The sequence below is a fragment of the Uloborus diversus genome, chromosome 4 (assembly GCF_026930045.1).
Source record: "Uloborus diversus isolate 005 chromosome 4, Udiv.v.3.1, whole genome shotgun sequence".
NCBI lineage: Eukaryota > Metazoa > Arthropoda > Arachnida > Araneae > Uloboridae > Uloborus > Uloborus diversus.
Genome location: NC_072734.1, coordinates 129,520,736 through 129,809,093, shown reverse-complemented (window position 1 = coordinate 129,809,093; position 288,358 = coordinate 129,520,736). Strand labels below are relative to the sequence as shown.

General features: G+C 32.6%; 1 protein-coding gene and 1 long non-coding RNA gene across 2 annotated transcripts in view; both read left to right on the top strand.

The window, feature by feature from the left end:
* The window catches only part of LOC129220271 (uncharacterized), a 172,484-nt gene extending 169,681 nt beyond the window's left edge, over positions 1-2,803 (top strand). Inside the window, exon 4 of the long non-coding RNA XR_008580456.1 lies at positions 2,684-2,803. This is a non-coding gene — a long non-coding RNA (uncharacterized LOC129220271). The remainder of the gene's footprint in view (positions 1-2,683) is intronic.
* A 49,628-nt stretch (positions 2,804-52,431) lies between these two features.
* Positions 52,432-167,118, top strand: LOC129221294 (somatostatin receptor type 2-like). The gene is made up of 4 exons (XM_054855752.1): positions 52,432-52,547; positions 63,708-63,751; positions 122,460-122,583; positions 162,119-167,118. The coding sequence occupies exon 4, from the start codon at positions 162,670-162,672 to the stop codon at positions 163,948-163,950; it is 1,281 nt and encodes a 426-aa protein (XP_054711727.1). The 5' UTR covers positions 52,432-52,547; positions 63,708-63,751; positions 122,460-122,583; positions 162,119-162,669; the 3' UTR covers positions 163,951-167,118.
* Positions 167,119-288,358: the final 121,240 nt, after the last annotated feature.

The window sequence follows — 288,358 nt, the reverse complement described above, 5'->3', positions numbered from 1 at the left end:
TAAATATACTGTCGATACAGGGGAGCGAGAGTACGGCCCGCCCCGGCGTCACCCGTCTGGAGGGGGGGGTGACACCCAAAAAGAAATTGAAAGATTTTGAAAAATATGAAAGTGAAATGCATTTTTAAAACTACAAAATTGAAAATTTTTGCCGAGAGAAAAAAAAAAAAAAACCCCGGAGCCTTCCCTCTCTTCTCACAACGCATCGTGGAGTGATTATTATACTCAGGATTTGGGTTCACATTGTCAATACATAGACCTAGTAGTGACTTACTCGTATTTCTGTGCACACCACTAAATGCAACTACATTTCTTGAGTTACTCTGTAAATAACTACATATCGAACCCTAAGTTATACCTTAACACTTTGTTTTGTGCACAAATAAGTACATTGCATAACATTTCGATACGTCAAAGATTACATCCGGGTAACGTTTCGGGTTTTCACAGGTTTCCACCTGAGCAATTGTCTATGCGAAAGCATATTCTGAATCCTACTAGTTTCATGAATGTACACTTCAAGCTGTTGGGGAAATAATTTATCAACCAATGTGAAAATATACCCAACTTCTTCATCAGATGTTTCGCCTGGAAATCCATGGCCCTGTAAAATTGACTGAAACCCAAACTAAGGGCAAAGCACAGTATGTCCACACGATATCCACTTCAAAATTCTATTTTCAGTTCTTCCTAAATTGGAGCTTACGAGTCCTAGTTCTAAATTCGATGATTCTACTCTTTCTGTATTTCTGAAAAGGTCTAAAACCCACTTCAATTCATTTAAAAACATCCTGGAATTTTGTGAAGTCGATAAAAAGAGCACATGCGTAGTTTAAGCAAGTAAATCTTCTTGTTTTTTTTTTTAATGAGTCCGCTGATATTGTGGGAAAATTTGCGCATATTCTTTTTCCAGGAAAAAGTTTGCACATAAGACGTTTTCTCGTAAAAAAATGTCTGAACCTTTTTTAATCAAAGTTAAAATGTACTTAACATCACAAATATGTAGATTAACTAACTTAAATATTTTTAACAGGTCTACTTAATAAACAAAGTTATTTGTTTAACGTAATCAGGTTTTCCAGTAGTTTTTCGTTTGTTTTGAAGGAGATACAAGTCCAAACTTCAATGTACTCCTATTTGCTCTTTTGTCATTATAAAAACATTATATATTGTAAGCTAACATATTATTTCATGAAAACAAAAGATATTTTTAAAGCATTTTTTGTATTAATATCCTTTAAAAGTATATTATACGTCAAAGGCGTATACCATGTATGTTTTAACGAAACATTCAACGAAAGAACGTTTCCCAATATTCCTTTGGGTCGGCCCCAACCTTCGTGGAACGCTCAAGCACCGCTAGGTGTTGTTAACACTTCTGTTGTAAGCCTCTGGTATATTCTTTTCTTTTGAAAAAACAAATAATCAAAATATACCGTGAGACTTTTGCGCATGTTCATTGATGCCGGAAAGTGCTGTATTAAATAAGCGGTATATATATATATATATATATTAATATTTTAAATGGAACTTTACAGATTTTGTTTTCCAGTATTCCTTTAAATGCAAGCATAATAATCTACTTTTCAAAACAAAAAGAAAGCCACATTAAATGCCTTCTTTTTATCTTTCATGAAAAAATATTCATATTTTGGAGTTTTGCAACCATGGAGCTTTAAGATAGTTTTGGTATAAATTTTCAAGAAATTGCACAACAAAGGTACACTTTCAAACTTATTGGTGTTTTAGTTGCTAATGTGTTTTTGCACCAAAAAAAGTTGAGAAAAATAAAAATTGCACAAAATCAAAAATTTTTAAGTGAACATTGAATGCTTGTATCGAAGCTACAATCGGTATTACGTGATAACACAGACATATGTTCCACATTTCTTTAAATTCAAGAAGTGTTTACTTGTACCTTTGAAACACTTGTATGCAACTACTTTGTTTTTATTTAGTTCAGTGTAGAGACGTTTATGATATGAAATATTATATTTGAAATTTTCTTTACGTAGTAACATAAATTATATCTGAATTATTAATTATCTTTAACAAATAACAAAATGAATGCTTTAAGATATTTTCAAAAATTTTATTGCTCAAATATGTTTAAACGATATTGTAAAAAAATGTTATGAACGAAATTTCTTTCGTTAAGTTACAACCTTTTACCACAATTATATCTTGTGTTGAAAAATAAAATTTGCTTAAAAATCATTTTTTTTTTATTTTTTTGCGATTTGTATATGCTTTAGTCAGTTAATACAGTTGCAACCAGAAAGTAAAATTAGAAATTTATATTTTTTGAAAAGCGTTTTTTTTTTTCATAAAAAATAATTTGTGCAAAATAGAATATTTAAAAATGTTTTTCATCATCGGCAAAATCATTCAATTTATTTTTTCGTGATCAAATATCAACAAATGATAATTATATGTAGTTTTTTTGTAGCTTAAAGTTGTATTTTTTTCGAGTTCCTGCAGGTTCATAATTAAATTTTTATTGTATTCAATATTCAATTCAAAGATAGGATAAAAAACATTTGCCTCGATACAATGTGTTTTTATTAAACGTTAATGTTTTGCGTACATCTGAAATGCATTTTATTTAATTAATTTTTAGAAGTGAATATTTAGAAATGAAATTTATACATCAAGTCAAAAAGAAATATTTTTGCACTTTCAGGTTGAGGAAGTTAATGATGCGTAAAGAAAGGTGAGTTTTATTTTTTGCTTTGAAGAAAATTGCTTTAGAATAAAGTATACTGTTTAAAACTGAAAATGTAAATGATAGAAAGAATTTTATTACTTAATAATCAATTACTGCAAAAAAAAAAAAAAAAAAAAAAATCAAAGACTTTAAGCATTTCTTCTTACTTTTAAAAACTAAAATACTATTTTTTGACCTTTTTTTCATGCTGTAACTTTGTTTGAACAAATAAAATCAAATTCATTTATGAAAAGAAAATGTATTAAATTTGACAATATTGAAAGAAAAAGAAAAAAATAATTAAATAAATAAATGAATACTAACTAAATAAAGACCTGTTTTTGAGACAAAATATTAAGACGGTCTGGAGCTTTCTTTAAACAATTGAAAACGAAATACTGAAAGTTTAAAACACGTTCAGTTTTTATAAGCTTTTTTGTTTGCGTTAAAAAAAAATTACTACCATGACACGGTTTAAAAAAAAAATAAAACATCAAACATTAAATTTCAAAACATATAACAACAATAATAATTTTGATAAATGAAAATATACAAAATTAAAAGCGGTTAAAAGGATGGAGTTCCATTGATGAACAAAAAAAATGTACTTAGTGAGTCTAGCGCAGCACGAAATTTAGAACCAAAGTATTAGTTTTCACACATTAATTAGAAAATAAACTCTTAATGTATCACATTTCGTTGTTAGCGCGCTCCATCTTAGGTATTCTTCTATATTCAAGACAAAAGGAAAAATGATGATCTAGATTTCAATCAAATGCTAAAGTATGACCGCAAAAAGTTGAGCCTCTGCCTTGGCTTGTTTCAGAATTGTTCATTTTCGTGGAGGGAGATACGGAAAGGACATTTGAAAATCGGAATTTGAAAGTGCGCTACTGGTTCTAGAGCTGAATACGTATACATGGAGTTTAAGAAATTAGCCAAAGAGGTAAAACATTTTAATTTCATGCGGCAGAAAAAGATGTCTCGTTGGACAGGTAACATCATACCTAAGTGGGTGGGTCCTGGTTTTACTTCCTTCAGCAGAAACTGATTAGAGACAACAACGCCTCCTGTAATTAATTCAATTCAAAATGGCTGAGAAGAGAGTTGCCGTAAAGTTTGCAAAGGGGTTTATTTTTAGATTGCAGGAATCATTTTTACTTTCTCGCCAATTCAATGCAGTTGTTACTGCAATTTAAACATTTCAAGTCTAAATAATCACGTAACGAAAATATACTAGAAGTACTTTTTTTTCATATCCCCAAAATGTTGTTGAACTTGAAAATATGGCACGCGTCCTTTCAGCCTTCTCTACCTATTTTGAAGAATGGACTTGTTTTATCAAATGATTGACAAGGGTCATTTGTTCGCGGTCGGAATATACTTACTTTAATTATTTTAATTTTATTTTGTCTTTTGTTACATTCCTTTTACACTTTCTGTCGCTTTGCGATTTTTTGCTGAGAAATAATTGGTCGATTTCCCTGTCCCCGCGGATCTTGCAGTTTTTGTCGGTGTCTGCCCATATCCGTACACATTTATGTGCCTGTATATAGCGAATAAAAATATACATTCAATAACATTTTTCTTGTTCGTCAGAATAAAAATTTCTCTCAAAAACCATAAGTTGCAGTTTGGATTTGTTATCTTAATGTTTTTAAGCATTTCTAATTTGAGTTCCTCATCGAAAAAAATGTTATTTTCAGAAAAGAAAATTTCTATGTGATGCTTTACGAAAGTTCATTTAGCTCAGATAACTCCATTTCGAATATTTCATATTATTCTTATAATAATGAAGGTTTTCTATACTTTACTATAGGGAAATACTTTTTTTCTTCTCTCTTCCAAAAGTATAAGCCTTACAAAATTCTTTAGAAAACTCAACATGAAATTCTGTAAAAAGATGTACTTCTTACAAAGAGTAAAAAAATAAAGAGCATAGTTCCGTGAATTTGGAGATTGTATTCAGTAATTAACTAAGTCAAAAGAAATATTCTTAGAAATACTAGATTATAGGAGTTTTACTGAGGAAAGATATTTTAAGTAATTACCTTTTTAACTGGAAAAGTGTTTTCTTATTTCTTTTGTAATACGTTGCTTTGTGAGTTTTCTATACGCTTGGAAAAACTTACAAGGATATTTATTATTTAAACTGCAAACAACTTAAAAGAGCCCCTTTTTTTAATTCAGCAAAATAAAAGACCGAATAGATGCAGAATTAGATTTTTTCTGATTTAACATATTTCATGGTGAAAAGAATATTCAGCAACTTTGTGAAGGTGTATCAATTTTTGATTTTAAAACGAACCATTTTCGGAAGAAAATCTAAAAGTAAATGTTTGATCGAGACTTTGCCATAGTATTAAGCTTGACATGCTGTTTCCCCGTATCTTCTTTATATTACAAAAATAATCTTTGTGGGATGATCATGTTATTTTAGTTTTCGGGAATTCCATTTAATAAAGTAATTTAAATGATTTTGTTTCTAAAATCTCTTTTTAAGAAGTAAATTTCTTCGAAAAATTGCATAGTGCTTGACAGTATAAATATCTAGAGCCAAAGAAGCCAGATCGGTAAGGAGCAAAACACATGGTTTAAGGGTTGTTGGGAAGTAGTAACTAGGGCACGTTCAATTTATCGTGGTGACGAATTCCTCCAAGTTCCCAGTCCAAATCAATTCCTAAGATGAGGAATCCAGAGTAGTCCTAAGATGAGGAATCCAGAGTAGTTCGACTTTTGGTCCAAATAAAAAACTAAAAAACAAAATAAACTGTCTACAGGGCCCCGTGTAACAGCTTAACTTAGTGCGACTCTGTTTAACTAAGCTATGGTCTTGAAAATGCTCTCTCTTTTTCGAGATTTCAGTGCAAAAAGAACTTATTATTGCCATGGACATGAGTTTTAATATATTTTTTAACCTACTGCTGAAGTAATCAAACTCAACTTAGCGCAAAATACCTAATTATTTTCAACATAGTAGCTCAATTTACCACTGCCGAACTATAGTAGAGGGACCCTGGAGTGCAAAGTAGTATATATGCCCAATAGTGTCGCTACCGGGGGGGGGGGGGTGGAGAGGGCGGACCGCCCCGGGGGACACCCTTTTGAGGGGTGACACCCAAAATAAGTTTTAAGAGTTAATGAAAAATTTAAATACTGCAAGAGTAGAAAGTTGTTCAAATAAATTTCACATTTTATCAAATTTGAATGTTTTATAGTTGATCTTTATACACGTTTGCTCAAAATGCATGTTTCTTGATTTTTTTTCGCTAAATGTTTCACCAATTCAGACGAAAAATGAAATGGTTTCATATTTTATATTTGCCTTGTGTAATTTAATGTATACAGCTAACTTCAACTTTTGTTTCCATAAATAAAAAGTTGTTTTTGAAGATTGGAAGAACTTTTACGTGCAACATTAAAAGGTACTTTTTTTGGGGAGGGGGGGGGGAGTGACACCAAATTACCAAATTTTACCACCCCGGGTGCCACCCGTGATAGGTACATCACTGTATATGCTATAGTGAAACACTAAAATCGATGAATATTGACTTTCACCGGTGATTCATCGGAAATATTCGACATTTCGCCAATGGTTTTGTTACATGAATATTGAAATTCACCGACTAATACCAAAATTTTGCAAATTTCGGACTTTTATTGTAACATACATGTCTACCGGAAAAGAAAAAAGATAGTGAAATTTTCGTGGCAAATAACACTTTATATTTGGATATAGCTCATCGAAGTGTTTTCCATGCAAAAAAGTGTTACGTGCGGTTGATACAAATAGAGGACAACTCTATTCAGGTTTAAAACCAGTAAGTTACCTGCTTTAAGCCAGAGATAAGGCATAACTACATGCAATATACCGACAGCCCGTTTATGATATCAAAAGAATGCAACTTCGTCCTTGTGATGGATTCATCAGTCTAGAGTAGTGAATAACCGAGTTGGAGGCAAATGTCTCCTTATTGAAGCTCAGAATTCCAACAAACTAGCAGTTAAAATAAATTTAGCACACCAGCAAGAGTACGCATAAGTGGTGCGGTTCAACTCGCCAATTGAAGGAAAAGATTGTGTAATAAACTGTTAACGAATTCGAAAGAGGTTCATGGTTCCCAAAGACGATTTGAAATCGCATAGTTCTGCTAGGCTTTCGGCATGAACAATCAGTTGAGCAGAAACATGAATATGTTATAATAACTGAAATAATTTCAATGAAAAGGTTTTTTGTATGAACATTCTCTCTCTCTCCCCCCTATGTTTTTGATTTCATTTAAAATGGATATCGTCCATAGTAGTTCTGTCATTAAGACATGAACTATGCATTTGATATTTAAACAAAACTGCTGACTGCGGTTTCCGGGACAGTAGAACTTCGTTTAAAATGCTCGTCAAACAAACAAACAGATAATCCCTCAGCAGTAGAGATGCACCGAATATTCGGTTGGTGTTTAGTACAGTGCCTGTTTAGCAAACAAACTGAATATATGGTTCGGCGGAGTACTTTATTATCCCGCAACCGAACAGCAAACAATTTTAAATATTCGACAATAAGTAAAATAACACACATAAGCTTTATTGCTTTTCAGTTCTTCTTAAATCTTATGACACATTACATTAACCTAACTATTACTAACTAATTTAAAAATGAAGCACAAATCAGGTGATACAATTCATAATCTAAGTATTTAAAAATATGTAAAACCGTTAAGCAGCTATTTATTATAAATATGTAGCTAAAAATGTATCATCATTTCACAATTATTTCAAAAAATGATTAAAAGATTAATATTTCATAAAGTAATTTTTGGATATTAAATCCTTCAATGTATTATTTTTAAAAGTTTTACACCAAATGAACTATTAAACAATTTTTACAAAACAACTAATTAAATTGCTGTTTGTAATCAAAGTTTAATACTGGTAAATTATGGTGTAGTAATATTACGCGAGATACGTTAACATGTTTAATGGAAATCTTTTACATTTTACAAAAGACACAAACTTGATAGACATTTTATATTTTACATTGTCATAAAAATGAATAATGTATTTAAAAAATGAAACTGTATAATCGATATTTTATCGAATATTGTAATTTAATTTTTTAGCTGAAATATATACTACACATTATGAAATTGAAAGCTTTTTTTTTCATATTTTTCACATCGTAACCCATATAGACTATTTTTACTTTTATTATTATTTTTTTTTTCACAAGAGCGCAAAGATAATAGCAAGAAAGCTGCCAATTCCCACAAGGAGTATTGGCTTGATGAAGATGAAGCACTGTTGAGCTTCTGTGGGTTGTATTACTTAATGGTGTTTTATCTCAATTATCTCAGAAGAAGGTTGAAGTGATCTCACATAATGAAAAACAGCGTTGAATATTTTATAAAGGTTATGGCATTGTTCAAGTTTATATGGTTTGTTGATTTGTTCTTCCATAACGGCCGTAAGTGGTTGCTACAAATCTTTCGCGTCTGAGAGAAAAGTATTGCTTTTGAAATTCAAACTCTTACAGACTAGTAGATTTCAATATTAGATTGTATTAGTTCAAACACTGAAGAAGAAAAATATAAAGGGAAAAAATTATGTTTGGGATTTATATGTTAATTGAATGTTTAAGTTTCTTCGAAAATAATTGTGAACAAATAACTTTGAAGTGAAGCATGTGAGAAGTTTGAGTTTATGGTTTAACGTCTCCCATATTTTGTTTTCCACATACAGTGGCTCCCAAAAGTGTTCATACACTTTGATATTTTTTAGTAAAACCAAAATAACTCGAAATTGAATTCGAATATAAAGTCCAATATTTTTTCACATCATTCCCATGTCATTCTAAATACAACCCATTGGTTTTTTCAAAATATTGACGGATCTTCTTTTTGAAATGGGTCAGAAAACGAAGAGACAGAGAAATAATACGCCACGAAAGTCATCGTACACTCAAATATTTTCGAATAAATTCATGATTAAAATTATCATATGCCGTTTTATTAATATTTTTGCATTGTGTTGACCCTTATAAGTCATTTTTTCTTTAATTTTTTGTTTATTTATTCTTTAATATTGTGCTTATTACTATAAAATGGCTGGTATTCGTAAAAAACGGCAAACACCATTCAAAATTTGATTTTTTTTCCCACAGCAGTGGTAAATTGGTTTGAAATGTCTCTAAATGAGTTAATTTATTTGTTTGTATAGTAAAGTGCTTGATAAAACGCTTTAAAGAAAGGATTTGGACCGAAAACAAGGTAAGAAAAGGTCAACCGGCAAAGTTGACGAAATGTGATCGTTGATTTAAAGTTAAAAAAATCATGAAAAACACACATTTGAGTACTGTAAAAGTTTCTGCAGAGTTAAATGAAACATTTTATATTTAATTTTCACCTAAAATTGTTCGCCAAGTTCTCTGATTAGCTGGATTAAATAGGGCCTCTTCCCGCAGAAATTTTCTTGGTCGTGCGAAAAACAGAAAGCTTACGCTTTTCGTCGCAAAATCAATGATAAATAAGCTAAAAACGTTTTGGAATCACGTCTTACTTATAGATAAAAATTAACTCAGCATTTTTGGTTAAATTGTTGTATAACTGTTAGTAAAAGAAAAAAATTAGGAACTTAATCTTAAGAACTTAGTTGGATCAGTTAATCAGGACGGTGGAGGTGTTTTAGTGTGAGGGTACATATCAGCATCAGGACTTGGTAGTTTCTAATTTTTTGATGAAATAATGAATCATGCTGTTCCTTTAAATATTTTAAAAACCAATTTTGAACTCTTAGCCAAAAATTTGGTTATTGGAAACAACTTTGTTTTTTATCAAGATAACGATAAGAAGCACACGGTTTTCAACGTTTGCGTCTAGTGCCTCGAAAATTGTCCTAAAGTTTAGAAAATATCCCCTCAATCTCCAGATTTTAATTTAATGCAACGTTTTTAGAGATATCTGGATTCTAGATTACGAAAATAGGGCTTTAAAACGAAAATAGAGCTAGAAACAGTAAGACTCGAAGTGTGGTAGAACACTTACTCGGAAATTACGCTAAAAGAAGAAAGAAAAAGAATGAAATCTATTCCCAGACGTTTAAAAGGTGTTATGAGATTCTAATAATTAATAACTTAATCAAAAGTTAGATTATTCAATAATATATAGACATTTTATAAAGTGTACGAAAACTTTTGTGAGATAAAATTTCCGGCCCTTTTCGGTTTTTGATTTTTAAAAAATTAAGTTTTAATATTTTTTAAAACCTTTTCATGCAGTTTTGTTAAAAATTGATCATAGATCTTATAATTAAATACCTATTCCGAAATATTAATTCTAACTAATGGATTGGGGCCTATTTCGTTGAAAGTCGTAGGTGTACGAAGACTTTTGGGAGCCAATGTATGAAGGAATTAAAAAATATTATTTTATTTACTGCATTTTCAAATAACGTTGCAAATGAAAAATATCAGTTTACAAATCTAGATCAGTTGTATTTAGCAAAACATTCATGAAAAATTTCAGTAATAAATTTGAAGATTAATAACGTACAAATTCAAAACTAAATTCAAATTTGTGTGGGTATATAAATTCTGCCAATTATCTCTCTCTCTCTCTTCTCCCCAAATTTCAAATCCAGAACACTCCAAAGTAAAGAATAAGTAAATAAATCAATAACCAACAAATTTATTATCACATTCGGTCCTTTGTCAGCGTTTTAAAAATCTTTAAACTTTACGTGTTTATTTCATTTTAACTAATGCTCTTGTAGGGGTTTTAGGGATTTTCCCATTTGAAATATAGAACAAATTTTGAGAAGTCGGAACTGGTCTTTCTTTCTGCTGAAGCAACCATCCTGCATGCAATACACCGACAGCTCAGTAACGAAACCAATAGAATGCAGTTTCGCTCTTGTTATGCACTCATCAGTCTGGAATAGTCAGTAGCCGAACTGGAGGCAGATGTCATTCAAGCTGAGCCTGCCATCAAAATGGTAGTAGAAATAAATTTAGCTCACCAGCGAGGGTCCGGAGCAATGGTGCGGTTTAACTCGTAAATGGATGGCACACCTTGGGTATTAAAAGGTAAGTTAACAACCGGGCTGTCGATTTTTTGTATGTAGTTTAACCTTAGCTCTGGTTTAGTGTCGGTGACTTACAGCTTAGCATTCATCCTAGCTGTATGGTTATTCTTCTTTGCTCGTGGTTTTTAAATAAACTCTATTTTTCACATTATGTTTATATATATATATATATATATATATATATATATATATATATATATATATATATATATATATATATATATATATATATATATATATATATATATATATATGTATATATATATATGTATATATATATATATATATATATATATATATATGTATATATATATATGTATATATATATATATATATATATATATATATATGTATATGTATATATATATATATATGTATATATATATATATATATATATATATATATATATATATATATATATATATATATATATATATATATATATATACTAGTGGCATACGAACGACTTTGCCCGTAGTAGAAAATTGAAAGGTCATTTGGTTCGCCTGTACATTTATGAATGATGAATTTATCGCCCTAATTGCTCGCCCATGGTCGCATATGATAATTTGCTAGTCCACGTTATGGTAATTTGTTTGTACACGTTATGATAATTGGCTCGGTAAAAGGTTCTTAAAATTGGAATAGCATTGGAACAAAACCAAATTTTCGAAAAATCGCTTCGAGATGCTTACCACAATGCTACGAACTCGTATTGTGCCAAGTTTCATGAAAATCGGCTATCGGTCTGTCGCAATGAGATCAACAGAGATCAATCAGAGAGAGTTTCAACAATCAAACTAACGCCACGGCATGGTAATTTAATAATATGATTTTGTAGGGTTAAACATGTAGGGAAAGGCTTTATTGTGAAAAGGTTGAACTCGATCCGGTAACTTAACTATTTTACTGGTAAAACCGTCATTTCAGGGGAATGAAGAAACGAAAAAATGGTCAACAACGAACGCTACCTACTGGAGTTTAAGGTTCATCCACTGGAGTTAGGGTTACAATTTCAACCATTAAATATCACTAAACAGGCAGATAGTTAATTATGTAAGTGGAGAGAGAGAGAGAGAGACATTGAAAAAGAATGTGTTGCACACTGTAGTGTTAGAATCATTTCCCTTCGTCTTTTTTCTAAATAGCTTGAACAAGCAAAAGTTGAAATTTTATTTTTTTCATTGCAAATCATAGGCAATATTTTTACAATTTTTTAATTTGAAAATTGTACTAAATTATTAAGTTACTTGGATGGTTATATACGTTATGTACACTAAAATTAATTAATTAGGGCATTGAAAATTTTTTAGTGTCTAAAATGTAAATAAAAATGTTTTAGATTTAGTTACTATCCGTGATTTATATTTTCGGTATCATATTTAATTATCACACAATTTAACTAAATTATTTTATGAATTGACTTCTGGACGACATGAAAATAATGTATTATTTCAAACTTGTAGTAGACTATAAAATAAAAAGTAATTTTTTTGCCCATTAGAAGACAAGAAGGTCCAAAAATTTTCAGTTAGTAAGCCTAGATCGAAAAAAACTAGTTATTTTTACACACAATATGAACGAAAAACTTGAAGACACATTTATTAACCAGACGGATATCGTAAAAAGAAAATCGCAATGGGATGTTTTTTTAAATTGTGTTTATAACGGTGTACAAAACCAAAAACCACACATGAGAAATAAAACAGTTAATGAGCAAATAGAAAAGGTTTATGATCCTTCGAAGAACAAAATGGGACACTGCTAAAGTAACCCCAAATAAATAAATAAAAAGGTCAATCAATAATTATAGAATTGGTTGGCTTGCGCAATTTTTCTGTTGATAGTGCCTCTTTCTCTTTTTCAATTTACCCATGAATCAGATAATTGATTGCATGTAGACCGTATGCAAATATGTGCTGATTGCCTCTTATGTTAGTGAGTTAAAAAAACAATATTTCAGTTCATAATTTAAGGCGCATTATTGTATTGCGAAAAGCACATGGGGAATCTCAAATAGTAAATGTTTATTTAGCGAGTGTTTCTAACACAAAATCTTTTACTATTTTCTTTTTCGCTCCAGCATTATTTTTCGTGTTTGAACATAGTCTTTTTTGCTCGAAGAACTATTCGTTTCGAAATTTTATTGACCTAAATGAGTCTTGATCCATCGATGATGATACCTGATAAAGATAAATGAGCAACAGAGGAAATCAGTTGCTCTCAGCAGAATGAAACCATTATTTCCAACACACTTTGTGTTACATTGTAAATGATGACTATCTGAATTAACGTTAGATCCCTTTTGGTGAAGAAAACAGAACCAAGGAAAGCTGAAGGTCGAACAATATTAAGTTGAGTGTATTCTGCTTCCTGAGCTCTCTTGGGAGATCTGTGTTACATTCTTGATAAAGTAAGCAGATACAGCAACTCTCAATATAGTTAAGGTGCTCCAAATGTTTCGATACAACTTTGATTTTACGTAGATTTCAGAAATGGGTTAGGTAGAAAGTTGCAATTTCAGTCTGATAAATGTACCTAAAGATTTTTTTTTTCTGATTAGTTAAATCGCAAAAACGCCAGCAGGTTACATAATGCGTGGCGTATTGTCCGTTTTTCACGAGAAGGCACTTCGCCACGCCCCCTTGAACGCAGAGTTTCATTTTACGCGTGGGTGATCGGTACCCAATACACGCGCTTCTAAACAATTCAGCCAGACAGGCTTAACTTGGGTGTACATTTTAATGTGCAAAAAAGTCTTAGTGTCTTTTACATCACTTGCTTTACTTGTCTGTTGTCTTTTTAGTTATTCTTACATTTTAAAAATCGCTGCTTTTACAACAAACTGCTATGATCCGAATATACCTTCTGCTGAAAACAGCGCAATAGAATCATCGGATACCACGTGACGAGGGAAGAAAGAGTCATGTGCCATTTTCTGAAAAACGGACAATAGTTTTATGAGACAATGTCTATCACCCATTTTCCGAAAATATTCTTGGATTCGATACCACAATACAGCAAACTGGTGTGTAACTCTCAGACAGTGGTTCTTGTCACAGGACTTAACTTTTTCAAAAAGTCAAGGTCATTCAGGGCCGGATACAGAAAGCCATTTGGGGGGGGGGGTCATGCAGAAGAGTGAATTCCCCATGAACGAACCACAAACCTACGGTTTTGAGTAAGCATTTCTGACGGCGAAGCATTTCTGAAACTGCTTTGGTCTCAATAACAAGCAACAAACCGACAAGGAATACGACCCCTAATTGGGTATACGCGTTGCAAATTGATTTCACAAGCAATGAAACGAAGTAGTAGTTCAAATATTTAATTTCAAAAATAATTAATTAGTTGAACAGATACAGTAATCGTGTACATTTTATGCATAAAGTGTTTGAACACAATGTGGACGGATACTGTTGTCGACGGTTTTGGGCGAGGGGAGGGGGTGTAATGATCCTCATTCCCTCCCCTTGTATCCGCTACTGAGGTCATTGTTGTTGGCAGCTGTATCCGTCAAAAAATTTGAAGGAATATTTTGGTTCGACTAGGGATAAATGTCTGTCGTACTCGTTCCACAAGTGTATCATTCTTTCTTGGACGCCCAGAGCCCTTCATTTGCATGGGTTACCCACTTCCGGTTTCTTTCTTTAAACCTTGGTTTTCACTGTCTGGCTTTGTAACACAATGGTGTTGTGTTATGCTAGAGTATATGGAGGTATCGCTGGGTCTGGGCAGGGTCTGATCACGCAAAGCCCCACTAAGCCTGGACCGACATATTGGTATCCCATCTTCATAAGAGGTCCCGAGTTTTAAAAACTCATGCATAGCATAAAACAATCATTTATTTTTGAGAAATTATTTAAAAAAAATATAATAAGGATTTATTCATTGAAAAAAAAAGACTATTTTGATGGGGTTTGGTGAGGTGAAGTGGAAACTGGGATAAATTAGCCCAACATCAAATAAAATACCATATCGTTGAAAATGAAGGTATGAGGGTAAAAGTTTTTTTTCAGGTTTTAACCAATAGTAATTAAGTTTTAATACTTAATTTAAAAACTAGCCACATTTTTGTAGCAAAAAATGTCGTTTTGTTTGCTTATGAAATATTTTTAAACCTAAGCACCTGTTTTAACTTCTCTCTGGAGCTTTGTGAACTAGAATTTCCATCTTGTTGGCTGTGCAGGCAGCGTCTCATACTTCTCAAGAACCCGTCTGTATTAACAGCTTATTTGGATTCATTTTATATAATATTTTTGGTGGGGTAAAGTTTTTCTAGGTTAGGCTTAACTTATATATACTTCCTCTAAAATCCTTATTCTTAAATTAGCAGGCTAAACATGTACTGTTTTAAGATAAATATGACTAAATACAATTGAGCTTAAACACAATACAGATTGACTTAGAGCAATATGTATTTCTAGAATATTTGACAAATTCTTGTCGTTTTTTCTGCAACCACAGCTTTTTATTTATTCCAGTGGAATTATTTCTGTTAAGAAAACAGTCTTAGTACATATCAATAAAAAATAAAAGTTAATAGTGTAGAAGTATTTTGCATATATTGAATAATTAAATAAAAATTGTATTTTATTGTTTTAATTTTTTAAGAAAGTATTTTTTTTTTTTTTTTGAATTATCTTTAGGTGTAATTATTTCAATCTCTTATTGCAATTTAGACACAATTCAAACGCTTTCTAGTATACATTCCTACGAACTAAAACACTAGAAATTTTCACATTCCCTGATGATATTAATGAAATCAAGAAGTTACATAAATATGATAAATATTCTTGGTCATCAAAGTTTTCACCATAGTTGACTATCAAAAATTAGTAATTTATCTATACAAAGTCAATTTCCTTAAAATAACTATGTTTGTTGAGTATTTAAAAAAATATGGTTGTTTACGATGATTTTTCAAATATTTTTTTTTCAACTATGATCATTTTACTCCACCCTAGTTCCTGGGCTCCTATGAAAAAGAAAATGCCATAATACTATTTGAATTCTTTTGTTCTTCCTAAAAGTCAATGCATGGTGTTCTTTATTTCTGTGATGTAAAATAACAACAAACATTTTTGAAATTTTCAAAGCAATTGTATGTTTTATATACACCTAAGTTGATAATGCTCGATTTTAGGACCACTTTACAGAACCAGACCCTACATTATGAGTATTTCTCTTATTTGATTTGTTTCATTTAAGTAAGAAAGCTTTATTTCTTGAGAAAGTCATATGCAAAATTATGAAAATAACTAGTTTCTTTTCCGGTAGCACGAATGTAAGTATAAACAAAAATAAGAATTTCTTTTGGAAAAACATCGAACAATGAAAAAAGCGAATGCTGAAAAATATGTAATGAATATTGGTTGATAAACTGCTTTGTCGAACGAATCTTGTATGCTTCAGACTCTGCAAACATGATAATATGACCATTGCTACTTCTCTCCATCGATGAAAGTTTTACTACGCATTAAGACATATTGAATTAATTAAGCGTTTTCATTATTCAATGTTTTTCAAAAAAAAAAAAACCTCATTGTATTTTACACTTACATTTGTGCACACCTAATAATGAGACAATCATAGACAACAACAGCAACATATATACATACAGTGTGCTTCGTTTTAAACTGCAAGACGCAACCGTTAGTCCTAGATGTATACTTCCAATTGCAAGAATGTTCAAAACCAGATGCAGAGTTTAGATATTGAAAGTTTGAAGCAAAAATAAAAATGAGTCAAAAAATACAAAAATTTAACTTTTTATACGGGCCTTTCTCTAAATAACTAATATTTAGAGAAATAATCTCCATTGAAAACTATTACTGACACAAAAAAAATGACATTCGTGAGACCAAAACTCAAGGAGATATTTCATTTGAAAGTTTTAAGGGACCATACAAAAGAAGAGATTGGAATTTATCGCCCTTTCAGAAGAATGACAAGTCGTCTAAGTAAGAAAAACAAGGTATTTATTTTTTTTTATGGGTTTAAAAATAAATGCAAATATTATGCCGCAATGCGTAAAAACACATAACAAAACCTTGAACAATTTGAAAAATCACTCTATGCACACATATCATTTTAATCACTTGTTACAGCTATATTTCCCCCTAAAAGGTGTTATTGACGGCCAGTGAAAAGTGGTGTAAGTCACAAAACGCTTCGTTTCATATATCGATGAATATTGGTCGTACTAATTTCAAACTTTTTTTATTGGAATTATTTTTCAATGGAGATTATTTTCCTGAATATAAGTCAGGGGACATGGGGGACGTATAAAACGTATTGTATATTTTGACTCATTTTAATTTTTACTGCAAACTTTCAATATCTTAACCCTGCATCTGATTTTAAGCATTTTTGCAAATGGAAGTATACAGATAAGACTAACGGTTGCGAAAATACAGTTCTTGCAGATTAAAACGGAACACCCTGTGTTTGTATCTTACTACTATTATATATATGCGAACGTTTGTCTGTATGGATGTTTGTTACTCTTTCATGCAAAAGCTACTGAACGGATTTTAAAGAAATTTTACAATTACATAGCTTATGCATCAGAATAACACATAGGGTAGTTTTCGTTCCGTTATGGGGGGCAAAAACCCCTTAGGGGGGCAATATAACACAATTTTCGTATAAATTCTCTAATATGGGGATGAAAAAATACTTGCACATATTTACATTATAGTCCATCGAAAGCTCTGATTTTTCTGCTGAAGATGGCACTTGTTCGAAATTTCTAAGTAGAATAAAAAACGAGTTATGAGCTTTTTAGTTCCATGTTCGAAGGCTTTCCTCAACTCAATACAGTATTTAGTGTATCATCTCAACTCCCTGTCGATAGCGAAAATTGTTGTATTTTTGACTATCTTTGCTTTTCGTGACTGTTCAAGGCTTTTCTCAAGTCAAATCTTAAAGTAAGATTTTTTGCACAAGATTGGCAAATAATACATGGATTTGGCTGATTATTTTCCATTTTAATGCAACTTTGAGGCGGTTAATGCGTTTTTTTAATTATTTGTGTTGACTGGGTATTTAATCGATCAGTAGGAATCTAGTCAAACTTTTTTTTGTGGAATCATTTCAATAGCTAAGGCATTTGGCAATTTTTACAACTGTCGCTTTTTGTGAAGCTAAAGAGTACGCAATACTGTTTCTCGGTTTTCACCATGTAACCAAATATCACCATTTCTTTAATAGTTCTTTGTTTAACTTTGTTAACACGTAAAATCATTCGCCAACTAAAGCAAGAAATTCCATAAACAACACAAAAACTTCCATTAATTTGTCTTTGCGCACAATTTCAAACAGTAGCCAAATTTTTACTATTTATTTGAAACATTTCGGGTAGCAACATTTTATAATCACCAGAAGTACCTGTACCTCAGTATTTGGCGACACTATCTCTTCGATGAAAATTAGTTAACACACAGCTTTACAAAGTAGGGAGGGGGAGTCCCATTTAAGGTATCCCAATACGATTAATGCAAATTTAATAACATTTTAAATTGCAGTAAGGGATTACGGGCGGCTACGTTTTTTAAAAGTTTGTACTGCAATAACAATGTACAGAAAGTTTTAGACTATGTTCGAAAAAAAAAAATTTTTTTAAACAAGTGAAGTTTAATTTCATATTTTGCAAATTCCTCAAATTTGTATAAGTTTAAGCATCGTTTTTTCGTTTCTAAAAGACTACTAATTTGTCCTTCATACTTATTGCCATTTTCAATTTATGGGTTAGGAAGGAGCTCTATTTTTAATCACGTCAAAGCGGTGTGTTTTGAGTTATTTAAGTTACAGCAGAGAACGAATAAAAGTAGCGATTGTTTCTCATAATCGTTACAGACCCAGGCAACGCCTAGTATTTTTGCTACGTATAATTATCTGGTAACTAAATAAAGTTATGAAATAGAGTCGGCCCCTCTACCCCCAGTTACCGTCAAACAAAGATTTATTTTTCCCCAGGAACGGCCAAATACATGCAAATATTTTCTTTATAGCATCTTCTGTTCGGAATTAAAAATCATATCTTATGAATATAGACTAGCTGCGTGCCCGGCGTTGCACGGGCTACCTAAAAAATGTAAGAGCAGTCCAGTTGATGCTTTTGTAGTACACTGACACTAGTTTCTAACGCGTTAAGGAATAAATAAATGCGCGTAAAGCAAGGTTTGCAAAACACCAGTAAAACATATTTTTGCCAAAACACCTCATCAACGTTAATAATCGTTATCAATGATACAAGTTATGAGTACATTTTCAGTCAGCACAAAAGGGGAAAATATATGCATTATCAACTATAATCTTTACTCACGTTAAACTGAATTACATCTGATAGACTATATCGGAAATATTTATGCACAATAACAATCCGCTTTTTACATAAAATAGTCTACTACCCGGCGTTGCCCGGGTGTTTATTAATGCAACATACCACTCAGATAAATATTTGGATGGATTCTATCCACATGGTCGTACAAGAATTACATCAATCCGTTTTCCAGGTACAAACCCTCAAAGAACTCAAATAACTTGTAAATCACTCATTTACTTTACGACGTGCACGGTCCTCCTCGAAAATGAAAGTTATGTCATGTGACGCGTATTTAACAATCAGGCTTGAACAAAAAAAAAAAAAAAAAAACAGCAAAATTTTGCTGCAGATTACGGCAAAATAATCGAAAAGTAAACAACTTAAACACCCTGATTACAGGAAAAGCCTTAAAACAAAAGCCTAATTTTATTTCTTTATATTCGAGAAAAAAAATGGCAACAGATCTTTCATCTCAATGATTTTCTTCACGCTGTAAATTTTAATAAAAGCGTTCATCCGGAAAGTTGAGTTGAAGCACTGAATAATAATTTGAATGGAGGAAAGCCTTCGAAAAATATGGATTTTATTTTGAAATCTAAGAGTCATAATTAATAATTTTTAATTGATATCTCCGCTAATTATTATCGGAGGATTATGTTAAATAGCCAAACATGAAGACGGGAAGATGACGAATCCATCGATACCTGGTTCGATGGTCAGTTCACTGTCGTTCGGGAGAAGAAGCTTGGACATAGATAGATAGATAGATAGATAGATACTCAGATTTTATATGTATAAGATTAACCAAACATTTTACGCAGTTTCATAAACTTGCCAAGTCTCTGGCGAATGTATGGTACTGTGGTCCTTTGGCGATTAATAATGGATTTGGATTTATTATTTTACATTTTAACGCTGCTACAAAAATAAAAAATGAACACAATGAGATTTTAAAAACTTAATTGATATGAAGAGTTATGATAACGGGTTCGGGACGATTGTTCAAAAACTTTGGCGCTACAGTCATTACAAAAGTTGCATTAAAATGTAAAAATTCCGCCAAATTAAATTTGGTAAAAAGGTCATTAAGTACTATGAAGTATTGAAGTTAAAATTAATCCTCCAAATTAGTGAAACAACACTCTTAAATAACATTAAAACTGCTATTAAAATGTAAATTAATACACCAAATTCATTTTTTATCTCCAATTTACCAGGCGACTACGTTTGTGCATTGGCGAATTATTTAAAATTTTTATGAAACTTTTCAATTTCTTTTTTCTTTTTTGTCTGTTTATTTTTAAGGGTTATTGATGCTAACTAGAATTTTGTGGAATTAATGTCCCTATTTTAATGGCGATAATGAAGAATATTGTTCTTTCTTTCTTTTCTTTTATTGTGTTTTTGGTTTTTTATCTTATCAGACCTGCACTGATAAAGATTTTTTAAAATAATCATGACTGAGATCATCAGAGGGAAATGTTATTTGAAAACGCTGATAAAGACCACTCTAATAGAGACTTTTTGGAATTTTTCTCTTTGCGAAATGAGAAGTTTTTGTGCTATTGTCCTCATTTAAATGGGAACTTAAAAAAAAAAAAAAAAAAAAAAACTGTTGTCCTTACTCTGATTTTAATGGTATTTTCACTCTGAACTTTTTGGTATTGCAATTAGGATCGATTACGTTATTTAGAAACAGTTGATTTCCTTCTAGTGGGGATTTTAAAGGTTTTATGTTCTCACTCTAAAGGGACATAATTAGAATCAGGAATTGTAGTGATTGTTGACCCTATTTTGGGACGGTATCTCCGGTAAGAAGCTATACATTATACACAATAATTTAGATTGCCTGTGTAGCGCTGGATATTATTTTACGGAGATCGGGATTATAAGGGTACTGTTTCACTTTATTTAAGAATAGTTGATTTCACTCGAATTGGATTTTTTGAGAATTACCTAAACTAACTTCTTTAGAACTCCTGAACGTTTTCGTGATTTAATTTGTGTGATTTTTTCTGTATCTTCCCTGTTTCGCCGACATTTCATTCACCCCTCTTCCCCCTGATTTTCAATTTTAATCATACATTTTGGTACATTTAAAGAGGCAGGCGATTTGAAATGTCAGCGAAACTGGAGACAAACCATTTTTTGGTAACTATTTGACCTCTGCCTGTGTTGACCGTTAACTTGAATCGATTGAAAAAAACTACATCAACGTGAGCGAAGCCGCGGGTAAAAGCTAGTATGTATATATATATATATATATATATATATATATATATATATATATATATATATATATATATATATATATATATATATATATATATATATATATGCACACTCAAACCTCTTTTTGTGCGAACTTTTTTGTGCGGTGTATGAAAACTTCAATCAGATTGGGACTCAATTGACGATAGTATTTATAAAACGGATTCATAAAACGATTTTTATGCGATTTTTTACACGGTCCCTATCCACCGCACAAAAAGAGGTTTTTGTGTATATATATATATGCTTTACTTCTGCTATTGAAGAACTCAAACGCCAGTGTGTAATTTCTGTTACGCAACTGAATTTCATTTCTCGAACTTTTGAGTCATAATTAATTTTTCCGATTCCTGGGCAGAGTGAAATATTCGAACAATGTTTCGCAAAATCAATTACAAAGATGATGAATTCTGCCTCAAAGAAAGAAATGTACTTCCTTCATCATTTCCAAAAGTGATAGAAAGCAGTTACTTCGCTGTGATGAAAGTCGGTTTTTCGTGAAGCTACCTCAATTTAATCAAGAGCTGGCAAAAATATCATAAGAAGAAAAATTGTGATAGACTATACCGAATGAAATTTATATAAGTTGATTTTGTTAGTTTTCACCCCATGGCGGAGTACTTAACATTTATTCGAGGATTCTTGTTTAAGAATTTTGAAGCATTCGGATTTTATGTTTGAGTTCTTGGGAGAAATATTCCTTTAGTTACAGCAAATATATACTTGCATATGTAGCTGTTATGATTATTATTTATTAATGATCTACTTATAATAATTTTTAGATGAATTTTCTAAAAATTTTATAGCTCTAGATATAACGCATGGTTTGTACTTTTTTCATTAAAAAAATATATAAAATATGGTGCATAGCTTTTATCGATACAAGTTGTATATCTGCCGTTGCTTTTACAGTCTTGTTTTCAATGAAAGTTTTTCTAAATAAATTTAAAAACAACAGAATTTCGTCCCATTGCATCTAAAATAGTATCTCGTCCGTAATGTAGTAGCATTTACGTATAACTGCATAATACCATTTCGTTTGAACAGCCTTTTAAACTACTAAACAAATCAGCAACACGAAAATATAGATATATATTTTCTAATTTTTTTTAAGATTAAAATTTTTTACTGTGAAACGAATTATGATTAAATTTCTTCAGAAAATTTTTTATGATATCTTATACTACCCAAAATTCGCACCTGAGATATTTTTCTGTAAGATTCGGAGCAAAAAAAAATATATTTCATTAACATATCAGTAAATGTTTTTAAATAAATGCGTGAGAAATTTGCTGTGTTTACAGGAGACTATTTTACTCTCCATCATTGTTTACTTTGCTCCAAAACTCAATTATTTGTCAAACAAAAACAAAACATCCTCCTCACATCGCATATACGAAATTGGAAATTAAATCACACTTGTTTTTATTTTATGTAAAATTAATATGAATCAACAAAAATTCGCATGGGGTTAAACTCACATAAAATTATATATATAACTTATAGAAAAAATATAATGCATAAAAATACACTAAAGCAAGGAAAATAACAAAGCACCTATATCTAAAAATAAATGGTATTTTTCAGTTAATGAGCGAGTTTTAAATACCTAAAAATAAAACAAAGGATATTCGAACAAATATAAAAACGAGCAGATGTATGCATCATATGACTTTCTTTAACCCCAATTTAATGTCATTTCCCCATTACTAGCAATTTTAATGTGATTCAATAGTTTACTTTATAAATATCACCAAAAGTAGCTAAATTGAAATCAGATTTTAAAAAAAGAAGAAAAGTAGCCAAATTTATAGCCAAGTCGGCGACAAAACTTGGCGACCAAAAGACTGGCGATATATCGCCAAGTGTCCGCCGAATTATTGCACCACTTCAGTTTACATCGAAATTAACAATGGTTTCCCCCCAAAAAGGGGCAAAAGACCCCTTCAGAATCACCCGAATGCAACTAAAAGGAGAGGTGCACTACTCTACCCCACTAGAAGTCTACGTACAAAATTTCAAATTTCTAAGACATACCGTTCTTGAGTTATGCGACATACATACGCACATACATGTGTACATACAGACGTCACGAGAAAACTCGATGTAACTAACTCGGGAATCGTCAAAATGGATTTTTCGCGTGTTACGTTCTTAGGCACTTATTCACGTGTGGTCGAGTGGAAAAAAACCTCATCATTCATTTGGGGGTGAGTAAAAGGGAAATTAAGGTCGATTTTTGAAACTTTTTTCGCAAATACAATGCTTCCTTTTTTTGTAAAAGGAAGTAAAAAGTACTCACGCAAAAACGATATTAAATTGAAGCAATTGAAACAAATTTTTAAAAATGAATCGAAGTGTGTGTGAAACTTCCGAAGAAAAAGAAAAAAATAGCAATAAGTTGCAATCAAAATTATCGAGGGAATCCACTCTGAGAAGAAAAAAAAAAAAAAGTTCTTTAATTCGAGCGCTTCGAAACAGGTTCTCATTCATTTCCTTTATTACTATTTATTCTGCCCTACATTCGACAATTATAGGGAGAGCATTTGTTTACTCTTCATTGTTATTCTGCATCACTTCCCAAATTGGAGCTTTTTGTCGTCTGCTTTTGAGTGAGGTGGGGGGGGGGGGGGGGCAGGCGGCAGCTTCCGACCAAATCCCCACGGTGGATCAGTGCCTGATGAAGATGAAGTGTTTTCCGCTCCGAGAACCGTTTCTCCGTATATCTTTTAATCAGAATGGCCGAGAAACAGATTACTACTTTCCTTTCTGAAGTGGACCGCTTCAATATTTTCCAGTCTTCACTCCTTGCAGTGAAGCTCTTGATATGTGTTTTCATGTATGTTACGTTGCTGATTTACATTTAACCCAAAAAAAGTCTATACATAGTATAAAATGAAATCTCCAAAAAGCGTCTGTGTGTTTGAACTCGCAAAACTCGAGAACTCTCCGGCCGATTTTGCTGAAATTTTCAGTTTTTTTCTTAAAGTCCTGAAAAGGTTTGCAGACGGTTCAAAAAAAAAATCGATAAATAGTTCTTTTTTTATTCCAATGTAAGCCCAATTTTCACATAAATTCCCGAATATGGGGTTGAAAAATTACTTGCATATAGTAATATTATGTATCGTTGGAAAGGGTAGAATTTTCCGCGTTCTACGCAATTTGTATCAAAGTTCTAACTGAATTACGGCGAGAGTTATTTCCGTTTTTAGCTCGATTTTTTTAAAGCTTAGTTGAAATTTAGGCACTACTTTCCTTAAACCGATCAATTAAAAGTGAAAGAATTTCAACACAGTTTTCTTTTTGACACTATTGAAAAAAGCCGGTTTTTTTTGAGCAATCACGATTGCTTATTGTTCTCATTTGACTGTTTTGATGTCCTATCTTTTTATTTTCCCACCGCCACCCTCCGCACCCTGTCACCGTCGACCGACTCCTCACGATGCTGCTCCTATAGCGAAAGCTCTCTCCAGGTTGCATCCATGTCCTACACACACACGCATACATACACAACTACACACACACACACACACAAACACATACACACACATACAGACACCTACACACACACAAAAACATACACACAACTACTCACACATTCATGCATACATACAGACATAAACACACATGCCTACACCCACATACACATCTTGAATTCATCCCCTACACACAACACCCTCCCCCCTACACACAAACCCCTACACACTGAATCCCCTACACACAAACACACATACCCCCCCCCACACACACAAACACACACGCCTACATACACACACTCGTGATTGCGAAAAACATAATTTGAATTCAAAATGTCAAAATTCAAATTAAATTTTTTTTTTTTTTACTCCAGATCTAACTTGACCTACGGTCTAGAGTTTAAACCTCTATCTTAATTAGAAAAAAAAGTTACAAGCGAATTAAATGAAGTTCAAAAATCTGTTCTCTATTCAAGTCTTTAACCATTTTATTTTGTGTTTCCATGGTAACGCTTTTTAAATCCATTTTTTACTTTCTTCTATATCTAATATATAGAAGAAAGTATTGGATTCGTGCAAATTTTCGAATTTTGACGGATTCAAACGTTTTGAGGTGTGCTGAGTCCATTTCGACTATTTTGGAAAATGTGTGTGTGTGTGTCACGTCTGTGTGTGACCATTTTTTTGTGGCCGCTCTACAACAAAAACTACCGCAGGAAATCGAACGAAATTTGGTACACCTATGTGCCCCTATGTGAACTTGTGCCCATTGGTTTTTGGCGCGAACTCCTCCAAGGGGGGTGGAGCAATGGGACGTTTTTTGAGTTACGCGTGCTTGCTATTCCTCAGGAAGTAACTGGCGGAATCAAACAAAATTTGGTCCATATGTTGCCCCTAACAGGAGCAGGTGCTGATTCAATTTTGGTGTTAATCGCTCAAACGGGGGTTGAGTTATAGAAAGTTTTTTGTCGTCAATTGTGACTGCTGTATCTCAAGAAATAACGAACGGAATCAAACAAAAAAATTTTTACAAGTAGCCCTTAGTGAGTATAAGAGCTGATTTTATTTTGGTGTCAACAGCTAAAAAGGGGGTAGCGCAATCGCCCGTTCTTTTTTTCCATTGTGAGTGCCCTATCTCAAGAAGTAATGCTACGTTCTGGTTGAAATTTGGAATATATGTGAATCCATACGTAAACAGGCTTTGGTTCAATTTTGACTCCAATCGCTCCAAGAGGTGTTGATTTTTTTTTTTTTTTGCGAATAAAAATAGTTTTATTAATGCAACAATAAGAAAGATAAATCGTAATAGATTGTCGTCTGCGTATTTCTCGTGATTTTAATTGTATGGAAATGATCGGAAATATTATCTCAATGATTTAAAATTTTTAACTGTTGCCATCTTATGTTTGTTAATAAATAAAATATTTGTAATTAATGCAAGTAAGGCTTTTAAAGTAACTTTCAATTTTCGCTCTTTGTTTTGTTTTTACAATAATTCAGACATTGGGATGGTCGTCAAGTTTTTGCATGTGTAATTTTGTTTTTGTTAGGAATATTGCTTCCTCGTCAAGCATGGGGAGGGATCAGAAAAAGGAAAAATATAGAAGAAAGTTTCGTGATGGCCACAACATACTAGTTTCATTTAATTTTAATTGGTGAAAAGTATTTTAATATCTGTCGTCATTGTTTGCAGTTGAAATTTTGCATGATGATTTTTTTTTCTTTCATTTAACCCTGGTTATTGAATATACTTCACTTGACACAACAGTTATTTCCAAGGTAGACCGGGCAAAACCGGACAACGCAGCTAGTAATGAATAAATGGATGAACTGAAACATATTTTTTTTTTTAAAGTTGAAAGTTACAAATTGATGTTTTATCTATCCAGGATCGTAGATTTGAAATACCATTTTTATTTTGTGAAAAAAAAAATGATACCATTTGTACCGAGTGTACCGTTTCAACATTTTCTTGTCTTCATTCCTTGGACTTATCGCTCTAATATGCGATTTTTTTTGCATGTTGCGCTACCGTTTTACATAGGACTGATTTAACACAGGAATTAAATGAACAAATGCAAAAACTGACACATGATTTTTTAAAAAGTTTTATGTTAACTAAAGTTTTATCAATTGAGGATCGTAGCTTTGAAATAGTATTTTTATTCTCTGAAATATTCGTTTAGCTAATCTTTTATTTCTGTAAAGTGTAGTGTCCATGCTTTAAAAGTTTTTTTTCCGGGATCATGTTTGTAGGACTGTAACTAAAAAAGAAAATAATTAGAAAAGCCTCAATTCTTTCACAAATCATGTGGTGGAAGCATGCGCTTGCACTCTAAAATTTTTTTATCTATGGCCAGATCGGGGTTTTCTGCGTTTTGAAAACGCTATTTCGTCCAGTCAATGAGTGCTCAAAACAGGGCTGTAGCATGCATGGAATATGCTATAATTTTTGACTTCAGAATATTGTTAGGGGTAGTTAGTAAGCAAACATACTAAAAGTCCCCGTCCCTAGGGGGTGAGCTAAAGGTGGGACGGAGGGGGAAAACATCTTGGGTAGTTCGAGGTGGAAAAAATGCGCTGTAATACAAAATTTCAAGCTAAAAAAACTTCCAATGAAACTGTTTTGACACATATTTGTCAAATTTTCAATAATCCGGGTATATGTTATAAAAAATCGATGATTTTTGGAAAAATTCTCTCTTTTTGTCAAATATTTGCTTACAGTGCCTCCCAGGATGAGTATTCATAAAAATTGTGAATGACCAAGTTGTAGAACTTGAAATTTTCTTCAATTTGATATGTTTTGATATGTTGTTGTTATATTTTGTTCAACCAATCAAAAGTTACAGAATTTCAAACACGCACTTTCATGGCAAAAAATAGAAAATTTTCTATTCAAATTTCACACTGACTCGAAAGGATCGAGCATTTCCTCTTTCTTCAATGAATTCGATAATCCTGGTTGACAATGAAGAAGCATTTGTGGATTACTGCAGCACAAATGATGTTTAGGGTGGGGGGGGGGGGGGAATGTGAAATTGTGATTTTGTGACAAGGGGGAAGGAAAAAGTAAGAAGTGTGAAATCAAGCATTTTTAAAGACGAATATGTTCATAAAAATTAGTTTATGAAAAGTAGTTTGTGACTTTTGGGGTGGGGGTCAAAAATGTTGAAAAAAAGTGTAACATCATTTATGGACAGCCCCTTACGAAGAAATTGGATGAAGATTTGCAGAACTACGTTTATGCAGTATGAACTAGCTCCATAGCATTGTTTAACGAAAGTGAACTGAGGAAGTGCAGAAAGATAGCATTTCATCCGAAAAAATTCTTTTAGAAGTAACTAATAAGTAAACATATTGAAAGTCTCCGACTCCGTTGGGGAGAGTTAAAGGTGGGAATGGGGAGACAAATTTTGTGGTTTTTGATTTATCTCGGAAACGGCAGGAAAAATATGTTCCGAATAAAAGTCAAAGTTAACTAAATTTATTGTGAAATTGTTTTTTTACATAATTCACATTTCCGGTGTTTTTTTAGGCATGCGATCTTGAAAACTAATACTTTTCGGGGAAAAATATCTCGTTATTTTTGTCTCAGAGTGTCTGTTCCAAGCAAGCGCTCAAGGGATCTCAGAAAGCAATCATGTGAAAAGGACCCTGACGGTTTTCTGTGTCTTGGAAATCCACCGACTGAACACTTGAACTGCAGATTCAAACCTGATACCAAAGAAATACGAAAGCTATGCCCAATCATCTTGACAACCAGCTGACAAGCATTAAAAAACTATGAATTCTATGCTCTTCCATAAAAAAATTGTTAAGAAAAATGAGAACCAAACCAATTATTTTGTCACTGAAGAAAAAAAAAAAGCGATTTTTTATATTCCAGAAAATGAGATTACTCGTTATTTGATTTTCGTCTCATTATGAATATAGTGCCATAGTGACCCATTTCTTCATCTATGCATAAATGTGTGTGTGAGTAGCTAACAGTAAACGTTTGGGTGTATGGCCGTCACATTCGCTGGTGAAAACTTTAGTATTTTCCACTCACCCTTTTACCTAACTTCTGGAGTTAATCGGCAATGGCAGTTACAAATCGGAAGGAAGACATCAAGCAAGGGGTGTCAGTGCAGTCGCCAGTCGTCTGTCGAGCGCATCCCTTCCGTGTGTGCCAGCCACTTCTTGTTCTATCGCACTCTTTCACAGACATCGAACGATCGATACAGTACTACTAGCTTTTATGATATCTAAGGCTCTAAGAAGTTTCGCTCGATTATTTTGTCAGTTTTCAACTTTTTTTATGGCTATAAGTGTGCACTTAGGAGTAATGATCCGATATCCGGTCTAGTGTACACTTCGTTACTTTTAGCTCTTCTGATAAATTAAGAATGTCAAGGTCCCTCTTGCGGTGCTGCAAAACAAATTGACGTTTAAAATACTTTTTTTTTTCAGTATTCAGCCTATTTTATAAGGATATTTTCTACCAATTACGCACTGCTTTAAGAATTCATTATAGATATGGGCAATGTCGTTCTTTTTAATGATTCATCAGACGATTGTTCAATATGTTTTTACTCGTTCTTTGGACTCGTTCATTTGAAAATGTTGGAAGTGATATCTGTGCGACAGTTACTCCCGTACATTGAAAATGTTTTCTTCTATCATTAATGTTCTTTTAAATGAAATCAGCTAAAATTAGGTGATAGCAAGAAAACATTCCGGTAAAAGTTAAATCAAAAAATCATTTAGGTTTCGATGTGAAAAGTTCATTTGTATGATGTTTATCGATCTCCGACTGGTAATATGTCTATTTTAGCATTCCAAAAGCAGTAGTTTCATTCATGCTTTGTAATAAATTTGAATAAATAAATTTTATTTCAGAAAAATAAAAATAAATAAGTAAAATTGACTTGATGGGAGAAATAAAGCAAAACTGATCTTTAAAAAAATACCGAGTGACGTACTCTGAGACATTTTCAATGCTACGAAAATAGTAACAACGCATCAAACAATGAAAGAAAATAAGGAAAAAAATCTAGACGGATATTGGTAAAATTTTTAAATCAGAAAGATGTTATCAAAGAAGAAACATATTAAGCAGTTTTATTTGTACATTTTATTCAGTTTCAGATTAGAGCAACTTTTACCATAAACAATGCACTAGAGCTCAAAAAGGCGTTTTTTTTTTTTTTTTTTTTTTTTTTTGAGCAATTACGATTGCTTATTGTTTTCCTTTGGACGTCCCTGATGTCTGGTTCCTTTTTCAGAATGGACCAGGGGCCTCTGCAGCACCGCCGCGCCGCACAGTGATTCAAGGGCGGAAAAAATAGCCATTTTTAAGTATTAAGATAAAAAATATTTCATTCCGTAATTACTTAGCCCTTGAGTAAAATAAGTACTGTAAGAACTGAAAATAAGTAAATAACTTTTAAAAAAAAAAAAATCGTTTTTACAAAAATAAGCCGACATTGTTAAATAATTATGTTTTTACTTTTTTTCGGACGTTCGCCTTATACTTCAGTTTTAATTCAATCGTTAAATAAGGAGGACTAAAATTTAATACAAGGCATTTCTGATTGGTTTTTTACACTAATAGGATGCATATTACATCGTAATTAAAATTTAAAAATTCATCAAATTGAAAACTACCTGAAATAAAAAAAAACATTATTTTCTTAAAAATATAATGAAAAGTATTGTGGAATATACTTTTATCGGCGGCTTCCGGTGGGCTAACATTTACATATATCAATAGTATAATACTTTCTGTAAATAAACAACAACATTTTAGCTGTGACCACCTGCGACTGCAGTCGTGGAAGATGTTTTTGTTTGATCTTCGCTATTTATGAATTCCAATATAGTAAGTAAGAAAATAACTCGTAACGGTATGACGGAGGTAAATTACTTTTTGGTCAAAGAAATTTGTCATCAAATTTGACATGCTCCAGACTAACGTATGTCACAGTTTCACTACTTTGCAGGAGAGCCTAAAAACGTTTGTTTACTGTTACCCGAAAATTGGGGCTTTTGAAACATTCATCAATAAATATAGAGGATTTTTAAAAACCAGATTTACGTTGTTATTTCTTAATGCGGAGCATTATTCTACTTGCAATGCAGTAGTAACCTGAAAATAAGAATTTTCGGACGACCCGTTTAGCTTCAAAAAAGATACATATGAGAAAGAAATTTTTAAAACCCATATAAAATTATATCTAAAAAGTTAAATAACCATTCTGTTCATAAAACAATAAAATTAGAAAATCATTATACGTTTGAAATTTCTGATTTCCTTTTCGAAATCATTTTATAGTATAAAGCTGTTCTCAGTTTGTCAACATTGCCAGAAAATATTGTTCGAGGGTATCAATTGCAATAAATAAACCTTGCGTGCGGCATACGACTGATTTAATTTATATTTTTCACTGAAAACAGAAATGAATTTGAACTACAAACCACCGAACAGAAACCCCGATTTCACGTTTCTCAGAGGCATAAATCAAACATAAAACACATAAGATATGGGAAAACGTCAATTCAAATCCAAAAAATAAAATATGGGAAAACGAAAAATACGGGAAATGTATAAAAAGCAAAAATCAGGTAAGGGAACAAAAGTAGTAATAAAGGTTGCTGCGATGACGCTTATAAAATGTAAAATTGCGATATTTTACAAAAAGAACATTATTGTACACACCAGTTTAGATTATTCTAACACATCAAGTAATGAATTCGGGAGTTCAGGTTGAAAATAGTCAGTAATAATGACATACTGAATCCAAAGTAAATACAGCATCTTCCATGATTGGAACACTTTGCAAAAGTTGTTTCCTGGTCTTTATGATAAAGAAAATAGTCTTCCACTATTATTAAGCTATTAAATGCAGTATTGAAAGAAGAGACGAGTTGTGTTTCCTCTTCTTATTCATCTTCATTAGCGGCTGAAAAGTCCATAAGGTCAGCTACGGATGGACCAAGAGCGTTTCTGTTTTCATGGATTAACTTTCAACAGAGCAAAAAATGCACAGAGGGAAACACTTTTCTGAATTTTAAAACATTTTTTCTTTTTTTAATTGCCAAGGGAAAACGTAAAATGCGGGAAATTTATAAATAACAAACTTTCCATCCGGGTTAAATTAATATTATTAGTGTACGGAAAAACTGGGACCTGATGATGCAAAACGTAAAGTGCGGGGAAAACGTAGATTCGAGGGACGTAAAATCGGGGTTTCGCAGTGAATACGATCAGCAAGCATGAAGATAAATATTACTATGCAACAATTTTAACAATTTTCCAAAGCATTTTATGAGAAATTCAAAGTTATTGATTTTTTTTTCTGCTTATTTTGTCGTTTTGAACCACTGAGCCGTCCACCGGCCTGTACAGAAGCTGCTCCTCTGATCCTGACCCTCCACCAGCAGCACTATCCACCAGAATGCCTTCCTCCTGGACGGTGGCGTCCATGTCCTCTACATTCACACATATATTCCTACACACACACGTACACACACGTAACCGCCGAGGAGGAGGATCAGGCTTGGGAGTACAGGAGCCGTTTCTAAGAAACACTAGCCCCAGTGAGTAGGGTCTTGTCGCAACTCGTGATTGCGAAAAATGTAATTTGAATTCAAAATATCAGAATTCAAATTATATACATATATCTTTTCTTTTTTTTTGTTTCGAATTTCAACTATTTTGAAGTTTTTATTTAATACATACTGTTTAGTTGTAATATCAATGTTGAAAAAAAAGAATGTGATGCGAGAAGCTTTTAAACATGACAATATATCTTCGAAAGTGTTTTCAAGAGAAATTATTTATGCATATTTTTTCATCAAGAGCGAATTCATTCTCAGGAAAGAGTTATAAAAAAGTAAAAAAAAGTCTAATCAAGTTTCTCATCTACCGAGTACTAGCATAATTTTGAAAAATATGTATATTTTGTAGCATTAAAAATATATTATGTTACAAAACTTTTTATGGTTAAGGATTCTCTGTTACCAGAGTTAGATGGGACATTCACTAGACTTCTTTGTGGTTTTGCTGTACAGGGTGTCCGAAAAGTCCTTGACAGATTTTAAAAATTCATAGAAAGGCAGCAAATTGCCGTATCAATATTCAGTTTACATAACAATACTTCATAAGGGTTAAGAATGTTTTATGGCATCGTAAAAAAAGAAAAGAAAAGGAAAATAATGTTTTCCGATTCACCCAGTAAACCTGAAATCCATGGCGTCGTGATAAATTATTCATTTCGTATGACCTAATTAGAAAATGATGTAAATTCTAAAACATCATACTGTAATGTACGCTTGAGCTTAATAAAAAAAAATACTATTTTTAGGTTTAGAATACGAAAAGGTTTGTAATAACTTACGCAGATGACGAAAACTTGAGAATAGTTGGCGTTCCACAAATTGTCTTTCTTATAAATCAGTTTTGTGCCAAATTTTATTTCCCAGATTCTTATGATATTCCCTTTAAAAAAAATTGGTTTCTTAAAATATTCCAAACGTAAATATTTGGGATATTTTTTCTTCTTTTTTGTATGATTGGTAAGTTTCGTTCCAATTAATCCCGCTGTTCCGATATACCCCATTTTCAATAAGCTTTGGAACAGTGTTGCCAAACCTTGAAATACCCTCAAGCCGCACCTTATGCAAACCTTCTACTGCATAAACATATATTTCATTTAAAAAAAAAAATGCAAAAATGTGAAAAAATAACGCATTGCACACAAATAAGGTAGATTTTTGCTTTTTTAAGTTTTCATTTACCAAAAGTAATTTTATGACTCTGTGATCGAATTATTAACTTGTGATATTGCCAACAACATTATGTAAAAAAAAAAAAATAATATCGTACCAGTCAAGTCGCAGTAGCCAGCACGGGAATAACTCTTCTTTATGGAAATATAATGAATTTTGATGTCACCGAAATGTTCACATTAAAGGGATGTTCACGGTGGGCAGTAGAAGGTAGAGATGAATCACAAAGGTGAAAACGCATGTAAAAAAATCGATGTTTTTCTAAATAATAACTATAAACTAAAACGGATACGGAAACAAAAAAAAGCTTACAAAACAAAGATTTGTAACAATAATTGCTTGGTGCTTATTTTATTGAAACGAAGTTTGTCCCTGTCTTTTCGAATACAACCGCTCAACATTTGTCTCCAAATGTTTATTATTTATCCTCAACTAGAAAATCACCCGTCAATGTATGACGGGGTGAAAATTGCTTCAACATTTGAACAAAGTAATTGCCTAACTAATGATATTTTGATAGTTGAAATTTTGACCCTAATGGATTAACCCTAAACTAAAGTAGATATCGTTCTTTTATGACCACATTTCTTCATTCTCCTAAAATGACAATCTTACCAGTAAAACAGTTAAGATACCGGATCCAGTTCAGCCTCGTCACAGTAAAGCATTTCCCTGCATGTTAAACATTTCCAAAAAATATTATTAAATTATCATGCCGTGGAGCGAGTTTCCTTGTTGATCACGTCAAGAGCGTTACTCGATCATTCGCTATTATATATGAGGATACCAAGTCAAGGTAGTAGGATATTTTGAAAGGAAGCAACATAAGTTAGCTGAAAGGGAATCATGCAGCTAGCATTGCTTTAGAAGAAAATGGGTTTAAAACGTAATTTAGTTTCAGTTTCATACACTGTGAAGAACTTAAAGCAAACATTTTCAGTTCAGTTCATGTTGAAGAGGGTTTATGACTGTTTTATTGAATTGGATGAAGCGTTATATGAAGCAATTTTACAGGAAATACTTTGAAGGCCTAAAACACAACTACTGCTTTTTGTACTTCGATAATAACCAGATAAAAAATGTTTCTGAAATTGGTTATTTTTAACTTTTAAATCAATAATTACGCATTATATTTTAGAAACCACTCGACATTTTTCACTAGCTATATAAACAAAAAATGAAATGCAAGGATTAATCTGGAAAAATGCTCTTGTTTTCTATATTTAAAGCCAATTTACTGTATTCAATACTGTGAACGGTCACAAGAATTCTCGCAATTTTCTCGTTTTGTCCAATGGGGTCGTTTCCAATATTTTAAAAGTATTTTTTTTCTGGAAGAACATGCTTAAAAACATAGGATCTAACCATTTTTTAAATAATTTGTTTAATTTTAATATTTGTAAAAAAAAAAATACTTAAATCGGTGATCTTTCATTGTTTACATTTCTTGCCGATGTCATCACAAATGATGAAACGCCATTCTGTGCTGCCATTCACGGTGCAAAATATTTAATTCGCATCTTTACTCACGCGTATTGGCAACGATATGGTTGATAGTAAGCGTAGAGCACAATTTCAATTTGCTTCTTTATTATCATAACTTGGAAACGCGGTACAAAGATGCGCCAAAAAGCATCCTTTGTGACGTCATTTAGACCACGCCTTGTTTGAAAAATCGGACACTTTAAAAAGTTAATTAAAAAAATAACTGTTGGGGAAAATGAAAGAATTTTTTGGGTCCATGTTTTTTTTTTTACTTATTCTATTAATTTCAGTGACTAAAAGTAGTACTTTTGACTGAAGGAAACAATCCCATTATGTTTAAGGAAAAGCACACATTTTCGCACATTAGCCGCGTTCACAACTTACTTTTCGACCCGGTAAATCCCCGCTTTGGCTCCGCAAAAAACCCGATTGAAAAATTCCCCGTTTCCGTGTAAAAAGAGGTTCTCCCATTGTATCATGGAAAGCGGTTTTCACCCAGCATCCTTAGCGGCTAGTAGACGAACTTGTTTCGCGTTATGCATTCTGGGTAAAAAACCGCTTTCACTCCAGAAGCTAGCAGAAGGAGAAAAAATCCATTTTCCCCGCAAATAACCACAATGCGGTGAAAAGCGGGTTTTTTTCGGGGTCGAAAGTATCCATAGAAACGGCCCTATTGGTAACTTTCACTCCTTATCTCATTTATTTCGCTAACTTTGTACAAGTTTTTTTGAGTTCGAAGCGATTGAGTTCATACTCTCAAACCATTTTCACTTGGATTTCATTATAAAATGCATATAAGTGAAGATGTCTAAAACCCAGTGCAAACTGCATTAAAAATTCTGAAGTTAAATGATCGTTTAAAACATGTTGTTAACTTGTCAATGTAGAATAACAGCAAAACTGGGTACTTATTCTTTTCCCTAATAGACCATCATGGAATCGAACAATTGGCATACAGCCAGTATACGTTAATCTAATTCTCTCATTTCTTGTTCTCAAATAGAGAAAAATCTACTAGCAGAATAAAACTTAAAAGTTTTGTATTTCAGCAGAAGTCTACTGCAAAAGGTTTTGTATGAAATAAGTCGCAAAATGCTTGAAAATGTGTAACTTAATTCTGTGCCTCAGAGCCAGATTGACGTAAGTCCAAAAATTGCGATTTTTCGTTAATTAGTGCACTGTATGTAGAAACGAATTGCGCACTAAGCCATGTGTGAATGTAATTCTTAAAATTAATAAATTAATAAATTTTTACCAGGTCTAAAAGAGCGCGCGTTCCATCCTTTATATATGCGTCAGAAAAAAAGTTTTTTTCCTCTATTCTGTAAAATTACCATTATGTGACTTACGTCCTTCTAGCTCTGAGGTAAAAAATTTATCTATGCAAATAATTGATTAAAATACACTGAACCTATGAACCAGGATAACTTAATAAGCTACGTTTTTATCTCTTCAAGAAAGACGTTCTGTGGAACTGTAGCAAAGTTCAAGAACAAAAAAATAGGTCATTTTCGCTAGTATTGCAAATTTTGCTTAAAACCATCTCAGAGGGAATTTTTAAATACTTAACCAAAAGAGTTTTTATTTGATAGACAGTGTACAATGGTAAAGAGTATCTTATAGACAAAATTTCAAGTTTATAGGTGAGAAATTAAAAGAGTTATGACACGTCCAATAATCCGGACAAATGTTTTTGAAATACATATTTCAGATAATAAAAAGATGAAACTTCAAACAAACTTCTTTGTAAAATATTCTCTAAACAATAATAAAACATAGTATAAGCATTTGAAATGATTAACACAAGATTATATATTTAAAAAAAAAAATCAGAAAAAAAAACTCGCTTTTGCGACGAGAATTCGTGGTTGGGAAAATGAGCCAGTCCCATTTTTTCCAACCCCTATTTCTTTATGTTGTCAATCCCAAAATGAAAAATTCTTGTACAGATAATAATAAGCAGACTGTAAAGAGTTACCTACAAAAAAAAATCGTGTAATTTATTCAATTAATAAATGGTTAGCAGCTTTTTAAAGTTCATGTCCGGTATACCGAGCGCCACGTCTGAAAGGGTTAATTTAGAAACAAATTAAATCATGTCTGCAATATACATATAAGTGATTAATTTAATTGTATACTAAAACTTGGAAATCTTTTGATATTTTTTAATATTAAAAAAACAAATGCATATATGAGTAAAACATAATGAGCTATTAGCATAAACCTAGTATACATATGAAGCAGTGAGAAGCCAAGGGTATCATCAGGGTATCATTGAACATTTCTTTAAGTTTTAAGTAAAACGCGTTAAAGTTGCAGTCCCAGGTAGACTTTCATTAAAAAAAATTCTCTAAATCATGCTGTACAGCATCACTTACGAGGCAACTAGTATTATCTCTTGCCCCTAAAGAGGCGAGGTTCATATTTATTTTGTACTGGTTATCTCCATTTTTTAAATTTTGGCACCTTTTGCTTCTCAATGCCTCATATATCTTTTTTTTTTGTGTGTGTTCAAAACGTTAATGCAAACACTTTTAAAAAACACAATTGGATCGCGGAAATATTTATTGGAATTCTAACAAGTAACGTAGAGGTACAACGAAATAGGTAACACAATATCTGCTGCATAGGTTCAGATAATGCGCATCATGCCGGAAGATCAGCGATTTTAGATAAGGAAGTTCAACAGGTAATTGCTGCAGTTGATCTTTATCATACAATAGAACAATTACCATAATAGCTTTATTTTGTTTAGTCAATGATTAAAATGTGAGATAAAATAAGACTTACAAGCTACTCGCAGTCAATTTCAGGTGAAAATAGGAATGTTGCTCAGTTGACAGTTGATTTAAGTAACATGTTGTATTGCTTCTTGATCATTCTATGGATGGATATTGAGCATGCAACTAATATATTTCCAAGCACTAACTTTGGAGCACATTTCTTACTTAAAAACCTTCACTGTACTTAACGTAACAATTTCATTTGATGCAGTTAAGCTGAATGTTTCATTTAAAATTAAACCACTCGTGAATAGAATTTAACGAACCAGCAGCAATTTTAAGAAACGACATAGGTTTTTAATTATTTTTTGTCGTAAATAACTGGGAATAACCAGGAAATTTCAGTGATTAGTTTACTGTACTATGTACAGATATTTTGAAGATGCTTGAAGATATAAGTTTTTCGTTCAAAAATATCTATTTTTTTAATGGTTTTGGCTCATAACCTGCAAGGTTTTCTTCCTGACTTACCGGACTTTCATTAAATTTGACAGCATACAAGATAATCATAACTGTAACATTTGAAACCAAAAATTTTAAAAATAGGATTTAATCGGAATATTTAATGCGATGAATTTCTCACTTCACATGCGCGAAAGATTCAAAATTTCATAGTCAACCAAATTTGCCAACTCGTAAAAATCCGGTTGATTCTCATAAAACCTAACTATCAGCGATGTACTGAGCCACATCGTGATAAATACAGAACAGTAGTGATCATTACCTTACGATTCGTCGCCTTTTCTGAAAATTTGATAAGTGAGAACGGAAAACTCTGCTTGTTTTGGTCAAAATTATGCGACCAAAGCTGATCACAATGGGAAAAAATGCTTTTTGCTTCGTGTAAATGGCTCCTTCACAAAAAACTATAAAGTTATTGTACAAAGTAAGTACTTTCCTTTCTGCTTCTTTCAACGTCTTTGCGATCAAAGATGATCAAGAAACGTTTTTGGTCTCTTCAATTTGTTGCTAATCCTCTAAATGCATGGTGGTTTAATTTTTATTAAATCTTGCCAGCTGAAGTATAAATTTTATATGACAAAATAAATGAACTAATAATCTCTTATTTCTCAATAAATTTGTAAAAATGTTATTTTTTGATTTTTTGCAAGTAATGCAGTTTTTTTGTCCATCACTATACATATTGTGTAACCATTTTGTTTCCTTTAATGGTGCACTGTTTTACCTAGACGTTTTTTTTTTTTTTTTTTTTCAAAAATCCGAACGCTCTATGGTCCCAATTAGTTCGATATTTTTACGTCCTGCTATGTTAAGGAAATATTCTATATTTTTCCCCGCCAGAACTAAATTTGTTTTATTCTTTCCCGTGCAGCACCGAACGCATAGCTAGCTAGTCTTTATCACTTTGTATAATATTTTGTATGTAAGTTTTAAAACTTTGTAAAATATTTTATGAATGAATATTGGCACAAGAGAGAAACAGATTGAAATTATACATAATCACTTTGACCATTATAAGTTTTTTCTCTTTTAAATTAACTTTCAAATTCAAATCTTCATATATATATATAGTGAACTCAGAGATCGAGTAACGCTCTTGACGTCACTAACAATGAAATTCCCTCCACGGCATAATAATTTGACAATATTTTTAGTCATATTTGACATGCAGGGAAATATTTTATTTTGACACTAGTGGATCCCTCACGGCTTTGCCCGTAATAGAAAAAATTAAAAGGTCTTTCGTTTCGCCTGTATATTTACAAATGTATGGTGAATTTTCTCGCTAATTGGCTTGTACCCATGTTACGGTTCCACGTTATGATAATTTCGTATCTCGCCAATTGGCTTGTGCCCATGTTACGGGTTCCATGTTATGATAATTTCGTAAATTACTCGTCCATTTTATAGTATTTTTGTTCTTAAAATTGTAATAGAAAAAGAACCACATCGAATTTTCGAAAAATCGCTTCGAGGTGCACACCTCCATGCTACAAACTAACTTTGTGCCAAATTTCATGAAAATCGGCCGAATGGTCTAGGCGCTATGCGCGTCACAGACATATTACAGGCATCCTACAGACATCCTCCAGACAGAGAGACTTTCAGCTTTATTATTAGTAAAGAAGTTTGAATTGGATCCGGTAACTGTTTTAATGGTAACACTGTCATTTGAGGAGAACGAAGAAACGAAACAACGGGCAGCAATGACGTTACCGTTGACTGTCGTCCACTTTAAATTTCAGCTATCAAAATATCACCAAACAGTCAATTGCTTCATTCAAATGTAGAAGTAATTTTCACCCGTCATACCTTGACGGTAGTAGGTAGTACTAGTACTAGTACAGTAGTCATCCAATAACGTCTTTATCAAGAAAAGATTTTATTTAAAGTGTGAAGATATATTTAGAATTAATGTTTAAATAACAATATATTAAGCAAGCCGATTCCTTCGAAATCTTCTAAGGCTGCAAGAACTGCCTTAAAAAGTTTTTCAATGCATCTAAAAATAGCATTTTATAGTCGATGGTTTCAACTTTTAATCTGGACAAAGGTAATTTTTGTATTTTTTTTTCCATTTGTTTTAGCATTTTCATGTTATCAACGTAAGCTATTTTACGGGTCATTAACGAACATTTTAACGCCACGTGGGCATACCCCTTCTTTTCCTCCTTTCTATTTTTAATAGCTATACAGTTCGCTTTGTTTTCGAAAAGTGATTTTCAGCAAAAGCAAGCACATTATTCCGTTCAGTTATTCTACGGATATTGAAAAGAATAAAACAAAGGTAGCTTCATTTTTTATCACACAATGACTTCGATAGAATGTAAATATGTACGCCCCGGAGAAAGAATTTAAATTTGCATCTGAGCAAAGAAAACGGTACATTATGGAAACCATAAATACATTTAAATATGCAAACTTCCGTGTCATCGTTCTAAAACCTTTCCGTCGAGCAAATGTATTCGAGCCAGCAATATGTAACGTAGAAAAAGGCCCAAAACAAGAAGGAAAGTAAATTTGCACATCTATTATTCTCCCCTCTGGGAGATGCTAGCGAAAAAAATGTAAATCATGCAAAGGTTATAAATTATAACCCGAGGCAAATATAAATTACTGAAAATAAGATCTCACAAAGTAAACCCCTTGCATTTTAAATTAATTTTCTGTGATACTTTTATGCTAATTTTGAGGCAATTATTTTAGAAAAAAGGAAACATTCGTTGAACGATTTTTCCCCATAAAAAAGTCGGTACTGTTTATTTTCAATAGTTTTATTTCTATTCTTTAACACGTTCCAGGAAGACATCGTCCAGGAAAAAGTCAGTACGTCCAACGCTCTAGTCGCATTGTCAATTTAAGCTAATGAATGTTGCAAGACATATTAAAATGATATTTCACAGACCAATACTTCCTACAATTGGTTTCTTAATGTATATTACAAGTTTTATAACCGTTTTGTGTCACGAAAGAAGTAACAGAACATTCTAATTAACTGCAGTCATCCGTCTAATTAGATTTGTGCAAGTTATGACTCTTGATGTAACGCAGTAGGTGTGCTTCCCAATCCAACTTATTATTCACAATTTCAAACTTTTTTAAAGCTGTAACTCTATAGTCGTTGTTGCATTATGCATCTGCAAACTACTGTTTAAGCTAGTACCACCTCTGTCCAGAACTTGACACCTAAGTATCACACATGATAATGAACTAGAAGCAATTTTTAAAAAAATGTATATTAAGCTTTTTGATAATGGCATTTGTACTAATTGGCAGTAATAATGTTTCTGTTTAACATAGCTATGTTACGTTATTAAAATTATTGTAGAGATTAACGATATGTAACATTTTATTCTGTTGCAAACGGATGATTCAGTTAACTGGGTATATGTATTTTTATGAAATACACCGCCAACTCAGTCAATTCCCGCCGAGGACTGCAGTTTCGTGCTTATTAGCACTCATCAGCCCCGCATAGGAGTGACTGATTCCTCCAGCTCAGTCACACCTATACCAGGCTGATGAGTGCTAATAAGCACAAAACTGCAGTCCTCGACTGGAATTGACTGAGCTGGCGATTTATTTCATGTATTTCTGCCTAAGCCCTGGACATAGGGCGATAACTTACTGAATGTGTAAATTTATTTACCACTCAGTCAAAAGAAGTGCGTGAAAATATTACACATATTTGTTCAAGCTTAATATTTTTCGCCATACACTAATTTTTGTTTTCATTTTTTTAAATTTCGTTACTTTTTTTTTTTTAATTTTACCTTGTAGTACCATAATGTAAATTGCTACTCAAAAGCAGAGCAATATTGAACCCAGACCTAATTCTTTTTCAGTAACTTCTAAAGTGTATGTTGCTCCCCTCATAGCTGTACCTCAGAACCAGAAGGACGTAAGTCCAAAAATAGCGATTTTCAGTTTATTAGTGCATTGCATGTAGAAGTCTCTCCCACATCAAGCCATGTGAATGTAATTCTTAAAAAGGAAAATTAATTTGAATTTAGACATCTTGAATTCAAATTATATTTTTCGCAATCACGAGTGTGTGTGTGTAGGCGTGTGTGTTTGTGTGTGGGGGGGTATGTGTGTTTGTGTGTAGGGGGTATGTGTATGTGTGCAGGCATGTGTGTTTGTGTCTGAGTGCAGGCATGAATGTGTGGGTAGTTGTGTGTATGTGTGCGTGTATGTGTAGGTGTCTGTATGTATGCGTGTGTGTATGTGTTTGTACGTGTGTATGTGTGCGTGTGTGTGTGTGTGTGTGTGTATGCGCGTGTGTGTAGGATATGGATGCAACATGGAGACGGCTTTCGCTATAGGAGCAGCATCGTGATTAGCCGCTCGACGGTGATGGTGCGGAGGGTGGCGGGGGGAAAATAAAATGATAGGACGCCAAAAACAGTCAAATGAAAGCAATAAGCAATCGTAAGTGCTCAAAAAAATCCTTTTTAATTTTTTACCAGGATCAAAAGAGTGAGCGTCCCATCCTTTCTATGCAAAAGGAAAAAGTTTTTCCTTTCTACTGTAAAATTATCATAATGTGACTTACGTTCCTCTGACTCTGAGGTACAGATAGTTGAACTAGCAAAATTTCTAAAATATATGTATACAAATAAAGATTTTTTAGATGACTCATGTAAAGAATTTTCCTTCTTTACTTTTATTGTTTCAAACAGCTTTTGAGGCAAAATTCCTCATGCTTGTAGCTTATACGTTGTTCGCCTATACTTGTCAATACGTTTACTTTTTTAAATGCTTTTCTTATTTGCCTAGTCTTTGGGGTCTTTTGCGTCTTTAAATTCAACTTCCGGATGTTTATATTTCACTTCTGATATTCTTAATTGGCTATAACTCCGGTTCTAATCATCGCAGAAACAAAAATTAACCATTTTTTGAGATCTAAAAAACTCAATCTATTCTTTTGAAACGATTAACAAACGATTTTTAAAATGGTCATTTTGGGTCATTTAAGTAATAGTTTTTCATGAAATATTTCCGTTAAAAAATTCGATTATCATACCTCACTTGTTTCAAATCTGAATTAATAAAATATTTTCCTGTTATAGACTGAAAGCGGCAAAAATAAATCAGGAGACGCATCTGAAGGTTAGACACCAGATTTCTTCAGCGTGCTTTTCGTACACATACTAATGTTATCACGTGTACACCAGACCCGTCATTACAGTGCTTTTCGGGGGAGAGGGATGGCAAAGTGCATATATCCAATGCTAACTAGACCACAAAACAAACAAAAATCAAGCTCATTTATATGTAAATGCATTCATTTCTCAAAAGCAGGAGAGGAGTCAACTGCCATCCAATCTGAACCTCCAAATAACGGGTCTAGTTCACACTTTTCGAACCAAAATGTCGGATGAGCGAGGCCTTAGTTTGCTTGATGCAACCTATGCTACACCTTCCTACGTTTTTTTCCCACGCGAGGCATAGGCAGAATAAACACAAAATCTATTTCATTCACTATCGGAAAACACTATGGCAGATATTTATTTCTAAAACAAAGTGTTTTATTTTATAAAATCCGAGCACATCATTTTCTGGAGCAAAAACATTATTTGTAGATCGCTCAGGATAAGCGATTATTTTGAGAAACGAATTTATATCGGAATTATTACTCTTTTGCTTTGTTCTTCTTACCGTTTAAGTCGAAGTTCATTGATACAAATTAATATATTGATTGAACTTGGAAAGTCATTTAAGCATTAATAAATGTTATAGAAAAAAAGTTTAAATTCTGTACCCGATTCATCTTATTAAAAAAGCTACCGAAAAGTGTTGGAGTTGGAGGAGAGGGGGGGGGGATGTACCTTAAATAAACATGACGCTGACTTCTTTCTTTGTTATAAAACTTTTTTTTCAATGATATCTTTAATTAAAAGAAGTTCGTAGATATAGAATTCACTTGCAAGACAAATTACAAAAGCATTAAATAGTTTAATGTTAAATTTATTTTCCTTGGACATTAATATTTATGAAAACGAAATTATTCCGTGACAAGTTTTTCAATGTTCCATTGTTTTAATGAAAAAATTAAAAAATAGCTACATGAATGGATAAATAAACGAATAAACCAAACTAGATTAAAAACAGTGATGACGACATAAATGAGAAATAATCTTTTTATTTTGGGTAATTATTTTCAGTCAAAATGTTTAAAAAAATACGACTGAGCAAAAGAATTTTTGGAATTTTTGACATTTATGATTTGGTGGAGGCAAAATATACAAGCTAAGCATTCCAAAAAATATTTTCTGCCCTGAAGATAAAGTTCAAACAGTAATATCATGTATTATTAGTAAAGTATTGCATTAGAAAACATATATCAGCGCTTAAAACAAATGTACCGAAGAACTGTGTCACCAACAAATGGCTAAATGGCGTGAAATATTCACGAACAAACTAGCTAGGAACTTGTGAAGTTTCAACATCGCACATGCACACACACACACACAAAAAAAAAATAAATAAATAAATAAATAAAAACCTCTTGGAAACATCCGATTACAAAAAAAAAAGTGCAAGTAAATTCAATAGTAGGAGGATTCAAAAAAAAACTTTTTTTCAGCTAGAGTTCAGGACCCTTTAAAGAGGGTGCTCAATGACCATTTAATTTAATATTAGCCGTAACATAGAAAATGTCACAAGTTTAGAAGCATTTAATTTCTCCAGTTTTTTTTTATAAAAATAATTATTTTATTGCAATGTATAGTATGTAGCATTGTTTTTTCAGTTCAATATTTTTTAACCCTCCCTCCCCATGCTTATGAAGTTTTGAGAAGGGTGCTGAGCATCTTCTTTCAGTTGAAATGGGAAGCTAAAATTCTTCCAGTATATTCATATCCACAAGTCTAAAAATATTGAGAGGTGTCCCGTTATCTTGGAGAAACTTTTTTTACAGGTATTTTTTAACCACCCAATATAGGAATTGAAAAGCAAAAGAAATGATGTTTTTAGTTTATAGGAGTAAAAAAAAAAAACAGTAATTTGAATTCATCTGCTTTTCTTAAAAATTGCGAAAATCACAAATGTAGTTTACAGCTGTTTCAGCATGGCTAGGCTGTGAATGCACCCCACTTGCCACAGCAAATGCATCTGTATCACAGTTCGTTTGTTCCATATTTATTGCATATAGCATAAAGTTGCACAAAGTCTGAATCGCTTAGATCAAAAAGGTCATCATTTTCGTCGTCGTCACGAAATTTTTTGACGTCAATCCTCACCTGAAGGGTTTTCCAAACAAAAAGTCGCTTGCACCTTTTCTTAACAAATTTATTCATTTTCTTTTGCCGTGTAGTCACTGCTTTCTCTTTCTTTGCATTTGAATTCAGTTGTGATATACATTCTCAAAACCTTTGCTGCAGATTTTCTTTCTGCTTGTTTCTTTTTCAATGTCTTTTCCTTTCTTTTAACTACCGCTTCTTCCAAAACTGCCTTCATAGAGGTTCCTTTTAAAATTCACGAGTAGCCTTTACTTTTAAAACTTTCCTGTACCCTTTCTGCTGCCAATTTTAGAAGTGGTGAAAACTTTTCTAGCGATTGAAGAAACGTTTTTTGAATGACTTCCTGAACGGACTGTGATAAGCAAGGTGCTACATCCAGTAACTCACCTTCAGATGTATTGCTCGTATTTAAAAAATATTATTTTTCTCACCAGTTTCTTCTGTTAAGACTAACTCCTGTTAACTAACTCTTGTTACTAAGCACAGTTTACAAGAGCGCATTTTTGTTCCTTTAAAAAATTGCTTTTGACCTATACATTGGCAATATGCTTCCGGGGGTTATGCCACCACCATAGCGGCATAACCCCCGGAGAGGTGACGTCATAACCCCGATCCAACAAGATGGAAGAAATGTAGATTAAGAGCATCAAAACAAACGGAAGTGATGAATATTGTTGATTAAAATATAGGCTAAACTATCTAGTTAAAGGGTGTTCATAGCAAATGCTGCCACTGTAGCATCTAAAGGTACAGTCATAGAAAAAAAAAAACGAAACACTCGTTCGTATTCGAAGACTATTGGCGCTAGAGACACGTGTAAGGTGTTATTCTTTCAGGAATATTGTGTTCTACATAATTATGTTGATACATTGTTGTTAAGGGGTCGTCTTCATATTAAAACGAGCATCAACTTCAAAATTTTCAATAAGAACCCCCCTTTTTTATCACATATTTGTAATCAGCATCCATTTTTAACTGTGTATACAAAATTTTGTTTAATTTGATCCAGCCGTTACTTCAGAATTGAGTTTTGAAAAATCCCTCTCGTAATGTTAAAACGTATTTTGATATTTTTACACATAACACATAAACTAGACTAGGAACGGCAAATATTGTTTTTTTATATTAAAATATGAATCGGCCCAGTACTAAAAACATCATTTACAACAGCTAAAGTGTAAATTTAAATTTTGTTATGAATTATGATAATATTTTTTGAAAAAAAATGATCTGAAACCATATTAAATTTTAATAGAAAAACAATCTAGATGAGCTTTTATGAGGGAATCCAAAATTTGAGCTCAAAATATTCAGTAGTTTTCGCGCTATGCTTAAAAATTCATTTTTTTCCATTTTAGGGGACCGTATACCTTTTTAAAACAGAAATTATGAAAGTAAGTTTCTTCGTAAAAAAAGAACAAAATTATTCAACAAAATAAGCAAGCAAATTATAACGTGGTTTTTCTACATTAGAATTACGGCTATGATTTTTTTTACTATATAAATTTATTCGCTGTCTCTGCAGAAGAACAACACAATATTGCAATTATCAGTTTTCTGTGGATATCGTTTAAACGTTAAATAATGTGAAACACTATTTCATTGCCTAATAAAAGAAGATTTTACAGAACATTTTAAATTAAAAGCTACAAGTAAAATACTTTTTTTTTCTGCGTTGACCAATACCTTTTGTAAAAAAAAAATTCTGAAAAAAAAATTAACATACACAATTCTTTTACAGAAACCTACAATAAAACCTCACTGTCTTGCTTGTCATGTTGCAATAGGTAGTGTAGAATGCCTCGTCTCAATGATAATTTGCTAAAAGGAAAAATTATTGTAATGTCTACATCGGGGAAAAGCACTCGAAAAATAACCGACAGCGTGAAATTTCTCCTTTAACACTTTCCATATGGGTCAATAAATAATATTTGCTCTTAAATCAGTTTGCTGATTTTAATGGATTATTATTTTTTTTTTTTTAATAAAGTGTTTGAATTCTTTTCAATGTGTTAAGATCTAGGAGAGGACATGTCAGTCGCCATAGTGGCGGTGGTGAGCAGGTTTGCCAGACGTCCCGGATTCCAAGGGACAGTCCCGTACTTTGAAAAATTGTCCCGCGTCCCGGGGAACTTCCATACGGGACGGCTAAAGTCCCGTATTTTAGCCGATAACAATATCTTACAAAACGAGACATTATTTTATAGGAAAAAAATAAAGTAAAACAAAAAATGAAATAAAGAGCTATAAGAAAATCTTGTGGCAGCAAACGCGAAAAACATTTTCGTTTTAATTTAGTTTTGTTTTGGCGGTAGACCATGAGGAGCCGAATGATTGCTTCTTCTTAGCTCATTGACTATTGTTGGAAATATATCTCTGCGCATGCGACGTCAATCGCCATGGAACCGATTTTTAACACGCTTTTATTAACTTCACCTGTATGTATGTATCTATTTATCTTGTAACGGAATCTTGCAGCTCAAATTTCGTCCACTCCCTGCGATCGGATTCTCTTGAAATTTGGCACGCTACCGCAGACCCGATGACAATGCAATATTCTATAATCAAATTAATTAATTAACTCTTTTAATTGTTAGCTTCCTCCAATTTTAATCAATATTTTGGCATAAATCCAACAATGTGAAAAAGGAAAAATTTTAAAAATTACATTAAAAAATGCTCGCAAAAATGATTTAAAAATATCTACAAAAACCTTAAATTTTTCTGCATCAGACAAAATTTGTTCCAATGTTCCAAGGTAATTAGAACATGAAATATAATTGTTTTTAACTAATTTCTTGCCGAAATTTAGGTGAGCCTTCAATTGGAAATTTATTGCTGATCAAACCATTGTTGAACAAACCTTTTATTCAAATACATCTCAAATTTTCAAAGTAATATAAATATGATTTCCGCAAACATATATCGATGACTCACAGTAGCTTCCCATCGGGGTGCCCTTGTCTTAACTTTAAGATATTACCTCGTACTCGTTTTATAAATAATTTCGTCGATAATTCTCCAACATAAGACTAAAAAACAGAAAAATAAAATAATAGTTTAAAAAACTAAAAAAACAAGCTTTCGTAGCAAAATGAACTAAAAAGTGAAAAATAATCTTTAGATGATAGTAGTTGACCAATCACTTAATTTTAATGTAATACAAAAAAGCGTGGGAAGCTTCTAATCAGTTGTCTTGAATTTCTTCCATTTGTTGTCCAAGCAAAAATGTAAATAGACAGCGCCATACGCTTTTTTGTATTACATTAAAATTAAGTGATCGGTCAACTACTATCATCCAAAGATGATTTCTTACTTTTTAGTTCATTTTGCTACGAAAGCTTGTTTTTTTTAGTTTTTTAAACTATTATTATATTCTGATCGGCGACATTTTAAAAGGTTTAATGCTTTGCTACGATTGAATTCTTCAGATTTATCATGAAGAGACGTTCTACGTCAGAAAGCACCCCTTAAAGATGTGCCATATCTAGTAATCCCCCCCCTTTCACACTACTAGAAGCTTGTCCCGTATTTACTGTTCTTAAATCTGGCAACCCTGGTAGTGAGCCGCATGCTTTGAGCCCAAATTCTGCACACAAAGTAGTTGTTGTGGCTAATTGTGAACTTTTTTTTTATTTTATTTTGTTTATTTATTTATTTATTTATTTTATTTATTTATTTTTTTGACTTCGTTAAAGATTTAACAAAACATTAATTTGGGCGTAAGATTAAGTCGAGTTTTTTGTCTATTTTTAATTGTAATTTAAATACTATTTTTCTCTTTACTTTCTCTGTCATTGTCCGAGCATTTCACATTAAAATCTTTCTCGCAAGCCAAAGATAAATTTTCAAAATATTTTCTTCTTTTTTTAAAAAACGTGGGAAAATATGGAAAAAGAAAGAAAGTTATAATAAAAAAATTGTTATCAACTACTGGATACCTATTTTATTATATGCATGTTTTTCAGAAACGAATTTCTGAATAATGGTCTCTCTGATCTTTCACTTTAAGCAAAGAACGGGCCACACGGACCAGCGTCGTGGAACCGAATGTCGCCCGTGCATTATTAATTACCATATACCACAGGTTCGGTTATCCCATCCGAAGACTATATGATTCTACCTATAACTGGGTATGACAGACTTGAACTGGGATTAATTGAGCAAGGAAGCAGATGTCATGTCATTGAGGCTGAGAGTTCCAACAAACTGGTGGATAAAGAAAATTTATCTCACCATCTAGAGGCGTAAATAATGCAGCAGATAAATTTAATTTATCTACCAGTTTATTCGCACTCTCAGTTTCAATGACATGACTTCTGCCTCAAGCACGATTATTAGTTCCGAAACCAGGCTCTCAAGTCCACAACAGGGACGAAATTACTACCTCTGGATAGACTAACCCGGTTGCAAGTATGCTGCGCGTAGTGTTACGATAGATGCGACAGCCTATTGCTTGATACTAAGGGAAATGCTCGCATACAAGCATATGGTGCGCAAAACAAAATCAAATAATGCTAAGCTTTGTTTGCAAGTGTGAAGCTACAAAATCGGAGAAATGACAAGAAGTCTGCTTTCGCTTCACCTTGGTTTAAACTAAAATAACTTTTGTTTTTTTAAATAACGGGTTGGATCCATCCCGAATCTCGTTCCTACAAACAGCATTGGAAAATTACTTACCTAAATTGCTTTTAAGAGACATTACATGTTTAACCAAAACCGCCGATTGTGTTATGCTGTTTTAACAATACCACGCATTGTGATCTTTCGCATCAAATTTGGATTTTAAAAAAAAATGTCGTTTTTTGATTAAAATAAAGCCGCTAGAACAACTACTGTGTTTATTTACTGTGTTAATTCAAATAGTCAAACGTTCCCAAATAAGGTTGGAGTATGAAAGGTTTGCGCATTATCGGGTATTTATATTCTCCTGTTTCTGTTTTATTTTTTAGATGGACACTTGATTCATTTTATGTATTGAAAGCAAATTTTCACGGAATAAATGGGCCTTGCTTTGCTCGAGTCACCAATCTATTTAATGCTGCGTTTTCCCACGTTGTGCGGTATATTTCTTATATTTTTGTATGCGATGTACAAAACTTCTTCCGATGTTCTACGAAATTAAAAACGCGAATTCCATTTTACATCAAAAGACCTTCTATTTATTTCAAAATAAACCAGTAGCATAGGTGCAATACATTTATCAAACATATTTACGTAATTTTTCTAGGTATAAGGTTCAATATTTACATTTCTATGAGGCTAATGGCTGAATGATTAAACAAGCAATCCAATAGGTTCATATTATGAAAAGTCAAAAAATTCCATTATTTTCAATTAGTCATTATGTTATTTATTACACACCGATCAATACGACGGACCCGCCAGTTCCCATCCGTCTTTCTAATGTTAATCCAGACAGACGAAAATCAATAAATATTTTACTTAAAAAAAAAAAAAAAAATCGACCCTAAATCGCCTTGGCGCAACATTATCGGCCAAAAAGTATCGAGTTACGAAAAAAAAAGGTGAACTTAAAAAAATAATGAATTGAGCTGGATAATCTCGATCTTCTCTTAGTTTACATTTCGCTACTCGATAAATCGTGACCTTGAAAGAAGCGTTTTAAATATGGTGACGGTCCCTAAATCGTTTTTCGTGAATAACTTCTGTTCTACTGCACGGAATGCAATGAAATTTCGTACCCGGGCTGCATTTTGCTGTCTAAACATAATTATGTAGCAAAAGATAGGGGTCCCTATTTGAAAATCAAGACTTAGTGCTAGTTTTACTTTGTATATGGTCCCTTATCAAACTTTTACCTACGTAGTTTTAAAGAAGACTTTAAACCATGTCAGATAACACCTTTCTTTCCTTTCTATCATGTATAATGGCCGAATAATTAAAAGTGTTTCGTTTTCTTTTTCTATGACTGTACATACCTCAGTTCGTTTAAAATGGAAAAATAAGATCAAACTTCTTCAAAACAGCGTTCGACATTATAAGAAAAAAACAACGCGCGCAATGGCTGCCATCAACTTAGGACATTAGTTGTAGTATCGTTTGCTACTGGTCAGGAGCTGTCAGGCTGGCTATCCGGTTTCCTTGACTCAAATATCCGGAGTGGCGGCAATACCCCGGTCTACCTAGAGCTTTTGTTTCAAAACGTAAATAATAGTTGGAAGGAAACAGGTACGTCGTTTCCCTAATCATAATATCTTACTGTAACGTTAATTGCATCCCTTTCATTAAATAACTACAGAAACAATAAGAAAAATGAGTATATATACTTTGATGCAAAAGCTTTAATATTATCTTAACTAAACACAGGCATTAAAACTGCATATTTTGATTTTAAAATAAAATCGCAATATTGTAATTAAATATAAGTTTAAACTCGCTGAGTTTTCCGTGCCCTCACTTTAAATCCACCCTGCCATCCCCTGGAGCCGCATCCCACAAGATGAAAGTGGTGTTGCTCTTCTGTGTTTCTATTTTTTCTCTTCAAAATGTTTGGTTTTATATTTCTTCTTTTGCTTTAAAACTACTTAGAAAGGCTGAAAAAACACTCTGTAAAGGAAAATAAAATGCATCTTTCCGCTCCAGACACACTGCAGACGACGCGTCGAATTCTATTTTTTATGTGCGTCATGTGGTCCGGGATTTCGAAGAGAGAGAAAAATCGTGATTAGCGCATTGTCTCCGGGGATAAGGAAAACAGGTGTCTAAAAACCATAAACGCGCGCAAAAAGCCGTCACGCGCTTCGAAAATCGCGGAAAGAAATGAAATATGTGCTATTTGAGCAGCCGCTGAAGTAGCTGCTGACATGGCCTCGGCTCCGTTTATGCGCAATTAAACGCTTCTGCTAGCTTTCGGGGACTTATGTTTGTCTTATACTCGTGTTTGGAAATTAAAACTGCAGGAGCTAGGAAAACAGGTATGGATTTATTTGAGGAAGTTAACGAGTGCTTGTATATTTTAAAAGACATTGAAATCATGCATGGGATAATAATCAAAAATGTTTTTTAAACACTTCATTTTGACTTTAGTTTTAAAAAAAAACGAAAAACTTTTAGTTGTGTTGCTTGCATTAAGTCATTGTTACTTTGTTAATCGGCTGTATTACTCATATTGTTTTTTTTTAATATTATTTCTAGTATTTTGTGGCTAGATTCTTTAAACATACATATTGGTAATTAGAGGTATGAAGCAGCATTATTTGTTCACCACTGGCAAGTGATTCTTCTGATGTGGATAGTGTAATTTAAGTTTTTTTTTCTACATTGTTTGGCTGATAATATTTCAAAAAGACACCAACTCCTGTTACTTTTATAGTTTCTACTTCTTTTGATTATTCTTTTTTAAAGAATATTTTATCATCATCATCATTATTATCATCATCATTATCATCATCATCATTATTATTATTATAATCATTATTATTTTATTATTATTAAATTTATTTATTATTATTTTGTTATTATTATTATTTTACATAATTACAAAGAATTCATTATTGTCATTATTATTACTATTCTAAATTATTAAGAAAAATGTATTATTATCGTTATTTTTAATTATTCAGAGTAGTTTATTATTATTGATAATAATTTTCTTTTGCCTTAAATATTTTCTTTTGCAGTGAGGGCATAAATTCTTCTCAAAATTAGTAAATATTTTCGAACTTGTCCAGTGTTTTCACAAAATGTATATCGTAGTATTTGTCAAAATTTCGGAGACCAATGAGGCTTAGTACAAAAGTTGGCATTATCTATTAAAGTTAATGTTTTCCTATAGCAGAAGAAAATCTAAACTTCGTTAGTCAATTCAAAAAACGCCTCTAAAGGTAAAAATGCAGCAAAAATAGACCTTCTCAGTGCACATTGTATTAGTATAATAGTCTTCTTAAAGTGACTTTTTATGATACTAATTTTTGTTCTCAAAGAAATTGTTACAGGGAGCATCTATACATCTTTCCTCATTATTATTTTTTTTCTACAATTGCAGAATAAAAGGACTAGTTCATTTAGTTTATTAATAATGAACTACATTATTTGCCGTATCGTGTGCAAGTCGAAGAAGGTATTAAAATATTTTGAATTTGTAGTTGCAATTCCAGGGCTTAAATTTTTCTTCCCTGGAAGATTTTATGGAAAGGGTCAATCCCCAAATTTACTCCTGGTACTGCTGCATAGATTGGAGAAAAACATATTTTCCAAATCACAGAGGTTTAACACTAGAATTACGGTAGGGGTCATTTTGACCCCCCAGCAAACTTTTTTTGCTAACCATTCCTCTGTATTTTCATGAAAAGATGAATCCTTCCGTGACTTTTCCTAAATAATCATGCTGTTAATTACTATAAAGCTTTCAAAAATACTGAATGTTTTCTTAACTCAAACTAAAGGGTTATGCCTGAAAGTGTGGTTAGGTGTCATTTTGACGCTTTTGAGGAAAAAAAGAAATTCAAATACATTTACTGATGCTGAAACATAGTAGAACCTAATAAAATGCCTCTTAGAATATAGCATTGCAAGAACTTGAAGTATTTATAATGTTTTTGTACATATGAGGAGAGCATAAGTCGCTAGTTTCTGAAACGAAAATGAAACAGCGCTGGTTATTTTAAGGAGTTTTTGACATTTTTAAGTTCTTCAATATGCATCTTGAAAATCTCCGCATCCTTATAAATAAACTGCATTTATTAAATATGTTTATTTCAAATTAATGTTTACAAATATAAAACATTATGTCAGGAACTATGCAAATTTCTTCTCAGGGGTCAAAATGACCCCCACCTTATTTCTAGGTATACAATGGTCGCCGTAATTCTAGTGTTAAGATTTATAAGACAACAAATAATTATGTAAAGGAATCGTTTTTTTTTTTTTTTTTTTGAGCAATCACGATTGCTTATTGTTCTCATTTGACTGTTTTTGGCGCTACGCTGATTTTTCCCACCGCCACCCTCAGCACCATCACCGTGGACCGGCTGGCTCCTCACGATGCTGCTCCTATAGCGAAAGCCGTCTCCAGGTTGCATCCATGTCCTACACACACGCGCATACATACACAACTACACACACACACGCACGCACATACACACACACACGCGCACATACACACATACAAACACTTACACACACGCATACACAACTACCCACACATTCATGCATGCACACAGACACAAACACATATGCCTACACACATACACATACCCCCCCACACACACATTCATACACACACATACACATAACCCGTACACACAAACACACACGCCTACATACACACACTCGTGATTGCGAAAAACATAATTTGAATTCAAGATGTCAAAATTCAAATTAATTTTCTTTTTTAAACATTGCTTTAATTTTATACTTAAGTTTTCTACTTGAAAGTTGCCAAATTGTAAGATAATTTTTAAAATCTAAATGCTCATTAAACTCAGTTGATTGAGATACAGACATTGTTTCTGCCATGTTCCTTTAGGTTCCTTAGGTTCCATTTTAATCATTAAAAAATCCATGGAAAAATATGACTTCAATATTTGGAAGAAAATTCCTCTGTTTCTGCAAATCATTTTATGAAGTTAAATAAATTTTAAAATCGGTTTAAACTGAGACCGAAAATTGACGAGAATATACGATACTTTCTTTTTTAGAACTAATCTGGATACATTTTTTAATCAAAGGTGGAAATGGAAAGTGTTGAAAAAAATTAACATCAATTTGCAGTGAAGAAGTTTATTAGTTTAATAGAAGATTAAAACATCTATCATACCTTACAATTGTTTAATCTTAATTTTTTTGCAGTAATAGATTTTTCTTATGATGGTAATAGTACTAAACTAACCCACGTTTTTTTCTTTCACTGAAAAATAATCAAGACGCATTTTTGATGTCCTTAACGTTAAAATCAGGTTGTTTTGCAGATTCTCCTTTAAGTTACTTAATGTTTATGTATATTATGGGATAATTTTGCAAATAATTTAGATAATAAGTAAAAGAAAAATATCATTTGATATTTTCAAATTGAAATTATAATTTTATATTGTCAACATGTTTTTTAAACTGTTGTGGGCTTTTAATTTTGATTTTGTTTTTCATTTTTGGGTAGCTATTACTGTTTGGCGTTAACAAATAAAGTATTAGAATTATTGCTATTTTAGACGGATTGCTATTATACAAGTTTAAGACACTTGACACTCTCAGCGACCACCCGCACCTACCAATTGCTAGGTTTATCGGTTTTAAATGATCAGATAAGTCTGAGCAAGTGGGTCTCCGAGGAACTTTATTTAAATATATAAAAAGTTACATTATTTATCTGTTACAATTTTGATTTGCTCTTGACAAAAATTTTGGTAATTAACATCAATACATGTAATAAAGCAGACAAAAACAATGCATAAAAGCTTTACAATAATACAATAAAACATAAACGACACTAGAGAGTTGTTGCTTTACAGAAGACAACGTGTTAAAGTGCAGAAAAAAAAGATATTAACTATTTTAAAAAAATAAATAAATAAATAAAAAATGTGTATTAGTCAACGCCTTGAAATGTGAAACCTTCATTAGCCAAGAGAATGAAAATCGAGTTGAGTCTGACGCGGGTATGATGTTGTGAAAAGGCGATTTAATATGTTTTTATTGAGTGAAAGACTATGATTACGTTTGATATGCAAATGCGATGTTAGTGGGCAGAAGAAAATGTAATGTTCCGGAGAACCTAATTCCCCGCAAGAGCAATTAGCAGAATCAGAAAGGTTAAATCTGTGAAGATATTGTGGAAATTGTCCATGGCCAGAAAGGAAAATTGTCTCAAATCTACTTTTAATGCGGGGAGAAAAACGAACGGTGGGGAAGAAATCGAAGACTCTACGTCCAGTATCCGCTTCATTCCACCTAAATTGCCAGTCATCTAATGTTTGTTTTTTAATGTATGAAATTAGTGAAGATTTTGGAAGAGGAATAGTAGTACGGTGCAAATAGACCAAAAAAAGGCCTACCTTCAACATCCAAAGTAAAAGTTCCCCTCCAATTCCAAATTGCTCTATAAACTCCACATATTGTTTGGTAAAAAGTTTCACCGTTTTCAGCGTCGGGTTTTGAGGGGGAGGATGGTAGGAGTTGGTAAATTAGTAGTTTTTATCAGTTTTTCGGAAATATTTAGAAAACTATGGTGTTTATCTCAAAAAGTGCAATATACAAAATATTCTACACTAAATTACGAACAAAACGGTCCGAAGCAATATTTTGACAAGTGAGCGGCTACAGAGTTACGGAGGGTGTAAAGTAGAATTTTCGTATTTTTTTGGATTTTTCGGAAAAAATATTCATTATCACTAAGGAAACTAATTTTTAGTATGAATTGTGTTTTGTAAAAGCAAACTGCGATTTTAGGGGAAGGTGGTATGTTTGTGATAAGCCCTTGAAGGAACGACAACTTCACCACCCGCTCAAGGGACCCTACTTTTAAGAGAAAAGAGGCTTTCATGGGCCATGGCTATATAAATCTGCGGCACGGAGAAACCCGAATTTTCTCTAGACAATGCCACAATAAGAGTGAATGTGTTTTCAACATAGATGATTTTAAAATTTAAAAATATATCACAGGCTTAACAATTTTGATTTATAATTACGAGTATATCCTTTTTAATGATAACATTATTATACGTGCAGCTTTTGAAGTTTTTCCTTTAGAAAATAAGCATATTTGCCTATATTATTGCAACCATATTTTATTTAACGTTTTGAAATTCATAAACTGAGTTCAATACTAATTTAATAAAAATGTAGAACGTTAAATGCGATATATTGATGTAAAGTATTCACCAGTATTCAGTCCTGTTCGAACATAGCAGTGTCCTGTTCTAGATCTTCGTTTATATTATTAGTGTCCATGTTATTACATTCTATGCCTGAGCAATTACTGCACAACCTTGAGCAGTTTAGACCCTACTTCTGCACTCGCAGTTACGGATGCATTCGTCTTTGCAAACGCACACTATGAGGGAAAGTCATTCCTGGGGAGCTGCAGAACGCATTGTTATAATTGGTATTAGGTATTCGCCATTCTTCTTCCACTCCCACTGGAGCGGAATCTTTTTCTCATCCAGCCACCGCTTGACCTGGTGGTAGGTTCTATATGAATGCTGCCTGGAAACTGCTAAAGTGGGTTAGTGCAGCCAACTTGAACAATAAATGTATGAGCTGCTTTGGAACAACCTGCAAGTAACACTAGTAGCGAAAGCTATCAGATCTTCAGTTTTCTTAACACCAAACAACGCAAGAAGGAAATGCTTTTCTGGGTCAGATTCACTCTGCTAGGGTCATCTTTAGGATCGTTAGTGCGTTGTTGGCTTGCACTGTCCAATGAAAACTGAAATATTCCCCTTCTTATAGAAATATGATACACATGTCACATCCTGTGAAGGCGTATATTGCTAAAGGTACACCTTTCATATCTCCTATGTCTCGCTGAATGTCAGTCACCTTTTCCTGCTGATTGTCTTTCTTTGGTACCACCATTTTCAATTTGTTATGTTGTGGTGTTGACACTCAACAAGACTAGTAAGTTCGTGTCATCACCAATCACACAAGCTTCAACTCCATTCTTAGCTTTATCAATCGCTATTTTGTTCTTAGCGTTAGCTAGAAATTCACTTTGGTTGATAGTTACATCAATTGAGTCTTCAACTCTCACTTCACTTTTAGTGGTAGAACGTGATCTGCGTAAGTGTTCTTCATTTTTTATGGTTCCTTGCTCGTACTTATAAAAAACAACAGTTGCTGGCCCATAATGAGCAATTAACATTGTATTGCTCGCAAATCAGTCTGAAGGTAACTGGACATCGCGAGACAACACGATGAAAGAGATGACCTCCATCAATGATGTGGGACACTTTCTCTAAATCTGGGGAGAGTGATGATTTATTTGAATCTGGAATCAAAAGAGACACCATTGAAGATTTGCTCCCTTTCCTCATCAAGCCAGATTCGTCGAACAAGCATGGATGATATGCACATAATTCAAATTGACATATTTCGAATTCTTGAAGTCTCTCATCACTTCTTACGGAGCGCACCATCCGAGGTAAGAGAGCATTAGGATTCACCACACATATAGTGGTGTTGTTGCTGAACAGCTAACTTTCTTTTCAAGTGTATCTCACTGAATGTTTTGTTCTCAGTATCTTTTAAAGCTAATAGTCCAACTTCTAGTGCTTTATCACAGTTCACGTTTTCATCTGATACAACCTTAGAGCAGGAATTGAAATGGAGGGAGCAAGTTCAATTATTCGTTTAGCAAAAGTTGACCCAAAGACCTCAAGTCATGTGACTCAACAACGACGAATGGTTGGCACGTTTTGCGTAAAACAAGCGAAATAAACCGGATTTTTTCCAATGCTTTGCTTTAAAATCTATCACGTGACTTAGGGTCTTACTTTCATGAACAAAAGTCTTCACTCCCTCCATTTTATCTCTTCTCAATGACTACAATCCCAGTTGATAGGGAAGAGACTTCCGGTGTTTTAGAAAACGGATTGTGTTGCTCAAGTCAAGAAATAAAAGTTAGCAATTTATTTTCTGTCTTGCTCCTCGTAGTCCTATATGCTGCTCTGCAGAGACGCTACGCACACCTGTAAATTCTTCTATTGCTTCTCACACGCAAGAACAAACCGGTTCTCGTTCCCATACGTTTCTAACCCCATGTGGTGTCTTTGAGCATCTTTTAGACAACAATACGCTTGTACATTATTACTTTTCAACAAAATTGTTTAGTTATTTCTGTTTACGTAGTAGTTAGAACTTCATTTTTCCAAAAAATCTTAAAAATGCGAAAATTTTCTACTTTTACATCCGTTGTAACTCTGGAACCGTTCACTTAACAAAATAATGCTTAGTGCCATTTTTTTTCGCAATTCATTGTAGATTATTTTGTACTTTGCACTTTTCGCGCTAAACACCATAGTTTTCTAAATATTTCCGAAAAACTGATAAAAACTACTAATTTACCAACTTCTTCCCCCCTCCCCCCCAAAACCCGACGCTGAAAACGGTGTAACTTTTTACCAAACAATATGTGGAGTGTATAGAGCAATTTGGACCTGTAGGCGAACTTTTACTTTGGATGTTGAGGTTTTGGTCTAATTGCACTGTACTATAGATGACGAAAGAAATTGCGGGTCGTCAGCTGCAGTTCTTGCTAAGCGATCAGTTAGATCGTTGCCGACATCCCCAGAATGCCCTTTTACCAGGGTTGGCCGGATTGGATCGAATTGGATTGGACCCAATAGGTTTTTTTCGAAAAAACCCATATAAAAAAGCCCATTATTTAGCCCACGTGTGTTTGTTTTTTAAATTTTCTGAGAAGTTTTTAGAAAAAATTGATTAATTTAAATACTTTCACAATTTAAATTTATTTTTTATTTGTGTTCTCTTTGCCACAGACAATGGACATAAAAAATTAATTTTGAACTTAAATAGTATTTCTTAACTCTTGACAGCATTGAAAAAATACTTCAAAGATTTTAAATAAATATATTTAACTTTTTTCTTTAACTGGTCAATAAATAACTCAAAATATCTTGACTAATTCCTGTCACGTCTGTTTTTCTCAATATTTGTTGATTGTACAGAGGAAACTACTCTAGCTAAAAGGCTTTCATGTGAATAATTTTCTGCAAACCAACACGTCACAAATCTCGAATAAACAAGGTATATTTTTTAGAAATTAACAGGTTTTAGAGACGGTCGGACAGAAAACAGAATAAGATGTACAGTATTTTTATTACATTACGAAAAAGTTTAATATTTGTTACCCTGTACACAAATTGAAAAACAGGCAACATAAAGTTTAAAGAAATGTCTTGATTGAGCTGGAATTCAGTAAAAAGGGATTTAAACTACTTGAGGTTCTACAGTAGTTTTGCATAACAAAATGAAATACAATAAAGTAAAATGCAAAAAAAAAAAAAATGTACTAATAAAAAACGAACAATAGGTTTTATCATCCGAGAAGTAACTTTGCCTTAACTGTTGGTAGATATGGAAACTAAAAAATCTGAAACTTCACCATTCTTGGGTTTTGTCGTCTTTTATATTTTTCTTCAGAAAACGCTGAATTTTAACTAGTTTTTCAGCTTCCTTTTCCCCAAGACAATTTTTGGGCTTTGTCCATATACTTACGCTACAATATGCTACAAGTACCCCTCGTTTTCCCTAAAAAATGACAAAAAACCCACATTTCTTTTTAAAAAAACAGCTTTAGTTGGGTTTTTGGGTTTTATTTAAAAAAAACCCAAAAATCCCTGGGTCCATGGACTTTTTTTAAAAAATCCCGGGTTTTTGCCAACCCTGCCTTTTACCCAATGAATTGAGACAGAAGAATTCCCTAACAATGACTGTTGGATATCAGAAACTGTTTTATTCTGTTGAAGAGGATTTTTAATTGCTAAGAGAGAAGACTGAATATCCGAAAAAATTTGAATGGAATCAGCGTTAAGTAAATTCGAGAATTTTAGTGCTTGATGAATAGCAAATAATTCTGCTTGAAAAATACTATTACTGGGATGAAGACGGATTACAAGTTCATCACAAAGTGTAGTAGAAAAAAAGAGCAGTTTTCCTGATACTAACCCATTTTTACAGCTTGCAAAGCCCCAAAAAGCTAGCAGTTAAAACATCTTATGTTTAAAACTTTCTTACCCATTAAATCTAGAAAGTGTCAGTGGTAACATTTTTTGCAAGTCTTAGATGTCGTCTGATATCAAAAACTAAAAACTATACTTCCAGGAAGCAGATTAATAGACAACTTGCGAATAAAATTGCTTACACTGCTTCTAAGAAGAAAGAACAAAGGAACCTTTTCTTGAATTGGGGAAAGATTTTTTTTTCTATTTTTTTTTCTTTATTCTCTTTTTAAAAATGTGCATAAAAAGTTATAGAGAAAGAAAAATAGATTTCAAAATTTTTTTTATAGATAAATAGTGATAAGTAAGCAAAGAGACAAGAGGGAATATATTTTAAAAAATAAGTGAAATAAAAAAAATGTTTAACAAGAGGATATGAGACTCTGCATTAAAACCGAAATTCTTTGTCCAATTTTACAAAAATAATGTGGAATTCAAAATGAAGAATTTCTCTTTCAGTACGATTTTTGTTTACATCATTCTTTTGCGTATTAAACTTGTGACAACAATTTGAAGTGTAGACGACTTCTGCACAAGTTAAATTTAAGTTCGAACTTCAGAAAGAATATAAAAGAATTCCCTGCGTGTAATAGATTCGGAAGGAAAAAATTCGTCTTTCTTCATACGAAAAAGAATAACTATTCTCTCACTGTTTCAGCTTATCGACAAGTAAAAATCGGTTTTCGCCGAGTCGGTATTTTTCCGAACAAAAAGAGAATTGAACTTCATATACTTGAGAAGAAATATATGTAAACGGAAAACGATAGAAGACGAAACATTCTTTTGGAACAAAGAATTTTATGGAAGATTAGCATTTCAAAAATTCTTTTCCTGCTTCGCAGAGATGTGCATAATTTTGCTTGCATTAAATATCGGAGAATCTAGTGAAAATGGTTCAAAGAAAATATTTTTCTTTTATGAAACATTTAAAATGGGTGTTAACTTTCTGGAAGCTAAGCGCTTTCGACGGAAAGGCATAACGTGCAATAAATCGTGTATTCTTACGTATTGCTTCAGTAGCTACATATTTGGTTATGACGATTTATTGCTTGGTAGTTTCCTGAAGGTAGCGAGGCTTTTATGTGAAGTTTCGTGTGTTATTACAGTTTTTTAACGTTTCGACTCTTGCTATGATGGTTTTCCCCTTTGTAGTTTCAAGACTTTGAGGATATTATGTTCCGCAAAATTATGATATTATGTGCAACAAAGCGAGTGTACTCACAAGGAGGTTTTTTTTTTTTGTATCGTAGTTTTGTGATTGTTCAACATGTTCTTACATTGCTCATATGTTTTTACATTGTGCATAACTTTCTGTTCTTCCGTTTTTGAAAATTTGCTTTGTTTCTTTTTCATTATTTTTCTCTTGACAGGTTAAATGAATGTACTATCTTTCATCGCATTTCAAAGTTTTATTTTATTATTTAAGCTTTTTACGAATGTTTGTCTTAAAAATATGCGTCAAGATGATGGAAACTAATAAACATATGTTTGTGAACATACGCTTACATACGCGTTTGTACGTTAAAATGTTTCAAATGACCTGGGAAATGAAGTTTTTATACACTTTTACAGTTTTGGTGATTTATTAATATATTGAACTTTGATGTTGTGTATCTAACCTGTAGCAGCCACGAACCATTGTATAGGGAGAACGAGTTCTGGAAAAGATTAGCGACTAATTTTATTCGTTATTTATTTATTTATTTATTTATTGCAATTTTGAAATTTTGATAATGTGTTTCTTTATTAAAATTTTAACTAGGTTGACAAAAAATATTGAACTTTTTTAAAAAAAAATCTTTACTACAATTGGGTTGGTCAAAAAAAAAAAATCAGGAGTTTTTTTTTTTTTTGAACTGATTGCAAATGTTTAAAGGTGTTAGATGTTCTTTTATCGCTAAACATTTAAGAAGAATGCATTGGATTTAAATTTGGGCACTGTTCTGGGTCTTCTGCACAATCATGTCGGGAGTCATGTCGGAATGCACAAATTAGAATCCACGAGGTACACCAATAAACGTAAGACCGACGTCCACTGTCACGTAGTTGCATACAAGTTCTAAGACATTGGTGCAATAAAGACAGGAAGTGATAGGTAAAGTGGGCTGATATAATTCGAAAATTACGTTAATTATGTGTTTTTCCACTTTAAGCATTAATAAAAATGTTTTCTAAGAACAATTACTTTGCATTTTAATTATGAAGGAATTATTGTTTTAGATAGAAACAGCAAACTTGTTAATTGCTGAACTTAGTATCTTCTATTTTAAAAAAGATAACTTGTATGTTTTCTTTCAAATGTTAGTACAGAGTGTTTACTTATATTATTATATTCACAATATATTTAATTTTTAGTTTTTTTTTAAATTAACTCTACAAACATGAACTTTTATGCTTCAGGTTTGACAGTACTTCAATGGACAAGAAAGTCTAAATGTTTAAAGGTGAGTGTTTCTTTGAACTGTTTATTACTTTTCTTTAACTACTTGAAAAATTTACCTCTTCAAAGCACACGTGTATGTTTCAGAAAAACATGAAAGTTTCTTAAAAAAGACGATTTTAGGATTGAACAAAATATCTACACTTGCTTATTACTGAAATTTACGAAATTGTGGTGGCGTTTTGGTACAAAAACAGTCTATAAATCAGAACAAACAGCTGTGACTTTTTGGTTGTGCTTATCTCTCTCTATATGTAAAGTAAACTCAAAGAAATTGTGAAAGGAAGACAGCGGCCGCTCTGGGTCCAGGACACCCCATAGCACCTATAGCCTAGAAATTTTGTACAAAATTGCTTCGAGCCCCGGGAGTGTTTACCTGGAGTTTTTTTATTTAAGGTTGTGAATTAGTTTTTTTTTGTAATTAATTTTTGAAGCTAAAATTTCACGTTAATTGCCTATTAAAGAGATGAACGATTTCCTACTCTCCTTAACGTTCTATGTCGTTCGAAGGAGATTTTTTATTGCATTAAATAAAGCTTGTTACAATTTTCTAATATAATTAAAGCACCAGATTTAAGGATTTCAATTTCAGCAAAAAATCTTAGGCTGAACTCAATTTTAAGACCTTAGTTAAACAGCAATATATGCTACTTAGAGGCCATGAATATGAAAGCGACTTTTCAAACGTATAAAACTGCCATTTTGCTACTCTTAAAAATCCCTTTGCATCTATAGCTGTGAAATTTTGTATAAGTTATTTTGTATACCTTCTAGGCTCTCAGCTGGATCAAGAATATACACCTTCTGACACACTCTAATGATATATGTTTTCGTTTGTTTGGAGGATTTTTTTTCATTTTAATGTAACTTTTAGTCTTATTAAATGGTTTTGCTTTGTTTAAATATTAAATTGAAAACTTGGCTACGTTTGCCAACCAAATAAGCACTTTGTTTTTACCAATTCGGCGAAAAATTTTGAACAACTATTTGAATGGAAATGAAATATTTTGAACTTGATTTAAAAAAGGCTTGTAACTGTTTTTCCTTTTGAGATCCTGCCATAGGTCGAGTTGGATCTGGAGTAAAAAATGTCGCTTTCTCCAATATTGTCAAACAGAAAACTGTGGGACAATTCTTTCACTTTTTATTGATAGATTTAATGAAGAAAGTAGAGCCTAAATTTAAGCTAAGCCTAAAAAAATTGAGGTAAACAAGCAAATAACCCCCGCAGTAAGTATGTTAGAGCATTGAAACAAATTATGTGGAACGCAGAAAATTCTACCCTTTCTAACGATATGTATTATTATTATGTGCAAGTAACCTTTAACCCCCATATTTGGGAATTTGTGTGAAAATTGGGCCAAAATTTCCATAAAAAGAGAACGACTCGTCGAATTTTTTCGAACTGACCTGAAACCTTTCCGGGACTAAAATAAAGATACTGTGAAAATTTCAGTGAAATCGGCCGGGTAGTTCTCGAGTTTTGCGCGTTTATACAAACAGACAATTTTTGGAGACTTCATTTTATACTGTGTTGAGATAAGGTGTTTGAGCCCATGTATATCGTTTATCAGAATATGCACATTATATGGGCTTTTGTAGGCTCTCAAGGTAAATAGTACAATGCCACTGAAATTTATCCATCCCCTTAATACAATACAAATTACAAAATCAAATGCGAAATCAAATTACAATGCGACAAAATTTATGTGATAAAATGCATTAGAATTTGGATTTTAAGGGTTTTTTTTAAAATATAGCTTATTAATAATTTTTTTTTACGTATTTTTATCAAGTTAGGTTTCCTTCGTCTGGGAGCGGAATTTTTACATTGTTCTAACTATAATGAGCTCGTCACTTTATTATTATTACCTTTGTTGCGAGAGGAGGAGCAGCGTAATTTTTATTTTGTTCTAATCAAAACATCGGTTTTAAATCAGATCCCACTAAAAGACGATATAACTCTTATCGAACCAAATAATTTTGCACAGTAATTTTCGAGGGTTGGTGAGCGTCATGGAACAAGGCGCGGATCCCCGCTAGTTACAAAATAGGTCAAATTACTCTACAGCTGTATGAAACTTGTTAGTTGCCACTTGTAAATGAGAGTTGAAGTTCATTGAATCCTGTCAAGATTTCCAAAAAGATTGCAAATAGCATCAAAAGCACTTTACAAGAAATTTACTCGTATTTCTTTAAAATTGCATAAACGTGTCATAAATTCGGGAATTTCAATCATCTCCAGAAGTTTGTAAATACAGTATAAAAATTCAGAACATCATTCAACGTCGATATTAAGATCATTGTGTCGTTATCTTCGTATCAGCAAACGTCATCACTATATCGTCAAACGTCATCGTTGTGTCATCAAACCTCAACATTGTATCATGCAATTTGAACAATCAGTTGATACCTGAAACTTAGCTAAACACTGTAAGTTTGTTTATATATTTGTTTATTAGTTTTATACATTTTTTTTGTAAATTGTTAGTATTTATCTTTTTTTCTGGTTTTTGTTGAACCTTTGAAAATACTTAAGCATAAGGTTGATTTTAATAAAATCGGTTAATGTTTTGAAAACTAATTACTCACCAAAATAAGAATCAACAACCTCGTAAAGATATACACAATTAATACCCCGTTATAACAAACTTCTATGAACCGCAGACGTTGTTCGCTGTAACGGAAATTTCGTTGTAATGTAATTCAGCAATGAAACAGGAACTAAATTGGTACTTAAAATTCATTTCTTTGAATCGGAAATTTCGTTGTAATGGTATTCGTTGTACCAAGATTTCACTGTATATTCATTCATATAGATACGGAAAATGTGTTTGTGTGTATACCTCATCTTGAAACTTAAGATGCTATTCACACCATTGCACCATATTGAATGTGCTCGAAATTGTCCCAAACTTGATAAATAATAAGACTGCTTTCCTTTTATATGAAACGCAATCATGGGTTATGGGCTAAGGATCATAAAATCATCCCGGGAAATAGAAGACCCCTTACTGCGAAAGTGAAATGCATTCTGGGGTGTCAAATATTTTCTCCGGAAAGGGATTTCCCGGATCATGGTGGAATATTCTCAGCTCAGCAGATATATTTTCAGAGGGAGCAGCATTATTTCTCCCACGCGTGATATTTCATCTGGTCGGTGATGAGCAGGGTTCTGTGCTTAATATGTTCTTAAATGGGACCTGGACGATGCTTGTCCGTTCAATTTAGGTAACGTTTAAACTGATACAGAGAACATCTTATTTAAAATAATTCTTATTTTATTTACATTATGTACAAATGCCGCTTCTTGGCTAGCAAACAACTGAAGATAATATAATGGAATCATTGAGTGAATATAATGCTTTAAATTAAGGTTGTTCATACAAATTCATAGTCCTTGGACGTTATAAAGAGTAAATGAAAGGGTTACTTTCCGGTGGTTCCAGTCCGTGGTATGAAGAATACTGTTGAGGTTGACTTTTCCCGAACTAAAGTAGAAGGGCCGGTTATGCTCCAGCGACCTATGGATTATGCGCAAACCGCGGCTTGTAGGAAATACCTCGAAACAGTCCACTCGAATACTGCCTGGGCTATGAACGAACTGAAGACGACCACACACAGCGCAACTCGCGCTTTTATCCAATTCACAGCGTATGACGTTGAATCTCCTAATTTGCATTTCGGGGCGGAGACTCTCCAGGACCTAATTGCCTTCGTGCTGAAAAGAAGAATTGCCTGCAGTTAATAAGACTCGGTGTGTGTTTTTTTATGTGGACGTTAGGAGTTGGCGTTCACCGAAAGACAAGAAATACCAATAAAGTAGTATAAAAATACACAACAAGATATATATTGAAGATTTCTGTTGAGGAATTAACGTGTCAGTTATGTGTGTATAATTTTTACTAGAGTGAGGAGATTTAAAAGAACTCTAGTCTTAAAGAATCCTAAAAGGTTTCGAAACTTGTTCACAACTTCACAACATCAGTGAATTTATTTTTTGTTTCGAAAATTGTTTCAAGTTTGATAGATTGTTTTCATTAAAAATAGGTTTTGTTAAAAGGGGAGATTTTTTTCACAAAACGATTCCTAATTTGGTTGAAATTACCTAAGACAATAGCAATTTCTTCTTTTTTAAAAATTTCTCATGTCGCTCATTCTTTTTAACAACGTTATATCTCAAAAAACATGATTTTTCAAGAGAGCGATTTTAAAATTTAAGAGTACGAAGAAATTTCATAATGAAAAATAAATATAAATGATTGAACTGTTTCTCGTGCCTAAGGTCTTTTCTAATAAAATATTGTGTTTTTTCTCTATTTCAAGAAGATTAAGTGTAAAAAGTTTAAGTGTTAAAAAGTTACTTTTCATTTAGGACGTTCTTGCACCAAATTTCAAAAATAACGCTCAAAATATCTAAAAATATGTCGTTATTGTTACAAAATCCTCCTTACAATACCGATAACATCGGCATAAATGGAAATAGTGCGTTCTTGATTAAAAATAAGAATGAAAAATGCATTTTTATGTGTGCAATACTGTTTTTGGAATAAATAATAACTTCTTTCACTAAACGACGCAGGCATTTCCTGCCAAATAAATCAAGCACAACCCGAGATGTGTCGTTCTTGAAAAGAGCATTCTGAAAATACTTGAAAATGCAAATACGACACTTTTTGCTCTTTAATAGCAAAATTTTAAGTTATAGAAATGCAGGTCTTGCAGGGATATGCTATACATTCATAGCACTTCAAAAAAAAAAAAAAAAATGCACCACTCAAAATCGCTAATTTTTGAGATATGACGTTTTGGAAAGGAGTGAGTGATATGTGTACTTTATTGCTGTATTTTAGCTTTTCTCGTGGTCAGTGAAAAATGATAATATGACAAAGGTTTGAAATACTGATAAAAAAAGATTTTCTTTTTTCAAAATTATGTGTTAGCTGTTCCACAACTGAAATGTTGGGTGTTGTCTCTTAATATATTGGGTTCACGCATTGCTATTTAATTTTTCTTGATGCCTCCTTTGAGTTTTCTTCATGATTACATAAAGACAAACCTTCCAACTTGCTCCCTAATTGGAATTATGTTCTCTTTTAAGGGGAAAAATATTCCCTTCGCAAATAATAAAGTTTTTTTTTTTTTCGACTTAAGATACATCTTATAGTTTTGAAGATTGACATTACGCTGTTGTGCAAAACTTTCGAACTTATTTTATTTCTTGGAAAGATTATTGCATGTAGTTTGAAAATTGTAATTATTATCTCACTTGCTCCTACTTTTCTCCAACAGTTTCCATCTTTTTCAGTTAACAGATGTCAGAATTTTCAATTGCATATTTCTAACGATTTTTTGGGGGGCTAAATCTTAAGCTATAAATAAATATATCCATTACTTAAGAATATATTTTTAGAGTACTGTATTCTATCATCCTAGAGATGTATCTTAGGAAAAATGCAGGAAGTATTGACAGTTTTGCTTTAAAATATTATATTGGATAACAGAAGTATTGTTGTCTTAGTTCTGAAACTTTTATTGACTAACTTATTATATCTGAATTCATGAGCACTCCTAGTTTTAGTCTATCATGTCAGATTTTTGAGCTACATCTGGATGAAATCTACATCTACATGAGCTACATCTGGAAAACGAACAATTTACAAAATATAGCTTTTTGGAGAAAAAAAATATTGCAAAGAAAATACTTTTTAGGTAAGCAACAAAAACATTTGTCATAAATTATAACCATGAATAGAAAAAAAACACAGAGCTTTCTGTGATATTCGCCCGTCTGCCGAAGCTGATCACATTCACTTAAGGAATAGAGGAAAAACCTAGAGCGGTAGAAGAATTCTAAATACAGTAAGCGCCGTTTAATATGATCACGGTTAATGTTATCATTCGCTTAATGTTATCAGAATCACGAAGTCTCGGAACACTTGTATGTTAACACACGTTAAAAAAGTCGGATATTGTAATCAGCGTCTTCGTTTATTGTTATCACTTTTTCATAAACTTTCATATTTTTCCTCGTTTTTGTTCCTCAATTAACAGAAATACATAGGCAAACCCTGACGAGACTAACTTTCTGTGTAGCATTTTGTGGTTTTCAATAGCAGTTCAAAATTTTTTCTAGGAATTAAGCTACAGAAAGTTCGTCCCCAGTGACCACAGACTCCCCCTAAGAAAACTTTCTTTTGCACCTAAAAAAATTCAGTCGCTGGACATGTTGCAGGCATTGATGTAGGACCTCCATTGTTGCCATTACTTTGTAAACTATTAAAGAATTGTGTCGAGATTGAAAACAAAGCGAAGTTAAATTAAAATTTACACAACAAGCAAAACCATGCTGGAAAAGATAGAAAAGCTGAATGTGCTTTGAAACTGCTTTACGAATATCAGGGAAAACGGTCATATTTTACTTCATCTATCACTATGTGATTACAAATTGCATAATTTAGCTTTAACTTTTTATAATTCAGATATTTCCATTCTGTTAATTTAATAATTTATAATTTAAAACTGCGTTCAGTTGAGTCATTGTGATTTTAATTTGAGGTTGCCAAAATAAATGCACCTTAATTGGAAAAAAAAATCATTATTTTGTGTCTCCTGGACTCTTTTCGGTCATTGTTATCAGTCGGCTGTTGTTATCAAATTGTATCTGTCCCAAAGTGATCACATTAAGCGGCGCCTACTGTAGTTTTAAAAACATTTTGTCCATATTACTCTAAAACAGTTCAAAAATCTAACCTGAAAGAAATTGTGCTGCAAAAAATTTCCTAATGATGTTTATTATATGATAACTGAACTAATTAGCCTAATTTAATATGAAAGTGTTAAATTGATCAAAATTTCCTTTTGCATATTTTCACTCTAGGTTGTAAAATATTCCCTTTTAGTCTGTGGAGTTTGTGACAAAAATACCCAAAACATTTCACTTCCGGATACCAGTCTGAAATTTTGCACAGTGCTTATGTACATATCTAAGAACAAAAATCCGCCGGGAGGCATTTGATCAGAGGTCATGAACTCCCTGTGATGACGTCATCAAAATGGCCGCCTTATTAAGAAAAGTACGTTCTTTTAACTGCTTAGAACTCTCTTATGGATCTTAATATTATGCGACATTAAAGTATATAATTTAAAAGCGCTTTAAAATAGCTATTCAATAGTGATTGATCTTTTTTCCTATCACAAATGGTTTAAGAGTTATTACAATTAACGTCATCAAAATGGCCGCCGGGAAAGGTAAGTACGTACGTTCTGCTTAGAACTACATTATAGATCATTATATTGTGATATGAATGTTTATCATCTGAAAGAGCTTTAAAAGAGCTATTTAACAGAGATTGATTTTTTCCACCTAAGATAAGTAGTTTTAGAGTTATTAAAATTTCCGTCATCAAAATGGCCGTCGTGAAAAGGTGAAAAGTTTCGTTTAACTGCTCATAACGCCATTAGAAATCATTCTTCCGTAAAAAATAGGAACACAAAATAAAAGCTCTAAAATAAACTAAAAAATTAGGAATTTGTTCTTCCCCCTCCCCTTAGTAAATAGTCTTAAAAATTTCACTGCAATAACGTAACTACATGGGCGGGAGGGGGGGGGGCATTCTCATTGAACTGTTCCAACTGTTCCGCCGCATTTAACCCGCACTAAAACTTTTAATTAAAAATTCCTTACCGAATTAAATACACATATGTTTTGTCACATAATGATTCACTTCTGCTGCAAGTGCGAACGTCTGCCGTCTAGCGACAAGAATCAGAACGACTACTAATAATATCAAATAAAGGTGAGGCATATAATTCTATTACGGTTTGAAATCGATAACTTCAATTGTTGGTTCCATCTAGCATTAAAATTATCACATAGCTTGTATTCATTTCTTTACGTCCTTTTCAATAAACAAAACGTATTTAAAACTCGCAATATTTTTTTAGAATAAATTTTTCTCCTTCATTTGATCGATGTGACCTCAAACTACTAACATAGCTTGCAATCATTTCCTTCATGTGCATTTGAAAAAGTAAAATATTTAATGAATTGAGTGTTTGTAATCTAGGTCCCATCTACGCCCTACTAAAATCTATTCAGTGGGCCATGCTGAATGAGTATGGCGAAGATAAAATGTTGGTCATGTTAGATGGTCTCCACATAGAAATGATTGTTTCATCTGCAATAGGTACATGGCTTGAAGGAAGTGAATGAACTGAACTCCTAGTAGAAGCTCATGTAACAACATCGGGAAGAGCAGAAAGAACACTAAATAAAAGTTTCGCATGTGAAGAGAAGTCGATACGCTCACGATTTTGCAGTAACCACCCTCCAAGTTCTGTTAGAGAAAGCGTATCAAAATCGAAAATATATAGACGAAACATTTACAGACTGGGTTAAGCGAAGATCAGAAGAATCGCCCCAGTTTAAGTTCTGGAAGATTACCATGGAGCTATAGAATGTATACTTTTAAATCTGGTGCGCATTATTCGTCAAGGAAATTTCTCAGATTTTACTGTCACTCTTGAGAACATATGTCCATGGATGTTTACTCTTTATCATACAAATTATGCCCAATGGCCTTCAGTATTTCTGTTCAATTCGAAACAGTTACCAGAGATGCATCCAGCAATTTTTCAGGAGTTTATAAGGAAAATATATCTGGCTTCAAAACTGAGAGGAAATTTTCCAGGATGGCACACGACCAAAGCGACACGAGACAATTGAGAGGATCTGGACCAAAAATAAGTATTAAATCCAATGTTCTGATATCAAAGTAATTTACTAAATTTCTTGCGAAAGATAAAAATAAAGAGGAGCTTTTCGAATTTTTGGCAGAAAATCTCGTGAAGATGGATCTACCAGATGGGAAGCAGGTTGTATGCTCCTACAAAGAAACTGTAATTGCTTCAGTTAAGAACAATTTTGAAACCATGTCTCCCGTATCCCACGAAGAAGCCGATACGAGGCTATTCCGTTATGTGCAGCATGCAATAGAATACTCGGGTCATGCAAAGATCACCGTGAAAACTGTTGACAGTGATGATGTAGTGATTGCTACGTTCCGAGTTCCGAAACTGCAAGAGCTATGGGTGGAGTATGGAAGTGGAAAATATCTGCGGTATCTTCCCATCCACGTTTTGCACCGTAAAGTTCCACAAGGTGTTCCAGATCTTCTGAATTTTTCCCATACCTTTACATGAGCACACGGTGTCTAGTTTTTCCAGCATTGGTAAAACTAGGTACTGCATGGAAAATGTGGATGGCAATTAGAGGTGTTGCCAAAGTTTTTTTGTACTATACTAAAGTACCCGATAGCATCAATGAAGACGATGAGCATTTGCTACTCATCGCTTCGATTTTTATTCAGCGCTTCGTAGTCCTGACGTATCATTCATCAAGCTCAGTTTAAATCGTAAAAATGAGGCTAGGAGAATTTTCTTCACCCATCAAAACAGACCAGTTGATTGTATTCCACCATCTAGCAACGCTCTTCTGCATCACCTTAAGAGATATTGCAGTGTTTACTACGGACAAAATGTCTTCAGCAAAAATTTCAGCTCTTGGCTCCATATCAGTGGGGATGGAAAAAAATCGGTGAAGAGTTTGAACCTCTTTGGTATGTCCACTCCGAAAAAACAATGGAGAAATTACAGGAACTTATATCATGCAAGTGCAAAGAAATGTCTACACGCTGTCGATGCGTCAGATCAGGTCTGAATTGTACACTTCTTTGTAGTTGTGAGGGTCAGTGTAATACGTAAAAAGTTTCTTTAAAAAACTTATTACAGTTTTTGTTATAACAGGTACTTTTTCTTTGTATTAAAACATGTAATTTTCGTCTATTTCTCTTATATGTTTAAAATGTAAGCATTTTAACCAAATTGTTTTATTATACGATAGCATTAATGATTAAGTTCGGGATCCATTTGGGGCGGTGACTTTGATTATTTCTGCATTTTAACCTTACTTTCATTCAATATAAAAGTAAAATACTGCAAAAAGTGTTATAACATGAAGTATAAATTTAAATTTAACGAAACTGGAAAGGTTCTTTTATAATGCAGGTATAACAGTAAAAATTTTACTCCAATATCGCAGAATATAGGAAACTAATTTTTTTCCTTTCAATTTTCACTTTGATATTGTAATAAATATGAAACTACGTATTTGTCTTCTTTACTAATAATAAAGCTCAAAGTTTGTCTGGATATCTGTCGGGATGTCTGTCCGGATGTCTCTCTGCGACGAGCAAAGCACCTAAACTGTTCGGCCTATTTTCACGAAATTTGGCACAGAATTAATTTGTAGCACGGAGGTATGCACCTCGAAGCGATTTTTCGAAACTTCGATTTTGTTCTTTTTCTATTTCAATTTTAAGAACATTTTACATATACAATTATTATAACGTGGACGAGTAAATTATAAAATTATCATAACGTGGAACCGTAACATAAAAAAATTGTTGAGAAGGCCAGGGCCCACCCAGGGCTGCCGTGCAACTGAGGAAGGAAGGAAGGAACCGTAAAATGGCCGAGCAAATTAACATAGCAAATTGGAGAAAAATTCATCATCCATTGTTTGTAAATAAACAGGCGAATCAAATGACCTTTTAAATTTTCTACTACGAGCAAAGCCGTGCGGGTACCGCTAGTAGAAAATAAAACTAAGCACTGTTGAAAAGCTTTTTTTAACGGCTCTCAGATAACGTACTTGAATTTTATAAAATTATGACCTATTATGTAGTTCTAAGCAGTTAAACCAACGTATTAACCTATACATGGTGGCCATTTTGATGACGTCACCACAGGGGGTTCTTGACCTCCAATCAATTGCCTCCCGGCGTTTTTTTGCTCTCTGATATGAACATAAGTGCTGTACAAAATTTCATACTGGTATCCGGAAGTGAAATGTTTTTGCACAAACTCCACCGACTATTTTCCTCCTTATACATTACAAAAAAGGTTCTTAGATCTGACTTCCCTTTCTCAAATCAGCAAAGTAACACAAATGATCGAGTTTGTTTCAGTGATCAACTTCAGTGTTTCAAAATTCGTGACTAACCTAAAGAGTAGTAAGTTTGGTTATTCGGTATAATTTTAATCACTCTTTAAAATTTTCATGGTTTCATACACAGTCTGAGTAACATGTCTGAAAAAAAATCCTAGGACTTGAAATAAAACTGCGCGATGGATTGTTCCTTCATTTTTTGGAGACTATTATTCCAAAAAACAAAATTACAGCATTTTTTTGTTTTTAAATAATGGCAAACGTGTACAATATATGAACATTTAACTGATTCAATTGTATTATTTACCTCTTTTAAAAATATTTTAATACTTTGTTTGTTTCTTTTTTTTTTGTATGAAATAGCAAGGATAAGGTTAAGACATTACTTAGGGAGATAAATGTCCCTCTTACTCTCTACACTTGTTGTCAATTTTTCAATATAATGTTGAAAGTGCGTAGAGGGAAGCAAAAACTGTTCTCTTTAAATTCGAATCTACCTCTGAATCTTCAACTATTTTTTCAAACTAACCAAAGAATCAACATAAGACAGATAATTACGTAATAAGTAGCGTCAGACATAATAGTCTTTTGGAGAACAATTTTTAACTTTCTTGAAAGTTGCAAAATTATTCTTTGTCTGATGAAAATCTTCTCATTACAAGGAAGAAACTTTTAAACTAATCTTAGAAAATGACTTTTCCTTTGAAGATACCTGTAAAGGCGACATCATAATCTTAGATAGAGGTAAAGAATTCTGTTAGTTTATACCGCTAGAAAATTAAAATGCGACATGGCGAAATCGAGTTCAGAATCTCATTACCTGATAAGCACGTGTAATGGCAATTTTTTTCTCGTTTGATCATCTTATCAGTTTTAAAAAGATCATATCAGTAGATTTTCAACAATGCTTGACATGAAGTTTTGTTGTTCATATATTAATTGTGCAATCGTAATTTTTCGTTCGGTGAAATATAAAGGACGAAAAATATAAATTTCTCTCAAAGGTGTTACTACCTATTATAAATACAGACTGCTACAGCGAAAATGTTATGAACTGCAGTTACATTTTTATGCGATAAAGGATCAAATATTTATAGACAAATGTACCGTGTGTAACCTTTACTGTCAAAGGCACGTTTCGTTTTTTAACTAGATGATTAACTTTTAAGTGTATTTCGAAGAAGATATTCCCATTTTTGATTTTATTAACTGTTAATCATATTTAAAATTATCATCTTACTCAGCTTAATGCTTCAATTATATTTCAAGACTCTTTAAAAAAAAACTCTTAACATAAGCATAACATTATATTATTTTGTGTATCAGCTTGACTCACTTTGGGTCAAGTTAATACATTTGGAAAAAATATTTTATGTTTTTTTTATACGGATAAGATTTAACTTTCAATCTTTAGCTGTAAAACCAATGTTTCGGATAGCTCCAAAACGCTTATGTGCGAGTCATTTTCTATGACAAAATAGTATTCTTAGCAATAAGAATTAGTTAAAAAAACATAACACTTTTATAAGTTAAAATGAACTATAAAAAAAACCTTGAAAAATCATTCAGATGTTAACATATTGATTACACATTTATTTCATGGTTACAATCAAATCCTTTATCAATGGAGAAGGATTTGAGGTTCGGTTTGACCAACATGCGAGTTCGCCACTCAAATAACTTTAATGCATCGTATCTGTTAATTTCCATATTAATATATGCTGCGTTTCCATTGCTTTTCAACAGCAGTTCTGTCGTATATTTCAATTAACCCCATTTGTGTAATATAGATCTGTATATCCCAGTAGAGACACAGAAATCCGAGTCTTGAAAGTCTGAGGTTCCGATAAGTTTGAGGTGCTCCATTTATCTTTGATCTATCTATAAATTGATCTTTTCAATAGCTAAAAAATATTCCATAAATTAAATGTTCTATATTGAAGGTCCTTTTCCCACAGCAAACTGACACCTTCGATTTGTTCATTTTATACATGTGCTAATTTATATACTACCATAATTGTCGGGTAATTTCTTTTTATGTTGTTTTATACCTCACTGTTTGTTGAATATTGCAGCCACGTTTCATTAAAATATAGAAGTCTGTTTGAATTATCTTCATTTTTATTAGTTGAGGACTGTTTCTTAGCTTACGTTATCTGTAATAATCCAGCGTTTTGCTTCCAATTTTGAATTGATGCCAAAAACAATGAAAAGTAATAGTAATTATAAATTTAAAATACTCACGCTTTTTAATTGTTGCCATAAACAATGAAAAAATGAATGAATGAATGAATGAATGGGGTTGTTTTCTGCAGTAAAAAGTACTACTTTTAGTCACTGAAATTGATCGAGTAAGAAAAAAAATAACATGAACCCAGAAAATACTTCCATTTTCCCAGCAGTTGTTTTTTAATCAATTTTTTAACGTGTCCAATTTTTCAAACAAGGCGTGATCTTGATGACGTCACAAATGATGCGCTATAGCGCACCTTTCTGCAGCATTTCCACGTTATGATAATCAAGAAGCGAATAAATATTGCGCTCTACGCTTGCTATCAACCATATCGTTGTCAATACATGTGAGTAAAGATGCGAAGTAAACATTTTGCTCTGTAAATGGCAACACTGAATGGCATTTCATGATTTGTGATGTCATTGGCAGAAGCGTAAACAATGAAAGTGCACCGATTAAATTTTTTTTTTTAATGTTTAACTAAAACAAATGATTGAAAAATGCTCAGATCCTATGTTTTTAAGCATTCTCTTTCAGAAAAAAATACTTTTAAATGTTTGGAAACTACCCTATTGTCAATAAAAACAATCAGTTTCAAGGTTGAAATTAATCAATCATGTACGAGTATATGTGGGCACGTTTAAAAACTTTCTTTTTTTCACTATATTTGAACTAAATTGCTTTTAAATTCCAGCATAACAATACTGAAAAAAGATTAATGAAAAAAAAAGTTTTTCTTTCTTTATGCACAATACATTTATATTAAAACATAAGTCCATACCGTTTATTTTTTTCTTAATAAGGATAGGTATCAAGAATATGTGCTTTAACTTGTAAAATTTTCCCCTCAAATACATTTTAAAACCAAAAAACTTTTTTAAAAAATATTAAAAATAATTTAATTCTAAAGACTATAAGCTTGGAGCGCATTAAAAAGTATGAAATAAACTATGTATATGATTTCTGGATTGGAACACCCACAAATTGAAGTAAATTTTAATATATGTATGTTTATGTTAATTCTAAAGTATTCAATAAAACTAAAACTAAAAGTCTGAGAGAAGAAATATAGGCTGCATAGTAAAAGATATTTGTACAGAGCTGTGTACCGTCTATTTCTTCTCTCAAATTTTTAAATTTAACTTTATTGGCTGCTTTAGAATTAAAAACAAACACGCATATACTAGATCAACATCAATTTTGGGGTGTTGCAATCTAGAAATCATATACTTAGTTAATTTCATACTATTTAGTGCAATCCAAGCTTATAGAAATAGTCTTAAGAATTAAAAAAACATATTTTATATTTTATTGTGATTTTTTCTTAACCAGTGTATAATAAATACATACATATATATATATATATATATATATATATATATATATATATATATATATATATATATTTATAATTATGTGTATTATTGAAGCTTGTTTTGTGTAGGTTTGTTATACATGCACGCCTATTGAATATCGAAATGAATTTATTCATATTCAATGTCAGAATGAGCTACGTGTAAATGCAATCTGTTAAATTCAATAGAGTGTCCGGTTGCCTAGTGTAACTTTAGGCTATTGAAACTGGACATGCAAATTGACATGACTTGTATTAGAATATAGATCTACCATTGACTCAGATCAAACTAAATATTATGAGGTATATCCAAAGCGCGAAATTAGTCACCTGCATTTGCTTTCTTAAAATGTATAATCTGTGAAATAAAATACTAACTTAACAAGAAAGGAAACTTTAAAATGACTTATTCTTATAATAAAAGAATTGATTTCTTAACTACCTGTTTTGCAATATTTTTTTAAAAATTTGACTGTATTTAGAAATGATGCATACTAAAACTGTTCAACTTAGATTTGGGGTAAATGCAAGTTTTTTTACTGTTTGCCCCCTCCCCCTCTTTTCCCACTTGCATTTATAAGTTGATGCATTACTGAGTTAAAAGAATAAGTTAATTACATACCTAACATTAGTATGCGATATTAATTTTAAATATTATTAAAATGCAGAATTTTGTTAATAGCAAGCTACTTTCATTAATTATCATGATCTTACAGTTATTAGTTTCATCAAATAACTAGAACATCGCAATTCATGTCATGACGGGTGAAACTTGCTTCTACATTTGAACGAAGCAATTGCCAGTTTGCTCGGTCGTATCTTGATAGTTAAAATTGTAACCCTAACTCCAGTGGATTAACCCTAAACTCCAGTAGATAGAGTTAACTGGTGTCTACTTTTTCGTTTCTGCATTATCCTAAAATGATTCTTACCAGTAAAAGAGTTAAGTTACCGGATCGAGTTCAGCACTGTCAAGACAAAGTATTTCCCTGCGTATCAAACGTTACCAAGAAATGTTATCAAATTATCATGCCATGGCACGAGTTTCATTGCTGGTGACGTCAGGAGCGTTACTCGATTAGTGAATTCGCTACTACAAATATGAGGGTTCATTAATGTTTGTTAGTCAGAAGGAAGACATGATGCCGTTGATACGGGGTAAAGTTGGTACAAGAACTTCAATTTTCAAATGCTTATGTGCTCAGAACTGACAGTTTTGTGAGGAAGACTTAAGCCTTGGTTTCCTAGAAGCGAATCGCCGATCTTCGACGTCGCTCATCGACGTAACGCTGAAATCAAAGTCAAGTGGATTCCGACGTGACCACTCAGAACGCCGAATTGGCTCGGGCGCGCATGAGCAGAAGAATCAAGTTTTCGCCTCGGCGAGGAACGACGCCGACGCAAAGCGTGTTCGCTTCTAGGAAACCAATGCTTTAGGCTGGTTTGACCTACGCATGCGGGAGAAAATATAATTTATTGGGCTTGAGAGTTATTTAAAGACATCGTTTTTTTAATCAGAGTATTTTTTTACGGTTCGATTTGTGGACCTCACACGCAATGTCACCTTCACATATAATAAGCGTATCACACGATTTAAATTTGTCAAGGACAACCGCAATAAGCAATCATTTTAATTGCAAATTTGCATTTCTTTGAACTACCACCACCGACTCCTTCGAAATGTTCGTATCGGGTAGAAACTCGCAGCTCTTAGAAAAAAGCGCAATTTCCGATCCTCTGCTAAGGGGAAAAAATCTTCAATGCAAGTTTACTTTTAGGCAAGTTGCGAAAGAACGATTCAGAGATTTGGAATTTTGAGATGATAAACGTCACCAGCACCAACATCATTTTTCAACTTCCAGACGAAGAAAGCTTGACGAGAGAAAGCGCAGAATTTCCACGCAAGGTGGTTTTTGATTTCGAATACACGGAACTTATAATAAAAAGATTAAAAAAAATTTTTTTTAAGAAATCATAAATACCCGATGTACACATGCAGAAATCTGAGAAAAATATTTTGCAGATATTATTATTGAAAAACGAAAAACAAATCATCTAAATACATTTTTATCACAAGTTACAAAACAGTGAAGATAGCTCTTGACCAAATAGTGAAGATGGCTATTTAATCGCGAAGGGTTTTTTTTTTTTTTTTTTTTTGCATTTTTAATGGTTTTATGATTACCTGCAGGTCCGTCGTTAAGAAGTGAGGAAAAAGGTTTTTTTTTTCTTCTATAAACATTATCTTTGAATTATACTTTTATGTGCGATTTATAATTGATTAACAGACACATGTTAGTTTTTCTCTTTTTCGCTGCTTTAAGGGTAAGAAAAATAAAATACAATGCTTTAAATAGTATTTTGAGAGTCAATGTTAACAAATGACCACAATAACAGTAAAAATAACGACGGTTTACTTGCGTAACGTGAGTGCGCAATTAGTTGCACACTTGTGTTCTAGGATTTTACGAAACTGGAATTCAATGCGGAAAATGTTATTTATAAACGTGACAAAAGTCACAGAAATCGAAAGTTAAAAATTAGAATACTTTTGATCTGCCATTTCTGAAACGCTTTCTATGCATGAATAATTGAACATAATTTTAGTTAAAAAATATTTGATTAATGCTTGCAAAGGCGACTTTGCTTTAGTTTTTTCTTTAAAATTTAGTATGCTCTCCACGTAAAACTAAAACAAAACTTATTTGTGATTAATGATAAATCAGAACCCATTTGCTTTGATTTTAAATGAAAAATATTTTGCTCAGTTTGATTAATTGACCATAAAGGAATACGTTTGGTTAATGATATTTCATTGCTTATTGCAGTTACTCTTGATTTCTTAAAACTTTCAAAGCATACATTATTCAACAACAAACGGGAAAAAAAACGGTCAGCGATCAATGAAATATCGTTAAAAAAAGGATCCTTGGAACTACGTAATTAAAATTGATTTCTGTGATTAATTAATTTTTCTTGTTTTTTTCTTTGTACTTTTTAAAACAGCGAACGATGCATCTGATTTTTTTCATCCTTTTACCAATGATTTTTCATTATTGTTTTGAGTAAATGATACATAAGAAATTAATTTCCAACAAAAATGACTGTTTCTCTAAGCGGCGATATTTGAAACGAACGGCTTTCATTCATCAATTAAAAAAAATTCTAAATGATTTAAAGTTGTTTCAATGGTGATAAAACTATTTTCGCGCTTGACTTTTTCGCCTGTTTAAATAAATATGTAAAAGTGCCCTTTTGAAATGATTGTTTTTTATTTCGCTTCTTGACTTATAAATACCTGTTTTACTTCATATCAAGTAACCAGTATAAAACTTCTCCTGTACACCCGTGTGCAAATTAATTGAAACAAATTTGAAAAATCGAGAAAACCAAGAAGAGATGGTATTTCATTTAAATTTATATAAAATCAGAATTTATTAGGGCATATTATGATGTCTCGGACTTTTTGCATCTGGACACTATTCGGCGTGGAATCCACCATTTTTTTACAATAATTTATAATGTTTTGGTCCTTGTGCCAAAATGAATTAGAGCAGTTTTTGTCTTCTTCATAGTTGAATAGTTCGTATGCAATAGACAACTCTTTCCTATATTCCAAAGATTTTCAATTGGCTTGACGTCAGAAAAGTTCCCAGACCATTCCAATGTCTCAATTTGGTTCTCAAACATGAGTTTCTTGACCATTTTGGAAGAATGGAAACGATCTAAATCCTGCTTGAAAATCCCCGTTACATTTGGGTATCGTTTTTTCAACTCTGGTAAAACCTTTTTTTTTCAGAATGGTAATAAATTGCTCAGAGCACACCATACCCTAAACAGGCTGTATAGAACCAACCCCATCGTAACCGAAACGAACCCCAAAACATTTTCTTTTGAAGGTGTTTTACAAATTGGTTCATTTTCTTTCGCCTGGAGATCTCTGCACTTGTTGAATTCTTTGGCCTAAGGCAGTGAAATTGCTTTCGTCTCTATAAATAATACTTTCCTTCAATATTCAGCAGTCCAATCCTTTATTTTAACTGCAACAAGTTGCGCTTTTTCTTCATTCGTTGGGTCAGAAGCTGTTTCTTCATTCGCCGATAAGCTGCAAAAAGGCCTCTCCGACGGTAGATGGGCTAATATTTATTCCACTCTCTTTTGAATCTCTATTAAATGCTGCGCTAGTCTTTCGAGGGTCTTTTCTATTATGAATAAGTAGAAAAGAGTCATTTCTTGATGTTAATTTCGATTTTCGGCCACATTTCCCTCTCCGCTTTGGGAATCTGGATCCTTTTTCTCTGTTTTGTTCTATAATTCGGCTCACAGTTGCAATACTAACGCCAACTACCTTCGAAATCTCTCCATAGGCGTTCGGAAAGAGTTACAATCTTTGTACATTTTCGCGGTGTCACATCCATCGCAGACGATAGTGAAATCTCAACTGACATGATCATAGCTGCAGCTTTCATCTTCAGAAATTCCTACACATGCGCTCTCAGAACTCCCGTGATTGGTGTAAATTGATGTCAAGTAAATGATTTATTCATCCCATAAATATTTTTACAAATTTTAGTTTTATTGGTAGAAAATACTTGGAATGATTTCAAAATAAATGGAAAAAATATTTTGTTTCAATTAATTTGCACAAGGGTGTAGGTTGTGATTTTAGGAAGGCTTAATATGAGTATCTTTTTTGTTAAAACGCTCGCTCCTTTGCTAGAAGTAATATTATTGTTTGGTATAAGTGAGTCCTCCCCCCCAAAAAATGAATTACATATATGGATTTTATATTCTTTTTACATCGATCCTGATACTCTCTCATGTCATCACAGTTGTTGGTTTTACATATATTTTCACTTCATGTAACCTTTTTCCGGGTCATAGAACTTTTGTCAAATTAAATTATCCAAAAAGCATTTTTAAACAGCTCAGGCAACATTTTAGAAGTGTTTCGCGGTTAGCTTTTATTATCTTTGTAATGTTTGTTAAAATATTTTATGCATGATTTAACCGAAAGTATATACTGCATATAGCAATGGGGTCGCTTCCAAGATTTTAAAAGTATTTGTTTCTGAAAGAGCATGCTTAAAAACATAGAATCTGACCATTTTTAAAATAATTTGTTTAAGTTTAATATTTTTTAAAAAATACTTAAATCGGTGCGCTTTCATATTTCACGCTTCCGCTGATGACATCACAGACGATGAAATACCATTCAAAGTTGCCATTCACAGAGCAAAATATTTAATTCGCATCTTTACTCACGTGTATTGGCAACGATATGGTTGATAGCAAGCGTAGAGCGACAATTTTAATTCGCTTCTTGATTATCATAACGTGGAAACGCGGAGGATAGATGCGCCACGAATAACATCATTTGTGCCGTCATCAAGACCACGCCTTGTTTCAAAAATTGGACATTTTAAAAAAATTAATTAAAAAATAACTGTTGGGAAAATGAAAGTATTTTCTGGATCAATTTTTTTTTTTTTTTTTTTTGCTTATTCTATCAATTTCAGTGACTAAAAGTACTACTTTCGAATGAAGGAAACAAGAACATTTTGACACAACGTATTACTGATAAGAGAAGAAGAGGGGCGACACACAATGCGTAAAATTTTCCTACTAGGGGTTAGTGGGTCACTTTAGTAAGAGAAGAGAGGGTCCCCTAATAAAAGGGTTTAAGAGGAAAGGCAGCACTTATGAAGAAATTTATATGGATAAAGTACTGATCTTGAAGGAATTAGGGGGTTTACTTAATCCGTATGGGGCTAACCAGGAAACATCACGAGTTCAGTAATCATGAAAAAAGTTTAAAATGGTCGCATTCGAAAGAGTATATTTAGAAAAAAATTTGACCCAAATATTGAGTGCCCTCGTCCTTTTGTTTTTGAGATATGGGGGGTCAAAGGCTGTCAAAATCTTACGAAAATTCGCCAAATTTAAAGACTTGGCAAGAAATGGAAAATACCACGTGATTTCATCGCCTGCGTCTAGCAAGACTCTCATTTCCATTTCTGGTCATCTGCAAAGCGCGTAAACGATGTTTCGAATTAACCCTTTACTTGTGTGGGTAAAATTAAAAAGTAACTATGAAGCCTGTGAAATGGAAACTAGAGAGCTTTATCCAGAGGAACTACAACTTTATAACGAAATTGAACGTAGGATTTAACTTTGTAATCGTGATAATAATGCATTTCAGAATTTAAGTGCATTTCAAGTGTGTTTTACTTAACTAATTTAAGTTTGTACTCTTGTAATGAAATGTGTTGTAAGTAATTAATAATTATGTACGAGAATTAATATGAATAAGTAAAAAAACATGCTTATTAAAGCTTATATATTGAAAATAAAATGGATAGTTTTTGATGTTGAAAGAACATGATAATGGATTGTAGTATCCCAGCTCTTATTTATTTTTTCAAAAGTTATTATCATTCATGAAGTTTTATTGTCTGACCACTGCTAGCGAAAATGTTTAATTTAAAATCGAAAAAAATAATAATTAAAAAAAAGAAAACAACGGATAGTAAATGTCAAAAATTTGCACAGCAAAACTAACGATGTCGGAAATTACTTCATAACAGATTCTTATCAAAAATTTTATAGTCGACGTTCATTACAACAACCCCTGTAGTTCGAAAAAGTCTGTCACTGCAACTGAAAGTCGCTATAACGTAAATGCACATCATATTGCATGTTATTTAGTCATTTTTAAAAATACTGAAGTCACTTTTACCAATTATGTTTCACGTTAAAAGGGAATTCAAATACGAGAAAAATAAAAATTAATACAGTTTTTTTTAATTTGACTTGTTAGAGGGTTTACACATAACTTGAAAACGATACACATAACGAAAAACACACTGAAAATAACTGACAAAAATCGTTTTTTTTAATTTGAGAACATGGTTTGAAATCTTTAAAAATGTCGTTTTCTTCGTATTTAGATATTGTTGAAGACTTCAGATTTACGACTTTTCAAAAAAAAAAAAAGACTTTAAAGTGTGTTTACCGTTTCTCTACGGTTATCATATTTTTTTTCAAAACAGTTTCATAATCGAATAAACTCTTTCAGTGGAAATATTTCACCCGCAGAAGCATAAAAGTTTTAAACATCAGTTTTTTAACAGTCTTAAGAATAACAAAAAATTCCATTGTTTTTACAATAAAATAAAACAAATATTTCGGGCTGTGACGTTTTCCCCTATACAGTTGCACGTTAATATCCCGAAACACAAGCCCCTAAAAATTTCAATGCCGCAGTCTGTGCCACGACACCCCGCGCCATGGTAGTCACCCCGAGTAAAGAATTAATGCGATATTTCTCACACGCTTTGGTGGTGACTAAATATGGAAGTGAAATGTCTTGTCAGATGCAGATGTTGAATTCGCGCCGTACCTTCCATTTCTGAACAAAACTCGCTAAATTTGGCGACTTTACTAAAAATTTCGGCAATTTTTAAGACATCATATTTCAAAAACGTGGTCACGAGGGCTCGTAGTTTCAGTGCCATAAACATGTTTTCCAATGCTCTTTCGAATGCCACCAATTTGGAATTTTTTTGAATTTCCTTGATCGTGATGTTTCCTGGTAAGGGGAACAACCGCATGATCTAAAATAAAACTAAATGTTCGCACAGAATATTTAAAGTATTATTTTAGAAAATAACGATAGACTTTTGCTTTATAATCAAGTTTAAGATAAAATAACTTAATGAGTTAATTTTTATTTGCTACAAAACAACTTTATAAGACTTCAAAAACTGACTGTTGTAAAAAAAGAGGCCCAATTACCTAAACAAATCCATTTCAAACATTTGAAAAGACATAGACTGAAACTTGAGTTATAGAACTGAATGTGCTGTTATTGTTATGAGTTGGTCGTTATTTTTGGAAGTATTTAGTTTACACCACCAGTAAAGTAGAATCAAGTGGGCGATGGAAATCAAAATAACTGGATTAAGCAATAGGGTTTTAAAAAGATAAAAATATTAATCCCTGGAATTACTCTGATATAGAGATACTAATGTAAACATACACTTAAATATAAAGCTCAATTTTAATTAAAATAATCCATGTTTGTATAATACAGATATTTCAAAGGACTTTTATTTATTTATTTATTTTTTCTATTTTGTATTTCATTGAAATTCAGTTGAACAACTTTACAACGATTGAATAAATTATAACTTTTTAAAAGAACCGATATATTTTCGTTTATATTTTAGAACAACATTATTTCATTTTCGATATTACAACCGGGAAAGAAGACGACTTTCGATATACAGACCCACATAAATTACCCTAAAGCCATGACCGTAACAACATATCAGTTCCAGTGTGCTAGTGTTGAGCATGTCTTCTCTAAGGCCAGAAAAAGTACCGAATTTGCAGAACTGCATTTTTCATCGAATCGGTTTATCCAACTCCATGAAAGTATACTATTCAAAGGGCTAATATCTTCCAAACAAGTTTTAGTGCTTTATATAAGGTAAACATAACAGTAGTGGCCACTGCTCCAGCAGCGTTCACTTCAAGGTTTAAAACACACTAGTAATAGCTGCAGTGAAGTATGTTTTTAAACGGTGGGTCAACAATATTACTTAACTCTTTTGAAACACAATGAGCGTATTATAGCCCAACTCTTCCTCAATCATCCCGTTTTCTGAAACTACCCGAATTTCAATTTGTTCAATTTTTCATCCATTTTTTTCTCAAACCTCAGATTTGATCCAGTTTTGACCACTCCAAAATTTGAAAATTCAAGTAGCGGCCATCTGACATTCATTTCAAAAAACTGATAAATAAAATTGATTCAATATGATAGTTGCATTAAGTACCAACAAAAAATGACATTATTATTGTTCATTGCTTTCTTCAAAGTATATAAGTAAACTTGAAGTGGCCACTACTGAAGTACTGGTCACTACCTTAATAGTTGAATGCTCTCACTAAAAATGGGTTGCATTAAAAAAAAATGATATTTTCCCACTGAAGTCATGAACTTGACTAAAAATATGTAAGCCGACTTTGACTTGGTACCAAAATTTCATTTTTCCTAATCAAAAGTAAAATACAGCAAAAGTACTATCCCCTAACACAAATCATTCCTCCGTGATCCTTTCATGTTGATTCAGTGCTCCATTCTTCATCTCCATTACTTTTTAATGAAAACGGGGAAACATTCTTCCTCAATTTTGTGCGTCGCTGCTGCTGAAACGAGACAGGACTCTGTCGCACCTGAATTATTAATACTCGAAGTCGGCCCGAAGAAGCGAACGAGTGCTTTCTACTGGAAGGAAGCATTAGGGAAATTTCCGGTTCTATTTGACGCAGCTTCCTGAATATTCATGCAGCCAGCCGCCTAGGGGATCCATTGTTTCTGAAGAGACTTGTTGAAGATTTGATGCTTTCATTCTCGAATCTTTGAGAGGAGGCGCGTGCCATTTCGTTTGCCCGTGGCATTCGGCTCTTCATGTGTGATTGCGAAAAGTGGTCATGAACTGCTCAAGGAACAGATACTTATGTCCTCTAGTAATGAAGATTGAGGCGATAGGGGAAGAAATGGTTAAGGTTTTAGTGTGCGTCGTAAGCAGTTTCAGTTTCGCAGTCCATGAATTCATCAATGCGAACTTTATGCGGTTATTGTGGAAGTTCTATTGCGGAACGATTGTTCTGCGGCAGTGGTGCTTTGAGCGTTTTTGAGGTTGTTTTTAATCGTCGTTTCACGTTGACAAAACTGAGTAGTTGTTACTAAAAGTTTGTTTAAAACCTCTTCAGTTAGCGTTATGAAATACTTAAACAAAAATTATTTTATTTGGTAGCCATGGTACTACAGTTAAGAATATCTTACAGACAAATCTTCAAGTTTTTAGTTGAAAAACTAAAACAGTTATCCTATGTTCAATGTTTCAGTTTTAAAATTTTAAAAGCCTTATTTGAGCGGAAAAAAAATGAAGCATCTAGTAAACGTTATCGAAAATGTTCTCCAATCTATATTAAAACAAGATCTAAGTATTTTAAATAATCAACTTAAAAAATCTTTTTTTAAAAATTCTGAAAAAAACCCTAACCTTTTTGACGAGGATCCATGGTAGGAAAAAAGAGCCGGTCCGAATATTCCAATCCCTATTTGTTAGCCTTGTCAGTCCCAAATAGAACAATTCTTGCACAGATAATAATAAGCTGAATATCAACTGCAAAAGGAAATCAAGTAATTTAATCAGTTATTAAGTGATTTGTAGCTGTTTAAAGTACGGACCGGACATCATGTCTGATGATAGTGTTAAGAAAATTCCGTTTGTAAATTTTAATCAAAACTGAAATTGATTTTTTTTTCTAATAATTTTTCAAAAAATCAATCTTTTCAATTTTATATTTACAGGCAGATTCTTGTGATAGCAGTTCCTTGAGAAAAAGTCAAAAATTCATTAACTTTTGGAATTTCAATAATAAGTGCCACTGTAAATTGTTCAAATTTATGCGAATGTAAAAACCACATCAATAAATTTCCGGTTGAAATGTAACCTGATTTAAACGAAACCCGTCAGAGTTTATGAGCTGCAATGCAAATTAGGGCTTGAGCACGAATAATGTTTTGTGGAAGACAAAAATTGTCTGCAAAACAAGTTTAAAATCCAAATAATGCATTTGTTTCCGTTTTAGTTTTACTGAAATTGTCTTTCTTTACTTTAGTACGCATTGCAATAAGCATCATGCAAATTTCGTCAACAAAAAATAAATAAGTAAATGTATCTCAACAAATATCAATTGCATTTTTTGAATCCTAAAATTAACTTCTGAATCAAGAAGAACTTCCAAAATATTCCAGAAACATTTCAGCAATTTACGGATAGCGCATTCTGATACGGAGCGTAAAACGTTCTTCGAAACATTTCAAAATGTACCCATTTCAATTGTACCCTTTAATTCTCATTACAAATGAAATAAATTTTCAACAATTACGTAACAATTAAGAACAAATATTTTTCCCCACATTTTTATTATCTTTGTTCAAACCAAGTTTTAATAGGGCTCTGTAACTCACAAAAAATGTAAATTCTTCTCTCTTGTTTGACCATACCGCCAAAATTCAGTAACAGCCTTCTACTCCTAACAAAATAAGTTAATTTTACAATATTTCCTTCAATTACACTAGTTTTACTTTCGCTCAGTCTCATATTTTACTTTTTAATGAAGATGAGAATTTGTTCTTTCCATTCTACGCATCGCGCGTTCAGGGAGAAAATTGGTAGAGCTTAATTGGAACTTGTTAATATACGAAAGTTACAACTGGCGGAATACGAAGTCAAAGCTTTCGGAAGATATTTGGAAATTTCCTGTTCAGTTTAAAATAGGAATATTCATGTAGTTATAAGAGAGCCATTATTAATGGAAATGATTTCTTAAAGTGCTGCTGCTCAAAGATGATTTCGCTTTCATTATGTAACTGTCTGAAATGTCATTCAAAAGTATCGCAGAGCGAGTTTTCTCTGATTCCGTTTCATATATTGCCAAGAGGGGCTATATGACTAAATAAAGTGTGTTCTGCCCTCTAGATGATGAATGCGATTTTTAATTTTCAGTCTACCTTTACATATAGAGTTCCTGAAAAACCTTCATTTTTACAAAAACCACAAAAATATACTAAACAAAAAAGTAGAAACACTCCTTTTCAGGGGATGCAATGGTCAACAAGGTATTTTTCGATATGAAAAAATATATATATTTTTTTTAAATTGGCTTTTTTTTTTCTTTTTTTTGTGAAAAACAAAAAGAAATGTTTTTTTTTTCTTTAAAAGACTGCAAAAAAAAAAAAAAAAAAAAAAAAAACTGAAACATATATATTTGCAAATGTTTCATATCTTTTAAAACATAGAAAAATAACCTCTTAAATAAAACAAACTACAACTTACGTTGTGCCGTATTTGTGATTCTGAGCTTTGAAGATTTTGTTAAAAAAATTTTCGCACCAATCCAAAAAGCAGGCTTATATTATTGTTTTTAAGAATTAAGAATTTAATATGTGTTAAATTCGAAGGAAATCTGAGACCATCAAGGTAACCCCTGGTTCAATTGACATGGATTCTACCATGCATATACAATGCACGAAGTAGCATCACTGCGGGGAAGGTGGTGGTTCACTTTGGATGCCCCCCCCCCCCCCTCAGCGGGGTTGACACCCGAAATGAGTTTAAGAGTTAATAAAAACATATATGTTTCCTTTCTTGAGAATTCTCCCCGATATTTTGAATTATGTAGAATTTATCAAATGGCAGTATCATCAATACCGAGAAGAGGGGTGAGGGAGGGGAGTCGCACCGGATGCCATGTGTCCGAGGGTTGAAACTCAAACTATATCTAAGATTTTATGAAAAATACATATACTTTTTTTCTCAAAACATATTCTGAATATTTAAAATTTTGTAGAATTTTCCAAACGAAGTAGCATTACTATTGAGGCGGGAGGTGCCCCAGAGAACATCCTTCTGAGGGCTAATGCCCAAAATGTACTTAAGAGCGTGTAAACACATATACATAAGGGTCATGAAAACATTGCAGGATGTTTATTTTCTTTCTTTTTTTTAAGAGAAATGTGTAAAATAATTGGTTCTTCAAGAGGAAAATTGTCAATTTACTTTTCATCATGCTCTTAGAAGCATTTTGTTGAGCGCCGAATTATTTCTATTTCTTTTACTTTTCATTTTGTTCGTGAACTCTCAAAAATAACGCTACATTTACAACGAATATTCTTCTTGGGATTTGCATGCCCAGCTTTGCGACCATAACCGTAATTGAATTCTTTCGTGAGCCTATGTAGTGCCAGGAGTGGGCGTGTCCAGGAAGCCCGCCATTTAGCGAGGTAACTTTTAGAATATCCGGTTGTGGAATGGAATAATTGCGATTTGCCGGTGGAATAGGCGCATAATAAACGAAGTTGTCAAATAGAGCTGTATTTTTGAATGCAAGGGCCCATGGCATATTTAAATAAATCTAGAAGAATTAACAGGAGTGGCTTAATAGCTTACGGAGAATCTCCTTCGAAATATAGGTGCGTCTCTCAATTTTCTCCTAATTGTATCCCTTTTTTGAGATTACCCTAACAAAACCAGCTCATGATGACAAATTACGTGAAAAAGAAGCCACTTCAAGTTAAGTAAAAGAAAATCACGTGCGGATTCTTTTTTAAACACATAGCAGTCGAATCTTTAAAATGCAGTTTCTATCCAAAATTTGGTGCTGATCCAAAACTAAGGAGTTTAGTGAAATGATTTGGTTTTACTAAATCATTGTCGATTCATATCTGCATAACAGTGAAATATATTGGTCAGTTCAAAAAATCAGTTCCAAGTGCTAAGAAAGTATATTTGAAACTAATGGCACCCTCAGAAAATTGAGAGTTATCTGATGTTAGAAAATCAAAGATAATATAGGGAAAAGTAGACGAAACTTATTGTTAAAATTTGCATCGTTATAACAATTTATTGAATCAGTTTCTAATATAGCAATTAAAACTTCACAAGAGCATGATGCAAAGCGTCTGAATGAATACCTTTTGAAATCGTTTTTTAACTTCTGTTTTTATTCTGTACTATTGAGGGTATTCCAGATGCTTGTTATAATTTGATTTAATAACAAGCTTACTAGGACTAAACACACACACAAAAAAAAAAAAAAAAGGTTTGCAAGTAGGTTTTTTTTTTTTTTTTTTTTTTTTTTTGCGGATTTACATTCAATTCCATAATAGAACAATCATTATTACCTTTGCTAACGTCTTTCTCATTAAAAAAAAGAATGCGTAGATACCACTTTTTTTGTCGTTATGATTTTTAGAATAATATGCCATTCATGAATATTAGGGAAGATAAGTTTTGTTATTTCCCTGTGGAAACTTTTACAATCGATTTCATCAGATACATGTGTACTGTAATACAGGGTCTCAAATAGTAGTTTTTTTATTATTTTTTTTTAATATGGTTTACGATACCTTCAAGCCTTTAATTAACAGTTTTGAAGAAATTAAATGTTTTATGTTGATGTGACCAGTTCATACGACAAGGTTACCTTGGCGTTAAACATTTAAAGCATAATATATTTCAAAATTAATAAAATTAAATAGTTTGGCTTTTAGCCTACTTTTCCGTAAAAGTTTAAAAAATGAATAAGGCTTTGAAATATTTTTTATACTATTAAATGTTTCAATGCGAGTTATTGTGTTTTTTTTTCTGGAGTCAAACAGTCGAATTGTTGTTCTGTGTGAAATATTTATTACTTGTGTAAAATTAATTTGTAAATATTACTGTTTAATACATATTTGTGTTTGTACTCCATACTAAACCAATTAAATAACACTGCGGACAGTGCCTTTGGCGCTCTTTAGTGTTGAATTTACTACTAACTCATGTTGAACTATAGTCAAGATTTTCTTAATGTTTTGTTATGACGTTTGTAATTTATGTTTTATAATTTGTAAGTTTTAACTTTACTTTATTTTGCTTACTGTTATGTATGTATGTGTATGAATGTGAAAGCGGCTTGATATATCGTAAAAGTATCGCTAAGAGCAAAAAAGAAATATATAGCAATAATCTAAATAATTAGATTAAAAATCAAAAAATAGAAAGTTGGGTATGGAATTGAGGATATGTCCATCTTTCGGCTGTCGATCTGACCCCCTATCCCCACCTCATAACTTTTGGAGAGATGTTGGAATACTTTTATTCAAACAATCTTCACCCTAATGCATCATGTAGCCGTTGGATAAAACTTTTAATAATTTATCTTAAAAGAGAACCACTAATAGCAGTAGGGGAGACCGGGGTTAGTTGTTACAATTTTTTTCAATATTTTTTTTTATTCTAAACTATTTCAAATATTACACGCGTGAAACATTAAAATGCATCTATAGTATTGTTTAAGATTCATAACATATTTTTAAAAAAATGATTAGGAGCCACTACACCAAAATATTTCAAGTTTTTTAAGTAGATGTAGATTGTAACAACTTACCCCACCACGAGGCATGTTGTTACAGTACATGGGGTAAGTTGTTACATGAGATATATTTTAATAGTAAAATGAATTTTATACATTTTGTGGTTTATTCTGTTAAATTTTAAAAATTCTTAATCACGTTAAAAATCAAAAACTTTTTGGCTTTACAGATTTACTTCATTAATGACGTATTCTAATAAACTATCATCATCATTATCCGCGAATTACAATTTTTACAAGCATATAATTTATCAAACTTAGCACATCGGTAATGTGTCCATTTGTCACAATTACGACATTGAAGCCGTTTAGTTGGTTTTTTGGATTCTGAGTACGGTTTAGAGCACTCTATGCAGAACCAGTCTTCATCATCTTCATCCGAAGGACGCACTGTTTGGACGCACCTTTTTTGCATTTTTAATTCCTTTGTGTCTGTTGATTTTTTCTCTGATAGACACAATTTCCTTTTCACAGATTTTTGTTTCCCAGCTTCGACTTGCAAAACATTTTTTACTGGTGCATCTGTTAAAGTGGCGCTGACCTATGGTTTCCACTTGCGAACCGTCTTCACTTCTGCACTGCATGCAGCGTTAGAGAAAGACCTATATACATTCGAATAATACATTATTTATTATTATTATTATCATTGTTTTAATTATTATTATTTATTCAACCATACACATCAACAATAAATTAAATCATAGAATGCAAGAGATCAGAATTAATATTACTATCGTCATTCAACTACAGTATTTTATATGAATTAAATCGTGCAATAAAACAGATCAGAAGTACTAGTTACCAAAACTAGCATTTTTTCATCTTACTGCAGAATCTCTCTATTGTCATGAAATTCATCGGCTGACTTTTGTAATGAATTAGCTGCAATTACTTCTTTAACCACATCCTTTGTTTAGGTATTTTGCCCCTGTCCGTCTTGTTTTTATAGTCCCCCGCTACATCACATTTAAAAAGAAAACATAGTATTAAATTAAAACTTGCATGGGGGCAACTTGTTACTTGTAACAACTAACCCCAAGAAAATTGTAAAAACTTGCCCCATACGACGCCACTTTAAATCTTGGCACATATTACTGGTATTATATCTTTGTACAAAACCTTTAAATATGTTAGCACTTACCTTAAAATGTAGGCTTTCACGTGGTATAGAAGTAAATTCGTTATCTACAACGGCTTCGTTACAAATATAAAAATAACAGCGGGAAGAAAAATTACTTCCAGACTCAAAAAACCGTTTTCCTTGAGCACTCTCTCTGCTACTGACTGCAAGCACTCCAGTGATCGTCATGCAGATGGGTGAGTGCTATCATCTACAGCAAGGAAAGTTACTTTCTCCTGGGGGTTAATTTTAAATTCGAATGTAACAACTTACCCCGTGTAACAACTAACCCCGGTCTCCCCTAGTCTTTAAATACCCCCAAGATATGCTTTGCATCAACAGTTTAAATGTTTTACAGTCAAAAGCTTAAATAAAATGCCAAAAAAGACATTTCCTGTTCTAGGGTCTGCCTATATACAACATATTGACAGAAGTCGTACAGTGGTGATATAGTTACCTAATTAAGCCGCAAAAAGTAAGACTTTCCACCACATTGTTTCCAGTAGTGAAAATGTTTTTTTTTTACTCAGCATTACCATCTACATTTGAGGCAGTGAGAAGCAAAGGGATGTAAGTGGCAAAATTAAAAATTTGGAGATAACCAGTGCAAATGGTAGGTGAACCTCTCTTCTGTCGTGGGGCAAGAGATTGTTCTAGTAGCCCTGGTAGCTGCTGCTATACAGCATGATTTAGAAAAAAATTCAATAAAAGCCTACCTGGGATGTTATCTTTAAACGCGTTTTATTCAAAACTTGAAAATGTCCACTTAACCCTTTTGCTTCTCACTGCCTTTTTTGGCATAGCTAAAATTTAGTTTTTATGTTTTTTGTTCCTTAATACAGCCATTTGTCACTATTTTTTATTATTATTTTTAATACAGGTAAAAATCTTTTGTAATCTCTTTAGATATTTTCCCGTTGCTTCTTCAGTGTTTAGATTCGCTTACATTTTTCTATTGAGAAAATAAACAGGCGGTATTCATTGTAGGGTTAGTACATATTTTATATCGCTTTTTGGCATCATTTATTCTTAACTACGAATATAATACACAGAAATATATAAGCGTTATAACAAAAATGCATTCGCACTGATATATTCTTTAAAAAGACTGAATAAAGCTCTTTTTTAGTCTTTCGTATGCTATAAGGAACGTTTGTTTTGGTAAAGATGCTATTTGTCAAATACCCAAATATTACGTATAAATCCAAGGCTAAAGCAAAAATAAGTTGTTTGCGAATGTGCGAGTGGAAAAAGAGATTTCAAGACAATACATTTGTTTAAGAAAGCCAAAAGTTATTTCGAAATCGACAAATTTCTTAAATTCTTCACATATTTTTAGCTTCCAAAACTTTTTTGCTACTTCTGGATTTCAAATATAACATGAATCATAAAATCAGCAGGGCAATCCAAAAAAATTGACCAAACATTTTTACGATTCTTAGGCTTGAAGATTGTAGAAACATTTTCAGCTTTCTTTAAAAGTATTTCTTACTAAACTCCTATTTCATCATATTTACACAAATATTACATCATAGCATTAAATATGAGCTGTGTTTAGCAGGAATAAATTAGTTTAGTTAGTTCCATGAAGGTGTTCAAACTTCCAAAAGTTGCAAGGAAAATAAATATTTTTAGCAGGAAGAAATATTAAATTGAAAATATTTGATATCGTTTTACGTTTGCAAAATAAATCTGCATAAGGTAAAAACTGGGAAAAGGTATGTCACTATTTGAGCTGCCGCGGAACACGAAACTGGAACTAAAATGTAGTTTGTTAGATGCACTTGATCCTACCGATGAACTGCCAGTGAAAGCAATGAGGATGGGAACCTGTTATCTCTAACACTAAGTCCTGGTCGTACTGACGAATCTACCACTCATGCCATAAATGGTTACAATCTACCATCTGAAACGTACTTCTGCTTGTATCGATGAACTTGCTACAGATATTAGTATCGTATCTGATCGTTTTTAAGCTGAATCTTCTTCAGTATTCTTAGCAAGACTTAGACTTATAAAAAGACATTTTACTTATGAGAAAGACAAAGATGGAAAGAAAAAAAAAAGAAAAAAACGACCTTTGAAAACAAAGGCCATACATTTTTCTTGAGGCAGCTGCGTCAAGGCTATTTTGGAAAAAATTCGAAATAAATGACGATTCTAAAAGATATAAAAGGAATGTATTAACGAGAGACTAGGAAAAAGAGATGAAAACGAAAAAGGCAAAAACGAGAAAAAATTCAGCAACATAAGAAAAAGACTACGAAGCAATTGCTTCGTTACGAAGAAAATTCTGATTGAAATAGTGATGAGATTCCAACTGACAGTAAAAGTAAATGCAAAGATGAGAGCGAAGATTAAAACGAGCATAAGGACCTTAAAAAAACCATTTCAGTAAAATTTTGGGGAGAATATGTAGTCCTTTCATAAAAAGAAAAGTTATTTCCAAAACACCAATGCAAAATATCTGGGTAAGTTTGGAAATGGCCAAAAAATGGGATAAATTGAATTAAGAATGTTAATCTATACTGTATCATATTTATGAGCCTTTAAAAGAGTACAAGAAATGTTTACTCAGCCCTGGAGCTAGAATTTTTCTGGAGTTCAATTCCTTGCAGTCTCATAACATAGCATAATTTATAACCTATGTCGTTGAAAATTAATTTTTGTATTTCTAACCAAGTTGCCTAGAATTTATTTATAAAGCCTATTCTTATTCGTAAGTATATGCCTAACGATTGAAACGTGAGAGTGTCGACCACTAAATGTTTATGTTTTTGCTTGGTATCAGCTACAGACCTATTGTCTTTTTAATTAGGAAAACATAATATTTTTCACATTCATTTTATTAATCTAATTCTTGTAACATTATGGTAGGGGAATACTTTGTAAAGATATCACTGATTATAACTTTTCCCTAATATGAGTTTACTCCAAGCTATGTCAATAAACAGAAAAATAAAATTGTGAAATGTCAACATTGCAGGTGGTTTTCTTTAAATCATGTCTTTAACTTGAAAGATTTGGCTAGTAACTAAGTTAGTCTTTTTTTTTCTTTTTCAGTGCAATATTCTCTGCAATCTAATGAAGTTTTCTCAGGGAAAAAAAAAGTCTGCAAAATAAATACGATCAGAGGTTAGATCAATCATGATCAATAACAATTTAAACTTCAACTTATAAAATACATCCTAAAAGAAAATGTTATTAAAAGAACAATGGAATGGTTTATTTGATGCATCTATCGCTAAATCCGTGATGAACATTGGTTTATTCGCATTTTTTTTTTTTTTTTTTTTGCAAATCTTGCAAATTTAAATTGCATTAATTGATTTCGTTTTCAAAAAACGTCACATCACAGATAAAACGACGACGTCTCTTTTCGGTAAACTATTATTTTTTTTTGAAAAAGGTATAGGATATTTCAAAACTCTAGATAAATAATAATTCCGAATTAAAGTTCATTCAAGTTCTAAAATATCCCCTAAAAGAAAATGTTATTAAAAGAAAAAACAGAGAAATGCGTTATTTCATGCTTTCTAACGCCAAATCCGTGTTGAGCATTGTTTATTCACAAATTTTATGTGAATTATGCAAATCTAAATAGCATTAATTGATTTCATTTTCATGAAAACGTCATATATAAGCTCACTGATGGAACGACGTCTCGCTTCGGTGGACCACTTTTTTCTGGACAAAAGTGTAGGATATTTTCAAACTCCAGATTAAGTATCAGGAACTTTAGTATGTTCGGATAATATCGAAGACGTTTTCTTCTTGAATAAATTCTTTGTTTTATATCCAGATGCGCAATCATAAAAATTCTTTTACTACTTACGATTTTCGAAGACGACATGGATGACGATTTTGCACTCGCGATGTTGCGTTTAGCTTCTTTTTTTTTTTCGTTCAGCTTTCGGTTTTCTTGTAAGCCTTAGTCATAAAATAACAAACAGTTTTTATTTGATCACTTGCTAGTCCCCAGGACACGAAAAGCCGTAAATACATTCGAAGGAAGTTGCAAATATAAGGTCTTGTTTGTGCAAAACAGATGGTTCCATTCTAAAAACAAAGTGAAGTGTTTTTAAGGTTCACAGTGAATATATGAAAATATTACTTTACATACAGTTTGAGAAACGTCGGAACTTAAAGCTTTTTATGTTTGAAATGTGATAGGAAAATATTTATTTATTGGTTAAAACTGTTGAATTTTTCATGAGGATTATTTAGAATGAATGTAGTACATTCTACCCCTGTGCCGACGGTAGAAGGCAGCATATGTTTACATGTATCAAATTTGAAATGAAAATGGCTTAATCGTGTTGTTGAATTAAAAATAAGAGCATTTAAAGGTTTGTTTAAAAACATATCTTCAGATCTTTAAATTTTGTACACAAATTTTAAAGGGCAATGTCAATTTGTTTTTAACCCTTCTTCAATTATATTCTTTTTTACTTTCTTACAATGAACTTATAAATTTTTATTAATTTAGACACATTTTTTACTAAATAGCTAGTCAACAACTTTGTGTTATAGTTAGGAAGACTGAAAAAAGCACGAATATTTTAATTAAGTAAAAAAACTATGCTAAAATCATTTAAAAATATATTATAACCTCCACTTCTGTATGAAACCTGAAAGCATCCCTAGTAAGGATAACCTTCCAGATGCTAAGATATCTTACATTTTGTAGTATATTTATATATTTTTAAGTATTAATAGAGCAAGATTTGTTTACTTTGAGTTTTTATTGATTTTTCTTTTCAAAAAACTGCAGATAAGAAAAGGCAATTAAATTTTTAAAATTAACTATTAGTCGGACATAGAGTTAGGAAAAAATGTTTCAATTGGCACAACAGCATACAACTTATATTTACTTAGTAACATCCAAACTCTTCAATGTAATTGGTATTTGTATAACAGTTTTATACCGAAGAGTTTTGATTTGAAATATAATGAATTTCTCGCTTTCATAACCTTTCGTATTTGTATGAGAGATGTTCACATGAACAATTACACGGAAAAGCAGCCATTTTGTCCTGTACGTGACAGATCTTTATTTAATTTCAAGCCGTGTAAAAAGCAAAATTTTTTTGCATAAGAAATCACACGTGTACGTATGGATTCTTAGAAAAAAAATCTTTGTTCATTACATTTTTAAATACTACTTTTGACATGAAAAATAGAGTTGCAATGTGTGAGACAAAATGTCTGATTCTCTTCGAAATGGCATACTATTTGTTTTGTTTTATTTGAATTTAACACTAAAAATTAATTAGTAGGAAAGGCAAAATTAATATTTAACAGATTTGCAACAACAAATTCGAAGGACATATTGAAGGAATAAAGAACTCTAAAGCTGATGTTCTGCACGTGACAGGTAATCTTCATTTAAAAAGTACCAATTTAAAAAGTATTCGAAAAATATTTTTTGCATAACAACTCAACTCACACGAGTAGAGTACTTTCACTTGGTCAACAAACTTCTAACTTCTAGCCATTGCAAATTTGTATATGTATGAAACTGTAAAGTAAAATGCTGTCCAAACTATCCCACGCGTAACCATGGAATAACCCATATGTGCTTCACTATGGGGCCACAAGTAAAAATTGATTTTTTTTTTAAATACAGAAGTATTTTAGTAAAAAATCCTAAGCTGTTAGAAAGCAGTCGAAGATAAAACTGTTTAAACATTTAGGCATTTTTTCTCTGAGAAATTGAAAGTTTTTTTTTTTTTTTTTTTTGGAAAATTAAAAAATAAAAAATGTGCATAAAAAAAACGTTTACATGTACTCCTCTTTCCTATCTATATATGAAACTAAAATATTTGTACTTTAATATATCAACATAGGTAAAAATAACTTCGACGATGAAAATAACTAATAAGAGTTTAAGTATTTTTTTTTGGTAACAATAATTTGCGATTAGAAGCCATTCGCCAAACTGAGCATTATAACAAAATGCCATTGCAGCAATCTCGTAGGAAAATGAACGCTTGCCGTAACGATTGATAATCTTGACATTCCAAGATTCTTTGAGTGTGAAGCATGATCTTTCCGAGCATGAAAATCGGCATTAAAAAGTTCGGAATGTTTTAAGAACATGGGACATTCCTTTTCCCAGAGTAATTTCTGCTTTATACCCAGACGCACAATCGTAAAACCTTCTTTATTGCTTCCAATGTTCTAATTCGGACTTAGTTGACAATTTTTCAGTGCCGTTTTGCTTTATCAGCTTTTTTGGATTTTTCTGCATTCGTCACTTTGTGATAGACTTTCGGACTATTTGTATTTTATCACTTAGATAAATTCAAAGTTGGAATAGTAATAAAAATACATTTTTTTACGTAATCTTTTTTCTTTTTGCGACTCAGAGAAAATGGTTTTTCACGAAAATTATTGTTGATAATTTGTTAATTTGTGTGGTTAAGAAATTAGGCAACTAGAAAACATAATTTTAAAAAAAAGAAAAAAAAAACGTTACTTTCTTAAACAAATCGAACCCTAACCACGTTGAGGACAGTCACTGGTGAGATGAACTTACTTTATGTAACCATTTGGTGGTACTCTGACAATGAGGAGCTGGTTGGAATGAGATTACATCTGCCTCCAGGATGTAATAACCGGGCTCCCTGGAATATTGCATGTAGTTCTGGGCCTTAGCCCTGGCTTAGGGGCAGTAACTTACTGCTAAATTGGAAATATTACTTCGATTACATAAGATTCGTTGCTGCGTTGCACGGTCTACTTCAAAAATAAAAGTTGTTCCAAGTGACGCGTGTTAAACAATCAATTTTAAATAAAAGAAAATAAATGATGGAATGTTGCCGTAAGGTGGAATAATGGCGACAGTTTCTAAAAATCTCTGTTAATGTTTGGAACTTAGTCGCTAAAAATCCCCTTTGAATAACGGCAATTATCGATCTAAGCTTCCCCACTCTGAAGAAAAAATAATTTCATTGTATAATAAAAAGTGAATTTTTATTGAAAATTGAAGTTTTCGCATTCAAAGATTGCAGCCCGATAATTATTCTGTGTTTCGAAAGTTATAATTCAACATAATTTGCATTCTGTCTTTCAAGAGTTGTCCTTCATACTATCATGCGAAAGAGAACACTTATAAGCTGCAATGTTTTTAATCTCCTCTAATACTGCATGAAGCAATCATCAAGAAACGAATTATTAATACAATATAATATGTGCAGTTGTAATTACTAAAGAAAATATACTGTTACGCAGTTGTTTTGCTGAAAAAAAATAAATAAAAGGCATATTTATTTTAAATGAAACAAAATGAAAATGAAAATAGTGTTTAGAAGGAATTCATTTAAGTATCCTTGACATAAAATATTATTCGTAATAAACGTATTTAAACGTGTTAAGTTAAATAATACTGGCTAACGGGTGCGAGGAATTCGTGGTTGAACACAGTCCAAATCACTTACTCAAAGAACACAGAGTAGACTTGATTTTCTATTATTTTCACGAATGCCATTAGAAATGGCGTAAAAAATTACATGACTCCCAGCTGCAAATCAAAATGAATAGATCTGCTATTTAAGGCTGTGACAAAGTGAGCACAAAAGACAATTAATGGCGAAGGAAAAATTTAAAATCCCCACGAAATAACGATTACAATACACCAAAATATACAGACAAAAACGAGGTAAAAACCTTTATAAGTTTTGATGTAGTCCTGTTTCAACTGATACATTTGTTTTTCCAAAAAAAAAAAAAATCATTAAAAATAAATTAAAACATATTTTTGATAAAATCTTTAATTAACTTCAAAGTTTCATACCAAAAACTTCGGTCAATTTTTTTTCCCTAAATGACAGTGCATTTAATTTTTGCTGTATAATCACCAGAATGTATGTGACAGGAACTCTTGGACACCCATCTAAGAACAAAATACTTGAAACAAATCAAAGAAAAATGTTAGATTTTCAATTTCAGAGTTTCCTTTAGGTTATTTTGTATTTTACATGTAAATATTCTAAGGTTTAAAACTGGAGCGTATTGGCTACGTTTCTTTCGGTATTTATAACACTCATAAAATCGATCATTCTGTGAAAGTCCGATGTCGAAGAGAACCTATCCATTTGCATATCCCAGAGCACCAAATAAAATGAATCAATTATGTTTAACACAGCACTTCTTCGCTGTAAGAAAGAGGACTAGATTGCCATTTGGCTAATGAACAACAATTAAAGCCCATGTTTCTCGATTATGCATTTTTCCTCCATCTTACATTTGCCCATAAAGTTCGGTACTTCGTTCGATGATTAAATTTGGGCCAATATGGCGTTTTATTTTTATAACCGTCTCCTCCGTACCAATTTCGGATGGCTGCGTCGATCATCTTTTGATGAAGGGTCGTCTGTTGAAGCCCCCTTCCCCTTCCCCCTTTCCTAACCATTCTTACTGCGCAAGAAATAAGGCACAGTCTCTTAATTTCTATTGCGACTATAACTTTGTTTTTCTCCTTGCTTGCGAAGGCTTTTTCTTTCCCACAAGAGATAAAGTGGAGGAATGAGTTATGAGTGCATGTTCTGCGAAATTATTAAGTTTGATTAAGGAACTTGTAAATATTTCAGGGATTTCTAATAACAGAGAATATGAATCACGAATTTGTATATGTGTAAAAAATGAACTAAGACACGCAAATAGAAATAAGGTATATAAAAAAATAATATGGGTAATGAAAATAAGTTAACATTTAGATACCTGTAGGTTTTTCAAGATGATTAGTGGTAGGGGAAGGAGGTAAACTTGGTACAGTAGGCAATAAATGATAATTTGTTATGATGAGCATCCAGTATTTTTAAAAATGTTTAGTCATATAGTTTAGGAGTGTTTTTCATTGTGATGAATCATTTTGAAGAAAAGTGCTGCAGTAAAATCTATAATAACATGAAGTTAAATAGTATCCAAAGAAATAATGTGAAAAACCTATTGCAAAAGTAGATAAAATAAATGCATACATTGATTGAACTCTGCCTACTAAATATTTTGTAGCAATACAGAAATTGCAGTAAACGAGCTGTTCCGTCATTGCGCTAAGCAAACCGTATTAACCAGAACCAAGACGAACTTGCATTTAAAAAAGTTTTTTATACAGTACTTGCTAGTTTATACATTTTGATTCGAAAAACGCTGCTAGCTAACTAATACTGCTGTGGGCAGTTAATGCAGTAATGATTTCGACATATTTGAAGAAACGCGTTTTGGATTCAATACTTACACTAGAGAAACGCTGGAATTAGAGGCTTTTTTCATCGGAAACCAAATAAGCAAGTTTGTACAACAAAGCTAAAGAATAATAGATGAAAAAAAAAACAAAGATGCAAAATGGAAAATTTGCAGATACTGCTCACGCTGCTTTTCGCGAGATCTATGAAAAACCATCCATTGAACTAGAAAGTCAACGGCGAAGGAAGTAAAAAAATGATACTGGGTTCTTATTCCAAGTTGAGTTGTTCTGCAGAGCCTTGTGGACGGTTTCACAGTTGACAAAAATTCAAGGCTCGGACATGCCCAAACATATGCTTTAGGAAAAAAAAAAACAGTCAACAAGAATTTCATAAGTAATTTAGTTTGTTGTGGAGCACATTCGTAAACTTACAAGTGTGCCACAATAGGATTATCTAACTACAGCACTAGGTGGTTTTTTATAAAAGAGTCGAGGCTGACCTTTGTTCTTTACACACATTTAACAAAAGACAGTGTGAAAGTAAATGTCATTAACATACGTTATGAAGTACTAGTATACTCAAAGTGATAGATGAAATGGAATCATGATTATTTTGCTACAAGTAAACTTTCAAATCGCAAATTTACTGTAAAACAGTCAAAGTTACCTGTTCTAAAAATCTTAATTTATCCCACTTTTCACTGCAATTTAAAATTTTCTCCCTCCCCCTAAAATATATTTAAAGGTATGGTTTAAACTGAAAAACGGGGGAGAAGGAAATGTCTTGTCGGCGAAAAGTAAGGGGCACCAAAATCTTCAAATCCCATTCCAGTGAACTTTTGTTCAAACACTGGTGGATTCTTTTAGGAGTAGAGTTTAAAACATTTATAGTAAAACAACAAAAATATTTGCATTATACCAATGAACTTCATATACCAAAGTGCCCCAATCTCTCCTACGGCTTACATGTCCCCATGGCATTAGTTTTCTCGGATTTACTCACTGAGCAAATACATTTATTGTATGTATTTTTTCAATCATCCAGATGTACCAACTCTCTCATATGCAATGTAAGTCAGCAATTATCTACTATGTTTTGGCTATGAGACACGAGCTTCCATTTATTTTATCAAGGTCAGTTTTCAACAACTAACTGTACAGATTAACCGTTGGACCCGCAAAATGGTATCCGTATTGACTTTTGCTAAAAGTTTCTACTTCTTAATTGCTTATGGTTGGAGTCATGCTTAAATGGGTGTTTTACTCCCAATATTCTGATGATGAACGCGTGGTATTTAGAAAAGATGAAATGATTTGTTTGTCTGTAGTGTGAATTAATGAAGATTTTATCTTTATAATTAATCGCTTTCTGTTTTTTTTTTCCCTCGTGAATACATTTTTCAATGAAATATATTTTTTTGAGTTAATTGATGAAAAATTATTACTTATGTATTCCAAAAAGTATTCTTGTATTGAGCAACCACTTTTCTTTTAGATAGTCAGTAAACTGTACAAAAATTCTTTGCAAACGTTTTTCGAATTTCATTAAAAATTTTGACTACAATAATCGCCCTTCTAGGTGCGCCTATTATCTATCACGTGCCTTAGTTAGATATGAAGCTGTCTAAATACAATATTTGGAAACATAAATAATAATTTAATGTTATACATATAGCTGCTAGTACGAACACCTTATAAACTCAGTAATAAAGAAGATAAGTTAAAATTGTATTTCTTTTTCACTAATGCAGTAAATTTCTCTAGCTACATCGGTGGATTTTACGTATAACTTTAAAGTTCATGATTAGATTATACTTTATGATTATAAGTTATTTATCATGACTTTAACTTACGGTCATAAAGCATGATTTTCCTATTCATTTTTACTGCATATAACCTTTTGTGATTTTTTAAAGATAAAATGTAAATTTAAAATTCGAGTTTTTCAAAAAAAGTCATAAAATGTTTTTCATTGATAATTGAATCAAGTTGAATGAAATTTTGCACTATAAATAAGGCTGTTTCATAAAGAATCCAAATAGTATCTTAACATACATTTTAGTAATAATTTCCTTTTCATACAAGTTCTATTAAAATAGATGTTAAATATTGTTCATCAATTTAATCCCGCAATGTGTACAATCAAGATTAGAACCAAAAATAATGTTGGATATTTCTTTACAGAGTGCAAAATAATACTTTACACTTTCTAGAAAAAAAAACGCTCCATTCAATATACAGCACAAAATATAATCTTTAAGCTACACACAAACATCTTTATACAAATCTACATAATCGGGGCGTATGAATGCAAATATACAGACTTGTTTGCTGCCCTTCTTTTGCATTCTTGTACGCTGTCCTCCTGTTGAATACTGTAATGCTGTCCTTCTGTTGCATGCTTGTATTCTGCCCTTAGGACTGTTTTAGGATAGTTAAGCATATGCGATTTAATAATCAACATAAAGCTTAACTGTCATTTGTAAAGTTAAAGCTGCTTAGCTGTCATTTTTAAATTTGGTATGAGAGAGATATTTTTTTATGGTTATACTTTCAGTAAATTCCAGTTCCCACGTGTAATATGAATAAAAAATTGCAAAAGTTCCTTCCTTGTAACAATTGAGGCAGTGAGAAGCAAAGGGATGTAAGTGGGTATTTTCAAGTTTTAGGCTAACATAGAATTTTTTCATAAATCCTGCTATACAGCTGCACCTATCAGGGCTACCAGTACTATATTTTGCCTCAAGACAGACGAGAGGACTACCTATCATTTGTACTGGTTATCTCCAAATTTTTTATTTTGCCACTCACATCCCTTTGCCTCAATTGCCTAATGGCTGTATCTTCCTCAAAAGGGAAAGTATTCAACGATTAACTATGGAACGAAAAATTTGGAGATAATCAGTACAAATGGTAGGTGTCTGTCTTTGGGCAAGATATAGTACTGGTAACTTTGGTAGGTGCTGCTGTATAGCAGGATTTAGAAAGAAAAATCAATGTTTGCCTACCTTGGATGTTAGCTTTAAAGTCGTTTTGTTCAAAACGTGAAAATGTCCACTTACATCCCTTTGCTTCTCACTGCCTCATTTGTGGAAATGTTCAGAGACTAAGTCAAGACTTAAGTCAAAGGGCTGTAAACATTTAGAATCCATAACAAGTTCGGAAAACATATACGTAAGGCTAGAGAGTAACCAATATACATTGTACAATGACGCCTGGTGGTGATCATAAAGGCTCTTAAGACGAAGCAAAGAAAATCATAAACATTTTCGTGAACGGCCTATCACGTGTTAAGTTCAGCAGAGCTTGAATATTAGAATCTTAAAATTGTACTTCATAACAACAATTTTTTGGATACATTATATGAGAAAATTACATAGTTATCGGAAATGCTTTACAATCGCTATGATTTTTATTTTAATGAAGAACATGTTCTTCACGTTTTCTTTACATCTTGAGTTTTTCCATATTGCGAGTACAGCTGTGATACCCCTAATATTGATGAATAAGGTGCGATGTATTGGATAAAACATCGGCTAACACCCACCCGATTCCTTCTTTTATCGTGCCAGATGCGCAAACAGAGCTGAAGAAGATTAAATCCCCAACTTTTAGCTCAGGTATCGGGACGATATCTGGCCCTTTCATCACCCTGGCTAAATAAACTTCAGCTGTATATTTAAAGATTATGACTTGTTATGAAGAGTTCAGCCCATCAGATGAAGATGTATGACGGAAATTGCGAAATCGATATTTGAGCGATGGATTTAAAGTACCCACTCGTATATGTGTGTATTTCGGCGATTGATTTTTTTCGGTTGTCTAGGACTATCACGTTAACCATTAGAAAATCAGATTTTTTGTCACATATGGAACCAAAGTAATGTTTAATATTTTACTTGATGAATCAAAGTGTAGTTAGTCTGTTCATAAATTAATCTTTAGGCCAAAAAAAAAACTTTGTATTCACGAAAAACCTCCTTTGAGTTAATGATGAATTTCTTTGAGAAGTTTCTTTCAGATCCTGATGAACTCTGTTCACTAAAGACATCCAGATAGTCTGGAATATCGTCCAAGTGTAAAATCAGAAAGCAAATGGAACAATCTCAATTTTTGAGCTTCTGCATGATACTCTTGACCACTTGGATGGATAGTAGACACAGTGTTCATCGACATGTTAGTGAATATTATTAAACGAGACATGAAAACAAAAACACACTTTTACAGTCTATTTTAAATCTTATTTATTTTATTATTTACAAATATTGAAATTTGCATTCTGCAGCAAAACTTGACACAATGGATAGAAATAAGGGCCAACGCATCTATCGTAGGGTAGTGTAGCTTTCATTCAACATGTTTGAATTTGGTGGCAGAATCTTAAAATTAATTACAAGACATTATTTTCTTTTCATACGAGCGTCAAAACAGAAATACGTGTAATGCTTCTGCAAAACAATGCCTGTAAAACGCTTATTATTTTATTAATATTTTTAGTTGGAATTTCCATATGGGGCAGCAATTTATTCTCCTCTTAAAGATGATATGGATTTACTTTCTTTTGGGACTTCATTATTTTCAATTTTTCCCTTGTTTATATAAATTCTTCATGTATATTAAGCAGAGATGTGAAATAAGGTGGAGTGACATTTATATGTTTTTTATTTTGTTTAATTTTTTAAGTTTTATTATGTTTTTCCTACTATAGTTTGGCACATGTAGAAAAATTGTTTTTACATGTATTAAATTAACTAATTTTTCATCGAAATTTTTCATATGTGCGTGTGCCATCAGCAACTTAAATACATTCAACGTAGTCGAAAATCAATAAATTTGAAAATTTTAAGAAAATATTTTTTTTTTTTCGTTGGTGGGTTTTTTTTTTTTTTTTTTTTTTTTTTGTGTGTGTGTGTGTGCGCGCGCTTCTAAGGGAGTTTCTTTTTTTTTAAATTAAAATCCGTTGATATCATCTGTTGCCCAACCAATTTTTTTTTAATTTCAAATCTATTCATTTATTTTAAGATTTGGGGTAATTGTATGAGAGGCGTAGTAGTTCAAATTTATAATTTAAAATTAAAATACATTCATATTTTCTGGTGTCCCAAAACATGTCAAAAAGCCATATGTTGATGAAAATGATAGAAGTATAATATAATTTCTCGTCAACGTGTATAAAGAAGCAATTTTCTAGCTCCTAATTTATATATCTTTGGATGTTTCGAAACCCCTCCCCCCCTCACACACACTAAGAGAAAAGGACCTACGTGTCAAATTTGAAAAAGGTTCAACGCAAACTGGATTCGTATAAGGAACAAACACATACACACACGAACACATACACTCATTTATATTTATTTCGATTATTATTCTTGTCAAAGAACCACGAGCAGACCCAAGTCCTGATTTTAGAAATGGTCATCATTAAACTACGAAAATGTAAGGGGCCTAATTCAGGCACCAATAAGGGCTCTCGGGGTTTCAATCAGCCATTTCTAGAAACTGAAGTTTCAAAAACGCAGCTTTAGTCTATGTTTCATCATTTTAAGGAGAGTCATGATCCCCTGGCGTACTCTCACGTTCTATATTCGAATACAGCACTGGTACTAGAAGCAGCTGATCTATGCAGATACTCAATGTCTTTTATAAATATATATATTAGCCAAAATGAATCATTGAGTAACTCTCTAATGTCATCAACATTGAAACTCGTACCATAGCATGTGGGACGGCATTATTTCGTTGTCGAAGCACCCAAAATTCAATAAGTTATTTATAATTTGGTAATATGTTTTGGCATCGTTTGGCATGCAGGGAAATGCTGTATTTTGACAAGGCTGAACTGGATCCGGTAACTCAACTGTTTTACTGGAGAAACGGTAATTTAAGGAAAATGAATGTGATCAACAATGAACGCTATCTACTGGAGGGGTTAATCCACTGGTGTTTGGGTTAAAACTTCAACTATCAAAATATATTACCTAACAGGCAACTGCTTCGTTCAAATGTGGACTTTAACCCGTCATACTTTGAAGGCGATTTTCTAGTTTCTTATAATAATGTAGAAAAAATTGAACTATTTTGTGATTGATAATACATCAAAATTGTATTCGTATGCGAGGAAGATGTAGAGGGGATCTCAAATATTTTAACATTTTCATATTTGTCTCTATTTTAATCTTGAGGGAATATCTCTGATGACTAAGCATATGCTTCAGCTTGAGCGTTATGTTAAAATATTTTACATTTTATACTTTCATCTCCCAGTTGTTTATGTCTGTCCATTTCTGTTTTTGTCAAAATTACACCCATTTCTTCTTAAGCCATTTTGCCTATTAATCTTTGATCTTTAATAAATGTCCGCCCACCAGGTGAAATTTTCATGTTTTCCATTCGCGTGTGTCAAATTTCAAGCACTTGCAAAATGTGGCATTGAAAGCGAAGAAGTTGCTCCAATACGATGATTTTCCATTTCGTTTCGTTATTCCTTATCATTCTTTCGTTCTTTGTAGCGCTTTAAAAATTACAATATTTATCGTAATATTTTCTTACTTTATTAATGCCTCTCGTCTGAGTTATTCAGGTTATATATAATTAAACTCATATCAACTCAGTGTTTTCGAAAACCACTTCAGCATTTTCTGCTATTGTCTCACATTTAAATTACGAATAAATAATATTTTAGCAGATCAGAGTCTGTTTAAAACACTCGTTATTTAGTTCGCAAAATTTTCTCAAGACTGAACACGCTGCTCTTTGCTTCGTAATGTTTCCTATTTCGTTTTCTTTGATATTCCTTGCGTTTTCATTGCTGTTTAATCTTGGGTCTTTTAACTTTATTTTATAGGTATAGTACTGATTTTAATTTAAAATCAGTACTATACCAAAGTCAAATAACGTCATATTCTTTCAAACAAAGCATGCGACTATAGATCAAACCGACATTTTTTTTTACGTTATGACGCAGGAATCACCCCTGCCAATCACTCAGAGTAAAAACTGTCTACTTATAAGCTCAAAAAGGACAGAAGTTACTTAATCAGTCTCTCTGTCATTTAAGTAAATTAAAATTGTGTTATAGTGTGAAATGCGAAAACAAAGATAATAAGTAGCTGAATGTTGAGCAGTAGGAATTTTCTATATTGATAATAATATTTTCATTCTCAGTCTTTAGTTCTGACCATGTTCGCTAAATGAAGAATTTTGGCTAAGCATTTGATGTTCAAAAGACATTCACCAGTGATAGAACGTTAAAATGACCACTTGTGAACCCGGAGAAGATTATTTTTTTCATAATTTGACACACTTTAAGCCTTATCTTTTGAGTAAATAATTTCAGTAAACTGACTTAAATATGCTCAGGTGTATGTCTTTAAATTCGAAGTTTCTAGAACTGCTTTTCTTATTATAAACATTAACTGAGGAAAATGTTTATCTTGGAAGTTAGTACGTTCTAGACCGTAACTAAGCTCTTAAATTTGGGAAACTTTTTGTACATCATTCTTTACAATAAGAAATATTTTTAAAAAATCAGATCTTTATCAAAAGCTTAATAGTGCTCTAATTTCAATAATATTATTGGTTGGTGAGTTGGTTGGTTGTCGTTTATGTACAGGGAAAATATAACAAAAGGATGCCATATATAGGACCAAAGGTCCTATACACTGCTTTAGTTATAGCAAGGCAAATGTCAGAATAAATATCATCTTATGGACATCCAGTGTTTTCGTAAAATTGCCAAAATGGCACTACAGGAGAAAATATTTTCTCGTGACAGTTCTGTGTCAGAGTCACAGTGTTTTCAAGAGTAGGTACTTTGTAGGACCATCTTTTTCATTCATCTCAGGTGGCATGTTCCGAGTTTAGAAAGAGTGTTCGTCAAAACCTGCTTTTGTCTAGTTCACAAGTTTGAAGTTTTACTGTCCAGTCCTTTAATTTAAACCTCGTCACTGCATTAATATCATTAAGTGTTACCACACAGTGCAAAATTTATAATTATTGAATCTTCTTGATTATTAAAATATGTAATATAATATTGTATAACGTTTTAAAATGAAAGAAGTAGCAGCAATCCACAATGGATCAACTACGCAAATAGGTTTTTTAATCAAATAAATAGGTTTACACGCGAATGAAAGAAAACATTAAAACAAAAGAAATTTTAGTCTATTGCTGGTAAATTACAATAATTTTGCGGTGAATATTTTAAGGCAAATAAGGTGTAACCTCTTAATGAATGCATTACTTCGTAACACATTTTAATGTTTATTTTCTATAACAATTATACAAATGTGTTCCTCATACGGACGTAAGCCATTAAGGACGCCTTTTTTTATTCTTTTCACACGACAGAAGGCTCAAATGGAATATAAATGAGCCAATGGCGTGTGCCGAATTCAACCTCAGTAACGCCTTTTGCTAAATGCGGAAACCACTCTCCGATGTTTGGAGTTCTTAACCTCAAGTTGGTATAGCTGCACTCCGGAGGGTCAGCAATAAATAAGCAATACATTTGGGATAAAAAATGGTAGTATGTTTGCTTTATTAAAAAAAATACTAAATTTAAAAAAAAAATGTTACGGATTTTTTTATTCTTGGAAGTGCATGACTCACAAACTGTATGTTCCTTTCCTCTATTTTAGTTTTAAAGCAATCAGATACAAAATAGTATTTTGTACAGAGATTCTAAAAAAAGGCAACAAACTCTCATTATGACAAACTGCTCTGTCTAAAAAAATTGCACGTGGAAGATAGATCATTGACTTTGAACGACATTGAAAACTTACAGGGGATAGAAAAATGTAAAAGGAGAAAATCAGCAAAAAATATATAAATAACATTTTAGTATTTAAGTTTTGTAACAGATAACTGAAGTGAACAACACGCAGTAGTGTTTCAATTTTAAATTTTATAAGTATTTTACGAAATTTTACTTTGTTTAAGTTGTATATTTTTCTTCCGCACTTTGCGAGTACAAAGGTGTACATTTTATACGGTAATCACATTGCACATTTCGTAAACGTTAAAATTTATAACGTTATAAACTAGTATTTCTTTTGTTTATAGTACACTTGATTTCAAGCATAATTGATGTACGTGATTAAGAAGGTAAATTAGGTTGGGGAAGTGAACTACTTGGGGTTGTGTGCAATAATGAGCAGGATGCGCGATACGGAGCAAAGTTCATTTTGCTTACTAAAATTTAGAAATGGAGATGTGTGCTCCTTTTCAAATGATCAGGGGTTGAACAACGGGTTCTTGGTGAAAAAAAAAGCCTCAAATCAGTCTATGTACACTGCGCTTGTAACCAAAAAACAAGTGCAAATAAATGATAAATAGAAGGAAAACAATTGTTTTCCACTATTATTTTTGCAGTACCATAGATATCATGTGGGCAAACCTTACCCCGATGGTTCAGAAGATTGAAATTTAAGCGTAACACTTTTAGTTTGAACTTTCAAACTCAAATGGTTCAAATATTTCTGAGTCTTGTTAGTTGAAACAAAAACAAAAATTGCGTGCCGTAAAGACACACGATAGAAGTGAAACTTTTATCTTCTCTTTTTTTCTTTTTTTTTTACATTCTGATTATCACTTCACTCGCACATTTTCTCTCAGTCCACGCTCTTGCTCTTTCTGCAATTGGACTTAGGCATATTTATACCATAAAATTGAATATTTTAATGAAGAAAATAGGTTAGAAACACCGAGAAAACTAAACAATACTGGGAACCCGCTTTTTAATTGTTGGAAAAAACAACAAAAAATAATAGTTATTACAAGGCTAATTAGTTGATAAAGGTTAACAATCTATTTTCGAAGTTGAACGTAAGTAATCTGGATTACGCTTTTTAACTGATCACTTGAGTTGATCAGTTGACTTGATTGTGTAAATTTCTTTGCTCTATACTTGAATCAAACAAATCTTTGAAATCCTACATTTTTTTGAAAAGTTAAGCCCAAAATACACAAATGTAAGCTCTCTTAGGGTTAGCCTTGAAATTTATTTGTTAAATTTATTAACAAAACTAACCTAAAACTACTAACTTTTTTCATTATTTTTGGATACAGTTAAATAGCGGGAGTAATTAACTTCATGATTGCGATTATTTTAATTGTTTTCGGAAACAGTTTAAAAAAAGTCGTCACACAAAAAGCTTGCAAATCAGAATTTCAAAGTCCTCGCAAAAAAGTTTTATTTCAAATGTATCTCGTCTTCGCTGCTTTTGCTCTATGTCTCGAACGGTTACTTCAAAACATCTTAATGTTACGTACTCAAAACATGATTGGCACAATTTTTAGCTGATTTACAGCTTTTTTAATAGCATTGTTTACACACCTGCCATACCCGCATGTCATAAACATGCCAGCTTTTAACTTATCAGCACGCAACCTGCAACGTCATTTTGCAGTAATCCTAAAAAAACACATTTATCATCTGCGGCCAAAAATTTTTTTTTAACTGATTAAGAACTAATCATATACTCTTCTAATTAAAAACTACTTATACATTTACTTTTCTTTGTAAATACCCCATTTTTATTGCTAACTGCTAACGCACAAGTTGTAGTAATAAATTATTATTTCGTTCCAATATTCTGTCATATACTTTTAAAAGTTAGTTTTGGACATAGCATATTCAGATCGTTCCAATAAAAATATGCGAATCATGTCCGAAATTTTAAAATTTTGTTTAGGAATTTAAATATGTTCCACTAACTGATTTTTTAAAATTATTTTCTATAATTTGTGTGTAATACAATATCAATGGTCTGTACATTAGTAATAAATGAAGGTTCTCGTGCTATTTTGTACACTTTGTGTAATAGTTGACAAAAAGTTTTTTAAAAAATCGTTCTATTCACAAAGAAAAGTTACAATTACAGAACCATCATAAAACAAAATACACACTCTAAAACTGATTATGTTTCCTATTTAAAGGAAAAAACTTTTGAAAACATTCCTAAAAATGTGACAAAGTGGGAAATTTAACAATTAAAATTAACTCTCAGAATGAAAAAAAATATACTCACTTTAGTTACTGGCTATATAATTCAATGTAACAAACTAACAATTATACTATTAAGACGAAAATGTTGTCAGATTCAATGTAATGGTTTATTTTATTTTCAAAATAGCAGTAACAAAGTGGACACTTCGAAATATAGAAAACAATGGGAATTTTTTCTTTAAAAATAGGTATTTTTTCACACATTTTTTTCTCTAGTGCGTTGTAACTTTATTTTTCTAAAGGATAAAATAATGTAACAAATAATTTGTACTCTTATTTAATTTAAGCATAAACCATAGCATTTTGAATTCCTAATGATTTAAAACTGAGACACCGAACTTTCTCTTTCATGTTCGAAAGCAAAATATTTTTGAACCATTTATAAATTGCTTGCATGGAAACGATTGTTGTTCAATTACATCCTTAATTAAATGTATTATAAATATAATTAATTAGTGGCAGTAGATCAAAATTGATTTTAAAAAAAAATCCAACGTCTGAGACATGATTAGCATAATTTTGCTCGAATAACCTTTCAAAGTTAAATCCTTTTAAGTGTTAATGTGTTTTGCTTTTCTATTGAAGATGTTCCCTTAGTTTTTAGAAGCAATGTGCAGTTATTCATTAAGAAGAATTTGATTTTTAATCTTTAATCCTTGAATTAGGGAACACATTTGTTCATATTAATAATAATTTTTGTTTACTATGTGATAAAAGCATTCGTCCATGGGAGGTTTTGGGAATAGATATCAGTTCTTACATGTGTACATACATATAAACTACCATTTTAGGATTGGTAATAGTGTTATATAACCTAGGAATCTGATAGTTCTCGAAATTTATCCTTGTTCAGAATCGGATTCCTCTAGAGACATTTTTGTAATAGCTTTCAAATGCTCTGTTTTAACAATATGGATCTGAAGAAAGTTAAGCTCTTTTGCTGCTGTTTTGCAAAATGTTTCTTCGGTAATTTCAATTTTTCCTCAATATTGCTTTACAATAGAGCGCTATCTAATATTCAAATCAATGAGAACAACGTTTTTCTCAAAACAACTTAAATATTTAAAAAATCTCTATCGATATTTCACAAATTAAATTTTCTGTACTAAATTATACAAATTTAAAGGTGCAAAATAACATTATTTTTATCCGTTCAGTTACTTAAGTGTTCAATGAACGCAATTACAAAGTTGGTCCCAACGTTTTCATTTGCATTTCATGACCTATGAATGAGTTCAATCAGTTAAAAAGAAAAAAATCATTTGGATTCATAGAGTATTTTGCAGTTCCAAGCTACCTGGTGGTCTTAATATAATCTTGAAGTTTCAACTAAGGTGTGTAACCTTTTTGTTGCCATTCTCCTGGACAAAGTTTCTATTTTAATGAAAAAAAAAGTTTAATTCTTCCCGTTGAGCGTAGTTTAATTAAGAGAAAAAAGAAAGATAACACTTTAAATCTTGAATACTATTTTTTGCCTTAGTGACAGGCTCTAATTAAATAAAAAGTCACTCTTTTGGTACACAAAAATGGTACTCTCCTGACATTTTCTACACAAAGACAGAAAATTTAAAACATATAATGCTGTTAAAAGAGTTCCCTTTATCTTTTCTTATTAATCTCCTCATAAACACTCGGCATGAATTAAATAATAATAATAATAAACAAAGCATTTTTATTTTTAATAAATTTGTGATTAGAAAATGAGATTTTTGGAGATCCATCCGGACACATCTATTATTTTACAGGGATGCCGGCTTGTCTTTACAGATGCGTCAGTCTCAAAATTAAGCAGAATCACTTCGAAACGAACGAAATACGCGCATTAAATTTTCCCTCGCTCAGATAGTCTGGTCTTAATTGGGCGCTTGTCAATTCCACGGCAATCATATGCAAATATGAGAGGCATTAGCTTGGTTAAAGACGTATTTGTCAATTTACTCTAAATTATTGGAACTGCTATGTATTTTTGTGTGTCCAACCACAAAAACACTAAGATGTTATTTTCCTTTCTAATGGGGCTGCGTTAGAGGCACAACCTTTTGCAGACTTAGTGCGATCCCCAGATATGGTATCCATTCTTTCATGTAACACCACTATCGGAGGATGAGATTACCAGATGAATTTTGACGCCCAGTTTCCCCACCAGATGGATACATCTCGGCTCTACTCGATGCAAAACTGCAATGGGAATCTAATTTCGCAAAGAGAATTTCGAGCCAAACGAGTTCACGAATGATATTTTATATGCCAAATAATCATACGACATGGATGCAGGCTATTTTCTGCTTTTTGAAAATCCATCGACTGTAGGCAAAATCTAACCCACGCCTCTGGGCGAAAGAGACCAGCGTCTAACCTTTACACCAATCTTTAAAATACAAAGTTATATATTGTCTAACCCCATATCATGTATAAAATTGAAAAACGGCTAGATAAACCTGTTCAGTCTAAATGAGCCTAGCGAGGTAAAATGATAAATAGGTACAATATTTTGGTGCACAAGCTTTGATAATTCTGACGAGTTTCTGTCTCGAGTTCGGAAAAATTGTATACCTGCAAACTATTAACGCCTCCATTACCGTCTGTAAACCGGCGCTCGCCGTTCCATTTTATCGATAGTGGATCAGTATATAACATTCATACACATATTACCCACTATATATACGAGTATATACATACATATATATGTGTGTGTGTAGTAACCCCTCGATATATCGCGCTTGTCGGGAGACAAAAATCAAACAAACAAACAAAAAAACGCGATATATTCGCTGAAGCGAAATAATTGAGGTCTTAAAAAGTAACAATTCAATGAACGTAAAAAATAATGACACGTGTATCTACAAACATTAGTTTAGCATCTTATAAGGGCGATTTTCTCATTCAAAACAAAACAAAATTTGTTTAATAATTTTTCTCTGAAACTAATAAATAATAATAGGAAATATTTATATTATACTATGGTAGAAAAGGAATCAAAAGTTACAACTTAAAAAGCAGCAAATTAAGTCTATGGAAAATATGCCAGATTTTTTCATTGGTTAGCAAAAAAAAAATAAAAAAAATAGAAAAGAAAAAAAAAACGCTTTTTCTGCTAAATGTGATTTTTTTAGTGTGATGTCAAATGTAAAGAAACATCAAAAACATTTTTTTATGTATAATTGTTCTGTTGGACAAGTGCAATATATCGGAATAAGCAATATAACGAGATGCGAAATAACGAAGGTTCACTGTATACACCTTTAACAACGAAGGGAGTTAGTTCTTTTTTCTGTTTCAAATAGTTTAGTTGAATGTTTTAACTATTTTGAGTTACATACCATACACGAGCCATCCCAGATTTAATTTTACCGTTTTTATCTTTGTTTAAAAATTTAATTACAAATGTATGCAACTAAAATCAGGATGTAAAATGCAAAGTATCATAAAAAACAGTTTTTGTGCATAATTTTTTTTTTTGTAGGAAAAACGCGATATATCCAAATTAGCCATATCACAAGGTTTGATATAACGAAGGTTTACTGTACAACGATTGGAATTCCATTTTCTTCTATTTAATGTAGTTGAATCGAATGTTTAAACTGTATTTTCAGTGACACACCATATTACAGTCATCCTCAATATTGATTTTACCGTTTCTTTCTTGTTTTTAATTTAACTACAAATATATACATTTAAAGTCAAGTTCACTGATTTTCCGCAAAAGAGAATCTCAGACACTGTCTTAATACATTCGCAAACTGAGCAGCGGAGATAATTTCCTGCAAACAGAAATATTAACCTTCTTGTGTTGTAAGAGTGGGAATTCTCAGGTGGAAAGAATTGCTCATTAAATCTAAGAAACAACCCTTTGCGACTTTAAAGGAGCAAGCATTAGTGCTTCTCGGAGGCAAAGTGGTTAAATATTTGATGAGTAATATTTTCTCCGCTTGTACACTCTTTACTTATTCCTCTTTTGCCTAACTATAAAACAAGTTTTCCTTTTCTCTGCCAATTTCCCGGATTCTAGCACTTCCAATTACCGTAATTGGAATTTGCTGTCAAATGCGCGTCGCATTTAAAATCAGCGGAGCTGCGGCATTACGCAACTTTTCCCTGCCGTCTTTGAAATAACGAATGCACGTTGGATTCGAAAAGTCGATTCTCTGGAAGGGGTTTTATTCGTCCCGTCCTTTCCTTTGTAGAACAGTTTGACAGATACGTTGACTTCGACTTTAATTGCAACTTGCATTGCATTTACTTAGTTGTTATGAAATAGTTTTTGCATAAATATTAGTCTATTAATACAATCTATAATTTTCGTTTCGATATTTCTTTCTGGTTCGGGGGTAAATAGAGTCAACGGAAGTTGCATGGGGTTTTTCATGGCAGGAGTGTTCCACTCGTGTTTTATGGAATGTATAGATTCCAGGTTGAGTCAAAAGTTTTTTCGTATTTTCTCTGTCCTGGATCGGCATTCCTGAATGTAAAATATGCAAATTACAGTTCCTGCGCAGCTGATCTAAAATGGTAAAGTGGAGTTTGACCTTGATTGTCCTTATCAGTTGCTGTGATTTCTCGTATCTGGGTGGACGTTGCAGTCTCTTGAAATGGCGGATGATAAGCAAGCAATTCGTATTATTTTGCGTTTCCTCCGGGAAAAAAGTCTTAACGCAAGGGCAGCGGCAAAATAAATTAATGATGTTGATGGTCCAGGTTCTGTGAATGAGCGAACTGCTCAAAATTGGTTTAAGCTCTTCAAAAAAGATGATACGACCCTTGAAGAGAAACCAAGATCTGTTGTCGATTACGAAGTTTTGCTGGAAGTTATCCAACACCAGCCGAGTTCTAGCATACGAGCATTATCAGCAGAACTTGGTTCTTCCCAAAGTACCATCAATCGACACCTCCACCTAATGGGGCCCGTTGTGCAGTTCTTTGGTAGGTGAAAATACGAAAAAAAAAAAAACTTTTGACTCAATATACGTAGTAAAAGGTCACATGGGGCAAATGTAAACAAAGTCTTTTACCATACTTGCGATACTGTTTAAACTTAAATTGCTGTAAAGTAAAAACTAGACAGCATATGAAGCAGTGAGAAGCAAAGGGTGGTTTATAACGTTTTGGTATAAAGTGGTCTTTATAACGTTTTGAGGAAAACCCGTTTAAAGTTCAAATTATAGGTAGGCTTTCATTGAACTTTTCTTTTTATAAATCCTGCTGTGTATCAACACCTCCAGGACAATTAGTACCATTTCTTGCCCCAAAGTAGAGGAAAGGTTCTCCTACTAATGTGTGACCGCGAAGAGATGTCCTTCGGCTCTGTTTTTTTTTCTTCAGAATTGCCCATTTTCATGAAGGGGCAATGTGGAAAAGACAGTTGAAGATCGTAATTTGAAATTGCGTTATTAGTTCTAGAGCTGAATACGTAAACTCAGAATTTAAGAAACTAGCCAAAGAGGTAGAACATTTTAATTTTGTGCTGACTAGGCAAATGTCTCATTGGACAGGTCACATCCTACGTTAGTGTGTGGATCTTCTTTCATCCGCCACTGGTCAGAGATAACAATTTCTCGTATAATTAATTTCAATTGAAAATTAGCTCGAGTAAGGTTGCAATAAAGAATGTTAAGGATGTCATTTTTACTTTTTCCCAACTCAATGCAGTTACTGCTGAACAACAAACATATTTCAGGTCTAAATAACCACATAAAGAAAATATACTAGGAGTATTTTTCTTTCCTATCGCCAAAATGTTCCTTTTAATTCCAAAATATGGCACGCGTCCTTTCTTCCTTTCCTACTTATTTTGAGGAATGGTCTCCTTTTCTCAAATGATTGATAAGGGTCACTTGTTTGCGGTCGGACTAGACTTGCACTGGTTATCTGCATTTGTAAAATTTTGCCACTTAACATCCCTTTGCTTCTTACTGCCTCAGATAGGAACTCAGCATCCTGAGAGTTTCACGTGTTTCGAAGCAATTGCGTCATCGGTGCTAGAGACACTGACAAAAAAGCTTTTTTTCAAAGCTAATTTTATTTCTCAATACATCCAAAACGCAAGGTAGGATCTTAAGTTGAAACATTTAAACTCAACTGACCCTACGTGGTCGGATCCACGCAACTTTAATGCTTGATTTTTTCAATAGAATTAGATAAATTAGTTCGTCTTATGTTCTTAATATCTGTACTTTATTATATTTTACGATGGCGAGCAAGTAGTCTTAACCGCTGAATTATTTAAAGCGAGCCCGAGTTTGATTTAAAAGCATAAGAATTTCACAAACCTTTAGTTAAAAAAATAATATCAAAGGTGAGAAAATGACACGGGTTCTCTTCAACATTATTCACTACCTATTAAATGAGCAACATCTCTTCCGCTTTTATTATCAGCACACAATGTAAACCTGAAAAGAGAAAGATATGAATCCTGAATATATGAATCTTTCTCCCTTTTCGGAAAACGTAAGTCTGTCCGCAACGTGGCAAACGTAATGTGCAGACGATGTCTAAATTACGCTTACGAAGTGATAGCGTACATCGAGACGATTCGGAATCACAAAACACTGCATAGTCGGAAAAGCTTTTATATTGAGGTGTATGCATTTTTTGCGGGTTCGTACAACAAAAGTCCGCCCTTTATTTACTAATTGTATAAAATGGGCTTTCATATTGTAGAGTTTTGTTGAACATACCTCTTCAACAGAAGAAACTCGAAGAAACAAACTTCTTCAGGGTAATAAAACAAAACTGACTATTTTGGATTCTACTTTTGTCATAGCAAACTCAAGCATTTTCTGATTTTCAAAAAAAAGTATCTTGCAGTCCCAAAACATAAGTCTGCTATGGCTTTTCAATTTTTTTCTTAACATTGCATTTATTACCTAACAATAACTGTTTCATTGTATGCACTACCCTACGAGAAACATTTGAATGTACTATGGAATTCCTGAAGAATACCTTTTAAATGATTAAGATTACATCCTTTTACATTCAATGCTGTTAGGTTTCGAATCATCTAATTGCACTTTATTATCTCCTTAATTTTTGACCATTTTTTAGATCAATCCTGTATATGTCAGATGTCTCCGAAGTTTCGCCGACAAGAAACCCCCCTCCCCCGTTCTTCAGTTTCAGTCATACTTTTTGATGTATTTAGCGGGAGGGGGGAAGAGAGGAAGAAAACTGGAAATAAACCATATGTCAGACTAAAAATGCACAATGCTCTATGATGCACATGTGTCTAAATGCTCGATCAAGGTTTTTAATACAAATTTTCTTCATTGCATCAAAAATATTGTGAAACCCATTGTTAACTACACTGATTTGGTACAAATGTGTTAGAATGTCATTTAGTTGATTGTGTTATAAAACTACAACACATATAACCGTAAAGGCATAATTATCTCCTTATTTTTAAAGTAACGTCAAATGTGCTTTTTTTTTTGAAAATTAATTAGTATTTGTTAATTACAAGTAAGAGCATTGAAACGAATACTAAACAACAAATGAGCTTGTGTATACGCACACCTTTTCTCTTGAACAGTTTAAAAAAAATCGATGTACTAAAAGTGAGAAAAGTTTGATCCCGTTTTTGCATTAATATCTACAAAAAATGGTAATGTTAATATGCAATTATTTCTGGTACATCTACTTAATAAACTGAGTCATTGAAAGTGAGTGCTTATCCCATAGTATAAAACAAATTCAACATTTTACTACTTAGGCTACGTGAACCATTTTTGTTTTTCAAGAAAATGCGTAATGTTGCATAAAAGAAGTTACTTTTCCAAAATGTATGCAATTTATTTTGTCTACAGATTAGAATTCAACCTAAGAGATAATCGTCCTAATGAGATTGGAGGAAGAACTGTACACTTGCAGTTGAAGGTAGTCGAACAAGAGCTTAAACACATTTATCACTTCATTGAAAATTTTGATAAGGTAAGAAATATTTTAATTTTATTTCGATAAAAATTGTTAACTTTCATACGAACAAACAAAAAAAATAAATAGGAAAACAGTATAGTTTCGAGTGCGCTAATTAATATTAGGTAAGTTCAGAACTTTAACCTGTTTGGAAACAATTAAGAAGAGGGAGGAACGCAATATTTTTAGGACAAACCGTGATAAAAGTTTTAAAATATCTTTTTAGCGGTGAAATATGCACTGTAAAAAAAATTCCGAAACGTTACTGAGTATTAACGTGTCACGTTTCGGGATATCAATGGTTTTTATCCAGTTCTCGGAAAAATCAAGTATCATTGTCAAAAAGTTTTCTGAATTGCTACAAGTTTTGCGAATGCATACTTCTCACTGTTGTGAAAAATATTTGTAGCTCCCAGTTTAAAGATTAACTGAACGCATTTATAAAGTGTATCGGCTTCCATTCGACTACGTCTCGTCCATGCTGATTAAGCTCCCAAAGGATGCGAATATGTATGGACTATGTTGCTTTGCAAGAATTGCAAACAAGAAAAATTCGCGATACGTATTTGGAATTCTGGCTTTGCTTCGGCCATGTTTGCAATGCTGCTTATGGAACTTTCTTAATAAATCAGGAAGGTGCCAATCTATTATATTATACCTACCTAAGTTAACTGTAAAGTTCCAGAGACACGACTGACTTCAAACGGGAAGATTTCTGAATTTTTTAGGAAGCTTCCCGTATAATTTAGGAAGGTTACTGAGTTTTAGCGAAAAACGATACTAGTTTTTACAAAATATGTTACTGGCAGAAATTGGGCACATCAGCTGCCCATTATTTTCCAGGAACATGTCTGAATCATTTTCACAGTGTGTTTACCGTAGTTAGGCAAATATGCATGTATTAATGTATTGTATGTAACTATTCATCCCTTAATTTGTTTCACAGTACTAAATATTTTTTTTACGAATTCTGTACCAGGAAAAATTTCATACCTTAATTTTTTGCGAAAGCGTTTGCACAGACAACTTTGGTTATAATAAACTCTAAAAACGATTCCATAAACGTTCCCGGGAAATAATAGGCAGCTTATGTGCCCAATTTCTGCCAGTAACATATTTTGTAAAAACCAGGAACGTTTTCTGCTAATATTCAGGAACTTTCTGAAATTATCCCGGAAGCTTCCTGAAAAATTTAGAAATCTTCCCGTTTGAAGCCATTCGTTGGAACTTTAGAGTAGATTTGGATTGGTATAACACAATAGCTTGGCACTTTCCTAATTTATGAAAAAAGTTCCATAAGCAGTATTGCAAACATGGCCAAAGCTAAGACAGAATTGCAGGTAAATAACGAAAATTTTACTCGCCTACAATTCTTGCAAAGCAATTTAGTCCATACTTATTCGCTTCCTTTGGGAGCTTAATGAGCATGGACGGGCCGTAATTGAACTGAAGCTGATACACTTTATGAATACGCTCAGTTAATCTTTAAACTGGGAGCTAAAAATATTTTTCAAAACAGTGAGAAGTCTGCATTCGTGCAACTTGTAGCAATTCAGGAAACTTTTTGACAATGATACTTGATTTGTCCAGGAAGTGGATAGAAACCATTGAAATCCCGAAATGTCACGCAGAAATACTCAGTAACGTTTTGGAATTTTTTTGCAATGTAAGTATAGAAGCGTGTGGGTTGAATTACTGTAGTTTTAAATCTGAAACAGGTTTCCTAGACGTTTTAAGCATTCTTAACTTCTAAAAACTGATTTGAAAGGTTTTGAAAATTGCTCATAACACATTGTTTACTGGTATTATTTAATTTACATACGTTACAGCTTCAATTGTGGTCTTAAAAACTTCATTGCAAAATTTAGTATTTTACGCAAACAGCCGAAATACATATTTTTTTAAGTCATCGACTTTAAAAAGTAACAATTGTATGTGTGTGTTTTACCATAATTTCTCATAACAATGAAAATATATAAATGCATAATGCAACGTTACCAGCTACTCCGCAAAAATTGCGAAACTCCGCAGCTCCGCAAATACAGTATTGTGGCAATTAATTAGGAAATTTTATTTTTTTCGCTTTATCACACTTAAGCGAATAAATAAGCACTCAAATTCAGCTCAGAGTTCAAATGGCACTTATTTTCAAACCAGTGGTTGTTTGTACGCATCAGGTAAGTTGCAGGCATATAAATTCTTCCGCCAAGTGGCTAAAAGTTGGCAGTATTAGTTGCTCGCTTGCTGTGGGAGTAATTAGAGTCATGGATATCAGCCCTGAAACACATGCTAAAGTGATTCCACTTAGAGAATGCACTTTTAAAACGTTAGAGGAAATAGGCAAAATATTTGGAGTGAGTAAATCAATTGTCGGGAGGATATGGCTGCGGTTTAAGACAACAGGAAATGTTGGAACCAACTGTGTTGGAAAATAAGCCGAAAAAGATCAACTTCGACTCGTGACGACAAAAGTTTACATCGAATGAGTGTTATGAATCCTCGATTAACTAGTTTTGATCTGTCCAAGTCCATGGTGACAGCTGATATTGACATTGCACCTTCAACAGTGGTTTTAGAACGTGGGCGGAGAGCATGTCGACCGTACGAGAAGCAGCTTCTCACGCCTCGTATGAAGAAAAAAAAAGGTTAGAATGGCCACGGAAATATAAAATATAGACTGAGGAGAGCTGAGAAAAGGTTTTGTTTTCTGTGGTTCAGGGAATTAGGCCCAGGTTCGTGAGAAGGATCAAAGGAGAACCTTTTCGTCTGCACCACATTAATCAGGCACCCAAGTATCCACCCAAAAAGACGTTTTGGGGTTGTTTCTCGTTTCAGGGACATAATCCCTTGTTCCCGTAGCAGGAATGATGAACAGTGCCAGCTAAGAATCGATATGGACCCAAAATGTGCCTCCAACCATGTCTAAACTTTGGCCGAACGGATATTACGTTTTTCAATAAGACGGCGCGATGTCACACAGAGAAGCAAATCTTTAATTTCTGCTCTAAAAACGAACTTACTGTACTGGGTCAGCCTGGAAACTCCCCGGACTTAAATTCGACTGAAAATTTGTGGGATATCGTTAAAAAACGTCTTCATAAATTTGACAGTACTATGATGGAAAAGCTAATTTCGTCTGTTTTTGACATAAGGTATAATCAGGGGCGTAGCTAAGGGGGGGGTTTTGGGGACAAAACCCCCCCCGAAACGTTAGTCTCAAAAAAAAAAAAAAAAGAGAAAAAGAAGAGAGAAGAGAAAGAAAAAAAAAGAAGAAAAGGAAAAAATTCCAAGCGATTATATATATATATATACATATTATATATATATATATATATATATATATATATATATATATATATATATATATATATATATATATATATATATATATATATATATATATATTATATCTATCTATATATATTATATATATATATATATATATATATATATATATATATATATATATATATATATATATATATATATATATATATATATATATATATATAGATAGATAGATAGATAGATAGATAGATAGATAGATAGATAGATATAAAAGAAGTAACCCCCCCCGAAAGTCGGGTCTAGCTACGCCACTGGGTATAATGACGTTGAAATTAAAAGTATATATGCCAGTCTAGTACATTCTATGTCAAAACGTGTCTGTGATGTTCTTAAGTCTCGACGATGTCATATTAATTATTAGTTTAAAATGTATTCATGAAAAACTTGAATAAAGCTGATTTTTTTGAAAAAAAATGCATTTCCCAATTAATTGCCACGATACTGTAGTTATTTTGCTCCGCATTCCCCGTTTGATCTTTATCTTTTCCAGGCTTACCGGAGATTTCAATAGAATTAAAATTATTTAAAGTAGATTTTTCTACTTTTTAGGCATTTAAATATGAAAACTAAGCACTTATACTCAAAGCATGGCATAGTGTTTAAAGTTTTAGGGGTTAAGTCGTTCAAGAGTTATTAATCTAAAATTAATTATTCTTATACTATTATTTAAAATGATTATCAAAGCTCAAATCAATTTTCGATAAGAGTTTTTTTTCCACACAAAATGCCTAGTTCCTCCGCAAAATTTTAAATTTCTCCTCAAAATCACCACAGAAGTTCTTCAAATTGTTTTTTCAAGGTTGGAAACCCCGCAGAATAGAATAAAAGAGTGAGAAAAGGGACAGAAGTAAAAATGTAACAAAAAATAAAGTATTAATATTGACTATTCTTTATTTGTTCAGTTTGAACTATACATAACTATTTTTTATTTTTGCGTACTGTTTTTACCATATTTTGGTTTTCTACCGGCTAAAGCCAATAGATATATGTGTAAATACATCCATTCTTATTTTTTCCTAAAGGATTAAAAAAATTTAAACGTTCTCGAAAGCGCCATTCCCATGCTTTATTTAATAATTTGAGCGGTTTTCATTTAACTTTGGAAAGTTAAAAAATGACAAAAAGAAATTTGAATCCTAAATAAATATCATGTTAATAGACGATAGGCACATTTACTCAGAACAAACTTTATCAGAAAGAGCTTTTGAGGTGGAACAGCTGCAGAAAATTATTTTTTGATTTGGTAAATTTAAGAGCTTTTTAAAACGATTTAAAATAGATTAACTATAGCGCTTAAAGAACAAACTGAAACGTTTTATTTTTCTCTTCTTTTACCTTTCTTTATTTCGTTCTTTTTTTTTTCTGTGTGACCAGGATTAAAAGTAAAATATTTTCTTTTGATATAGCTCATAATATATTGTGCAATATTACAAAAAAGTTTCCCACTTTATCTGTTTTTTTTTTATTAAAAAAGAAAAACACTTGTTTAGAATCAAACTGTTTTGTTGAGGGTAATTATTGACGCATTTTATTTGCAGCAGATTCTTCTCCACCGCCTGTGCATAGACTTACTTAATGCTGAAATAAAACGAAAAATAATGCATCACCCTGTATTATACCGTGCATAATACAGGGTCTGGCATATCTAACTTCCGCTTTTTAAGGTCGCGCTGTGTGAGATATGGTAGGGATATGGTGGTGGAGGGGGTATCTATAAATAATAGTATACGTGCTATTTGCTTTGGAAGCAAAAGCATGGTTCGGTGAGCATCGTCAAATGCTGGGAGACTTCTAGATTTATGTGCAAAAGTTTAAGACCACTCATAGAAAAATCAGATTTAATGGAATTTAGGTTTATGTGATAATTAAGCAAAATCTTTAGTCAAACGTCTTGGAATAGTACTCGAACCGACATTGGTACCTTTTGCAGGCACATCAACTTTAATTCTATTACAACAGGTGGTTAGACATTGAGTGACCATCCTTCTTATCATACGATCATCACGTACACTGGTTTTTCTTGAGCGATCCCTTCTCTTAAGATCCGTATGAATTCCCGAAATTTTGAGTTTACTGACAGATTGATGGACAGCTGTCTTGCTGACATTTAATTTCAAACTTATTTTACATTCAGAAAATCCAACTTCATGCAAAGCTACTGTTTCGCCCGTTTCTCCACAGTAAGGGAAGCCTTTACACACATTACAACGACCATACAACAACACTGTGTAGGGGAGGGTGGCCCAAAGCGGGTGGGTCGCCCAAGGCGGGTAGGCCTTCGCATGCCCACCATGGTGTGTAAGGCGCGATGAATACTTATGTCGTGTTCACATGAACACCCTGGAGTTTTAATCAGTCACAGCAAAAAAGTAGTGAAGCGGCATGGCGCAAACAGGCATAAATTTTTTAAAAAAGATACATTTCTTCTTTTAAAAAATGAAGTTTTGTAACTTGTGATTAGTCGAAGACCAGCCTATTTTTTTCATTGTCAATTGTATAACATTATTCTGACACCCTCCACCTACAAACTACGATAGCCATTTCGTTTGTTTCTTTTTTTAAATTTAAGGTTATAATTATTGAAAGAAAAACATGTCTTTGGGCAAAGCGGGTACAGGATTTAATCATATACTTATTTTTATTTCTTGACTTGTGTCCTGACTTAGATTTTCTCTTTCGGTAGGATAGGTATAACTTTAAAAAGGTTTTTTTTAGGATGGCAATAATTAGTCTATTAATTTAATCAGTTATTTCTCTATGTATCATAAACAAATGTGCTGACTTTAAATTGTATAAGTACAACTGTTTTATATTTTTTAATATAACGGCAGGTAGCTAATCAACTATTTTAATTATTTATAACTTCATATTTGGTTGGCAAATGTATCAAACCACAATTAGTTAAGCTTACTCGTTTTGGGCTGCCTGGTAGGGCAAAGCGGGTTGTTTGTTAATGTTTGTAAAATTGGATAATAAATAAATATTGGGTTTGAAATAATACAAAAATCACTTTTTGTTTTGTAGTTCAAGAACCCTGCTAGGAAATAAAACTGAAATTAGTGCGATAAAAATCCAAATACCACAATTTTCGAGTGCTTTTCGAAAACCTACCCGCTTTGGGCCACACCCTCCCTATGAAAAATCCGATAATGAATTACTGATAAACGAGACAGGTAAGTTTAAGTGTCGAATGCAATCAACGCATGAAATGACACAATCTGTTAAAATAAAGGAAAATGACTACTGGTCGTAAACTTTTACTTGCGACTGTAATTCTTGAATTTTAAGGTCCTCTGAACTCCGACTTCTGTGCCACAAAATCAATCAGAGTCTAACTCTATCACTTTGTCTCCAATCTGCAGCCTTGGCAGAAATGTAGTCTCGGAGGGACCGACTCCGACTCTTGGAATATAAAAACTTTCTACTGCAACTTCGACTCCTTTATCCTAAATCCAGCCTGACTCCGAATCCAGCCTGATCTGAGTCCAGGAATTGTAGGGCATCTGACTCCGACTCCTTTGCCTTAAAATCAGCTCGACTCTGATTCCACACGCACTGGCAGAGCTGCTTGTTTTGAGAGAAAATGACAGACTCTGATTCCGTACCTAGGAATTTAAAACCTCTCGCAACTTCAACCCCTTCACTTTAAAATCGGTTCAATCCCGACTCCGTAATCCTGGTTTTTACTCTAAAATAATGGTTCTTGATGATTTTTTTTTTCGAATCTAAAGTTTTCATTCAGTTGTTCTATTTTTGACAACAGGAAAAAAAAACGAATACCTGAGTCCTTTATGTTTTAATAAAAAAAAGCTGTGCAGACGATTTTTTTTTCGTTTTTTGATAGTTAAAAATGTTTATTTAAGTGGATGTTTTACGATATTTTATTTATTTTCTAAAGTATATTTATTTGTTTTATTGTATGGCAACGGGGAAAAATAACATCATAGGTGCTTAATTTTTGCCCAGAAAAATGAGCTTAACGAACGATTTTTTTAATAATGTAATATTTATTCTGATGAGCTTATTTGAATGCGATAAAAGCTTTTTTTTAAATGTAAGTTTCTTTTAGATTCATTGTTTGAAAGGTGCTACTACTTCGTTCGTTATTTTATTTTTTACATATGTGTTTCATGAGATGAGCGAGGCATATTTTGTTTCGATTATATAAATTAGCTAAAAATGTTTAAAAGTTATGTTTTACGTAGCTAATTTAGAGAGTACTTATTAGATTATACAAAGTCGACATTGGTATCCGGTAAAGTAATTTCGTTTAGTTAGGACGGAACTTCTTGCAAAATTACGTTCTATTTGAGATGAAATTGAAAAGTGTAATGCACTGATTTTTTGGGGATGAATCGTTATCATTAAATCAAACTAACGAGTGATACTATAATGATCTTGTTGCAAACATCGTTTAGTATAATTTTATTTTCACTGCACAATTTGTTTATTTTAAACTTCGCTCTGAACTATGCATACAAACTACATTTTTATGCTTTTTTTTTTTTTTTTTTTTTTTTTTAACTTCGTTGCATCTTTAGACGGAATATTTTGGGCGTCCAAAAGTCAGAATTACTACTCGACTCTTAAACTCCTTTGCGCAGTTTTGATCCTGCGGTGTGTTCTTACAACAAGCTTGAATTCATTATCATGCCATAACTTGTACTTTAATTTAAAGATTTTTACATCATTTGCATGACTAAGAATACAGATCGAAATTCCGATAGATAAGGAGTGTTTGCTTCCGCAATTTAAAGCAATCCAATATCTTCCTTATTTTCGTTAACGGTAAACTAAGAACAGGGTTTTAGAACACAAACAAAAATGCGTGAAAGTATTAAAATTCCTTTTGTAGTAATTATAGCAAATGCTTTAAGTTTATAACAGAAGTATTGGAAAATACTTAAAGGTAGTCAAACTACAAATGGTTTCTTTTTTACAGATACTCTTACATCAACTAAACGAAATTGGTTAACCTAATCAAGTATTGCATGATTCATGTTAAGGTATTACGAAAGTAACACGCACTAACCTTAATTTTCATCATTGAAACTTACAAAGCGTCGTTACGTAAATGAAGTAATGAATCACGTTTAATATGATGTAATTCAAACAAAAAGGAAATCATACAATGCCGACTATTCGCTATACCAGTAAATTCGAATACAAAAATCAGATGCTAACTCAACTTCTGCTTTTTGATGTTTCACAAAATCTGGATAAAAACCCTATATTAATATTGAAGTTTCTGTCGACATATTGCTCCGGCTCATAGGATTAGTAAATACGTATTAGATTTATTTATAAATAAAAAAATCATTTCTGATTTAGGGGTAATTTTAATTAAGTTTCGAAGTAGTTATTTTTAAAGCATTATTAACAACTATATTTTGTGTTGTTACATTATACCTGCATGTATTTTGCAGTTATTCGGTAAAAATTTGCTAACCATGTACTGGTAGCACATGACTACGATTTCTATTTTCAACCGGCAGCGCGCACCTTGTTCTTCATTGGTTAGAATTGTTATGGTTTAGTTATAATTGCAATTTAAAAAAATAATGTTTAAAATTTTTAGTTAAGAATATAGGAACTATGCATAACTTTACGCGCGCGGATTAGTTCATGCAATCTTGTTACTTCTTTTTACAAAAAAAAAAAAAAATATTGTATTTGCCAAAAAAAAAAAAAAAAAAATTACTCAAAAATCGGCCATAATTTACATTTTGCTCGTCCTCGAATGAATATTGCGTTTTTTTTTTCAACCCGGCCACACATGCATATATGCGTAAGAACGCTTAGACACCCGAAATATCCATTTTGACGATCCCCGACTAAAACTGCAACGAGTTTCCTCGTGACCTCCGTATGTATGTATGTGCGTATGTATGTCGCATAACTCAAGAACGATATATCCTAGAAAGTTGAAATTCGGTACGTAGCCTCTTAGTGGGGTCTAGTTGTATCCCTTTTTTGTTGCATTCGGATATTACAAAAAGGTTTTTTTTTTGGGGGGGGGGAATCAATGTTAATTTCAATGCAACCTCAAGTGGTATAATTTGGCAAACACTTGACCGATTTGGCAACATATCGTCAGTCTTTTGGCCGTCAAGTTTTGTCGCCAATTTAGCGACAAATTTGGCGGTTTTTTTTTCTTTTTTTTTTAAATCTGGTTTCAATTTGGCCACTATTGGTGATATTTAGAGTGTACCATTGACTCATATTAAAACTACCAATATTAGAAAGATTAATCTGTATAAAACGGGTTTTTTTTTGCGTCGGTTCACAACAAACTTGGGATGAAAATATTTAAAGTGTTTCTTTGCTTACTCCAAGGCACTATTATCATTAAATTAGCGTGAGAGGAAGTCATGGGATGCACATATCAGCTCATTTTTTTAATAATGAAAGGATACGTTTATTTATAATGTACTATTTCATATGGAAAAAATTTAAAATTGGGTAAAACGCTTATAGCTTCTTTTTTATGGCAAAATGAATTTGCTAATGTATACTGATTTGCAAAGGTAAAGGGCAATATCTGAAAACTTTTCTTTTTTTTTTCACTTATTGTACTTGAACTTTATTGTATAAGCTTTCTTATTCGGTTTCTTAGCAATTTCTTTTAAAAATATCAATTTTGTTCGCCTATTTTTATCTCATAAAACGAAGAGTTGTCTGCCCTGGTTAAGTGAACTTTTAAAAAACGTGACAGCATATTAGAAAGGCATTATTCTTAAACTTTTTAAAAAAATTGAAAATTTGATTGAATATGAACATTTAAAGTAATTAATTTCTTATTGCATATGTGCAAAAGATAGCAAATTTTAAATTTCAAATATTCTTGGTTGTAGATTTGCTTTTTATAAAACACTTCCAGTTGAATATCATAAAAAAGATATCAGTGACCTAATTAGCTGAGTTTTAATTATTATTGAATAGACGATGAATTGTAAAGAATCATTAACAAGTTGATCGCACTTGAATGCATTCGTTTAGTGAGATTCGTGATAAAAACAGGTTCATTGTGAACGATTCCTTGGGCATTCAGTTTTCATTATTTTTCAATTATGTAACTTACGCTTCTTTTACATTTTGTGCATTAAAATAAATGGGAAAAATTAGCGCATAGTATAAGAATAACATTTTTAGTTATACTTTCTGAAATTGGTATTTTTTTTCAAAAGAGTAGCTCTGATCGATGAAGCGCACAGTGAAACTGTACTTGTTCCTAACATAATAAATAAAGTTAAAAAGTCCCCGACTGTGTCGCAAATGTAGAATCAAAAGGGAAATATGAAGGTCCTTTTAAAATCCTTTTCTATTAAAACACCATTACCAGTATTTTATTTGTTAACAAATAGAAACTGGCAACAGATAAACATTTTAAATCATTGCGCTTTCTTTCCTTGTCGGCCAAGAATGAATTCTGTTACCAATCGCGTTAATAAAGACTTAACCGTATTTAAAATCTGCATTTAAAAAAGTTATAATTCGACTTCTATATAACATGGAAGTTCCAAACATATTCCATCCGACGCCAAAAAAATTATTATTATTGCTGTTATTATTATTATTTTGGCACAAACATTTATAAATATGTTTCCACTGCAAAAATTGCCAAAATCTTATAGAGGTTTTTAATTTATATATTTTTTTTATCAATGCCATCCGAACACGCATTTCACCTAAGAACACACTCTCGGTCAACCCTTCTTTCGAACATTTTTTTTTTTCAAAATCGGTCCATCCGCTTAGGCGTTTTAGTGCCACAGACATATACCCAGACACACAAATACACAGAGACGTCAAACTTAGAACACCCTTCCTTTGTTTGTCGGGTGTTGAAAACAAAGATTTGCATTATAGCACGTGATAGGAATTAAGCTCTCTAACATTCGTAAACCAATTTGTGAATAATAAACTTTTACAGTGTTATTGCAAAAATATGGAAACAAACGAAAAACCCTAGCAATAATTCAGTAAATTACCGTCCAATAGCCAGGGCTAAAGCAGAAATACATGAAATACACCGCCAGCTCAGTCATTTCCAGCCGAGGACTGCAGTTTCGTTCTTATTAGCACTCATCAGCCGGCATAGGAAAGTGACGTGACAGAAGCAATGGTTCGGTTCAACTCGAGGATTGAAGGCAAGGCATGGTATATTCAGTAAATTACCGCCCAATATCCAGGGCTAAAGCAGAAATACATGAAATACACCGCCAGCTCAGTCATTTCCAGCCGAGGACTGCAGTCACTTTCCTATGCCGGGCTGATGAGTGCTAATAAGCACGAAACTGCAGTCCTCGGCTGGAAATGACTGAGCTGGCGGTCTATTTCATGTATTCGTAGCAATAATATCAATGTAAATTAAACGCAAATATTTCGGAGTAAAATTTCTTAATACTGCATTAATTGTCTCGTCAATTAAGTGGATATTAGATTTTTGAAAAGTGAAGTATGTCTGAAGGAAAATCTTTGGAATGCAGCGAAACGACGTAGAAAAACCGTTTTACCGAGATCATCGATTGAAACATCAACGTTAATAATGGGCTCGATACGGATTTCACTAAACTGACATTGAATTTGACATCTCATTTTTGGTCTAAAACTTGGTAGCGAGTCATCTTCAAAAATGACTTATTGAAGACCACACTTCCGCTTTATTTCAGTGTCTTATTTTTAGTTATTATTATTATTTTTTGACATTATACATTAATCACACCAAAAAAAGCACATTACAAAAAAAAATAAATAAATGATGAAAAATCATTTTTTTATTTACTTGTTCAAAACGAGCATTAATTTTCCGAGTAATTGAAGTTCTCCCCCCCTTTTTTTTTTGGTGTATTAAAGTTTGTATGACAGTTAAGTCCGTTTTAGAACTATCAGATGATCTTCTATCCGTTAAAGAAATCGTGACCTTATTTTGCTTTCTCCTTACCTTAAATATAGCCATTCTTAGACACTGAATACTAACAAATCTCATCCACACTTTTAATCCCCCCCTCCCGTTATACTTTGACCTAGCCTCCTAAAAAGTTTTAATATTCATAGTTTAAATTTTGAGGATCACTAGTATAAATGCATAATGTTCAGAAATTACTAATCAGCGACAGACGTAGGGCGTTCTACGCCTTCCTGCAAGTTTCGGTCCCTCTTTTGGCAAATACGGCTGCAATCAACGATTAGCAAAGAGCGCATTAAGTATAGATGGATTAATTTCCTCTTCCGCTGATAAATTATACCTTCAGGAGGGTAATTAACGAAAATGGAAAGGTAGACCTTTCAATATTTCAGAAACTATGCGGAAGTGCCTCGATAATTAGGCATCGCGAGAGTTTTGCTCCCTAAATTATATATACTCCGACTTTTCATGAATGGAGTTTATCGATCGGAGCTTTGACCCTGCTTCGTGCAGTATGACTGAATTGAGTGTATAAAGAGTATTATGTCTAAGCGAGTAAAAATTAGTCTATGCAAATAATTGAATTAAAACTTTGTTTCACAAATTGCAGTTTACTCTTGATACTTCTTAATTACCCACCAATAATGAGTGCTGAATTTCTTAATTCTCTTTTCCCACAAAGAAAACTCCGAAACATCATACATTATTTTTTGGGAACGTTTCGATACTTAACGGACTTAAGCCGGTATCTTGTGAAAATCAAGTATACTTGTTATAATGTCTGAATCGCAACAAAACTTCGTGTAGTATGATTGAAATGAATGTATGAAGAGTATTATGTTTAAGCAACTAAAAATTAGTCTGTGCAAATAATTGAATTAAAACTTTGTTTTACAAATTACCCTTTACTCCTGATATTTCTTAATTACTTGTCATTAATAAGTGCTGAAAAATTCTCAACCCTCTTTTTTCACTAAGAATATTCCAAAACGTCACAGATTATTTCCCGGTAATGTTACGAAATTTAACGGATTCAAACCGATATCTTGCGAAAATCAAGTATCTTTGTCAAAATGTCTGAACTACAACAAAATTTTCTGTTTTGCAAAATAATTTTAGCTACCGGCGAAAAGATATACATAGCGGTGTTTTAAGAAGTGTTTCTCCTTTATCTCAGTCACTGCTCTTCCAGATTGACTGAGCCCAAAGTAAGAGTAATGTGCAATCTCTGGATAATGTAGGTAGCTTTGCGAGAATTGTTGGCAAATAAGGCGCTTGGTATTCTACCAACTTCAAATGGTGCTTGCAAATCTACCTTAGTGTTGCCCTGTTTGTTAAATCGGTGTAGAAATATTCCTGGTAAGTCAAGAAGATACCAATCCGTTACTATAAATATATCTTTTCTTAAAATGTTTCTGATATTACCCAAAAAAGTGAGTAGTTCTCAATGGAGAGGTTTCTGATTCCTTCAAAAATATTCCAGGTTAGTATCGAGAAGATTACTGAATTTTATCTGGAAAGTTTCCTGCTTTTAGGTAGTCATATTGCTGGAGGAATTCATGCACTTTAGCTGCCCCTTATTGTTCATGAATGTTTTAGAATTTTTTAACATTGTAATTGATCTTCATTATTTTTTTCTTCCCGATTAATTTTTGACAGTTCAAAAGTTTAGCAGCTGACTAACAATAAAACATAATTAAAAAAGTTTTATCTTGATTACTGTCCGTCCACAAGTGCAAAGTAAAATTAAACTCCAAAACGGTCATTGGGGAAAACCTAAACTAGGTTTTACGGGGATTCTTTCAAACGGAATTCCTTTCTAAAGGCAGCTCGAAAATTCTAAAATTTCATCCCAAACAAAAATAATTTACTTTTATTTATTTCCAATTGCGATATCTATGACCGTTATCTAACTCTTATGTGAAAACGTGTGTAGATAAAATGCTATAAATTCGGTTAAAAATTCCATACAAAAATCTATGAGATCCACGTTTTCGAACGTAAAAATCAAAACATATGTTCTCTTTCTCGAACTACGGGCCAAGCAAATAGGAGAGGATTACGTTTTTTCTCTGCAGATTGCCCTACAAATCGGCGTTAAGTGGATGCGACAGCGTCACGTTGCGTTTTAATGATTCCCGCTGCCAAAGCTGCGAAACATTATTTGTCTTCGCATTCGGACCGACGTGACTGAAAATACAAATTGAAAACTAGCTACGGAATATAAGAGAAGGGTTAGAACTTATCTTCCTTCGCTAACTGATTTTTATGTCTCTTTTTAAGAAGGTAGTCATCTCTTATCACGGATTTCTAACGAGATATGAAACTCTATTGTGTTTCTATTCCGTTTTGTTGTTGTTACTGTTGTTTCCGTTATTTTTCTCTTTATTAGGCGAAGCGACTGTGACTTGGTTTCAAAGAAATTTCTGTAAATGTAGTTGAGATTGGTTTTTGTTTTTGTCTTCATTTTTCATTTTACTTTTCCTTGAAAGAACAACGCTGGGGGCTATATATTGCATTACAGTGTTTTAAAATTATTTTCAAATCATGTTGTTTCTAACTATATTATACAGTTAGAAAAGCAAACTATTTTTGACAAATGCCCTAAATATATTTCTTTCTATTTCACGCTAAACAAACGAAGAACGGTCATTCCTTAGTTGGTATTTAATGCCCTTTTTCAGAGTAAGCTTCACTTGTCTTAAAGCAAAACATAACGGAATGTTTCATAATTTCCTTCGTTAAAAAATAAACTTTATTGTAACTTCTCTTGGTTTGAACAATTACTGTTTTGAGAAGATAAAAGGGAAAATCTACAGGACTGTCATTAAAAATAGATTGCTGGATCACTCTCTGTGCAAGAAAAGAGATTACCAAGTCTGACGAAAAAAACTATCGCTATTATATGTATTTGAAGAAGTATTACAATCAGTACTGGCATCAGAAATATGGGCGGAGTAGACCTTTGAAACATCATTCAAAGGTGTCGTGGCATAATTCCCGCTAAATAACAGAACAACTAAGAGGGGACTGTCAAATGAATGTCACAAGATTGACACACAGGGGCCCCGTCACGTAACGGTCACAGAAACATCTCTGTAAATTCACCCCTTGGTTGCCGTCTGTAAGTCATAAATTTCAGTTTACTAGGTTGCTAATAGTGACCATTCACAAAAGTGAAAAATGGCGCTAATGTGTCACAGTGTGACATATCTTATTCACAAGTAGTTTACTTTGACGGTGACCATTATGCAGGCAGTGTAACTCTGCCCGTAACATGTTGCGCTGTCATCGGTCTTGTAGTTGGAGGAGAGGATCCAGAGGAACGCCGTTCTCCAGTTTATTTGGTTTATTATTGCAAAAGTAATGTAAATTGTTTCTAAGATCCCTTTAATTTAAATAAATGTCTGCTTTTAACTTAAAGATGACATAGGTATGTTATACTGGAATGCTTTTGGCATAAAAACATTCAACATCCATTACATCTACCGTAAAAAAATGTCCTTCCAAGATCTTTTTGGACTACAGCACTAGCTCTTAGGGTATACAAACGAATAAATCAATAGACTCATCTCTACACAATTGTTAGTGACTTGTTTATCCGGTTTACAGCAGTAAACATATCGCAAGATGATATTCCATGGAGTCTGAAGTCTTCTTGTACGCAAAAGAATTAACGTGTCAACAAAAGACTTCAAACGATCTGCTACTTTAACACAAAAAAACAAGAAGTTCTGTCTAGAACTAGATGAGCCTACTTTCCCGTATACCCATACTACTTTCTAGTACCTGATCAATATTCTCAAAAATAGCTAAAATCGCAAATTTTTTTCAAACATATTTTTAAAATACTTTAAGCTGATTTCTAGGAATAAAATATTCCCCACTCATCTAAAAAAAAATTTATGCGTAAAAAAAAAAAAAAAAAAAAAAAAGCAGCAGCAACTTTTAAACAAAACAGCTAATACACTTTTTTCCATTAAAAAAAAATCTTTAACAGCTTTCAAAACGAGAAAATATTAATTAAAATTAATCAGCTCATTAAAATAAATACATCATATCAAAAAAAAAAAAAAATCGTTTTTTTCCCCTGTTGCCAAAAAACATTTTTTTTAAATGAATTAATGCACTTACCAAAAAAAAAACAATAAAATGTCAACTTAAAGAAATAATTTTCTTTGTCAAAAAAAAAAAAAAATCGTCTGCGCATATCTTTATGTAGAAACATAAATGACTTCGAGTTTATTCGCCAAAAACTGAGTACCTAAATTGAAATTTTAGCGTAAAAATAAAAACAAGTCATATCAACAATAATTATTTCACAGTTAAAAAGATAGCTGCGGAGTCGGAGTCAATCTCATTTTGAGATAAAGGAGTCGGAGTCGAATATTTAAGAATCGGAGTCAGTCATTTGTCCACCGTGTATAAATTTTTGCCAAAACTACGAAGTCAGGGTCAAAGTCGGGGAGTCGGAGTCCGATTAATTGTCGGGCACAGGAGTCGGAGTCGGAGTCAAGTGCCCCTAAATTCTCGGAGTCGAAGTCTGGAGTTTGGCGTCAAGAGTTATTTCCAACAAAATTTGTTTGAAGTAAATCCGCCTTCAAGTACGGAATCTACATTGACTTTCAGTTTCCCCATAGGCACTATTGTTAAGGGATTTGAACTGTTCAAAATTGAACGGAAAATTGTTCAAATCAAAAAGATATTTTTTACACAAGTTTTTCATCAAAATCTTTTTCCTACAAAGCTTGTTTGAAGCAAATTCGCCTCACAGTTCGGAATTGCCTTGAATTTCCCCGTAGGCGCTAATGTTAAGTTTTTTTGAACTGTTCAAAATTAAACAAAAAATAGTTCAAATCAAAAAGTGAAATATGGGAATGAGGTGTCCTCGCCGAGATCGTTCGAACAAAAAAAAGTTTGTTCGAATCGGACTATTCATTCAAAAGTTATTAGGGGGGGACAGACAGACAGACAGACCGACAGACAGACCGACAGACATTTTTCCCCATCTCAATACCCTACTTCCCAATTTTAAATTTTTCAATATTTATTTAATTATTTTATTTATTTTTGACTTTTTTTTTTCACGATATTTTTAAGATGCATTAAGCCTTCTTTAATGCTTTTTTCTTCTTTTTCTGACTTTTACTGGGAAAGTAGGCTAAAAAAAGAAATGGCGGCAATGACGACGTACGTTTTTGACCAAATTTTTAAATGATACTAAAAGTGGAGTAATGCTGACCAGATTTAATAAATCTTAATATGTTGTCTTGTTAGATACTATTATCAGTATTGTCTTGATGAAGCAATTAGCGAAACTAGTAAAATTTTGCTCTGTAATTTTTATAAATTATTTTTTAAATTTTGCTATATGTGTGCAGTAAGAAAGTCACTGTTCTGTATTCGAATTTCCATTTCAAAGCCAGTCGTCAAATTTTCATTGCCAATTATTAACTAATTCAGAAAGTTTCTTCACTTGTATATTAGTTCTTTTTATTTAGTTTTTTTTATTGTTTGTTATCTTATTATTGTTATTGGTTTTTGTAATTATCAAAATTGTTCCAGCGAATGTCGCTCGTGATCTGTTATGTTCAACCCCAGTCACCACATCCGGTTAAACCCTCATCGGAGTTGGTACGGTGGTGATTGGTGGGGTTTAAATAAATAAATTAATTAATAATTCAGAGTACTTGTAATACTGTAGCTCTTAGAAGCTTGGGAAAAAGTTATGCACTTTTGAGATTTGATTCAGTGTTGTTTCGCATATTTCAACCATTATTAAATTGCTCTTGAAATTTGTATCCAACATCGTTTTTCTGTATTTTGTTGCTTCCAAACAAGTTGGAAACAATTACGATCTTATTTGGTTCCCGTTTATTCATTTGTCACTAAAATAAGCAATAAATGTAGAATAAAGGATTTAATACCATTTTGCTAGATGCTCTGAGCAGGACGAGTTTATGTATTCCGGTATGTCTAAAAAACGAAAATAGTAAAATTTCAAGTATGCTATACATTTTAAAAAACTGAAAAGAATGTCCATATGTAACTGCGTAGGAATATCATCTTAAAGAAAAGGTTGCAGTTACCCTTTTAGTGATAAAGTCTAAGCATCAACTAGGCATACGAATCCCTAAAAAGCGAAGGTGTTAAAATGCAAAATTTTTTGCTATAAAACATTTAAAATTCAAATATACTTCTCTAAAAATGAAGGAGAGAAATCTCAATTTTACGTTAAAAAGTATTCTTCTAATAATTGAGTTTAGGTTCATCAACGCTAAAGAAAAAAGGAGAATAAAAATACCTTTTGATACAAGTTATTTAAATTGTAAATTAGTTGAATCTGTTTATGTAAAAATAACTTGCCTTTTATTGACACGTTTTACTTTAAAGATCGATTTTTTTGTATTTAAATGCATCCATTTTTTTGAAGTAAAAGCATTTAAATATACTTTCTCTCTCTCTCTTTTTATTATTATTATTATTATTCCGAAGCGCTTTGCACACAGACTCCTTATTTTTTTTATAAGTAATATGTAAATAGATATGAAATGCATCGGTATAAAGCATAACTGACAACAATTTATATTTATTTCTAAATTAAACTTAATTCTAGGGGAACATTTTATCGTCAGATTCTGAACAATTAGATAGAGCTAGCAAAATTGAATTTCACTATTTGCGACAATGTATTAAAGAATAACAGAACATTTAGTTTGAGGTCTATTAAAAATAAAACATGCTAAAAATCGCATTAAAAATAAATACCGATTTAAAAGTTAATTTCAAAAACATTGGAAGGAGTCAGAGCGGAAGCTGAAGGTTTAAAGTTTCAAGAGTCAGAGTCGGTCGTTTTCCCCCAAGGTACATGACCCTGCCACTACTTGCGGAGTCGGAGTCGGTCATTTTCCCTCAAAGTGCTTGAGCCTGCCAGTACTTGCAGTGTCAGAGTCGGCCGGTTTTGGGGTAAAAGAGTCAGAGTCGGAGTCGATGAGTCTAAAATTCCCGAAGTCGAAGTCTGTCTTTTCCTTCCGGTTTCTAGGCCTTACGAGAACCATAAACAAACACACTAGTTTCCTTTTTTAGTCTACTTTCCCACTAAAAGACAGAGAAGAAAGAAAAAAGCATGAAAGAAACCTTGATGTATCTCAAAAATATTGCAAAAAACAAAAAAAAAGTGAAAAATAAATAATTTAATTAAATAAATATTGAAAAATCAAACATTGGAAAGTAGAGTATCGTGATGAAGAAAAATGTCTGTCGGTCTCTCTGTCCCCCCCCCCCCCCATAGTAACTTTGGAGACAATAGTACCATTCGAACAAAAAATTTTGGTGCAAAAGATCTTGGTGAGGACACATCATTCCACATTTCATTTTTTGATTTGTACAATGTTTCGTTAAATTTTGAACTGTTCAAAAAAAACCTCAACATTAGTGCCTACGGGGAAATTTAAGACAAATATAACTTCCGAACTTAGAGGTGAATTAGCTTCAAACAAACTTTGTAGGAAATAGCTTTTGATGAGGAACATGTAAAGAAAATGACTTAGAATTGAACAATTTTCCGTTCAATTTTGAACAATTCAAATCCTTTAACATTAGTGCTATGGGGAAACTAAGGATCAATGTAGATTCCGAATTTAAAGGCGGATTTTCTTCAAACACATTTTGTTGGAAATAGCTCTTGATTACTGATTCCTGACTCTGAGTCCTAGAATTTTAGGCAGTTGACTCCGACTCCTGTACCCAAAAATTAGTTAGACTCTGAATTCCCAACTTCGACTCGGACTCCGTAGCTTTGGTAAAAATTTAGACGCGGAGGGAAAATGACCGACTCTGACTTTTGAAAATTTAAAGTCGTCGACTCTGACTCCGCAAATATTGACAGAGTCACAGACTATAAGGGAAAGTGACCGATTTCGACTCTGAGTCTTTGAATTAAAAGTCTTCAACTCCCGAATCTGACTCTTTTCCCCCAAAATAAGACCGACTCCGACTACGCAGCCATGGTTTTTACTTCGAAATAATTATTGTTAATATGATTCGTTTTTATTTTCAGGCTAAAGTTTGTATTCAGTGTTTGGCGGATAAATTCGGCGTCTTTAATTTTTCTACATAAAGATATGCGCAGAAGATTTTTGAAGTGATAACTTCATACGGGAGGGTAAATCGATTTGTGACAAAACGCGCGTAACGGCGCAACTCTCGTCTGTCATTTCTTTCGTTCGCGCATACGACAGAAGCGCGCATGGTCAGGGAAATTTTGTTTCTTTACTCTTTGGGTCAACTTTAAGCGCTAAGTGATAGTAGAAAAAGTATTGAAACTAACAGAAGATGGATGATCGTCGCAACATAACGCAATCTCTTAACGAAAGGTGAGTTTAATAATAAAGTATAATACCAATAACATTGTAAACAGTATATATTAAAACAGCATTTAATCTTTAAATTTATTTTCAAAACAAAAACATTTTTGCGATTAGTTATATTAAAAATATCTCGCTTCGTTTAGGGTTTTAACCTGTGATAAGATGTACATATTTTAAACGAACTTCATCCCCGCAGACTCCGCGACGCGGGGGTTGGGGACGGCCGAGAAAACAAAACTAATAAGTAAACATTTAATTTGTTCATCACAGAGTAAAATCTAAAATGTTTCGTAAGTTTGAGTGTTTTTTCTGATAAACGAAATATTTAGAAACGACGCGTCATTTAATCTATTGTTTCTGCGCCGACATCAAAACTTATGTTTAAAAGTAGTCTGAATGGTGATCAAAGAATAAAATTATTTTTCATTTAGAGCTATTTTGAAGTCGGTTCTTTTTTTCCAATTTTTTTTAAAATAAAAATCTAACCAGAAAGTACCTTTCTCCCTTTCTCTTACATATTCAAACGTTCAGTATGTACTTACAAATCATTATTTTAGGGCTATTCAAATGGAAGTCGTTTGCAGATGTGCATCAACATCAGCAACACACTTTTCAATTAATTGTCAAAGCCATAATGCTCATAGTCTCGAACTTATTGATTCGGTCTCTCAACGCTGTAATATTCTTTCATTATGTGAAACATGGCTTGAAAATGATGATACTAAAATTATTCCATCTTTTAAACGTATTGTGCAATTAAAGCGTCAAAATATAAGAGCAGGTGGCGTAGCAGTGTATCAGAATTATCTTGATTCCATAAATATTGTCACTCCAAATATAGGATTACATGTTAATAATGCTACAAGCTTAATACGGCTACAAAAAACGGTATTGGTGAAATGTGTACAGTGGAATGTTTCAATGAAGCAAAGCAACAAATTATTATTGCCAACATATACACAGGGTGTTCCGTTTTAACCTGCAAGACCTCTATTCTCGCAACCATTAGTCTTAGATGCATACTTCCTTTTGCAAAAATTTTCAAAATGAGTCAAAAAATACAAAATTTAAATTTTTATACGGGCTCTAGATCCCCTAACTTATGTTTAGAGAAATAATCTCCATTGAAAAATATTACTAACACAAAAAACTTGACATTTGTGCTGCCAAAACTCAAAGAGATATTCGAGCTCAAAGTTTTTAGGGACCATACAGAAAATGAGATTGGAACTTATCGCCCTTTTAGAAGAGTGACTGGTTGTCGGAGTAAAAAAGCGAAGTATTTTTGCTTCAAACTTACAATATTTTAACTCTGCTTCTGATTTTGAACATTTTTGCAATCGGAAGTATGCATCTAAGACTAACCGTTGCGAAAATAGAGGTATTTGCAGGTTAAAACGGAATACCCTGTATATGTCTCCAAACAAAAGTATTTTAAGTGTTATTCAATTTATTCATAAACAGTTTTTGAATTATACACAGGAAGGTTCTGCTTTAGTTAATAAACATTATTATACAATTCTTTCAATTTTAATCGGAGATTTTAATGTTAATTTTGCTTCTGATCGAGCTAAAAATTTTAGTATCGTTTCTACAATCCAAATTACAATTACAAATGATTAATAAGCCAGAAGAAGCCACTACTAGTCACGGAACTGTACTTGATGCAGTCTTTGCAATATTTTTAGATAACATACAGTGCAAAAATTTCGTTGCTTATTATAGCTACAATAAGCCAATTGTTACTTTCATAGTATTAAATAATGATTATAATTTAATCCTAAGAAAGAGTTATCACTTCTGCCGAGCGTCCCGTAACGCACTTTTTTTTTGTACATAATGTATTTATTTTAATGAGCTTTTATTTTTCATTCTTTTTTTCTTTTTGAAAGCTAATTAAGATTTTTTTAATGGATAAAAATCTATTAGTTGCTTTCTTTAAAAGATGCTTTCTCTTTAATTTGTTATTTTAATTAATTAATTTATTTATTTATTTATTTTACGCATCTTTTTCTTCAGATGAGCAAGACATATTCTATTTCGATAAATGACGTTAAAATGGTTAAAAGTTATGGTTAAAATAAGTTACGATTTTAGTTAATTTTGAGAATATTGATCAGATACTAGAAAGTAGATATTAATTTACGGGAAAGTAGGCTCGTTTAGTTCTGGACAGAACTTCTTGTTATTGCATTTACGGATTTCACTTATTTTTTTAACGGTTAGTAAATGTTTTTTAAACTTATGATTGTGTTATTGTTTGGTTTTAGTTTTTACACATGTATATTTTTTACATTGTACGTTACTAGACTGAATGTAGCAATGTTTTAGCTATATTTTAAATGTATGTGTAAGCGTTATGCAGATTATTTCTAAGGAAAGATTAATGATATCTCCAAAAATAAGGTTTTATTTGTAAAAGAGTACTGCGCTCAGCGCAGCAATCAGATTCTTCTCCTCGACTTGACAAGCAATTCCTTTCAATTTCATTTTTAACGGTTGCATCATTAGATCCAAGATTATTTTCTCCTCATGATGCAGCAAGGGGTCTTTAGCTCTTAACTCGCTCAGACAGTTATTATTATTACTTATTATTTGTTTTTGGTGAAAAGTCAAAGTTTTAATCTTTTATGGCGAATTAAAGCGATCGGGGTTATATTTAGCGAAATAGTTTATGAAACGGAACGTTGAAAAATGAGAAAAAATGTTGTTTGACACAATGTGTAAAAGACAAAAAATCATTCACATGTTTTGATCATCAAGGACTTCGTTCTCAGCACGTGAGATATAAAACAGCCGATTCAAGTTAAATATGTTTTGCAGCGGAAAGAAAAGAGAAAAAAAGGGCGGTGTGGGTGCATTGTAAACGGTCCAAATTTGCAATCTTTGCCAGCAATCGTTCGACATAACTTGTAATAATAACTCGTATTAATTACAGATTTTTCGACAAAAACTATTTTTAATGGAGTTTTTTATTTATTATTATTATTATTATTATTGGTAAAAAATATTTCAATCTCTCTCGTAGGCAAAGATGTTAAAGCATTTTTGAAAAAAAAAATGCTCTAATTGTGGCCAAATAAAAAAACAGTGTGTTGTCAGTGAAATTTATTTGTGACAAATCTGCCGTTCAGTTCGTGATTGATATATGCGTTGAATTTAACTTGCAGGCGATGTTGTTACGATTTGTTATTTTTTTAAAAACTTTTATGTGGAAGCAGGTTAAAACGGTTTTTGAGTTGGTTTGTTTAAAAGCATTTTTTGCTACAGTTCAAAAACAAACATACATAAATCCTAAACAGAACAAATTTTGCTCTGGAAAAGTTTCAAGGGAACGAATGTTTGACGTTTTTTTCTGTACAAAACGATTTACTGATGTGAATTTTTAAAGCATGTTTTCACAACAGTTCAAAAACTAATATTAGCACCAACTGGAAGGTTTGAAACTTGTATTTATCCTAAATAGAATGAGTTTGTTTCAAACAATATTTAAATGTGCTTTATTGATATTTGCTCTCTGCGGAAAGTGTTTCAGTTTTTGTTTTTGCATAATTCATTAGATAGGGTGTGCGTAAGAGTGCCTCTGGGTGTAGTTTTGTATTTGTGAAGAGTATTCTAACTGCCTCTTTTGAGAGAGTTCTAAGTTACTTTGGGGTTATTTTATTTTTTGGAAGCTATTATTTTTACTCAACTAGGAGCGCAACTGCTTCTAAGTAGAATTCCTGCTTTATGTCAAACATTCTGGATAAAAGTTGTATATTCTTTATGAGCCCGGAGCTACGAATAACTGGGAATTTACTAAATTATGATTCCAAACTATTTTAAAGAACAAATTGCATATAACCTTTCTATTAACTATTAGCTTTTTTTCTTACATAAAATTGAAATTTTGTTTAAAAAATGTTCTAACAGTAGAAACGTTATTTTTTTGGAACAGTTTGAAGTCAAAGATAACTGACGGAGAGGTTTTAGGTATGTTAGAGAAAAATAGTTGGTATATAGTAAAGTAAATTTGACTAGTTTTGGATGTGCTTCGCGTGCATGTATTTCCCGGTTTTTTTTTTTTTTTTCATAATTTATTACGATAGTATTCATTTTTCGTCAAGTTCAAAAATAATCAAGTTTAAGCGTTCATATATTTATTTATTTTATTTATTTATTTATTTATTTTTTTGACGTTAATTATCAAATGCAATCCGATGTTTTTTTCCCCTTCGGAAGGGTTTTAAAGCAACAATGGCGTAATTGTTATTACAAAATAAGAATAACATTTGTTTTAGCTTCTTACTAGCATTTTCGGATTGTTGCTCAGATTTCAAACACATTGTTTTAAGTACCATTAAAGAGCAAGTTCCAAAAAATTGCATAAGGCCAAGTTCATTATTGTTAGAGCAAAAAAAAAAAAAAAAAAAAAAAAAAAAAAAAAAAAAAACATCACAAGCAACCAACTAACTATTGTTGCTATAATGTTTCTCTGCTACATCAATGGCTTCCGGAACAGACTTAAATTATTTTAGAACAAAATACTTTTTGGTTGAGGTTTCGTAGAAATGTTTTTGAGTTTACTGTTTGATGGGAACCTAAGCTGAAATTTTGTATTAAGAGAATTTATTCCTTGGAGCAAAAGCACAGATTTGGGAAAACTCCGCCTGAGGAAAAATTTACTTTGCTTTGATATTGTTAACAATTTTGAGTCTAATGGAAAAAGTAAAATAATGCATATTTTGAACCGTAGAGAGCTTTTTGTAATATTTAGTACATTCCCAGTTTCTTACGAAATTCTACGGTAAACACAATTCGTAAAGCATGAAATTTCGCGTAAAATCCGACAACGCCGAGTCACAATGCAAACAACCTATTTTAAAGGCATTTTGAGCGATATATTATGGATCAATAAATTTAAAAATATATGAATCAAATGGTTTAAAAGAAATAATGAGAATATACGCATCTCATTACGAAATGTTAGTTAAAAGCAATTGGAAATATGCGTTATGCAAAAATTATTGTTATGCTCATTAATAACAACACATTCGGTGGTTTTATACAGCTAAATCTACAAAATGTTTATTTATTTTTGATGAAATTTAATGAGTTTAAGCCTTACGGATAAACATGTCCATGGCATCAAATTAACTAAGTCAGAAATCATTACATTACATGTTTTCACAGATATTTACTGTTTTATACTCTTTTAAATAGTGTTATTGTGTGTGTTGTTCATCTATTTGAGTAAAAATATGAGGAAATACAAGTAGTTTAAATACCATGAGACAGTGTTTTATTCCCCTAGCATTTCCGACCCAGTTTACTATCCTAATTTTTTATGCCGTCCTCTCTTTAGCTTACAACATGAACAATTATTAATTTTAAGCATTTTGACGAGAAAACTACACTACGACCTTAGCTAAAAACCTGTTTTCAAAATTATAACACATTTTTTTAATAAATTTTCAAAATTGAGTATTAGTATCATATTGTGTAATATAAGTTTGAACTCGTTAATGGAAGCGCCGTCTTCTAGAATTATCGCTCCTCCTGAGGGAGCGTTTCCTACAGGTTTAGAATCGCTTCTATAAGAACTCATATAAGATCTTTTTCCGAAAATCATTAGGTTAAAAAAAAAAAAATTCTCTCAAAATACATGCATTTACCCTATACCATTAAATTTATTCAAAAATCTTGAAACCATGCCTTAAAAATCCAACTTAACTGTGATTTTAGCTGTAGGTGGTGCAGTATGAAACTGCTATATAATAACTAACATATTTTTCTGTGCTTCGTTTTTCCTTGCATTTGAATTATGTTAGACTTCCCTTTAAACTTGCCTCTTGAGAACTCTGAGTATGATTATGAAGTTCAGTTTTTTTTCTTCAATATTATCTGCTAATTCTTATTGAGCAATCACGATTGCTTATTGCTTTCATTTGACTGTTTTGATGTCCTATGATTTTATTTTCACACCAGCACCCTCTGCAGCATCACCGTCGATCAGCTCCTCCCGATGCTGCTCCTATAGCGAAAACCATCTCCAGGTTGCATCCATATCCTACGCACACGCGCATACATACACGCACCTACAGACACACAAACACACACACAAACCCATACACACACGCGCATACATACACGCACCTGCAGACACACAAACACACACACACACACAAACCCATACACACACGCATACAGACAGACACCTACACATACATACACACATACACACAACTACCCACATACTCGTGCCTGCACACAGACACAAACACACCACTACACACACATACACATTCCCGCCCCCCCCACACACAAACACTTATACACACAACTACCCACACACTCATACCTGCACACAGACACACACTCACATGCCTACACACACATACACATACCCCCTACACACAAACACACATACCCCCCCACACACACACGCCTACATACACACACACTCGTGATTGCGAAAAACATAATTTGAATTAAAGAGGTCAAAATTCAAATTAATATTTTTTTTTATGTTTGCTTTTACTTTTGCGACGTCAAATATTAAAGGTTTATTTTAAGAACATTGAGTTTTTTAGTGAAATTAGACTACTGTCACTAAACAGTAGAATAAGCATATGAATTTACGTAACACCATGCTATGTTTTCTTGTACGGCGAATCTACTAAAATTAACGATTTTTCGTTATTCAAAGTCAACAAACCGAATCCCTTTCACAATTTGCTTCAACTTTTCCAAAAACCAATATGTTTATCACTTTGTTCACGAAGACAATGAGACGGGTTTCCGTCAGTTTTCAGTTTTCTGGAATTATCTCTTCGAACCCCAAATTTGATTGTTCTTTAGAAGAAAAGGGAAATTTGGCCGGGGAAATGACCCTCTTGAAGTGCACAGCGCCGAAGTGAGAGATTATTGTATTCACTACTCTCAGCAGCTGTTGCACCTCCCTTCGTATGTAAACAAGCATAACTTGTTTTCTCTATCTTTTCCCATCGCCCGAACTGTTATCTTTCATCTTGAATGAGAAAGAAAGCAATTTCTTCTTTCTTATGGCTCTGTAAATATCGAACTGCAGAGTATTAAATATTCCGTAACGTATATCGTTGGTTTCGAACTAAAATAAAGACGCGGTGCGATATTTGCGGTAAAGCGTTTTCTCAATCTTTTTCTGCCCACAAACCGGAAAAAATTTATGATTTTGCGGATCAATTATTTCTTGGCACACAAGAATTCACTATGTAAGAAAAACCTGCTGCATGAACCGACTATAACGTCCGTACAGGGCTGTGGAGTCGGAATCAGATTCGAAGAGTTGGAGTCGGACTGATTTTGGGGTAAAGAAGCCAGAGTTGGGGAGTCAAAGGTTTAAAATTTCAAGGGTCGGAGTCAGTCATTTTCCCTCCAAGTCCGCAACTTCATCAGTGCATTCGGAGTAGGAGTCTGATTGATTTTGAAGTGAAAGAGTCGGAGTCTACGGCTCTACAATTCCTGGAGTCGATCATTTTTCCTTTGACTCCCCTGCATCCTCAAACCTATGGCCAATTTCGGATGACAAATTATTTTTGTTATATTAATTGATTCTAAATACAAAGTGAAGTACGCATAAAAAATGTTATTTTGAATTCCTTTTAAGAAAAATAGTGTTTCTTGGAGAAGCGACACTAAAATAATAGTAGTCTTAGTCAGAAGAAGAAAGATTCGAGTGGAAAGTGATAATCTTACATGGAGCAAGTATAATATTCCTACTAGTCGATTCCTACTTAAGCAAGTGAAGAAAATGTTATTTTTGTTACTTTTTATTAAACAAATACAATTAATTTAAAAATAAATTAATAAATTAATATTTGAAGAAAGTAAAAACACAATACTTAAGGAATTCAGCAGTAAGTTAAAATATTTTCTGCCATAAAAAAATTAAAAAGCTTCCCTTCAAAAGCTATGATCAGTTAATGAACCAATGCTATTATTTCAGTAATACTATTGCAATTATTGGACTTCAGGAACACGAATCTGGTGAGGAAAGGTCCCAAAATTGAAAAAGCATTCATTTAGATATTTTTTAACAATAACTTTACTGACTCCGAACAAAACTACTACCGTTACTATATGTTTCATTCAATTAAAGTTGTTTCTCTGCAAGACTAAAATCGGAATTTCGTCTATAAATACAACTATCAAAATGTTGCCGAGGTTTTCGGAAACTAGGAAAACTTAACGAAAGATTAATAGGAAATGTCTCAGTCACAGCTGTCGCCTCATCCCACTTCTATATAAACACTCCTAACTCATTTTTTGTTGTTTCCGCCGCTTTAAATAAGAGAGCCTGCAACAGCGACAGAAAATGAAGACGGAACGAAACTCGACTCAGCAAATTAGAAATAAATTTTCGTTAAAACGCAATAACTGATGTTGCTCCTGCGGCAGATTTGTCACGCACTGCAAATTTTGTTTTGCTGTATGGTATTGATTACAAACATTTGTTACTTTTGTCACCGGAGAGAATTTTTGTTCGTGGAGTTGGGGATTTTCGGTTATTTTTTTTTTCTGAGTCACCGAGCCGGAAAAGCTAGCAGCTGACTAAAGTGGGATTTAAACATGGGCGATATTGAGTTTAGTGGAAAGTAAATCCAATAACTACCGTATATTCTGGGAGAAGTCTGCCGTTTCTGCTGTCCATGTAATGACATAATTCTTTGTAAAAAAAAAGAAATATATGTATTGTAAATAAATTTATAAGTATAAAATATTCATGGTCAACCAAGTTGATTGTTACGGTATTATTTCCATAATATTTCTGTTCCGGTGGAATATTGACGCAACTGCAAAAAAGTGTAATTTTACAGTAAAACCACAAATATATGAAATTATTTCATTTTATTCATTACCTCCTACAATGAAACATAGTTGAGTTTCTGCCCTGGTGGCAAAAAGTAGAAAAACAAATTTGTCAGTGTTATTCCGAATGGGGTAACCAAGTTTGACCCAATGACGACAATAACTCTTTTTCAATTAATTTTTCAGTTACGTCAATGTTCCACCGGAACAGCGACATTATCACAATTGTCAATGTCCTAATATAAAATTAAGAATTGTGGACTGATACTAGGGGTATGCAGAGAAATTTTGGGCCATGTCAAAAATAACTTTTACGGGCCCCCTCCATATTGTTTATTCCCAACGTCCCTACATATATTTCACCCCTCATTAAAATAATATCGGGCCCTCTTCAGGCTTGGGCCCGGGCCAACAGGTGTTCCTTCTCTCCCTCCCCCCCCCCATGCCTCGTGCAAGGCCCTGACTGCAACTAAAAATAAAAATCTAATTTCATTCAACGTGGGCATCAGAAAAAATGTTAGTAGCACTGTAAACAAAGTAAAGTTATACAGGGTGTTCCATTTTAACCTGAAAGACTTATATTTTCGCAACCGTTACTCCTAGATTTATACTTCCAATTGCAAAAATGCTGAGTTAAGATATTGAAAGTTTGAAGTGAAATTAAAAATAAGTCAAAAAATAAAATAATAACTTTTTATACGGGCCCTAGGTCCCCTAACTCATATTTAGGGAAATATTCTCCATTGAAAAATAATTCCATCACAAAAAGTTTGAAATTTGTACCACCAATATTCACCGAGACATGAATCGCAGCGTTTTGTGACTTGCACCACTTTTCACTCGCCGTCAATAACACCTTTTTGGGGAAAATATAGCCGTTAACGGGTGTTTAAAATTATATGTGTGCAAAGAGTGTGGTTTTTCAAATTCTTCGAGGCTTTGTAGTGTGTTTTTTAGTATCATGGCATAACATTTGCATTTGAATAGCGATGAAAAATATAAATACCTTGTTTTTCTTACTTTGATAACCTGTCATTCTTCTGAAAGGGCGATAAGTTCCAATCTTATCTTTTGTATGGTCCCTTAAAGCTTTAAACTGGAATATTTCCTTGAGTTTTAGTCTCACAAATGTCAACTTTTTTTGTGTCAGTAATAGTTTTCAATGGGGATTTTTTCTCTAAATATTAGTTAGGAGACCAAGGGCCCCCGTATAAAAAGTTAATTTTTGTATTTTTCGACTCATTTTCATTTTTGCTTCAAACTTTCTATATCTGAATTCTGCATCTGATTTTGAACAGTTTTGCAATTGGAAGTATACATCTAGGACCAATGGTTGCGAAAATGAAGGTCTTGCAGGTTAAAACGGAACACCCTATATGTTCATAATGGTGCCCCTTTAAATACTAAAACAAAGGAGCTTGATCGCTAATATCATTATCTATCCAGCAGTCAATAAGCAGAACAATCAAATTTATTTAAAAACTTCAATACTTTTGATCTATCAAATAGAAAATAATGGATCAATAAGGGCATGAAAACAATCCTCAATCAAGAGCAGAGGCACTGCACTTAAATTCACACAAAATGCGATAGTGTATAAATGTTAATCATGGACTTTCTGTGTATTGCATGGGTTATACATATTTTAGGGTAAACCTTCAGAAGAGTTAACTATTTGTATAAAAAGTATCAGCAATAAAAAACTGTCCAAAAAAGTCCGAAAATGTTGAAATAACTTCTAATGTAACTATAGTATTTATGTATTATTCCGTCGACCATTCGCATCGAATCCAAAAATTGCCAAATGGCATAAAATATTAAAATTTTGCCAAAACTTTCATCCGAAACTTTTCTAATATGATAAGAGCAAGTTTAATGGTTCTTTCATTGACATTGTTTGGAGCGTTTTGCGAAGTTTTAATTTAAAAAAAAAAGCTATCGACGGAATATTACGGAAGTAATGTAAATATTTAGGTTAAATAGCGTATTTGTAGTGTAAGGCAGAGGAAAATACTTTCCCATCAAGTTAAACAAATGCTTGTGTCCGTAATCAACTATATGACAATATCTGATTGGTTAATACGTTTATAAGGCTAGGGAAAGAATTACGCATCAATGTTTAAGTATAAAAAGAATACTTCTGTTCCATCCTTCTCTAAACAAAAAATAGCTAGTCAAATTAATTATTTTTAGTAGCCAAAAATCCTAAATAAGTTTCTTTCCTTTAACCAATATTATCTAAAAAATACGTTTAATAATGATGAAACGATAGAAAGTTCTTATAAAGAACTGATAACGCTTTGCTGATATTATGAGCATTAATGGGGGGAGCGGGCACGTGTTAACGTTTTTTTTTTTTACTGATTTCTTCAAAAAATATCATCTATTTTCTCACCAAAATCTTCTAATGTTTTAATGGTTTTTTAATCATCTTATGGACTTTTCGAGATTTTTCATATTTTTTTTTAAATACACTATAGTACAAGGAGATTCAAAATGAATGGTAGGGTTTCAACCAGAGGCTATCGATTTCGGAATATTAGACCAACAACTATCTGATGTAGCTTGAGTAAAAGAGCGAGTTGTAAAGTTTCAGTTAGTTGCCACTAGATGAATCTGCGTATTAACGTATGTGTTCCAGTTGGTTTTCATTATTTAGTTAGTCAAAATAGCGATAGATGGAGAGGTTATTTAGCCTATTATTGACCTCTTTAGGCCCATAGGTTACCAGACCTAACACCATGTGAGTTTTTCATTGAAGGGATATGCAAGGAATACTGCCATTTTCCCCCTTACCTGCTAGTGTTGACGAACTGATGGGATACTGCAGCAATAGCTTCTGAGACGGCATACATGTATCAACGTGTATGTCAAGAATTAAAATACAGGTGTGATATCGTTTAGGGGTCAGGAGAAGAGCACATAGAACAACTTTAGAGTAATTTAAGTTTCTTTTTCAACTCTCATAACCTATTCATTCCTTTTGTCACCTACATGCTAATACATGCGTAACAATTCTTACCTGTTTGGAAATGAAGTGATGGAAGTTTCACAGCCGGCTTCAAAAATTTCGTAGAACACAAGAAGAAACATTCAAACACTACTTACAAATGACTGACTTGAAGTGAGCATTACTGATCTCACAGGTTGTTGTCATAGCAGTGAACCAATTTAGACGCATACCGATAGTATATGCTACTGATTTTGTAAAACGAGCTGGTAGTCAAACTTCAAAGTTGAGTCCGTCTTAGGTGAACTTTCTCTACTAATATTTCATTTTTAATTAACGTTCAGATCTCAGATTGCTTCATAGGGCATATATTTATTTTTCATTGGTTTACTATATTCGTTTAATGTGCACTATTAACTATTTTTAAAGACGTTCCTCGCAGCAATGCAAAACATATATACAATTTATTTTTGTAAGTTTTCTGTAACTAGCTTCATTTCCCGATTATTCTTTTGGCCTTAGAGTTAAATACCTATATTTTTACATCGCTGTAGGAAACATTTAAATTAATATCAAATTCAATAAAGAGAGGATAACATTATATGTTTTATTCTTTCTACCATAATACCGTATAAAAGAATGTTGTAAAGTTGACGGAAAAAATGGAATATGTATGCGTAATCTGTTAAAATGACTAAACGCCAAAAAAAAAACCATTGAGACCACTGAGAAAAGAAACTAACAAAAAAAGGCCGATTAAGTCAAATTGCTTGGATAAAATATTAAGTAACGCTGTCATCTTACAATGTATGTAACTAAAAGCTTCAGATTTTAAGTGCAACAGTCAGTCACATAAATAATGTGTAGAATTTTTATTCTTACGTCCCTCTTAAATTTTTACTAACGCATTTTCACTCCATATTTCGATTTGCCTTTGATCCTTTTTCTGTTAGAATAATAATGCAGTTCCAAATAATAAGGGCGTAGAAGTAGAAACGGGGTATATAGAGGAAGGAGCTTTTCGAGAAAAAGAAAAAAAAATAATATTCAGTTAAAAAGTTTCCAAATGTAAATAGAGAAGAAAAATCTGATATATGCTTTCTCATGTGTAAAAAGTAATGCATTATTTAAAATAAGAAGTTTTTTTATAATAGAAACCAATGCTTTCGTGATAATAGTGTTATTGATTGGCCCTTAGCGAAAAGATACGGGCTTATGATCTTAAATAATTCGAACTTCTTTGCTCACTTATCATCACTCTTTGCTCACAAATCTTCTAACGGCTGCTTTTAACTTTATAATGTCATATGCACACTGAACCAATGTACTTGGTAGTTTCCAATTGTGTACTTTGTAAAGGAAAAAACTTTACTTTATTCACTTTATAGAAGAAAGCGAGTTTAATTCCAAAAGTGTTCTTTATGAAAGAAAAATAAACTAGTCTTAACTCTTTTAGTTCCGTCCTTTTTTTAATAAAAAAATATCAGAACCATTCCACGAAAAACGGTCATTTTTTGTAACACGTGGTAACTGATATATTATTTTAACAATAATAATTTAAAAGGTTAATAAACAAAACGTTGCTAGAGAAATCACAAGCGTATGTGAGATTTCGTAAGCAAAAACTTTGTTCGTTAATGAACATTTATTAATGAAATGCAAGAGATGTCACGTGCGAGAAAAATTGGCGATTTTTTCATGGAATGTCGCCGTACGTGATTTTTTCAAGGGTTTAAATTATTATTTCTCAACAAATGAGACACATTTTCTTTACATTGGAACCTGATATTGCAAAACCTACAACTTGTTTCGTCGTTGCTATATCAATAGAGCAACATATTATCTAATTCAAAGAGCTAATTTCAAGAAGTTGACTTAATATATCTTGCATGTTACCTTTAAATATTACATCATATTTAAATAAGAGACCTTTTAAATAGTGCCAACTATTCACGCTGTTGCCCAGTTTTTTGTCTCCTGAAGTGTCATGATCGTTCGGGGGAAGACCTTAATCATCTTAGCATGGTTCTCTTCAGCATTTAGAGTACATGAACTTACCCAATTTCTCCAATGTACGTCACTGCATGGCAGTTTTAATCTGTCGCTGTTCTGGCAAAGCAGAAAACTTTTGGGACAATGAGTCATACCGATTCTGATGTATTTTCCTTGTTACGTTTAATTAAGTTTCTATTGTTTACATCATTGTTCTGCATGCTTCCCTGATTCATAATCAACCCACCCATTCGGAAAAATAAGTAAGATTCAAGGTTTAACTGTTTTGAAACTTAGGTTTTGGGAAACTTGACATATTTTGAAGAATCCTTTTAACTAGAGAATAATAATTACTACTCTATTCTTCTCCAAAAGTTTTCATACGTTTTAGCGATTTGTAGATATTATTTATATATGAATGCATTTTGTAACATTTTAAAAAGGGAATTCATTTTTTTGTAACATTTTATCAAGCTTTGTAAAATTTTATTAAGCTGAGTATCACAATGGTAACTAAAAATATTTCAGTCCATCCACCCGAATTTTGCGGTATGAGCCCAAACATAGGCAAAACTGCTGTCTCTAGATGCTGTAACTATCTATTTGGTACTTAATATGTACACCATTTTGCTTACAAATTTGTGCTCAATTACGATATATTTATTTAGGTATGTAGGCACAATTTTACAGCGTAGCGGCATTTCTATTTCATGCTTTTCATGAAACTCAAGTCACAACCTAAAAAATACAAAAAGCAATCCTAAAACAAATGGCATAGCTAAATGTATACAAGTTGCATAAGTAATATTGCTTATTCAAAACAGCGAAACTAGCCTATTCTCGAGTGCAGCTTTATTCCCAAAAGCCGGGAGTGCTATTGGAAAGTGTCTTTGCCTAACTGACAGCCGTAGCTAGATCGTCTGATAACGATGCGACATCTCTAAAACGACCGCGTTCTGTCGGCAGTGTTTTAGTGTCGTCGTACGCTAGATGGAATTCATGGAGGAAGGACATGAATGTTTCATGGCTGTCTTCCTATGCCCCAATGGTTTCAAATCCCCAATGGCAGCCAGCTATCTTTTGACTTTCAGGATTATTGGAATTGTTTGTGCTGCTATAGATGTTGTGAGCTATAGAGTTTTCCCTCCTTAAATAGTAAAATGATACTTAAAATCTTGATTATGAGCCACAGAATTTTATAGCTAAGGCGTGCAATTAAAACAAATGTTTAAGTGATGGTATGCATTTTCGCTTTCTAAAAAATATCTTAACACTTCGAACTGGGGTAAATACATATTTTAAATCTGCACTGATCTATTAAGACAGTTTCTGGGAAATCTAGTCAGTTTTCCCAATGATAGGGGAGGGTGGCCCAAAGCGGGTAGGTTTTCAAAAAACAATCGAAAATTGTAGTTTTTTTTCAATTTTAATCGCAACAATTTCGGTTTTATTTCCTAGCAGGGTTCTTAAACTTCAAAATAAAAGTGATTTTTGCATTATTTCAAACCCAATATTTATTTATTATCAAACTTTACAAATATTTTAAAAACCCCATTTGCCCTGCCAGGGAGCCCAAATCGGGAAAGTTTAACTAATTGTGATTTGGTACATTTGTCAATCAAATATGAAGTTATAAAATAATTGACAAGCTTCCTGACATTATTTAAAAACATAAAAACGTTGTACTTATCCAATTTAAAGTCAGCACATTTTTTTTTTTTATAAAACAAAGAAATCTCTGATTAAACTAATAAACCAACTAATTGCCATCCTAAAAAATAACTTTTAAAGTTATACTTATCCAATTGAAACAGAAAATCTAAGTCAGCACAAGAGTCAAGGAATTATAAATTATGATTAAGTCCTACACCCGCTTTGCCCGAAGGCAGGTTTTTTTATTTCAATAATTATAACCTTAAATTAAAAAAAAAAAAAAGCGAAATGACTATCGTAGTTTGTAGGTGGATGGTGTTAGAATAACGTAATATTATTTACAATCAACAAAATAAGCTTTTCTTCGACTAATCACAAGTTACAAAATTTGTAAAACAATTTTTAGAAACGTATAATTTTTTTAAATTTTAAGCCTAGTTGCGACATTTCGCTTCACTGCTGCTTCGTTGGGACTGATTAAACCTCGATGGTGTTCATGTAAACACGACATACGTATGCATTGACGCTTACACACCATGGAGGGGGAGGGGCATTCGAAGTCCTACCTGCTTCAGGCCACCCTCATCTACTTAAATGTATTAGTTTTCTTTATGTTTACGACTACTTCTTTGGCTTTCTTTTTCCGGCTTTGGCTTTGACGTAGCATTTTTCCGAGTCTTTTGCGATGCGCCACAATTCAACATTCTCACAGTGATTACTTAGTACTATGACACAAAAACAACATCAGGTACATATTAAAAAAAAAAAAAAAAAAAACTTTCTAAACTGATGATCCGACTTGAATTAAAGAAAGTTTCCAAAACCCTGTAGTATCATTTAAAAAGTTCATTGAATTTACAAGTATTTAATGGCTTAAAATTTGCTTTGAAATTAGTTTGTTGCCTTTAGTAGCAAATTTTACAGTAGTGTAGATCGGGGCACGTTTACGCGAATTTTTTTCAATGATTTTTCTAATTTTTATGTTTTAACTTAGGACATTTTAGACAATGTATTTTTATGAAGCAGTTAAAGGAGTCAAAATTGGCATATTCGGTTGTTGCTCAGTCAAAAAAAAACTTAAATTTTAATATTTAAAGTTATGACTCAGTTGTTTCCAGTTTTAAGTTTTGAAGTTTACACAAGGCAAGATAATAAAAACAAGAAAAATTAATATTTTAAAATATTGACATTCTTTCGACAAATTAAAATGGTCATAATCATGGACTCCAGCCAGGTTTGAAACTTTACACGTTCTTTTTATCATTATTATTATTAATGGAAAATTGCCCGTCATGGTATGACAGTTAAAAATTCTTTCCAACATTTGAACGAAGTCATTGCCTGTTTGGTGATATTTTGATAGTTGAAATTCTAACCCTAACTCCAGTGGATAAACCCTAAACTCAGTAGATAGAGTTCATTGTCGACCACTTTATCGTTTCTTCCTTATCCTTAAATGACAGTCCTACCAGTAAAACAGTTAAGTTGGCGGATCCAGTTTTGCCTTGTCAAAATAAAGCATTTCTCTGCATGTCAAACATTACCAAAAAATATTATCAAAGTATCATACCGTGGCGCGAGTTTCATTGTTGGTGACGTCAGCGTTACTCTATTAATGAATTCGCTATATATATATATATATATATATATATATATATATATATATATATATATATATATATATATATATATATATATATATATATATATATATATATATATATATATATAATGATTTTTAGAATAGCTATGCGGCATATACTTTATTTCTTCTTGTTTCTAAAAGTTAAAATTTTGCATAGATTTCAGTAAATTGCTTCGGAATTTTCATTCATACTTAATATTGTACAAAAAAAAACATTAAGAACTCACAATGTTTTAAAATTTATTCCATAATACTTGAAGCAATAATAATAATAATAATACTTGCTGCAATAGATCCGAGTTAAGGAAATCAATAATGATTTCATAGATCAAAGATTGATAATCCGCCAATAGATAAAAAATATATAAATAAATAAGTAAATCTGAATTTTTAAAAAAATTTTGAAATAAATAGAAAAAGGAGAATACTATTTTTTTACTTAAGTCATTTATTTTAAATAAAATAATTTTCTCTAGCGATATTTTTTAAAATGCTGCTTCAAACTATTTAAATGGCGACCACATTTTTACACCCATAAATCTGTTTCCCGCTAAGTACTTATAAAGAGTTCGGCCTTCACTAATACTTAAGAAATACGATACTACAATATTGTTATTCAACAACATTATATTGGTGATTTCTTTTAAATTTGAATTTAAAAATAAAAATATAATAAATAATCAAATATAAATCGATCTCTTTACTTTAAACTTACCTTCCATGTGTCAAGATATACGTAGTTGTATGATATTGCATGAATAAATGATGTGCAAAATTTGTTTTATATGATATTGTTCATTAATTATTCTTTTAGGTCAAAAAATCATAAAGTCATTTTTTCCCATGCCTTCTCAACTAAGTAATTAGTAAAAATTAATATTTAAGTCATCCTAATAAAGCAATTCATTACGATAAAAAGTTCCAACGGTTGAGGAATTTACGTTCGAAGCATGATACGCAGTAAAATAATGTGAAAACTAAATGTTAACATTTTGAAAGTGAACACTAAACAGATTCCAAAATATATTACAACACAAAAAATTTATCTGTATCTTCATTAGCTTATGTAGATGTTATTTTGATTTTTATCTCAAGTAGTAGTTGTGTGGAAGATTTAAAAAATAAAATAACAACGAGAGAGAGAGAGAGAGAGATGCAATTTCGTATGGCTATTGAAGTTTTTTTTTTAAAACTATTTAAAGAATCAGCAATTATAAATTATGTTTTATCCATTTTTCAAATCTAAATTTCCACTATTGGATTAAAGTCTTGTTTGCTTATACTAAAAATACGTTAACAAAACTTGAATTATTAATGTTACAAAATAATAATAATAATAAACTTAAATTTAATACCATGTCATTTGGCGTTACAAATTTAAACTACTTAAATCTCAACCAAATATTTTGTGATTCAATGCTAATGCTTAGCAGAAAACAAATAAGAAGAAAAATGACATAAAACAAAAATAGTTTGCAAAAACACTTTGCTTTTCGTTTACCAAATTGTTGATAAATGTTAAAACACTATTTTGTTTTAAAAACGTTTTGATGAAAAACTGATCCCTTTTAATTAGTCCGCTGGTGAAAGTATTTATAAAAAGTTCAAAGTGCAAGGACATAAACGAATTATTAATAACACTTTAAGCAGATTTAAAATGTAACTCAGCCGTTTTCCGAAATTAACATAAGAATGGGCTTTGTGAGCCACCGATATGAAACGCAAACAATCGTTGAAATCTTCCCTCACCCCACGAAGCAATGGTTCCTGCTGTCAAAAACCACCTTGCCTACCTCCTTGCTTACTCACACCGTGCTCCGGTTTTTCATGAATCTCCTTTTTTTTCTTTCTTTCAGTGTGTGACCGCCTGGCGGCGCTGGTCTCCTCGTGAACGGCGGAGCAGTTGCCACCGATCGAAGACGAATTCTCTCTCCCTCCTCTTGCCCTCCTCTGGAACCATTTCATCTCTCAGAGCGGAAAACGCCCAGTCGGGATCCGCGGCCTCTGCGATGCGGGCACCCCCGCAAATCACAATCAAACGCTCATTGACTGCTCGCTGAGAGAGCGACACTTGAAGGTGTTGCGCAGACGAGACCTTCACACATGTTTTTGCAGACGATTCGGCTCGTTTTGTCTCTCACTGAAGAGTTGAGAAAATAACTGATCGCTCGCAACAGGTGGTCGAAGAATCACGCCTACGAAACCAGCTGGAGAGTGCTTCCCGAAAATGTTTTCGAATCATTTCTATTCTTATTCCACCAATATCAGAACAATACCGGTACCAGTTTCTACTGATGTTAAATTATATACGTGTTGTGATCGCACGATTCAATGCACCTATGTTTAACTTTACACAAAAAACAATCTACTCACTTCAAAATATTTGAGAAATTAAGCCATTAGAAAAATGGAGGAAATAACATTTGAAGATACTACGATATTTCCTTTTCCCGGTATGAACTACTCCGATTGCGATTTCTACTTCAATAACAGTGATTTCAACATCAGCGATCTGAACGCCACTGGCTGCAACAACACGCTCCAGTTTTTTCAGCGAGAAAGGCATCCCTATATCATCCTAGAGTTCGCTAAAATACTCTACGGAATTGTATTTCTGGTAGGACTGTGTGGCAACTCTCTCGTTCTCTACGTCGTATTACGTTTCTCAAAAATGCAGACTGTGACGAACATGTACATATTCAACCTCGCTCTGGCCGACGAAATGTTCTTGACGGGACTTCCTTTCCTCATAACTACCATGACTTTCAACTACTGGCCCTTCGGTCGACTCATGTGCAAGATGTATATGACCACGACCTCCATCAACCAGTTCACCAGTAGCTTATTGCTGACTGTGATGAGTGCAGATCGTTATGTTGCCGTTTGCCACCCTATATCTTCCCCCAGGTATCGTACCCCGTTCATTGCCAAGTTCATCTGCTTGACCGCGTGGACCGTGTCCGCGCTACTGATGGTTCCCATTTACATCTACGCGAATGTTCTTGAAAATGGATCTGCCATATCGTGCAACATCTACTGGCCTGAGAGTGCTTTCATGAATGGCCAGAAGGCTTTCACCCTCTATTCCTTCACCCTCGGTTTTGCCATTCCTCTGGTGCTCATTCTGCTCTTCTACTTTTTAGTTATCTGCAAATTGAGGACTGTTGGACCAAAGAACCGTTCCAAAGAGAAAAAACGGTCTCATCGGAAAGTGACTTACCTTGTTCTGACGGTCATAACCGTCTACGTCATATGCTGGCTGCCATATTGGATAACCCAAGTGTACATCACCCTCTTGCCACCGAGGCAGGGGCAGGGACATTTGGGGCTCACCATTATCTTATTGGCCGGGAGTCTGTCTTACGCCAACTCGGCGATGAATCCCATCCTGTACGCATTCCTCAGTGACAACTTTAAGAAGAGTTTCGCCAAAGCATTTACCTGCGCTGCGCGCATGGAAGTCAATGCTCAACTGAATGTGGAAAACAGTGTTTTCCCTAAACATACCCGCAGTGGATCTTCCAGAGCTCAAATGAATAGGGATCAAAAACCGAGGAACGAACTAGAACCATCCACTGCGATAACTTTGACATCTAGGTCGAATATCGTAGTATCTAGTGACAAAGACAATTCGGTGAGGAACGGAATTTATAAGCAGCAGCCAGAGACTGAGGCGACGCAGGTGTGAGGAATTTTTGAGCTACTAAAGAAAACGGAAAGTTAAAATTCAAATTTTCGGGGGAATTTAGTAGGTTTTTTAAAAATAAGACAGCAACATGTTTTTCAACGACATATTTTTAAGTCCTTATCTCTTCAGAACAATGCTGTCAGAAACTAAATGCGAATGAAATTGTTACAATTTTACAAATATCTGATGAACAGATAAACATTCCGCGTTTTTCGTAAGAAATGAACTGTTTTTTACTGAATTTCTCCAGCGACAAAATAAGTACAACATAGTTACACAAGCACACGCGTCCAAATGAATTTATAGCGAGAATATTATTCCCAAGAAAATACAATTTGATGAAAAGTTCAAAAATAATTAGACTCTCAGATTAGGATCCGTTTTTTTTACCTTTCAAACTTTCTAATCCTTATCATTTATCTGTTTTAATAGTACTTACTCTTTGTTTTTGGAACTACATGAAATTTTAGTTTGAACTATTTTAACTAGTTTAAAATGTTCAATCCCTGGTTCCGAAAATGTTACGTCGTACATAAACAGATGCTTAACCACATCTTATTACAAGTTTTATTACAAATATATCCAGTTATGCCACAGATGGAATAGACAATAAAATGTCAAGAGTATTAAATTCTCTTGTGTATCCTCCCCCTCTACTGAAGGACCAATGAGATGTTTGGATGTACAAAGTGTCCGTTCCGACATTTCTTCAAATGAAGCGATGTGTTAATAGCCAAAGATGAGCTTTTTCTCGATCTCCGGTTTTCAATAATTATTTATAAAGTGAGTTATATAGTAGTGAGTTTTCATAAAACTACAGTACAAGAATTCATACTGTTATATCGATATATCTATTCAGGTGTACTTCGAGCTGTGATGTTTGTTAAAGATATACTTCCAGCTGTTATGGGAAGGTGTGCATGTTTCTAAGTAGATGAAGTAAAGAGTAAACAACAAATCGTCAGTAAACAGTTTGATATCCATTTTATCAGATAACATTCAGACATGAGTACATTGTCCAATATTTATAACTGATAGTCAAACAAGCGAAGCATTTACTTTTATTGTATTTCTGTGCGTTGAGTATGAAGATAGCACCTATATTTCACCTACAGTTATAGATAGACTACCAAGTTTACTGATATGGAAATTCTGAACTGACTTTCGATTGTGAGACTAAACAGACATCGCAATAGTGCTAATGCTAACTATATGAAGCACGTTTTTAATTTCTGCTTGTTGATGTATTTAATGACTTTTGCACGGTGCTACATTTATTAATTTGAGAATTCACAATTCCAAGACATTGCATTTTCAGAGTTGATGTAGGTATTAAAATTTATTTTACTTTTTTGAAGCTACTGCATGTGATTAAAGTAACAAACGACTACAATAACGACTAAAATCTCACACATGGATACTTTTTCATTTATTGAAGTAAGTAAAGTTTTGGTCTTCTAAGATATTCGATAATGCTGAAAAGATACAAGTAAATAATTTGTTTGAAGGTAATTATTAAGTGTAATGTTGTGAAAGTACTAGCGCGTTTAATTTGCCTGAGATTTTGCTTGAGGTAGTTTCCTCACCGGTAATGACAGTTGCTATACATTTTGAATTAATTTAAAATGGAGAATTATGCAACGAAATAGTTTTGTTTATTTCAAAAATCCTTTTGCATTGACATAAACTTTAAATCAAACAATTAAATGTTATTTTTAATTAAGTTAAATACTTCAATATGCTCTTCAAGAATGTGTATCTATGAATTTAAAAAAAAATGCTTTTGTGTAGAATATTTAAGTTGTGAAATTTTCTAAAGTTCAATTAAAGGTTTATACTTCCGGAATAAAATATGTATAGTAATAAGACAAAATGAAATCATTTTCGTCAAAAGATACTTCCCATTTCTTGTCTGTATTGATATCAAGCTATGGTGGATATTGCTTTAACAACCTCGAGTTTTTTTTTTTTTTTTTTTTTTTAAACAATACACAGTGGAACCTCGATATAACTGAAATAATCGGGACTGGACCACCGTCGGTAAATCAAAATTTCCGGATGTCAGAATGATACTTAAAGTAGCTGTTAAGAGATAGTGGAATTTTAACTCTGTGAACCTGCTAAACATTATTGTAAATATGAAAAATAGTTTTTATAAATAAATATTACGCAATCCAGAAAATACAGTGTAAGCAAAATAAGACGTCTGATAGTAAACTTTAATCGTAATTTTGTTATCAATAATGCAGGCAACTCTTTTTTTTTATTTTTTTAAATCAAAACATAAATTTGTAATGAAGAAATAATTACTTAATTCAGGAATACTTTAGTTTCACAATCAAACACTTTTTAGTTTAACAGCATTTCAAAATTTAAAGGTGTTTCAAAAATGTTCAAAAAATTTACTTGTGGGGGTAATTTAGCTTTTACAGGGAGAAATAAAAATGCGTTTAAATAATTTAATTCCTATAATAAAAATGGTTTCCTGCCGTTGACCTTTTTATTTATATTACTTCAGTTACTAAACGAGGTTTCGGTTAAAAGAGTGTCGTGTAATCGAGGTTTTGCTGTTATTAGTTCATAACTATAATAAGTATAATGAGATAATTTAATTGCAAACAAATTTTTAGATTATTTTGGTTTGAACTTTAAATTGAGAAATAAATAATGTGAACAAATTTTAGTTTAATCTTTAAAAAAAAGGAGAAGAAAAGAAAAGAAAAAAAAAATATATATATAGCCTAAAAGTTATTTAAATTTGTTGGTTTGTGCGGGTAAATGTATCTTTCAAAATAATTTGGATATCCATATCTTAATGCCATGTTATTTAAAGTAATCATAAACGCATTACCATAAAATATGGAGCTCAACTTCACGAATTTAATATTTTGCACTTTTTTTTAACAACTGTTGCATTTCAATTTACCTTTTCAGAGGTTCACGTTGCATACGTTTATGTTAGTATTGTTCTAATATTGATGACTGTCATCGGTACTCATCAATATGAGTCCGCAGAGCAATATGAGTCCCATTTAAATTAAATAAGGTATTTAAAATTCAACAGTTCTTTTAAGATATCCTAATGTTACCACAAAATCAAAATAGGCTCAAAGCTATTTTATTTTTATTCATTTATTAGGATTTGCTTATGAGGGCGCATTGTTTACGTAAATGGGATGTGTATTCATGACCTTCATATGATTGACTACTATTTACTTGAGTTATATATATATATATATATATAATTGTTGCTGGTCTTTTCGTTGTTTATGTATGTAACAATCTGTAGAAGTTTAGTTTAAATATTAAAACAGTTTTAGTATACATTATTTGTCATTTGTCGCTAAATTTTAAGTCATTTTCCCCCCTTGAAACATTTTTCGATGAAGAAGATTAAAGTCGTGTTTTTAGAGCTGGAATAATCAAAAAACTTTTACATATGCTATATGTTTACCATTTTTAAATTATAAGTTACTTTTTAAAATAACTTTTCAATTTTAATGTTAACAGACTAACTTTTCAACGATTCTGTAATAAAATTTAAAGTCAAAATTAATCTTTTCCTTGTCTGAAATTCTTTGCATTCTTTTGACCACTGAGAATTTAATTAAGAATTTCAAAACCATCCTCAAATGACTAAAATTATCTAAATTTCGCAATTTTCACCACGTTAAAAATTTTGTTATGTTTGAAAAGACTAAAACTGTAGGAATGAAACATTTTCTAGACCACAAAAGCTCGTCTGTAGCAAAGTTTATCATTATCATTCAATCTAGCTAATGAATTTTTCTGGTTTTTTTTTTTTTTTTTAGGATTTCAAAAAGTATTTCTAACAGTTTCTAGTTCTAGTTCATATACTACATTTTTCTATGTGTTCAGATTATTTAATTCCCATCGGCTACAATTTCGGCACTCTGAAAGTTGTTTTAGATAACTAATATCTAGTAATATAATTATCTGTGTGAATATCAGTGCTCTTTCTTGCCACAGTACAGGTACAAATTTAGCTTACATAACTGGTGCGTAATGTCTCATTTACAATACATTTTGAAATTCTATATTTTTAAAATTTCTCACTTTAGAAGACTATTTTAGAAACTTTAACTATGCAGTGCTAATTTAGAATACAAAAACAAGCCAGCAATCCTAACGTAATTTTTTGAGCATTTCGTAAACATATTGTATCAATTGAAATTGATAGAACTTACAACCGTGATTTTCTTTAATACTTTTTTATATGTACCTGTATTGCACCTATGTTCGGAATGGTCGTAGTAATTATGCATTTTTATTTTGATTTTGCTCCGGTTTAAGTTTTTCCTGGAGAGACTTTATGCATTTTCTTTCTTTTTTTTTATTATTCATGTTACATTTGTGAAAAATGTCTCCATCATATACTGCTAATTTCAGACTTTTTTTGAAGTGTTATCTTTCTTAAGTAAAAGATAGCTTAAAATATGCGTTAGAACTGATTAAGTATGTTTCATTTCACATATTTGCTTCTTAGCATACTTAAATAGCAGCAGTTGCTTAAGGGACAAATCCTTTGGGTTTTTTTATTATATCTTTTGATTTTTTTTGAACTAATCATTTAAACAAAACAGATGCTTATAAGACAGCAAAATTGTGAATATTAAGGCACATTAGGCATATCCTACGCATTATATAGTATATGATAGTTGTTCTCGCTTTTGTAGTTTAAAAAAAAATAAGCTTTGTTGTTGATATTTGCTTAAAATATTTCAACTTTTCTGAGTGGAAATTAATACGATGACTTTTCTTAAAATTCCTGTCGTGCCTGGAGTATATACACTGCTTGACATTGAAAATGCAACACCAAGAAGGAGTGTTCAGAAATTTATTCAAATTTTAGAGTAGACGTGAATCACTGAGTTGCGTAAATGATGTGCAATGCGCAGCGCTTCGACGCACGTGAAGTAAGATATAAGGGAAGGAACTTTCAGAATGGGCAATATTCGTGTCGTTATTTTTGACTGGAGATTTATCGAAGAAATTTTGTTTTCGTCTTTGAGGATACGTGTCACACGAGAGAATGCCAGACCAACGTCAACGAAGGCACTTACAGCAGATAGACGATTTTACGAGGGGTATGGTGATCGGACTGAGAAGGGAAGGTTGGTCCGTGCGTCAAATCGCAGCTGATACCCAAATGGATGCGAGCACGGTGCATCGGCTGTGCCGAAGATGGTTGGAACAACGAAATGTGGCAAGATTGAGGGGTGCAGGAGCAGCCAGAGTGACGTCAGAACGCGTGGATCGGCGCATCCACCGACAAGCTGTAGCAGACCCACAAGTCACTTGTCTCCTCGATTCTGCAGCAGGTGCAAGATACCCTGAATGTTCCCGTGTAAACCAGAACCATTTCCCGTCGTTTGGTCTCACGTGGTCTGCAATCATGGCGTCCGCTAAGAAGACTGCCAATGACCCCACAACATAGGCAGCAACGTTTATAATGGTGCCGGACTAGAGCGACGTGGATGACAGAATGGCGAAATGTCGTGTTCTCAGATGAATTCCGCTTCTGTTTATCCAGTGATAGTCGCCGCATACGTGTGTGGCGTGGACGTGGAGAAAGATCTAATCCGGCAGTAACTGTGGAACGTCCCACCGCACGACAACGTGGCATAATGGTTTCGGGCGCAATTGCGTACAACTCCATATCACTTCTAGTTCGTATTTAGGGCACTATGACGGCACAACGATACTTGGATAATGTGCTGCGGCTATCTTTAAGAGCTACCTAATGCAATTTTTCAGCAGGATAACACCCGACCACACACTGCTCGCGTCTGCCAACATGCTCTCCAAGGCACACAGATGCTTCCCTGGCCACCATACTCTCCTGACCTGTCACCAATCAAATATGTGTGGGATGTGATTGGACGCCGTTTGCAGACTCTGTCCCTGCCTCGTTCAGAAGACGAACTGTGGCAAATGGTTGAAAGGGAATGGAGAGCCATCCCTCTGGACACCATCCGCACCCTTATTTACTCTATGCCTAGACGTGTTTCTTCGTGTATCGCTGTCCGCGGTGGTCCTACATCCTACTGAGCAGACGCCGTTCTCGCTCTGTATTCTGCCTATCATTTTTAAATTAAAACCATTTATTATTCCTTGCTATCTCTGTCCTTTTTCCAAATTTCATCACTTTCTGACCACTCCTTCTTGGTGTTGCATTTTCAATGTCGAGCAGCGTATTTTTAGGACTACCTATGGATCAAATTTAGTGGCTGAAATCATAAAAGGTCGTCTTCTTTTCTCAGCATCCCAGATGGACAGAACAATTTGGAGTTCTTTTTTGACAAATTAAAGATTTTATGAGGCAGTGAGAAGCAAATGGATGTAAGTGGACATTTTCAAGTTTCGAGTAAAACACGTTTAAAGATAACATCCTACAAGGTAGACTTTTATTGATTTTTTTTCTAAATCATGCTGTACAGCAGCACCTACCGAGGCTACTAGTACTCTTGCCTCAAGACAGAGGAGAGGTTCCCCTACTATTTGTACTGGTTGTCTCCAAATTTTTAATTTTGCCACTTACATCTCTTTGCTTCTCAATACCTCATATGATTTATTTCACAAACCTGCTACATCAGAAAAAAATTGAAGCAATTTTGAATTAATATACTTATTAATTAGTTTCAGAATTCACACACACGCGTGCGCGTGCATAAAAATAATACTTTGAAAAATTTTTGGAGAAATCAAACAATTTCGCGGTCTTTTGAGGCATTTAAAGCACTGATCATAGGTTTTTTTTCTTATTATTATTTATTTGGAGTTGCAACGAGAAATTGAGTTATTAACTTTGAGGACGTGGAATTTTTTTAATGAGTTTGAAAATAGTGGAAATGTGTTTGCAGTATAAATGCAGTTCAAAAGCGTGCACTGAACAGAGGCGCAATAACTAAAATAAATTTAATTATATAATCCATTATAAGAAAGTGAAGGTTTATTTGTGTGTTTGTATGTTCATTAAACAGATATACAATTTAAGTCAGATTTTTGCCCAATTTGGCATAGATGGCTTTGGTGCGCAGGAATTGTCACAGGAGGGGGCGGGGTGCCTCCTTATGTGCAAAGGGGGTGGAACACTCTACGGAGTATTTTCTATATGCTAATCCACAGTTTACGTCGGATCTTTGCCAAACTTGGCACACAGGTCCTTTGATGCTCAGGAGTCCGCATGGTCTTTTTTCGCCCCAATAGGGGGGGGGGGAGGAGAGGAATCCTCCTTAAGAAGTTTTCGCCAGAAAATCCGTGAAACGGAAAGTTTACGCCTTTTAATAACAATGACTAAATTTTTGGACTATTAAAAAATCAAAAGAAGGTTAAACTCAGTCAGAAAATTGCTGTTTTCTACATGTTGAAGGGAAATTTCACACGAATTTTTTACACGACTTTCTTTTTTTTAAACCTGACTGTTGAATATGCGTCAGCTGCCAACGTTTTTTTTAGAGGTGGACAGTACAACACCGGGCAATGCAGCTAAAAATCATATTTTATGGCGGATGAAATTCAACGGCGTAGACTTGAGAAGTGACTTAATTGCACTGTCGGAAAATAAAATGCATCACTTCAAATTGCGATCAGAATGCATTTCAAATGACTTAGCAAAATACTTACGATGCTCAAAAGATTTCACACGGATTTAAGTAAGCAATGCTGAAAAGTTTCAATGAAATAGGCCCTGCTATATGCATTCAGAAGTATTTGTGCTCCGTAGAGTCACTTAGATCAGTGGTACAAAGCCATTTTCCCCACAGAGTGCTTCATATCATACTAGGATGAATCTCACGGGTAAAACTTTAAAAAAATGTAAATATTTTTTTCTATATAATATAATAACAGGCGGTATCAATGCGTATTAATAAAAAAAAATGCTCCAACTTCAACAGCAATGTCCATCTAACAGTTTCCATTTCCATTTTAAAACTCAATTTCCGTTTATTTTGTTAAAAATTTGTAATAATCCTTCTTAATACCCAATGAAGATAATTTGTGGTTTTGGGAAGATGCAGAAAATGGTTTTCGATCCGTATCATTGGACATAACAGGACTGTTGGATCAGTTTCGCCTCCCCCATATGATTTGCAATCCTTAAGTTGACTGCCATTGATTTGGATTATACAAGTTGTCCGAGAAGTCTTTGACACATTTCAAAAATTGGATTAAAAAAAAAGAAGAAAAAAAAAACGAGAAAGAAAGTAAAATTAAATTACATTTATTACCTCATATAGTAAAAACAAATTTTAATGCAAAAATGGCCGCAAAATTGCAATGCAAAATTGGGTGCGGGAGTTTTTAAATCGAGAATTCCCAAACAGGTGGAACGAACGAGATGGTCCCATTCAGTGGCCCCCGCTTTCTTTCTTTGGGTATTCGTCAAAGACACTGTGTATTCTACCATGGTGCACAACATTTCAGATCTTAAACATCACATTACAGCTGCAATTTCACAAGTTACAGAATCAATGCCACAACGAACTTGGTCAGAAATTGATTATAGGATGGATGGATGGATATTCTTCGTGCGACGAAAGGGGCCCACATTGAGGTGTATTGATGGGTTAAAAAAAAAAAAAAAAAAAAAAAAACTTTACTATATGTATATATAATTTAATTTTACTTTCTATCTCGTTTATTTTTTTTAAACCGAATTTTTGAAATGTGTCAAAGAGTTCTCGGACACCCTGTATAATGCAACCCATTAGAAGAAGAAAAAAAACCTCTTGGAAAGTCCGGGTTGAGTGGAGAGCGATTTTTTAAAATGTCATGAAAAACGGTTGTGAAAAACAAGAAGTTTTAATTTAGCAGTAAGTTTCCGAAGGCAGAACATATGATGTGTCGGGCTGTCGAAGGGACATGACTTCATATGTTATAGTTCGAATGAATCGGTCAAAATGCGGTCAAAAAAATAAGCTTAAATGTATTTTTAAGCGTTCAAAAATAACATTGGGCTGATTTTAAAGGTAAAAACGATACAGAATCAATTATATAAAATGTTAACAATTAGGTTCTAAAAGAAAAACAAAAAAGGAAACTATACTGTGGAAAACTTCCGAATATACAGAGCAGTGTCTACAATTTTTTTTTGTATTTTTTTTTTTTTCATTTTTGTCATGTATTGTACTTTAGCTTTATTATATAAACTTGCTTATTTGGGCTCCGCGGGGAAAAAATCACAGAAGAAAGTCAAATTGCAACATTTCTTTCTTGTTAGCATGTAATCCAAAAAGAGTTTTTTCAAATATCTCGAAAACTAATTTCTGAAAAAACTTCCCTTAACTTTCCTACGGCAGTATACTGTTTAACATCATGAAAAAATTTTGGTCCTCATTGTCTATGACAACACTACGGTTATAGACCCATTTGAAACAGATCTGACAATGTGTTCAGCCCTAAATAGGTGCACAGACTTAAGATCGACATTGCAAATACTCGGAGTCATCTTCTCCGTTATTTTACGTTTTACTCTCATCTGAGAAACCATTTTCTTCCTCTTGAAAATTGTTAGTAACTTTCTAGGGCTATTATCTTAGTTCTGTAAATTACGTTTTTCTTTATACTTTCTTCTTTGATCCTGTTTCTTGTCTCTCTTTTCATGCTTATTTTTACTTCATTTTTTTCACTCATCTTTGTTTTTTGTTGTTTGCTATTTTTTCGGAGAGTTTCTGAGATCCCTTAAATCGATCGATTTTGTGTAAAATTATTACTTGCACAGGAAATTCCACAGACTTATATTTTCCTTGTTGTTCATTTTACTTGTTCTCTTAGCTTCACACCGTATATTAAAGATTAAACAACCTAATTTTACAAATACATAAAGTAACAAAAAATGTGGCACGGCTGGATGGAACTATTTATCGTTCTGCCCTACTATCTTCAACCCCACTGTGCATTCAACTTTGTTTCATTTTACAAATTAACTTAACACTTAGTTTTACAAATACATAAAGTAACAAAAAATGTGGCATGGCAGAATGGAATTAGGTATCGTTTTGTCCTACTATCCTCAACCCCACTTTGCATTCAATTTTGTTACAATAAGCTGCATTAAACGGGATATGCAAAAACATTCTTTAAGTCTACATAAAAAAACAGCAAATTTAAAATCTAAAGTATCCTAATTCTGAAATGCAAATCACTGAAAGGTTTCAAAAACCACAGCAAAGTTACAACCTATAGCAGATCTCCAATAACGCTTCCAAACTAAAGATAAATTTCTGCGTTTGTTTACCGAGAGCTTACAAAATTATTATATTTCCCTTGAGGTTCCAGATTTAATCAATAAATAGAAGAGGAGTGCTCGTTCAGCCCTGACTTCCTACATAAATTAACAGAAAATTTTAATTTCGAAGGTAGTTACTGAGAACTGGTGTAAGGGAATATGTTAGAATTCACGTAATATATGAATTAAGCAAACATTTTAAGCAATGTACTTGCTTTTGGACATTTTAACTCTATTACCTATTTGATGAAAATGTTTTTTCGTTTTGCACTGAGTTCCCATTTTCTTTACTTTTTCTCTCTCTTTTATTATAATTTTTTTAAATATTAATAATAAGAAATAAGAGAAACCGTAACGCAAGGTCATTTAGTTCCAAAAAGGTACCAATTTAAACACTATGTATCAGGGACTTGTCAAAGGAAAACTGTTGATTAAATTACAGAAAGCGGAAAAAAAAGTTATTTTGAATTAATATATTTTAATTAGTTATTATAAATATTTTTTTTGTGATTGGGTGTGGAGCAGAAGTTGTACATACATTACTGTAATGAAGACCAAAATTGGAAAATTTTGACTTTCACAGCTAAATTACCGAAAATATTTGGATTTTTGCCGATGTTTTTGATATATGAATGTTAATATGCAAACGTTAATGTCAACATTTACCAGGTTTTGAACATTTACTGTAACTGTAACATATGCATCTTAAACACACACACATACATATATATATATAATATATATAATTAGCTATAGAAAATTTAAACAAAGTGAAGTGAAAACTTTTTTCAACCAAAATTCAAAAACAACCAGAGGCCTCTTAATTTTATATATATATATATATATATATATATATATATATATATATATATATATATATATATATATATATATATATATATATATTCTTGTTTCTAAGTATTACTTATAGCAAATTGCTTTGTGTAGTATCATTGCTTTTATTTATTTTGTTTTTAATACATGCTAGAAGAAATGTTGCAATATTTTTCTCATACTAATGATACTTAAAGGATAGGGATAATTATGACTAGCCACAGGATAGCGCGTTGCATATTTTAAGTCATCGTTGAAAATTCTGCTATATTAAGAGGATACTTAAGAGCCATTTTAAAAGGAAACATTTTTATGTGGAAGTGTAATAATCGGTGAAAGCGGATATTCGTTACATCCAGATTCGCTATAAACGATTTCGATTGTGCAACAGTGAACCTTTGAAATGGTATAACTTATAATCTCTATGTAAGCATTTACTGAACTGCTCATTTAGCTGATATACTTTCTGTACATTGTTTAGCTGATCTGTGTACAATACGAGAATAAGACATCTGTAGCACCCGTAGTTCCCCCATATCCAACATTTTTATTGCCTCATTTGTAAATTACAAAGTTACGAAACACTGAGTTATCATGTAATTTATGGTTAATAAACTGTATTTTAATTGTTGCATGGTGGCTGTTTAATCTCTTGTGGTATACAACATTATTTGTTTAAAACCATTCTATGGTTTAAAGCGTTAAAAAGATGTGGTTCACACGGTTGAATCCGTATTTGGAATTTTCAGAATGAAAAGCTTTTAGGGAAATGGTGAAATTATATCTTACGTAAAATATGTCGGCATTTTTACTCATGTCCTTTATTATAAAGCACCCATTATGAAAGATCTAAATGCCACTAAATGAATATTCCAGATTTAAAGTTGGAAACATCTTTTTGGTTTGATACCAATAGAACAGTGAAAATTTTAATTTGGGAATATTGAGCAGACTTCTAGTACAGAGCAAAGAATTAAAAAGTTTTAAGATTTAAGTAGAGAATATAGTTTGTCGGAGGGTAGAAATATGTCAGTTGAAATATTGAATTAAGGTATCCGACTAGGTTGAAAAGGTAATTTTCGACCAAAACTCACTTTTTCTTAAAAGGATTTCATTGATTGTTGCACTTAAAAAAATATTCTAGAATTTTTTGAATTTTTAATCTACTTGAATCAAGTACTCAAGTTATTAGCGTTTGAAAAAAAAAAGTATCTGCAACAAAAATGCCTGCAGCAATCTCTATTTATGTTTATGAAGAAATGCAATTTTCTCTCGATAATATTTACGAAAAACATGGTTTTGCGAATTCTATTCAATAATGAAAAATGAAATTTGTCATGCATGTCTTCTAAGTTCTTGTGAATGTAATAGACTGCAGGTTTTGTAAATGATAAAATATGTTTTTGATACATAGCTATTTTACAGAGAAAAGTTAAATATTTTTTAGATACATTTCTGGATGAGCTCTCGTAATTTGTCATAAACCTTAAAATTCTTGAAATATTTCTTTACCTGCGGTCTATTACATTTGGTATAGGTATTAATACATGTAAAAGAGTAAAGTAAACGTTATGTAGCTAGTTATTTTTTCTGTCAAGGGTTTTTCCTTTTTTGCACATTTCAATCACTTTTACAAAAGAAAAAGTTCACCCGTTTTAAAGAAACTGATTTATTTTATGACTAATTTTGACTTAAAACATATTCTTTAAAATTTTTCTGTTTATTTAGAAAAAACATTAATATTGTTTCGTAATGATGTTTGAAAAATCTGCTCTAAACCTAGTCGGATATCTGAAAGACAAAACCGAATATGCGAGTTCAATGCGAGAGTTGTCGCAACAACTAATCAATTGTTATATAAAAATTTCAATACAATAGCGAGTTACATATCATTTCCAAATATTTAAAATAATTATGAAGTTTTTCCTCTTTTTTTAAAAAAATCTTAGATGCTTTCATTAAAAAACATGCTAACGTGCATAGAGATTTTAACTTGCTAATTTGTAAAATCATGTTGGAAGAAAATAAAAACTGTAATACCAAACAAATTGAGTATTAAAACTGTGAATTATATAGTGCAAGAGCAATGCATTACTTAACTATTTTAAAAGATATTTTTCTTCGTATTTAAATTGACTAAATTTTTTATCTTCTCTTTTTTTTTTCTTTAAGTTTTGTTTTAAAAAAATGGTCAGAGATTTAGTTCAGAAACAAATTTTAGTTGTAAACTTAATTAGTCACTTAACATCATTTGTTAATAATATTAGTGCATATGAATTTACCGGCTCAAATACTAAGTAGTGGCTGCTGCTTGAACACAACATTTAAACTCTAATATTTTAACTCTCTTTTATACTTCAATCAATAAATACTAAGCATTCTTTATTTATTTATTTTTTTTGGTTTTTGATGAACTAATCAAGCAATTTCAAACTTTAACAAGAAATATCAACAATTTCAATATAATGTTAGAACTCGAAATGTTTTAAAATACATTTCTTTAAATTGAATTTTATGTGAACAATTTTGTATCATTTTTCGCTGAAGTGTGATTTCACTTCTATTCAACTTAATGGTTCTAAAATAGAAACGAAATAATAAAACTGGTGAAATATTTTGTTACAGTTTTTCATCTTACGACATTTTTGTTCATTCGACATATTTCAAGTAGCAATGAAAATAGTCTGGCAAAGAAAAAAAAGATGTCTGCGAATGAAAAAAATAAAAGGCGTCGAAGTAAGAACAAACGTATTTTGTTTCTGAACTACGAGTTGCGTCTGCTTTAGATAACCATAAGCTTCAAAATTGGAAAGTCAAAAACATTCTTTAAACTCATTCTGAAACTAAGCTGTATCAAATGTAATATTTACCATTTTCAGTGTTCTGTAGAAGCAATAAAAATTGAAAGCCTACTTTTCTACTTATAGGACTGTTTCCCAACAGTATTTCTTTAGCAATTAGAGTTTTGTTAATTTTTAACAGGAAACCGAAAATGTGTTCTTGAAGTGATATAATGGAAACTACCTGCCTTAGAATGTTAAAGACATAACACGTAAAGACAGAAACACGTAAGAACAGCTAAATTCATTCTGTGAACCACCGGGCTTTTTTGAGTGAACCAGTAAATTGTTTTAAAAACCGTGACATGCCTTAATATAAACTCTTTTGTGAAAAGAAGCACCATAATTAAGTTCAATATAAGACAACATGAACAATGGTACGAAACAGAGCATTTAAAAAGTGTTAAAAACAGAGCAAACAGGTGTTTTTAGGCCATTAAAACAAACGTCTTCATCAATGCAAACTGGTTCACGAAAACCCAGCCAACAGTCAAGTAAACGAGAAATACAAGACAAGAAAAAGTAATTAAACCATTAGTGGCGGGGACTGAAATTTTACGTCATCACACCCTTTCTTGTCTTGTTTCACTTGAACGAGAAATAAATCGTTCGTCGGTTTAGTTTTCGTGGACCATTCTTTTTTGTACTGATGAAGAATCTTATCTTGATACCGTCGAAACAGCTGTCAGCTGATTTTTAACTCTTTTCAAATTATTTTATTTGTACTTTTACTCCAGTTTTCTTATTTTACTCATATTTTAGTGCAAAGTTTTTGACTGCTTTCTTACATACGCACCTTACATAAGATTGCTTTTTCCTTTTCGCAAGCAAATGTAGTTTGTTTGGATCTCGGAAAGGAGCAGTGCTTGAATGAGTTAGGGAATACAGTTTGTTATATTCTTACTTGTCTTGTTTTATGTGTGAAAGTAATTGTAATAGGCATGTTGCGAGGGAAAAAACTAAGTTACGAATTGCTGGTCTGTAAATAACCTGAATTCATTTAGGGACTACAGATAATTCGATGAGCTTAGTAAAATGATACGGATTTTAGTCAAAAGAATTGCAATTTGAGTTAAGCAGGCATTTGTTTGTGGGTTTTGATACATTTTTTCTATTAAATGCTTCAATTGCGCAAAAATGTACTAAAATATATTGGATACTAGAAAAATGCAAAAATTGTCCACTAACCTGAACTGTTGCTGAAATAGGAATGATAGTCGCTTAATTCAGTTTCCACGCATGGGATTAATCATCAGTCAACATTTTCTGCTTTCTTTCCATTTATAACAGCCCAGTAATTTTCAGTAAACCCCTCGTAACTGTAGAATGACAACAGCGTAAATCCTTCAAAGTTACTTTAAAACATGCAACAAGACACTTTTGGTTAAAGTCACTGCATAGTTAAAATGCTATCAATATTTGAACAAAAAGCCTTCTCTTCAAAAGAAATTTAAGATTCTTTGACTTTTTTAGGTTTTTTTTTTCTTTTTACGAAATTATCGAATGACTTAAAATTAAGTAAAGATGACTTACTCCAGCGGTTCTGAAGCGGTGGTATACTTAACTCTTGGGAAACGAAAATGTCCATAAGGGATACACAGTTAACCAGTACGACATATATAAAATTATATTGATTATAATAGGAATTGTTACAAAAGTTTGAGTAATATCGGTTGATCCTGCATTAAAAAAAAAAGACTTTTACAAAACTTTGCTATTCATCGTCTGAACATGCAATGGAAAAATTACGAAAAAAAACTATAGTAGCGGTAATGCTAACCTGGAAGCGTCGTAATGCTCTAATTAGGACCTGCGTAGCCTTCACAATTCTGGTGTGTTAGTTTGTCCCATGCATATTAGATGTTACTGTGATATACCTTCTAGGTCTTAAGACAGCTTACTTGTACCAAACAACTTTTCCATATTAACTTATTTGAAGAACAATTATAGAAACTAGCTTAGTGTTGAAGATGGTTTACAACTACCTTTGACTCAAGTGTTGCTAAACATTAACAACTTCGTCAACAGGAAAAATCCCAACGTTTTCATTAATTTTGCAGCAGAATGTTTGAAGTTTGAAGAATGTCCACTCGGCAGTCATATGATATTATTAGAACAGTCATATGATATTATTAGGCAGTCATAGGACAATTATTGTCATTATTAAAATTAGAGTGGTGTAAGTCAAAGTTTCTCGATCTTTTCAATCTTCGATCTTTGTACTTATTTTTCTGTGTCTTTAACTATGCGTACAACCAATGCCTAATTGCCCAACGAAAACACTTTTGATTATGGAAACGTGTTATATAAGCAAGTTTTATTGTTCCAGCTTAATTGCAAATAATTAAATTAAATTGCATAGATACATGTTACGGTAAATGTGATAAATTGGAGATTGTATATAATTTCCGGAGATGGTACACAATCACCAATAAACTTGGTAAAAGTGATCAATTATTCAATATTTAACACATTTACCGGTTTGTTTATACAACCCTTACTCGTGATGGGGAGTGCAAAAAATTGAATACCACTGTAGAGCAACGAGGGTTTAAGTCCAAAAAAAATATTTTCAAAACAAAAAATTACTTTTTCAATTAAGTCAATGCTTTGTCAAACTAACAGAAATAGGAGAGGGTGGCCCAAAGCGGATAGGTCGCCGGAATCGGGTAGGTCGCCCGAAGTGGTTAGTCTTCATATGCCCCCCCCCCCCCCCCCATGGTGTGTTAGCGGCGATGAATACGTATGTCGTGTTTACCCGAACACCCCCGAGTTATTATCAGTCCCAGCGATGCAGCAGTAAAGCAGCATGGCGCAACCAGGCTTAAAAAAAAAAAAAAAAAAAAATGATACATTTCTAAAAACAAAAAGTGAAATTTTGTAACTTGTGATTAGTCGAACACCAGCTTATTTTTTTGATTGACAATCGTACTAACTTAATCTGACACTATGCAACTATAACTACGATGGTCATTCCGTTTTTTTTTTAATTATTAATTTAAGGTTAAAATTATTGGAATAAAAAACGTGGCTTTTGGGCAAAGCGGGTTTACGATTTAATCATATTTAAAATTTCTTGGCTCGTGTGCAGACTTAGATTTTTTTTCAATAGGATAAGTAAAACTTTAAAAAGTTATATTTTAGGATGGCACAATTAATTAGTCTATTAATTAACTCAGTTGTTTCTTTATGTTTTATAAACAAATTTACTGACTTTAAATTGGATAAGTACAACTATTTTACATTTTTTTATAAAATGACAGGTAGCTAGTCAACTATTTTAATCATTTAGAACTTCATATTTGATTGGCAAATGTACCAAACCACAATTAGTTAGGCGTACCCGCTTTGGGATCCCTGGTAGGGCAAAGCGGGTTTTTCACATGTTTGTTAAGTTTGATAAAAAATAATTATTGGGTTTGAAATAATACAAAAATCAGTTTTTATTTTGAAGTTCAAAAACCCTGCCATTAAATAAAACCGAAATTGTTGCGATTAAAATCCAAAAACCAGTTTTCGAGCGTTCTTTGATAACCTACCCGCCTTGGGACACCTTTTCCTATAACAATTAAAAAAATAATAAAGTTGGTGCTGCTTCATTTTACTTTAATTAAGTATCTTATAACAAGCAAATGTTATCATAAATAATGTAATCTGTAGCGTCACTACGGAAAGGGATGGAGGAAGCGACCCACCCCAAATTGCCCCTTCTGAGCAGGGGGGGGGTGGGAGATGAAACCCAAAATTCTGAGAGTTTATTTAAAAATACAAACATTGCAATTCTGAAAAATTTCCATAAATAAATCTTAAATTGCTTACTTTATCGAATTTTAAAGAAAATGGATTATAGTAATGCAGGTGAGAGTTTATAAAATGCGTTCATAATTTATACTTGTGTTTTAATGTGAATTTTCTTTTTACCACATTATTGAAATTTATTTCTGACAATATGGCATGAACTTCATGTTTTCAAAAGCAATATTTTTTGGAGAGAGGAGGGGGGTGTAGTACAAATTACTGCTCCGGGTGATTTACTGGGTTTTTTTCCTTACAATCGCCGACTTGTAATGGGGACTGCAATAAATTCTGATATATTTTCGAATAAGGTCTTCATTAAAAATGGGAATATATTTTTAACAACACTGACAATGCGTAGTTAAGAATTAGAAAAGCGTCGGGATGACTTAAAACTTACAGTAATGTTTAAAATAAATAAAAAAAATAAATAAATGTAACACTTGCCTATTTATATTAGATATTTTATAAAAAGCACCTTGTGTACGTAATATATATTGTAAAATACATTGAAAAATATATACTGCTTCGGCATTATTAGTTTTATACCATCTTTAGGGCTCGTTCAATGCTCAGTTTCTGCGAACATGGCCTGCTGACAACAATTCTTCAAAACAAACGTAAAATCTAATACTGTAACTGTCTTATTTTCGGGATAGATTAGGTTTTCAACGTTGATAAAACTTTCATTGCGTTATACACTATATGACCAAAAGTATTGGGACACTTTAAAAAATTCACATTTTTTCTATAATTTTTTTCACGTGAAAGGTATACTCCAGCTGCCATTTTCCAATAAAAATTAAGTCTACTATTCATTGAAGGGACAAACAACAAACTGCGGAAATTAAAAAAAAAATGGCTTTTGATCATTTTTCATTGTAAATAGCTAAAAATAAGCTATAAATTTCAGAAAAGAGTTATTAACCTATCTAGAATTTATTTTTATATTTTCGTGATAGTTTCTCGTATACCCACAGAGATATAAGCATTTCTTTCAAAACTGCATTTTTTTTAGGTTTTCGGCTCATATCACGCAGAATTTTCCGTCAAACGTTACTAAACTTTCAGAACATTTAACAGCATATTAGAGAAACCTAAGAATAGAATTTGAAGTTGAAATATTGAAAATTTAATGAATTATGAACGTTTCAAGCAATTAATATTTCACTGCGCATGCGCGAAAGATGGAAATTTTTAACTTTCATAATCAAAAGCCCAGATATATCCTACAACTCGTTAAAAAAATTTCATCCTGATATCTTTAAAATGTAAAAATGTTATCAACGATCTAATGAGCCAAATTTTAATAATTCTTGGCTAGACGACAAATCGCGAGGGATTGTTCGCAAATAATCCGTTCTTATCATGAATGACTCTGCAACAGAAAAGTGTTTCCAGTTTGAGAACGACCCCTTACCATTCATTGCCTATCCATGAATTATAGAAATTCGGCTTACTAGATCGCTGATACTTTTTTTTTTTTTTTTTAATTTTAAAGACATTGAGGTGGATTTTTTTCATGAGTTGCAGGATGTATCTGAGCATTGGATTATGAAAGTTATAAATTGCTATCTTTCGCGCATGCGCAGTGAAAAATTGATTACTTTAAACGTTTAAATTAATTTTCAATATTTTAACTTTTAATTTTATTATTATGTTTCTATAATGTTCTGTCAAACATTCTGAAAGTTAAGTAACGTTTGACGAAAAACTATGCGTACTATGAGCCGAAAATCTCAAAAAAAAAAATGCATTTTTGAAAGAAATGCCTATATCTCCGTGGGTAAAAGGCATATTTTTACGAAAATATAAAAATAAATTCTTTATAGTTTTTTAACTTATTTCTGAAATTTCAGCTATTTACAGTGAAAAATAATCAAAAACCTTTCTTGTTTCCTCAATTTGTTGCTGGTCCTGTAAACGAATAGTAGACTAAATTTTTATTGGAAAATGACAGCTGAAGTATACCTTTCATGTGAAAAAAATTACAGAGCAATTGATCTTTTAGTTTTCGAAAAATCTGTAGAAATGTGAATTTTTGAAAGCGTTCCAATACTTTTGGTCATATAATGTATGTTTTAAGTCTATGATAATCTTCTGGATTTTTAAACAAATTTTGTTTTTTACTGTTTTTCACCTTTACTAACAAGTCGTCATATTTTTCTTTCGTCAACAAACAGCTGTTACCTTTTTCGAGTTCATAACATTTACCAACTTCAAATAGAAAAGTGTAAGCAAATTGGGCATTGTTTGAAACTCTATAAATGCGAGAAAGCAAACATGGCGAAAAAAGTCTTTTCCAGCATATCATCAGAAAAACAGTAGAACTTTATTTTTTCCGGACAAATAGGGGATGCAGGTGATACGAATTCATGAAAGTACTGCTTAAACAAAAGAACCGAAGCATTAAACCAAGGTACATTAACAAACTACTGTACGCAGTAAAAATTGAATTTTGAATTCAAGAAAATAAAACATAAAACAGAAGAGAAATTTTAAAAATTCGTAACTAAATAAAAAATACGACCCATAAATATACATTATTCTGCTAAATCGCAAATCATTTACACAGTGTACAATGTATACTGCGTAAATGAAACTGTATGGCTGTCCGGTTGGTACATTGTGTGGTTGTCCGGGTTAATCTTAATTTAGTTCAATAGGATTCGGGTAAATGAGGGATTACTGTATTGAATTAAAATTAAATTCCTATTAACATGGTCAATAAATGCGCAGACGCATACAAGCGCTCCGACATAGAACTCTCGTCGCGCAGGGATATTATGCGTCATAGAAAAAACCAATAACTGCGCATAATGAACGAAGTTTGACTTAATATCGTCTTTTCTTACATTCCCCGTTACAAGTGTATGATTATATAAATTCACGATTAAATTTGATAAATATGGCTAAATATTCAATTATTTATCGCATTTACCAATTTCGGTGGGGATTGTAAATAATTACCGGGGAGAATATACAAAATCCTCTGATTTATCAATTTACTACCGTAGCACACACACACACACACACACATATATATATATATATATATATATACACACACGCAGGGTGTTCCGTTTTCACAGGGTGACCTTTATTTTCGCAACCGTTAGTCCTAGATGCATACTTCCATTTGCAAAAATGTTCAAAATCAGATGCAAGGTTGAGATATTGCAAGTTTGAAACAAAAATAAAAGTGAATCAAAAAATAAAAAATGTAACTTTTTATACGGGCCCCAGGTCCACTAACTTATGTTTAAGTAAATATTCTCCATTGAAAAATAATTCCAACACAAAATGTTTGACATTAGTACGACCAATATTCACCGAGATATGAAACACAGCATTTTGTGACTTACACCACTTTTCACTCGCCGTCAATAACACTTTTGGGGGAAAATGTAGCGGTTAACACGTGTTTAAAATTATATGTGTGCATCGAGTGTGGTACTTCAAATTGTTCGTGATTTTGTAGTGTGTGTTTGCGTATCACGCCATTGCATTTGCATTTATTTTTGAATAGTAATGAAAAATATAAATACTTTATCTGTTTACTTGGATAACCTGTCATTCTTCTGAAAGGGCGATCAGTTCAAATCGCCTTTTCTGTATGGTCCCTTAAAACGTTGATCTCGAATATCTCCTTGAGTTTGGTTGCACAAATGTCAAGTTTTTTTGTGTCAGTAATAGTTTTCAATGGAGATTATTTTTCTAAATATAAGTTAGGGAACCTAGGGCCCGTATAAAAAGCTATTTTTTTAAATTTTTTGACTCATTTTTATTTTTGCTTCAGACTTTCAATATCTTAACTCTGCATCTGATTTTAAACATTTTCGCAATTGGAAGTATACATCTAGTACTAACGGTTGCGAAAATAAAAGTCTTGCAGGTTAAAACGGAACACCCTATATATATATATATATATATATATATATATATATATATATATATATATATATATATATATATATATATATATATACGTTTCTATTAGAAAAAAGTGTTTTTGAGGGGAATAGTAACTTTGCATTTGTTGAACGCATACTCAAAGACACAGACAAATGAGTACGACGGGGATGAAAAGGTTGAAAAGCTTCTTATTTTAATCATGCCAATCGTCTGATAAACTGTCTAGGGAAATATCAGTGCAGACATCCAATGAAAGACGTATAATGGGGTTCATAACGATCGCTATACAAATGTATTGTCGTCTCTGCTAAGATGTTTTTTTTTTTTTTTGTTTTTTTTTGATCATATCGCATAAATAGTGACACACATTTTCTATTTCATTTTTCGTCATGGAGCAATCAACAAATCATGTTCTTTTCGAAGGTAACTACGGAAGTGTGCTCTTTAATTACACAATAAACAGCAGCCAATGAGACAGGTTTTGGCAAAGCGAGAGCGTTTTAATTAAATTACACAAACAAATGAAGTGCTTTGATATTTTCAAAGATTTCGCTATCTCCACATAATTTGCATTGCATCTCATATAATTCACATTATATGTATAGTAAAGGTGATTGTGCAAAAACAAATCGTTAAAAGCAAATGTTTGAAAAAAACAAACAGCAAAACATATTGCGCACAAACGTTAATTTAGGTTACAAGCACCTTTGCAGTTAAAAACATAGTTTAAGTAACTCTCATCTCGCATATATGCATTTACAGGGAATATTTCCTGGTTCATAAATTTTTGTTAGGCCCAAAAAAAGGGATAAATGAAAATTGCTCAAACAGCTTTATTTTGAAAAACAGGCACACACTTTTTTTCGAAAAGAAGTAGTTCTAAACTAATTTACAGCAACTTGAACTATTTTTGCAATAACAAACTACAAACTGTTTCAGGATGCAGTGCCCCCTCCCCCCGCCTATTCAAATACAGTGATAGTTACAAGCAGAGGCGTAGCTAAACCCGACTTTCGGGGGGGGGGGGTTCTCCTTTTATATATATATATATATATATATATATATATATATATATATATATATATATATATATATATATATATATATATAGTGTGTGTGTGTGTGTGTGTGTGTGTGTGTAAATTTTTTTAGTATTAAAAAAAATAAGAGGGAGGTGAATCTTACATACTTTGGAATGGGGTGCCCCAATTCCGATACTTGTGTCAAACAAAACAAAAGCAAAGAATTTTTTATTTTTTTAATGTTATGGAAAATTCAACTTTTTTTTCTTTTCCCTCCATTTAATTTAAAGTGAAATTTTCTAGCAACGTCTTGTCAAAACCAGTCTATCCAAATCAGGGGGAAATCAAATATCTGATGAGCGTGTTCCGTTCATTTCAGTGTGACTGCTTAATTTAGAGGCTAACACACATCTACAAAAGCTGGCATCCCTGAAAGCTAATAGATACTTCCATTTCCGCCTGTAAACTGGATGCTTGACTTTCAATCTCATCGGTGGTCAGACTATAAAGATATTATATTAATAAAGATGTATCTATAAAGATATTTATTTTTAATTTTATTAGCTGCTTTAGAATTTACATAAATATCTATTTGAGAGAGCAACAGCAATTTTCGGGTATTATAAACAGAAGTCTTTTTTTATTTTCTACTTTTTAATCCGAACCAAGCTAATAGAAATAATCTAGATTCATCTCGTTTTTAAACATTTTATTCATGTAATGCTATGCAGTTTTTTCTTTTGAATTAAAATAAAATTACCTTCAGAAGGGTCCGATGTGACTAATGCTGTTTTGCAGACTGTACTTCGTTTTCTTCAGACAACGTTAACTTTCTCTTTTTAGAGCAATCCTTTTCGTCATTTTAATTTTTTTTCTTTGAGTTGAAAAAAGCTTGTTATCGGTCTTGTTCGTTTCATTATGCAACAACTTTCACTTAGAATGTACTACTTTAAACAGACTGTACGTTTCCAAAAGAATACGCAGAAAATACTGGCTGAAGAATCAATGTGATTGCAATGGATACTTTGGTTAGCAAAGGTAGTTTTGACTATGACCTATGGCACACACGAGACCAGACCAACAAAAACCTCTATATCGTCTCGAATTCCGGTTATGCTATTATTTTCGAATTCGAAGCCCAATGATCTTCAAAGCAGCAAACAAAAACATTTTCTTCAACTCAGAAACAGAAGAATTGTCTTCAAGAGCTGAGGAGGCAGTAAATGCATTCCACGAATAGGCTTTCCAGGAAGATTAACCAAAGGACAGTCGTTTCGCGCACTTTCTTGGAAGAAGAGTTAAGGGGTGAAATTCACAGGTTTGGCATGTTAAGATGAACATTAAAGTTCATGGTTAAAGGTCATTCAAGTTAAAAGCCATTTCGTTCTTTTATCTGGATTCGTACTGTTCTTTGGTTGCTCTCTTTCTTAAAATTGTGATTCCTTAGAAAACCGAAATGATAGGAGTGAAAAGAAAGTATAAGCTTTTTTTCAAGTGATGAAAAAAGGAAAATCGTAGACTACTGGCCAAGTTAGATTTGCTGCAATTGCTAACCTCAAGAGGATAAATAATGAATCCAAAAAAAAAAAAAAAATCAGGGACCAAAAAGCAATAAAAGACTTTTCTTGAAAAAGATATGCTTAAAGTTTCTTTTACTGCCAAAATGATTCCTTAAACTCGCAATAAAGCACTTAATAATGTAATAATAGAATATATACCTAACAAAACTAATAAAGAGGAATTTTAATCAAGAGCCCATATTGTCTTTAGTATCGATTTCAAATTTTCACCATCATATTTCAAATTTCTATAAAAAGTTTCTTAAAGCCTCCGTAATTCAAAATCTCTTTATCTCGATTTTTTTAAATGTGAAATTCGAAATATACAGATTCGACTGTATGCAATATTCCCACTGCGCGGCTCATAAAATTAAACATATTTAACAATTTGCAGAATCTATGACAAAGAAAGGCTGCCTATACGTGGATAGGGACTTTTGAATTTTACTTTTCAATTTTATAATTTTACACCATGCATTTGAAGTAATAGAACAAAAATAATATTTTCATATCAATATTAGACATTTTAAATGTTAATTTAAAAATTTTAGGGTTAAAAAAGGTGTTTTGTGAGGCATATGGAACGCAACATGGGCAGAATTGAAAACACTCCAGGTGCAATTCATGTAAACGAAAACCAACAATATTTTTTTTCCAGATGTAGTTTATCCGTATGAACATAAATGGGCATTGAATTCAATCTATGTGCGTATATAAACTAGAAAAAAAAAAGCAAATTATGAATAGAATTTTACGTTTTTTTAATACGTATGCTACTTTGCTAACAGCGGATAAATAGTAAATTTTTGTATTTGGGTAAAGTAATGCCCAGTTTTATGAAGTATAAGACTGTTAATGTGCTCAAAAAATTTTTGAAGCGATACAGTGAAAAATAATGCGGTGGGAGCATTTCGAAGCCACAAAATACACGAGAAACGTAAAACGGAGAAAAGCGGATTTTAAAACTGAGAATGAGAATATAATAAGATTTAACTGGATATAGGCACAAAATAATGTATTTACATAACTATAACACATATTTACTCATATTTTTTCTTGACTACAGTATTCTGGCATAAATAATAACTTCATTTAGTGAAAAAAGTAAATTTTAGAGATATTAACCGCATGACAGACGTTTACATCAAACAAAAGTATGGTTCAATTTATACAGAAATTGAGTTTAAAAGTTCATCAAAATGAACCTGCTGCATATGACACACCTTCCTTCTGCGTTTGTTTTCTTCTTTGTTGTGTTTTTTTAAATTTTTTAATCACTCTTGCTTTTTTATATTCAGAGCTGCTCCGATGCTGACTTTGTTTTAGTCTTCTTTTGTCACGCTTTGTAGCTATTGCTACACTTGCGCTGTTTATTTTGTCATTTTCTTTCAGCTTGAGGCTGGCTTCACATCCCATGTTAAATTGGCTAACGGCTGAAACTGCAGCAAATTCCACCCTTTTCTTTGACACAAACACTTCCTTTGGGCAATATTTCCATATCACGCTATGAACACTCTCATTCGAGTTTTGAGTCTTACCCGATATACACCTTTTTAGCAGTTCATCGCAAGCAAGTCTCTGATATACAGGCATTATCTTCGCTACAACTGTTTCGGATAGCCAGGTCTTCATTTTGTTATGATCGGGAATTTTTGTCCCCGCTGCTAAAGCTCGTTTATAAAAACACCACGATTCGACAGAGTCTGGACATTTTTTATGCCGAGGTTTATCATTAGTAGACATGCAATGATACAACGAAGCAAATATTGCTTCCTTCATTTTCGGTACACATGGTGCATTATCTCTCACAGCTTTTCGATAATAGTTAGTTAGTTTCATGATAACCCCTTCTGTTAAATTTCCTTTTGTCTTTCCTCCTAAGCAGACTCCTTTAATTTTCCACTCACTTACTTTTTTGCGTAGTCCAGTGCCCATTCTTTTTGCAATGTGATTTATACACTCTTCTTTCAAAATCTCTTTTTCCCCATATATTCTTAATTTCGACAATGTAGAAAATGTTTTTGAATCCCCATCTGAAAGTATTACTGTGTACCGCATTTTGCACATTTCAACGGTTCTTTTCCACAACAATTCAGCTGCATAAGTTTCCATGCTGCAGGAAGAACCTTCATAGTTCTTTTCGCAAGAACCTGATTCTTTGTGAGCACCAAACCAAATATCAAACTCGGGACTGTCTTTTCCCAAATCAGCTGCTGTTTTTGTGCAATGGTGGCAGTACTTGGACAGCACCTCAAAATCAAGAACAAGACCGGTCAAAATATCGATGACAAGGCCAACACAGTACAAAGATGCATGGCCTCTTCTTTGCCAGGTTGCATCGTACGAAACACCTATGTCTATTATTTCATTTGAAGGTTCATCGAGAATTTCGTGCTGCTCCCTGACTATACATCGCGCTTTTTCTAGTACGCTTTGACGCATAATTTTTCCCTCTTCCGCAAGATTTAGAACATACTTATCGAATGTTTTTCTATCCATTCCTTTGATTCCTAGAGTCAGTGCGAACGCTTCCATGGCTGCATGTCCTTTGCCGATATTCAAAAATGCTTCTACAATATTTTTGTTTACCTCAAATTTCTTGCTTTCCGGAAGACGAGGGCTTGAGAAAGAAGTACTACATATATTTTTACATGATGAACAGTACAGCTGTAATTTTGATGAAAACCCAAAGTCACCTGATGTTTTTAAATTTATGGTTTTTCGGTCACAATGATCACATGAAAAGTTTTTCAATAAATTATCCACCATGGAGTGCTCGACAATTGTGTAGGAAGGTGCTTGACCTTCATGCAAATCCTCATTTCCAAAGAAACTAAATTTTTCTTCCGTTCTAGAGGTGTTTAAAAGTTCAGTTTCAACTATTCCACAGGATTCATTACAACTAATATTAGCAGAAGTATCTGCTTCTGTAACGTCAATACCATTTTCTGGCACTTCTAACTCTGTTTGTTTATGTTTTGTCCATCTTGACTTTGCTTTCAAAGCAGCAAGCTTGCTCTTCTTTGATGGACGACCTTTCGGTTTTCTCCATCGCGAACTTAATTTGTCCATATTAACAAATCATAAAAAGCAAAAAACTGAGCAAAGAAACGGAAAATATTTTGTTTAAGTATGCAAACGAAGTTATTCGCACTTGTAAACATACAAGCTCGTCAAAAATATAGAAAAATACTGAACGCAATCGAAATATACCGCAAGCCGCAAGTCGGAATGTAAACAAACAAGTATAAGAAACACGGTTGCAGTTTCACAGTTAACAGTTAAAGAAAAATCTATTAATTATAGCCAAAAATGATGATTAAAAACGTGTAAACAAAAATCAGCTGATACTTTTATCCCTTTAAATACCACGCCCCCTTTTTTAAAAATGTAAATAAAATGCGTAAAAATCATAATATCGCAAAAATGAAAATGGATTATCAAAGCTGGTACTAAGCTCTATTTTTTTGGCGCAAAAACAATTTTTGTGAAATTTGGTTGATTTTCCGAATGTATAAGGTCCCTTGTCTCCTTAACAAACAATCTCATTTCAATAGCGAAGTGTCAAATATCACTCAATTATCAAAAAATTGTCGCAGCAGAGGGAGGCGTCTTTATACTTGAGGGTCACTCATAGAGCAGATTTTCAATGGCATTGGGGGGGGGGGGGAGAGCGAAGTGAATTTTTGACCTTTGTTACACAGAAAAAAGTCGTAGTGATTTTTTTTCTTTTTCTTTTTTTTTTCTCTTCCCTCTTCTTTTTCTCTTTTTTTTGAGACTAACGTTTCGGGGGGGGGGTTTGTCCCCCAAACCCCCCCTTAGCTACGCCCCTGGTTACAAGGAATACCCTTCTCGAAGAAAAATGTCTTGAACTTCATGATGCTGTCTTGTGACACTGAAGGATATTAAGTTTTGTAAGGTGTCTCATTTTCTTTTTTAATATTATTAAAATAATTTCTTTTGTATGGAATTCTGGTAAAATATCTGGATATTTGATGAAAAGAGGGTTAAAGCTACATTATAGTTTGGATTATGTCTAACACAGTTGTATTTGAAGTCAGAGTATAAATATTCCAAACAGAACTTAATTAACCCTTTCAGTCGGAAATATGAAACACTTCATCAAAAATCGTATGATCGGTGGCCTTAGTCTGACTCTTAAAGACAGGCAAGAGCTCTCAACCTGCAGCCTCTCTGGTTAAGATCCAGGGAACTGCTTAGTTTGAGTAGGAATGAGATCAAAAAGTCTGTTGGATACTAACTGGACACTGCTCTCTTAATAGACATCTTAATCTGATTGGTGTTACTGATAATCCATCGTGTAGAGGACGCCATATGGCAGATAAAGCTTAATTCATGTACTGTGTGAATGTGACTATTACTCTGATCTGTGATTTGAACACTTGGGATATGTCCACTACGTGGATCTCTGGGAACTGCCTAAGCTATCGGTTTGACAACTGCTGAAACTTGTTTCTGTTATTAGGCTTTACTAGTGGTCTAAGCGAGGACAGTACAATAGACCTGTGGTGTCAGTTCTCGTGCTCGTTTCACGTGCCCCTTTTTTTCAATTCATACATAACCAAAAATAAATGACAGTGTACTCTGAAAAATAGTATCTTATAGACAAAATTTAAAATTTTTGGGCGAAAAATTAAAATAGTTATGAAATATCCGGGCATAAGTAAATATTTCAAGTTAAAAAAGCGATGATACATCAAACGAACTTCATTGTAAAATGTTCTCCAAACAATAATATATAATGATCAATAAATATATCATTTTTTAATCAGAAGAAAAACGTGGGTGACGATAATCCATGGTTAAAAAAATGAGTCAGTCCTTATCTCCTAATCCCTATTTGTTAGTGTTTTCAGTCCAAAAACAAAAAACTCTTGCCGGATAAAAAGTATAATGTAAAGAGTAAACTACAAAAAATATAAAGTAATTTCACCAATTATTAAATTATTGGCAGTTGCTTGAAGTTAATGTCCGGTATGCTACACACCAGGTCTGAAGGGGTGACAGATTTTAATTACATTAACAGAAACTAACTTTTCACAAAAGTAGAGAACTATTTCCTACAACAAGCAACGAAAATCGAACGCATGTCCATCTCATTTTTCATAAGACTACAAGCCTCACTTCACGGTACGTTTCGTCTGTATTACAGTATTCACTTCAACCTGCGCACTTTCTATCAAGAATTAAGAATGGTGATTAATAACTATTGTTGTAACTACATATTCAGTGTGAGAGAATGGATTTATAATTTTTAAGGGGGGAACTAATAGTTTTCTATATAAAAAGACGTATTTTGTTCTCCTAAAATCTGTTTAAGATGGAAATAAAGTATGATTGAAAAATAATTTCGTCTGACGTCTGTTTCAAGAGAGGAGAGAAGACTAGTGCAGTTATAAATAAAAGTTCCTGTTTTGTTCTTAAAAATGGATACTTTAAGTTTTGTAGGGTAAAAACAGCAGTAGTTGGCCGTAGAGTTTTTTTTTTGGGGGGGGGGGGGAGGGGGTACTGTAAACTTTAAAAATTAATAAAACTATAAAAACATTGTAACACATCTGACTGAACATTTCTAATACTATTTATCTAACTAGTTTCAAAATAGCAATATTTTAATTTTGAAAATCTGGCTGTTTTCTTAATATGAGCAAATGTTCCAGTAATCGGCCTTCAAAATCCATCGTTCGGCCATGTGTGATTCTAGCGGTCTGCCGTTTCATTTTCATTAACCTTATGGGTTAAAAGTGATTGAATTTTAATGAAATTAAGGCAAACTTAAAATACTTGATTATATTTGCAAAAGTAGTCATTTTAATTGCAAAATATTTCTAAATCATTTATACAATCGTAACTTTCATCTTTCAATCTCGAGCAACACTTTTCTATTATACATATATTCTACTTTTCCAGTTAATGAAGGCTACAGTACTGTACATTTAGCACACTAAACTTGAAACAAGTTGATGTGTGAAGTTTGTTTCCGACACGGACTGGAACAATAGTTCTTCAGCAATCCGTGGTATAAAAGCTGTGCAATTGCAACCACAGCAGATTTTTATTAAAAAAATGCATTTTTTAAGAGCCATATTCGTTTGAAACTACTTTTTGTTTAATCATTTGTGAAGATGAGACAGGCTAAATAAATTTCAGAACATCTCTTAAATGCATATATTGGGAAAAGTTTTCATCAAAATGGAATGATGCCATCTTAAACACATTATTCAATGTCTAAGAAAATTTTAGAACGTATATAAATAGATCATTCCTTATATCTGAAGATACATTACTAAACAATAACCCAATAATATCGATAGAACATACTTTTATTTTCTCATTATGCAGGGAAAATGTACATTTAATGGCAAAACTATAAATAATGTTCATGCGTCTTTTTCTTTTTGGGAACAGAGGATTTATTCTGTTTACCAAGGAAATATTTTGCTCTAAAATTTCAAACAACAGGGCAATTGTTTAGGATTATTGTGATTTTAAAAATACGTACGAAATTTTGTTAAGAGAATTTGCCATGATACTATGATCATCAATTTCAAATTTTAACCTAAGTTGTATCATTTTTATTTAAAAAATAAGATGCATTTCGAGTTAAGCTCATTTTCTGATTTGTAAAGTGAGGAATTTTACATCATAGTCTACCGCAATTTCGCCAAGTGACGACAAGGAAAAAAATAATGTGATTAAATAGAAAAGAAAGTTAAAATATTTGACATCTTGATTTCAAATTATCTTTTTTTCAATTACGAATGTGTATGTTAGTAGACATGTGTGTAGCGCATACAAGCCACCACCTAGGAGTGATCCTGCTCGTGGAAGCCGGTCGATAGTGGATTTCGCAGAGTAAAGTTTTGTGCTTAAGTTAAGCTTTGAGTTAACGAAAACGATTTGTAACCATGTCGACGAAAATTCGTCCTCTAAGTAAATGTTAAAACAACGAGCTAGGCTTATTCTCATTGTCATGGTAATCTGAAAAATCAGAGCAACATTAAGTTTGGGCAAGTAAGGATAAGAAGCAATTTGTGATTCTTATGAATAATTGAAGGTTGTCGATGTTAATTTGAGAAACTTCACTTGTAATACCCCCGGTTGTGACATTGTTATTTGTATTAGTGATCTCGCATTTTCTCTGCGGCAAGGGAACGAGTAAAAAATACGATATTTTCTTTAAAAGCATTATCAACTTTATATGTAAATGTAAAAATCTTAATTATATTTTCAAACGTAAGTTGAATACCTTTTTTTCATACAGAAAAGCTCTTCATTAAATTACTGCAACTCTGCAATGCGGTTCACACGTAAGTAGGTGCAGTCCCAAGTGTTTCATTTTTAAGTATACCGTTTATACAATTTTTGTTTCATTAACATAGTTTTGGTTATGGTGCTTGCACGAGTGACGCCAACACGCTGCTTTTTTAGGTTATTATTATTTTTTTAATTTTGAAAAGAAAACAAAAAAAAAATTAAAATTAAAATTTTTTCGCAATTACGTGTGTGTGTGTGTGTGTAGGCGTGTGTGTTTGTGTCTGTGTGCAGGCATGAGTGTGTGTATGTGTTTGTGTAGGAGTGTATGTATGTGTGTGTGAGTGTGTAGGTGTGTGAGTTTGTAGGTGTGTGTATGAAGCGTGTGTGTCTAGGATATGGACGCAACCTGGAGACGGTTTTCGCAAGAGGAGCAGCATCGTGAAGCCGGTCGACGGTGGTGCTGCAGAGGGAGGCGGGGGGAAAATAAAATAATAGGAATTCAAAACAGTCAAACGAGAACAATAAGTAATGTGATTGATCAAAAAATTGGTTTTAATGATTTTTTAAAATACTTTAAGGGGGTCTGGGACACATTTCGAAACAAATTTTATTAAACTGTTCAGGTTTTAAAAATGTTTTGCACTGACTCACAACCTATTTAATATACAAAATCATAACATAGATGTTTTGATAAAAATTATTTCAGTTTAATTTGTTTTGTTTTTTAAATGGAGCATTTTTAAATCACTAAAACTTAAAATATTCTTAGTCAATTTTCAATTTTTTTTCAAAAAAAATATGCACAAATATCTAAGCTTTAATTTTTATTCTGTGATTTAAAAAAAAATTACTTCAATAAAAAATAGAAAATGCTTGAAGAAAATTTTCGAAAAATTCAAAGATGCTTTTTTTTTGAAAAAAATCATGTTTTTTAAAGTTATGTTTTATTAAATTTTCTAAAAAAAAATTAAAGTAAACTGCATGAAAAAGATATGCTGAAAATTTCATTTCTTTATCTTAATCGGTTCTTGACTTATAAGAGTTTGAATGCAAAAAACCGGGGAAAATTGCATCATCTCGAAAAACGCGTTTAAAGTTTTAAAGTTGCATGCAACAAAACAAATTATATCTTTAGTTCTAATTAAAATAGAAACAAGATTCAAACGTACTTTTGAGCATAAAAAAATGGAGAATTCTTTGAAACTTTTTTTTAAGCAAAATTTGACGATATTTGTGTCTCCGAACCCCTTAAGGGAGAGAAACTCTCTTTAGCTTCCTTCCTTGGTACAAATAGTATTTATATTGTTGAGCTTTTCTCCTTTCTAGCAATTAAAAAGAAATAAAACATCTTAAAATGTTGTATTTAACAATCCTCCATTCAACTTCCAAAACAAAAGTTAAACGGTTTCTTCGAAAAATGGTGAGACATGAGGGGAAACAGGGGTCATATTTCGATTCAGGAGTCTGATTCATATAAGAACCCGGCAGAACAACGTCAAAGCAATTTTCTGTAAATTTATAATTGTATATACATTACATGGTTATAGAAATAACACTTTAATTTCCAATAAAGTCAAATATGCTGGGTACATACATGTAAACGTCACATCAAAAAGAAGTTATAATATGACTACGAAATACTGATATCAACCTCAAGTATTTGCTAATCGTAGAGTTTTACGTTTTTTTTTCATCATTTAATTTATACACTAATTGAAAACTATTTTTTATTGCAATGGCAGAAATGAATTTTAAAAAAAGATTTACTTGATTTTACGAATTTTTATTCTACTTATTATTAAAAACGTATTTTTTTCAAAAATTCAATTCTAAAACTCAATTTCCCCTTTAAAAACTTTCACTTGTTATAAATTTCACGCAGCGAAAGAAAGTCCTTTATAAAGCTCAAAACTCATTACTTTGAATTGATTATTTGCTTTAAATGCAATTGAAAGAACTCAAAATTCAATTTGTTTTTCATGGAATCCAATTATTTAGCATAAAACATTTAACTAATCCAAAAAGAAAACTCATTTCAATGAGAGATCGTATTAATATAACCAGCATACATTTTCGTAAGCCATTGACAGCAAAAGACATAATTACCCCGCAAGCTTTTTTATGACATTAGTTTGATAAAAATAGTAACATACACTAAGGCTCATCGGAAATTGTAATTTCTTTTACATCACACTGCTAATTTCAGATCTAAGTAAAAAGTCAGGAAATTAGAATTACTTCCCTGAAATTAAGATAATTACGTATTTGAAGGTAGTATGCTCGAAATTGACTAAGACTTTTTAGAATGATAAGACTCAAGTAATACTGCAAGTTCAGCACTTGTGTGTATAAAACGTAATTTCTGTTCAGTAAAAATTTAGTTATTTATTGACGTCATTTACAGCAACATAGGTATAGGCTAATAATTCTGTGTGTATCGTCTTTACTTATAATAAAGCTGAAAATCTGGATGTCGGGATCTCTGGATATCTGGATGTCTGATACGCGCGTGGCGCCTAGACCGTTCGGCCGATTTTCATGAAATTTGACACAAAATGAGTTCGTAGCATAGAGGTAAGCACCTTGAAGAGATTTTTTGATAATACAATATTTTTCTTTTTCTATTCCAATTTTAAGAACATTTTAACCGAGCAAAATATCATAAAGTGGATGAGTAAATTACCATAAAATGGACTAGCAAAATACAATAACATGGACGAGCAAATTAACATAGCATGTTGGCGAGACATTCATCATCCATTATTTGTAAATATACAGGCGAATCAAATAGTTTTTAAATTTTTTACTACGGGTAAAGTCGTGCGGGTACGCTAGTTTAAAATAAAAGAACCTGGAGTACGAAATTATTAGCCAAAAAAGAGTAAACAAGCAGCAAGAATGAGATTGTAATAAATCATTCTAAAATAGGTTTGAGCGAATAAAAGGTTTCGTAAAAACATCTGAAAAAATAAAGAATATTGCGTAAATTTTAACTTCAAGAGCGCGATTTTTACTTAAAAATAGGCAATATATTTTTTGAATTATGAACTATTTTTGTTAGATGTTACGTGAAACTTGTGTTAAAGTAAATTTTAAATATTGTGGACATTATGTATTTACGGTGAGTTTACTTCACTGTAAAAACATTTACAAACGTTGCAAAAAACAGGTGCGTTTTCCGTTAAAAGTCGGTAATCTTTCAGAAAATTTCCTGCAATCTTTCTGAAGAGTTCAGAAACCGCACCAGTTAAAGCCAGTCATGTCTCTGAGATCCTTCAAAGAAAACTTAGGTAGAAGCTCCAAAAGTAATATTGCAAACATGGTCAACGCTAGGACAGAATTGCAAGTAGGAACTAAGCATCTCAATTGTCTGCAATTTCTTACAAAGCTACGGAATCTAGAGACTATTTCGCTCTCATTGGGAGCATAGTCTATCTAGACGGGCCGTAATCAAACTGAAGCTGATACACTTAATAAATACGATCAGTTAATCTTTAAACTGGTAGCTACAAATATTTTTCAGAACAGTTAGAAGTCTGCATTCGTGAACCTTTTTGTAATTCAAAAAACCCTTTAAAAAAGACACTTGATTTTCGAAGGATATTGATGAACACCTATGAAATCCCGAAGCGTTCCTTTCAAACAATCAGTGACGTTTCAGATTTTTTTACAATATGAAAGAAAGTTTGATGCATGCAGGGTTTCTATAAATTAAAAGATAGCTCAAAATTCTGGATGCTGGTCCAATCAAGGGCATAGAAATTGAGTTACACTGTTATTTTCCTCGAATAGGAGTTCAGTTAAGTGAGCAATCTTTTTACGTACCAAGTTGAAAATGTATTTCAACATTTTTTTTAACAATTGCCAAACTTACTAGAGCAGCGGTTTTCAACCTTTTTACACCCGCTAATCGGCAAAATAGTTTGGAAAGATTTCGTGAATCGGTAAGTTATTAATATTATTATTGGAAACAAAACTTCCGTTTTATGCACAGTTAAAAACTAGGAGGTCCCCCTCCCAGGAATAAATAAAAAAATAAATAAAACTTGACTTGGTGTTGAATATTGTCACAATAAGTATTTAAATATGAAGATATGTTAATATTTCAACAGTTTTACATAAGTAAATGAACATTCCAGAAAAATCATAGAATGAAAATGAATCACAAAATTCACTTAAAAGGTATAAGACATTATTATTATGTTCAGTGTTACCAAATTATTATTTATTTTATTACGATTGTTTTTCAACGTGGACGAGTCAAGATAATTGAGGACTGGTCCAATTCTGCGGGCCGGTGCCGATCCGCCGGACCACCCCAACGGCTGAGAATCGATGTACTAGAGGAACTAACGGAGAACCCTAACCCATACCAAAATGTAAAATATTTGACTTCCATCACTATCGTTTTAACCCGTCCATATGCATTTCCTTCTTTTGTAGCTTAGAGCAGAAAGTAAAGAGCTTAGATATTTTCCTAAACTACTATTAAGGGGTACATTCAACACGATTGCGTTCGATTTGATTGAATTCCAACTACCAAAAGCGCAGATACAAATTCCCTTTTTTCCACCCAGAAAAAAATTTCTCGCTACGCTACAAGTAGATAGAATTCGATTGTATCGAACACAATTGATGTGTCCCTAAGTACTGAAAATGATGGACTAATAGCAGTTTCAAGAGAAAAAAATAATCCCACCTTTTTATTTATTTATTATTATTTTTTTTAATTTATGTATTTATTTATTTTATTTCATTTTTTTAAAGGAAGACATAAGTTGTCTAATGCCAATATGAACTTTCTTATAGAGTATCAAAGTAAAAATAAACGAACTAGCAAAAAAATATAGCAGTCCAAATACCACTAAATCAGCAGACATTTCAATTTGGAAGGGCAAAGATGGACATATGGGTTAATCGTACGAATAATGCTAAAGCGATGACAGAAGGTTTCACTGTAACGACACTATGCAGGCAGAAAAACACCTTTTACAAAAGTAGGAAATGCGGTGCAGTGTGAAAAGGAAAAATATTTTTCTGTGGCGCCACCTATCAGGCAATATATTAACTATGTTATTTTATATCCAGACAGAAAATGTTATACCTCTATAATTAATGACACCTGTTAATTCAAGCCAATTACAAAACTAGATGAAAAAAATGGCAAATTTTTTGGTACATCACTTTTACTTTTACAATACTTTTTGTTTAAAACATGACAAAGTTTTTACCATTGAAATTTCAAATAACAATTCAGACCTACTACTATTCAATATAGGTTTTATTTATTAAATAAAAGGCGTGTTTTGATTTTACGTGATGAGTTTAATTTTTTAAGTGCAAAAAGTGCAAAGTTAAATAGTTTGTTTATTTATTCACTCGGTTATTATTTCATTTGCATATGCATTGCTTTATTAATTCATTAAATATTTCTTACACATTACTTTATTTTTTCATTTACGTATTCATCATCCCCTTATGCATTCATACATTTGTTAAATTAGCGAACTAACGAATACACACATTTGATTTTTCACTCATTTATCATTCTATTTATGCATTCCATCCGTTTTATACATTCAAAAAAAAATTTAATAATCAAGTCTAAAATATTGCTTTATAAACTGAAAACTTTTCTAATTTTATTTGAAGGCACAAGTATAGGTATAAAGGTATAATGTGGGGGGGGGGGGGGACACACACACACAAAGTGAAATAGCGGGTGAATTGGTAAAATATTTACTCTATTTTTTGTGCCACCCTATCTGGTAATATTTTAAACATATAGATTATTTGTACGTGTAGTCTATTGTATTTGCACATGTAGTCTATTGTATATCTAGTACATGTAGTCTATCCCAGTAAGGAAAAAGATATCCCGGAAGAACAAAACAAATGATAAAGCAGGCAGTTTTCTAAAATTCATACTTGTAGTGTAATGTTTTGTGGCAAGTTGAAAATTATTTTTATTATTGTAAAATGATCAAGTTCTTGTTTTTATAATTTTAATTTTTTATCGAGACCTTCTAATATTCTGTACAGTATTTTTTTTAATTAAAATATTTTTATTTTAAGTTTTTTGTACAATTATTAAAGTGCACGTGGTGCAAAGTGAAATACTTCATTTCGTTTACGTATTGAATTATTTATTGAGTCAACTACGCATTCATATATTAATTTATTTTGTTGTTATTTTTACTTAAATGAATAAATAAATAAATAAAATATATTTATTTTCTTATTCGCTCACCACTTTATGCACTCAATTATTTTTCTCATATTTTCAATTATTTTTCTCATTCTTTTACTCATTTATTCGTTAATTACTTCATTATCCGTTCATTTCTTCATTTATTCTTTTTCCTACCCACTTATTTGATCAACAAAATCTTAGTTATTAAATGAAAGCTGTAATAGTATTTATTTTTCACGTTGTCCCATAAAAAACTACGTGCCAAAAGATAAAATTAATGTTTCCATGCGAGTTTGATTTTTTTTTTTTTAAATAAATTACATTGTTCAGACCTGTTTTCTTTATGTGCCATAATTTTCAAAACAAGCTTCCAAGTTGCTCATTTTGAAAAAAAGTAAGTTATCCTAAATCCATACTCCACTTAATTAAATAAACCAGCAGAGTGGCATACAGCCGTGACAGGCATAAAAGTTGTATCTACACTTTTCATCAAAATTGAGTTACTGTCACGAGGTGGTTCTTTACAAAAATTACCCGTATACAATGCTTTACGGTCATTTGTGAATGGGAAATATTTTTTAAAAAATTCTGGAAAAGTAGAATTCGGATGAAACATAGGGAGTACAACTTTATATAGCAATATCTCAATTTAAGCACAGCTGCAGATACTTTTTTTATGCTTAGCACGGCAGTATGGCGGTTAGACGCTGGTCTCGTACACACAAAGGTGCATGGTCGAGCCTGGTTCGGTAAATTTTCAAGATGCAAAAAATTGACAGCGTCCATGTTGTACAATTATGTGGCATATAAAAGATCTCTGGAATTCTCGTTTGACTCGGAGTGCTCTTGGCCAAATTAAATTCCTAGTGCAATTTCGCATCCAAGAGAACCCAGATGTCTCCATCTAGTGGGAAAACTAAACGTCGAAACTATCGTAGCAAAAATAGCCACCGATAATGGTGCCACTTGAAAAACTAGATGCTATATCGAGGAATCGCACTTGGAATGCTAAAGGTAGTGCCTCTGACGCAGCCCCATTTGAAATAAGGGAGAGAGGAAACTGAATTACATCACTGACTGGAGCAGCCGTTTTGGTTAGTGGACTCTTTTTTTTTTTTTTTTTTTGCAATCGTAGACAAAACATTTTACAGTTATTTACGTTTACGTCATTAAAATACGAATTATTTATAATTTTGTATTATTGCTAAATATTTAGTACTAGAAAATCGCCCGTCATGGTATGAAGGCTGAAAATTGTTTCTACATTTCAACGAACCTATTGAATACATGAAATACACCGCCAGCTCAGTCAATTCCAGCCGAGGACTGCAGTTTCGTGCTTATTAGCATTCATCAGCCCGGCATAGGAGTGACTGAGCTGGAGATGGAAAACCTCTTAAGGAAGCCAAGAGTGCGAAACAAACTGGTAGCTAATATAGAATTAGCACTGACTAGACGAGTGACCGAAACAATGGTTCGGTTCAACTCGAATATTGCAGGCAAGGCAGGTATATTCAGTAAGTTACCGCCCTATATCCAAGGCTAAGGAAGAAATACATGAAATACACCTCCAGCTCAATCAATTCCAGCCGAGGACTGCAGTTTCGTGCTTATTAAGCACGAAACTTCAGTCACAGTCTTCAATAAGCACGAAACTGCAGTCCTCGGCTGGAATTGACTGAGCTGGCGGTGTATTTCACGTATTTCTGCCTTAGCCCTGGCTATAGGGCGGTACTTTACTGAATGAACCTATTGAATGTTTGGTGATATTTTGTTAGTTGAAATTTGTTAGTAGAGAGTGTTAAGCTGTTCAACACTTTTTCGTTTCTTCATTCCCCTAAAAAGACAGTCCTACCAGTAAAACAGTTAAGTTACCGAATCCAGTTCAGCCTTGTCTTAATAAAGCATTTCCCTGCATGTCAAACATTACCTAAACATATTATCCAATTATCATGCCGTGAGTTTCATTGTTGGTGATTTCAGCTTTACTTGATCATTGGCTATTATATATATGGGGATTACTTACCACTTGATAACGGAGACAAAGATGAACCGAAATCTCTACTCTATTTAAAGGACAAATATGTTTTGTAAAGTCGCATGATAGAAGTGAAACTTTTACCTTGTCCTTTTTTATGGTCTGAACTGTCACTTCACACTCGCGTTTTTTCTTGAACCACGCTCTTGATCGTTCTGCACCTACCTGACTTAGGCATACGCAAAAAAAAATTGTATTTTAATAAAAAAAAAAGATTATAAACAACGAAAAAAACAAAAAAAAATATATACTCGCAGTCAGCTTTTTAATTGCTGACACAAATAATGAAAAATTAAAGTAATTGTTAAGTTAATTTTGTTAGAAATTGACAATAAGTGTAATAAGTAACAAACTAAATTAGTGGCTGAAGTTAAGGACTGTAAATTACGCTTTTAAACTGATGATTTTAATTTTAAAAAAATCTTTGAAAAGCTACAATATTTGAAAGGTTTAAAATACCCAAGATACATAAATATATGGTTACTTAATTTCAATCTAGAAATTAAACTGTTAAGTTTATAAATAAAACTTTGTATCTACTATAATGTTTCATTGTTTTTGGCAACAATAAAAAAAACAATTATGTCACTTCCGTCTCACAAAGAGTTTGCGGATCAGAATGGGAACGTTTCCTTCGGTCAAAAAAAACTACGTTTAGTCACTGAAATCGATAGAGTAAGCAAAAAAATAAAATAAATAAATAAATAAAAACTACATGGACCTAGAAAATACTTTTATTTTCCCAACATTTAATTTTTAATTGTTTTTTTTTTAAATGTCTGATTTTTAAACCAAAATGTTTCATCGTGTAACGTCACAAAAAATGAAAGCCATCTTTAATTGCTTGAACCGGAGCGCGTGGTTGTCTTTTCTGGCCAGATTTCACCTTTTAATGGTTTTTTTCCCCTCACATTTCGAGCAATTTATTTGAGAAACATGGAATTTTGTAAAACAAAATCTTCATTTAGCAAAGTTTGGCAGTCTCCTGAAACTTTATTTTGGTAACCATAGCAATTTGCTCACTTTCGACGTCATCAGCGAAAATGGAAACAACGACTTAGTATCGTTTCAGATTTTTTTTAAGAGAGAAAATAAGTCGAAATTATAAAAAAAATAACAAACTCAATGTTTTTGACCATGTTTTACCAGAAAAAATATTTTGAAAATTGGGAAACAACCCTATTTCAAATTCTAGTATAAGAAGTGTCATTTAAAAAAATCGATTCGCGCAACAATCATTATAACCTGCCAATCCTCACAAATAATAGCCGATGATCGAGTAACCCGCGTGTTTCAACAATGAAACTCGCGTCACGGCATGATAATTTGATAATGTGTTTTGGTAATGTTTAACATGCAGGGAAAGGCTTTATTGTGACAAGGCTGAACTCGATCCGGTTACTTAACTGTTTTACTGGTAAAACTGTTATTTCAGGGGAATGAAGAAACGAAAAAAACGGTCAACAAAGAACGCTACTTTCTGGAGTTTAGGGCTAATCCCCTGGAGTTAGGGTCACAACTCCAACTATCAAACTATCACCAAACAAGCATTGGCTTCATCAAATGAAAAAGCAATTATCACCCGTCATACGGACGATTTTCTAGTTTCTTCAATAATAAACACCAAAGCTGCAACAGACGCAAGAAACCGTTAATATAATTCATACATTTCTCTGAAAAACCTGTGTAAATACTTATTAAGAAATACATTTTTTCACTGAAACACTCTAATGTCCAAAATAATTACCATCCCTGTAAACGAATTCTTGAATTTGTTTCAACGGAATAATCATGTCCATTACAATAAAGATAACTCGAGCGGAAGTCTTGGGAGAAAGTGAATCGAATTGCACCGAAATCAAATGCTAGAAAAATATCTCAAAACTCTTAGAAAAGTGAATCGTGTGCGGAAGAGATATTCCCGTACGCTGCTTTTCAAAAGCCATCACAAAAGGCATTCAGATATAGAAGGAACGCAAAACTTCTCTGGAATTATCTTTCTCGGCAAAGCGTGAGTGGTTTTCCGAGTTTGAGGCTTTAGCGCTAAAGTATTCTTAGATTCTATTTCTCTGAGAAGAAGTATGATTACACATCGTCTGTTTTCAATTGTAAGTTTTTTCGTATACCTTCCAAAATTATTTTTCTGGAATACCCTTCATACATATGGATTGATCCGTGTCAGTTTTGTCAGCTGCTACTCGTGCTCTTCAGGCAAAGTTTTATTAGCTCCTTACAGAAATATTTGTCTAAAAGGCTTTGTAGAATCCTTAGGGCAGTATGGAATCCCCTAACAAAATTAGTTGCATAAGGACAATTTCGCGGGTAACAGACTGACATTTTCCAAGCAAAACAGTAATTATTTTGTAAGTCAATGCGAAATACACATTGCACTAAAGATCTTTCCACTGAATAATTCTATTTCTAAGCTAAATTTTATGGTACTATTGAATTCCTAAAATACATTTTGGATGAAATTCAAAAAAATGTTAAAAACATGGTATTTTACTGAAATACGGGTAGCATATCAGTCAGTTGGATTTTTTCAAATCATCATTCTAAACGTGTTTTGGGAATTCAATAATGCTATTCAATACTACCTAGAAATTACAATAATTGCGATAAGTTTCTTCCCTTTAGTATATATTTTGCACTGAATGTTCCAAAGTCCTGGGGGATTCTACAATAACTGGACATATTCCGGTGCATTTGGTTCAGAAATGAATTTAATTGTAAAAGCTTAGGAAAAAAAAGAGCATACTTTGAAGGTTATAGTCAAAATATGATATAGGCAGAGCTTAATTAATCTTTAACTTGTTTATTTTGTATCTTGTAATTTTGTAATTCTGATTATCTCATATATATGAGAGACATAACGGTGAATGACGTACTTAAATCTGTTCATTAACAAAATCGAACTGAAATCTTTCTAAATCTTGGTTTTGATAAATATAACCAACTAGTAATCATCTTATACTTCTGTCATCCAAGGTCGGCGAGTCAGTAACATCCTCATATATAGGGAAGAGTGTTGTACCTTGGAACGTTTGTGACTTGGGCCGCTGTTAATTTCTAGGAATCTATTTTTAGCAGCCATGTTTTTGTAATCTCTAATAGTAACTTTCACCACTAAATGGTGCCACAGTAAAAATCAGCAACAAATGAGTAAAACGGACAATTTAGTGAGAGAAAGAAAATTTCATGGCTCAAAAAGTAAATATTTTCTTCATTTTTATTTCATTTTTTGTCTTTATTCTGTAAATTTACTAATCAATTTTATTTTGTTATAAAAGAGAAGTACTTTAAATAATTTGTTTATGAGAAAATAATGATAGTGCATCTAGATTGACTATTATTTTAGTTTTTCCTAAACCACGTGGTGATTGTACTTTGGGACAGTTAAAAATTTTGTACCTTAAGACATCATGTGCATGGTTCTTAATAATTAAGATATGTTTTAGAACATGGAACAATGTTCTTATCTCAAGTCGTCTATTAAACACATTGAGCTTTGGATAATAATTCATAATTCGATATTTAATATTCATGATTAAGTTTACTACCATGATTTTTTTTTTAAATTTCTGTTGCAAAATTGATTCAAGTATATGACTGTTTCCAGAATCATGATGACTTTCCCATAGTACAACAGGATGTGTCCCAAGGTACAATAGGATGTTATACCTTGGGACAGATTGAAACTTTTGCTTTAAAAATGGCTGACAACATTTTATTTTTAAACTATCTAAATTTTAAAAAAGTATATTGCATAGAAGTATGTTGGGGTACTTTAATGTAACTTTTAGATTTTAAATTTGATTCAAATAATTGACTTTAAGAATTTGAAATATTAAAAGTGTCCCTAAGGTACAACACTCTCCCCTATAATAGCGAATTCACCGATAGGGTAACGTTGACGTCACCAACAATGAAACTCGCCCCATAGGATGATAATTTGATTATATTTTTTGGTAATGTTGACAAGGCTGAACTAGATCCGGTATCATAACTATTTTACTGATAAGACTCATTTTAGGAGAATGCAGAAACGAAAAAGTAGTCAACAATGAACGCTATATACTCACTAGAGTTTATGGTTAATCCCCTGGAATAAGGGTTAAAATTTGAACCATCAGACAATCACCAAACAGGAAATTGCTACGTTCAAATGTAGAAGCAATTCTCACCCATCATACCATGACGGGCGATTTTCTAGTGTTTCAATAAAAAAACATACCAAAAAGATAAGGTACTCGTAAAAGCCATTTTTTTTTTCTTAAAGCTCTCATCTTCTCTACCTTTTCAAGCCTTTCCATGACGTCTTTTGCTGTTAATACTTCTCCATACCTTTCTGGAGATTCTCATTTTTAAATTCCTTCGTTGGAATTTGATTTTTTTTTCACTTATTTTCTTACCTGAGAGTTTTTTCTTCGTCGTCACAAATACCTTTTTCAGGTAAAGGATATGAGGTATTTATGACCATCTACTTCCATGTATTAAACTTTAATACAGGCAGAAAAAAATCAAAAGTAGAAAAATGTTAGTTATAAACATGTTTGACCTTGCCACAATATTTTTTTGAATATTTCCAAAAGAAAATTGATTTTTTTTTCATATTCAGCAACTTGAATCAACGAATAAGTCAAATTCGTTGTTGTTGTCAAAAGATTTGTACAATCTTTTCAAAATTGTTTGACTATCGACTCAATATTGTTGTCATTTGAAGATTTCTGAAACGAAACAACGCTGGACATTAAAAAAATTATATGCTGGTCAAAATTTCCTCAAGATTGTATTTACCTCACTTGACCCCAATTGAAAAAATTGGCATTGTTAAGTGGTATTCCATATTACTAACTCGTTCATTACGTTGTGATATACGGGTCATTATAAATTCCCATTAATATTTTTTAAGCCTTGTGAATGAAATATACTTTTGGTGGTAAAAACTAGTACATATTAAACACGGTTGTTAATTTTGACTAAACCACCCCCTTCTAACCTACAATAAGAATAACTAGCTGACCCGTGCAAAACATTCGCTCTTGACAGTGGTGATTTTTCGAAAAATTGTCACAATGTGAAAAGAATCTTTGAAATAACGTTGTCACAAAAAACACCTTTCAGAAATAATATGTATGAGAGAATGATCATGAATAAACAACAAATCAAAAGAGGACAAATATACAACAGAATAATAAAGCACGTGTGATTAATTATCTCACCTTTAAAAACTTTCGAGCGATACACTAGGTAATCGCACTAGAGTGTGGATGCGACAATTGATGTCGATATTTTCGAAACATCAATATTTTGGGGTTAATGTTTTTCCTACAGCCATGGTTTGCGTCCAATTTTTTCAACGTTGATGATTCATAATTAAACACACACACACGCAAAATAAATAAACTGTAATAATTATGTTTGTAAAAAGACAGATATGATAAAAACATCATTAATCATAGATTACGACATTCATTGGATGAGCTTTCTGATGTTAGTTGCCTGAAGAAGTCGACTTCTGTTGGATAAATTTTTATAGGGATCTTTTCTTTTAGTACACTGCGAATAAATATATTGAACATTATTAGTTTTCCCCTACTTATAACTATCCTCCCACAGATCGTTGATTAAGAACATTTGTATTTAGTTTAGTATTTATAAGTACTATTCTGCTAGTGTTTTAAATCCAGTACGTGCTCTTAATCTTTCAAAAGTTTTTGTTTTAAATAATATAATTCTAAAATTCTTCTGCGTAATTCAGTTAGAAATAAATCTTCTAGAACACCGATTGTTCAACATTTGTTTGTATTTAAATTAAAGCACTATTGCTTATTGTTTTCCTTCACCGTCAAACGGTCCCCTATTCTTTTTCAAGGTCCACTGGTCTCCAAGCGCGGGTGTTCCTTGGCAAAGACGGATTTCACCTGTCGGTCTTCTATGTTCCCCGGACTACAACCCTCTCTTTATGCAATATTTTTTATTCAAAAACAGCATTCAGCACACAACATCCAGTATCTAGTTTTACACTTGACGTTTCCCGTACCACTTATGTTCTTCACAATTATGATTGAGATTGGAGCCATTTGCAGAAGCAAGAAACCTAGAGAGTAGGACCCTATAGTAATTCGTAATTGCGAAAAACTGAATTTGAATTCAAGATGAAGAAATTTAATTAAATGACAGGGGCTGGATGCAAGATGTTGTGCGCAGGAGGATTATTATTATTATTTATTTATTTTAATTAATTAATTTATTTATTGAGTTGCTGAGTTTTTGTTTGAAGGTTATTGTTACCATTATGTCTACTCAAAGAGCATTAATTATTAAATATCTCATTTATAAATTTGTATTTATCTGGTTGGAAATTAAAAAAAAAAAAACGTTACGAAATGTATCAAAATAATTTAATGTTTTTTTAAAATCAAGTTTCAAATTAATGTATCAGTTTTTTCTTCTTTCATATTTAATAATAATGATGTTATTATTATTTTTCTATCATTATCATTATTCATATTGTTATTATTGACATTGCTTTAGAAGCGCAAAAATCTAAATTATACAGCACTAACTGCAGTCTGAATTCACCTCCGATATGAAATCACCATTTAGAGTTAAATATGCACAATAATAATGCATATGAAAAAATATATGTTTCCAAACATCTACGCTTAAAAATATTAATGGTTGAAAGGGTTTTTGTATGCATTAATATCATCGACGTTTTCTCCGTCTTTACCCTGGACAGCACATCTTAAAGCAGCAAAGTAACTTCATAAGACATTATCTATAATAGTATAATACAGATTCAAAGTTTAAACACCAGTATCAGAGACAAGATTCATGTTATTCCACTTTTCAATAAAGACTAACTGCTCAGGTTTAAATGGAAAAGTTAATTAGTTTTATCATATTCTTGCAGGAGCGTTTCGGGTTAGAAAACTTTATGATTTGTCACTTATCATCAATAGAACGTTTTAGAGAATTATTGAAATTGGTGTCGATGTCGAAAACTCAGTAAATTTATTAAAAATGCATGCACGCAAAAAATAAATGAATGAATAAATAAATAAAAATAGCGTAACGAAAATATTTTTCTTTACCTAAATCTCACTGTAAACGAATTTTCATCCACAATTAAAATTACTACGTATTCTTAAACTAAATGAAATAAAGCTTTTTTGAGCAGTAAATATATAGTATAATTACACTGTGCGGAACCTCAGTGATACTTAATTTGTATTGAGATTAGTCGCTAGCCAGTCGCATGATAAATTGCTTTATGTGGCAAGTGGACCGTAGGTTAGGCGATATTGTGAAACTTACCTAAGGTCCTTAGATTCAGTAGAAACAAACTATGAGTAAATGTTCTGAGAAAATTCAATCCTGACAGCAGTACTTGATTGCAAGAACTTTTATTTGCCTGTCAAAATAATAATAATATCATTAATTAATTGTTTAAATGAATTTAATTTTTTGTAATGTATTATTTTCTTTAATGTAGGGAAAAAAACTTGGTTCCTTGCAACAACTCCTTGAACGAGCTAATGTGTGCATCACATGACTTCCTTTTACGCCAATTTAATGATAATAATGCCTTGGAGTAAGCAAGGAAACACTAAATATTTTACCTCTAGTTTGTTGCAAACCGAAGCAAAAACAGGTTTCACACAGATTTATTTTCCTATTATTGGCAATTTTAATGTGATTCAATGGTTAACTCTCTAAATATAGCCAATAGTGGCCGAATTGAAAACATATTTTAAAAATAAATAAATAAATAGTTCGCCAAATTTGTCACCAAGTTGGTGATAAAACTTGGCGATATATCGCCAAGTGTCCGCCAAATCATTACACCACTTGGGTTAGCATCGAAATTAACAATGACTTCCTCCCAAAAAGCATAAAAGACCCGTTTTGAAACATCCGAATGCACCCAAAAGGGGAGGTGCACAACTAGATCCCACTAGAAGTCTACATACCAAATTTCAACATTCTACGACAAACTGTTTTTGAGTTATGCGAGATACATACGCATATACATACGAACATACGGACGTCACGAGAATTCTCGTTTAACGAACTCGGGAATCATCAAAATGGATATTTTGGGCGTCTATACGTTCTTATGTATACATGCACGTGCGGTCAAGTTCGAAAAAAAAAACTCAACATTCATTCGAATGTAAGCAAAATGGAAATTAAGGACAATTTTTGAGTGAAATTTTTTTCGCGGATACAATATACTTCCTTTTTGGTAAAAGGAAGTAAAAATAATAAAAGACCTCTTATTGTATTTTCCCCTCACAGGTAAATCATTTCATGAGAATTTTTTCCTACTTTTTTTATAGTTTAGCTTTTTGATTCATGGCATTGACATAAAGATGAAAAATAGCGACGAAAACTATTTTTATAACTTTAGAAATCATTTCTGAGCGGCATTTGTTTGATGGATGAAGGACTTCAAAAATGATGTGCGCGTGAAATGCTCATTATTCAGTCGCTCGGCAAAAAGCACGAACGTTAAATGCAAACTGTCGTTTGATCATTCCTTTCAAAAGATGCAACTCCTTGTTGACAATTACACAAAAAGGCGGAGTTTTATTCCGAACTTTAAGAATCCAGGCAAAGAGCAATATTTTTCTTTTTCCGGCGCAGTTGTTTAATTTGGAGTTCTTGCTGAAAGCGGCATACAAATCAGTGAAAAGTATTCCTGCTTGTTCTTTCATTTTTTAAAAGGAGTTTCTTTAAAAATTAAAAGAATTTTTGACAGTTAGAAATAAGCTACGTTATAGTTCTTTTTGGTAATGCACCTAAAAAAAAAAAAAATTGCTAAAAGAAGGAATTAATGTATTTCACGAATGTTGTAAAATGTACTGAGGTGTGTTGTTTCCTTCAGTCAAAAGTGCTAAGTACTTTTAGTCACTGACATGGATAGAATAAGCAAAAAAAAAATAAATAAATAATAATAATAATAAATAAAAAATAAATAAATAAATAACATGGAGCGAGAAAAAACTTTCATTTTCCCAACGCTTAGTTTTGATTTATTTATTTTTTTATGACTGATTTTGAAAATAAGGAGTGGTCTTTATGACGTCACAAAGGAGGTACTTTGGCGCATCTGTCAACCGCGTTTTCACGTTGTAATAATCAAGAAGCGAATTAAATATTGCGCTCTACGCTTGTATCAACCATATCATTGGCAATATACGTGAATAAAGATGCGAATTAAATATTTTGCTCTGAGAATTGCAGCACATAATGGTATTTCATCATTTGTGATGTCATCGACAAGAAATGTAAACAATGAAAGATCACCGATTTAAGTAATTATTTAAAAGTATTAAACTTAAACAACTTATTTAAAAAATGGTTAGATCCTATGTTTTTAAGCATGTTCTTTCAGAAAAAATCCTTTTAAAATGATGATGTGAAAAAGGTGTGAATTAAATATTACGCTCTGTGAATAGCATCAGTGAATGGCAATTCATTATTTGTGATGTCATCCGCAGACACGTAAACAATGAAATCGCACTGCTTTAAATACTTTTTAAAAATATATAACTTAGTCAAATTATTTGAAAAATGGTCAGATCCTATGTTTTTAAGCATGCTCTTTCAGAAAGAAATACTTTGAAAATTTCGAAAACGACCCGATTTATTAATGCAGTTTATTCATGTCAGACACTATACCTGATTGAGTTAATTTTTTGATCTCGTGCATAAGTAGACAACAAGCTACTGACATTATAATTCCGAATTATATGTTACTGCTGACCCAGAACAAAACTCAGAAGCTTATGATTATTAGCAATAAGAGTTGTAAGTGGCAGTTCAGATAAAAATACATATTCATTCAGCTGGCAATGATATAAAACGACTCCATATTGCAATTAACTGCTTAAAATGGGGAAAAGTAATAGAAATATGATGAGAAAACAAACAGAAATTCGGTTTGTTTCCTATTCTTCTCTGAAAGATATTAACCTCATATTTTAGTTAAATTAAAAATCTTATGTTTTGTTTATTACTGCTACAGTTTTTAAGTCTAAGTCCCTAAAAATATTTCCGTTTTTTTTTTTTCAACAAATTTACCTCTTAACACAAAAGCTTCCCGTCGAGATTTGAAATTAGTTCCTTGCACAGTTCAAGAAATCTATAAGCACTATTAAAATTATCAATTATTTAACACAGATAATATGTGTTTTCACAGTCCTCCCGTAACAACAAACTTGAAGAGACCACAAACTCTTTGCTGTTACGGTTACTTCATTGTAATAAAATTCTAGGACTGAATGGCAATTAAAATGGGACTGAAAAGTACGAAAGCTCAACTCTCCCGTAAACTTCCATATAAATTACGTCCTACTCAGAGCAAATTGTGTAGGTTTTATTTAGCTCTCTTCAAAATATCCAAACAAAGTCAATATTATTATTCTTACTATAGACTAATAATAAGAGTAGACCGAGCTATGGCAACCTTTTTGCTGCTCAGAAACCAAACCATGTGACTGGTGTGTATCGTAGCAAACGGCGGGTGTTGATTGTAGCAGACGACGTCTTCCATATCATTGATTTCTAACCAGGAAACATCACGAGTTCAGTAATCATGGAAAAAGTTTAAAATGGTCGCATTCGAAAGAGTATCTTTAGAAAAAAATTTGACCCAAATGTTGTGTGCCCTCGTTCTTTTGTTTTTGAGATATGGGGGGTCAAAGTCTGTCGAAATCTTACGAAATTTCGCCAAATTTAAAGACTTGGCAAGAAATGGAAAATACCACGTGATTTCATCGCCTGCGTCTAGCAAGACTCTCATTCCCATTTCTGGTCATCTGCAAAGCGCGTAAACGATGTTTCGAATTAACCCTTTACTTGTGTGTGTAAAATTAAAAAGTAACTATGAAGCCTGTGAAATGGAAACTAGAGAGCTTTATCCAGAGGAGCTTACAACTTTATAACGAAATTGAACGTAGGATTTAACTTTGTAATCGTGATAATAATGCATTTTAGAATTTAAGTGCATTTCAAGTGTGTTTTACTTAACTAATTTAAGTTTGTACTCTTGTTATGAAATGTGTTGTAAGTAATTAATAATTATGTACGAGAATTAATATGAATAAGTAAAAAAAAAATGCTTATTAAAGCTTATATATTGAAAATAAAATGGATAGTTTTTGATGTTGAAAGAAAATGATCATGGATTGTAGTATCCCAGCTCATATTTATTTTTTCAAAAGTTATTATCATTCATGAAGTTTTATTGTCTGACACTGCTAGCGAAAATGTTTAATTTTTAAATTAAAATCGAAAAAAATAATAATTACAAAAAAGAAAACAACGGATAGTAAATGTCAAAAATTTGCACAGCAAAACTAACGATGTCGGAAATTACTTCATAACATTTTCTTATCAAAAATATTATAGTCGACGTTCATTACAACAACCCCTGTAGTTTGAAAAAGTCTGTCACTGCAACTGGAAGTCGCTATAACGTAATGCACATCATATTGCATGTTATTTAGTCATTTTTAAAAATACTGAAGTCACTTTTACCAATTATGTTTCACGTTAAAAGGGAATTCAAATACGAGCAAAATAAAAATTAATACAGTTTTTTTTTATTTATTTGACTTCTTAGAGGGCTTACACATAACTTGAAAACGATACACATAACGAAAAACACACTGTAAATAACTGACAGAAATCTTTTTTTTTTTTTTTAAATTTGGGAACATGGTTTGAAATCTTTAAAAATGTCGTTTTCTTCGTATTTAGATACTGTTGAAGACTTCAGATTTACGACTTTTCAAAAAAAAAAAGACTTTAAAGTGTGCTTACCGTTTCTCCACGGTTATCATTTTTTTCAAAACAGTTTCATCATCGAATAAACTCTTTCAGTGGAAATATTTCACCCGCAGAAGCATAAAAGTTTTAAACATCAGTTTTTTAACAGACAGTCTTAAGAATAACAAAAAAGTTTAAACTTTGAACGGTATATTCAAATGTATTCAGTTAATACGTTGTATTGGATGCTAAAATATCATTACATCTGTTTAATTTTAAACGAGATTTTGTGCTCGAACCCTATGACAGATCGGTCGCAGTAATAGGAGGTCGTTCTTGTTGACTGCAGTTAGAAGCGCACAGATGGGAGGCCACTGTGACCTCCCAAAAATTTTCCTTATTCGACAAAGTTCGTCTGACAGTTCGGCAAATTAGAGGACATAATTACAATTTTTTAACTCCCGAAAGTCACTTTTCATACATTATTATTTGCGCATACTCGTATTTTATCGCTCGGCAAAATTTGAATTTTCTTTCGGTAAATTGAGAATTTTCGCTTTCCCAAAAGTGTAAGCTCGGGGAAAGTCTCACTGCAGTATATTTTAATTTGCTTTATTACTACAGTAAAGTGTCAAAAATCAGAACTAATTGATACCATTGTAGTTTGAATTTTTGGAAATAACAAAAAAAAAAAAACCCTTTAAAAAACAGGATGTCAATCGATCAAATAAAGTTACAAATATGTGTGTACATAACGTACAATACAGCACATAACCCGACACTATGTGTTGCCAAACCTATTAGTTGCTTATTGCTAGCGGTGGCGTTTTCCCCTATACAGTTGCACGTTAATATCCCGGAAAACAAACCCCTAAAAATTTCAATGCCGCAGTCTGTGCCACGACACCCCGCGCCATGGTAGTCACCCCGAGTAAAGAATTAATGCGATATTTCTCACGCGTTTTGGTGGTGACTAAATATGGAAGTGAAATGTCTTGTCAGATGCAGATGTTGAATTCGCGCCGTACCTTCCATTTCTGAACAAAACTCGCTAAATTTGGCGACTTTACTAAAAATTTCGGCATTTTTTAAGACCTCATATTTCGATAACGTGGTCAAGAGGGCACGTAGTTTCAGTGCCATAAACATGTTTTACAATGCTCTTTCGAATGCCACCAATTTGGAATTTTTTTGAATTTCCTTGATCGTGATGTTTCCTGGTAAGAAATCGTGTTTGCAAAGCGCTAAGTTTAAGAAAAATAGTTCACTATTGCTGTGCATTTCCTTGCAAAGAAAAATACGTAAAAGGATTAGCTGTAACATTTCACAAGTATGCGTTATTAATAATATTAATATTTCATTTTACTTAATGTTAGCGACATTTTTTTTACCTCCAATTTAAAAAAAAAAAACCCCGTGTTTCGCCTTTTGAACTGAAAACCTTGATTTTTCACTTATTATTAGTCTAATAGAAAGTCACCCGTCAAGGCATGACGGGTGAAAATTGTTTCTACATTTGAACGAAGCCATTGCCTGTTTGGTGATATTTTGATAGTTGTAAGCCTAACTCTAGTGGATTAAACCTAAACTCCAGTAGGTAGCATTCATTGTTAACCATTTTTTCGTTTCTTCAATCCCTTGAAATGACACAGTCTTACCAGTAAAACTGTTAAGTTGCCGGATCGAGTTCAGCCTTGTCGCAATAAAGCCTTTCCCTGCATGTCAAACATTACCAAAACATATTATCGAATTATCATGCCGTGACTACTTTTTAGCGGCTCTTTCCGTGGCTGTCAAACTACTTTTCAAATGATTGTTGTTAAAAAAAAAATCTTTTCATTTTCTCCGGGTTTCAGTCTTAAAGGTAAACATTCTACGAAATGTATAAAAATCTTTGAGGGTTGCAACTGATTCACTGACTAATACTTCTACTGTTTTGCTGGAACTAGTTTCAAATTTATTCATTTTTTGGACCCCTCCGCCCCCCCCTTTTTGGAAAAAAATTACACTATTGCATTTTTTTACAAGGGCGAATATCGCCGGCTAAATACTAAAAACAAAAATAGCGATTTTTTTGAGGGTGATAACAGACCCATATAGCAACTTTTCCACACTATCCAAAAACAGATTTACAAAAAAAAAAAATGCCCACCCTACTGAATTACCTTGAAAAATACCATAAAACCATGTTTCATTGAAATATATTTGAAAAATATAATTTTAAACAACAAATAACTTTCCATTTTTTGAAAATTATATTTACAAAACATGATTTTTTACGAAAAACAAGTACTTTTTTTTTTAAGGTTTATATCTCTTCTATACCTAAAAAAACATGACAGTTTTTCGTTTTAAAGGGCAATGTAACGACTTCTTACACTCTAGCATTTTCACATTTTCTCCTACCAAACAATCATGCCGTTTTTGAGGAGTGAACGAGCCGATTTTTCATTTTTTCTTGAGTTTAAGCAATGTTTTCGTCATGAAGGACTATTAGTATCAACCTAATTTTTTTTTCTGTGCTTCTTGTAAGCATAACTAACTATAACAGGAAAAAAAAATAGCTTCCAGCTAAAGGCCCTCGCCGACTTTTTCAGGCTCAAAATGGCGAAAACGGCACTTCTTCAACCGTGATTTGACAACCGAAAATTTCTATTTAGTCTTAAATCTTTTCTTTTTATTCACTAATAAAAGTTCGTTCTTTCCCCTTTAAAATAAGACGTGTTTGATCTTCTTACTAATTAAAATAATTTTTTCTAGAGCTTTTTGAAAAAGGGTCAAAAATGCCAAATTTTACTCATCCGTAGAGCAAAAATATAGCTATATCTAATGAATAAAATTTCTCCAAGAAAAAGAAAACAGTTTAGGAGTACAGAATATTGGTACATATTACCTACCAAATTTCATCAAAATTAAAAATGGCGCGGCACGGCCCATTTGTTGGTTTAATATGGATTGATCCTATGACATACCTAATGTTCATGCTTAATTAAATGCTTTTGACGTCATGTGTTTCTGTCTCATTTTTCTTTAAAAACATGCATCGTACAGATACGTTCTTAAAGGATTTCTTGTGCCTTCTAAACTAGAAATATAGCGGAGCACAGTTAATCCCCCCATTGATGGGAAACTTGCATTGAAAATGAAATTTAAAAAAAAAGGATTATTCCACTGAAAATAGGACATTTTTCTCGCACGTCACAGCTCATATATTTAATCAAAAATAATAACTTTGATCGCGTAATAAGCAAAACATTTTTTGCGAAAGAAACCACAAGCATTTGTATGATTTCTTTAGCAAAAAATATTTGGTTCATTACGTTTTAATGAAATACTGTACGGGCTCTTACATGCGGAAAAAAATGGCTGATATTTTCGTGGAATCTCTTTATAGTAAATAAAAGTAAGGTTTCAAAGAAACTCTGAAAGGAAGTTTGTGGCGGACCTGCGTCCAGGAGACCCCATAGCACCTACAGCCTTGATTATTAGTATAAATTACTTCGAGTCCCGGGGGTGTGCATCTGGGGTTTTATTTTTTAAAATTCAAATTAGTTTCTTGTAATTACTTTTTTAAGCCATATTTCGCGTAAATTGCCTATCAAAAGGGTAAAAAATTACTTGCACATATTAATATTATATATCGTTGGAACGGGTAAAATTTTCCGCGTTCTACGAAGTTTGTTTCAATGCTCTAACTTAAATACGGCGGGAGTTATTTGCGTATTTAGCTCGAACTTTTTTACGCTTAGCAAAAACTTGGGCACTACTTTCCTCATTAAATCTATCAGTAAAAAGCGAAGGAATTGTCCCAGAGTTTTCTTTTTGACATCACTGGAAAGAGCGGATTTTTTAACTCCAGATCTAACCTGACCTATGGTTGAAAAACTAAGTTTCTATCTCCAAAGGAAAAAAAGTTACAAGTCGTTAAAAACCCCAAGTTCGAATAATTTCCCCTCCATTAAAATTATTGATGTTTTATTTGGCGCTGCTATAGTGTTACGTCTTTTCGATTCGCTTGAATCTTCTTTCTTATTCACAAGCTTTAAGAGCAAAAATTTTCGCTAGAGTCCACAAACATGAAAGCGACTTTTCAAACGTGCAAAACTACAGTTTTGCAATGCTCAGGAGCCCCTTAGCCCTTATCGCTCTACAAGTTGGTACACGTTATTTTGAAACCCAGGGAAGGGGTGCTTTTTGTTCCAAAGGGAGCGTCATCATGCGCTTTTAATCTGTTTCTTTCTAATTGACGATTTCAATTTTTGCGAATCAAATAAGATGGCGAAGCAACCTTCGGGGGTCGGTGAGCGCTAACGAGCAGGGGGCAGAGCCCCCTAGTGGCCTAAAAATTTGTAACGAGTAAAGGGCGAGAATCAACCCAAAATCCTTTTATGGAACGACAGATGAATGTTTTCAGAATTATTATCCTGAATAATTTAATTCTTCGGAAAATTAAATTATCAATACATGGAAATGCTTTATATATTTTTTTTAAACATCTTATTGAAAGCAATATCGTTTTCCATCAAAACTAGTTCCTTGCAGAATAATTACAAATGACATATTCGCTTAATATTTTTTAAAAGAAAGTTCCATCTTTTGAAAATATTTCCAATATCATCATTAACTGACTTTCAGATACGGAAATTCAATTTAAAATTTTTTAAATTGCATTTTAAAAACTTATTATGGAAAAAGTATTCAATTCTGCGAGACAAAATTTCTCCTCTTTTAAAATGTGTAATCATTAGCTTTCATTGATGATGCGAAATTACAGCCCCAAATTTCCTAAAATATTGATTTCTGAAGAATTTTTAATGGTCAGAAGTAGTAACTCGGAAAAAGAAAGCAAGTTCTTTCAAATAAGTCATTACATTTAAATTAGGAAAATATTCCTTCCGGTAGAGCTTTTAAAATATCAATTACAACTTTTTTAAATTTTAGCTGTGCTCTTATTTCTCTAATTTTGCATTTGAATTTTGTTTCATGTAATGGAATATCTTGGAAACACGATTTTGTATCTATATATGACATGGTAGGTATAAAAGTGGTATAAGTCATCCTAACTTATTTTTTCGAGTAATCAATAGGTTCTGTAAAATTTTTTGCAAAAGAAATCAGCTCCATGTGAACATGAATTTGTATGTTGACATATCTGCACCTCAGAGCTAGAACAACGTAAGTCACATACTCATTACTTTACAGGAGAGAGGGAAAACGTTTGTTGGCATGCAAAGTATGGGGCTCAAGTTTTTTAAACACTGGAAAAAATTACAAAGGGTATTTTTTAGAATTGCTCCCATATGGCACGTTGCGGCATATGATTCTACGTACAATGCACTAATAAACGGATAACCGCAATTTTGAGACTTAGGCTAGTCTGGTTCAGAGCTACGGATAAACAATTGTCCCTCGTGTAACACGGTTAATTCGTTCGTGTAGTATCGAAACCGTGTTATACGAGACTTTTTTTAAAAATAGCATTTTTACTTATTTTTAATACTAATTATGTATGTGCATGAGAAAAATCAGGTTAAGATGTATCGTGTTATATCGAAACCGTGTTATTCGGGATTTAGAAATAATGTAAATCAAGGGATGTGTACCGAGTTATATTGAAACCAAGTTTCATAAAAGCAGAGTAAAAACTTATTAGAGTTATCAACCATTAACAGAATGCATTAAACAAATATGAAATTCTAAATTTTATAAATATTACATTCAAGTTATTTCAAAACCATGAAGTATTAAATTCGAGTTTCGTACCGTGTAATATCAAAACCGTGTTACAATAATCGCAAAATTGGTACCGTGTAATATCGAAATCGTGTAGTAGAAGTACCGTGTTATACGAGGGACGCCTGAACACTTTTATCAATTTGCCTCGAATTTTATTTAAAGTTTACTTGTAACTATATGTTAATGTAACCTTACATGACTTACACCACTTTGATTCTACAGTTACCATGAGTTTAATAAAAGAATATCAAGTACATACACGAGCTACTATGAAACTAAAGAAAGCAGAAAACTCACATTTCTGATACAATCTGCGACAGGCAAACTGACTTGTACCAATATCATTCTCAGCTCAACAGCATTTCAGGTTAGTGGACAATTTTTGTGCACTCTTAGTGATTAATATATTTTAATATGTTTCTGTTCAACTAATGCACTTAATAAGGGAACTACTCTACCGTGGGAATGTAAAAGGGATTTGAAGTATTCATTTGCAGTTTTTTTTATTTTCCTTTTTTTTTTTTTTGCATTTTTGTCATTTACTGTACTTAAGCTTTATCGTACATTAGTGGTACCCGCACGGCTGTGCCCGTAGTAGAAATTCAAAAGGTCATTTGGTTCGCCTGTATATTTAAAAATGATGGATGATGAATTTCTCGCCAATTGGCTATGTTCATTCGCTTTTCCCATGTTACGGTTCCACGTCACGATAATTCCGTAATTTACTCGTCCATCTTATGATAACTTTGCTCCGGAAGATGTTCTTAAAATTGGAATAGAAAAAGAACAAAATCGAATTTTCGAAAATCCCTTCGAGGTGCACACCCCCATGCTATAAACTAACTTTACCAAATTTCATGAAAATCGGCCGAACGGTCTAGGCTCTATGCACGTCACAGAGATCCAGACAGAAATCCAGACAGACTTTCAACTTTATTATTAGTAGAGGAGAGCTTGCCTATTTGGTTTTCGCTTAAAATAAAGAACGAAAAAAAGTCAAAATTCCATATTTTTCATGTTTTAACAATGCTTCGTATTTTGACTATTTTTTCCAATTGAAGTATAGGCGTCTTTCGTAGAACACAGTAATTGTATAACACGGTTTTGATATTACACGGTACCAAATTTGTGATTATTATAGCGCGGTTTCGATATTACACCGGCACGAAACTTGAATTTAATACTTCGTGGTTTTGATATAACATGAATGTTATATTTAAAAAAGATGTGATTTCATTTTGTTTCATACATTCTGTTAATGATTGATAATTCTATTAAGTTTTTACTGTGTTTCTATGAAACTTGGTTTCGACATAACACGGATTAACCCTTGATTTACATTATTTTTAAGTCTCGTATAACACGGTTTCGAAATAACATGAAACACGGTTTCGATACTACTCAGAGTGAATTAACCGTGTAATACGAGGGACGCTTGAATTCCTTTAGGACTAAGATTGCTAAAATGGAGATCTTGGGGGGATAAATGCGGGCAAGATGCATAAACGTTCTAAAAAAACGCATTAGTTTAAACGTATAGTCTGACCATCGATGAGATGGAAAGGCAAACATCCGGTTTACAGGCAGAAATGGAAGCATCTATTAGTTTTCAGGGATGTTAACTGTTGTAGATGTATGAAAGCCTGTAAATTAAGCAAAAATCCCATTCAACTTAACGCAGAAAGCGCATCAAAATTTAACTTTTCCCCCCTATTCAGATAGACTCGTCTTAAATGGACGTTTGTGAATTCCATATCATTCATGAACAGACTGCAGATGTTTTAGTTTGAGCAATAAAATAAAAACTTCAATCAGCGATTAGTTTTACATTTAGTGCTGCATTACGTATATTCTAAACACTAAACTTGTTTTTCTTTACTAAGAAAGTCCATAAATTAACATCATTTTATTAATAAAACCAATGGTACCCGCACGGCTTTGCCCTTAGTAGAAAATTAAAAGGTCATTCGGTTCGCCTGTTTATTTACAAATAATGGATGACGAATTTCTAGCCAATTGGCAACGTTCATTCGCTCTCCATTGAACGTCATGATAATTTCGTAATTTACTCGTCCATCTTATGATAATTTTGCCCCGGAAAATGTTCTTAAAATTGAAATAGAAAGAGAATTAAATCAAATTTTCGAAAAATCGCTTCGAGGTGCACACCGCCATGCTACAAACTAACTTTGCCAAATTTCATGAAAATCGGCCGAACGGTCAAGTCGCTATGCGCTTCGCAGACATCCAGACAGAGACTTTCCGCTTTATTATTAGTAAAGATAAAACTCGGTTAACCAAATAGGAGTTAAAATAAGTTAAAGGCTAAAAATCAATGCATTATATAACAAAATTAAATCAAGTTTGTGATGAAATACATGTTAGTCTAGACACACAAATTAATCCCTTTTATTTCACTGGTTTGTAATTTTAGAGCCGTACTAATGCTTTCAGTAACGATAAACACTAATTAGGATAGAAAGAGCTTAGCTTAGATTCAGATATGAAGTACTTAACATTAGCCAAAGCGGATCATATGTCAGGGAACACTCATCATGTGATTATCATGCTATGTAAACCCTTTAAAATTATGATTTATTTTCTTACCATATTTAAAAAAAATAATATACAATGAAACCCCGACTTTACGTCCCCCGAATCTACATTTTCTTACATTTAACGTTTCTCATTGGGTTCCATTTTTTCCGTATACTAATAATGTTAACTCAACCCTGATTGTAGACTTGGTATTCATGAATTTCTGAATTGTACATTTTCCCTGGAAAGTAGAAAGAAAAAAAAATGTTGTAAAATAAGCAATGCTTCATTTGTGCTTTTTCTGAAGATAATCCACGTTGTTCAAAGTTTATCTATGAAAACGGAAATGCTACTGGACTTATCGTCCGCCAATGAAGATGAAGAAGAAGAACCGGAAGCACAACCCGTCCCTTCTTTCAATTTTGCATTAAAGAGATTACAAATAGTGACTGATTATTTTCTTTCTCTAAAGACCGGGGGAAAATTTTTCTGGGTATTTTAGCCCTGAATGATGGTGCATTTACTTTGAACTCAATGATAGCAAAACAATCCACTATTACGGACTGTTTTCAACTTAAACCCTCGGATTTGCAACTAAATGTCCTAAACAATCTAAAATGATATCTATAATAATGTTATTTTCGTAAAATATAGGTAATATAACTTTTGTAAGAATTATTTTTCTACTTTTAGTTTTTCTATTTGATTTTTGCTTTTTATGCATTCCCGTATTTTACGTTTTTTTAGCCCAGCTCAGTGAGAAAGGTAAAATAGAGGTTTTACTGTTCATGAAAATATAAATAACAAAATTAACTAAAAGTAAAAATGTTTTACCAGAACCTCAATCTCCAAATTAAATAAGTAAAACAAAATTGCAATACTATCACTAGAATTTAGGAAACAAATCAAAGCATATTATATTACAAGGTGATAAAACCATCAAAAAATATTCCAAACATTGTATGCTGGATGGAATACACTTATAAGTGAAAATATTGCCACAGTGCTGCGTGTTTTAAAAAGTTAATTGAATAAAATTTACGAGCGATGGACTACAATATATTTCTTGCTGTCAGCAAAAAATGTTATAACCTAGGAATTCCGATAGGAAAAGTATGAAAGCTCGCTAACCAATTGAAATTAGTTATGCTAGAAGACTACGATGAAATAAAATGAAGTTTATTTTCATAATCAGCATTTTCAGGTTCGTAAGTGGCAGATGTACCGTAAAACCGTACAACTTTAGACCAGTGTTGCAACTTTAGACCATTGAAGGAATCTGGTAGTGTGTACCATGTAGTGGTCATCGGAGTAAAGCTAAAGTCTTTAAATAAATTCAGTAGGTTCGTAAGTGTTGTTCAGCAAAGTTCATGTTTACCCCAAGCTCCAGTGTTATCATTCTCGTGTCAACCTTCATTCGTGTTAGAAGGTTTTTTGAAATTTTTTCTTCAGCTCCCAAAATTTCCTTCGAAACCTATATTTGCCGATTGAATTATCCGAACGTGTAAGTTTATTACTTTATTACTTAAGTATCTAAGATGATTTAGCCTTATCGACAAATCCTGATGTTGATTTGTTTACTTGTCGTTTCAAAGTAAACAAAATACGAGAATTGGAGTTGCAACTTTAGACCACCCATTTTTTCTATCTTTTGTCAATATTTTGTGAACAATTTTGTATCGTCTTGAATTTTTTTTAGTTTTCGGGTTTTCTTTGATTTTAGACATGAACCCATGGAAAAGAAAGAAGATATGCGGTCGTCCTTACCTCTACTATTCGGCTGAGCTGATGGAAAAGGTGATCCAAGAAATCAGGAGCAACCAAATTTCAACAAGAAAGGCAAAAAAAGGATAAATTTTGGTGTTGGCCTCATTTCTCCGATGTCATTTGATACAAAAAAACATTGCGACAGCGAAGAAACTTTCCCTATTTGGACAAAATTTTTATCAAGCCCCTGTAAAAAAATGATAAACAAAAATGCCTTTGTAAAAAAAAGAAAGAATAAAATCCATAAGTAGGTACGTACAAATTGCTTTTCATACTATCTAACGTTCGCATTTATATGTCTGAATAATAAAATATTGTATTTTTCACTTGATTTTGTTTACAAAAACCTGAAATTGACTCAAAAAGTATAAAAAAAACTTATAAATCGGAAAAAGTAAGTACAAAAAGATTTCTTTTTAATTTTTACAGTGCACACGATTTAAACAGAACGATCTATGCATTGTAACTTTAGACTGGAGCGGTTTAGCGGTGCATATCAAGGAAAATATGAGGTGGTCTAAAGTTGTCACCACCATGTGCAAACTTTATACCACTATACAAAAAATTCCCTCTCCCTTTGTGTGAAATGTAGAATTTTTTTCGAAGCGTCACTCAACAGCTGAGACGTATAATAGTGTGTGATTAAAATCTCAACCCTTTTTGGCAAAGAATAATGAAAGTATGAAGAAAATTACACATAAAGTGGTCTAAAGTTTTACGGTACACCAATGCGGACACATAGTATAATTTTTACATTATTCTCTATATACATCAAGTATTATGTGATCAAGTCCTGTGTGAAGCGTTCCCAACTCGGGAATGTATCTTGTATCTGCGACGTGGAAGAGAGAAGCCACTAAGTATCTCTGAACCCTTTTACTTTCCCAAATAATATCCAATTTCAATATTCAAAGTATAATTGAATAATTCAACACGACTTTTTACATTTTCATCTATATCATTTGAAATAAATGCATGCATCGATAACGCAACAAAGCTGAAATTTTCCTCTAACAAATGTTCCACCAAGCTGCTCTTGTACAAAATACTTGAACGAAAAGTTATAGTTCGAAAACAGTTGTCGTTGCACGTCACAGAGCTGAAATCTTCGTCACGTAACACGACCTCACTTAACTTTAAGTGGGTAACTTCGAGAGAAGTATTGGGAATAACGAACTGTTTCTAAGTAACTCTTTGAGAGCAAAAGAGCTTTCCCAGTCTAGAGAACTTTATTCAAAAGACGAAACGAGTTAATTATAATTTCAGATATTCGTCAATACCATTCAGATTTGAGTTAAAGGCATGCAGTAGTGCGAATTTTAGAAAATTAGTTATTTTAAGTTATTTAGATCAGCGGTTCCCAAACTTTTTAGGCCACGGAACCCTTAGTAATTTGTTTTTACTTCAAGGAACCCCATTTTAGTGTATGACAAAGAAACAAAATGTTAACAATCTAAGAGTCAAATGATAAAGCTGAAAAAGACCCTCGTTCGATTACTTTCTTCTGCATGGAAGAAACTATTTATTAACAAATTCAAGCGTTTTAAGGTGCAATGAACCTATCATAATCATTTATGGAAGCTATCTGTCCGTCTGTTTGTGTCGATCTTATTCAATACGTAATGCATGGAATTGGAAGAAACTTGGTATACATGTACATCATTATGAGAGTTGTTGTTGATTAATTTTGGCACAGATCTCTTCAGAGGTTGGCCCAATCGAACGATTTCCACTTTTAGCGTGACTGCTGTGTGTCAAACAATAAGTCAAGGATTCGCAAAGAAATTGGTACACACTCAAAGGGAGAAGTGCAGACACATTTTTTTTCCACCAATCATTTCTAAGGAATGACACAACATAATGATTTTCTCGTCAAGCGTTACTACTTATATCTCGGGAAAATAAAGCAAGAATTCAAACAAAAACTTAATTAACCTCAACTGAAACATTTGTGGAATCGCCTTACGTTTTAGCACCTATTGTTCAATAGGCGGATATTGAGTGCTTTTGTCGTCCAGCATGACTAATACTCTCTTTCATGATTGTGCCTGTGAAATGTGCAAACAATCATGAAAAAATAAATTTGAAGTTCTTTCAGGGCAACAAATTGCACTAGCCTGGCTGATGAAATCAAAGTTCAAAGGTCGCAATAAAACCGTATTTTGGTAAATGTGATAATAAATACGTAAGTCAAAATAAAAAGTTATCCAACGTTATGAAGCACAAAATAATGCAAATTACTGCATACACGTGTTTCGGTGTTATAAGGTTTTTCAATGTAAAGAAGTATGAGCTTCTGTCTTGTAACACCGAATTCGTGTCTGCAGTAATTTGCATTATTTTGCGCTTCATAACGTTGGATAATAACTGATTATTTTAATTTTCAGCACAAAGGTTTTTATTCGTTAAATACGTAAGTACCGATTGCTCATATGAAGTACAAAGAGGAAAGTTTCGTTACGTCCACATCATAATTATGTTATAACATATGTGTCCGTGTCCATCGTTATGTCAAATGACGGATTCATCATGTCGCAAACTGCAAAGCTTCCCCATGAACAAAAGGCTCTGAAGGGAATACAAAAATGCACATGATAAATGTTTTATACAGTTCATTGATAAACAAAGGGGCCCCAAATATGCATTTACTGGCCCCCAAACCTATAAATCTGCCACTTAACCTCCGTACGTGTCACAGAGATAGCTATACGAGTTTTTAAGGGGACCTAAAGACAGCTTTTTTTTCCATCCTGACCAGGGACTAAGCAACACCAGCCCACTATCCCCAGAGGTATTGATTTGGGCTGGAACCTTGGAAGACTTCGGTCACAATTGTTTGAACGTGCATTAGTCAAATTAGCGCACATGGTGAATCTTCGACTGTTGTCAGTATAGAACCTGTGTCCCTTTAGCCATGAAATCAATGCATTACTGATTGGGATACCTCGGCCCGTATCCGCAAGGCAAGATATAACTATGAACCGAAAGCAACCTTTTTAAAAAAATTCAGGCAGTATGAATAAAAGGTACTACCTTCAATTTGAAATACGACCTATCAATAAAAACATAATTTTCTCATGAAATTGTTGAAACAGTTACAATTATAACAGTATCTTCAATAAATTACATTAATTTGAAGGATGAAATTAATTTATTGTAAAACTGATAATAAATATAACTTTTTGCGTTATGTCGGAAGGTTGAGCACGTACAGCAGAAGCAGAATCCAAGAAATATATATACATTTTTTTTTAAATACTCATTGGCTGTAAAGCTTGTTTTGCATTGCATTGATAAGTTGTTACGAGCAGAAGTTTTAAGATTCAGCTTTGTTACCCAACAATGGATATTCCTTTTCAACACCAAAACAAAAATCATTGAGAGAAACTAATCAGAAAATTGATTCCCAGTAGATGAACTCTGAAGACGAATTATGATTCATACTCGGGCATGGATAGTGTCATAGGTTTTTCAATAAACAGTAATGTTTTTTGATATCTTTTCTTCATAGAGATTGTTTCTAGCAAAAATTCCCTTCAAGAGAGCAAAACATTTTACGTTGTTATTTTTACGTTGTTGTTACTTTGTCTCTCATAACAAATGTGGTTACTGTTTCCCTTTGAGTGAAAATAGCCACTTCGTTCAGTTCACCAAAAATGTCGACAAAATATTGATCAGCCGTAGTCGATTTTTCGCAAATAATCTGTTTTTATTATGAATCCCACTGAAGGATTGCAAGCAAACGTGGCACTCTTGAGAATGGTCCCTCACAATCCGTCGTCTGTCCAAGAATTATTGAAATTCGGCTCATTCGATTGCTGATAACTTTCTAATTTTTTAAGATATTGAACTGGAATTTTTTAGTGAGTTGAGGAATCTAGTTGGGATTTAGGTTATGAAAGTAAAATTGCTATCTTCCGCGCATGCGCAGTGAAAAGGAAATTGCTTTAAATGTTCATATTTTATCAAATTTCCGACATTTTAATTTCAAATTTTAGTATAACACTTCTCTTGTATGCTGTCAAGTTTTCTGAAAGTTTCGTAAGCTTTGGTGGAAAACTTTGCGTGGTATGAGCTAAAAACCTTTAAATAAAATTCGTAGTTTTGAAAAAAAAAAAGCTCAAATCTTCGTTTATATCATTAATACTTTCTTGAAAGCATGCAAAATAATCGTACATAGTAAGCTAACGATGTTCTGAAATTTGCGGATTATTCTCAGCTATTTGCAGTGAATGATGATCAAAAACCATTTTTGTTTTCCTCAATTTGTAACTGATGCCAAAACGCGAGAGTGACGTAACTTTCATTAGAAAATGACAGCTAGATTGTACTTAATTGACAAGATCTTATTTGACAAGCAATTGATCTTTTATTTCCCGAGAAATCCTTAAAATTGTGAGTTTTTGAAAGTGTCCTAATACTTTTACGCATATAGTGTATATCACCAAACTGCGTGTGACAAATGAGGCAGTGAGAAGCAAAGGATTGTGTAAGGGGATATTTTCAAGTTTTGAGTAAAGCGCGTTTAAAATTCTGGTCCTAGGTTAGCTTTTATAGACAAGTTTTTCTAAAATCATTCTAAAAAGTTTTCAGATCCTCAAAATGATGAAAAATTGAAGAGAGAAAAGTGGTACTCTTAGAAAGGGGTGTGTTAATAGGAAAAATTTCTTCAATACGTAATCCTCAATGTCAGTTGCCTACGACTAACACTGATTTTTCCGTTAACTCTTAACTGGGGAGGTGCAGTCTCACAGACCGCTCATCCGATCACCCCTGTTTCGTTTTTAGTCCAATCGAATGATTTTTACCAATAGCTTTTTGTTTTGTGACCTTGAACACCCACCTTGCTTATCAGTATCTTTAGGCAAGTGTATCTGGTTTAAATTTCATTGCATTCTTTAGAAACGGTCTGTGAGAGTGCACCTCCCCTTTTGAGTTACAATTTTCGGCAGTAGTAGACATGCCTCTTAACGTTAGAACCGCGGATATAGGTCCATTTATCTTATCCGCGTTATGCGGAAGAGATGCAAAATATTCTGCATGAGGTTGACATTTGTTTGAAATGTTCACAAACGTTATGCAATGATGTTCTAGGGACAATGAAGGCTGAATTATTCCTCGAAATACGAAGTGAAATATTAATAATTAAAGGGCTCTCAAAATTTCCCCGTAACGTAATATAATCAATTTTCTGGTACTAAAATGTTTTGTATCAATTAAAGAACTAAAACGAAATTATTAATAAATATTAGATTCATTTTTAGTACGAGTAGTTAATTATTTACTGCTGCATATGATTTTCTCGAAAAATCTTAAGACTCTAGGGAAATTTCCTCGGAAAAGGTATATTTCGATTCAAAATTCAAAATTATTTTTTTCCGTGCTAATAAAAGTTCAAGGAACATCTAAAGGATATTACAGGAATGTATCTTTATAACACGATTTTTACAAATAATATAAATAGAGCGGTTTCTGAGACCTCACGTCCCCTTTACGTCCTACTTTTTCACCTCCCCTGTTACGGGTTAAGACGAAGTCAATCATAGTTAACGGAAACTAAACTGTACGTTCAGGGGGTGGATTTCTAGCTGTAATGACAGTATGAAAAAAAAAAAAGAAATGAAGCTGACAACAATACGTTCTTAATGATTTCAGGACCAGATCAGTTTTGTACAAGAATGGTACTTGACAAAACTTTTTAATGAATTTCGTGAATCAGTTTGAAGAAAAATTGGTAGTCCTTCAATACCTTGGTTTTTCATGTGACCTGACTGGATTTTTCCCTAAATTGTGCGCGCTAGCTAACGTGTTAAAAATCAAGCCCAAAAATCATAAAATCTGACCGTCAAGATTTGGAACTTGGCACAGCCTTGTTTCAGAATTGCCCATTTTCGTGAAGGGGCGAAAAGGAGAGGAAAGTTGAGACGGAATTTGAGTGAACGTCATTGGTTCTAGAGCTTGAATACGTCACCTTGAAATTTAAGATATTAACCAAAGAGGTAAAACATTTTAATTTTGCGCGGTCAACGCAGATGTCTCATTGGACGGGTCACAAACTACGTGAGTGGGTCTTGGTTTTACTTCTTTCAGCAGCCATTGGTCAGAGAGAACAACGCCACTTGAAATTAATTTCAATTGAAAATTGTCGAGATTAAAGTTGCAATAAAGAATGTAAAACTTGTTATTTCTACTTTTTCGCCAATTGAATGCAGTTATAGTTGCAACTTAAACCTTCAATCACACAACAAAAATACTTTTTAGTACATTTTTTTTCATATCGCCAAAATGTTGCTGAACTCCAAAATATGGCGCGTGTCCTTTCTTCCTTCTCTATCTATTTTAAGGAATGGACTCGTTTTCTCAAATGATTTCTCAAATGAAGGATCATTTGTTTGCGGTTGGACTGTACTTCAACGCAAGCGTATGAAAGTATTTTCTTTTCTGGTGGAAAAGAAGGCAATGCAGTCTTTAAATGAATCGAAATTAACATTTTAGGATTGGCAAAATCCGTAAGAGGAAATAGCCAACGTTTATAACACATAATTACAGATTACTGCAAACACGTGTTTCAGTGTTTTCCCCTTTTTCAATGCAAAATTGTAAGTTTTTGGGTTTTTAAAGTCTAAAGCTCGGTTTTTTGCATTGAAAAGAAGTTTCCTTGAAACACCGAAACACGTGCCTACAGTCATCTGTAATTTTGCGAGATAAAACGTTGGTTTTCTCCTTTTACTTCCCTACACAAAGGTGTTTATACATTGGCAATAAGTGTTCAAACCAAAGGGTCAATGGGACGAATTTGACTCCCCTTCCTCCACTCCCTTACTCGTAGTTTTCTTGCTTAGCACAATATTAGTCTTCAATAACTATATCACCTGAAAAAAAATTACTGACATAGATCATGCTAATACATTTCCCTCATTTTCAGCCATAGTTGGGAGGGGGAATAACTTTATACTATCTCTTACTTACCTTCGAGACATGAAACCTCATGCATGGTTAAACATTCCTAAGATAATTGTTAATTAAAACTCAAATAGATTTTCTTGACAGGGGGGTACAAAATTCAAAGTTTAATTAGTAAAAAAAAAACGTTTTACCTATATTTCTTTTAAACAAAAGGAGTTCCTACAGTGAGTCTCTGAATATTTTAATTTGTTGCATTTTTTCGATATTTAATTCTGTTAAACATTTTTTTACATTTTTTGCAAAAACTGACAGATTAAAAATTACTCTTTTTTTTTCTTTTTCTGAAAGAATTTGCTTCACTAAAAATAAATTGCTTACACTGATTAATATATAAAAAGTCAGTACATATACAGGGTGAGTTCGACCTGAATACTTCTTGCAGTTTCTTTACATTTTTTTGTAAGTCTCTAAAACTTTGATTTAGAATTTTAAGTTTATTCACAGAATTTGGCAACGATTTGGTGGGAATGCGTGCCTTTTCCCAAAAGATGATACATTCCCGAATAGCGAGATTTGCACTTTCACTGATGGTTAAATTTACTTCTCGAATGTTATAAAACAAAACAGACAGAACTTGTCCGTTAGAGGGAAGTTTTGAGCTCGTAATTTGATGTTTTGCGACTCCTATCAAAAATCTTTTTTCGTTAACTACGGAAGAACTATACTGCGCTTGCTGACCGGAGTGTATTCGTACTCCGGTAAGCAAACGCAGTATAGTTCTTTGACAGTTTGCGCATTGACATGGATAAGCCCCCCCCCCCCAAACATCTGGTTTTCTGTGCACCATTTACAGCTTTTTTGAGCTTCGCAAAGTATCGCGTCGCCACCGTTCGCACACTTGGGAATATACATGCTATTTACACGTTTAGGCGTAAGTCGGCAGTGCTTCAAATTTTATGAAACTTTTTTTGCAACGGTTTTGATACAAAAGGAAACAAAATAAGTGGGTATGCGTTAAAAAAAAAAGACTCAGTTTTTGGGACACCCTAATATGTACGATATGCATTACCACTTCGGATTTTGTAAATTATGAATGTTATAATGTAGTTAATTTCATTTAAAGTCTTAAAGTCATTCCGGAAAATTTTTGATTGTTACATTTGCTTTCCTGCTGGTTTCTGAAAAATAAAACTTGTGATATTTAAATAGGACATTTTTTTCCACTCTCTGATATACAGTTTGAGTTTGACACAACAGGTCGGAAACTCCAGACCAAAAAAAGGAAGACGTATGATCTAGCGTCATTGATATAATACTCTTTGTAGTATTCAAAAAAGAAAACGAAAAGTTCTGTCTAGAACTAGACGAGCCTACTTTCCCGTATACCCATACTACTTTCTAGTACCTGATCAATATTCTCGAAAATAGCTAAAATCACAAATTTTTTCAAACATATTTTTTTAATATTTTAAGCTGATTTCTAGGAATAAAATATTCCTTACTTTTCTTTTAAAAAAAACGAACGAATAAAATAGCAGCACCTTTTAAACAAAGCAGCTAATACACATCTTTCCATTTAAAAAAATCTTTAACAGCTTTCAAAACGAAAAAATAATAATAATAAGTTCATTAAAATAAATACATCATATAAAAAAAATCGTTTCTTTTTCCCCTGTTGCCAAAAATAATTTTTTCAACGAATTAATGCACTTACCAAAATAAATAAAAAAATATATAAACAATAAAATGTCAACTTAAAGAAATAATTTTCATTGTCAAAAAATAAAAAAAAATCGTCTGCGCATATCTTTAACATAAATGACTTCGAGTTTATTCGCCGAAAACTGAATACCTAAATTTAAACTTTAGCGTGAAAATAAAAACAAGTAATATCAACAATAATTATTCCTCAGTTAAAATCACAGCAACGGAGTCGGAGTCAATCTCATTTTGGGATAAAAGAGTCGGAGTCGAGTATCCAAGAATCGGAGTCAGTCATTTGTCCTCCGTGTATAAATGTTTGCCAAAGCTACGAAGTCAGAGTCGAAGTCGGGGAGTCTGAGTCTGATTAATTGTCGGGAACGGGAATCAGAGTCGGAGTCAGGTACCCCTAAATTCTCGGAGTCGGAAGAAGGTCGTCAAGAGCTATTTCCAACAAAGTTCGTTTGAAGTAAATCCGCCTTTAAGTTCGGAATCTATATTGACTTTCAGTTTCCCCTTAGGCGCTAATGTTAAGAGATTTGAACTGTTCAAAAGTGAACGAAAACTTGTTCAAATCAAAAAGATATTTTCGATACATGTTTTTCATCAAAAGCTTTTCCCTACAAAGTTTGTTTGGAGCCACTTCGCTTCTAAGTTCAAGATTTATTTTTGATTTGAATTTCCCCGTAGGCGCTAATGTTAAGTTTTTTTTAACTGTTCAAAATTGAACGAAAAATTGTCCAAATTAAAAAATGAATTAAGGGAATTAGATGTCCTCGCCAAGATCTTTCTAACAAAAAAAATTAGTTCGAATCGGACTATTCATTTAAATGTTATTAGGGGGGGGGGGGGCAGACAGACAGACCGACAGACAGACAGACATTTTTCCCCATCTCAATACCCTACTTTTCAATTTTTAATTTTTCAATATTTACCTAACTATTTTATTTATTTTTGATTTTTTTTTTTGTTTTTTGTTTTTCGGGATATTTTAAAGATGTATTATGCCTCCTTTCATGCTTTTTTCTTCTTTCTCTGTTTTTTATTGGGAAAGTAGGCTAAAAAAAAGAAATATATTTTGTTGATAGGCCATATTGTTGTTCCCATTTGTTGTACCTTAAAACAATACAGCTCATTTAATCATTTTTATTTGAATTTATTTTTAAAATAAGAATTAATTTGCATAAATGTTGATTAAATTTTCGATTCAACAATTAAATTACTATTTTTTTCAGTTGTTATTAATAGGAAGAATATTATTATGAAGTTTATCATATTAGAAGCACTAAATATACTTTACGATTTCATTCCCTTTAACAAATGGTGTTTATATCTTAAAAAACTATTTAAACTAAGTAAAACCAATTATTTCTTTTTTAAAACGTTCTTATGTCCATTTCTTTTTTTTAACAATTTTTTAAAGTGTTATTTGAAATAGTATATTTATAATACTTTTGATTTGCGATGTGAAATTGTTCCTTAAAATAAAATCCTTTTGTTCTTTCTGTCAACATAATGTAATAAAAATATTTGTTCATTTTATAAGGCACACGAAACCAGTAAATTCCTAGAATAATTTAATTCCAAGCAAGAAGGATGTAATTTAAAGAAGTACTTTTAGAAAAACATTATGCTGACATACAGCCTTTTAAAAAAACAAATAACAACAAATTAAATCTAGAACTAAACCTTTTTTTTTATTTTTCTTTTATTATTCATAGATGGTACAACACGTGTGACATGAATTTTTAACGAGAAAAATTGTCTAAAACAGTAAAAGTACTATTTAAAAAAAGAGCTTTTTTATGGATTTTTGTAATTTATTTGCTTGAATTTGATTTTAAGTACAGTTTTAAATTGAATCAGAAAAATTATATTATTGGAAGATATTCCTTCAACAAAGAAGCAATTGCCTTTGAGCAATTTACAATTACTTCAATTGGAAGAATTGTAAATTGCTCAAAGAATTGTATTGAATAGTCTAAACCAGATGAAAGGAATATTCTGGTTCTGGTATTGTTTATGAGGCCTTAGCCTTACTACTGATTTTCATTTTATTGCAACACATTAGCATGGATATGACGCTGGGGTTTCAAATATAGGGGTAGTAATTTTTGACCACCATGTATTTGACTTGCATGTTTTCAGAGAGACGATTCCAACGTCGGAATCCAAACTCGAAACCATCTTGATCCTAAATGTATTACTCTTAGGCTGCGAGTTTGGCAATGCAAAGGAGAAATTATATGATAGCGACAAAACTCACACGTTGCAAGAAAAATAGCCATACAGTCAATTCGCGATAACTCAAATCTAAAGGGACCGAAGAAAAACTTCGATTTATCGGAAGTTCGACTTACAGCTAGTTTTGGTTTTTGACATTTTTTAAAGAAAAACCATCGAATATTTTAATTAATATGTACATATAGCAGACAAAATTAACGAACATAAAAGTTTTCAAGTACAATATGTACAATTCAATAAAAAATATTGAGAGAAAAAAAAATCAAAAGCATATTTTTCGTCTCGATATACTGCTGGAACCATTTGAATAGAGTTGATTCTGCTTCAGGAAAGGTGCGCATCTTCATTCGTTTCAAAATAGGATTCATGGATTCTACCGCTTTAGAAGCTTATCTTTTTCTTTTAGTATCACTGACAGATTAATTGCTTAGATATCTTTAATAGTAAAGAAAACTCACTCTGTCTCTCAGGAACTTATCAGCAAACGATCAAACTAAAGAATGAAGGGAAACGCGTCTTAAGTTAGGTCAGTCTTTGAATAAAGGTACAATCAGTGGACTTGGCAACTTGACAGTTTAAAAGCAAATTTGTAGTATAGCAACATGTCAAAGTGTAAACAGTACAGTTCAACAAAACAAAACAAGATAGCTCATTTCCGCACGTGTAACTCTTTTATCGCACCTTTTATCTCAAAAGGTGCTGTTCTTGCTTTAGAGGTCTTTTTTGCAGGAATTGCAAGTGAAAGTGAATTAATTTTTCTCTCATAGTCACTTCTTTCTTTTTTTATTGTTCTTTCAAAATAAATTTCGAGTCATCTTTGAAACAATTTCGAGTTAAAGGAAGTTAACTTCGAGATATTGAGAATAATTAGCATGGAATTTAAGAAAAGGTTCGTGACTTGAAAAAAACTTTCGAGTTATAGTAATATTCGAGTTATCGAACTTCAAGTTATCGCGAATGGACTGTATTTACACACACGAAATTAGTAGGAAAAAAAGTTAAACATAAACGTATTAAAACTAGAAAATCGCCCGTCAAGGTACGACAGGTGAAAATTGCTTCTATATTTAACCAAAGCAATTGCCCGTTTAGTGATATGTTGATAGTTGAAAATTTAGACCAAACTCCAGTGGATTAACACTAAACTCTAGTAGATAACACTAATTATTGACCCATTTTTTTTTTTCATTCTCCTAAAATGACAGTAAAACAGTTTACCAGCCTTATCAGTAAAACAGTTAAGTTACCGGATCCAGTTCTGCCTTGTCAAAATAAAGCATTTTCCGGTATGTCAAACAAAGCCAAAAACTATTCGCAACTCCAATAAACTATAGGAGGAGCTGGAGCCACTGTTTAATGGCGGACGAAAAAAGGTAAAACAAACGCATGCCGTAACATATAACTTGCTTCGACGCTTAGTGAATGATAATTTTTCATCGTGTTTGTGGGAAGCCTTATTTTCAATTCTTCTGAAATTAGATTACACCACAAACTGTCTGAAGCCTGTAATTTAGCCCAAAGAAAACACGTGGAATGGAATGTTTTACCTTTTTCTTTAGTATTGCTAATCACCGCAAGGTAGCGTATTCGAGCTCTGGAGTTAGGAATTATCGAATTAGGTTGAACCGAAAAAATCGAATTTTTTCAGAGCACTTAGCCTTAGTGTGGAAAATTTGTGACTCCGTAACATTATTTACTGTGCGAAATTTCGTGATTCTGAGTTGATGTCTTCTGCTCTGGCAAGAAACATGAATTTTTGAAATTTTTAGAAAAACATACAAAAAGAGAAAATTTACAAACTATTTTAAATTCCGCTTAACTTTAAGCCTTAATGTGGTAATTTTGTTACTTCCTAACACAAACTATTGCGTAAAATTTCAAGCCTGTGAGGTAAAGATTTCTGCTCTGGCAAGAGGTCTGAATTTTGAGAATTTTACATAAAATTCCTTAAATGCGAGTAACACATTACAAAGTATTTACATATTTAATACGCTGCAATACTTGGAATTTTTAATCACATCAACGGTCTAAGACCAATTCTTGAACCAGGTCCTTGCAGTAAGGGGTTATGGTGAAGGGGGTCAATGCCCCCCTTACTTGAAAAACTAACGTTTTTACATATAATGGGAGTGGCTTCGCAGTTTTTGATACCATTTCATTGATTTCATGCCCCTTACCCCCCCTCCCCTGGAAACAATCGAAATAATGGGTCTGCCTTGAGTTGAAATAGGCTCTATTTCGTAGTTAATACGGGGAAAAGATAAAGAAGTCACGTCATTTAAATATTTGTTGGAAGTTGTTTGTTGTACCTGATGCATGTTTTCAAAATATTTTCAACTCACTAGATTAAAACCTGGAATCATTCGCCAATTGGAGCAAGAGCTTTGCAGACCCCTCCAATGGGCTATTTACCTTTTACGTCAACGAACTCTTATTGCGGCATCTCTTCCAGTTTGTTGATGATTCAATATCAGGATCCAAATCTGACTCTATTAAAAGTAGAAAAAATAGCGCGACTCTGAAAAGCGCCTCATAGTTGGTTTTAAGCCATTAAATTACAAGTTGGCCTGACGATATTGAGTAAGGACCAACAATATTAATACTAATATCACATGTGAAAAAATAAATCGTATGCTCTCCTTATCTTACTAATCGCGATCGGGATGCGCTAAATATGTCTTGCTGTCTGAAAACAGCTAATAGAGTATTAATATTGTACACTTCAACCGTAAAACCACCAACTGAGTTTCAAATTTTCGTTAAGTTTATTAATGTATGTACTCCATCCTGGTTTAGAATTAAGACCAACCATTCTATTAGAGACGGAGCTAAGCATACATAGTAATTCCTTCATGCATCAAGATACTAGCCAATGCAATTTCAACAGATCCTTCAATGCAATTCCAGATAGATTCCCTTCTATTGCTCGAAAAGGTACATTTTGTAGTTTTAATAACGCTTTTATAACTCATTTTATAACTTTTCCTCGATGAATAGAAATCTATATTCTGAATGCAGTTTAACTTTTTGCATATTTCCAGAGAGTTTTTGTAACCATATAAAAACATTGATTTTTAATCGAACTTGTTCTTACATGCAATTAGATTATTATTAAAGTCCTTGTACATTTTGAAGCTCTAACCACTTTATCAGCCACACCATTAAATTGTTTTTCCATCGAAATTTAGACCTCTTTCCAAAGCAGAGGAAATTAACGCAGAGATAGGAAACTTTGCTTAATACTTTGTGTTAAGAGTTTACAACATTAAAGACAGGCACGTTATTTCGAATTTTCCCAGGAGAGGTCATAAAGGGAGTGAACTCAATGCAATTTTATCGGAAAACCACAAAACCACGCTCACTTATATGTAAAAACGTTAGTTTTTTTTTTAAGTAGGGGAGGCATTGACCCCTTTACCCCTAAAATTTTAAATGACGGACCTGGTTCAAGGAGTGATGTGATTGAAAATTCGAAGTATTGCAGTGTATTAGGCATGTTGCTACTTTGTAATGTGTCACTCGTATTTAAAGAATCTTATGTAAAATTCTCAAAATTCAGGCATCTAGCTAGAAAAGAAAAAAATTACTCACAGGCTTGAAATTTTACGCAGTAGTTTGAGTTAGAAAGCTCAAAAATTACCGAACTAAGGCTTAAAGTTCAGCGGAATTCAAAATATATTTTTAAATTTCTCTTTATTTGATGTTTTTCTAAAAATCTTATAAATTCAAGTCTCATGCCAGAGCAGAAGACATTAACTCAGAGTCATTAAATTTTGCTCAGTGATTAGTGTTAGTGAGTCACAAATTTTCCGCACTAAAGGCTAAGAGCTGTGAAAAAACTCGATTTTTTTGGCCCACCCTATTATATATAACTTATTGAATTTTTGGTTCTTCAACAATGAAATAATGCCGTCACGCATGCTATGACAAGAGTTTCGTTGTTGGTACCGTCAGAGCGTTACTCGATCGGTGATTTTCGCTATTACGAGCATATGTATAAAGGTTGCGTACATGCGTACAAGTCTCGTCATTCTAAATTACAACAAGTTAAAGGAAAAGAGTTGAGTTGTTCCATCTCGACTTAATGTTTTATTCGTTAGTCATTTATTGTCAATCAAAATTATATCAAACTTCACAAATTCTGAGAAATACCTCAAACACAAGAGTAAAGGTATCTGTCTAGAAAAAATGTTTCGGAAATATATATTTTCCTTTGCCTCTCGGAAACAACATTTTAATCCCAAACCCCACTATGTAAACCAGAATCAATTCTTCTAAAGAAAGTTATAATGATTATCTCAAGAAGCGAATATCCCGAACATCACTTCTTGAATGCCATTCGAAGGACTGGAAACGTCAGAAATCATCACAAACTGGGTTTTCAATTAGAGTAAATAATTTCTACGTGACGAGAAAAGAGTCGGAAGTTGCAAAAAAAAAAAAAAAAAAAAATGAAACTTTGCTGAAACGAGTAAGACTTTTTACACTTTTGATAGACGTTTCATTTTTGAAATGAAATTTAGCATTAGGACTGGATCTTTCTCATCAGTTTCAGCTTTTTATTAGGAAATAGTTTTGAGGTTTGTGAAATTTCATTTCACATGTTTCATTAACTTCTTAAAGTACAGACAGGTGGGAGATGGGGGGAAATCAAGCTTCTGGTAGAGAAGACAGTAAAACTACAGCATTAAATTAAACTTCTATTTAGTACTGTACTTAAACAAACTGATGTGTGCATCACATGACTTCTTTTACTCCAATTTAATGCGATTCAATAGTCTACACTCTAAATATCACCAACAGTGGTCAAATTGAAACCGATTACAAAAAAAATCGCCAAACTTGGCGACCAAAAGACTTGCGATATATCGCCAAGTGTCAGCCAAATTATAACACCACTTGAGTTTACATCAAAATTAACAATGATTTTCCCCCTGAAAGGGGCAAAAGACCCCTTTAAAAATACCCAAATGCAACCAAAACGGGAGGTGCACAACCAGACTCCTTTAGGAGTCAACGTACCAAATTTCAACTTTCTAGGACAAACCGTTCTTGAGTTAAGCGACATACATACGCACATACATACATACATACAGACGTCACGAAAAAGTTCGTTGTAATTACCTCGGGAATCGTCATTATGGATATTTCGTGTGTCTTTTACGTTCTTAGGCACTTATCCACGTGTGGTAGAGTGGAAAAAAAACCTCAATATTCATTCGGGGGTGAGTAAAATGGAAATTAAGGTCGATTTTTGAATGAATTTTTTTTCGCGAATACAATACTTATTTTTTTGTAAAATTAAGTAAAAAGTACTAGGTATTTAAAAAAGCCATGATTGATAATTTTTGATGCATTTCAAGCATCTAGATACATTGCTCGTTTGGAAGAAGAGTGCCACAATACGAAATTTCTTTTTTTTTTTTTTTTTTTTTTTTTTGTTCAATAGAATTCAACGGACGTTATCTTCTTTGAAAAATAATGACACATTTTTTGTTCGAACATTAACCACTGGACAGCACAGCAAACTAACTTTTCAATGCAAGTTGCCTGAAGAGTTCATCTTCAAACGCTTCTCCTGTAAAATTTCATTTCGTCGTTTTGTGGCACTCTTCTTCTAAATGAGCATTGTGTAGATTAAACATGAAGTAGAACCATTTAGTCTCAGTGGGATCATTCCATGTTAACCAGACACTCAATCTGATTTTTCAGATTTTCATGACACCTTCAGAAATCTTACTCTTTAACATCCTCACGGGGCTCCTCAAGTGGGTTTCGTTTCTCTCGAAAGTGCCACAAGGAGAGACGGAGGGTGCCATGAAGGGTCCATGGTATTAATATATGCTTCGTGAAAGGCCGACATTGGAGAGTGCAGACTATTACTGCTGATTTACTTCAAATATTTGACATTCGCTGCTGTAGTCTGTGTGCGAATGTAGATATTCACCGGTTACTGTCGACATTAACAAGCTTTTGCACTTTTGCTGTAAGAAAAATAAATTATATGGATAAACTCGGGTGCCGCGGGAAAGTTCTAATACTTCAAAGTATGCCACGTATCGGAAAAGTTTGGGAACCCCTGCTTTGGTTTTTTTGTTAAAGGTGTTTTTTTTGGGGGGGGGGGGGGGGGAATGTCATAACTTTCTTAATACGATATCAAACTTCACGATCGAGTATTGTTACAAATTCTGTAAATAGTAATTGTTTTTGTGATTAATTTGTTGTAATCTAGCTAAATTTGGCATTTATTCCATTATTTTTCATCTAAAATTATCTTAGTAACGTAACCTGCAAATAGCTTATTGTAATGTACATACAACCCCTAACATTTGACTGAAGCATACGATCCTCCCACTTTTGAATGATAGGATTTGTGAATGTAATAAAAAGAAAATATGAGAAAGTTGTAGAATTTTGTCTAACTTTCGAAAGCAGTATAAAAGCCGCGTGACATTTGAATGGGAGAGTCAGTTTTGCATCCTAAACTGTCTGAGTTTCCTCTGAGTCGTTAGCTCTGTTATTGTGTGTATTAGCCTTTGCGCTGTGTTTTTGCGTATTCTGATGTAAATATGTGTGTGACCGTTGAGTTTACGGTGTTAATTGATATTTACCTAATTGCTATGGTTAATTTATCAGTTGTTAACGATATTTCTTGTACCTTGTTGTAATTAAATCTCCTGCGTTTTTCTCAAGATTGTGTCGTCATTTAAGGAAAGTTTGAAGTTGCATCGAACGTGTAACAGTATAGTTTAAAAGACCCCCCCCCCCTTTTGGCTGTAAATAAACAAACGATTCACATTTTACATGTCATAAAATCAGAATTAAGAAAACGAATAGATTCGTTTGGTTGAAATTAAAACTTCTGCTTGCATTGTCAGAAAAAAGAGAAAGAAAATAGAAACGGGTAGCTCAGTAGTTAGATCGTCAAACGTTACATCGATTGGTGCAGAGAACGAGTGTGATATCAGGCAATCTATGGCACTTTTACAGAAATAATTTTACGTACAACGCCGAATAAACGTTAAAATTGATGCAGCGGGAATGCTCTTTGAGAAGATGTTTATTTCTACTTGGTGTTTTCTGTGGGATTTTTATGGCAAAGCTATAAATTGTGAGCGTAAATTCTTCGCACGGGTCGGCTGGGGATTAAACTAATGCGTTATTTTAAAAGAAATCTCATCATTCGTGGTTGATCAGTAATTATTTTTTCAAAACTCATTATGCGGCAGATTTTTTTTTAAATAAGAACGGAGCAGAAAATTATAATTCAAATGTACTTCAAATATAATCGAAATATAATTCCGAATGAAAATAATGGAATTTGTCTGAAGTTCGGAGAATTATTGTCTACTTGAGAAAATTGGTTCACTTTCTGGAAACTTCGTCCATAATTTGGCATGTGTCAGACTTTATAGCAGTAGCATGTAAACGAAATCCTCATATATACAATAGCCAATTATCGAGTAACCCTGACGTCATCAACAATGAAACTCGCTCCACGGCATTATAATTTGATAATATTTTTTGGTAATGTTTGACATGCAGGGAAATGCTTCGTTTTGACAAGGCTGAACTAGATTCGTTATTTTAACTGTTTTACTGTTAAGACTCATTTTAGTAGAATGAAGAAACAAAAAAGTGGTCAACAATGAACACTATCTACTGGAGTTTAGGGTTAATCCAGTGGAGTAAGGGTTCAAATTTCAACTATCAAACTATCACCAAACAGAAAATTGCTTAGTTCAAATGTAGACGCAATTTTCACCCATCATATCTTAACGGGTAATTTTTTAGTATTAAAACAAAACGCTATCATACACCGCTGGTTTTTCAAGAAATTAAAGTTTAGATTTCATATTTAAAGAGTAACATGAAAACCCATATTTTACCCAATAAAACATTAACCGTAACTTCTGTAAAAAACTTTTTTTTTTTTTTTGCAAAAAAAGTGATTGAGTGTTAGGACAATTGACAGAGTAATTTGTGTGAATTTCATTCACCATGTTTTAAAAAATGACCGATAATGCATGAACAAGTCACATAACTATTTATATTATGACATAAGTTAAAAATGCAGTAATAAGTTTGAAATGCAAATGAAGTCATGCAAACATTAAAAATTTATATTTGAATGCAACGGTTATTAATGTAATCGTAATCAAGCACAAAAGGAAACAACAATTAAAAAAAAAACCTCTAATTACATCATTAAGTGCGAAAACACTTTTAAAACACAAAATGTGATTTTGTAGAATTATATCATAATCTGTTTTGTTTTGAAGCATCACTTGAAATTTGAGCAGTAATTGAATTTTCAAACTTTTAATTCCCAGTTAACCATTCAAAGTCATTTTCTCTACGGAATGAAATTATTCATCCCAGTGGAAATTAACTTCACACTGCATATTCTTCCTCATAGAAATAGAAAGAAAATACATATGCTTTAGTTACATAATTACATTTCTCAAACTAAGAAAGCGGCCCTTAAATAAGTATGCAGAGAAACATCAACTTCAGATACTTGAGTACAATTTAATAAGAATTATTTAAGCTCTTTGAACTACGACGCTTGTTTCAGATTCATTTTGAAAGATCTTCCCCAGAGACTTTAATTGTTTTTGAGTAATATGCGAAAAAAGAGAAGAGCTACCTACATCTTTATATATATTCTGCAAAGATAATGGTTGGAAATGTTTCTCAAAGAATAACTACAGTTAAAGCAATATTAAAACATTCAGTAAATTTAGCTCTGTATACAAAATATTTTAGCACTGAATCTACGAATATTCTGAAGTATTTAACTGCCGTGTCTTAAGAATTTATGAGACCTCATCTGTAATTAAAAGTACTTACCACCTAAAACTAAGCACGAAAGAAAAATGTAAATTTCTGGAAGCCGACTTGAATTCGAAAGATAAGGGCTCTGAAAATAACCGGCTTCTTAATTTTTTTTTTAAAGACTGATAGACAAAGGAAGCCCCTGGTCCCCACATTTACATTTGAAGGACCACGGGGAAGAATGATCATAGTCACCCATAATCAAATTTCCCTCATTACGTTTTTGAGCTTAAAATCCCGAATCGTTTCCAGGTTAGCCTCATTCTTCCCTGTGTAAACTCACTCTCTATGATGATTCTTGCCTGAATAATATTTCTCTTGAATACTGTCTGTAATAATCTACGTGTTCCCATAGGTTAACCAGAGTTTTCGTAGAAAAATGGACTGATTGTTCTTCTCCGTAGCCCTTCATTTTTTGTCAAATCATGCCGTGGTCCTCCGTAAAGTGCTGTGAATTTTACATTTTTTTTTTTCGTCTCATGCTGCCAGCCTTTTCCTCTCTTTCTTCCCTACTGTGGAATCCCTTAGCTTCAAAAAGAAAAACAAAAGGTGCGTACGGGGGGGGGGGGGGGCTCAATGTTGCATCGTCCAAAAAACTAACATTCCGCTTCTTCAGATAGAGACGCTGCAATTCACTTCAGAGGTAACGTGAACTGAAGCCCCGAATGTAGCTTAAGTAGCGACACGTCCGCCATCTTGGGGCCAAACGATGCTTTCTTCTATGTCTGCTATGGTAAAGTAACGAGTTTTGCTTCTTAATTGTGGTTTCTTATTAACTCCACGTTAATTCACAATCAAGAAATTCCAAATTCAAGAAGCAAAACACGCAACTTCAGCGTAATAGACATAGAGGAAAACATCAGTTAGCCCCAAGATGGCGGACGTGTCGCTTCTTAAGCTACGATCTAGGGCTTTAGCGTGAATTGCTTATCAGTGCCTGGTTATTGGAAGCGAGTTTATTTTTTGCACAGAAGCACAATTTGCCTATTTCAAACCATGAAAGTATTCGTACTTATTTAAGCAGATTACGTGTTGTACTAATGAACTGATTTAGTGATTTTGTTTATTAATCGGTACTTTATTACGCAGCCTACTTGTTTTGACGTTGCTAGGTTTTTTTACATTATGCTGCTGCTGGCGATATGTGAATTTTGTAATATGCATATTCGTCTCATATTCGATTGTTATGAGAGAAGAAATCTCATGCCAAATTAAATTTGCAATAATAAATGAATAGAACAATTCAATATTATAAATATTTTAAGATAAGTAAAATGTTTATAAATCCGTGGATGGGAATGACATGCCCACACGGTTGCACTCAACATAATCATTTTAATATCCACCATAGCTATGAAAGTTGATAGTTCGATAGTGCTCAGGTGCCTAAAGAAATCATTAAATATTGGGATGAAAGAAAAAGAAAAAAAAATAATTTGAATTTTGACATCATGAATTCAAATTATGTTTTTTCGCAATCACGCTTTTTTTTTTTTTTTTTTGCGTGTGTGCAGGCGTATGTGTGTGTGGGTATGTTTAGTGGGTATGTAGGAGTGTGTTTGTGTGAGTATGTAGGCGTGTGTTTGTGTCTGTGTGCAGGCATGTATGTGTGTGTATATATGTGTATGTGTGTGTGAGTGTGTAGGTGTGTGTCTGTGCGCAGGCGTGTGTGTGTAGACGTGTGTTTATGTCTGTGTGCAGGCATGAGTGTGTGGGTATCTGTGTGTGTATATTTTTGTATGTGTGTGTGGGGATGTGTGTATATGTGTGTGAGTGTGTGTCTGTAGGCATGCGTGTGTGTATGTATCCGTGTAGGATATGGACGCAATCTGGAGAATTTTTTCGCTAGAGGAGCAGTATCGTGAGGCCGGTCGACGGGGGTGTTACAGAGGGAGGAGGGGGGAAAATAAAATCATAGCACGCCAAAAACAGTCAAGTGAGAACAATAAGCAATCGTGATTGCTTAAAAAAAACAGTTAGGATCGCTACAGAGAATAAAGATAAATAAGTGATAAATCAACCAATAACAGACTAATCAAGTTGAAAATCAGTTGAAAGTGAAGGCTATTAAGTTGCTGATGTATCTGTGCAGTGGATTGCTCCTCAAACAGAGCAACCGTTTCAAGAATATGGATCCATTTGTACCTGTCTGAATTTGATTGTACACCGAATATTTTCGAAAGGCACAACCTGGCAGGCCAGTGGAGGACATAAACGAGTCAAATATATTGTTGAAAAATTCTTCCCGTATGTGGTTGTGCATTGCTGTAACGGAAAAACATAACTGGAAGATCGGCTATCATAGGTACTGTGACGACAATTAACTCCCTGCCTCAAAACCCATACGCACTGGTTACCAATACTAAGAGAAAAATGTTATTCATCAATAAAGATCACGTTCTTCAATCGAACCACTCGGGTTTGAGCGAAAGCATCGCAATTAAAGATGGCAAGTCTTGAGTACTCCATTTCAATAGTACAGTGGTGATAAAAAAAAAATGCATCACCCGTGCTGCAAAGGAGAGGAATATCATCCCGAGTGCATTCAACACATAGTCAAGCAACCCGTATCCCAGATGATTTGGGGATGTATTTGTGATCAAGGAGTTGGTGGGCTTCACTTTGTCCAAGGAACAGTAAACGCTCAGGTGTGCATTGGCATTTTGGAGGAAAAATTGCTTCCTATTACCCAGAATCACTTTACTTCAGTTCCAAACGTCATTTTTCAGGATGATTCTGCTCCGTGCTATAGGGTAAAACTGGTAAGTAACAATTTAAAAACTTTTTTTCCTGCCATTAGACTCAAATTGACATGGGGTTAAGTAATTTTTTTTTCTAAACTCACACGCAGGTTCAGAAATGGAAAACTGAGCATGGGGTCAGCAGTTTTTCCTTGGCCCGGAAACAGCCCCGATCTACGTAAACAATTATCAAATTCCAGCTGTTAAATGTTTATTTCATAAGTTCTGCAGAATTTCACATACATTCATCGTTAATCGGTCGACCAAAACTTCTCACACTATCCCATTGTTGTGAAAATGCGAGGGTGATGCAATTTTTTTTACCACCACTGTAAGCGATAAGGACATCTGAACTCAGAAACACCTAGTCTTCTGCTAATGCAATAGACGTTCCGTGATCCTTGCCAATTGACAAGAGGCGTTCAATTGATGATAACGGAACTGTTACTGCAACATGGTAGCACTTCTTTAAGGGAAATCATCTTGAAAAATGGTGCTCAGAGCCCATACGGCGGCAATGACCAACCTACCATATCGCTTTAGCCACCATGCCCACAGAACCGTATTTTCTAGCAATAGTCAAATTTAAGCCCTACGATCCAAGTAGACTTTGAGGTCAGATAAAATTTCATCATATTTTCCAAATTTCTTTGTTGACCAGAGTGACTTGCGAGAAGAAAAATGGCTGCTTAAAGTTTTTATAATTGTTGCTAACACAAGGTTATAGTTCAGTCACTGAGTCACAAACCTATATTCAAAACAAAAAAAGAAGGAAAAAAACCCCACCACATGTGTGTTAAATACTATAATTATGTGCATATAAACAGTATTTTTCGGCAGGAAATATTAATTAAGGTAATATAAGGTTAAGAAAAAATATTGTACTACTTGAAAAATCAAATTTAAATAAGTTGTTTTCTTCTCTTCGCTTTCAAAGATTTTGTATTTATTTATTTTTTAAATATTTTCTTTTTTTTTATTGAGCTCTGTACTTTTGATAAGAACAAGGTAATTGATGTATCTCTCTTTTCCCATTAAAGAATACATCAAAAAAAAAAAAAAAAAAAAAACGTAATGACAACAAAGATGAAAAAGTTGAGAAATATTTGAAGATGTTCTTAATGTATTTCTCAATTCTAAAGAATCGCCTTTTATGTAATTTTGCAGATATTTTTTCTCAAAAAAAACAAAGAAATATTCTAAGCGATGAGAAATACATTTTATGTTTTCAGCTTTTATAAACAATCCAGTCTAATGCAAGTTCTTTTGAGTAAACAAACGTTGTCATATCTAAATTTCAAAAACAAGTTAATGTTAAATGGTATGCGAGTTTTTTTTTTTTTTTTTTGATGTCCATCTCTTTTTGGCAGGAAAGTTAATAAATGTGTCTTGTCTCTCTTTCTCTTGTTTTTTAGCTTTAAAAATCAACATACACTCAAAAAGATTCTGTACAGAGTTGAAGAAAGAGAGAGAAAGAGTTTATTTCCTACTTCTAAGCAATTTTAAAGTAAAGTGTTTCAACTACCTCCTTTGTTTATTTGAATAATGATTTTTGATATTTTCTGCAATGGGGTCGTTTCCAAAATTTTAAAAGTATTTTTTTTTCTAAAAGAGCATGCTTAAAAACATAGGATCGGACCATTTTTTTAAATAATTTATTTAAGTTTAATATTTAAAAATAATTACTTAAATCGGTGCGCTTTCACTGTTTACACTTCTGTCGTGTGACATCACAAATGAGGAAATGCCATTCAATGTTGCCATTCACAATAAAAAATATTTAATTCGCATCTTAACTCACGTGTATTGGCAACGGTATGGTTGATAGCAAGCGTAGAGCGCAATTTTCATTCGCTGCTTGATTATCATAACGTGGAAACGTAGAGGAAAGATAGGCCAAATTGCATCATTTGTGACGTCATAAAGACCACGCCTTGTTTGAAAAATCGGACATTTTAAAAAACTAATTTAAAAAAAAAACTGTTGGAAAATTAAAAGTATTTTCAGGGTCCATGTAATTTTTTTTTTTTTTTTTTTTTTTGCTCATTCTATCCATTTCAATGACTAAAAGAAGTACTTTTGACTGAAAGAAACCACCCCATTAGAAAATTTTAAAATGCCTGAAAATGTGGTTTCATCAACAGCAAAAACGAAATACTACCGAATTTTGATTTAACTGAGTGATGATTTTCTCAGTAGAAGTTGCTGACAATAAAAATTGAAACGCGTAGAAAAAATGACTGGACTTGAATGGATTATTAAAGATTCATTTAAGTTCTAGGTAGCCTTTCCTTTTTGAGAAAAAAGAACAGCTAATTTAAAATCGATATTTATATCGATAACGAACTACCGATATTGATAACGAACACTATATAACGAAAATATCTATTCACCTAGGAGTTGTCAGAATGAAGCCAAATTTTACACACTTAGGACAGCATTGATATAAAGTGAAAGCAAAATGAAAAATACACCCTTGTGCGAATTAATAAAATCAAGTTGAGAATTTTTAATTTTCGAATTTTTTAGGTTGTTCAATCTTTGTTTATAACATCTGTTTAGCTTACCAGGTGATTAGGCGCTATATCCTCACGTTTTGTTTGTCATAAATAATGTGTTTTGTTTAAGTGTTATAAATTTCTACATGTTTTTGCTGTTTTTTCTCAATCCGGTCACTTTTTATCTCTTTGTTAGCCACGGATTTTTTCTCCACGGAAGAGGCAGGCCACTGTGACATTGAGTGAAAATCTGATTGCACAACAAAAGAAAAAAATATTTGCGCTTTGCTAAAAACATGATTCATAGATCAACAATTCAAAAAAAAAAAAATGCAAAACTCTTGTTTACTCTATGCCCAATAGAGTGAAAACGGTGCTGGAAAAAAAGGGGAGGAGGCATACAAGGTGTTGAATTTGATTTAAAATTAAATGATGTAACTAAAGGTAATTTCGTAAAAACATTGGCTTGATTCCGTTAATTTTCACAAGGGTTCTACGCAAGGGACAAGTTGCGCAGTTCACTTTTTATGCTATCCCTCTTTTTACGCCCAATTTGCGCTCCTTTTTCGGCATTTTTAATAGATGGTGGTATTTATCAATCTGTATATATCTACATCAATATTGATTAGAAAAAAAATATTTTACCTACTCTTACTGTCAATCTACGTATATCGTACTCCATATTTCTTTGTTTATACTATCAATACATATCTATCTTTATATGTATACTTATCTATATCTATTTACTATAACTTAACAACTAATCCTATTCCATAACAAAAAAAAAAAAACTAATATCTTGCAAAAAAAATATAAAAAATCACGCTATTTAATCGATGTAGCAAAAAAAAAATCTGTTTTTCCAGCAGTATGCAAGAAATTTCGTTCGCAAAAGAAAAGAAAAATACCCAGCATGGAATGAATTAAAATGTAAAAATATATAATGCAAAGTTATTAACTCAAAACGTCCAAGAGAGGGGGGGAGGCTGTAATGAAATTCCTAAATTAAAAAAAGGAAAGAAATAGTAAGTGATTACACACTGATAGATCACGTGTATGTGACGTCATTTCAAGGACGACCGCTAATCTTTTTCGACATGCACGAAAATAGCGTTTGTAAAAGAAAAAAAGAAACACTACTTTTATTGAAATAAAATATGCACTAATATTTAACATAAAATTTAAAGAAAAAACCGAAACGTACGAGGGGGGGAGGTGAAAAAGTAGCAGATGAAATCCTCAATTGTGAGAAAAATAGCGAAGAATCGTTCGAAAAGGAAGAAAGAAATGAAGCTACGACAACGGGAGGGGAAGTGGTGATTCATTTGGTTAAAACCTCAGGTAAGTAACGATTACGGCTTTCTCGGAATGCGTGGAGCTTCTGTTTTTATTTTGCATTTAAAAAATTGTAAAAAAAAGAAACATTTCATATTTTGGAAAAAAAATTCTATAGAAGGTAAAATGTTTTCACCTATACATGCTTTAGGTTCGGAAAAACTTTTACACTTTTCGAAGGACATTTAAACCGAGTAAAATATGGAAAATAAAAGGTTTTTAAAAAATTAAAAAATACAAATCAACTTTCTTTTCTTTTCGTTATGATTGAAAAAGTTTCTACGCTGGGATACAAATATTTCTGTGACGTAATAAGCCCAGAACATGAGATGTAAAAAGTACTAAAACTTTCCAAAAATCATAAAATATTAAAACTTTGTTTTTCTCTAAGTAACTTATCAAGAATCAATCTTCGAGGTGCACAATAACGGCAAAAACTACATCCGGCCAACAACGGTTAAAACTACCAAACTTTACCCTTCTGCGCCTTACTGTTCGCCCAGGAAGCGCGCCAAAACACACACGCGACTGCAATGTAAACAATCTATTTTGATCACATTTATTGATTGGAAAAATCCTTCATGAATAAAGGTTTTAGTATCCTGTTAAGCCACCTCTAGTGTTAATGTACGAGGCGATAAAGGCAAGCATTTGGGCTTAACAGTCTGCTGCAATGTCATACGTCATTACTTGCCACAGTCACTGTAAATTTGACACTAATTCAATCAAACTCTTATTCTATTCAACTTCCTGTCTCAAGCAATCCCAACAATGAGCGATCTATGAAAAATCAGGGGATTGAGTAGACCAGAAAAGGCGATAAATATGGAAAAGGTAATCTTCTGACACTCTTGTTGTATGTGAGTGGTGTTCTCATAGGGTATACTCCATATACGCCGTATACCCTCAAACATTTTTTAGACATATAGCGTATACCCTCAAGCTTCATAAATCTTCATATTATGACATACGATGTACATGATCACATACACAAATTGTGCGTAATGGATAACTAGGAGTATACCCTCAGAAAAGCTGATGGGAACAATATTGGCGACCGAGCATTGTTCTGTTAAAATATGGTTCCAGGAAACTCCTCCATGAGTACCAATACATGTGACTGAAGCATACCATAAACGTATCATTAGTCTGCCATTGTGTTGTAGATATTTAGGGGGGGGGGGATTGTATCATCTAGCAAATGCCATGGCACTTGGTAGTATCAACCCAGTTGCAGGTCCGAAGTGCAGCTGAAAACAATACCAGGGTCTGTGATTACACATAGACACTGCCATCTCCATTTGAAATACTGCCGCGCTTGACGGAATCGGACTGCATCCAAATGAACTCAGATCGTCTTCACCGATGAATCCAGATTCAACCTGGAAAATGATGAAAATCGTTAACGCTTCTAAAAACCCTGTTGTCAACGCCCTAATAGTGCCTTTACATATCAGCTGCACACGACCCCAACTGATAGGATGTTGTTTTGGGGTATAAAATAATACGAAACAAGGTCACGTAACATTTATCCAATTACCATAACATACACCACGTTTGTGGCATGACTGAAACACGTGTCGACCCTAATGACGGGGCTGTTAGGAGATATTTTTATTTAAGGACACTGCTGTGTTATATACAGCAAGAGTGTCTGGAACTTCCTCTTCCACTTTTATCATCTTATCTGGCCTGCTCGATCCCCTAGTTTGTCACAGGTAGAGCATATCTGGGATCACTTTGGATAGTAATTTTGACTGCCAACGAGTTTGATCAAGTTTGATCAAGTTAGTTGCAACTTATTGTAAATATGGAACGCGATGCCGTAGGTCATCGTAGGACACTTTTAAGTATGAATTCTTGCCAGTATTACTTCGTGCGTCCATGCAAAGAATAGGCTCAACAGGTTGCTAAAATCTCCATTCATTTGAAATTTTTCCTGAAGTTAACAATATTTTGTAATCCCTTTCTTTTATAAATGGCATCCTGACGTTTGAAAAGTTTCATTTCATTCTAACGAATCCTTCAGGTGCGTCGATTTAAAAAAAAAAATTTAAATGAAATAAATATTCCATTACTATTTCAGTATTTGAGTTGGTCTTTTTTTTTATCTTCTATTTTGTTGTTCACATTCACGTACATTCAAACATTAAAGCAAGTTACATAACTATACAATATAAAGGATACATAATTATACAATTTGGAAAACAATCCAAAATGCTGTCATTAAAAAATATGTATATCCTTCATAATAATGATTTCATTGAATTTCAGTCAAGTACCAACACACAAAAAATGCTTTTAAAACATATTGAAAAAATATTGATACATGTTTGAAAAAATTTCTTGACTTACATATTGCTCCTCTCTAAGGATAGAAAGAAAATGAGATCTTCAATATGACAATATGAAGCTAAAAAAGAAAATCCTTATTTTATTGAAATAGGCTTTTTCATTGCATTTGGAAAAGATACAACTCATATTTGAATATAAAAAGTCATTTTATCCAGCAATGTAACAGGATATAAATTTCTTGGAAAATTGTATTTTGGTAGTTTCAAATTAATTAATCAAATGCTTTTATTTTCACAAGGTATTTTTATTTCGTTTTTGTTTTCCTTTCCTTTTTAACTTCTTTTCCTTTTCTCTTTTTTTTAACTCACTTTTCTCCTCTTTTATTTTTTTTTTTAATTTTATCGCCCAAGCAATCTTTAGTATAAGCCAACGTTTTTTAAATTGTGTTCCGTGGAAACCCAGGGTTCCACGGAGCTCTCTCAGGGGTTCAATGAGACTTGCATGTTTTCTTTTCACACCTTTCAAATTTGTTCTTTAAAAATCGATGAAACTAACGCTTCTTCAAAATTAAAAATAAATTTACTTTTACTTTTGCATACTAATCTGAGAGGTATTATCCATCAGGGTTAGTCACTATAGGAGTAATTTAAATTTACTTTTACTTTTGCATACTAATCTGAGAGGTATTATCCATCAGGGTTAGTCACTATAGGAGTAATTTTATTTGTTGCCTTCAATACTGCAAATTTTAGATTATCAAAAATAGCGCAAAGTTGTGCCTTTAAGATTTCAACTTCATGATTTTTCCTAGATCAATCCTAAAACACCTCCTTCTCACCTAATGTTTCCAAAGTTAACCTAAAATTGCGTTTTAAAAGCTTCCATTTCGAAAATTTTCTGGAAGAAACTATTGATTTCCTAATATCAACAAAGGTATTTTAAAAGTGATTTCAATGTTAAAAATATTTTGGGAGAGCACTCTGAACCCATTTTCTGACAATATTACCAAATACTGCCGAATTTACGATTTTTGATTCAGTTTCATATATTCTGCTCTTGATACTAGCTATTCTCCCTGTATCTATGGCAGCATTTGAAAGAACAATTTCAACACTAAACGAGAGAGGACCTATTTAAGGAGCAGTACTGGTCAAAGGCATCTAAATGTTTTTAACTCTGTTTGACGTCAACTCATAGTAACATTTAAGTCCATAATTTATAAAAAACTAAAAAAATGTTAAAAAATTAAAGACATTTTAACTTTTAAGGTTCAGAATCTTTTTCGTGTAAATTTAAGTGAATGATTAATACTATTGTAGGTAAGTATTTCTTTTCCTAATTGAAAAAATATTTTAATCATATAATTCATTCATAAATTCTGAGGACATTAGCCCCTTTCAAAAATACTCAGAGGTAAAATAGGAGTGTATTGTTGTTTTACAATAACAAATGCCGTCCATTCCGTTTAATAGGACCACATTGGAACTGGACCACTTTGGTCCTAATAACCGGTCCGATAAAGCGAACGGGACCTGTGAAGCTTGACCGAACATGCTATAAACAAAAAAAAATGATAATTTGAATTTTTACATTTTGAATTCAAATTATATTTTTCGCAATCACAAGTGTGTGTATGTAGGCATGTGTGTTTGTGTGTGGGGGTATGCGTGTTTGTGTGTAGGGGTATGTGTATGTGTGTGTAAGCATGTGTGTTTGTCTGTGTGCTGTCATAAGTGTGTGGGTAGTTGTGTATATGAATGTGTGTATGTGTGTGTGGGGGGTATGTGTATGTGTGTGTAGGCATATGTGTTTGTGTCAGTGTGCAGGCATGAATGTGTGGGTAGTTGTGTGTATGTATGTGTGTAGGTGTGTGTATGTATGCGCGTATGTGTAGGACATGGATGCAACCTGGAGACGGCTTTCGCTATAGGAGCAGCATCGTGAGGAGCCGGTCGACGGTGACAGGGTGCGGAGGGTGGAAGTGGGAAAATAAAAAGATAGGGCATCAAAACAGTCAAATGAGAACAATAAGCAATCGTGATTGCTCAATAAATAAATAAATGCCCTTATGATTATTGTAAGCCCCATATGTATGATGAGCATACCAAGAAGACAAATAGCTGTTTACGAAATTTTTCCAATGAAAAATAAATGAAAGCAAGTAATCGTTTTACACTCGTTCAACAACATGTCCAGACCGATACTATTTTAGATACATTCCTTTCAGTCAGTATCGATTCAATACAAGAACCAGAAGTAACTAAAAATCAGAGATACTAAAAATGTGAGAACTGTAAATACTGCTGAATTTAATTGAAAGTTTCAAGGAACCATTATTGTTAATTTTTATTGCACTTACTATTAAGTACGTTAACATACCTAAAACTTGCTTCAAGCGGGCGATTTTCAATTTTTTTCCAATTTGTTCTTGGTCCGGTTAAACGGATGTTTGCTGCCAATAAGCGAATAACTAGTTGACCCGTGCGGAACTCCACACTGTGCTTCGAATCGTTTCATAAGGTATTTCGCTCTTTAAGAATTTCAAAGGAAGAACATTATGAAGAAGAACCGAAAAAAAAAAGTAAGCGCAGAAGCGAAGGCATGTAATTTAAAGACATCAGTAACAAAACCTCGTTAAATACAACGTTGTGATAATTTGATCATCGCTCACCTTTTGGTCGTACATATTTTCAATTCAAACATAAATATCATTAAAAGTGTGGCTGAGTAGTGACTCGTGAAAAAGCAATAATTGTGCATGTAAAAAAACAGGTTGTGGCAAACAGAGTCCTGCCCATGTGAGCATCTGACGATTGATTGATCATTGACTGACTGAGAGATATTTATTGGCATGGATTCGAATTGGCGCCATTCTGAGTAACACCCCGACACCCCAACAAACCTAGCAATTGCGCCTTCCTTTTCGAAAGCTATTCATTGAAGGAATGCGTAGTAAAAAACAGCAAAAAAGCTTTTTCCCAATAATAATAATAATAATAATAATAATAATAATAATAATAATAATAATAATAATAATATCATGCTTCTATGTTTTATCATTCATCAGTATGATACGATTTAAAATTATTCGAAAAGCATGGAATTTGATTAAAGAATGACGAAGATCTCACGTCTCTTGAAACGAACATTCCAGAGAAGTAATAAATTAGATTGAAAATAAGTGTTTTTATCTTTGAATATTGAACTATTTCACATAGAAGGTTGCTTTAACAGTTACGGCTTAAATGCCCGCACATGTTTCTCTTTTAATCGAACACTTAAAATTCAAAACCAAAACCAGTTGAACTAAGTCCGTTTTTTAAGTGTAATTTTTCAAACGTAGACAAAATGTATTTTTTTTTCAGCAGAAAGCAGAGGAGTAGAAAATGATTTCTTGCTAATGAAGTTGATAATAATTTTAATGCTTTCTATCGTATTCGCGCGAATAAAAAATTAAAGGTTTACTGGGTGAAGCTCGTAGTTTTAATTTGGCGTAGTATTTTTTCATTTGTACAAAAGGTCGAACACTGCTATTAGAAACATCTACATTTCAGCATACAATGAAAATGTTTTTCTGCACAAAAAGGATTTCCTTTTGGTAAATCTAATACTTTTTTATGCTTACATTATGCTAAGTGATCTGGATGTAGTCAAAGCTTAAAAAAAGGAAGAACACTCTTCGATTAACAGTCAACTTATCCGAATGATAACTGTAGCCTGCATAAAGGAGTCGAAACACCAAGTAGCAATCTCACTGCATTTATTTTATTACGTTTGTATGTTATGAGTACATGTAATGCGTAATACTAATATAAATTTGATATTCTTTCGGACAGCCCAAACTTGCCCGAAGTTCGAATAGTTTATAGCCGAACGCTCTACCGAAAAAAACTTATCAATTTAACCGAACAACTAAGTCCAGTGCTTTTAAGCTTTATTAAAATATGAACACACACACAGGCTATTTTTTTTTTTTTTTGCTGAAAGCGACGTAAAAAATGGAAAACTGCATTAGAACTTTGCTTTTAAAAAATGCATAAGAACTACAGGCAGCATCAAGGTTTTGAAACAGCAAGGGGCGTTTTCGAAAACTTGATTTTTCGACCATAAGTCTATTTTTCTTCATTAGCCAGCCTGATAAGTTTTAAAATGAGAAGGGAATAATATATAAGATAAGATATTGAAGAAACATTTTTTTATTCTTGAAAATTTTTACAATTTGTTACCGCAGGCTGTTTGAACCGTTATGACTTAGATGGCAGCACGTGTTCATCATTTAACAGAACGGTTAAAATACAAAATAAATTGAACTATGCTCTTTTTTTAAGCGTAGCTTTTCGAATGTAGTAAAAATGTGATAAGCTATTTGTTTTTTTGCAAAAAGAAGAAAAAACATATTTTACCCTTCAAATTGAGGTAGCAATTTTTTTATTTGTACAAAGAGTCAAAAACTCATTAGAAGAATATATATTTCAATATACGATTTATTATTTTTTTTCTGAACAAAAAACAATTCTATTGTAGTCTGAAATCTTAAACCTGTTACTTATATTTTCACTTACATTATGCTTTAATTTTCTTACCGGAGCCAAATCTTAAAAAAAAAAAAAAAGAAGCCTTACAATTAAGCATCAGGTTTTCATAACAGCAAGGAGCGTTTCCTTCTCATTTATTTTATTCCTTCATAATCGTTATTCACTTAATTAAGTGTTCATGTAATGCGCGATATTTCTCATAATTTTTTTGTTGCAGATTGTCCGGACGTGGGCCCGAACACGGATTCTCCTGGTTACGAAGAGAACGCTCTGCCGATCAAGCTATTCAGCTCTATATAAGTTATAAGTTTAACCGAAAACCTCATTCTGGTTCTTTAAAACAGGTTTTTCGGCTGAAAAAAACAATTTTTAGACCGTGGGTCAATTTTTCGTCAGTAGCCAGCACCATAAGCTTTAAAATAAGGCGTAAATCAAAGAAATCGATCTAGAATTGAGGAAAATCTGGCGTAGAAACCAAAATCAGGCTACAGATATAATATATAAGGATATTAGGCTTGTGTAATGGGATTTCTTTTGGTTCTTTAAGATTTGGTTCGAATAAGCGGCTGGTCTGATTAACCGGTGATCCAATTAAGCGAATTCCACCTTAATAACTAGCAGTTATCAATAATTAGCATGATCGTTAATGAAGTCTATTTATTTAACGATTTAATAAAAAGTAGTTAAAATAATAGTCTGTTTGAGGTAAGAACCTGGACCCCTCTGAAACAGAATCATGGCTACGCCACCTCAAACTGGTGACGAAAAACTAAGGGTTCCGCGAAAAAAGTGAGAATTAAGCAGGGTTCTATTAATAAAAGAAATTAAGAAACGCTGGTATAAGCAAAGAAATACATTGTGTTTAGTGCATGCAAGTTAAATAAAACGAGCTGATGTGTGCATCACATGACTTCCTTTTACGCCATTTTACTGATAATAGCGCCTTGGAGTAAGAAAGGAAACACTAAATATTTTCACTCATAGCTTCTTGCCAACCGAAGCAAAAAACGTTTTACACAGGTTTATTTCCCCATTATTGGTACTTTTAATATGATTCAGTGATTACCTCTTTAAATGTCACCAACATTGGCCAAATTAAAACCAGATTTTAAACTCAAAAAAAATTGTCAAATTTTTGGCCAAGTTAGCGACAAAACTTGGCGATCAAAAGCTTTTCGATACATCGCCAAGTGTTTGCATAAATTATAACACCAATAGAGTTTGCATTGAATTAACATTGATTTCCCCAAAAAAACGTGTAAAAGACCCCCTTTTGGAACATTCGAATGAAACCAAAAAGGAAGGTGCACAAGTAGACCCCACTAAGAGTCTACGTACCAAATTTCAACTTTCTAGGTCTTACCGTTTTGGAGTTATGCGAGATACATACGCATATACGCACACACGTACACTGTAAAAAAAATCTGTAAAATTTACGGAAAAAAACTGTCAGCCAGGACGCCAGTTTTCTTCCGTTTATTTTACAGAAATCTTCCGTATTTTTATTATTTATTCAAGCTGATTTATTATTTTATGAAGATTAAAAAATGAAACTATATTTTTATAAATACATTTCAATATTTACTATACTACTACGAAATACATGTATACAAAGGTAAATTTCCGAATATGCCTCTGTAACAGATGACAAAAAAACATAATAATAAAATATTGATTAGGATGCAATGAAATGGAAGTTGCAAACGATTTAAGACTTACTCGCTTTAAATAAATATAAGATCAAAAATTCGAGCACGAGAACCAAAATCCAAACACGCGGGCGAAATTTCGAAGATTCGAAGAAGAACAAAGTACGCAGTGAGGCGATGGTAACAGTTAACGCTTATAACCGGTTACAGATTCAAAAAAACAGAGAAATCCTGTATTTTATTACGAACAGTTTTTTTCTGTAAAAAATACGGATAACTTCTTCAAAATTTACAGGTTTTTTTTACAGTGTACATACACACGTACATACGGACGCCACGAGAGAACTCGTTGTAATTAACTCGGGGAATGTCAAATTGGGTATTTCGGGTTTCTGTACTTTCCTAGGCATATATCCACGCGTGGTTGGGTCGAAAAAAAAATATCAACAATTATTCGGGGGTGAGAAAAATGGAAATTAAGACCGATTTTTGAGTGAAAATTTTTTTTCGCTAAAACAATACTTCCTTTTTTGGTTGCATTATTTCCATTCTTTGCAAAGCTTCTTTCTTCAACTCCTCCTTTTCCTTATTCAAAATAGTCTTAGGTGTTAAACTTATTTAATATACAACTAAATGTATTTTAAATAAAGCCATTATTAAATGAGTTATAGTTTTTGAATTTATAATCCCATCCAAAAAAATAAATAAATAAAAATTAATTTGAATTTTGACATATGGAGTTCAAATTATGTTTTTCGCAATCACGAGTATATGTGTGTATGTAGGCGTGTGTGTTTGTGTCTGTGTGCAGGTATGAGTGTGTGGGTAGTTGTGTGTATGAGTGTTTATGGTAAGGGGGGATGTGTATGTGTGTGTGTAGGCATATGTGTTTGTGTGCAGGCATGAGTGTGTGATTAGTTGTGTGTGTATGTGTAGGTGTCTGTATGCATGCGTGTGTGTGTATGTGTGTAGGTGTGTGTATATGTTTGTGTATGTGTGTAGGTGAATGTATGCGTGTGTGTAGTTGTGTATGTATGCGTGTGTGTGTAGGATATGGATGCAACCTGGAGACAGTTTTCGCTAGAGGAGCAGCATCGTGAGGAGCCGGTCGACGGTGATGCTGCAGAGGGTGCTAGTATGAAAATAAAATGATAGCACATCAAAACAGTCAAATGAAAGCAATAAGCAATCTTTTGATTGCTCAAAAAAAAAAGGTTCGTTATAGCGCAAATTCGTTAATAGTCATTATTTAATGGATCACGTAAATTATCAAGAATTAGAAAATTGACACCAGGTATTTAATTAAACCAGTGATTTCTAACTTGGAAGCTATCCTTAAGGTGTTCCAAAAAAGTCGATTTCTGTATTTCGGAATCGCATTACCACTCAGAAGTTGTAGTTTGGTGTCCTCATTTCGGGACAATAATTTAAAAAATCTAAGTTGACATCTTCAGTTCACGCATGAGGCTGAAAGTTTGAAAAAATATGCTATAGATTGTACTTTTCAAAAAGTAATAAAATTAGTATTTTTATATTTTTAAAACGCAACAGCCGTAAATTGTCAGTATGTGGCGAAGTTTGAACCCCCCCAAATTTTTTTTTATAGCATTTACAAAAGATCTTTCGTTTGTTCTTACACCTAAATAGGGCTAAAATCTCCTGCCCAATCTAAGGCGCATGCACGAACTAAAGATCTTATGTAAAAGCTATAAAATATTTTTTTACGTTTTAACTGCGCTACATACTGACAATTTATGGCTGTTGCATCATAAAAAAATAAAATAAAACTAATTTTATTATTTTCTGAAATTTTCAATTTCTAACATATTTTTTCAAATTTTTAGCCTCATGCGTGAACTGAAGATGTCAACATATTATTATTATTATTTTATTTATTTATTTTTTTTTTTTTGTTATTTTTTCCCGATTGAGGATACCAAACTATAACTTTTGAGAGGTAACGCAATTCCGAAATAAAGAAATCGATTAGGGGTGATTTTACTCCTGATATCACAAGATAGGGGTGATATCCCAAAGGGGTGATTTTACTCCTAACGGGGACGATAATTTTTTGACACACACTAGGAGGAAATGGGTATTTAAAAGACGAAATAATGAAAAACCCGCGAATATCGGAATTGAAAACGCATACGAAATCGATTTTTAAGAGTTCAGACATGGAATCCACTATAATATTAAAATCTGTTTGCGTCCGTCTGTCTGTCTGTCTGAAGATCGATCTTCTCGAGAACCACTGCAAATCGGAAGTCAAACGAGATACCGATCAATTCGAAAATTTCCAAAGAAAACAATAGGACCAATCTCATAATTGTACGACTTTAATTAGCGGAGATATTAATTAAAACGTTAATTAACATAACGCTATTCAGGAATTTTTATTTCTTTCCTGTTGCCATTTTGCATATGGGTGAGCAAATAAAATTCTAATAATTGTGTCAAAAGAGATTTTTTTGGCTGCTGTCCAAATCTTAAAACAACGTTTCCATCTAGAATTTCATTTTTAATTAGTTTAAAATTGTTTGCTCTATTCGAACATTTATCGTCTGTCCTTTCTTATTTTTTCACATTCAACGTTTTTAACTCTTTTCAGCATATGAAAAATGTTTCTTTAGTAATGTTTATTGATTGAAGTGTAAGTTTATCATTCACCGGCCTCATATTTGGGTACACTTATGATGTGCGACTAATTATGTTTATTTTGTTGGACTTTTTTCCGTCACATGGGCGAGTTTTCGAATTTTAATAAATCAATTTTTCCTTCCTGTTTAGATTTTTGCAATACAGTTTGTATCGTTAAAAGAACACGTTAAATTAAGATTGTTTGGATTTCTTTAAGTGAAACAGAGTTGAACAAAAAAGATTGTTTTTAAGGATTTTAACTAAAGCTAAATTGGAATCTGATGACTTGGTATTAAATTAATGCTTATTAGTAGTTATTTAGTCTTGGTGCTTTAGTCTCACGTAATCAACCAAAAAGTATGTGTCATTTTATGTAAAAAGCTGATTGTAATTGTACATAAATAGTTCAGATATAGTCTATCAGATGTAATTCATTTTAACGTGAGCACAGATTATAGTTGATAATGCATATATTTTCATCTTTTGTGCTAATTTAAAATACTCATAACTTGTATCATTGATAACTATCATTAACGGTAAAGAGATTTTTGCCAAAAATATGCTTTACTGGTGTTTTGCAAACCTTGCATTACGCGTATTTATTTACTCCTTAGCGCTTGAGAAACTAATGTCAGAGTAATACAAAAACATCAATTGGACATCTCTTTCATTTTTTAAGTAGCCCGTGCAACGCCGGGCACGCAGCTAGTAATTATTTTAAAAATCTGTAAAAGACACTACACTGCTACCATTTACATTTATTAAATAATAGATGTTTTTGATAACACAAAAGAATAGGTGAGTTTACTCATGCACTAAAGTTAGAAGCAATACTTCTTAACTGAATAGCATCTCACACGTTTTCTACACATAAAAGTATGATGAACATAAAAGAATTGCTAACTTTTTTATGGTAATTCACTTGGTTCATTTTAAATCTTGGCGATCACTTTTCATTGTGCTCATAGCCGTCACGTTTGGTCAAAGTTGCATAGAAACTACTTGTTCGGCGAAATCATACGTTATTTCGTCTTTTTAATTGTTTTCGAACAAAAGATGCCTAACAAAACTAAAAGTTGAATTAAACGAGAAAAAAGTCCTCCAACGAATGAAACGCAATAGAATTTAAAAAGCCGCCAAGTAACGAAAAAGTCATCATTTAACATAAAAAGTTCCGTTTAAATAATCCGCAAACTAAAGGGGGAAAAATAGTAAAATGTTAGATCAACCCCTGAAGATGAACATGGAGTCATAATAAAAAAAATTATCAGACAAATATTAAAAATGTTTTTTTTAATTTTAAATACTATTTCAATATTTGTTTTCGCTTAAAAGAAAAAAAAACAAATTAAGTGCATGATTTTTGATTACAAAACTCAAAAATGCATATGATCGTATGCTTAGGATAAGTCTAAAGTAGCTAATAGATTTTATTTAAAAATATGATTTAAAAAATAGGTTGTATGCAGCTTGTATAAATAGTGTTTGCTATATTGCCTTTTTATTTCTAATCCCAATTTTTGATTAAAATTGCATTTGCTACTTTGGAATTAACTTACATATAAAAATATTAAGATCAACTGTAATTTTTAGAACTTTTTAAAAAATTATTTTTTTCAATTCCATTTAATATATAGCATTTCATGCAGCAATTTTATTAAGGTAATAAGCAGAAAAGTAAAAAAAAAAAAAAACACTGAAAAGCACAAAATTTAAAATAGGGTTATGAGATAGGAAAATTGATATATGTCCTTATGTATTGCTACTACCTTCCCCACTCTTAAACAATCAGTTTAAGAGAAGATTATAATTTAAAAAAGAAAGTATCTGCACTAGCAAAAGCTAGCAACACTTCATGAATTCTGCTAAGAATTCCGTTATAATTTCAACAAGCCAAGTAGCATAAATATACCTGTACCTATTAAAAGAGGGCACTTCTGAAATGTAGGCCCAATTATTCTCCCAATAATGATAAATTTACTTCAGCAGTTAAGCCCGCGGAAACCTTCGGTTAAATCTTTGACTACGAAAATCCCACGTCCCAGGTGTCCCCCAGGATCAGGTGCTGTGCCGTTAATCCAATTCAAATTAGCTTACGGAAAGATAGGAGTGCAGCTTCATTGCTTGCTGGGATCAAATGAAGCGTCCATTAACTTTATTCAATCAGGATTTGTAATGAGATTTCGCTGCTCATGTCGGGAGAGGACAACGAATCGCGACACATGTACGACGAATGAGGATTTGATGTCCAAGTAAAGTCATTTATTCTGAAATTGGAACAAATACCTTGGGATGTGTTACGAGCAAAGTCGCATTATCTCGATTTTGCTTAAAACCACTATCTGGCGATTTCAGAAATGAAAGATTCATCAAAGTTTGTAAAAGTTTTAAAAAATGAAAATGATCAGTGATATTTGTGAAATATCAAATAAAGTGTTATTTTACTGTCCCCCTCTGAGAAGCTGGGCTATGGCCTTGAGCAAGTCCATTTCTTTAAAAGGAGAGCAATCAGTAAGAAGAGGAATTGTTAGGCGCAGAGTTGGGCTACCATTGCAACCCTCTTATTGGCCAGAAAATCCTGTACCGCTTGCTATTTACCTGATTTATAATGTTGGCCAAATGGGCAACATTAACGGCAAACAAAATCCGCAAGTTCTTAAGCCGTTTTCCCTCACCCCTATTTCAACAGATGGAACCATTTAATTGGTCGGGAAGCGGAGTTCAACTTGCCAGAGGTAGACAGTACCTACCAACAGAGCAGTCAACAAAAGTCGAAAGTAATAAACAAAAGTTGATGGGTTTGCATGAACTAAAATTATGTCCTTCTTTTAGAAGAGAAATAATTCAGTTTAACCCTTTCAGACGGAATTTTGAAATACTTAACCAAAAGTGTTTTTATTTGGTAGACAGTGTACTATGGTAAAGAGTCTTATAGACAAAATTTTAAGTTTATATTAGTGAGAAATCAAGAGAGTTATGACACGTCCAATAATCCGGACATATGTTATTGAAATACATATTTCAGATAATAAAACGATGAAACGTCAAACAAACTTCTTCGTAAAACATTTTCTAAACAATAATAAAACAAAATATAAGCATTTGAAATGATTAATATTAAAGTATACATTTTTAAAAAAATCAGAAAAAAAACCTCGCTTTTGCGACGAGAATCTGTGGTTGGGAAAATGAGCCAGTCCCATTCTCCCACCCCTATTTCTTTATGTTGTCAATCCCAAAATGAAAAATTCTTGTACAGATAATAATAAGCAGACTATAAAGAGTCAACTACGAAAAAGTCGAGTAATTTATTCAATTAATAAATGATAAGCAGCTGTTTAAAGTTCATGTCCGGTACACCGGACGCCACGTCTAAAAGGGTTAACATAGGCACATGGGATGAAACAATGCTAAGCTTGGATTGTAACACTTGTTCAACAACCAAATCTTGCAGATCATTAAACATCTTCAGCAGTCAAAACACGAACACTTGCTTTCTCTAATACACAATCGAAGCAAAAGTAATACTGAAGTCACACGCAGATCCTTAGACGCGAAATAAAGATTATTATTTCGGTTTCCCAGGTTTTAATATACATCTTTGGTCATCAAGGGTATCTCCCTCGTAAGAACAAGGGCGCACCCCCCTAAATGTCACAAACTCCACCCCACACAAAGCAAGAACCCCTCCCAAAAAATGAGAAAAATATCCCTCAAGACACCCGCCCTTAATACATTTCAATGGTGCTGTCTGCGCCACCGTCTCTCCCCCCCCCCCGAGGTGGGCACCACTGTGGTAGTTGAAGCAGATGTAAGGAAAGTTCTTTTAAATAATTTGTCTCACGTAAAGCGAATGCAAATTATGAAACACTTTCTTAACTAGTTATTTGCGCGTTCTAATTCTCACAAAATTTTTACAATTTTGACAACTTAATCTATTTTTATATGAACGTAAGCCTTTTCATACCGGTGCCTCCACGTCTCTGTGGTAGAAGCTTTGCTCTATACGCCGGAGGTCGTGAGTTCGATTCTAATCGGTGCCCAGGGTGTTACTTCCTTTCTTTGTGCTGCAAATAATTCTTGTGTCATATTATCTATAAATAAATAAAGAAATCCAACCGCTATGAAGCTTTGGCATCTACTCTTTCTGTAATGTATTTAACTATAAACACATTAATAACAACAAACACATTAATAACTATTTAAACCGAGATATTTGATCTCAATTACATCTCAGAATATTAAAAATGCTAGTTGAGAGATAAAACACAATTAATGCGATATATCTCTTAAAACCCATACTTATTTTAGCTAAATGATTCGACTGTTCGAGTGATAAACTGTTGGCAAATATGCACTTACGATGCTTCCGAAGTTATAGTAAAAGCAATTTTTTTTTACTACGAGCTGGAAATCGCATTGCTCATTCTTATTTCACGGTATCACAGGGAATGTCTCCTAAACGAGCTGAGGGCTTTTTCTACTGTTATTACTTTGAACTATGCGGAAATAGACACAAACGGATAGAGGGCATCTTTCTTCATGTGTCCTGCCTGTGCGTTGCTATAGGGCAATTCCAAGTGAATATTAACTTTTTTTGTAAAAAAGCAGTTGAAAACTTTGTACTGTGGAATAAGTAAAGTGACACAGCGTGTATAAAGTACAAATAAAAGCATTTAAAAGAGAGTTGAAAACTCAACAAACAGATGTTTCGGAGCTATCAAATTCAAACGCCTTCAACCGTGCGTAAAAAGAATGAACGGTTCACCAATGCAAACCAAACGACCAAGTCGTTGTTTGCTGAGTTTTTAAAGGCTGAGTAGCAGGCTGAGCATTGCTGCTTTTATAATACATAAGCTATGGCCGTTTTATTTCACCATTGGGACTTGATACTTAAAAAATGTTATACATAATTCTTCTGAGACAGTTAATTCGTTGTTTGTCATGGTTTTAATGATAGTTTTATACGCATTCGAATTTTACTTTACGTTACATTTATTATTCGGCACTAAGCTAATTTTCTAGTCGATGTACTCTAACACCCCTTTTGTATTAAATACATCGTCGCCTCAGAGCAACAGTAAGATATATAATCCCAGAAATAACACTAAGATATCTTACTGTTACTCTAGGCTGCGATATTGTTTTCGTTAAGATTCATGAATTATTTTGTACGTAATATTTATAAATATAAAGGTATTAGAAAATCATTTGTCACGTTTTGACGGTTGAAAATTGCTTTTTTTTTAAGAAAGATTTCCCACAAAATTTGACGCGATTAAATACAGGGTGTCCTGAAAAAGACTGACTGTTTTCAAAAATTAATAACAGGAGAACGGTTAATGATAAAAAAGAAATTCTTGCAGAAAATTCATATGGTAGGCGCTAAATTTTCCCCCTCAGAGTTCCAAGTTTTAGTTCAAAAATCTTTCGATAGATGGCGCTGCACATAGTAAGCCGGTAAGTCAAAACAGAATTGAAATTCACCGATTTTCCCTCCGTTTGCGACATGGGATTACAGCTAGGATTGTTTCAAAATATTGCGTTGTTCTTTTGTTCATTATTTTCGAAAAATTATGATGTCATTTTCTATTTTATATATATATATATATATATATATATATATATATTTTAATTTACGGGCTTACTAAATGCAGCGCCATCTGTTGCAAAAAATTTCAACTAAAAATTGGAACTCAGGGGAGGGGAATTTACGGCCCATTACATGAATTTTCTGAAAGATTTTTTTTTTTTTTTATCATTTACCGTTTTCCTGTGATAAATTTTTAAAAACAGTCTTTTTCAGGACACCCTGTAGATATATGAGATTATGAATTGATTAATCCAATAATTTTAGCTAAATCACAATTTTATCAAAAACAGCCATTTGATTGTTTTTGAATGCCTTTAAGCTTTTTTTTTTCGCTGAAAGGCCAGGGTAATTGGCACTTTAAGAGTTTGTCCTTAAACTTACTGTTTTCATTTCTTAGAAAATAAATACTTACTTGTAAATATTTTTGTAACAAAGAATGCACATCTGTGCATCTATTTAGTTCACTAAAAGCACAAATATTTGAATGGATATTTTTATGGAAATATATGAATAAAAAGTTACTAAAATCACCAGTAATTGGCATCTGATACCTCAGTGTTTGCCACCTTGTGATCCAGTGATTGACACATGTTAAAAGAACAGGAATCACTTTATTTTTCACTTTTAGATTACATACAAATGTCATCATTATGAGAAACATAATTAATGTTAATTCAAAGTAGTTTTGCATAAATAATTGTTAAATCACACATCTTGACGTTAAAAACATATTTTAGAGAAATAAAAATTTGCAATATTACATGGAAAAAATATCGAGATTATTGCTGTTTCATTAGTTGGCATGCAGTTTTGATTTTACCAATTATAGTTGTTTTCACATAAAAAGGAACACTAACCCGATGATTCAAAGGGACCATAAAACAAGGAACAGTTCTCTACAATTGCAATATTTGACTGTGATGGCCAAACATATTTATTTTTTATTGTTTCTTTTAAAAATTTAACTGTAGATTCTAGGATTCAAATCAGTAGAAGAACCCATATAATATTGTTGCTGCAAAAGTATCAGAAATCAAACTAATGACACATAACACAACACATTAATGACTTAAAGCACATGTGCCAATCACTGGGGACTTCAAAAACCCAAAGAGGCAACAATCTACTTCTAACCACTCAAAGTAACATCTTTCAACTAAACAAAACTTTTGACAATCAAAATTTAAAATATATTTTAAGCCAGATTTTACTGGATTGATGTGCTTGCTTTCCTTAAGTCAGAGAAGAAAGTTTTGCAACTAAAAATGGCTGATTTGACGTAAGCCACAATTGTTTCTCTTTCCTATGCACTGCGTAGTTTCTGTTTAGAAACAGAATTGAAGTTATAATCTTTAAAGAAAATGTACTTTCAGTTGGTATATAGCCTTCTACTTTTAAAAGATTGGATATGAATATTGTTTTAGGACATTTTTGTTGGAAGTGCCAATCACTGGTGACCTGCCAATTACTGGGGGTGTTACCCTATATACACTGCTGTGACTGTTAGTTTGTTTGTTACAATAGAACTACCCCAGTACGAACGGTGAAAATAATAAAATTGTATATAATGTCTGAAAGAATATTGTTTTGTTATTTATATTCAGCATACGAAGTGTTTTTATTCAAAAAAGATCGGTAGCACAAACTGACCATTTGAGAACGAACAAAAATATAATATTTTCGAAAATAATAAAGATATTTTGCAAGTAGGTCTTGAAAAAAAATTTAAAAAATGAATTTGTTAAACTAAGCATATTTTAAACAATTAATCATTTTCTAACGTCGCCATCGTTTTATTATTCTTGTTGTTTCCAAGTTGACAAATCTGTATGATTTCATTTTCAAACACTTTATTAATTACCATTCTAAAGTCAATAATACCCAAGTTGCTCAGATTTTTCCTATAAGTTAGGACCTATCATTGCAGCTAATGAACCCTAACTAATTTAGAAAAACTGCGAGACTGACATATTTTGTCCGAGAAACCTTCTTTAAAGGCAGCTACTCCGCACTTCATAGGCTTATTAAGCAAAAATATCACATTAGTTAACTCCCTAAATCATTGATATTTTCAGAAAATCGTCTCAATTATCTTGTCCAAGTTCTTACGTCATAAACGTCGTGATTAAATAGAATCGTTATTTTTTTACGCTTTTCAAGCATGAAAATTGGTTTCAAATTTTACAGCAGGCAAAAGCTCTTTTCACCTATACTTTATAGGGTATGCCTAATTATAGAGCCGGGAAAAATGGTTGAAGAGGATAATTTGCCTATGATCAGTGGAAGTATCCTTCTATCGAGCAATTTTCTTATTCGCTTTTCTTTTGCTTTTTTTTTAAAGTAAGTTAGCACGGGACGGATCTTGATTTATAAATAATCGCCGTTTTGGGATACAGCAAAATTAATGCTATTAATGTGCCAGAATGAACCGTTGACGACCTATTAATATTTCATTTAAAAATTGAAAAATAATAATTAAGAAAGAAAATTATTGAGGAAACTTTCAATAACTGTTACGTTGTAATTTCTTTTTAAATAGCTGAAGGCACACCAACACTTGGCTTTTTTTTTTTTCGTATTTCTTTTTTTTTTCATTTTGGGTAGCAACATTTATTGTAACTACTCTAAATACTGTAAATACTCTTACCATTTAATATCTTTATTTGATGTACTTATATTCTTGATGAAACCTATATAAATTTACATCAAAAGCAATACAAGTAAAAATCTCGCTTATATATGTATACTAGAAAATCGCTCGTCAAGGTATGACGGCAGAAAATGCTTCTACATTTGAACGAAGCCATTGCCTGTTTGATGATCTTTTGATACTTGAAATTTTAACCCTAACTCCAGTGGATGATCCCTAAACTTCATTGGATAGCGTTAATTTTCAACTATTTTTTCGTTTCTTCATTCCCCTGAAATAAGTGTTACCAGTTACCGGATCAAGTTCAGCCTTGTCACGATAAAGCCTTTCCCTGCATGTTATTATTACCAAAACATATTATCAAATTATCATGCTGCGGCGCGAGTTTCATTGTTGAAACTCTCGGGTTACTCGATCATCGGCTATTATATATATGAGGAGATGTAGTGTCCTTGGGTTACGCATTTCAAGGGATGTTACAAGAAACGATAGGAAGCAATAATCATGTTGGAACACATGGTCGAAAACGCAATGTCGGCGTTCTGCCTGCACACAAAACCACAAACAAAAGGAAGATAAATGTGTCACACATTTATAATATAACTAGCCACCCTCTGTGTTGTCATTGCATTATCGATGCGTTGTCATTGCGAAGCGTATTAGAGCTACTAGCCACATATAAAAAAAAACATAAATGGACTTATATCTTTACACTGAAATTAAATAATCACAAAATATTGTTAAGAGTTCGTGACACAACTTCAAACTTTCTTTGAATGACGACACAGCTATTGAGAAAACAGAAGAGATTTATTTAAAGCTATGTGCAGGAAGCATAGTTACAACTGCTAAATCACTCATCAGCAATTAAGCAAATATCAACTAACACCGTAAACTTAACGGTCACACACGTATTTACATCCAAATACGCAAAAAACAGCTCAAAGGCTTCACAAAACAGAGCTAATACAAGCCCTCCAGCGCACCGCTGACGCGATTCACAAGCAAAAACTAATTCTAGACTGACTTTTTATCACGCGGCACGGCTATTTATAAACATCGAAAGAGAGCTTCTCAAATATTCCAGAAAATCCTACCCCGTTCTACCACTTTCTCATTTCCTTCCATTCACAAATTTTATCATTCATAAATGAGGGGACCGTATACTTCAGCCGAATGTTAGGGGGTTGTATGTACATTACAGAAAGCTATTTACAGGTTAAGTTACTGCAATAAGATCTAAATGAAGAATAATGGAATAAACACCGAATTTAGCCAGATTACAACAAATTTATCATAAAAATAATTACTATTTACAGAATTTGTGACAATATTTTATAATATAAGCGCAATTTTCGTGTTTGTTTTCAGCTCCTAGAAGGGTTGCGATTTTTTTTTCTTCAAAATTATGAGACGAATTTACAAACAAATAAATGTTCTTTTCGGCAAGAGATAACTATCCGTAGGATCCTTGAATATGTATTTTGTGTATTAGATAAGGGAATAGTAAATATATTAATAATTTGAAATCTAGCTTTTATTCGCTCTTCTATAATTGTAAAAAAATAATAATAAAAGCAGCCGATGCATTCTCTTTAACACAATCCATGTGTTTGATATCAAAGTAATTGCTCAAAAGTAAATAAATCACGTGAGACTCAAAGCATTTCATTGTTTACTTTTATCAGCGCAAAAATAAATTTTATTTTTTCATTTTAAATTAATGAAATTAGCAAATATGAGTAACGAGTGCAACAATATTTTCTTAATAAAAGAATGGAGTTTTTCATTTTTGAGTCTGAATATATATTACTTATATATTTACGATTGGTGCACTATATTTTAGAAAAAATGAAAAAAAAAATTCATTTTAAAAATGGAAAATATATTTGAAGCTCAAAAGGAATTGTTTTGTTAAAAATATTCTTTCAGCACCACAAAAGCTATTGATGTGCTTGTAAATTTTGTTCTGATGGCTTGCATTCGATTTTTAGTGGATTTTTTCCCTGTAGATAAAGCCGTTATTTTCCAAGTATCCATAAAATCTTCTGATACAATCTTGATTTATTCTTAAAAGCTGTTTCGGCATTCTATTCTCAAGGGTGTAAAGAAACAAATTGAGAGAGGTAAAGAAACGTAGCTTTTACGTGTAACATTCATTGCCTTACAGCCCAGATGAAATGTAAAGTTTATCGCCAAATCAGTCTTGACTAATAATAAAGCTGAAAATCTCTCTGTCTGGATCTCTCTCTGTCCGGATCTTTGTCTGTCAGGATCTCTGTGACAAGCATAGCGCCTAGACCATTTGACCGGTTTTTATGAAATTTGGCACAGAAATCGTTTGTAGCATGGAGGTGTGCACCTCGAAGCGATTTTTATAAAATTCGATTTTATTCTTTTTTTATTTTATTTTTAAGAACATTTTCCCGAGCAAAATTATCATAAGATGGACGAGTAAATTACCAAGTTATCATAACGTGGAACCGTAACATGGGCAAACCAATTGGCGAGAAGTTCATCATACATAATTTGTAAATATACATGCGAACCAAAAGACCTTTTAATTTTCTGCTACGGGCAAAGCCGTGCGGGTGCCACTAGTGAAAAATAAAACTATATAATTTAAATCTAGCTGAAATTTTGTTGAATTTCTCAAACCGTATAACAACTGTGAATATACAACTGTACTGAACACATTTATTTTATATTTTTATACAAAGAGCGGGAAGAATTGCATTTAAGAGCTATTTCTCAAACTAACATTAACCTGAGTTTCCATTTTAAGATATTAACGCATTTATCAATTTTCGGTTGCTTTGACTATATCATCAAAAGTACTGTGACGCTTTCAAAAAATCTCATTTTTGCGGATTTCTCTAGAAGTAAGATGGGAAAATAAAATTAAAATAATAATAATAAAATAAAGCAAGAATAAGAAGCTTACGCATTTTTATTTTTTAACCCCCGACACACAAAGGAAGGGGGTTATAAGTTTGACGTGTCTGTACTGTTTGACCGCGGATTGTATGTAATTTGGCTATCAGCCAAGTAAAGACTATTCCAGCTGAATGAATCTAGCAGGGGAGAAGGGAAAATAACGATGGGATTTTGATGCATGCGTTTTATAATGTCACAAGTGCATCTAGTTATATTCATTTCTCATTCTCTAGTCATTTATTGCATTCTCTAAAATAAAATAAGGGAAAACAAAAATTGTTACCATGGAAACAACAAAAGAAAATATTTTGATTTCGTTCAGGATCGTAAAAGCAAAACGGTAATCTCAAAACTTTGTAGTGAATAAATAAATCAATTAATTTTTACCAAGAGAATATAAATCGAATATACTTTATATTAAAAGAATGTTGCAAATTTGAGAGCAAATTTTAATTTTTACAAAACTAAGGCTAACTAATAGTGGCAAAAGTGCACATCTGTAAAATCAACTAACACCCCTATAAACTAATAGATACGTTCATTTCCGCCTATAAATCGGATATTAGCCTTTCCATGTAATCGATGGTCAGACAGTATCTGTGCTCATCTGTTTGTGGCACTCTAACCCCTTAACGAATGTACCGATTTTGCAAAACAAAAATTTTTAGAAAGGAGAGTTTATCGAGACTGTTCTTAGCTAGGTTGGGTCTTTGAATGACATTAATTAACGAATATATTAATTAAAAACCTTTAATATGTTTATCTCGATTTTTGCAATGAAAACATATTTAAAAAAAATAATGCCAAAATAAAAAGTTTTTTTTTCGCATCTGACAAAATGTGTTTGAAAGTCTATGTTACATAGAATTCGAATTATAACGTTTTTTCAAAAAAAGATTTTAATAACGGCTAAGCCTTTATTCACGCAATTGATCACCGAATTCATTGTTGGCGGACAAGGAAATTAAAATTTTTATTTGTTGCCACTTTCTACTTTTTAGCAAATAAAATACTTGAAATTGATTTTTAATAGTATACGACTTTTCGAGGATTTTCTATTTTCCCTCGATTCTACAGTTGCAACTAATTAATTATTCAAATAATTACTTAAAATTTTTAACTTCAGTTACTTTTCAACTGTAGCTATATATCTGGTTGTACCAAGATTAAATTAATCAATGGACAGTCTACATCCTCTTTTTAAAAATTCAATTAATGGTTTTTATCATCTGCAAGATTGATGTTGAAATCCCCATTCAAAATCAATGAAGAATCATCAAAGATCTTCCCAATTTTATTTTGAAGTAATGCAGAAGCGTCTTTGAAAAATAAAAATAAAAATTAAAAAAAAAAATAAGCTGCCCAACCAATATCAGAAGCATTATTTTTCACATCTCAAAAAATGTTCAAAGCGTCTAAAGAAATTTCCACTTCAAAAACAATATGTAAGCTCTAAAATTTTTTCTTCTGGGGAAGCTGAAATGCACTGGGAAATGCATTGACCCGGGTGAGGATCGAACTCAAGCTCACTCAGGAATCGGATTATGAGACTCACTAACTGCTGACAGCGCTACTGAGGTTCGCAGCTCCCAACGAAAGCGATGTAGTAAACGAACTGAGCGAAGCCGAGCATGCGCTGTATTCCAAATGTTGGTGAGGTGAGGTGACGGTTTCGGCAAATAATTGTTTTTTCCCCAACCTCAAAAATGCTCAACGCGCCAAAAGAAGTTTTCACTTCAAAAACTAAACTAAACAGATTTGAGTGTAATTAAAGTTACTTTGTCTTAAAAACAAGATGAAATCCAAGAAACCACTGAAAATAATAAGTCCTAATAGCAAATCATTAAGCTTTTTATTATTTGAGTTAGATTAAGTTTTGGTCAAAAAAAAAACTTTTTTCTTTCTCAAATCAAATTTGTGGCTTCAAAACTGAAGAGAAAAAACTTAAGAAGCGTGAAATAGTGGATTCTTGGATTTTTTCTTTTTTTCTGACAAATGACTCCATTTTTATAAGGACAAATAAGAACAAAACCTTAATTCATTTGTATTTCTAATTAAAATTCATAAACTGCAGCTGATTTTCTAGCAAAGGATCACAAAACATTATTTAACGAAAAAATATGAATATGCATAAAGACATAAAAGACCTTGAATTTGTCGTCAAGGTTCCGCAAAGCGGATTACAGTTTCCATCATTTCTCTAAGAAAATTCAGACATTGAACGTGGCTAGTGCGACATTTTTTTTAATTACAAACATAGGAAGCACAAGAAGAAGAAAATTTAATGAGGTTATTATGCAATTTATTTCCGTCAACGGAAATTGAGTAATTGAGTTTCGTGTCAGTCGAATTTTTTCTATTTTAATTAAATTCTGAAAATTGAATTATTTTCATAATTCTTTAAAAATACCGCTCTACATAATGATAGAATAATAATTAGTTGCAAGACTCTAAATGTACTGTAATAGCGAAGATGAAACTTTCTTACACTTTTATACAATGTAAGATGCTGTATTAATATAAACAAATATACCATAAAAATGTTGCATGATTTTTATTTGGTATATTTGTAGAAGCGCTTGGAGTTGAGTTTTTAGTGTACAATTCGCAAGTTTGTTAATGACTCAAGACAACTTTCTGCACGGGTTAAGACACATATAAGGTAGCTTTGTTTTCTTTTCCCCTTCACAGAAAATTTTTCACTCAAATGGCTCCCTAAATTTTAATCACCCCTTCATGAATTTCGGTTAGTTTTTTTCGCACGCTAGTAGGTATAAATATATTTCATTACATATGAACAACCATATAATAGTTATTCATCATTTCCCCTTAAAACGTCGATATATCCTCAATATATGTTTCAAAAGATCTTTAATAATACACTGAAAACACATACAGCACACAGAAGAAAAGTAAGTGCAATTGGTAACTCCAGAGTACCTTTTTAATTATTAATTTAAGGTTTTGTCTGTGTCGTCTAGTAGCAAATGCTGGATAAAACCTCTGACGTTTCTGCCTCCTCATGTATTTGTGGAAGTCATTAGCATTGAGATGGAAATATGGGCAAAAATATTTAAACTTTGTGCAATTAGGCGTAACTCACTATCCGTAAGCATTATTACGAGACAATTTCTATATTGCTAAGTTGCAAGTACAAGTAAATTGTTTCCTACTGTTTTCTCGGCATAAATCCTAAGGAACTGCCGAGGGACATTACCTTAGCTTACGTTCGACGAACACGAGCGGTAGCGACCGTTTGTGTAATCACGTGACAGCAATGACGTCAGCGGTTACTAACCGGTTGTTCACGAACCAATGCTTCATCGTACGCTTTCGGTTGATCACCGGTTACTTGAGCAGACATGACGCAGACGCAGGCGAAATACACGCAGGTGAAAAATACATATAATTGGTCAAAAATGTCACGTGGTTCCATCAACCAATCAACCAGCTAGGGTCGCGGTCGACCGGTAGATCTACCGTTGATTCTCATAAAACGACATCGGAAGCAACCAGTTAACCAGTAGCTCTCAAGAACGCTGCGGTTAGCAACCCGTTACTCACCAGTCGGCCGGTGAGGTTCGTCGAACGCAAGCTTAGATGCTAGTCGCACTGTTGGTGCGAACCGAATTCTCCATAATGTGTCCATTGACTTTGCTTTAATGTGGCTGAAAGGAGAACCGACCTAATAACAGTGAACTGTCAGTGGTCTCTCTGTTTCGTTACTCGCAACACTTCACTACTACAAAATTAAACAATAACTTATTTTCCCATAACATATTAGCCAATTCACCCTTTTTTGATTACTCAATTCTATGAGGGTTAAAAATGGTTCAACAATTTCTAACACCTGGGGAAGTGTGTCGATACCTTTTTTACGTGAAAAATTGATAAACCGCTCTAACTGCCTCGTATGATTAACAGCTTTAGAAAATTTCCGTTATGCGCGATTTTTTAAACCACACTGTTATTGTCAGTAATGCTTTGATGCTACTTATTTTTCTAAAAAATTTGATAGTCCACCTTTATACTAGTGACTTTTCTTCGGGGGAAACATTGTCATTTTTAGTCAGCGAGCGTATAGCTTATTAAAAGTCTTCTATTAGGTGTTCCTTTAACAGTCATGGTATATTTTTTACTTTACATATAGCAAACATGAAAGCTTCACGAAAGAAAATACACTGACAAAAATCAAATCCACCTAAAGAAAAGATGTTCTTTTCCACCACAAAATTCACTATTGTTTTAATAACATTACTCCGCAACATTTGGTTCTTTAAATATCAAGAATAGCAAGACTGAAAGAACCTGATTTAGATTCATGCTATTCTTTTTTCATTTGCACCTATTTTAACCCGCATATTTACATTATTAGCATAAAAGCAATTATTTAATATCCAAGCACTGTTCGACGAAATTAAATCTTTTTTTTTGTCTTGCAGATGGTTTCATCATGAATATTCAAAACCTCGTCGACAGCTGCACATAATATTTACTTCGACTAATAAAAATGGAAATAAAGGCATTGGTGAATCTCTTTTTCAGGCTGTTCGTTTCACAGAAGTAGATTAATAAGTTAATGAAGTAACTGAAATACAATTATTCTTTTCACACGGCAGAAATAACTTCTTTCAAAACTTCCAGTGTAATTTCTTTTATAGTAATAAATTGAAATGATTTGAAGGAGTATTTTTCCGGTGGAGAAAAATAAGTTGAACAAATGTATGTTACATGATTAGTCCCAATAGGAACTACGATGCGGAATACTATTTCATTCCTGATCTGGGAAAGAACAACTTTGATAATCATACAGAGATTAATATAAAACAATAAAATAAAGACTTTTCAAGATTTTACTTCAGTTTCAGAGAAAACTAGCTTACCAGTTCTAGGGGAATGTCATTCACCTGCCAAAGGTGAGACGTAACACGATTAACTTACTATTATAAACAGACGATTGAATTGCTTTCCTAGTATTTCTGTTCTGTAAAATACTATTTTGTTACGAATGTGAAAAAGTGTAATAACATATTTTGTAAAGATAAATTTTAAAAAATGAAATCCTTAAAAAAAACATTTAAGTAGGAACAATTAATATTTTATAACTGTTTAGATATAACTATAGTTGCAAACATTATCTACACTATAAGGTGATTAAGGCAAATAAGGGCTTTTAGACCAATAATGCTCCATTTTTTTACGTGGAACAGCAAACAAATTCGCTAGATCGTAGCTTTGTCGTTATCATGAAACCTAACTGATAATAACACATTGCCACAAGCAGTTTTGTTTTTAACAGGTAAAAGTGTGCCAACCGTTATTAAAGAAGAGTGTTGTAAAAATTGTCTAATTTTATTTTACAAAAAACACGCATATGTGTTCGTTATGTACACGGATCTATCCCTCATTCCGTGAATTTATCTGCATCAAATGCTATCCAATGGTCCTGAAACGTCTTTTCAAGCCTGGTGAAGATGTCAGCAGTTCTCTGAGGACGAGTTCTGCCCTGCATGAACCAGTACCGTCGTGTCATGTTGAGACGACCCGCTTCGGGGCCAAAGTGACATTTTAACAGCTCTAGATACGTCACTTCCGTACCACGGATTGCCAATAAAAATCGGCCTGAATATCTTCTTCGATGATGTGGCACATTACGCTCGACCTGTGACCTTTTGTGAATACAGTACTGAAACAAAACCGGAAGGAGGATTTTCCGTATCTCAATGGCACTAGTTTTGCTTGCGCAAGCAGTTTCGGAACTGATTTTGTAACACTACTAAATGCGTCGCCCGGCTTTGAACGGTTTACCTCGAAAATAAAAGTTGTGTCAAGTGACGCGTGTTCTACAATCAGATTTGGACAAAAAACGTCACTACAATTTTGAGGCAGATTGCAGAAAAATAACCAAAAAATAAACATTTTAAATCCCCCGATTACAGGAAAAGCCTTTGAACAAAAGCCAGAATTTTATTTGCTCATATTCGAGGAAAAAATGGCAACAGATCTTTCGTCTCGATGATTTTCTTCACCGCTACAAATTTTAATAAAAGCATTGTTACGGAAAGATGAGATGAAGCACTGAATAATAATTTGAATGGAGATAACCTTCAAAACATAGGGATTTCATGTCGAAACCTAATTATTATAATAAATAGTTTCTAACTGATATCTTCGCTAATTATTATCGGAGGATTATATGAAATATCCAAACATAAGGACGGGGAAAATTACGAATCTATCGATACGTGGTTCGATGGTCAGTTCACTTTCGTTCGGGAGAAGTAACTCGGACATAGATACATATGCTCAGTTTTTTAATTATATAAGATAGCGGTCAATAAATTTATTTCATTTTATGCAGCTGTCTTTTTTCTCGCAGTGATCGCTTAATTTCGATCAAGTTTTTTTTTTTTTTTTTTTTTTTTTTTGGACATCCATGCTAAGTACGCCACTGGGTAATATCAATTGGCTTTCCTTTGAGAAACACCATATATTACAATGTTACAAAATTCGTATCGTTTGGTTTCAAAAAAGTAAGTCAGTTACCCGTGGAATTGCCTAGCAATGATTTCCTAATACAAAACTGTTCTTTTAGCTCACTGAAAAAAACAACACGCGCTATAACGCGATCAAGATTTCATGGCATGAAAAATAATTTGTTTTTCAATGTACTTCAATACAGTGGAGATTTATAAATTCAATGTTAATATCATTGCACCGTAAGGAAAATGTTAGTACTTTGAGATCTTGATTTTAAATTATGTGTTTCGTAATCACCAATTGCGATAGGGCCCTACTCGTTGGGTTTCTCGTTTCTACAAAAAAGTTTCTACTACCTCCCCCGTCCATTTTTTTAACATTGCAATTGTAAAACCGCAATTGTTATATCTCTAATTGTCTTAATAGAAGGACGGTTCAGGAGCTCACAAATATATTTTTTTTTAAATTGTAGCTCTAAAAACGCAGTTTTAGAAGGTTTTTGATTATGTGAAGAAGATATTCAAAGGCCGAAGCAAAGAAATTTTCTTAATTTGTTGTTTTAAAAATGCATTTTAGACAATTTTTGTTAATGTAAAGGAAAGGGGAGGGGAGGTTCAGGACGTTTTCCCTGGTCCTCTTATGAAGCTGAATCTTAAAATACTATTGTCAATTATGACCTATTATGCTAAGGAGAGAGGGGTTCGGGAGCTCTCCCCCGAAATTTTTCGAAATTATAGTTGCAAAAATGCAGTTTTAGACGATCTTTAATAATGTTAGGAAAAAGAGAGAATCGAGGCTTATCCCCGGGATTTTTTTGAAATTTAAATCTTCAATGCACGATTGTAGATCATCTTTGGTAACTTTAAGTGTACCAGCAATCTTTCGCAATTGAAGTTCTAAAAACGTACTTTTGGTTGATTTTCAATGATGTAAGAAGGAGGAGCTTTCGGAAGCTCTCCTCAGGAAACTTTTCGAAATTCGATAAAAACTGAATTTAAGACAATCTTTAATGATGTTGGCAAGAAAGGGGGGGGGGGAGGGAGGCGAGAGACGCTCGTTTGAAAATTTTTTGAAGTTAGCTTTTAAAACACAAGGTTTAGAAGATTTTTGGTAATGTTAGTGGGAGGAGAGGTTTGGGAGGTCATTCGTCGGTAATTTTTGAGGGATGACTTTCATTTTTAGGGCTTCAATTCCGAAAAAATCCGTCCAAGGGATTTTTTTTCGGAATTGAAGTTCTAAAAAAGAAAGTTTAGACGATCTTTAGTGATATGGGGGGGGGGTAGTGGGTAACTTGAATGTTTCAAAGTTAAAAGTCCGAAAAAAGATTTTTTGCCATTTTTTTAATAGCATGTGAAACTTTAAAAATTTCTAGGGGGTCTGAACCCTTGACCCCCCCTCAGCCCCCCCTGCTGGCTGTGGCCTTGAAAAGTACAGCATGTCTTTAAAAAAAAGGGAAAAAGTTTAAACCAAAATTCAAATATGTTTCTTTTCTGATGGAAACATGAATCCGAAGCATTAAAAATTAACATATTGCTTTATTTATTTTTTAATTATATAACCATGCATTTTAAAACTGCATATTTCAGAAATGTTTTACATTACTCCTACATAACTACGGAAAAAACTTCGAAAAAAGGAATTTCCTTTAAATTTAAGATGTAGGATAGCTTTATCTCTACAGGAAAAAAAAATAATACTTAAGAGTTCTGAAACACCTAATTTCATTATTGACTTTATTTTCATCAGAAAAAGAACAGGCATGATTTGATGCCGCAGTTTCGATTACAGGTTCATTATTTCGAAATCAATTTAGCTGGTAAAAAAACAAAAACATCAGCTAATATTAACCGAATTTTAAATAAGAATTATTTCCAAAACATAATTTACAGTGACTTTATGCAGTTCAATTAAAACTTAAAATTCAGTTTCATTGCGTGCTTTTTTATAAAAATAATTTCCTTCCAAGATTTAAATTAAAAGCAATGATTTTCAGAAAAGTTTTCCACTTAAGTCGTTCTGATTCAACTTATCTGAAGTTCATCGAAACCATTTCTTTTATAGGTTACTTTTAACCCATTAAATGACATTATCAGTAGTGCGATCCTCCAATTCGATATTAATATTGCAAAATTTTTTCAAACTCCGATAATGCAAATTTTCAAATGAGGCAGTGAGAAGCAAAGGGATCTACGTGGAATTTTAAAAGTTTCGAGCAAAATGCGTTTGAAGTTCGGATCCTATGTAGGCTTTCATTCATTTTTTTCCCCTAAATAATGCTGTATTGCAGCACCCACCAGACAGTAGGGGTTACAAGGGGAAGGTCACGGGGGTCATGACCCTCCCCCCCCCCCCAAACATTCGACTATATTATCTTTCCCAATTGAGTTCAAGCACCTGATGAATAAAGTGTAAACGATTTGTATATTATTTTCAATTCATTTCTTGTTCTTAAAGTAAATATTTGTATTATTTGCTCATCTTATTGCTTTTGAAATTAGTAAGTAATGTTTATGTTCTACTAAGTGCCTTATTCCTGGCCGATTTGGCACTTTTCATTGATCCACAAGCAGTTTCGGAAGTTTTTAGTATCAAAATCGTTAGTTCGTTCATAGGGGCGGGAGGTCATTTTTCAGCATGACCACCATAAAATGGAAGTCTTAATCCGACCCTGCCTCCACAATTACTAGTACCATCTTTTCCCCTAAAACAGAGGAGAGGTTCCCCAAATATTTGCACTGATTATCTCCAAATTTTTAATGCTGACAGTTACATCCCTTTGCTTCTCATTGCCTCAAATGTATTTTCAAAATGTGGCTGTAAACTTATTCTGTTAAACAAATTTCTTGCTTAGAGGGGAACAAAGAAGGAGGAAAGAAAACTTCCGATGTGGGGAAGGGGAAAAATGCACCAATAAAATTATTAAGTTCAATACTTGTTTTTTTTTTTTTTCTATTTAAGTTTAATGTAATTTTTTCTATTTCAGTTTAATGTTATTTTTTTCGATTTAAGTTTAATGTTGCTTTTTCTATTTAAGCTTAATGTTGCTTTATCTATTTAAGCTTAATGTTATTTTTCTATTTATGTTTAATGTTTTTTTTCTATTTAAGTTTAATGTTTTTTTTCTATTTAAGTTTAATGTTTTTTCTCTATTTAAGTTTAATGTTTTTTCTTCTATTTAAATTTAATGTTATTTTTTCTATTTCAATTTATTATATATTGACAAATTTTAGAAGTTCATCAGCAGTAAGAAAAAATATGAAAAAGGAAATATTTGGGTTCAATCTCTCTCTTTTTTTTTTTTTTTGCTATTATATAATCAAAGCTAACTGCTTTAACTATATGTACACAAGCTACTATAAGAGTTCCTTTCTAGTTAAAAATGAGCTACTTAAATGAAAATTCAAATTCTTTGCGAGACATACTTGTCATTTCAGCCATAAAAACTAAGCCCCATTCAGCAGAATTTCAAACTCAAAAACACTGTAATACTTTTATTAGAAGTTATATAACTGCGTGGTTGTTTGCGAAACATTTCTTTCCCATGAAATCAAAATGAAATTTAATTTTAACAGTCCTTGCGTGTTAAGACAGAGCTTAATATAAATCTTATATTAAACACAAAATTAAAGAAAACTTTCTTTATTTAAGCAACATTTTTTCGCTCTGAAAGCCAAGTTCGTTGAAAAATTCATTTCAGTTGAAAGAAAATTTAATTAGATTTTTCCACAAAAAGGCAATGATTAGTTTTTCTCCTTGTGTTTACGGAGTTTAAAACGATCTTTTATTTAAAAACCGTACTAATTCTTTTTAGGGAGATGTTAAATTCTTTTCTTATATTAGTACGTTTGGTTTGCATCTCATCATTAATGATTCAGACAGCATCCGAATGGCGGAGAAATTATTCTTGAAAAATTGACGGTGTTTCTTAAACAATTATACGTTATTTTAAAATTGGAAATTTCTTAAAATATATTCATTTGCAAAAAAAAAGCAAGCTTTTAAATTAATAAAGCCTGCTGATAATATCATTATAACTCAACAACGGAAAGCTGTTGAGTTTTGTAATCTATCCTTCATCGGTTTTAATAATTTTCGCTTTCTAAAATTTTTGACCTTAGACCTTATTAGATTTTTGAAATACAATTTAACAAAAGAATTTTTTTAATACACTGTATCTGGGTATTTGAAAAGTATTAATGATTTTTTTTTTTTTTTTTAATTTCATCTATAATGAAAAGTACAATTATAGAGACACTGAGCCAACACAAATGGGGCTGTTTTTATCAGTCAAAAGTATTACTTTTAGTCACTGAAGTTGATAGAATGAGCAAAAAAAAAAACATGGGGCGAGGATTTTTTTTCTAAAACAATTAATTTCTAATTATTTTTTTTAAGATGTCCGATTTTTCAAACAAGACGTGGACTTATGACGTCACTAGTGATGTACTTTGGCTCTACTCCACATGCGCACTGAATGTTTTCGCTTGCTAATTACCGCGTATCCATATTAAGGAAATTAAGAAGCGAATTAAATATTGCGCTCTTCGCTAATGGCATCGGTGAATAGCATTTCATTATTTCTGATGTCATATGCAGAAGCGTAAAAAATTTGAATCTGCACACCGATTAAAATATTTTTTTTAATATTAAACTTTGTCAAATTATTTTTAAAAAATGGTCAGATCCTCTGTCTTTAAGCATACTCTATCAGAAAAAAATACTTTTAAAACTTCAAAAAAGACCCCATTGTAAAAAAAATCTAGTTAAAAAGTTTATATATATATATATATATATATATATATATATATATATTAGGGTGGTCCTTATTTTTGAAGTTGTAGATATTTTACACGACGCCCCCTCAATTTGTTCCATTATGCAAACAAATGATCCATGCAAAATTGTAAGTCAATCCATGAATATTAACACGTGCCCCAAGGCCCCCTTTTTTGAGTTTTAAAGAAAAAATTGCGGATTTTCTCATTTTTATGTAAAAATATTCCTTGGTTTCATATTTAAAGTAATTTTGAACCTCAATAGATGTTGCTACTTCCAGACCAACCATTCTCTCACTTTCATTCTGTAAAATTTTACATATTACATAGGGTACATGTACACCAATGGCCTTGGGACAGGAATACCGCTATTCGCGCTCGTTTCAAACCAAGCGTTAGGGAAACATTTCTTTCCACCAAGATGGACACAAGGGATTCTGAAGGCCATTTATGAATGGAATAGGCCATTAATGAATGATTTTTGACAATAACAAATTGCCTCCTCCAGGCTTTGGGGGTGTTGATTTAGAAAATTTTCTGTGTATGTAATAGGTGTGGCAAATAGGGTCACTAGGTTTCCATGCTATAAATATAAGTAACGACAATTATATTTTAATTCGCTGTTCTTTAGTTATATACTTAAATGTTTATGCATTCTTATAATTTAAATTTTGAGAAATCCTCGATTACCCCACCATAAAAATAAACTCTATTTTCCATATCTAAAATATAATTAAAAAAAAGTTCCAGATCGGAATAATGTAAAAATCTATACTTTAAACTGTCTTCTATTTCAGTACATAGTCCTTTATTATCATCAAATTCTTCTTGCAGTTCACAAGATTTACGAACAGAAATGGGTATCTATCCTAACCTGTTGAACCTTTTTTCTATATCTGGTCTACCACAACGCAAAAAAGCTTGACAACTATTGAGATCTGCTCGCATTTCATCAATGTTAGACAAATGCCATATTAGGGACAAAGAAGCTGCTCATTTATTAACAGTCTATGTAGATGCAGTAAATTTAATTCCAAATAACCTTATGAGCAATCGTACATCCCTTAAGAGAACAAGAGAAAATCTTCGAGAGGTAAAATCAGATTTCATGAATTTAAATTTAGATTTTTTAGTTATTCCCTGGGATACAAAGCTACATCCAGATGTAACTGGAAAAAAAAACGCCGATAGGCTTACCAAGAGAGCTTCAGGTTTCAACGTTGAACAGCTACTCAGAATTTCTGAGATATTTCTTCAGTTGTATATGATATCTTAGATGATTGCTTTTTATTGCTAACTGTTCAAGCTGTTGTGTTTTATACAACGGCTTACAATACCGGCCGTATAAATTGTGCATGTACTTTTTTTTAGAACAAAAGCTGAACGGTGATATATTGCATTTGTATTGCTATCATCATGCACTTGAAATCGTACTGCAGAGTGTCTTTAAAGAAGTTCTTGCCTTTCTTAGTTCTAGACTCGATATTCCATTATTTAAGCGCTTCAAAATTCAAAAATTACGCATACCACTTAAATTCTAAAAGAAGAATTTGATGACATATTATTGTTCATAGAAAGCGGAATTAAGAAATATTACAGAGAATTCTCATAACGTGTAATATTATTTCTTTGTGAAGTCCTCCCTCCTACAGGGATATGTTTTCGGCAACCTGGAGCTTATCCCTGACCCAGAAGGATGGCAAAAGGAATATCTTGTTTCAAAATTTATATATTTAGGAAGCAATTTAAATTGACACTACATAAAGAGATTGCCCGTAAATGCTGTTTTACAGTTAAATGTTCTTTGAAGATATAGTTTTTCGCAGCAACCCATTCTAGGTCTTTTAAAGTAATATAAAGTCTAGTGTCTAAAAAACCTGCAGCGTACAAAATGATGACAAACATGCAGCAGAAGTAGTGATTGAAAAATTCATAATTCATTTATGGTACTTAGGGGATGAACTAGTAGCTTTGTCCGTATTGGATGAAGGAATTAATTTTGAAGATAGGAAAAGATTTTTTCAAAAAAATGCTTGCTGAATAGGAAAACGTGTCTGATGACTGTATAAAAAATTTCAAATAACAGTAGAAGATTTGGAATACTTTCTTAGCAAAGATCTTCCTCTTTATAGAAACAATTACAAGTCAATAAAACTGTTTGATAAGTTACAAACACCAAAAGATGTTTTCCTATTTGATCCTGATTCATGGCAAAATGAAGGAAGCTATTTAAAGGGAAGAGATATCGTTAAAATGCTGAAAGCTGTGAATGATACAACTGAAAGAGGAGTGCAATTAATCGAAGAATTTCACAATGAGTTTACCAAATATAAGTCACAAAAGCAATTTAGTATTTTACAGACACTCCAAGACTATCAGGAAAAAATGCACACGATTGAAATACATTGAGAAAAGCGTACGATTAAGGTAAAGTTTCTAATATTTCATTCTTATTCAATGTAAAATCTTTAGACGATATGAAGTAATTAAAAAGATTAATTTTAGTGCTACCTCGCTGTAAAAATATTTTGCAAACATAGGAGAAACGATGTACGGGGTCTGAAGTAAAAACTCTAAGATTTGTAAGAAAATTATCAAAAGTGCTAGAGTTCAACGTTATAGGGGCACGTGTTATTATTGACCGATCGAGTTCAAATTTTGCACCGATTACTTTTTATTATAGTGTCACAAAACTAGGAGGCGTCACTTGTTGAATTCCGAAAAAAAAAATTTCCCATATAAATAAGGACCACCCATATATATATATATATATATATATATATATATATGCAATAAAACAATGTCCATATTTTTTTATAACTTTTTTTTACATTTTTTTCTACATTTACAAAAATTAATCAAATGGCACTTAGTGATTTTTTTTCCTCTAAACCGACGATGTACAGAATAGATGTATTACAAGCAGAGCCGAATCACGAAATCAGAAAAAATGAATGCTGGTATTCATGTTCCGTGTTTGAATTTTAAACTTTAATGCATCTGAAAGAGTGATATGGTCCGGGAAAGGGACTTCGCTCGAAAG

Excerpts from the sequence above, each read along its gene's own strand:
- LOC129221294 (XM_054855752.1), top strand. The coding sequence starts at position 162,670 with ATGGAGGAAATAACATTTGAAGATACTACGATATTTCCTTTTCCCGGT.